The 288,358-nt window shown below is 46.4% G+C and overlaps 1 protein-coding gene across 1 annotated transcript; it reads right to left on the reverse strand.

The window, feature by feature from the left end:
* Nucleotides 1-25,814: 25,814 nt before the first annotated feature.
* On the reverse strand, nt 25,815-194,278 carry PYCR1 (pyrroline-5-carboxylate reductase 1). The gene is made up of 8 exons (XM_085617551.1): nt 194,063-194,278; nt 145,821-145,942; nt 106,999-107,069; nt 106,547-106,726; nt 55,789-56,010; nt 42,368-42,460; nt 42,102-42,265; nt 25,815-26,963 (listed from the first exon to the last, which is right to left on the reverse strand). Exons 2-8 carry the CDS (start codon nt 145,885-145,887, stop codon nt 26,801-26,803), a joined length of 960 nt encoding a protein of 319 aa, XP_085473677.1. The 5' UTR covers nt 145,888-145,942; nt 194,063-194,278; the 3' UTR covers nt 25,815-26,800.
* Between the last annotated feature and the right edge of the window lie 94,080 nt (nt 194,279-288,358).

The following is a 288,358-nucleotide window of genomic DNA, read 5'->3' on the forward strand; positions in this document are numbered from 1 at the left end:
ATCCTTTATTATGGTAAACCCAGCATTAAAATTAAAATGGGTTATAATAACTAAATACCAGATCTGGCTTAGTCAACCCTCGTAGTGACAAGAATGTTAAAATTTGGTCGACATGTTTCTGCCTTGTTGGAATGTTCACCAGGCATTCATCAGGACCCTACAGCCCCGGTGGTATACACACACTAAGGTGCACCCTACCGTTGGCAGCAATATTTGTAAAAGACTCACGGTTCCTTTTACCGGAGAGGAAATTCAGAATTTCTGAAGAACAGTATCTGTAAGAATAAACAGAGATACAAACAAAATTTGCGTATATAGAAAAGATAACAGGTATATCCCTTCACCCAATGATACCACAGGTTGGTCAGGAAACCACTATGGAATACGTCCTGGCCCATAAGACCAAGATATATGAAAGGACCAATTGTCAAAAAATGCTTAGTATCTTTGAATTTTTTTTTATTTGTTTATTTATTTTTGTTCGGGCACCATTATTCCCGAATTCCTTGTGTTTGGACAGTAAACATAACATTCGTATCACTATCGAAAAGTGGTTACTGTCTCATTAATTTAGTATTAAAAGTCTTAAATCGATGGCCTAAAGAGACCAGAGACAGAACTGGAACTCACTATAAAAGTCACGTCATTTCAAAAACACCCCGACGATATCATTGGGGGAAAGAGTGTTTAAACAGTCGTATTATTAATAGAGGGAGGCTTACTGATGGCTACAAAAAGCCTCACATCATGAATCCAGGAGGGAGTAGGGAGCGCGCTTGTAGTCACACTCTAGAAATTAAAATAGAGAGTTAGATTGTTCGTTGTCAGCCGCTAACTGAAACGATAATGCCAAAAAATGAAGAGGACAACGAGCAAAGGGCTACTTACTTCGTCAAAGCGCAGCTCCTGCCGTACAACCTAACGTTCCCTTCAACTTGGATTCCGTCGGTGCCACTATTGGTCAGAGCAATGGTATAAATGCCTGGGAGAACCAATGGGTAGCCACACAGATCGGATATTGATTGCTGCTGAGGACGGAAAACCCGGAATGACGTAGCACGTCACGCAACGTCCTTACAGCCAATCATAAGAGAGGCAACGGGAGACTCACTTAGGAACTAGACCGTTGCTTTCTACGCTACAAATAATGAGGGGCAAATAATAACTCGGTATTACAAGAACCCCACAGTGAAAAAAGGCATCGCGCAGAAAAAACAGACCACAAACAGGGTCTGGATCCCGCGTGGTTGAACTCCCTGTCGGCGATGAAGCATATTAAGTTCTATTGAAATGGGGGGTTACATTTCATAGCATCTGTGTTGAAAACTACTCAAAACTGTTGTTTAGACCCTTGTGGGCAAACTGGTACAGTAACACCGCTATTGGCATACAAGGGGCTTAATCAGTGGCAATTTGTGAAAAAAACAGGGAACTTTCTACCCTTTTTAAATTCGAGGGAAGCCAGGTAAAGAGTCAGTAAAGGCAATGTTACAGCACACTATTCCAGGGTATATTGTCATTAAGACCAGATACATGAGTGGTCAGACGGTATACCCATCGTTGCTCCTTCTCAAAGAGTCTCTGGGCTATATTATTCCCTCCTTGTAGATGTTCTATAATTGTCCACGATAGATCTTCAATAGTATGATTCAAGAGGAGAAAATGTTCTGTGAGCTTGGTGGTGTTGCGCTTACACCTTATATTGCTCCGATGCTCACACACTCGTTGCTTGACTTTTCTGGTGGTCATCCCTATATACCGTAACCCGCATGGGCAGGTAATAAGGTAGATCACGTTCTGAGTGTTGCAATTCGTGTGTTGTCTTTGTGTCCACACTTTGTCGGTCTCTAGATTTAAGGTCTTACTAGCTTTCGTTAGGTGGCAAACGCTGCATGACCCACATGGGAAGTGTCCCATTACTTTAGGGAGACCCCAGGCATTGTAAAGTGTCTGTTCGCCTTGTGTGATCATCTTCTTAGGGCGTGTGTGTACTAGGGCATCTTTTATGCTTCTAGCCTTCTTGAAAGAAAATAAAGGTTTTTCCCATTGTCTATTATTACTCACCAAAATACGCCAGTTCTTGCGTATTGAATTGGTGACAGCATTAGAGGCCGTATTGTAAGTAGTGACACATGTCAAGGGAATACTCATGTCAGTTTTCACTGTTTCCTCCAAAAGAGCCTCCCTTGGTTGATTCCGGGCTCTCTTACAACTTTTAGTGAGGATTGTCTTGGGATAGCCTCGATTTTTTAATTTCTCAGTCAGATCCTCTGACTGTTGGCGGAAATCAGTAACCTCACTACAATTGCGTCTAAGGCGCAAATATTGGCCATACGGTAAGTTCTCGCGTAATGTGCGAGGATGAAAGCTCGAAAAAAGCAATAGATTGTTTTTGGCTGTAGGTTTGTAGTGGGTACGTGTCATCAGAGACCCATTAGTTTTTGTAATCACCAGGTCGAGAAAAGTCATCTCTGTATGATGGTAAGTGTGAGTGAATTTAAGGTGTCTATCACAAGTGTTGATCCAATGAAAAAAATCTAGAAGGCGATTTTCTGGGCCCTGCCATATGATGAATACATCGTCGATGTATCTGCGCCACAGGGATAGATGTTGTCCAAAGGGGTTATTGGCGTTTAAAATGTATTTGCTTTCAAAGTCAAAAACATATAACCCCGCTACACTCGGGGCAAAAACGCTGCCCATAGATGTACCTGTGGTTTGCAGAAATAAATCACCATTGTATTCCAAAAAATTATTTTTCAATGCCAGTGTAGCACATTCAATGACAAAAGATCTGGGAGTGGTGTAATCCCATTCTGCTGTATCGAGAACCTCAGTGAGGACCCTTATGGTTTCATCTTGGGGTATACTCGTATAGAGGCTCTCGATATCCATTGAGACCAGAATGGTATTGTCATTATCCACATTCAGTGTCTGAATTAGGGCCAGAAGATTTTTGGTATCCTTCAGATAGGTAGAAGTACCCTGGACCAAAGGTTTTAAAAATTCATCACAATACCGTGAGAGAGGCTCTAGAAGAGAGCCAATCCCAGATACTATAGGACGCCCAGGAGGCGGGGTCCTATTTTTGTGGGTTTTTGGTAGGGTATAAAAATAGGGTATGATCCCTGCACTGGTGGTTAGAAATTGTGCCTCTTGTTTAGAAATATGGTCATTGGATTCGGCTGTATAGACCAGATTGCATATTTCTTCTCTTAGATCAGAAGAGGGGTCCCCGACAAATTCAAGACATTAATGCAGAGGAATGGAGAGAATATGATGATGGTGATGATATATTGCAGAGTGTAAAAAGGTTTGTGGTAAAGGGATGGCCTGGAAGGAAGATCGTGCCAGCAGAAGCTGAACCAAAGTTTAAAGTGGCAGAGGAGTTGGAAGTAGAAGCTAATTTGCTTTTCAAGGGTGGGAAGTGTGTTCCACCCAAAGATATGCAAGATGTTATTTTATTATTGGCACATGAAGGGCATTCAGGTATGTCTTCTATGAAGAGACTTATTTGCAGACATTTTTGGTGGCAGGGTTCTGATAGAATGACAGAGAGGGTTGAAAAAGAATGTGAAGAGTGCCCCAATAGTGAGAGAATTCAACCTGTAGCCTGACCAGAGTCTCTATGGGAAAAGGTAGGGTTTGATATTTAAGGACCGTACCATTTTACAACGAGGCTCATTTTGCATTGGTTTTAATGGATTACCATTCTTTAAATGGCCGGTGGTGAAATTTGTGCCACATGCCACTACTAATACTATCATTGAATTTTTCGAAGAGATTGTTGCAAGGGAGGGCTATCCTGATGTATTGGCCACTGATAATGGTGTGCAGCTCAAATCTCATGAGATGGGGCGTTTCCTTAAGTTTAGCAATATTTGCCATGTCAACACGGCTTTGTATGAACCCCAAGGGAATGGTCAAGTTGAGAGGCTCAACATGGTGTTAAAGGAGAGTGTCACATGGGCACGTGGTTTTTGAAAAGATTGGAAGGATAAGTTGATAGAGAAATTACGGTAGTATCACATTACTCCCCAAACCACCACGGAGATTAGCCCATTTATGTTGTTAAAAGGAGAGATCATGTGTCAAAATCGTTACCGTGGTGGTTCAAGAGAAAGGTAGGGAAAGATGAAAACAAAGTGTATTTGAAAGATGTTGGTCTGAGAACAAAAAGGAAGTAGAAGGTCAAGGAAGCATATGATAATAAGGGGAAGGTTGAAATATCTTTGAGGTTGGTGACTGGGTGGGAGTGAGTAAGCCTGATGTGGTGGCCAAAGGTACACCCGAATTTGGTAAACTTATGAGGGTGATCAAAGTTTACAAGAAAAGTGTTGTCACGCAGGATGCTATGGAATGGAATGTGATGAGATTGGCGAATTATAATAATAATGTGTTGGGGGATCACAACCAGGATGAGAGGAGCTTTATAGTGAACGTTGGAGAATCTCCTGGAGTGATGGTTTTCAGCATGATCATTTCGCTGTGTCAAGTGAGGTAAGTGAAGTCAGTGGACCAAGTGGTACACAGGAAGTTGAGGACCAGGGGAGGAGAAATGATGAACACAATAACTCCATAGCTTCTGGAGTTAAGGAAGCTAATGGACACAATGACTCTATGGCCTTTAGAGTTACGGAAGTTAATTGTGGCAGGCATCCACCTGTTAGATAAAAGGACTTTGTATGATTATTGTGTCTCCATATTTCTTCTTGTGTTTACATAATGTGGAAAGGTGTGTTGTATTTGGGCAATAGTGCTAATAATTACATGTTTGTGTGTTATCTTTTGAACTGTGTACATGCGGTGCTCTCTTTAAGAGTTTTGGAACTTGGAGCTCTGATGGAGCATTGTTCTGTACAAAGCAGTCAAACGTTGTACTGTGCTGTGTCAATAAATCTGTTCCTGAGCACACTAGGATATAATCTTCTTCTAATGCATTTCAAAATGATTTCCTCCCACTCAAAATCTCAAACAAACAGTACCACGTGGTGGCAAATTCCACGATTCTTTAGGAGGAAACTGTTTTTAAGATTTGCAGTCCCCAATCTAAATTGTTCCTTATTGCAAGCTGGGTGGCACCCTTCAAAACACAGTTTAAGCATTCAACTATCCTGTTGCCAATGGGATTTTACAGAGATGTTCTGTGAAAAATTCCTGTATTTCTTACAAATTTCCTTGCCTTATCTGAATTGAACCACACCCAGTTATCATTGATAATAAATTAAAGTGCCCCCCTCGGTCTTAGAGATTGTAAGAAAATGTAAGCACACAATTGATATTGGCTTCACTCACAACTTTAAGCCATTGCCATCTTGAGAAAACATCCATTGCAACAATGGGCCCCATAATATCTACTGCAATACTTTCACAGGGTGACCTGGGGCATTCATGCTCATATATGGGTGCCATACGGTTTTCAGAGGCTTGTTATAGATCAGACAAGCTGTGCATATGTTTACTGCTCTGTCAATACAAAATCTAACCCTATCTACCAGTAGACATTTTATACAGCAGGCAGGCTTGGTCATCACGATCCCTGATGCTCTTCATAAAATATAGAAACAATCGTATCTCTCGAAGTTTTTGAAGTCACCAATTTCTCACCTCTCAATAGAGATACTTCATCACATGATAATGCATTGCATTTGTCTCATTAGACCCTCACTTTTCTTCGGCCAACCATTTTTAACGAAAAGTAACATCTTTTGCTAAACTGAATTCTTACTGCATTCCTCCATTTACTTCTTTATAAAAAAGACAGAATCACACAAACAAATGCCAACTACAGATCTTTTTACTCATCTTGGTTTTCCATCAGGTTTGATGGTATTCTAGATAGGAAATTGTCAAAAACATTCCCCTTGCCTCATGGAGTTTACAAATACATGAAATCTTACAAATGCATGGATAGGTGGGGGGCGTGGTGAGCAGCCGACGAGAATGGCTGCCGCCTGACAGAGCTCCAGAATCCCGACGTAAATCCTTCATCATCTGCCGCCATCCACAGCCCGAAATTGCAGAAATAAACGCCATCTCACTCCTTACCCCCTAGAGAACCGATGGGAGCGGTGACCTGGACCGCTCCTGGACCTCTCCGCAGCGTTCGACACTGTCTGCCACCGCACCCTCGTACAGCGCCTGAACAACACCGGCATCCAGGAGAATGAAGGCCCTGGAGTGGATCACCTCATTCCTCGCCGGAAGAACCCAGAGAGTCTGCCTCCCCCCGTTCCGGTCAGCGGCCACCAAAGTCATCTGCGGCGTTCCACAAGGGTCATCGCTCAGCCCCACCCTCTTCAACGTCTACATGAGCCCCCTCGCAACCATCGCACGTCAACACAACCTCAAGATCATCACCTACGCCGACGACACCCAGCTGATCCTCTCCCTCACCAGCGACCCGGACGCCGCCAGAGCCAGCCTACACGAAGGGATGAAAGACGTCGCCGAATGGATGAAGAACAGCCGCCTGAAACTGAACTCAGACAAGACGGAGGTCCTCATCCTGGGATCATCACCCTCCGCCTGGGACGACTCCTGGTGGCCCCCCGCCCTGGGAGCCACCCCCAAGCCAACGGACCACGCACGCAACCTAGGCTTCATCCTGGACTCCTCCCTCTCGATGACCAGACAAGTCAACGCCGTCTCGTCTTCATGCTTCAACACACTGCGCATGCTTCGAAAGATCTTCCGGTGGATCCCCACCGAGACCAGGAAGACGGTCACCCAGGCCCTCGTCACCAGTCGGCTGGACTACGGGAACGCCCTCTATGCCGGCACCGCCGCCAAACTCCAGAAGAAACTCCAACGGATCCAGAACGCCTCAGCACGACTCATCCTGGACATCCCCCGACACAGCCACATCTCCGGACACCTGAGAGACCTGCACTGGCTCCCCGTCAACAAAAGAATCACGTTCCGACTCCTCACCCACGCACACAAGGCCCTCCACGACCTGGGCCCCAAGTTCCTCAACAGCCGCTTGACCTTCCACAAGCCCACCCGCCAGCTCCGCTCCACCAGCCTCGCTCTCGCCACCGTCCCCCGCATCCGCAGAGCCACCGCCGGAGGAAGATCCTTCTCCTACCTGGCAGCCAAGACATGGAACTCCCTCCCCATCCACCTCCGGACAACGCAAGACCATCTCGCCTTCAGGAAGCAACTCAAGACCTGGCTGTTCGAGCAGCAGTGTTCCCCCCCCCCCCCAGCGCCTTGAGACCCTCCGGGTGAGCAGTGCGCTATACAAATGCCTATGATTGATTGATTGATTGCCTCGGTGGGTGATTCCGACTGCTTCTTCGTAGGCGTCCCTGACGTGGAGGCAATGGCGGACCCCCGCAGTATGGCCGCGTAGGGAAAGATTTGGGGCCGGTAACGTCGACAATTGCGGAGTGGCCTGGAAGAGATCCGGAGGGGCTCCAACCCTAAAGAAGCGCCCGGTGCCTGGTTGGGGACCTGATGAGGGCTCCCGCGCCGGATGGCGCTGATGAGCGGGAGAGATCCCGGTGAGTGACCGGATCGTCTGGGCCCCGGGTTTTGCAGCCGTCTACGTGCCGGGGCCGCTGGAGCGGGAAGTGTGGTGCCAGAATGACTGCGGCCTGATTCGGAGCCCTACGGGGAGCGGAGGTGAGGCAGGGACCTGGCGCTTGGACTCGCCTGCGCTGCGGGGACCGGCGAGCATCCGAGAGCGGAGCTACAGGAAGGGGCGGGCCGGCCCAGGGCCCGAGGATACCGGCATAAGCGCTCGGCACGAGACCCCGGCAGTGAGGCCCGCGGTCGAGAGGCGGGGCAAGTGGCCTCTCTGGTGAGGATGAAACGCATGGAGCGGACCTGCGGAGGCAAATTAAAGCACTGACATGCAGGCTGGGCATTTGCAGGGGCTGACGGAGATGCCTGCTAGAGAGAGCTATCCTGCAGCTTAAATGCAGTCTAGGAACTGAGGCCGGTGACGGGTCTAATAGTGGAAGAGAGTGCCGTGGCCCACCGGGCACTCGATCGGTGAGGTGTTTGAGGCCCAACAGTAGCATTGGGAAGAGCATGTAATTAAGGCCGAAACTGGTGAGCCCTTGGATCGCTAATCTACACATGGTGATTATTGAATACGTGGTCTGGGCGGACAGTGCTGACTGGGAAAGACTAAGGGGACATACTGCCTGGCCCAGAGGTGGTGGATGTTGGCAACGGAGGGTGTCTGACGCTGGGGGTGTTCGGCCCTGGTGCCCCCTGACACTTTAGACTGTATGGATATAGAGGACGGCCAACGCCTTCAGTGGGGCCCCAGCGCAAAGAGCCACTATACGGCACTATTAACTTAGGAGGGGGGGTGTCGGAATTCCTGCAACCTCCCCACCTGAGCAAGGCCGGGCTTTGAGGTGGGAGCTGCTTCGGGGGCACGAGAGGCATACTGAATCTGGAATACACTGTTAAAGGGGGGCACTGGCTGCTCCAACCTCGCTGAAGGCAGTGAGACAGTGCGGAGAGGCAGTGCGAAAATGGGTTGTATAGTGTGCAGAAGCCCAATCAGCCACGACAATCCGGACTCTGGGGCCGCGACAGTCGAACAAAGATTCCGGACACAATTCGCACCAACGTAAGCACCCACAGCAACGAATTACGATTGCCTTGTTGAAATTGGTCTGTGCTTCACCTAGTGGGGTCTCCAGTGCCGAGCTGACATGGTGACAGGAGGGTCGAAGACAAACACCCAAAAGCAGCTTGCCAAATTTGCGTGGTCCAAAATGGAGGACAAGGGCGATTCGCAGCAGTCAGAGAAGGAAGGTGGGGCGGCTGGCCCTAAACAAGGACCGGAACCGACTCTGCATGATGTCATGGCAGCTATTAACGGAGTGCGTGCCTCGGTGTATTCAGTCACGGTGGAGGTCTCTCTCATCCGGGCGGATTTCCGGAAGATGGACGAGAAGGTCAAGGAGCTTAAGGTGGTCACCGGCGCCCTGCAGACGGACCCGTCGGAGCTTCAGACGCAGATGCTAGACATGCAGAAGAAGCAGGAGAGAATAGCACAACAGCTTGATGACTATGAAGGCCGTGCCCGTCACAACAATATCCGCATCTTGGGGGTTCTGGAACGAACAGATGGGCCGGCGGCAGACCTGTGTGTAGAGGACCTCATCACAAAGCACCTACAGCCCAAGACCCTGTCCAGCTACTTCTCCATTGAAAGAGCCCACAGAGTACCAGGAGGCATGCCGAAACCGGGAGCGCCCTGAGGCCCCTTATTGCTCGTGTATTCAGCTACTGAGATCGGGACATTATCCTGCAAACAGCGAGGTCCAGCCCCCCGCTGAAAATAGATAACTACGAAGTGGCCTTCTTTCCTGACTTCTCGGCCAAGGTCCAAGCCCAACGCCGCATGTTTCAGGCGGTGAAGAAGGAACTACGGGACCGAGAGGTGAAATATGTGATGCTTTTTCCTGCGAGACTGCGGGTGGAGTCGGAGGGAAAATCGTGGTTTTTTGATTCACCGGATGCAGTCTGGGACTGGATGGAAGGATAGAGTACGGTGGGCAGTCAGAGGCGGGAACGTCTGGACAGGACTAGTCAATGCAGGGGTTTCCGCATAGACGCTGATACGAGTTGTGCTGCATTGAACGATGGTCCGCAGAGGGAGCAGACGTGAGAACCCCTGGCGTCAGCAATGGAAAGCCGGAGCCCAGGGGGGGACTGGGTGGGGGTTGATATACCCATCAGTTACGAGACTGACAAAGAAGGGGACCTGATGCAAGGTTTGAATTGATGGGATATAAGACGTGATTTGAATGAGTCTGGAATATACATTCAGTGGATGGCCAAAATATAAGTTGATTGTGATGTGAACAGGTGGGGATGGGAGTTGTTCACCCTGTCGATTTCCAGCATTTCAGGGGGGGAGAGGCACTTTGCCATGTTTGGGAGTGGGTAGTTTTAAATCCACGGGCAGGGGGGGCAGGGAGGGGGGTGGCTGTTGAAGGGTGGGGAGTTGGGGGGGGGGTTGAAAGGGTATCGTTCCAGGGGTCAGGGGGTGGGGAGGGGGGCGGGGTTCAGGGAGCCTGGAATTTGGGGAGTGTGCTTTTTTGATTGTATTATTGGTCAGCAAAGGGACAAGGTGTTTCGAAAGCGTAGAGTAGCTATGGTGAAAATTGGACGGCAAATGTTAAGTGGGCAGGTTCAAACTTCCCCCTACCTGGTGATGATCCGACCATGGGACACTGATGTGATACATAGCAATGGGTAGAGATAGGGACCGAACCCTCTCTATACTGTCTTGGAACGTCAATGGTGTGGGTGATAAGATTAAACGGGGGATAGTGCAACAGTACTTAAAGAGACATTCACTTGATGTGGTCCTGTTGCAAGAGACACACCTGGTAGGTCAGAAAACCAAGGCCCTCACTAGGTGGGGGTATAAACTTCTAATACACGCAGACTACACCACAGGCTCGAGGGTAAAAGCCATTTTAGTAAAGAAAACCACGCCCCTTATTGTTCATAAAACATGGGCAGATACAGGAGGATGCTTCGTGGGGGCAGAGACCCAATGGGATGGACAGGCCATCAACATACTCTCTGTATATCTACCACCCGCTCTGGGCAAGCCGGCATTGGAGGATCTGGGGAAACGGTTGACAAGACTCAGGGATGGCACACTTATTATGGGGGGAGACATCAACATGACCTTAGATGATCCAATGACATAATGGCTGACTTTGCAAGAGCACTGGGTTTGACGGATGTGGGGCGCGCGATTCACCCGACAGATAAATTATTCACATATTTCTCTAGTGTCCACCGCAGTTTGTCACGTATTGACTACTTCCTCACATATCCGCCCTCGATAGGTAATTTCGCCCAGTATAAAGTTCTACCCAGGGGCATTTCGGATCATTTCCCGGTCTGGATGGAATATATACACTGGGAACGGAAACCGCGTTCCACCATTGTCCTCAATCCCTGGCTCCTACACGTACCGGACATCAGAGCAGAACTCCGTATGCAAACGGAGAATTATTTTACTGAAAATGTGGGTTCTGTTGGCTCCGCACAAATAATCTGGGAGGCTTACAAAGTGGTTCTTAAGGGGCAGGCTCTGTCACTGAAGTCGGGGTATATCACCAAGAAGCGCGAACTCCTGGCCCAGGTAGAGTCAGACCTCCTCGAACTGGAGCGGGAGCATGCACAAGATCCCTCTACGGATACCACTCATAGACTCCTGCTGAAGCAAGACGAATACAGAATGATTGGGGGGAACAAGTGGTGGCCAAATACGGTGCCCTCCAGTGCCGCCTCTATGAACTCGGGGATAGGGCCGGCAAGACATTGGCGTGGCTGGAAAGACGCGAGCAGGGAATAGATAGGTACACAAACTGACGACACCGAGGGGGGAGGTAGTGATTCATCCACAAGACATAGCGGAGGAGTTCGCTGACTATTTACAAACGGTGTACTCCCCCTCCACATGCTACATGGCGGAGGACTCCCGTCAGCTCCTCCTTGATAGCCAGGTGCCGAGCCTCTCGGATGTGGAACGGGAGACCCTGGAGGCCGACCTTTCAAACAACGAAATTAGCAGGGCCTTAGGGCAGATTAAGTCCAGAGAGGCGATGGGGCCTAACGGCATTCCGATAGAGTTCTTGAAAGCCACGGCATCTCTGACTGTGCCACACTTGAGAGCCATGTATGAAGAAAGTCTAGAAGGGGGTTGGTTAGCAGTTGATCAGCGGCTAGCCAACATCGTAGTCATTCATAAACAGGGTAAGCCAGCAGATGACTGTGGCTCGTATAGGCCAATTTCGCTGATTAACGTAGAGACAAAGGTGTTGGCAAAAGTCCTGGCGAACAGACTGGGGACAGTTATTATATCTCTAGTTCACCCAGACCAATCTGGCTTTATGCCAGGTAGAAATACGGCGCTTAATATACGGCGTCTACATAACGTGATGACGCGTAGGTGTTATCTTGAAGAAGATGCGGCGGTGCTGTCCCTCGACGCCTCCATGGCATTTGACTCTATTGAGTGGCCATATTGGTTCGAGGTCCTGGAAAGGGTGGAACTGGGCCCTAAATTCATACCCTGGGTGAGACTCTTGTATACCGGGGTGTTGGGACAGATGAGGGTGAATGGCTTTACATCTAGGACGTTCGAGTTACGGAGAGGTACTAGATAGGGGTGCCCACTCTCCCCGCTGCTATTCTCCCTCATGCCGGAGCCTCTCGCAGACTGGGTTCGTAGAGACGTGACGATACGCGGGATGCGCTGGACAGATGAAGTGGAAGATAGAATATCCCTCTATGCAGACGATATACTTCTATACCTAGCGTCCCCGTACAAATCGATCAGAGTAGTGCTAGACATATTTACGAACTTTGGTAAATACTCGGGATATGCGATCAATTGGCACAAGTCTGTCTTGTTTATGCTGAGAGGTGAAGTTCCCCGCCTTCCAGTAGAATGTGCTATAGCAATCGCAACGGAGGGGTTTCGCTATTTGGGGATATTTGTCACTTCCGATCAGGCAGGTTTTTACAGCTCCAATCTGGCCCCACCCTTAGCTCGGCTACGAGCAGACGTGAAGCACTGGAGGTCTCTGCCTTTAACATTGGTGGGGAGGGTGGCACTCTTTAAGATGCTAGCCCTTCCTCGTTTTCTCTATATATTACAAAATTGCAGTCACAAGGTCCAAGACTCATAATTTAAAGCTGTTGAAGGGGAGATTTGCGCGCTGTTGTGGGGTGGACTGGCCCCCAGAATCGCTTTGCGGAAATTGACGAAGGGTTGGTACGACGGGGGCATAGCACTCCCTGACCTACAACGTAACTACTGGGCGGCGCAGTTAGTGACCGTCAATCACTGGATTTATCCCCCCCCCCCCAGACGATCCAGCATATGCCCTTGATCGATGCCAGACAGACCGCTCGGGATATCTGGGGGCCCTATACACAACTGATAGAAAAAACTGGAGGAAGTTCTTCTGCACTACCCAGCACACACTGCAAATTTGGCATCTGGTTACTTCCTGGCTGGGCATGCTGTGCTATCAGCCCGGGTTTGATAAATGGGACCTCATCGGGACATCAACGGTGAAGGACCTGGTTAAGAAGGGGGCAATACTTACCTTTGGTGATCTCCAGAATCAATACCATCTGGCACAAGGTGAAATATACAGATATCTACAGATCAGACATGCGATCCAGACAGCGTTTCCATCTCTCAAAGATATACCGGAATCGTCACCATTGGAAGATCGATTGCTAGACGGGCCCCTCAGTTCGAAGGAAATATCTCTAACTTACAAGAAGTTGAGTAATAATCTACCGGACACCTTTTCGAAGCTCAGGGAGAGGTGGCAAGATGACATTGGTCCCTTAGATGATGAGGACTGGCAGGCAGCACATGTCCCCCTGGGAAGCGGCTATCACACAAAGATTTAGGCTGATCCAACTTAGGATACTCCACCGATCATACATTACAGGGAAAGTTTTGGCGAGAATCGGAGCTAGACCTGACTACTGCTGTATTAAGGGGTTTGGTGGGCAGAACACATTTTATCACACCCTGTGGATCTGTCCTCAGATACGTACCCTTTTGGAGGGGGCCTCAGATCACATGCGCAAAGCTTTGGGGAAGGCCATAGAATTAACACCACAATTGGGACTGTTGAACATATGGGAGGAGTCGGATATCACGGAAGCTGAACAGCAGTTTACCACACTGGGCTACACTCTGGTGAAATGAGAACTGGCTAGAGGGTGGGGGGGTGCATGCCCACCTCTAGTCACCACCTGGACCAAAGAAATGGACAGATGCATGTTGGCAGAAACTGAGGTGTTCAAGGCTCAGGGATGTCCAAAGAAATGGGAGAGGAAGTGGTCACTTTGGAATAAGCATGGGGGGGGGGGGGGGTTATGTGTGTCACCTGTGGTTGAAATGGAAATGCATAAATGATAAATAAGGTGTTAAAAAAAAAAATGCATGGATAGGCGAGATAAACATGCGGAAACATTGACAGTGCCACCAGAGGTTAAAACCATAGATATTGGTTTAGGACCACATCTGATTATCATTTTCCCCAGATCAAAGAAGCAAAGTACCTTAAAGTACGAGCACAGGCTAACACCTCGTGCAGGAGAATGGCTAATTTTTACTCTACAAGTGACAAGATCTAGAAGCAAATGCCATAATAACTACTTTCCCACTTATCACATTGTTATAATACAGCTCCTAACGCCCTAATTACTAGCATCGACGGGGACAGTGGGTCAAAACCCTGTGTTGCTGGAGCATTACAAAGATCAACTTTAATCTCTACAAAATCGCATGCACATTAATCTGACCACAGAAATTTAGAATTAGCCTTCAACAATTTTCTTAATAGTATTCTTCTTTGAAAAATCTTCTACGAACTAGGCATAGAACTCAACTAGTACAAGGAATGACCTTAGAAAATTCATATTTTTTTGGAGCTGAGGCGTCCCTAATAGTTCATCCATGGGTCTGACATCTCTGCTGCTGATTTTGTGCCCCAAGTATGTTACCTACTCTTGTGAAATCTTACACTTAGTATAACTTTCTCAAACAATATGGTCATAACCTTCACCAACTCGCAATCATGATCAACATTGTCCTTATATTAAAGCAATGATATTGGGTAGTAAAAGCTGTCCTCATGCAATGGAACCTGATAAGGCCATTGATAAATCGATGGTGGAAAAAACCTGTATACCTTTTACAAGTGCTAAGATCTTGTTGATCTTAAGAAGAGGAACGTGGTCAATTAAAATACTGTTATTCAATTCACAAAGGTCTACATAAAGTCCAAGTTTATTTTTACCACTAAATACCGGAACCAAATACTTAGACAAGCTATAGGATGCCCAAGTTTTTGGACTCAGCTTCTTCTCAACACAGATCTTCCACACACTTTCTTCAACAGTTGTCTATTGTCAGGGTCCTTGGAATTATGAGGCAGGAGAGGGACAAATTATGCTGCAGGGTTGAGTAAATTATGCAGCCAAAAAAGTTAAATTACGTGGCATAATGCGCCACATTTTGTGACAGTATTACTTCATTATTTTGTCATTTTTAAACTTAGTAACACTATCTGGACATTGGTTGCACCTCATTAGTACCAGTTTAACATCCAAATATAGCAATAAGTAACAGAAGGGTGACTAGTTCAGTTTTGCAGAGGGCCTCCCACCGCGCAACATGTATCACTGCATTTTTTGTAACTTTTGAACAGTTTGAGCTAGAAATTTTTTTACTTTTAAAATCTGCAAATTATGCGGCTGATGATGGATTATGTGGCAAATCTATAACAATGCGAAAATCGCTGCGGCCGCACAATCGCATAATTCCAGTGGCCTGCCTATGGTGAATCTGAATTTACTACAATGTGGGTCCCTACATCACCGATCTTCACAAAGCATGTGTGCTTTTTCTCGAGTTTGCTGCTGTCAAGAACATTCAATAACTCTCTCTGGCATTCAGGACATCAGTACACTCCTGAGCATCCTCATCACTTGATATGTTATCCACATCAGCCGCACACTTCACTTTAGAAACACCGTTCGTTCAAACGCACATACCCACACACACACAATGTCCAACTCTTCCACACACCCCAAAAAATGTTTGCCAAGGCCTGGCAATTTTTAATTTACATCAGGTGATTTCTACTGTCACACCTATAACAATTTCTTGCTTACCAGTTCGTTTGTCCCTCCTCCCTTTTTACCCTGCTTGGAATGTCGTAAAGACATCAGATTTGTCCAAACGCACCTGAGTAACTGTTTCTTCCCTTTATTAACGTTTGTTAGAGCGATTTTCTCTTGATTCGATTTGGCTGGTGGGCATGGGAAGCTAGTGTTTTGTGTGCTTCCTTTTCTGAAAATGTAATGTATAATTCAATATTGTAGGGCGTTGTGAGGGCTTGAATTAGCTGAAAATAGGAAATCTATTCAAAGCTGTTCCAATAAAGGAGCCCTAAAACACGTTTTGGCCAGGCCCCGAAAGTCCTGAAGATGGCACTGGGTGGTACAGGGTGATCACTGTCCACGGGGAGTTTAAGATGATGGTTCCCCATTGCTCAGCTATACTCTACGGGAAGTCGGTGTGTGTTGCAGGTCAACCTTCACTAGGTGTTGAATAGTTCCAGTCAAATATTGCTCTGTTTGTCCTATATGTGCCTCTCCCCCACCTAGAATCATACTGCAAGACGGCCTTTTCCTCATGGTTTCTCTAGTCTAGTGCACCTTTTAGGACCAGGCGTCAGTGTTCTGTGTGAGCCTAACCCATCTTCCTTTCCTGCCTTTACGTCTCCAGCATGGCAGCAATAGCATCTTGAATGCCACTTCGGCTAACAAGCATGCATTTTCCCTTTTTCAGAGCTGTAGAGGAACAAGTAAAGACAAAACAGAAGAATTGAAGGTCAGATTTTGGTTGAAAGGTATGTCTTTTTTGATTTTTAATGAAGTACATGTATACATGAATGGTTGAGCAATAGAGCTATGTATGCTACAAACCAAAGAAAGTAGGCCTATTTTGACCTGTATTTGCGTTGGTCACCCCTTTACTTATACTTGCATCGGTCAACCATTTACTTACTTTTATATTATTGCATGTCCATGTGGATTTGTCAGTAAAATTGACTTTTTCTGCTTAATAATTAGTCCTGAATTTTGACGCTTTGTTCTGCATTTTAGGAGTGATCGCCCATTATTTACCTCCATGCCAGGTGGTCACGCTACAGACATGCATCAAGCAGATCACAGAGCACATCACAGAAGTTGTCAGTGTTGATAGTTTAAATCCCTGAACCATCTTTTCCACCGCTATTTCTATTTCTGAGGACACATCAGGAGTTGAATTCCAGTTCAGGAGGTAACTCTTGGCATGTTGTATCAAGGACATTAGACAAGACCTGGAGTTTTTCCCCAGTTCTGGGCCACAGGTCCAAAGTATTGAGTCCAGTTCGGAAAGACACACATGGCATAGTGTGTGAAGTTCAGGGGATGCCTCTGACCTATTGTTTCAAGCTCTGAGAGGAATTCTTAGTCCTGAGGGCTTCATCTGATGCATCGTGTCTAGTTTTGTGTACTTCATTTCCAGTTGAAAAGATGTCGGGGAATGGCATCTGCAGTCCGGTGTTGAAGGCCTGATGTGGAGTGATGTGTTCAAATTAGGAGGCCATCTCTCTAGCATTTTTTAAAGTGCTGGAAGACCGAACTTGGGGATTATAGCAAGACCTGCAGGTTGCATCAAATGTGTTGTCTGAAGGTGAGTGGTTGGTTACTATGTGTGTGTCTGTGTGTGAGAGAAGTCGCAGATGTGCAAGTTGGTGGATAGATGGGGAGTTTGTGCTTGAATACTTGGATACGTGTGATAAGTGGGTTGGTGGATGAATGACACTCCTCTGAGTAGCCCTGCACTCTAGAAATCCCTGCATTCATTCATGCGATGATGAGTTCGTTTTATTGAAGAATGACAGGATAGGTGTTTGGGTAGATGAGCGTCTGAGTTGTTGCAAAAGTGACTGAATTAGCAGGTGAATACATGGTCGAATGCATTGGTAAGTGGATAGATAGGTGTTTGGATGGAGAAGTGGCTGCATAAATGACTGAGGTGCTAGAGGAGTGATCGCATAGAGGGCTTCCATTCAGAGCAATGTGATCACAACATAAAGCGATGTACCAACACTTGACAGCTTTGCAATGAATGGGGCAGCAGAGAAAGTAAAATAAATCCCATTACGGTGAACCTGAAAATATTATTTCAGAACACTTCTTATGTTAAGGAATAGTGGGCTAGCAAAATACCAGAGTCACAAGCAGCTGTGGAAAGCGTGAGTTGATTTGGCAATGAGGAAGGGGGCATCCCAAATAGTACACAGAAGTATCAGTGAGAGCTAGAATAGTAGGCCTTTTGTTAACTTCATGTCACTAAAGACACGGTGCTCCAGTAATGGGTTCTCTTTTTACAAACCACTATAATCTGGTAAATAAGTACAATTGGTTTAAGTAATGGAAATGAAAACTATGTATTCACTTATACAGCACACTATCACAATAGTGCTAGCAGTATGGCAGTGTGAAGCACCTTGGTGGGGAAGTCAACAGCTCAATGTGATACTACAACCTGCAACAAGAAAGCACAAGGTCCTTGGTAACATAGTATCATCTGGCAAATATACTCCAGATCAAGCACGGCCATCATGCTCCATCCCTTGAGGCACAATTTTTTTTTAAAAATAGAAAAGGTACCATCCTTACATCAATGTGCCTTCCGGGAGCTTCGGAGAGTGGTCGACAAAGAAGGTAGATATGCGCTACTGGAGGGTCTTCTAGACGGACAGGTAGTACTTCTCGGTAGCGTTTACGCCCCTAATGTTGACCAAGACAAGTTTTGGGACCATCTCACAGGGGTCCTTGCCCCATTTGCTTCTATACCCTGGGTCCTGGGAGGAGACTATAATTGCTCACTTGACTTGAACCTTGACCGATCGCACCCGCCTCCACTGCATTCCCCGGCGCACAAGCAAACTACTAGATTCCGGGCTTGGATTTCGCACTGGTCGCTCACTGATGCCTGGCGGATGCGCCACCCCCTGGTCCGCTTGTATTCCTTTCATTCCATCCCACACAACTTGCGCGTCCGACTTGACCGCTTCTTATGTACGGCGACTATCCTGCCCAGGATCGCCCACACAGACTACCTGGGCAGGATCATATCCGATCATGATGCTCACATTCTCCAGTTACACTGGCGGCCCCCACACCCACCGGTCCCCACGTGGCGCTTACCGCGGGACTGTCTATCAGACCAGATCTTTCGTCACGATCAGGAAGGTAGCATCCAAGACTATTTCGCACGCAATTCGGGGACAGCATCATCTAGGTTAGTGGAATGGGATGCGTTTAAGGTGGTGGCCCGGGGAGAGTGCCTGAAGCAAATAACGGGTGTTAAGCGCGTATTGGAACAGGCCCTCACCACCGCGGAACACCGCCTGGCGACCCTCACCAAACGGGACGCTACGTCCGAAGAGGAGACGCGGCGTATAGCAGAAGCCAAAACGGCCTATCAAACGGCCTCCGCGGATCTGCGAAGGTGCAACTTCCGATCCTATGCTACACGGATGCATAGAGAGAGGGACAAGATGGGCACTCTACTGGCGTGGTTGGCCAGGCAAGACACGGAAGTCAAGCCCATCACCGAGATACTGGACCCTGGGGGGGTGTTAGTGCGCTCCCAAGCGGAGATTCTGGGGGCTTTCTGCGACTACTATGCCGAGACATATAGCGACCCCACCTCTACCCCGCAGGATGTAGTGGATCGCTTTCTCGATCCTTTACCTCTCCCAACAATCACGAGGACAGAGAAGGAGGCCTTAGATGCCATACTAGTGTCGGCGGATGTGACGCGGGCCCTGCGTGCCCTGGCCCGAAATAAAGCTCCGGGGCTGGATGGGTTCCCCCTAGAATATTACACGACGTTTTCAGTGCACCTAGTCCCTCGGTTAGTGGAGGTGTTTGCGGCGGCGCTGAAGAAGGGAGAACTGCCGAAATCCATGCGAGAATCCGTAATCGTGACGTTCCTGAAACCACATAGGGACCCACAGCGAATGGCCTCCTACCGTCCAATATCGCTATTGTCAGCCGATTGCAAACTCTTCGGGAAGACCTTGGCGGATAGATATGTCCAAATTATACGCTCTCTGGTTCACCCGGATCAGTGCGGATTTATACCCGGCAGATGTACGTCCCAGAACATACGTCGAGTCTTCCACATTCAGGATCAGGTACGGGGGATATACCCCCGAGCGGCCTGTCTCATCTTAGATCTTGAGAAGGCCTTTGATTCCCTCACATGGCAGTTTCTGTTCTCGGTGCTGCAGCGAGTAGGCATAGGGCCCACCCTCCTAGCCTATACGCGCTTACTGTACACCGGACTGACCTCGCGGGTGCGCCTAGGCCGATACATATCGACGGAGTTTGCGGTTCAGAGGGGCACGCGACAGGGCTGCCCGCTGTCCCCTCTGCTTTTTGCCCTGGCGGTGGAGCCTCTAGCCATACGACTCCGGCAGGAAGGGGAGAGCTGGGGCATCCCGATAGCAGACACGGTGCATAGTGTTTCCTTATACGCGGATGACCTGCTGATCTATGTGCGGGACATTGCGGACGATCTGACACCCCTCTGGGAAACTTTGCAGGAATTTACTGCGGCCTCAGGACTACGGGTGAATTGGGATAAATCCACAATTTATCCGCTGCATCCGGAACTACCTCCGCAGGAGGTTCACATAGGAACCCAGCGAGTGCCTTGGAGCGCGGAGGCCCCCCGATACCTTGGTATTCGTCTCTACCACTCCTCCACAGATATGTTCGAGGGTAACCATTGCAAGGCACTGGCGAGCATTAGGGCTACGATCGGATTTTGGAAGAGCCTTCCATTGGCTCCAATTGGGAGAGTGGCGTTGGCCAAAATGATCATGATTCCGAGATTGCTGTATTTTTTTACCAACCTGCCCGTAATCCCGCCCAGAACCTTTTTCCGGGACCTAGACTCCCTTCTTAGTGCGCTCATCTGGGGGTCCACCAGGCACAGAATAGCCCTGACAAAACTACAACTGCCCACCACGCAGGGTGGCTTGGGAGCCCCATCATTCGAAGCCTACTTCTTAGCAGCACAACTGCAATGGCTGTCTCATTGGACAGCAGACATGTATACTGTGGAAACTCATACCATCGCAGGACAGGTATCGGTTCCGGAGCTCCGTCGCTTGCTCCTCCCTGGCACACACCCAAAGCCCACGTACCCCTTACAGGTGTTGGTCGCACGTAAGTGCATGTTGCGGATACACCGCATGTCCCCGGGGACCCCGTTGTACTCCCCTCTACTCACTCTGGTAGGATGGCCCAACCGGGAACACTACTACACGAATAGCGCGCTTCGCGCATGGACGAGGTGTGGCTTAACGGAGGCGGCGTCCCTTTTCGAGGACGGGCAACTAAGACCGTTCCTTAGTTTGGTGGAGGAATACGAGCTTCCCCCAGGGCAATTCCTGCTTCACCGCCAACTCCTAGATAGCTACCGACCGCATCAGGACCTAAGTAAAGGGGAACCACACACACACCCAGTGCTACACACGATCCTACATATGGGAGCAGGACGCCATCTAACTACATGGCTTTACAAAGCCATACGGGAATTGACTAATAAACCATTGGCGAACCTCCGGGCCACCTGGGAGGCGGAAATCGGGCGGGTGCTCCATGAGGGGGAGTGGGAGAAAGCTTTGAGATACCCTAAGAAAGTCTCCAGAAACGCACGTTTTAAAAACATCCAATATTACATCCTACACAGGGCCTATCTCACACCTGCACGCCTCCAACGATTCTACCCTGACACTCAGTTCCTATGCCCCAGATGTCACGAACAAAATGCAGACTTCCGGCATATGTTTTGGAGCTGCTCCATCATTCAAATCTTCTGGCACCGCATTCACACCGCTTTGAGTACCCTCACTGGGCTAACTTGCATGAACACTTGGGAGGCCAGTGCCATAGGCATCTATCGCGTAAGTAAGCAGCACAAGGTGCAGACTCGCTTCCTCTCCTTAGCGGTGCTCTTGGCCAAACGCAGCATAGCCATGCATTGGCGTTCCCCCACCGGTCCTCCGGTGGCGGCGTGGGTGGGAGCTACGTACAAATGGGCGGCGGAGGAGGAGGAGACATTACGGGAGGAGGAGGTGAAAGGGACCCGCAAGCACCCTATATCAATGGAATGGGCCATGTTATTATACCAGTTTAGGCAGCTCTCCCCAGGGGCGGACCCACCAGACGACGCAGCTACACAACTAATCCAGAGTACACAGTCACAGGCCCTGCCCACCTGAATCCGTAGACTCCCAACCGCGCGAGGTCTTGACACACCCTAGCTCCAGGCACACTATTACGATTCTCGGTCGTACCGACTAGGATAGGCAAACATGAGTATCAGAGGTACCTCACCATCACGACGCTACATTCCCTCACTAATGTAATTGGATATATTCTTCCATATCCATTCCCTAGTTTATGCCTATGTTAAACCCCAGTTCCTTTGCCATATATGGAACCCGAGATCGTAGGATGTGAACGTCACGATAACTGTATGCACTGTTTATGCTTCCTGGTGACGAATCATCAATCAATACACTTGTTAAGTATCCTTACAGATATAATATGATCGGACACGACCACTTGAAGAATATGAATGATGTACAATGTATGAAATGTGAAAATGGCAATAAAAATAAGTTAAAAAAAAAAAATCCTTACATCAATGTGTGCTATACAGCATTCTGCTCAGAGGCAGAATATGTGATTTGTTTTTTCATTAATTTACCTATAGCCCATTTTCCTATAGTATCAACGTGATAGTGTACCCATACAACACAATTAACAAATACTGAGAGAGACAAATATTTGGGCTGTGGCACAGTGATTTTTTTTTGCTGAGGGTATTATCTCTCAACCGAGTCAGGTTGCAAAACATCTTGATAATTACCGGCAGTTAAATAAAAAAAATTCTTTAGGCGGCTATTGTCTTAAATACAAAATGTAGGTAAAACGGGGTAAGACCCTAAACGATGGTCACTTGAACGGTATGAATACATAAGGTTTGCAGATTACTCCAACTCACTAAAGACACAATGCTCCAGTCGTAGGCTTTCCTTCATCAGACCACTATAACCTCTTAGTTCAGCAGAATTGGTTTTACTGATATAAATTAGAACTACAACCACCAGAGCTGATCTATGAACCAAATCGGAGAGATTGTTGGCCAACGTTATTTTTTTTCTAGCTGAGGCAACCAACATTTATGCCATAACTAAAATTTGAACAAAAGCGATATTTTAGAATTTTCGAGCAGGGCCTTGCCTGGTCATCTTAGACATTTAATTTTTAGTTATGGAGAAACTTAACTTTCCATTCTAGCTGGTGGTCTCCCTGTACTCCTGATCTACAGGTATTTTGACGATAAACGCTGAAGTGACAGGGTCAACTGACAATAAGGAAAGGCCCACAGTAGGGGTGTCTTATGTGCCCCATGTAGCTTGCTACGCTTATGCCAGCTCTTTGCATAAATCACCACCTATGGCGGGGACACCAGTAAAAATTATTTGCAGATGATGAGCTCTTTTTAAGGGCTAATGAAGTGAAGAAAGCCAAGGCCTTTGGCACTATTCAGGAATTTACATCACATTTAGGATAACAGACAAATCAAAATACAATTAAGGTATTACTATTTAATACATCTCCTAGGGTCTTGCAAAAGGGGTTCTGCAATGGCCCTTCAAAACACTATCTAGAGGTAATATTTTGTTACCTGACAGTCTTTCAAACACTTGATCTTCAAATTCATTTGGGTGGGGAAATGCCTGTGCCTTAGTATGCAGAAGCAGACTATGCTCTGGAGTGAAGAAGATATGGCTTTACCAGACATTATTTTATATTAATATGCAGCTGGAGCAATAAAAATAACGCTTTTTGCTGCAAGACAGACATTCTCTCCCTTTGATGATTTTTATCTGAAAGCCATGCTTCTTATTGTGAAAATCTTTGATCTGCCATGTTGCCTCAGCATCCCTCGCTCTCTCACAATGGTTGAGTTTTAGATTTTTCAGACCGTTGCTAAACAATGGGTTGCACAGATCTGAAACTTAATGATTACGGGACTTCTATGGAAAACGCCTGAATGGGCTGTAAAACTGTTTCCCCAGTCACGGATCACGATAAATCTGTGATCAACAAGTGGCACCTGCAGGAGGAAAATACATTTGCCTGGCTTTCTTTTACCAGGACAAGTGGCATCTTTGGTGACACTTATTTAACCTGAAAGGACTGTAAGACCTGATAGAGTTTCACTACTTATCGCTGTGTACCTAACTGGTTCCTTCCTCACTGTACGGAGTATGTAACTATTGCCATATTGGTCTTGCATGTATGCACTTGGATATTTTGGCCATGTAGATATTGCGCTATTTCTGATGCTCTGGATTTCTGCACTGCAGTGTTACGCTGTTTTTTTCCAATTGCTGTAACTGTAAAAACTCAATATTTTTTTGTTTGTTTGTTTTTTAAAGAGTTTCATTACTTGTATTTACAATTTGTAAGTGTGATCTGCATTTGTTGGCACTCACAAAATGATTACTCAAATTGTTTTCAGGGTGATTGTGGTGATCTCTTCAGGGGTCACAGGGCAGTTACGGGTTTCTGGGGTCAAGTTTTAAATGAATGTCAAGTCTGAGCTTTTACTCAGAGACAAAGTACTTTACTTCTATCACAATCCTGTTCATAAAATATCAGAGGGCAGGAAAACTGAGGTACACCATGGTCAATGGGACAATTACTGTGTGAGGGAACAAGCAATTATTAGCAAATGCAATTTTTCCTGGTATGCCAGTATACTGTCTCTTCAGTGCAAGCTTGGGTCCATTTCCCTATTGGAAACTGCTGGGTACACATCAAGGTACCTCTGCCTATTCTTCCCATAGGAAAACGTTGTTAATTTTGCGGTAGTGCGTATCAGTCTTCAAAAACACAGTCCCCTTAATGCCCAATCCTTGCCCTGTCCCTTAGCCTCTTTAGATCCTGAGCAGGTCGGCCCACTCATGCCAGCTGGAGGTCCTGCATGGCCCGCCAAGAGCAGGTGCTCTGACTCAGCCCACACCAGTGTCCCACTCTGACTGGTGGTCTTCCACAGAGGGATGCAATAAGATTATTGGTAAATGAAAGATTAAACTTTGCCACAACATCTTCTCACAGTTTACAATGGTTGGAAAGCAAACTGACCACCAGAAATTCAGGACTGGCAGAAAAAAAACAACAATAACCACAAAACTGTAGAACAAATCTATTTACCAAGGCTGGATCAGACCATCCAGGGGTCTTTTACCCTTTTTACCACAATCCACTTATTTAAGAAAGGTCAATACAGAATCAGATCAAAGTTTGAGGTGCACATGGGCAATGACATCACTGTAGCCTATCAAAACTTGCAACATACGAACGGGTCAGGCAAAGGATATTTTGATTATTTCAAGACACTAAAGTGCCGCAATCCGACCTTTAAACATCACAGCCAAAGCTGTGTCTGAAAATAATGCTGACAGCTCCATGGATCCAACTCATGGAAATTGTGTGCATCATATCCTTAGGTATAAGCATGGGCCTTCATTGTGTCCACCCCATAAATCGTCACTTTGACCACTGTTCTACATTATCAGAACAGTACGAGTACCCATAGATCATTATTTCGGTCAACAGTTTCACAGGAACTATATCAGGACTAATTTACGAGGACACACTAGATCCTTTTCCCTAACTATCTTTAGTGGTGCAAGAATAATCGCTAATCTCCTTTACTAGGGCACTCTAGATCACGTCCAAACCCAAACGGGAAAGGAGATGTGGCTTAACCGCCCGAGCAGCTGGCTTTGGAACTGGAGAACCAGGCTCGAGTCTTGGCATCACCTCAACATCCTGTGATTCTGGGCAAATCACTTAATCTCCTCGTGCGACACTGTGCAATGTAATCCGGTGTTCATGTAAAACGCTCTGATGCCTCAGGGCCTAGTTCACGCTACAATAAACTGCAAATATGCAATGAAACAAAAATTGAACGGCATGGCATGAACCACTGTACTAACGTATGTGAACAGTGATGGAAACAAACTTCATCAAGGCCTTGTTGGAAGACCTACAGCCAGATGGCATCTGCCAAGTTCATAAATGCCCGACCACATATAAAAACTGCATCCGGTACAGCTGGAAAATGGAATCTCAACAACTTTAATAGCGGCCAACCTTTCATTCTTTACTCAATTTTGGTCTTATATAAAATAAATCAGGCCAGTGGTCTTTGTGGTGTTTCTGTCCATTGGTGAGAAACAAATGATTCTGCTCTCTGGGCTCACAGGAGGCCAGCTATCAGGCTGCACTCACAAAGCTGGTAACAGTAAACCAAATCCAAGTCATGATGAACATTGTGTGGTTCCATGGGTTTTCGGTAACAGACACTCAACGTAACAGTCTAATAATTGGGCGAAAAAGAAACTGGTAACAGGACACAAAGTTAAGTAAGTACAAGACATAATGTTCGAATCAAACAGGATCCGTGGATGAACGCCAGATCCTGACGCAGGGAAGCTTTTTTAAATGGTACGGATGGCAGATATTCAGAAGCCTTTATAGCCTGCATGTAGTGCTCAGTGAGGGAAGCACTGCTACAGAAGGCCATAAGGGATGACCTGTAGGTAGGGCGTACAACTCCTGTCAGGAACTCTTAGTTCTAAACCACCTTGATTGTCAAGGAATGGTCTGAAGCAAAATAAGGACAGAGCAAATTCATTCTTCCCAACTTCATTGCGAAACAAGTGCTATTGAAGGAGAGTGGATTTGTAGAAAGGCATCTACCAAACCTTCAGGGTAGAAGACATCCTACATTAATTCCAGCTCTGGTCCTGAAAGGCCAAGTGGGGGTACGCGTCCTCCATTCATATCTATATCTCCCACCTTCCCATAATGGAAGAAGAGGCCCTTGTCAACCTTACCATTATAACATCCTTCTTTCTGTGCTGCATGCGAGCTGCAGAATGGAGAGACGTGTCTTCTTTCCAGCACAGAGTAACAGAAAACCCCTATATTTTAAATTAGCCAACGTTGCTGAAGGAAATCATAAATAAAGGACCAGCCAGCCCTCAAGCAGGAACACATTGCAGGTTCTGGCCCAGTCTTGACCTGGTTGTTGGACCCTGGGAACTTAGTGTTTTTTTACCCCAGGATATCTGTTGTTGAAAAGGCTAACTTTGGCCCCTGCTGGCGCCGTGGAGATAGAGGGAGACTCCAGCTGCACTTTGCTCAAGGTGGTCTTTTTAATTGCTGCTGCTGGGACCTTCTCCTGATCGGCCATGAACTGCAGCTCCCTACAGGACAGAAAGACATAGGTTAGTAAACACACACACGCTCTAATTCCCTTTGTGCAGCAGAACATTTATTGTGACTACACATACATCTATCTGTAATGCAACAGATGCGTACAGTTTAATATGGTATTTATGAACGTTGAGTGTGCGGAGGGGCCATAACTTACCAGAATTGTGTCTCGAGTAGGGCATGCAGCCTCTCCTTCTCCCTCCACAGCGGTATAAATAGTATATTGCATTCAGCAAATATGCACGTATGGTATGCCATGCATTTTTTTATGTGCAGTAGATATAAATAATAGTGCGTTGCTTTAAACAGAACACAGGTCTTCATTCGGTGCAATAAAATAATATCGAGGCTTGTGATTCTAGAATGCAACCTGCGGGGCATGAAGGAATGCTTTCCCAAGTCAGTCACGCTCTACTACTATGATAGTAATACATTTGTGCTGTAGTAATAAATGTGGCAATTTGTGTTGATTAGTACACTTATACAAAGAAACGTTTTATTGGCCTACTAATATTTTCATCGCCTAGATAGGCCTGTTAAAATAAATGTAGCCCAAACACGTTATTTGGAGCAAGTGTGGTAACAAATGCAGATTAGGATATTCAGTACCACAGTGCAAAGGTCAGACCTCATGTTTTACCAAAGTAACTCCACCTTCGGGAGCATCATGCTCTTGGATCCACACTGTTAAGGGGCAATGCAAAGGGACTGTGCTCTGAACCTGCTTAAATAATTGTTTTATAACTATGTCCTTAAAAACAACAGGACATAAACTGTGTATGCTGTTGCAGAGAGGAATATGCTATTTATTATCATTATTGTAGGAGGGAGGGCCTTATAGACCCACTCGAAGCTTTGCCTCTTGTTGGTCATGGCCTCACGCCACAATGGGAATAAATGGCATATTATTTCTGTACTTCTGCATATATGGTTTATGCCACAGCATTCTTTCATGTGTGTTTGCTTTATCAAGTGTACTACATAAAAAGGGGATGCAAGAGGTTACATTTGTGCTGCAAGGTAAAATCACCCTCAAGACATATCTTAACTATTAGGAGAGTTGTTTCTCTGAGTAAATTTATTGTTATATGCAATCTTTCTGGCAGCAGAACATGTTTTTCTCATGTTACTTTTGTTGAACTGTGGTAATACATTTGAATTTGATGTTTGCGCTGTGGTAATAAATGTGTGAATGCAAAGTTTATTAATAGAACTGCGCTAAATAACATGTTATTTGGGCCACATTTATTTTCAATGCCATGCTATAAGGAGAATGTTACCCAGCAAGCATCTGTTTATAGCGTGTAGGGCTGATACACAATCTACAGCACTACACACTAAGAATAGATGCTTATAGGGTAAGTACAATGTTATTTTTGTAGTATATGTTGCTACACACTCTGCATGGACTGTAAAGCAGTAACCCCTCAAGTGTTGGCTAGCTTGCGGATGACGCAGATGTCCGAAACAAAGTCTGTAGCCCGTGGACTGGCTAAAATAGCCACACAATAGTGTTTTGTGAAGGAGTGTGGGGCTGGCCAAGTGTCTGTTTTTCATATGTCAGCTAATAGAATTTCCCCCCCAAAAAGCCATGGTTGCTACTTATTTGCATGTAGATTGTGAGTGTGCCCTGAGGGTAGGAGGGGCAGCTGTTTTAGTTTGGCAGCAACAAGTTTGGGTGCGCATGACTATCCATCTGATAATACCAGTTTTGGAACTAGGGTGACATTTGTGAGGTTTGCAAAAGCCACATATGGCTGATCAAACCTATGGAAGGGCTTGTTTCTGTTGACGAGAGCGTGCTTGACATCTAGGATAAACAGGGTTCACTTTGCTACAGAATCTGGCTGTGTGAAAGAAACAGGCAGCTCTATAGTCTGATTGAGGCAGAACGGAATGCCAACGCCTCCTGCTGGATGGGGTACGCTTTGCCTGTGCTCAAATTGAGTATAGACCCCAGGAAGGGCGAGACCTCCAGGGGTTTTAGGAGAGACTTGGTGGCAATTATAGTGAATCCCAGTTCATGAAGCAGGGAGATTGCAGCAGGGTGTAAGCTAAGAATTGTTGCTTGCCTGCCCTTTTGATCAGCAAATAGTCGAGATAGGGGACAATGTGGATGCCCCAAATCCTTAAATGAGTAGTTACCACTGAAGGGCACTTTGTGAAGACCCTTGGAGTGGTGGTAACTCCAAAGGAGAGCACTTTAAATTGGTATTGATGACTACTCACCAAAAAGCGGAGGTAACACCGGTGGGTGGGATGGATGGGAATGTGAAAGTATGAGTTGTTCGGGTTCAGCGCCATCATGTAATTGTCTTGTCGAAACAGAGGCATGACATCCTGCATCCTATTGTCATGTGGAAATATTCTGACAGGATTTATTGGTTGAGGAGCCTGAACTTGCGGTCCTTCTCGGAAATGAGGAAGTGAAGAGATTAGATGCCCTTGCCCCAGTGGTGAGAAGGAACTCTTTAAGGCTCCATTGCAGAAAAGCGCCTAGACCTCTCCCTCTAGAAGGCTCAAATGTTCTCTGCTGAGGGTATGTGGGCGGAGAGGGATGTTTGGATGGGTTATGAGAAACTCTAGGTAGTAGCCACCATGAACAACCGCGAGCACCCACTGATCTGATGTGATTTCCTCCCAACGAGATAAGAAATCTTGCGGTCTTCCCTTTTCAGGGGATGTGTGATCAGGGGTGGGGAGGGCAAGTCAGTGCTTAGAGGTGGAGGCCCCTTTATCGGAGCCCCCTCTCCCTCTACCTTTGTTGTTGTTGACACTGTAGGCAGCTCTGGTATACCCCCTACCCAGCTGCTGATGGAAAGGCTGTGTTTGTCTCTGGAATGAGTGCGTGGTGTCAGGGGAGGTGGCCTTAGCCTCTCCTCGAGGCTGCTGTCTCCACCCTTACACCCTATGGGAAGCTCTGTCTATGTCATTGAGGGCTCTACAGATGTTAGTGTCCAAGGGAAATACCATCTCTAAGGCTATCTCCTTCCCCGTTTTCCTAAGCTCCTCGGGGAGATGCTTCACCAGCTCCTGCAATTGTTCCCACTGCGGTCTATGAGAGCGGGACCCCCACAAAGGTGGCTTCTTTGGCCACCCTTATACTGTTGCATCAAACTTTTTATTATCGTTGTTAGGTTGTGAGGCATTGGCTATGTCTGGAACAGAGGCCTGCTTGCGGATGGTATGTAAGACCAGAGAGTTGGGTTGGGGGACATTGACTCTGATGTAGACAAAGTCCCATTGGAAAGGCTTAAACTTCTTCTCCATCCTGGGTGTTACTACTCTAGCTTTTACTGGTGGCTTGAAGGTCTCCGGGGAAGACTTGAGCACAAGCAGAAACTACACCGTCCGCTCATATCTTGAGAGCATCCTGACGAGAAAATCGTCTTCCTCGTACAGGAACTGCATGTCCACCTTGTGGAAGGTGGCTGCCCGCCGGGGAGATTGCGGTAGGCTATATTATTGTCAAGGGGAGATACCCCATGGGTATAGTCTCTCCCTGAGAGGGGGGAGACACCAAGGGAGGGGTAGACATCATAGACCTCCCAAAGGTCGTCTGTGGGCCCTGGCTCAAAAGGTGAGTTGTAAGGATCAGCAGGGAGGAGGCGCTGGTGGAGGAGGCAGTGATGAGAGTGGAGGAGGAGGAGAAGCACAAGGGGAGAGATTGGTTCCCATGTCTCTATGCTTCCTGCGCATGTGACCCAGGGGGGGCTCCAATACAGGGCCCTCCTTTATTGTAAGCCTCCTCTTTTGAGTGTGAGTATCCGTAGGCTTTGGTGCGGTGGTTTAACCAGAAACCTTCCGGGGAAGGCATGCCTAAAGAGGTGCTTCAGCCTCAAATGAAGCTCCTCTTCAAGTCTTTGGAGGACTGACTGCTCCAAATCCCATAGAGCCTGTCATACATGCTCTCTGCATCGAAAATGGCTTCAGGGTGGACGAGGGCTTGGGTGCCGGTGTCATTGGAACCTTTGGCTTTGAGTGGAATTGAGGCTCGTCAGTTGCCTTTGAGCACGTAGGGCTGGCCGGGATCAATGGCCTAGTCAAGTTGGCAACTTTCGAGGGTCCTTCTTTGGATCTGAGGCCTTTGCTTGATGCTAACTGGAGCCCTGAAGCAGCGGAGGCTGTGGATGCAGAAAGGTCTTTTGCATGGGACTCGCCGCCTGGCTGCCTCAGAAGTGGTGTTCAACTTCAGCCAGAGTCTCTTGGAGGTCTTGGAGTGGGTGCCAGTGTTGGAAAAATATATATATATTCATGTGTATGTACTACATAAATAACATAGATAGTTCCAATTCTCACCCGCACTGTCTCAACCCACTCAGTAATCCCACTTCTCCCTGCAGAAGCTGTCAGCCAGGTCCTCTGAGGTGCTTTCCCCTCCTTCACAGATCGTAGTCCAGCCCTGGAGCAAGAGTCTTACTCTGTCCTTGAAGGACAGTTACAGAAGCTGCGCAGGCCAGCACTTAGAGATCTTCCTCCTTTTTCTCTACTCTACCATGCTTTTTCTGTATCCCAAGTTAATTAGCTGACAAAGAGCATTCCGTACGCAAGGTCATAGCTTCCTTTAGCTGCTTACAATGCACACCTGTTTTTGTTCCTTTAGGTTTGTGCAGCATTTCTGTTAGCCAAAATTTGGCATTGTGCCTTCTGTTTATTTTTGCTTGTACTGCAATTCTAGATGTTAGCCCATATTTGGTACTGTGCCGTTTGTTCTTTTTTTGCTTGTACTGCAGTTCTACATGGTAGCCCATATTTGGCACTGTGCCTGCTTTGGTTTGCGTGTATGCTTCATTTCTGCACTGTATATAAAGGCCAGACTCTGGTCACTTGAGGCAGAAGGAGCATTATTGTACGCCATGCACGCATGTCTGCCATTAGCCCTAGGCTAGCCAAAAAGCATTGGTACCTACAAATACATTTCACCTGTTCCTGAGCCCCACTGTGTCTGGTGTGTTCCTTTCGTCGCTCCAGGGGTGTTCCAAGAACTATTCCCTGACAGTCTCGGCCAAGTGCACTTACAATACTCAGCGAGGGCTTCAGTTGAGGGACACTAGTCCTTTAGGTCGGTGGAGCCTCCTCTTTTTCCTTCGGGTAACAGGTGCTGGACGAGATGGCCTCTGGGTTTAGGCTGGTGCTGCAGAATGCCAGAAGAGCCAGCATCGCCACCTGCCTCTGCGCTGAAGTGGTCTTGTTCGTCGAACATGTTGGGCGTTTCGCCAGTGGGCTGTTGATGCCTCTTGCAGTATGCCCAACACCTTTCCGTACAGGAAGGGCTTCTTCGACCAGAATGCGAGGCAAGCTTCACACAGTCCGGGAAGAGGCAAAGTTTACACGCCTCATGTCATGACGATCCAACCACAGATATTTGGGGTGGCACTGGGTGCAGTAATCAAAAGCCTCCTCTTCATTACCCTGTGAGGATCTGAATTCTCCGGTGTTGAAGGTTAATGGAAAAGGGCATGCGGCTCCGGGAAGGGAATGAGTGTTGTTGAAGGAATTGCGGATGACAAAGGTTTTTCTGACTGTTGGGGATTCACTGAGTGGACCCGAAAAATCCATGGCGATCAAGACAAGTCTCACAGTCTTGTCGGTATATTTCCATACTGATAGCAGAAAAAACAAACTAACATGGAGTCAGAGCCCATTGACATTGCCCATAAAGGGTGGAGTCACAATGCATGCCATGACTCGAAAGCCTTCTTTAAATTAAAACAACTTGCAAATGTCCAAGCCCAACACTAGATGGCAGGAGTATGCAGAAATGTGTGTCTGTAGCAACACATGCTACAAACAAATATTATCTACATACATACATGTCCAAATTCATGTATATTTATTACAGGCAGGTGATTACTCCTCTGTAGTTGCAGTAACACCCCATTTCGAATTGGGGAAAAAACATTTTGTTTTCCTAGTAACTTTGACACTATTAGACAAATCTGCATTAAACTTCACACAACAGACATGCTTCTTATTTGTGCTGATTGCTCATTAGAATCATAAGTAATTGGGGAAGGGGCCTTATTCAGAGGTTTAGTGTATGAGAACCACATTTACATTATTTGCCAAAGACTAGTGCAAAAACAGCTGAACATAAAGCCACCACCAAAATTCACATGCAGAGAGGTCACTTTCTTCCACATGCTTTTTGGAAAACTGAACATTTAGTGACGTTGCTGCATTTAAAAATATTAAATCTAGGTATATCTAGGAGCATAGTATTGCTGTGTGCTTCTGTGTGATTTTTAAATTGGAAAAACAGGTTTGGGATGCCTTCCTGTGATACTGTTTTTCCCTCTTAATCAATATGCATAAACCTGGCAAAAACTTTCAAAGTTAGCCAAATACATTTTTGCAACATTTGGAGCAGATTCATCAAACAGGGTTATGTTGCTTTTAATGTAAAAGGAATATGCTACTTACCAGTATGCATCTGTTCTTGGCATGTAGAGCTGCAGAGTTGTACACTTAGCATAGATCGCCATCTGGTGTTGGGCCCGGATGTTTGCAGTTTGTTTTTGTTCTTTGGACAGTCTTTGGAAGTCACGAGTTCGGTGACTCCTCCTTCGGTCCGTACTGCGCATGGGCTTCGGCTCCATCCTCAGATTGTTTTTCGCCAACAGGGAAATGATGGAGCGTAGTAATAACAGTGAGAAACCCATGTGTGTTGTATCTAAATAAGATGGACTGGAACGGATACAGGTAGCCGGGGAGGCGGGTGGGCGTGTACAACTCTGCAGCTCTACATGCCAAGAACAGATGCATACTGGTAAGTAGCATATTCCGTTCGAGGCATATGAGCTGCAGATTGTACACTTAGCATAGATTATATAGCAGTACCCAACCTTAGCGGCGACCACCAGTATCCGTTGCAGTGGTTTGAAAAAGTGTCTTTAGTACAGCCTGGCCCACACTAGCTTGCTGCTTGGAATGCACATCTACACAGTAATGTTTTGTGAAGGTGTGCGGTGTTGACCATGTGGCTGCTTTGCAGATGTCATCTAAGGGTATGTTCCCTAGAAAAGCCATAGAAGCCCCTAACTTTCTCGTAGAGTGGGCTTTAGGTGGAACAGATAATGTTCTTTTTGCCTTTTGATAGCTAATTTGTATGCACTTTACAATCCACCTAGCTATCCCTGATTTAGAGATGGGGTTGCCTTTATGTGGTGGAGAGAAGGAGACGAACAATTGTTTAGTCTTCCTGAAAGGTTGCGTTCTCTGTATGTAGGACAGCAAAGCCCTCTTAACATCAAGTGTGTGTAAAGCCCTTTCTGCAACAGATTGAGGTTGCGAGAAGAAGACAGGTAATTCCACCGATTGATTGAGATGGAAGGGGGAAATGACCTTGGGCAGAAACTTCGGATTTGTACGAAGTATGACCTTGCTGTGATGTATTTGTACGAAGGGTTCCTGTATAGTGAACGCTTGTATTTCACCAACCCTTCTAAGGGAAGTGATAGCTACGAGAAAAGCTGTTTTCCAGGTGAGAAACTGTAGCTCACATTTATGCATTGGTTCGAAGGGCGGACCCATTAGCCGTGTAAGAACTACATTTAGATTCCATACAGGGGAAGGTGGTGCCCTGGGAGGAATTACTCGTTTAAGGCCTTCCATAAAGGCTTTAATAGCGGGCACTCTGAACAGTGATAAATGCTGTCTGTTTTGTAGATAAGCAGCGATCGCTGCAAGGTGTAGGCGTATGGATGAATATGCCAGGTTACACCTGTGAAGATGGAGCAGATAGCATATAATGTGTTGTATGGATGCATCTAAAGGGTTGATTGTATTGTTACGGCAGTAAACTTTGCGGCATAGCATGCTCTAGTGGTAGGACGTCTGGCTTCCATGATGATGTTCATGCAATCAGGGGGAAGGTTAAGGTATCCAAATTCTAAGATTTCAGGAGCCAGATCGCAAGGTTGAGCTGAGCTGGGTCCGGGTGCCTGATTTCTCCATGGTTCTGGGTTAGGAGGCATGGGGACAGGTGCAGTTTTTGATGTGGTACCACTGATAGTTGTAGTAGTGTGGTGTACCACGGCTGCCTGGCCCACGTTGGAGCTACTAGAATGAGTGTGAGGGAGTGCTGTTGTAGCTTCCTTACCACTAATGGAATTAGTGGGAGAGGTGGAAAGGCGTATGCAAATCTGCCTGACCAGTTCATCCATATCGCATTGCCCTTGGACAATGGGTGTGGGTATCTGGCGGCGAAGCTTGGGCATTTTTTGTTTTCGTGGGTGGCGAAGAGGTCTATCTGAGGATGCCCTCACCGTTGGAAGAATGGGTGAAGAACTTGTGGATGCAGTTCCCATTCGTGTAGTTGTTGCGTTTGTCTGCTGAGCAGATCTGCCATGGTGTTTTGTACGGCTGGAACGTGCTGTGCCAGGAGAAAGATGTTTTGGGGAATTGCCCATCTCCATATGCTCTGGGCTAAGCGGGAGAGCTGGGGAGAGTGTCCCCCCCCCTGTTTTTGGATATAATACATTGCAGTCATGTTGTCTGTGCGAATGAGGACTGCTTTGCCCGAAATCTGTTTTTGGAAAGATTTTAGGGCTAGAAAGATCGCCAAGAGCTCCAGATGGTTGATGTGGAGCGATTTTTGCTGTGGCGTCCATAGACCTTGCATTGTGAGGTGTAGGAGGTGCGCTCCCCAGCCGGAGAGCGATGCGTCCGCTGTTAGAATCACCTGAGGAACCGGGTCCAGGAACGGCCGCCCTTTGGAAAGGTTTGTGGTGTTCCACCACTGCAGAGAGTGATGGGTGCGGCCGTCCACCAACACCAGATCCGTTAGCTGACCCTGGGCCTGGTTCCACTGTCGTGCTAGGCACTCTTGAAGTGGACGCATGTGGAGTCTTGCATGGGGCACTATGAAAATGCAAGACGCCATCATTCCTATGAGCTTCATAAACACTCTTGCTGGAAGAGAGTGTTGAGGAAGGAATGTTTTGCGCAAGGCTTGTATGCTTGCGATCCTGGCTGAGTTTGGATAGGCAATACCTTTGGAGGTGTCTATAGTGGCCCCGAGATATTGCTTTGTGTGAGATGGTACAAGGTGGGACTTTTGGTAGTTCACCGTGAAGCCTAGTTGGTGGAGCAGCTGGATGGTGCTGTTTGTATGTTGCACACATTGGTGGTAGGACGCGGCTTTTATCAGCCAGTCGTCTAAGTAAGGGAAGACGTGAACGTGTTGACGCCTGAGGTGTGCTGCTACTACCGCTAGGCATTTGGTAAACACTCGTGGTGCGGTGGTGACCCCGAAGGGGAGAACCGTGAATTGGTAATGCTGACCGTCCACCACGAACCTGAGGTACTTCCTGTGAGAAGGGTGTATTGGAATGTGAAAGTATGCGTCTTTCAGATCCAAGGTAGTGAGAAAGTCTCCCTGACAGAGGAGCGGGAGGACTTGTTGTAGGGTGACCATGTGGAAATGGTCTGAATGTATGTATGCATTTAGAGGCCGGAGCTCCAGAATGGGCCTCAGGGTCCCGTCTTTCTTTGGTATTAGAAAATACAGAGAGTAGACCCCTAGATTTTGCTGATTGACGGGGACCTGCTCTATAGCATGTTTTTGGAGGAGGGAGAGCACCTCCTGTTTGAGCAGTGTGGAATGTTCTTGAGACATTGGACGGTGCCTTTGTGGGATATTGGGTGGGGTAGATGTTAACTCGAGACAGTACCCTGACCGAATAATTTGGGTCACCCATTTGTCCGATGTTATGGATTTCCATGCGTGGATAAAGTTTTGTAGTCTGCCCCCGACCGGAGTGGGATGGTCTGGGGGGAGCGGAGGGAAGTCATTGTGCGGGTGGGTTGGCAGAACGGGTGGTGTTAGTTTTGCCCCTGCCCTTATTGTTGTTGCCTCTGTAACCACCCCTTTGGTTGCCCTTTGAAAAGGTATTTTGAGGAGGGGACTTGTAGGAGGTAGAGGCGCTATCGGTGGAGAAGCCTCTACCTGTGCCACGAAAGGATGAGCGTCGAAAGGAACGTTTAGGGGCCTGTGTTTTCGAGTGCCCCCATAGACTTTGCTGTGTCTGTGTCCTTTTTCATCTTTTCCAACGCTTCGTCCACCTTTGGCCCAAAGAGAGTTTGTTGGTCAAAAGGGTGATTTAGTATGGACGCCTGGACTTCAGGCTTGAACCCTGAGATCCTGAGCCAGGCATGACGACGAAGCAGGACACTGGTATTTATGGCTCTAGAAGCAGTGTCGGCTGCATCGAGGGCACACTTAATGGAGGTGTTTGTAATTAGTTTACCCTCCTGTATCAGGTCATGAGCCTTGCGCTTGTGTTTTTCGGGGAGGTGCTGCATAAGAGCCTCAAGTTCGTCGTAGTGTGCTCTGTCATAGCGCGCAAGTAGCGCCTGTGTATTCGCAATGCGCCACATGTTTGCAGCTTGGGAGGCGGTGCGTTTGCCAGACGCGTCTAAAAGTTTCGATTCCTTGTCTGGCGGTGGGGCTTCTCCTGAGGACTGGGAGTTAGCCCGCTTTCTAGCTGTGGAGACAACTAGGGAATCTAAGGGAGCAGGGCCCTTAATGTATGCAGGGTCTGTGGGTGCCGCCTTGTACTTTTTTTCTATTCTAGGGTTCAGTACCCTGGCCCTGACAGGGTCTCTGAATACCTCTGCAGCATGCTTGGTGACACCTTTAAGCATGGGCAAGATAGACGTGGATTTGTCCTGAATGTCAAATGTGTCCAGTAGGAAGTCGTCTTCCACTGGTTCGCTGTGCATGTCCACCCCATGGTAGTGTGCTGCTCTCTGCACTAAGTGATGAAACCCTAAGGAGTCCTCTGGAGGAGACGGCCTGGACGGGTATAGGTCGTCCTGAGGCATATCGGGTATGTCAGGGTTGTGGTAGTCTTCCCATGGGTCTGGGGTCCCCGGTGGAGTGGGGTCCATTGGGGCGTCCGCCGGGTCATAATCCGGAACCCCGTCATCCGGATCTGGGGACGGGGTCGGGGAGTGATGAGGTAAAGGTGGCGGAGACCTGGGAGGGGGTGGAGGAGGCAGAGGAGGAGGTAGTGGGGAGGGCACTCTGAGGGGAGAAGTAGCAGAGTCCTTCCGTTTGGGTGGTGGAGGAGGAGCCGGAGTGTCAAGACGTCTTTTCTTGAAGTCAATAGCCCAGTCTTTGGATCTTTAGATAGAGTCTTTTGCAAAAGGTCTGGTGTAAACAGAGCCAGTGGCGCCGAATCGTCCGCTGGCGCCGGTGGTTTCGGAGCCGAGGGCTTCGATGGTTTCTGTGCGCCATGCTTTTTTGGAGCCTCCGGTTTTTTCGGCGTCGAAGGAGTTTTCGGCGCCGGAGCGTCAGTGCCGACAGATTTGTGTTTGTGTTTGGTCGGCACCGAGAGTCCAGGCTTCGGCACCGGTGGCTTCGGAGTCGAGCTGGGTATCACTTTCTTCAGTGCCGAATGGTGTTTTTCGGCACCAGGCGTCGGCTGGCTCGAGCCCGAGCTGCCGTGAGACTTCTGAGGCTTCGACACCGGGCCCGAAGGTGGGGTGATAGAAGCTATGTGCTTGGTTTTGCCCAGGCCTGCAGGCGAGGGTGTAACCTGAGTCTCTTTGGTTTTGGGCGCGGGGGTGGAAGGGGGTACAGTACTCACGACCCGCTGCGCCGGTGTGATGTCCTCTACGTCGGAGTCGTCGGCCTCAGAAGCGCTGACGACGTCGTCCTCCTGCTGGGTGTGTAGTTGCCCCGAAGCTTCGGCGTCGTCTTCGAAGATGTCCGGTGGAGCCGCGGTCGAGGAGTGCGCCATGGTGCGTCGAGCCCTTTGATCCCGGATGGTCTTTTTAGATCGAAAAGACTTGCAGGCGGGGCAGTCTCTGGCCTCGTGTTCTGGAGAGAGGCAAAGGTTACACACCTGATGGAGGTCGGTGTGGGGAAATTTAGACCCACATTTTGGGCACTTTTTGAACGGAGTCCTTTCCATCGGCCGGGACCGGAGTCGAGGAGTGCCCGAAGGCCGGTGCCGATGTACGGAATGGAGAAAAGTGCCGCTTCGAGAGATGAAGATATGATGAAGAAACTCGAAGAACGAGGATTTTCCGTCGAGGCTGGAACCGTAGAAGTTCGAAGCCGGAGCACGAAGTATCACATCCGAGCCCGATGGCGGAAAAAAACAATCTGAGGATGGAGCCGAAGCCCATGCGCAGTACGGACCGAAGGAGGAGTCACCGAACTCATGACTTCCAAAGACTGTCCAAAGAACAAAAACAAACTGCAAACATCCGGGCCCAACACCAGATGGCGATCTATGCTAAGTGTACAATCTGCAGCTCATATGCCTCGAACACATATTTTCTGCCTATAACTTTGGCAAATATTTACCAAGATAAACAATATTTCGAATAGTTCCCTAGGAATCACATACACGTGATTGTGTAAACTTTGGTCAGTAGTCAAAGGGCTCGCTATTTCAAACACATTTTGAAGTCAATGGTTCCCCATGGGAATATGCAAACATTTTTCTTATCAAAACTTTTCACATCAAATCTTACCTAATTTGACATGCACATAGAATCATTTAAACATGAAGGAAGTAAACAAACCATAAAAAGTATGCATGTTCAGTAATGAATTATAATGCACAGCACATACCAACAATTAACTGATTGTGGAAGAATATCTATTATAAACTTAGTTATTACTATTCAGTTTAACCATCGAAGACGGACAATAATCAAAATAAACATTTTATTGGAAGTCATGGTTACAACGAGCGCAGGCTACAACACTTAAAAAATGGTAAAACGTACAATTAATTATTATTATTGCAGTCTTATATAGCGCTTAGCTGCCCATAGGACTTCCTAGCACTAGGTGGAAGACTAAACAGCTTCAGGAGTGGTACTGGAGTTATTCAGGTTTTAGGCACTTCAACCTAAAGTGGAGGATTAGAATAGCCAAGTTTTTAGCTTTTTGCAGAAGGCAAGTCGGGAGGAACATCGTCGAATGTATTACGAGAGAGTGTTCCACAATCTGGGACAGCGTGCCATGAAGGAGTGGCTGCTCATCCGTACTCGGTTGACTCAAGAAACTGTAAAAAGAGAGCGACTGCTTGAGCTCACAGTGCAGGAAGGATGACGGGGAGTGACAAGGTTTTGCAGATACTCATGCCCTGAGCATGAGTGGATTTTGTACATGTAGCATAGTGCCTTAAACTCAATGCACTTGTCCACTGTAAACCAATGGAGATTATGAAGAAGGCGGGACACGGAGGAGTGTTTAGGGTGCTGGATTAACAGTCTGGCGGTTGAATTCTGAACCACCTGAAGGCGTCTGATCACAGTCTTATCTGCTCCCAGATATAGTATATTTCCATAATTCAGCCTGGACAGAATCATGGCCTGTATAGACGGTTCTCTGAGACAAGAAGGGAAGTACCCACATGACCTTTTGGAGCCGTCTCATGGGGCTTCATGGAGATACTTGAGTCTAATCGAAAACCAAGTTTCTTCACCTTGTCAGTGGGTACAGGATGAGTTCCAATTGAAGAAGGCCAGTGTTGGGTCCCCAGGGTTGAGGATTACCACCTAGTCCAAAAGTGCAATCCTCAAAATTGAGGGAGGGCCCCCACTTGCATTCGAATAGCAGTTGTTCAGTAAAACTCTTGTCAATAAAGTTCTTTTTCAATTGAATTTATTGGAAATTCTCAATAATTTTATCAGACTTCATTCGATATAATTATTTACAAAGGCCCAATGCATTTTGGGCTATGGACCTTCATCAGGGGCGTGGTATCTGTGATTCAGTCACCTCTAGCATGTTGCACACAAATCCACACCAGTATTTCACCATAACCAAATGTCATGAATATATCATGTTGCACGCTTTTTGCACTTGCATGCAAGGTTTAAGACTTGATTGTTAATTGAGATTGATGCGCTATATCATTATATTGACTTTACGTTTCCTCTAAAACACAGATACCACGCCCCTGATGAAGGGCCATAGCCCGAAATGCATTGGGCCTTTGTACATAACGATATTGAATGAAGTGTGATAAAATTATCATAATGATGGAATTATGAATATCAGCCATGAAGACTACTGAGAAATTTGAATAAATTCAATTGAAAAAGAACTTTATTGACAAGAGTTATACTGAACTACTGCTATTCGAGTGCAAGTGGGGAACGTCCCTCAACTTTGATGATCGCGCTTTTGGAATCACTGTTCTTCATCCTTACACTCAGGAAGATTTACCCACCTACACCACCGACCTTTTTCACTTTTAACACACTTGGGATATGTTAAAGTGCGTCTGTCTATTTTACTATTATCCTAGGTATCGTCCGCGTATGAAAAAAAAGTTAGGCCACAGCTTTCCACTGGGTATGTGAGAGGGCGGACCCATATATTCAAAGCATTGGGCTAAGTGCAGAACCCGGTGGGACTCCGGAGGGGAGCGGGTGTGTGTTAGATGCAACGTCTGTAGAAAAAACCTGAAACGTGCGGTCCGTCAGGAAGGAGGATAGCCAGGACAAAGCAGTGCCCTGGAATCCCAGATGGATCAATCTTTCTATAAGAAGGCCGTGGGACACAGTGTCAAAAGCCGCGCTGAGGTCTAGTAGGATGAGGGCGGCTCCGACGCCCGTGTCCAGTACCCGCCTGAGATGCTCTGTAACTCCAAGTAGAGAGGATTCAGTGCTATGCTCAGCCCGGAACCCAAACTGGGAGGGGTGAAGGACATTATGGGTTCCTACAAACAAGGGGAGATGGTTTTGACATGCTTCTCTAGTATTTTTGAGAGAATGGGAAGCTGAGAGATGGGCCTGTAGTTGGACCAGTCGGATGGGTGCAAGCAGGGTTTTTTCAGCAGGGGTAGGTAGCACCATGGCCCCACCTAAGCACTACATAAAACCAACATAACCCCCTAATTAACATTTTGTGTCATTTTGCGTATTGTGCTGTTGTGTGCTATTGATTATTCATAGGAGTTATGATTTTTGAAGCAACTTTGATGCAATTTTAAAGTAAACCTCAGTAATTTTGAGATCTTAACTGTGTACTATGCACTCATTGTAACCTTAACTTAAACTTAAAGGTTTTGCTTGCTGGTATAGGGGTGCACAAATCAGTAGGCATGCACATAGGATGAACTATGCTTGTAAAGATTTTTTAGCAGGTGTCTTACTTAGTACGGATGCAGGATGCCTCCACGGCATTGATTAGCAATGAGCGGAACCCACCACTCTCCAAAACGTGCAGGGCATGAATGGTGGCTCCCCCTGGGGAGCAAACATTGTCCTTCAGCTGACCTGGGTGCTGCTCAGATTCTAACAGCATTTTTGCTGCTCCCTGGATACATAAAAAGGGGACAATGAGTAGAATTAAGCACCAGCCAAAAAGGATTAGAGGTGGGTGTACAGGGGGATAGTTGGAAAAAGGCAAGTCACTGACCAGCAAGGCCTGCGCACCGAGGCGCACAGCAAGCCGGCGAGGCAGCCCCATCTTCACCCCTCCATCAGCCAGTGCATCCAGGGCGGTGAACGCCTGTGAAGGAAGAACAACTGTTAGATAAAGGACGCACATGTAGGTCAAACAAACATTTGAGGGAGGCGAGATATTCAGGCCAGACTCATTGATAGAACAGATACTGAACAAAAACCCAAAGGCCTGAAAATTGCACATAAACATGAGGGTAGTGTAATCCAGCCCTAAAACGTGAGGTAGCACGGTTACTGCTCGCAGAATCAGAAGGCACAAGGACATCAACAAGAGAAACTTGAGGGACATAACTACCTCACACAGAATCCTGTGTGACAGTGATACCCTGACATAGACGCGTAAGAGCAGGCAAGGCACATAAAAACATGAGGGTGCAAGGCTACCAAAGCACAGAACATAAAGTGGTTCTAAAAATCTAAACCTGAGCAGTCAGGCATTTAAGTTTTACAAGAGGCATGGTAACTACACACAAATACATGGAAGGTGTAGGAAATTGGGTTTTTAGTTGAGGGGGTAAGTACCCACCTAAGGTAATAATCTCAATCATTGTCAGGGTGAACCACTAAAGAAGCCTGAGCTCAACCCCCTGGTGGGTATGGCACAGAGCACGCAGGCGTAACAATGTGTAAAGTATTTATGCAGTACTTAAACAGTAATACATTTGAAATGCAAAACATAAAACATCTCAAAATGAATTAGAAACATAGAGGAGAATATAAACAACAACATGATAAAAATCCAAAAGGGGAACCAGAGATATGATATTTTTTTTAAATAAGTAGAATAGAGCCAAGAAGCACAAAGTGGCAATGAAAGTACATGGTCGTGGTAGAATAGGGCCTAGGCACAATATGACGTTGACTGCAATGAAGCACAGGTTGTATATACCAACCAGGTTTGTCATGGGGGAAACTTTTACCTGCTGACTTAGTCTTTTAAGTCCCAATCCACACCATGAGTATACTTCTATAGTCCCTAGGTCCACAGGGGAGGCACTTAGAAACACACAGGGTCTTCAAGCAGAGGCAAACAGCAGGGTTCAGTCCAGGTCTAATTGCCACTGGTCAGTTGCAGGAAAAGGACCCACTTCTTTGTTCTGGGTACAAGAGGGAGAGCAGGCCCACTCCTTTAGGACTCTTCTCACTTCTCACACAGCAGGTTCAGTCCTCTTCTGATCTTCCATTAGTCCAGGTGTTTTCTGAAGCAGGTGCCAAATGTATGTCTGGCATAAGCTTGTGGGATAGAACGACCCCTGGGGACATACTACCCAACCTGTGAAAAGGTTCTCAGGCTAACCCTACCCACCTTGTGCATTTTCAAGATGTTGCAAGTCTTTGCCTACACCTAACTTGGGCTCTGAGGGTTAAGTGTGTGTGCGAGGGGTGTACTATGGCAATTTTAGTGTCCTCCCACATCTAACACTAAACTGCAGTTTGAAGCAGTCAGGGTACCCCCAATTAGCCAAGAAACAGACATCTAGGAGAACAAAAGAGTAGGGTTTTCAGCAACCAGACAATGGATGCACAAGAACTGTTTGGCATCTGGTTTCCCTCCTTTGAAGTGGGCCCCAACTGCTCTATGTTAACAATGGGAAGATCTGTCAAGCAGGCTTGGACACTGTAATGTCAGCAAGAGGCCCACTGTGATTGGAGTCTGCCTGGCTTGAGGGACAAAGGAAGGGTGCTTCCCAAGTGTCAGCTAACATTTGCCTATGATAGGGGAAGCTTCCATGAAGTGCCCCCCAAGTGTTCTACGAAAATTCCAAGCAAGCCGGTCAAGCAGGATTTGACATTCAACCAGGATTTGTCACTTTAATGTGAAAAAGGATGCTCACAGCTCCACCCTGCATATTCTGTTAGATTCAGAGGGGACATGTCTGCCCCTTCAGGTCAGCCTGTTGTTTGCTGCTCCTGGGAGGCATTTCACGTCTATTCAAATTCTAATTATTACCCGACAATAGTGGACAGCAAAATGCAGATTCGTCTCCAGGAACTTCAGGCAGTAAAAAGGTAGCTTTTGTAAAGTTACTTTTACTAAATATTTACAAAAAATCCAACTTCACTAGTAAATTCGATTTGAAGTAATTGTTAAATGAGCTGTTTAAATATTTTTCTAGCTAATCCCATTCCCAAAATACAGTATTAATATTTAATACTGCATCCCAGGGCTTTTATTATGAAACTGCCAGCTTTGCTACAGTGAAAATTGCTTTTAGGGCTAGGGCTTTTTCACTGTCAGGACATGCGTAACACTAAACTTTTACAAGTCCTACTTTTTAATACCATACACCCTGGCTAATGGGAAATAAGGCTATATTTAAAAGGAAGGTTTTAGGCCTGTAAATAGGAGTTATTTATATATAATTTTGTAAAATTAAAAGGCCTCAAACAGACTAAAAGAAAACGATAAAGAACTTTGGTCCTAACTATAGCCAGTAGGAGATATATATATCTATCTCCATCTTATTGGCAGGTGCCATTTGACGAATCTTCATGAATTTTTAAAAACTACTTTGCCAGTCACTTTAGCTGCTGGCTGTAAAAATTCGGGGTGTTCCGTCAAGCCGGGGCTGAGAAAATGGGGGGTTCCCAAAACACGTTTTTTCTATGCAATTTCCCATAGATTTTAGAAAGGACTACAGCCTGAACCGCTGAACGGAATTACACCACATTTGGCAGACAGTTAAATCAGAAAGAGTGTTTTTTTAAATCTGTTCAGTAGTTTGGGAGTTATTAAAGTAAAAACATTTATGTATATCTAGAGACGCGGATCAGCTACAGATCTAGTTGCATTTGCGCACCAACAACAATGCCATAATTGGCTGGCTGCAACCTGAAAGGAAAGTGGCAGCTACCATTCTGTTCATCGGAACCTGGTTCCCAGCAGAGAAAATGGAATTTAAAAGTGATAGAAGGGGTCAGGGTAGAGGTACCCTGACCCCACAGGCATGATGGAGGGGCCTGCAAGAGACCCCTCATGGTTAAGAAATTGTCCAAAAAGATATATATATATATTTTATCGCATGAGGATCCACAGATCCTCATGAATTCGGTGGATCCAGACCCAAATTTAAAAAACATACACTCACTCACAGACCCACACACCTACTCGCACACTCACTCACACACCCACTCACATACCAACTCACACACCCATACAGCCACTCACACAACCACTCGTAGACCCATAAAACCACTCACAAACCCACACAGCACTCATACAACCACTCCCACACCCATACAACCACTCACACACACTCACAGACACTCAAAACCACTCCCACACTGACACAGCCACTCCCACACCCACACAGCCAGTCACATGCACTCACACACCCACCATACACTCACACACCCACTACACACTCACACATCCAGGTTACAGGAATGTTACAGTTAGGAAATAACATTTAAAAAACTGTAGAAATTCACTGAAAAAAAACAAAGGTTACTGGGACATTATGTTTGGTTCAGATTTTACACACATAAAACCACAGAAATTCAGCGGTTATAGTTCTATTTATCTCAAGTAACTATAACTCGTACCTTAAGGTAACTATAGCTTGCACCCTTTTCACGCATTGTGACGTGACCCAAATATTACATCACTCATAACATCTTCTATGACATCACTGATAATATCACAGCAACATCTGCAGCGAAATTATTGATGAAAAAACTGTGCATGGTGGGGCACGAGTTATAGTCTCCTGAGCAGAATACAGCCTTTTGAAATGTAAAATGTAGCAACATCTTCGGCCACAAATCATCTGCTTGCAAATGCTTCACGGCGGACTCTAAGAGCAAGGATCAATCTATAGACAGTGGAAAGGGTTGGTTACTAAACCCAAGCCAAAGTACATTTCTGGAACATGTATAATTTTAGAGAGGATGTTAACAGAGGAGACAGAAAGTACGGTCTTGTTTCCTTGAGTAAAAATTCCAATTACATTTCCAATCAGATTTGAGCATGTACATGTGCGTTTCACAGCATATATAACACTGCCGTGTCAGATCAGCACATTAGTTTGCCCAAAAACGTCACAAGGTCATAATTTAAAGTGGGCATGAACTTTGCTGCCGCTATGTGCAGAACAGGCTGTAATGATGGCCAGAAACGTTTTTGCTTAAACAAAAACATGCATTAGTCAAGCCTGTCGATTTGAGATCCGTCAAATTATGGTGAAAACTACCCTCTTTCCAACCATTCTCCCAGATATTTATACACAAAACCCCTCTCTTCCTCAGAGATAGCAAAGTACAATGTCCCTGATTTTGCAAGCTTTCGACCAAAGATAATGATTTTTGTATTATCTATATTGATGAGAGCTTATTGAAGAGACTGTAAGAGACAGGTGCATAAAGGTGTGCTTCAGACAGATAGTTATCCAGTTCAAAAGGATGGTCGTCGTCCAGATACTGCAAAACTGGTAGGAAATGACCACCATTTTTTGGTAGAAATAGTCTTGCATTGCTCAAAAAGCTCACAAAGCTTGATATGTATAGGTTAAAAAGCAGGGGTTCACACCTACACACAAACCTGCTTTAATCCTCTATTTGTATATATCTTTTCTGCAGAGACAAGGGATGCGCCAACCATAACTTTAATCTATGTTTCAGAATAGAGAGCAGTAACTGCTCAACACAGTGGCTGTGGGTTCCTCCAAGCGGCCAACTGAGACTATAACAGACTCTTGTATGAGCAGTCAAACGCGTTTCTTAAGTTGATAAATGAAGCGTTCAGCAAGCATTCTTAGTGTGTTATGTTATGCTATTACCCAGCAGGATCTGCTGGTGCTGAGCTAGTGTGAGTCTAGCCACACCTAAGGCCTAGTGGGACTACTCTATAAGCCAGGTCTTCAGCTTCTTGTGTGTGGACAATTTATTGTAAAAGCACAACAAAGGCAATGCAGTTGGCTTTTTCCCCATAGTTTTTCAGGAAAGCTGTCTGATACAGAGGCAAAGGTTTTTTCAGTTCGGGCTGGACTGTTCCCATGAGGCACAGGGTCAAGACTGATTTGCATATGGCTGGGTCCAATCTTGGGTGGTGTGGTGAGCAAAAGAATGATGGATTAAACCCAGATCCTTATGACTGGGGGTGAATATTTGCATTCTCCAGCATTCCGTCCATCAACTGTTTCTTTTGCACTTGTCGCCCTAAGTGGGAAGGGTGTGCCCAGACGTGGGTCCCGTGCTCACTACCCCACTGGATTCAAGCTAGCCTGGCTGATGAAGGGTGATGCACTGAAACCAGTCCCAGGATGTTTGTTTCCTGTCCAGGGAGGACCTGGGTTGGCAGTTCGGACTGGACTGTTCCGATAAGGAACAGGGTCAAGACTGATTTGCATATGGCTGGGTCCAAACTGGGGTGGTGTGTTGAGCAAAAGAATGATAGATTAAAATTAAACCCAGATTCTTGTAACTGGGGTTGAATGCTTGCATTGTCCAGCATTCCGTCCATCAATTGTTTCTTTTGCATATGCTGCCCTAAGTGGGAAGGATATGCCCAGACGTGGGTCCCGTGCTCACTACACTAGTGGATTCAAGCTATCCTGGCAGATGAAGGGTGATGCCCTGAAACCGGTCCCAGGATGCTTTGTTTACTGTCCAGGGAGGACCTGGCTTGGCAATTCGGGCTGGAATGACTTGGGGTGAATGTTTGCATTCTCCAGCATTCCGTCCATCAATTGTTTCTTTGGCATAGAATATCTGAAATCAACTATCTGGGATATGTTCTAACTTGTGACAGTATTAAACCTAAACCATGTTTAGTTAACAGATACTGAACAGCCCTTTCCCCAGGGATTATGATCAACTCCGCTCCTTCCTTGGAATGTGTGAAGTTTATTTTAAGGTGATGAAAGGGCTTTGTTGGCATGATTGACTATTTTAGACCCTTGCTCAAGAAAGGCGCTGATTTTTGCTGTAGAGAATGTGATATAACATTTTGTAACATTAAGAAGTTATTATTTGAAGCTCCTGTTCAACAACAATTTACTGAAAGTAGTGTTTGTCATTTAACGGTGGGTGCTTGTGCATATGGACTAGATGCTGTACTCTCGCAAGTTACTGGTGAGTAACAGTGCATCACGGATTGTGTATCCCATACCCTACACTTGATGGAACGCAGATATTCTGTGATCGAAAAAAGAAATATTGACATGGTTGTGGGGTGTGGAGAAATTTCCTCCTTATGTTTGGGTGTGACAGTAATTAAGTCTGATCATAAGCCATTTACAGATATATTGTCTGGTACTAAAGCTAAAAATAAACACGGCACAGTAAGCCAGATGGGCCACCGAACTGTTGGAGTACAATTTCATAATTGAGTACATCCTGGGTGCAATGTGCAGGCTGACTGTTTAACCAGGCTTCAAGTTGATAATGATATGGTTGATTATACCGCTGGCTCCAAAGGGTACATCATTGGCGATGGTGAGGTAAATGCTGTAATTGGTGAAAATGTAAAGCAGTGGGTGTTTGAATTGTGCCAGCAGCCTCAAGATTACTTGTGTGTTACCCCTGAGGCGGAAGCCGGGGGCAGCGAGTGAGTGTGTGTGCTTTTTTCACATTTAAATTGCTGCTTGCACTAAATTGATGCTGTGTGCCACTCTAAAGCTCAATTCTGGTTTTATTCATCGCGCGCTTGCTTACCTCTTAGAAGCGCTCCTTCTCTGCACTGCCCATTGTCCGCTCCTACCTCTGCTCTGCTCCTGCCCACGCCCGGTAGATCCGGCGCCGAGTAGAGACGAGGATCGCCATCTTGGGAAAAGGCAGGGGTAGTGCTCTAGTCGCGGCTGCCTCCCGCCCTCCCGGACTATTTAAAACCCTCACGCCCACTCCCACACAGATTACTTGTGTGTTACCCCTGAGGCGGAAGACGGGGGCAGCGAGTGAGTGTGTGTGCTTTTTTAACATTTAAATTGCTGCTTGCACTAAATTGATGCTGTGTGCCACTCTAAAGCTCAATTCTGGTTTTATTCATCGCGTGCTTGCTTACCTCTTAGAAGCGCTCCTTCTCTGCACTGCCCATAGTTCGCTCCTGTCTCTGCTCTGCTCCTGCCCACGCCCGGTAGATCCGGCGCCGAGTAGAGACGAGGATCGCCATCTTGGGAGAAGGCAGGGGTAGCGCTCTAGTCGCGGCTGCCTCCCACCCTCCTCTCCTCCTATAAAATGCTCATTGCTCCCCGACGGCGCAGCGGGCGCGCCGAAGGCGCGCCGAAGGCGCGCCAAAGGCAAGCCCGTCTGCGCCCGGTCGGGACCCGGGGCCACAAACCCTGTCTCTGCCCTGGTCTACAACTCTGACCAGCTCCTCTCATGTCAGTTTCCTTGGACTCTCAGCCCTATCACTCTCAATTGCATTCAGGCGTTGAACATTGCTGCCCCCTCTGTCTCCTCTCCTGTCGTCGCTTCACTCTGCCTGCAGGCTACTGTTTCCCCTACACATTCTCCCTCTCCTTCCCCTTGTCCTTCGCCGGCGGCCTCTGCCTACCTTCTCAATACCCGCTCGGCAGGCAGACATCAGCTGGAGCTCTACAACCTCCTGGACACTGAACACCCTGATCTCCTTTGTCTGACGGAAACTTGGTTCTCCGCTGACTCCCAGCCCGATGTTCTATCTGCTCTCCCCGACTAGTATTACATACTTCGGGCTCATCGCCCTGACGAGAAAGTCGGTGGGGGCGTGGCATTGATTATTAGGTCCGCTTTTCAGTTTCAGCCCCTGCCCTTTCCTCCCATACCCAAAATCGACTTTGTTGTGGCTCGCTCAGTCAATCTGTCCTCTCCTCTCACCATAGTCCTTGTATATCGTCCGCCTTACACTACGCCCCATTTCCTTCCCGACTTACAGGAACTTCTAGCTACTCTCGTGGTCAATAATTCGTCAGTCCTCTTGCTGGGCGATTTTAATTATTGGCCCGGTGACCCCAAGGAAGACCATGCTTCCAAGGACTTCTCTGACACTCTCCGTTGCCTCAACTTCATCCCCCATATTCACGCTCCCACTCACGTTCATGGCCATATTCTTGACCAGATCTGGTCAGCCAATCGGGTTCTCTCCTCGACCACCAGTCTCCCCTGCACCTGGTCCGACCATTCGCTTATTTCCTTTTCTATTGATTTAACAGTCACTTGTAAGCCTCCCCTGCCCAAGAACGTCCTTGCCCGTAATTGGAATCGGCTCGACTTCAACTCCCTCCACTCTTCTCTGACTATATCCGCTCCGGACCTGTCAGCCCTCCCCTTGACCTTCAAGTAGACGCCATCAACACCTGGCTTTCCACTTCATGTGATCGGATTGCCCCGCTCAGGACGGTCAAAGCTTGTCGCCTCCACGATGCTAACAAATGGTTCTCTAACGACCTTAAAATCCTCAAACTGGCTCTTCGCCAGTCAGAGCGCCAGTGGAGGCGCAACTACTGTCCCGCCCTGAGGGACCAATATCGGTCCCGCCTAGCCAACTATAAGAGAGCGATCCTATCAGCTAAATCTGACTATTTCTCTGGCAAAATTTTACTAGCAGCCAACAAACCCAAGGAGATTTTCTCCATCGTCCACAACCTGGCCGCATCGGACAGAGTCAACCCCAACCCTATTCCTTCACACACTCTCTGTCTATCTCTCAATGATTATTTCTTTGACAAGATCACCACTATCAAATCTAACATTTTACCACCCTCTTCCCAATTTCACCCTTTTTCCCCTCCCCCTCTGACCTCTTCTCTCACCCATTTCCCCCCATCTCAAAAGAATCCTTTCTGACTCTGCTCACGAAGGTCAAATCGGGCTCTCCAGCCGACTGCGGACCAGCTCGCATTCTTAGAGAACTGCTCGCTGGCTGCCCTGACCCCCCTTTGGCCCTCTTAAATTCATCTATTTCTCAGGGAATCGTGCCGTCTCAATTCAAATCTGCCACAGTCATCCCCATCTTAAAAAAACCCGGCTCCGACCCCACCCTCCCCTTTAATTTCAGGCCGATCTCTCTGCTCCCGTATTTAGGCAAGGTCCTTGAGAGTTACATTACCTCTTGCCTGTCCACATACATTGAAGATAACCATCTTTTGGCTTCCCACCAAGCTGGTTTCCGCCCGGTTCACTCGACCGAGACAGTGGTTCTCTCAGTCCTGGACGAGCTCAAGAACAAGGCAGATTCCAACAGCCCTCAGGCCTTGGTGCTTCTCGATCTTTCCGCTGCCTTTGACACGGTCAACCATTCCATCCTTCTCGATCGCGTCAGGGCGACGGGCATCCAGGGCACCACCCTCTCTTGGCTCGCGTCATTCCTTCAAGGCCGGTCGCAGGCTGTCCAGCTCTCTGGCTTTTTTGCCCCACCGCGTACGGTGTCCTGCGGGGTCCCCCAGGGCTCTTCTCTTTCCCCTCTCCTCTTTAACCTCTACATCTACCCCCTCATTGCTTCTTTGCTCAAACTGGAGGTCTCCGTCTATAACTATGCGGATGACCTCCAGTTAATATTTGATCTTTCCTCCTCTTCTAACCCCCTCCCCAAATTTCAAAGTACACTCGTCTTTATCTCTGACTGGATGAGTCTAAATCATCTTAAACTCAATCCGGATAAAACGGAGCTGATCCTGACTGGTGGGACCTCTAACCCTTGGTCCTTCGCCTTCTGGCCCCCCAGCCTTGCCCCCCCCCCCGGCCCCCTCTGCCTCAGTGAGAACCCTTGGTATCAAAATCAGTAAGGATCTCTCCATGCGCCCTCAGATCAGCTCCGTTGTCTCTTCATGTTTTCTCTCTTTACGGATTATCCGTAAGATTTCCCGTTTCTTTTCTCTGGATGCCCTCAAAATAATCGTCTTAGCCATGGTCCTCTCCCGCTTAGACTATGGCAACTGCCTATATGCGGCTGTCCCCGCCTACGAGCTGCGACGCCTTCAAACTATCCAGAATCAGGCGGCTCGCCTTATCCACCAGCTCCCCAAATTTCACCACGCCTTCCCCCTTCTTAAATCCCTTCACTGGCTCCCCATTATGCACCGCACCCTTTTCAAAATGGGATGCATAGATTTCATGGCCCGGGCCCACACTGCCCCTCTCTTCATCAACTCGCTGGTCACTCCTTACATCCCCAGCCGTACTCTCCGCTCTTCCAACCAGGCTCTCCTCATCATCCCCCGTTTTCGCAAGTTGAGAGCAGGTGGTACCAGGTTCTCTGTCCTTGCCCCCCGCTTCTGGAATGACCTTCCATTTTCCATCAGGTCCATAACCTCCTACCCACACTTTAGGAAGGCACTCAAGACTCACTTGTTTACCCTAGCGTTCCTCTCTCATTGATCCCTCCTGCCCCTCCGTCCGACTCATGTAATCTACCAGCGCCAGGAAACTGCCTGGTCACAGCGCGCTTTACAAGCACTTTCAACTTCAACAGTGTGTACTGACTTACCCTGTCCCCGCTGGGAATGCCAGGGTGGAGGTGCACCATACTGTGGCAGTGGCTGCTGGCAGGAAATGAGAAATTCGGCAACCCTGATTACAGAAGATCACCCCAGGTGGAAGACTGTTCAGCACAGAGGTGAGACAAGAGGAGTCAACCCTAAGTACAACTGAAGGGCCCAGAGGCAATTACAGATCACATTTGGGAAAGGAGCGGTGCATTGGCATATAGCATCAGAACAGCAGAATACTACTGACTGTAAGAGCCGGTTGGCACTGCCATGTGGAATAAAACTATATTCCCCTACAACAGCTGCTTTGTGGGGCAGGACGTCATTCCTCTTAGGAGAGGGTGGTCTATTCAGGGAAGTCCACCAGTAGCCATCTCATATGCAATAACACGATCACAGAGTCAAGCTGGATTACATCAGTGGCTTGTTTGACCAAGGGGAGGAAATGGCAAGCAGTAATCAACCCATAACCAGCTACATAACAGCAAAAACAAGCACTGTCCTCCCAAAAAAGGATTTGATAATGTGCCAGATGGACCTAAAAGCAGACCACGAGAACTGCCGAACTAAAAACTTGGCCAAACTGATTTAAAACAGTGGGAGTGATGTTAAAGAGATCCAGTTCAACCTACAGAACATAAACTTGAGAGGTGAGCTGCTGAAAATCCAACAATAGATGCTCTCTTGGGTAGCCAGAGCACCCCCACTGCAGTATTTCATCTAGAATATCACACTAAAATCCTCATGGTGAAATGCAAGGACCTTTAAAAAAGCTCCAGGGGAGACAACACTAGCATTTGCAACCTATGAGAGGGAACAGAAGAGTAATGTGCACCAGAACTGTTTAGAAATATCTTGAACAAGACTCAAGAAAGTCCGTAAGGTATTTAAAGAGCACACACCACTGGCCATAAGCAACCAGACCAACGAGGGAGAGGAAGGGACGTAGTGATCAAGATGTAGGGCCTCCTCAAGGAGCATATCATGCCGCAAAAGAGATTGGAGAAAGCAATACCATTCAGGGATAGTGATGTACTCCTCTTCCAGGATCTTTCCACTGCCACAATAGCAAGGAGAAAGGCATTTAGCCCGAAGGCTTCAGTTCAGAGGCACATGGACTTTCCCCAGAGGGGTGCAGTTTAAATTGAAATATGAAGAGATAATGATGTAGTCTCCAAAGTAAGGCAAGGAGCTTCTTGATATCAAAGATGAGGAGTACAGACTGGAGACCAGTGACACTAATGTAGAGGACTGGCCTGCCTGATGAGATGTAAGAAACCTGAAGACAGCAAATGGGGCAGTGAGGCAGGTCCACAAGAAGAAAACGAAGGAGAGGAGGGGATTTCTCCAAATTGTTCCAAAAGACGTGCGACCGGCAGGGCCAACATAGGCCCATGTTTCGGGAGGAGTGGACCACCTAACAGACTTAGAGGTAGCAAAGGGAGAGTAACCCTGCAACATGAATTGTCTGAAACAATTAAGGCATACTTTAAAGAAAATGACTCCACCTACACAACAGTAGACAATCACTGGGATGCTTTCAAAGCAACAGTGAGAGAGACAACATTAGCAACTGCAGCAAGGCTAAACAGTTGCACAAGAACAATCTCAAAGGCTATAGGATAGTAGCCCAGCTGCGGGGCAAGCCACAGGAATTTAAGACTAACAGGACAAAGCGGACCCTACTATGGCTGAATGAAACCTTTAATTAACATGGTAATAAGACAGGAAGTTTGTTGGACATGGGACTGTGGGCACAATGGGAGAAAGTGTATATTCAAGCAATTAAAAAAAAGGAGGGAAATGACCTGCCAAGTATTAGTGAGTACCTGGGGTAGTGGGATGAGAATTTTGATAAACAGAGTGAGCATCAAGAGATCTTGCAGGCAATAACGGGCCTCAAGCCAAACAAGGTCCCAGGGTCTGTTATCTTCATTGTGTCATTCTACAATACATTCAACTCAAATGAGTGGGCCCACTGATCACCTCATTTAACTTGTTTGCCTTTGATGAACTAAGGTAAACTTACTCTTTTTCACAATTTACAAACAAATGATTTAATAGTAAGTTTATGACTTTGCAGACTCTGCAGTCGGAGCAGAGAAATCCGCACATAATAAGATAGACTTATCTTTTGTGAATTGGGCCCTGTGATACCGATATTCTCACCTCAATACTTACAAACAGGCTGAGCTTTTCCTAGACCTGCAGAAGCTATCCTATGACGTAGCATGTTAATATCCGACTCAGAGCCCTACAACTCGTTGAATACAACAAGGCCAGGTTTGAGACACTGTGGATGATAGGTGGCAGGGGAAAGGTCTCTCTCATTTCCTGGGTACATTTTTAAAGTAGAAATATAGGAGAGCCACAAGCCAAAGATGGTTATGGAAGGGGAGTCTTACGTTTTTGTGGTTCATTGTACTTACATGGTGTACGGACCAAGACAGATTTATCAACATAACAAACAATAACCACATGTCTATACTTAAAACTTATAATAAAATGTTGACATTGACATTTAAAAATAACTTCCTCCGAACCTTCATTATCTAGAGTACATTAGTGATAGTAACATGTCTGGGTGATGGCCCCCCATCTTAAAAACATCAATCAACATGCAAATGTTGACCAGTTACGTTTTGCATGTCAAGAGTTGCATTGAATTCCATGTACAACAATCTTACTAATGTTTAATACTTCTGAGCTGAAAACATTTCTGTTGGAAGATTAGGATACGTACTGCAAATATTTTTCAAATGCAGGAAGCCCACATGTACAGACTTACTAAGGATGTGAAATTGCAGAATTTCTGCAGTCTAATCCTTGACCAACAAAGTTTCACTTTACACCATATTTAAAACAAGACATGTCTCTAGTTCCCACTGCTGCACTCTCCAAAGCCAGCTTCCATGAACCATACCTTCAAAGTCCACCTCTTTAGTTATTTTGATGAAAAACAGATACTCACATAAGCAGGCCCACTGCCACTCAGCCCGGTCACTGCATCTATTAGATCCTCCTCTACTTCCGTGCAGAAACCCACACTGGCCATGAGCTGCTCCAGGAGACGGCCATCTTCCACCTCTGCATGTGTCCCGGTGGCGTAGACAGTCGCACCCTCACGGACAATTACCGGAGTGTTCGTCATGCATCGGATCACCTTCGGGGCTGGGTGAAATAAGCTAAGTTTCTGAAAGACAAGACAGCAAAAGATGTAAGTTCCCTGGAGAGATGCCAAGTGATGTCAACAGAAATGTGTGGGTTCCTACTACACAGCAATTCATCAACCACTCCAGTTTTAGAATGCAACAAAGACCTCCAACAGGGCTCTCAGTAAACAACTGACACAGCAGTATTATAAATACTTCCTCTGGCACCTCAGCCATTCTGCCTCTCAATACAACATCACACAAATCAGGGCTAATCCAGGCCCTTCACAGTTTTAATTAGCCCACCAAGGATCACTGCTCTTCACCTCAGCATTACGAAGGACATACATCCAATAATTCTCAGCACTTCAAACCATACACGTCTGCTTTCAGCATTATAAAACCACACATTTTACTGCCCCATATCTTATGAATTTGGCAGATCTAATAATGTCCCAATTTGAAACAGCCGGTGTCCAACAATCTACCCTCAACTGCAATACATGTGCACAAATCCTACGCTGCCCCTTGGAATTACAGAGCCCCGAAGGCTTCCACCAGACATGCACCTGGTAGTTCAGTAGGAGTCAAGTTGCACATCATTGATGATACTCAAAATAACTAGAAACAGATCAGGGTTGCTTGTTTTCCTATTCAGGGGCGGGCCTTCAAATATAAATAAATGCAGGAGGATCCATGGATCTAGCACATACACTTATTTACTCCACCTTTGTGAAGATGATCAATGCATTATCAGCAAACAATATACATTTGTTTTATTCAGTACAAAAACAATGTGGCCCGATGGAGGTCAGTTTAAACCTATTTAATGAAGTAATGTCATGACTCGTAAGTTATATTTGTGGATGCACTGGCAGTTCTTTTTTTTTTTTTGAAACCGTTTATTACAATCTCAAATAGTTACAAGTATGGGCCTACAACCTTCTGGCCGGCCGCTAGAGTAGCAGTAGCATATGACATACATACAGAAAATCTCTTGGCGGTGCGAAAAGAGTAAATCAGGAGATATCAGTAGTGCAGGCCACATAACTCCGAACCAACAATACGGTTTCCTTTTGTCAAAACACAACAACACAAAAACAACCACACCCGCAAGGCAACCCGCAATCCCAAGTGACAGCACGCGCTCCTTAAGTGGGGGACCCCAACCAATCGCCAAACTCTGAAGAGGGGAATGAGAACAGATCAGGGACTGGGGAACCACGTGCCCATGGCTGGGGGAGGGGGTTGGCTAGGGGGACGGAGCTGGTGAAGCAGCCGGCAGCAGCGGCGGCTCGCAAATACCCCCGCGATAGGCGTTCCAGGGGCCCCAGATTTTCACCCACGCCCCAGGCTTACCCCTCGCAACATACACCACCTTTTCACGAAACATACACCAATCCATGTGTTCTTTCCAGGCCGACACCGCCGGAGGCCTCTGGGATCCCCACAATTGAGCAATGTCACGCTTAGCGATCATGTATCCCAGAGTCACCCACCGCGTCTGCGGAACCGAGTAGTCAGTTGGCTCCCACACATTCAGCAAGCATCTCCTCGCTTCAGGCAACAGCGCGACACGCGTAACCACTCGCAGGACCTCATGCACACCACGCCAGAATCGCTCCACCTTTGGGCATTCCCACAGAATATGCAAGAAAGTTGCCAAAGCACCACAGCCACGCTTACACAGTCCATCCTCAGCTAAGCCCATACGTAGTAGCCTTGGCCCCGTCACATAGACCCGGTGGAGGATCTTAAGCTGGACGAAGCGAAGGCGAGCCGGGATGGCCACCTCCTTCGGAGAAGCCACCGCAGACATCCAGTCCTCGTCGTCCAACTCCAGCCCATCGGCAACCCAGGCCTCGCGGAGGCCAGTCAGCAGGCCCGATCGGTCGTTAATCAGTTTTTTGTATATGAGGGAGATCGTGCTGTCTGGAACATGGCCATCCAGCACTCTGTCCTCCAGGGGGGAAGACTCCGGAATGGACGCGACATCCGGGAAGACGGAGCCCAGCGCGTGGCGGACTTGTAAGTACCGGAAGTACTCACTGCCTTGCAACTGAAACTCCGTCTGCAGCATCTCGAAAGTTTTGAATCCCCCCCTCGTCCAGAGATCTCCCACTGTGCTGATGCCGATCGTGTCCCATTTCTCGAAGCCCTTCGAGGTCCACAAGGAGCCCAACCTCGCCGATGCATATAGCGGTGACGCCCGGGTCAAACGGTCCTTCCACCCCATAGCTGCGTTAGCCGCGTGCCACACACGCACCATGACATGCGTCGGTCCCGTCAGGCGAGGGTCCGGCGCGCCAGAGTAAAGCGCCCGATTGTAGTCGCCACCGGGCAGGAGCATCTTGTCCATTTCAAATGCCGGGTTCAGGGCGGGCCCGTAAAGGCCATGATTAATCGCAGCTAGCTGGGAGGCCCAGTAATACCGTTTAATATCCGGGAGGGCAACCCCCCCATCGTACCACGGGAGCGTCAATTTAGCCAAGGCGATACGTGGCCTCCCGTCCCAGAACAGGCGACGCTGCAAACTCTCCACCTCTCGGAAGTAGCGCGCCGGAACCAAATCCATAGTGTTCTGGAGAGCGTACAGAAAGCGCGGCAACGACATCATTTTAAACAAGGCCGCTCGGCCAAGCGGCGAAAGCGGCAGACGCCGCCAACGCACCACGTCCTCCTTCAAGCGCTGGAGGGGGGGCAGCAAATTCCGCTCGTAGCGGGCCTCCGGGTCCAGAGTAATATATATACCCAGGTACCGAAACCCCTGGGAGGCGATCTGGATCGGACAGTCCCGTGGTAGGACCGCAGCCTCCCCGGCAAGCACATATACACAGGATTTCGCCCAGTTGATGACGAGGCCTGAGTTGCGACCGAATGAGCGCAAAACATCAACTAGGACGATCAGTGATTTACGCGGGGAGGCAAGATATAGAAGGATATCATCAGCGTAGAGGGACACACGGTCCTCATGCTCGGGGGTCCAACGGAGACCACGGATGGAAGGGTGCCACCGCAGCCACTCCGCCAGGGGCTCCAGGGCCAGTGCAAACAGGAGAGGCGACAGGGGGCAGCCCTGTCGCGTACCCCGTCCCAGTGCGAATGGGGCCGAAACTCGTCCATTCACCACCACCTGCGCCAATGGGCCGGAATACAACAATTTGACCCAGCTGATGAAGCCCGGTCCGAAGCCAAACTTCGCCAGCATCGCCCAAATGTATGGCCACTCAAGCGTATCAAACGCCATGGTGGCATCCAAGGACGCCAAGATGGCCGGTTCCCGCACGAACGGAACACGCGCGAGCACCCCGTGCAAGCGTCGCAGATTAAGGGCCGTGTTACGATGGGGTATGAAGCCGGACTGGTCTTGGTGGACCAAGTCGCCCACCACGCCGACCAGCCGGTTGGCCAGCACCTTGGCAAGGATTTTGGGCTCCGCATTCAAGAGCGAGATAGGCCTATAGGATGTGACCCGCTCACGGGGCCTCCCCTCCTTGTGGATCACCACGATCGTGGCCAGACGCTGGTCCGGCGGAAGGGAACCCCGCGAGCAGGCCGCCAGGAACATCGCGCGCAGGTGGGGCGCCAGCACATCCGGTCGCAGCTTGTACAGCTCGATAGGAATGGCATTGGGGCCCATGGCCTTGCCAGATGCGACCGAGCGGATAGCAAGGGCAATTTCGTCCGAGGTGGGAGGAGCGTCCAGCGAATCCCTGTCCTCCACCGAAAGGGAGGGCAGCGCGATGTCCCGAAGCAGGGCATGGGAATCCTCCTCCGAGCAGGGAGAAACCGGGGAATATACCTCGCGGAAGTAATCCGCGAAGCAGGAGACAATGGCGTCCGGCTCGGTGACACATACACCATCCATCCTCTCGATCAACGGAACCACACGACTCGCTCTCTCCTTTTTATCCAACCACGCTATCAATTTACCAGCCTTATCACCCACATCATACAGTCGCCCCTGTTGCTCTCTACTGATGCCCCTGGCCGCCTCCGTGACGAGGGCCCTATAGGCCGCCTGCTTGAGGTGTAGAACATGCAATGTGGCATCCGTCACCCCGCTCCCCAGGTCACCCTCTAGTTCAGTAATTTCGGCCTCCACCCGGGTTACCTCCTCCCGCTCGCGCCTCCGGGCATGGGAGATAAAGGAGAGGGCCTCCCCCCTAAGAACTACCTTAAAAGCCTCCCAAAGGGAGATGGCAGAAGGGACAGACCCCACATTCTCCTCAAAGTACCGCTGCAAGGATTTGATCAATTCGGCTCGAATAGTGGGGTCGCGCAGGTACCAGGCATTAATTGGGGCCACCCTGCCCTCCCCCCTCGGGAAGACATCCAGATGCAGCAGTAGTGGGGAGTGATCTGAAATACCCCGCGCCAAATGGCGCACCTCTCCCACCCTCCCAGCAGAGGCCGCAGGAACAAGGATATAATCAAGCCGCGAGAGGCTACCATGGGCGCCCGAGTGGAAGGTGTATTGCAGCTGAGCGGGATGCTTTAGTCGCCAGCAATCCACCAATCCTAGGGTATCTAAGAGGCCGGACAGCCACGCCTGTGCCCGGGGGAGGTCTCTGGGGGGATGACGATCCATAGACCCTGAAGCCACCGCATTGAAGTCCCCCCCAACTACCAGAAGCCCATCCGGGAGGTCAAGGAGGAGGCGCCCCAGGTCCGCAAACGTGGTAGATTGCAACCCCGGCGGAACGTACACTGATACAAAAACGACCACTCTGCCCTCCATTCTACCCACCAAGACAGTGTAACGTCCCCTCTCATCATGGCGCACCTCATCAATCTCCAATGGGAGCGAGTTCTTAATCATGATGCCCACCCCCCGCGAGCCCGAGGTGAAGCCCGAATGGGCCACCAAGCGATAGCCTCTCCGATTCATGGCATGAAAGGAATTACCTATAAGGTGTGTCTCCTGCAGGAAGATCACATCTGGTGAAATTCGTTTCAGATACTGCAGGACCACACCACGCTTAATCCTATCCCCCAGTCCGTTAACATTCCATGATAACACAGTCAGGTCCCTACCCCCCATCATACATGGAAGCCATCAATCGTCCCCCAAAGAGCATCTCAAAAACAACAATACAGTAAAGGGTTCGCCTTGCGGTGCAAACAAACAACACTCCACCCCCACCCACCCATCCCAACAAAACTCCCCCCTCCCTGCACCCCTGCATGAGCCCAGACAGCCCCCCCAAAGTGCAGTGTGCCTGTCGCCCCATAGATGAAAAACTAACTAGTCCCCCAGAGGAGGAGGGAAAGCCCCCAACGGACCCCGTACGACCTCCATAGGAGGGGAACATACACGATCAGTGAATGGTAACCAAAATGTTGTCCAGAGCAAGGCCTACTTTTCACCCCTCAGTTCTGATCCGGTGCGCCCTCCCCGCCAACCGCACCCCCCCCACCCCCCCGGCCCCGATCCCCAGGCAGAGTATCCAACCAGTCCCCAGCCGCCTCGGGACGGTCAAAAAAATGCGTGCGACCATCCACCTCTACCCTCAGCTTAGCTGGAAAAAGCATTGAGTACTTAAGGTTCATGTCCCGTAGGCGACGTTTAACTCCGAGAAAACTCAGTCTCTGCTTTTGGACCGTCGGAGTAAAGTCAGGGTAAAAATTCACGTCCATATTATCAAGCTTGACCGGTCCCTGTAGCCTGGAAGTCTGCAAGATAGCGTCTCTGTCCCGAAAGTTAAAAATCCGGGCAATGAGAGGCCGCGGCGGAGCTCCGACCTTAGGTCTTCCTCCGGGGACCCTGTGAGCACGTTCCACCGCAAAAAGTTTACTCAGCCCCCGGGGCTGGAGATGGGCGAGGATCAGGTCTTCCACAAACAAATCTGCCGCCTCCTCCTCCCGTCCCTCCGGCACCCCGACAATACGAACGTTGTTCCTCCGGGCCCGACCCTCGGCGTCCTCCAATCGACGGTCCATCATGGCGCTCGCCTGACCAAGCCGGTGCACCTCCTTTTGAAGGGCCGCCACGTCTGTAGTGAGACTTAAGGTGGTGTGGCCCAGGGAATCGACCCGGTCATTTGTTTTAGACAAGTCGGCTCTCACCAGGCCCACCTCCACCAGGGCCGAGTCTATCTTCTGCGCCAGAGTATCAAAGCGCTGGTCCACCGAGGCCTTCATTTCGGCAATGGCGCCCATGACGTCCCGGAGGGTCAGATCCGCGGGTTGAGCAGACGCCTCAGCCGGGCCCGCGGGGGATGTACGCTGTGCCTCTGGGGATCCCTTCTGGAGGGTGTAGCGGTCCATACTGTTTGACTGAGGTGCCGGGCCGCGGCGGGTCGATTTCACCTTGGCCCGGTCGCCATCTTGCTTTGTGGACATGTCGCACTCCCGAAATCGTGCCAATCTCCTCGAAAGGGCCGATAAACCAGTTCACAGGTTCCGGGGGGGGGGGTTGACCACTGCACCGCAGGACAACTCACAGCCGGCGGGTCAGCCGGGCACAGGGGCAAGGCCACACCACCGCACCCCGCTCCGCAACCCTACCTCGCTTGAGGGCAAGGAGGGCGCAAAAGCGAAAGTGAAAGCGCGGGGTACGCGAGTCGCCCAGCCCTGCCCGCCGTTGTTGTTCGCTTTGTCCCCGGATCGCCCCACAACTCCAATCCGGGGGGCCGGCGCGGAGAAGGCCGCAATCTTCGATCGGTGCTCCCACCAGTGTCCGGGGTCCGATTCGAAAACGGAAAACGGGTGCCGCCTCAGCTCGGGTACACAGACACAGTCCCCTCGTCAAAGACAGGATATAATCAGGATTAATTCAGGAGGTCGCGGAGGTCCTCGGGAGCTTCGCACCTACGCGGCCATCTTGGTTGCGCGCTAGGCTCCTCCCCACTGGCAGTTCTTGATTGGCCACCACCAATCGCCGTAAAAACATAACATGACATGTTCTTGTTTGCATTCGGAGAAGGGCGTTCTTCAATGCTCAACCATCAGTTCTAAGACTGTACAAACAAGTGAGCAGAGCTGTGGCAGCCCTTTGTGCAGTCTCACACGTGCATGGAAGGGATAGGAACTACAAGCCATACTGCGTCTTGCTTCTAACACGCATGCACCTAAAGGCGAGGTGGAGAGGAATGTCCTAATAGAACCGCTGGGGGTGATGTCAGACACCCGTTCAAACGTTTTCTTTGTATCTCATATGGACCGACTGATTCATTTTCTTGGGTTTCCACTTGTTAAGAATGATAATTATTTTTGGAACTAAATTCTTCCTCAACTTTATTTCCCACTGAACTTGAAGCCTGGTTGAGTACCTTTTTTCGAGTACCTTTTATCCTCTTGAATAATATTTCAATCAAGACAATTTCTGTTTGGATCTGTCTTAAGGACTAAGTTCCTATGCTATTGTTTTGAAGAACATATCTTAAACTATATATATATTGTATTTAGCTCTTGAATTAATTTATTCTACACTGATTTCAGCTCTGCTTGATTATTTTTTTTTATTTAGAAATCTGTTTATTGAGTTTGCAGTTAGAATCACACAATACATCACAGTTTATCAGAGAGCATGGTTACATCAATCACATGGCAAAGTCTCGGTGCACAACGTATGCAATCTGGATGCGTTACACTAAATAAGTGGTATGCAGAATTGTCCAAAGTTACAACCTGTGAGGCCATGAGTAAATCTATCACCATGCGTGATGCTGCGGCCTCAGTCCTTATGGAGAGCATCAGATCACCGTCTCTGTTGCCAAATGCGTGCTATTCCTGGTGCATCCCCGAACAGATATACAAACAGTGTTAAACTCCCCATTCTGTAACTGGGTAGCTGTCCCTTCTACAGCATAGCAACTAAAACAACTTCCAACAGCAGCTCGCAATTTCTAGTCCAGAGGCCCCTCCCCTCTGACCCCTCTCCCGTCAGGTTCCATCCTCCCAGACCCCCACCACCAGGATTGTTTCATGCACTAATATCCGAGCCGCGGCATGCACTGTCATCGCTGTCAAGGCAGCCATACCCAGCAGCGCGACGCCTCGACTGGGCAAACAGCACCCCATCGTCTAGTGTAGCTCCTGCAGCGCACCACTGTCCCCCCCTAGGGCCGCCCCCTCCGATTGCAGCAGGGTCTGCAGCATCTCCCCCCATTGGGATACGATTGGCGTCACCCTAAGGCCCAGTGTCTCCTCCTGCCGAAGTGCCACCTCCTCCGCCTTCGCCCAGGCCAGAAAAGAGCCGCGCCATGCCCGCACATGCGGCGCAGCGTCCGCCTTCCAGTGTTTGGTGATAAGTCGCTTCGCCACTATGATCCCCAGATCGATAAAACGAGAGGCAACCTTAGCCGGGGGCGGCCGGTGAAAGAGATGCAGCAAGTAAGTGGGCCACTCAGAGGGAATCTCCCGGCCCGCACACCTGCGGAGCGCCCCATGTACCGCCTGCCAGTATGCCTGCAGTTCTGGGCAGCCCCACAGCATGTGAAGCAGGTCGGCATCAACCTCCGCACAACGGGGGCAGCATGCATCCACACGATGAAAATATCTGTTAATGGCAGCCGGCGTAAGGTAGGCCCTGTGCAGGACGAAAAACTGCATTTGGCGGAATTTCATATTTCGAGGTACCCTCCTCGGCCCCTGCAGCGCCCTCTCCCATTCTTTATCTACCATAGGGCGGGCAAGGTCCCCCTCCCATTTCTCGCGTAATGCCCCTAGGCTCGGCGCCGCATGCACCCGCAAGACCGCGGCGAACCATTTGATCAGGTGTCCCCCTCGACCCATGACATGGAGGTATTGCAGCACTAAGTGCTGCTCCGGTTCTTCCCGCAAGTCACCCCAGTGACCCACCAGCGTCTCTATCAGAGCCCGATGACGGAGAAACTGGCCCTGCGCCAGCCCCGTCTCTTCCGCAAGGGTCACGAACGGCAGAAGGCCCCCCTCATGGTATAGGTCCTCCAGAGTGTGGATATCAGCCGCATGCCAATCCCTTAATTCTGCAGCCCCAAGCGTGCCTCACCCGCAAGGGGAGCCCTCCAGAGGGATAGCCGGAGCGTATGGGAGTCTGGCCCTTGTAAGCCGGAGACTTCTACGGTAGCATTTACACGCCACCACTAACAGCAGCGGTTCGGGCCGCAGCGCACCCGCCGTCGGATGAAAGATTCTAAGGAGCTCAGCCAACGCCAGTGGCGGATTCTCTGCCGTCGCCGTGTCCTCACGGCATCTGTCCGCCAGCCAGCGGGCCACCCATTGCAGCTGCGCTGCCAGATAGTAATGCTCAAAACATGGCATCCCGAGCCCGCCCTGGCCTACGGGAAGACACAGTTTGGGCAGCGCGACCCTGTGGCGCGCCGCTCCCCATATAAAGTCGCGGAGGGAGCGCGTAAAGGGCGTGAAGAAAGACGCCGGTATGTACACCGGCAGGTTGGCAAAGTAGTACAACAGACGGGGCGGCACTACCATTTTGACAAGCGCTATTCGGCCGGTCATCGAGAGGGTAAGCGTGCACCAGAACGCCATCTGGGTCCGGATCGCTGTCACGGTTCGCCCCAGGTTACCCTCCACCAAATCCGCCGGGCGGCGATATATCTGGACACCCAGATAGCGAAAGGTGTCCGGTTGCCATTGTACCCGCAGTCCGCCGAGGCGGTAGTCTGGTTCCCGGGCGTCGTCCCTGAAGGCGTACAGGCAGGATTTGGCTGCATTCACTCGGAGGCCTGAGAGCTGTTCAAAGGTGGACAGGATGCGTTCCAGCCCCGCAGGGATAGAAGACACGTCCCTGACATAGACTAGGAGGTAATCCGCATAAAGGGACACCTGGTGTGTCGCGTCCCCCAGCGGGATGCCATCCGCAAGCTCCCTACGGAGCGTCGCCGCCAACGGCTCCATTGCAAGCGCAAACAGGAGGGGCGACAACGGACATCTCTGCCTAGTTCCACGGCCGACTTTAATGGGGTCCGAGACATATGGGTCAGTGCGCACTCGCACCGTAGGACCTTTGTATAAAAAAGCCGCAAGCTGAAGAAAGCCAAGCCCCACTCCGAATCGCGACAGCGTCGTCACCAGGTATCCCCATTCCAGGCAATCAAAGGCTTTCTCCAGGTCCAAGACCAGGCAGCCTGCCCTGGGCCATTGTCAGGTGCTCTCCTCCATTACACGAAAAAACCGCAGCAGATTAAGAGAGGTACTGCGTTTGGGCACAAAGCCATTTTGATCGCTGTGCACCAGCGTGGGCACCACCGGCGCCAATCTCTCCGCTAGTATCTTCGGCAAGATTTTATAGTCCGTATTGAGCAGGGCGAGCGGGCGATAGGACCCCAGCTGAGTGGCGTCTTGTCCTGGTTTAAGCAGGGAAATCAGGTAAGCCTCCTTCAGCGATGCTGGTAGTGTGCCGTCCTCTAGGGCAGTCAAGTAGAGACTGTGGAGCTTTGGGATCAGGGACTCTCGGTAAGATTTGTAATATTCCGCCGGAAGCCCGTCCGGCCCCGGCGCCTTCCCCGAAGCCAGGGAGGAGATGGCATCCCCTTTCTCATCTACTGTAGGGGGGCACTCCAGGGTCGCATGGTGCTCCTCCGGGACCACGGGCAATTCCACTGCTGCCAAGAACGCGTCTAGATCGCATGCACGCCTCCGTCCCGTTGACCGGTACAGAGAGGCATAATGTGCCGTGAACGCCTGGTGAATTTCCCACTGCGTATGGACCAGCGTACCATCAGGACCAGCGATGGCATCTATTGGAGCACGAGCCGTCTCCTGCCTAATCAGCCAGGCCAGGAGTCGTCCTGCCCTGTCTGACGTAGCGTGCACCCGAGCCGAGTGAGCTGCATAGTTAAGGCAACAGAGCCGGTCAAGGAGTTCGGCATGGCGCGCCCGGAGTTCTAGTAAGTGACTCGAGTCCGCGCCCCCCCCTCCCCACGCAATTCGCACGAGAGGAGGCGGGACTCCAAGGCGGCTAGGGCACGCGCCAGCTGCTTTCGAATATTCCAGGTCGCGCCCAGGCAGTGCCCCCTAATATACACTTTATGAGCGTCCCATTCTATCAGCTCACTATTAGTGGAGCCCTCGTTAAGGTCAAAATACTGTTCGATCGCAGTGCCCAAGGAGGCCCGAAACTCCGAATCCTCCAAAGCCGCTTTCTGAAGGCGCCATGTCGATACCGGAGGTCTATCAGGCCGCCACCGAAGCCCCAATATGAGGGGGTTGTGGTCCGAATGCGTCCGGCCCATGTATTCCGCGCGGGTCACCCACGGAAGTACCGAATGGGTGCCCACCACCCTGTCTAACCGGACATGGAGGCCGTGAACCGCGGAGTGGTATGAATACACGCGGTCGTCCGGGTGGACATTCCGCCCCAGGTCAGTGAGAGTCCAATGGGACAACCAGGCGGTAAGGGCTCTGGCGTTCGACCCCACCTGCGTGCCCCGCAGGGGCGGGAAGGAACGGTCCATGTGTACATCAAGCACGGAGTTAAAGTCTCCCCCCAAGAGCCAGGGGAGGCCAGCGAACGGCGCCAGTACCGCCGACAGACTGGCCAGGTAGGATGGCTGCTCTACATTTGGCGCATAAAGGGACCCCAGCAGCACCTGCTGTCCATCAATTCTCCCGTGTACTAAGGTGTACCTCCCACCGGGATCCACCAACGCCCGCAGACAAACGGGGTGCCCGCCCTCACCCATATCAGCGTGCGCCGAGCATGTAGTGCCATATACCTGCCCCCTCCAGCGCGCGTGCAGCCTGCCCAATTCCCCAGTCGTCATGTGCGTTTCCTGCAGGAGAGCTATTGCCACTGCGTGTCGCTGCATGTATGCGTAGACGGAGTACATACGTGCTGGTGTATGCATGCCCCGAACAGCCATGCGGAAATCCTAAGAGTGGGTCTGTGGCGGGGGGGGGGGTAGGGGCGCCCCTCCAGGGCGGGGAGCGGCGGGCCTTCGCCTGGCTATGTAGAGAGCTGTAACATAAACTCTTCAACACAACAACGCACAGACATAGAACCGTGTGCAAAAACAAGCCAAACAGGCCAACAGAACTGCCAGGGCGAACCCCTCTACGGGTATTCGTCCAAACCATGAAACAATGCTCACAAAGCGTAACTAAGCCCAATTGTGGCTAAGGGGGCAGGCGAGTGATAATCCCTACGCGCGGGTGCACCTCTACAAAGGTGCCTGTGTATATGCGATGCAAAGGGACCCCCGGGGTCGGAGCGCAGCGCAGGCCCGGGGAGTGCAGGACCTCCCCCCCACCCACATCATGCAAGGGCGGTTGAATCTCGTCTCGGGTGTCCACCCCACTGCGGAGGGGCAGGAGCCTGGCATCCACCCCATCTCACCTGTCCTGCCAGCCCCCAGAGTTCCAGTAACAAGTCCTCTCCTGTCCACAGCTCACCCCTCCGTCGACCACACAGGCAGGAGCCACAGGGTGCCAATCTGCGGGCTGCAGAACCCTCCTCCGAGGAGTACACCTGGCGAGGACCCCAGATTCCCCATGTACTCTCGTACTACATCACTTGGTCCGATGTTTGCAGGGTGACCAGCGGCAACAGCTGGTCGTCCGACATCACAGTAGATGGGGAAGATGAACCGCTGGTCATCGCGTCACCCCGCTCCTGGGCAGTCTCTCCTCTCCCGCTGTCCGGTGACCCGAGGGTGGCCACCGCCGCCAGTGCATCTTGTCGTTCCATTCTACTCCTCTCCGGGCAGGGAGCCACCCCCAGGCCCCGTCCCTCTGTGCGCCGTTGTCCTTTCCCCTTACGTCGCCGAGATCTCCCGCCGCGCTGTGTGGCAGCCTCCAGACTCTGCGGTCGCCGGCCATCACTGCGCCCTGTGTCTTCCAGCCAGTCCCAGACCTCGGATGGTGTGTCAAAAAAGCGGGTGCCATCGGTGGTAACCACCCGCAAGCGGGAGGGGAACAGGAGAGCATACGATATCTCCAGTTCACGCAGGCTGCGCTTCACCGCCAGGTAGTTGCTGCGGCGTTTCTGCACCAGGGCGGTATAGTCCGGGAAGAAGTGCACCTGCCCGCCACCGACGGCGATGTCGCCAATCCGTCTGGTCTCGCGGAGCACCACATCCCTGTCCCAGTAGTTAAGGAGTTTGAACAGGAAGGGCCGCGGTCGGGACCCCGGGCTGGGCCTCTGCGTGGGGACCCTGTGGGCTCGTTCCACCCCGAAGTGCGGGGAAAGTTTCTCAGGCCCTATCAGATTGCGTAGCCACTCTTCCACATATTGTTCCGGCTGTCTCCCCTCCTCGCCTTCCGGCAGGCCCACCACTCGCACATTACTGCGCCGAGAGCGTCCTTCCGCATCGTCCACACGGTCTTCCAGAGCATGGACGCGGTCAATGAGGTCCTGAAGGGCGGACGTGTGGGTGGACACGACAGGCTGCACTTCCTGGAGAGTTTGTTCCTGTTGCGTCACCTTGTCCGCCAACTTGCGGTGGTCTGCGTGGAGCAGCGTGAAGTCAACCGTGACTTTATCGATGCGGGCCTCCAGCGACGACCTTGTCTGCTCGAGAGAGGAGCCGATCCGCTCCACCGCGGCCAGCACCGAATCCAGTTTAGCGGCCAGCAGCTCAGTGCGTGGGGCCGCGCCAGGGTCCCTGGGCGCCGAGACGGGGCTCTGCCCGGCCGCCGGTGCCCGGCTGTCTCTCTGGGCATCGCGCAGCCGGCCCATGACCAGTTGCTGTGCAGTTGGCATCCGCCCGCAGTCTAGCCGACCAGTGGACAGGTCCGGCCCAGTCCCAGCAGGTCTCTCCTCCCCAAAATTGCCGCCGTTTCAGGGTCACCACCACACTCGCGGGTCCGCTGTGCCGAAGAAGGGGGAGGGGGGGGGGAAACTGGGGGGGGCCGGGCGACCCCCGATCAAGCGACGCACCTCTCGGCTATCGTTGGGCGTGAAATCGCCGCGGCCTCCAGAGACCGCTCGCCAGGCTCCTCCGTGGTCCTCCTCAGCCCCACCTCTCTACACCTGGGCCCACTCGCCCAGCGACCTGGGCTCTGCCGGCGCCACTCCTCGCCGCAAGGCACAGCCGGGGCCTCCACTCCGCAGCCCGCAGATGAGCGTCAGGATATCGCCAGGCGGCCCCCAGCCCTGGCCCAACAGATGCCGTCTCCGCCCTAGCGTCCGCGGCAGCAAAGTGACTGCTGTCCGCAGGTGTCACGTGGTGTCCCGAGTGCTGAGCTCCCCGTTCCCTCCTCAGCGGCCCCCCCGGGGGCTGAGCTTACAGGGGTGTAGGCACCACCGGGTCCGAGCCGCGCCTCACGTCCGTCGCCTCCTCTGTGGGACAGCCAGCCGGGCGCCGCGCCAAGGAGTGCGCCCCTTCCGCCACCCCCTCAGGGTAACCAGGTACCGGCGGGTGCAGGACCGCGGGGCTCCCTCTGTCGAAGCGTCAGGCGTATCTTGCCCCGGCGGTGCTCAGCCAAGAGGCCCCCTGCCCGGGGCCGGCCGCCTCCAGTGTCCGCAGCGTGGGTCGCTGGCCGCTTCGCAGATCAGCCAAATGCCGATGCTTCACAGCATGTGCGCCTGGTATGGGCCTCCGCTGATTCGCGTTGTCCCCCAGAGGTCCGTCCTCCGCAGTATCGCCAGGCCGCCACTTCCGGTGTTCCAACTGCCGCTGCCCAGCGAGCACTCGGCAAGCCGAGGTGCACAGTAGTGTGTGCAGCCGGCCGCGGAGCTCCAGCGCCTCCTCCAGCCGCCGGTCGCACCCCTCAGGCGGTCGCGGGCCGCCGCTCGGTGACCTCGCGTGCCGCTCGTCACGCCGATGCTGCGGGGGGTGAATGGGTCACCTCTGCCCCAGCTCCCGACACCCAGGAGGGGTCCCTTTCAGGAGATATGACAGGATTAGGGCACCGATGCGCCGGAGCTCTACAGGCTTGATGCCATCTTGGTCGCGCGCCAAGCCACGCCCCCTTCAGCTCTGCTTGATGACCACATAGACCAGAGGTATCCAGCACCTACAGCCTAGCTGAACTATATATCAGGTGGGTGATAAAGACCAAGGGCAAGGGTGATTGGTTACTCTGAGAACCACCTTAGATACTCACATAATCTCCTACGTCGTGTCAGCTTACCTTTGGAAGCCTGGTCTAGTGAAGTACTCGTCAGAACTCATCCTTCTATTACCCAGAACTGGATATCATATCACAGTTCATGAAGCCATCTCCTCAGCACTCTGTCAATATTTACCCTCTACACACTGCTGTGCTTTGGGGAGGTTTGTTATGTTCTATCTTGTAGACTTATAGTTGTTGACATCAGTAAATTCTTTATTGAAAAAAAGGTGTAAATGAGTTTTGGAAAGATCATGCCCTAGTTTTCAGTCAGGCCAAGGCATTTCAAGTAGGGCCAGGATTCTCACGAACCGACCTGCTGACTTTGTGTCATCAGGAAATAACCATTCCACTCCTGTGCTTTCCTTTGAAAACTCAGTGTGTTCACAAGTTTTTTTCTAATAGACTCAGCCGAACTAAAACAGGGAGACAATGCCCAGAATGCAGAGATTTGAATTGGAAAAGATGTGTCCTATGGCATCAAGCCGCTTGGTAACCCTACTCCTTAAAACTTTAAAAGGTTGAGTAAAAATGGCATTTTCTTTTACATTCTCCCCACCTCAAGCATAAATGTACATTAGCTCCCAGACCTGCCCTCGGACTTGTATACTCACGAACCCTGATACATCCATTAAATATATATGGTGATATTTCTTTTGTCAATTGGTTATTGTGCAGCAATAATTCAGGTTTAGAGGGGCAGGTAAGGGGCAAAAGTGTGGTCCTGAGGAAAATGTTTTCTCTGTCTCACTTTAAAGTTGCACCTATAGGTATTTGCATGCTGCCTGTAGGTGGACCTGCTGAAAGGGTGTGGGACAGTAACAGTTTTTCAGGAGATAGATGTCCTGCAGAGAACACTATGAGGAAATATCTCCTGAAAGGGTGGTGGAGAGAAACTGAGTGTACCCCATGTTTCCCAGTGGCCCTTCCAAAGCTGGGAACCCTCGCACATGTGGGCATAAACACACTGTTCTTGGAAGGTAGTAGGGCTCAGGCAGATACTGCAGATGTCCGCGCAGATATGATCTATCTACATGAAACACATATTTGAGGATGTAAAATGGGTGGATTAGAATGACGGCTTTTCTTGGAAGAAAACTGTATTCTCGACATATCCCAATTTGCTTTGAGGAATGCACATAGTACTGAAACTGCACGGATTTCAGTGTCCGCAGAGGTTAGGGCCATCTTAGATCGAGGTGACAAGGCTGCTGTGGTCCTCCTGGACCTATCAGCAGCCTTTCACAAGCCATGCAATCCTGAAACAACGACTGAGTGAGATAGGCATCCAAGGATCTACTCTGCAACTTTTATCCTCCTTCCACGATGACAGGGAGCAAGCAGTGAACCTAGGTGACTTTAGCTAAGAGCCTTTCACGCTGCCCTGCAGTGTTTATTAGGGTTCATCCTTGAGCCTCATCTGTTTCATATATATGTGGACCCGCTCATGAGCATTATAAAGTTATTCAGCTTTGTTACTATATTCTATGCCGATTACACTCAAATATTTGTTCCCATAAATAAGTATATTGACGGGTTGGCAACACGTTTCAGGAAATGCATGCTGGCAATTTTCAGCTGGATGTCTTTCCGGGTCCTAAAACTGAAGTCTGAAAAAACTGAGGTTCTTCTCTTTGGAAACGATACTTCTTTTTGGAACAGCTCATGGTGGCTACCAGCGCTTAGCCCTCTACCTACTCCGGTGGTCAAAGCAAGGAATCTTGCAATTATATTTCATTCCAAGCTATTCTAAACCAGCTCTCTGGCCTCTTCCTGCTTCACTCTTTAAAAGTGCTGAAGAAAATTCTTCCATTTCTGTGGTCAGACTTGCAGAAGGTTGTGGTCACCTCCCTGGTGCATTCAAAGTTAGACTACTGCAATGCTCTTAATGTGGGAACTCAACAAAATGTTTTTAATATATTTTAAATAGACTCCAGAGGCTCCAGAATGCAGCAATTCGGGTGCTAAAAAAGATCATAAAATTCAAACCGGTGTCAAAAGCCAGGCACGATTTACACTGGCTGCCCATCAAAAAAAGAATTGAGTTTAAAGCACTGTGCATGGTGCACAAATCACTCTTTCTAGCGGGCCCTTCCCTGCTCAGAGACACGTTTAGATGGTACATCAGAAACAGACATTTGCATTCAGCGCCAGCTAATTAAATGTGGGTTCCAACCATTTCCAAATCTTCTTGGGGAGGTAGAAGCTTTTCTCGTGCAACCACTCGCCTCTAGAACCAAATGCCTGATCATTTAAGGAACATTCCCAACCATTTGGCTTTTACAAAGCTTCTTAAAACCTGGTTGTTAATCTTCTCATACGCTAGTTTCGTTCTTTTTTTTTTTTATTGAGCAGAAAAAGGAGGATGCATTATACATGGTTTCAAGCATTACATTTAAATAGCGCTAGTTTCATTCTTCTTCATTTCAGGCACTGCCTAGATGCTTTTTCGGCATATGTTGCGCTTTATAAATTTAAATCAAATCTTGTGATCCCATTTCACACAGAAAAAAGTGCATTAGCAACTTTATTAAGGACGGGAGTCCAATTTCCAAAGGAGAACATTTTCACAATTAATCCATTCAGTGACAGTTCAAAACAGAGCGCTGCAGATCCATTAGGACAATGTATATATTTATATATTCAGTGTCCACCACATATAGTGAAATGGACACACATTCCTTTTTTACAGTTACTTGCCCCAGTACAACTTCATTACTTATGGTTAGAGGAAAGGTGCTAGTTCTCCATTGGTTCCTGAGCTCACATGATGGAGGTGACAATTAAGTGACCAACCAAAGGTGTGGTATGTGCCACATGAAATAAGCACTTTGTCCGCTGGATGAAGCTTTGGAGCCACCTTAGGAACTCTATAGGTGAGTTCGAAAGGGGAGAGACATAAAGGAACTTCCCCAGGGGACCCTTGCAGAGGCAATGCCTGCTACCTTAGGTTTCGCCCAAAAGCCTGGGTCTTTTTTTCAGGCTGACACTCCACAACTGGATGGTGTCTTGGAATAGAAATGACCTTATCTTCCTATTGTGATGCACCTGATCCTGTGCACCCCTCCAGCTGTATGGATACTCATTGGTATGATTCACCATCCAGCCTGCTTGGCCTGTCAGTGCAAGAATCATCCAGTATGCCAACATCTGCTAACACTAATATCATCCCTAGCAAGGTGGCCCAGTGGGTTCAAGAGGTCTACTGGGTGAGAACACCTGCCATTGGCATTTAGCTACCTGCCCTTTTAGAATCTGGGTAAGGCTCCAGGATACAGTTCGAGCTGCTCTTGGAGTGACTATGGACTATTTTTAGAGGGGTTTCCACCTAGAATTATATATTGGGTAATACCTGTTTACCAGTTTAAAAATTTAGAATGAAGTTTTTTTTTCCCAGGTAATTTTGGTGGGACAACGGGGGATAGGGATTTGGGAGATGGGTGAGGTGTGTGTCACGTACGTGTTTTTTTCCGGCTGGTCCTCCACAACCAGAAAAGAGGGTGTCTTGAAAGGGACAGGACCTTCTTTTCCTACTGAGATGCACTCAATCTTGTACACCCCTCCAGCTACATGGCTACTCAGGGGTCTGACTCACAATTCAGCCTGCACGGCCACTGCCTGTAGGTCCAAGTTCCCTCTTGCCAACAGCTGCTACCACTACTACCATAAGCAGGTTTTGGGAAACAGTTGAAGACTGACCTCTTTGAAGAACACCACATCGCAATGCACCAACAGTGCACAAACTATCTTGTTCTCCTATAACACATTGACTTGTCTGTGCTACCTTGCGGCTACATTCATGCAATGTTTCAAAACAAGAACTGAAGACACCTCAGTTTAGGAACTTAGAAACTGAAGATACTTAGGGCCTGATCTAGAGGGTGAAGTACGTTATTTACTCCATCCGTGTGACAGAGTAAAATCCTCTGTCTCCTTGATGGCGTACCCGTACTCCGCATTTAGAAATGTCCACCAGTCCTGCGGACATCTCTCAATGCGGCAGTGCCTATCAGTATGTTAAAAATTTAAGACGGCTTTGTCAAACAGGACGGATGCCCGTCAAAGCTAGATTTTGTTTTTAAAAGTGCCTAAACGAATTACTTTCACACCGGAAGAGTTGTCTTCTATGGCATGGGGGTTAATATTTTTTCTACTGTCCCACACAGGCATTTGAATGGTGAATAGTACTTCTAAATCGGTCGGATGATGTTCTATGTAACCTCCGACGGCCCATAGCCTAAGCGGCTGTCGGAGGTGTATGTCAGCGACCGACCAGGAGTAGGCTGTCACTGGCATACTTAATCCCCGCCTACCTGTAAACAGGTGGGCAGACCAAGGGTTTGGCACCCTCTAAGCTAAACTATAAATCAGGCCTTTAGTTCTCTGCAGGCTGGGAACATCCAGAATTAATGTTACTCTAGGAACCTCTGGTCTCTTCAGATGTCACGGAATAGCATCAACTGTGGACTAGAAACGCTAGACAAGTATACGTTTATTATCATAGCGCTTTTTTAGGTCGAGCCTATGGCAGCGCACATGCGCTGCATAGGAAATCGACCTATTGGAATCACTTCAGCTTTCTTCTAAGTGCGTGCATGTTGTGCTAACACGCTATTGGCCTTTGCGTCTGGCTTCAGTACACAATTGGCCAAAGGCGTGTGGATGTTCCAGCTTCATTTGAAAGGTTCACTCCCAGAGCGTTTTGCTCTCAGGAGCCAGCTGCGGTATGCAGGAAACATCTGTTTTTAATCAGCATGGGCGTGCTTGTTTTCCCCTTACAAACAGAGAAACGCCAGCAGCGGCGCGCAGGGGCCATCTGTTTAGTTCGGCACGTGCTTATCTGCGTGTGCGCGCCGCTGCTCCTGCCATAAGTGTCTGCGCTATCGGCCCCTGCCCGTCTGCCTCGGGCCTCTTCCTGTTTGTGCTACTCTCAGGAGATAGCTTTGTGGCGTGACAGTCAGCAAGAGACGAGCGCGGCAGGTTCCACTGCTGACAAGGCCTAACGTTCGTTCACTCTGTGCTAATGTAATGGGCACTAAAATGAAGTGCTTTCTCTTTAGCTTGTTGTTCGTCGCAGTTAACAGGCAAAGTGCTCTCGGGGGCAACTTTTTTTTTTTCTTTTCAGAACGCGCCATACCGCGCTTTATCTATAACATGGCGCCTCCTGTGTTTCTTTTGTATTGCACTTGGCTCCAAAACATTTTTTATTTAAATAACTGCAGACGTCCGCAAATTATTTTCTTCCGCTCGCCAGCCGGTAACTCTTCAGAGCTCAGCCCACGGGCGGTCAGAGCAAGCGGCATGCGAGGCAACACGGTATACAGCACCCCTTCCAATGCTCAAAGCAGGTAGCATGCAAGGGGGCACCATACATGTTTAATTGTCTCTTCGGTCCTCCCCCTGCACCTGGTCACTCAAATTCAATATATTTTGTTCCGTTCGCTGGAGAGGGAGCCCAACCCACAGGCGCTCGGAGCAGGCGGCATGCAAGGAAATGGGCAATGTGCCCAGCACCCCTTCCTAATAACATGCACAGCCCAACTGCCAGCAACTTTTTTTTCTTCTGCACCCATACAATTTTTAAATTAACTACACACATTCAACGCATTTTCATTCTGCTATCGTCACTTTAATTCTTAGTCCATCTCCCAATACAGCTAATTAGTGCCGGGAAGGCTCATGATTCTTGCCTTCCGTCCTCGTGTCTTCAAATTGTTTTGTTCCCTTGCCACCCCAGGGGTGCTTACAGCAAGCGGCATGCTGTCCCCACGCCTAGTCTGTGTGTCCTTACATCCGTTGTGTTCTGTTGAAAGTATTGTTATAGTGCATCCCCACTCGCTGTGCTTATGTTTCTGTTATTTCTGTGTCTGCAGCAGAAAGAAGCTGCTGGGCTCTATAATTACATGCTAGCATTCAATAACACAAGAACAAGTTTTTGCATTTTTCTACAACGGTACTGCCTATCTGTACCATACTCGGAGTTCTGCATGCCACTCAACCAAAGGGCACGCATAAAAATCACGCCTGAAAAACATGCACTCGATTCTATTCCCTTGTGTGTGTCGATGTGTTGTGTGTGTGCTCACGCTGTACAGCATTACAGAAGTAGTTCAGCAAGGTGTCCTCTTAGTATGTACTACAGGGATAGGATAAGAAGAGCACCACGCACTCAACTGAATAACTACAAAGATTGAGCAAATGAACTTCACTTGCTGTGCCGGTGTATGCTGCTGATATATGGATCTCTCGCAGCTGCTAAAAATAAAGATGGGGAGAAAAGCAAGATGGGGCAGTGTTGTAGTGCTTGAGAGACAGAGGGATGCTGTAAACGAAGTGCACCATATTCTGTTCAATACTCTAGTGAAGCCGTTGCACATAGAATGCTATAGTGCTGTTGACTTGCATCGAGGTACTTGTCTTTCTGTCTGTGTGTTAAAAACTCTTGGAAGGTGTTAATAAATGTTTCCTGAGGCAAGCATGTATTCCTGAATTGGACTGCATGATCCAGTGTGTAGTAATTGTATAACTGTTCAGTCTGGTGGCACAGCACCCAGGATAATGTGCTGCATGGCTAAACACTTATGAGGTCCAAAAGGCGAGACCTATTGGCTATGCCAATGCTGGTTTCCTTCACTTTCAGGCATACTCTACAGCAACCACACTGCTTTACAACATGGCTATACAACCTTGACAAATCCAAGAGCTCCCTCATGCAAGAGACCTATTGCCTTTCCAAATGTTTTTTTTTTAAATTAACAATAGACTCGCAAGTGAAAGAGCAAAGCTACGCAGATCAATGTGAACATAACTTTAAGCAACTAGGAGATGGTTTACTAAGAGTGCATCCGCTACCCCAGAGTAGTAGATTGAATACCTGCTGCATAAGTTAGTGTGAAATCAGCAGAGCACACAGTCCAGCAAGACTGACTCCTCCCTTTATCCATCCAATGTTTGAAGACAGGATTAGCACAGCTGATTGAAAATACCTAAAGCTTGGTGTGTCATACTGCTATTTCTTTTCCAAACGAAACAATCTCTTTTGTAGAACGTCGCTTTAACTAGTGAAGATTCAACCATATGTATGCATCTCTGTAAGAGTATGTATCTGTGCAACTCTGTAAGTATCTCTGTATATGCATATGTTTCTGCATCTATGTACATGTGTATTTGTGTACTCGTGCACGCAACTGTGTGTAACTATAATTGCAACTCTGCATGTGTGGGCCTGTGTCTCTGAATGCAAGTAATTGCATGCATGTATATTTGCTTGTGTGCACTTAGGTTTGTCTTGTTCAATTACTCTTTTGGTTAATTTATTTATCAGTTTCAAAGTGTGCAAGGTGCTGGTGCATGGGGCAGCAGGTGAGGAACAGGGCTTACTTCAGTATGCTTAAACGGCCTGCGGTGGCCCATCATCTACAGTGTTCGCTATGAACACATAGATGCATATAACTTATTTTGTCGAAGTGCAATTTAGCATATTGAGTTAGCGGGTTGCTACAAATCATTTGCGGGCACATGCATCAAAGGAAAAACCGGTCGCAAACGGGCAGATTCTCAGAATCTGCCCCTTTGCGACCGGTATTTTTGCATTTGAGATGCATCATCCCAAATGCAAAAATCGCAATTTAAGGAATCTCTAAATTGCGATTACTTAAATTGCAATTGCATTTAAGGAATACCAAATTGAGATTCCTTAAATGCAATGCATTAAAGAAAAAAAATAGCGATTTCGCTAATAAGGGGAGCAAATTACCATGAAGTTTGACTTCATGGTAATTTGCAAAAACTTTGAAAAATGCACTTTTGTGCATTTTTCAAAGTTTCATGTTGCGCACACACATGCCCTTAGGGCATGTGTGTGTGCAACATATGTGCACAGATCAATATCAGGGGTGCAATAGGGTGTCATGTTGACACCCTTGCACCCTTGAAATTGCATGAGCAATTTGCGAGTACCTACTGGTACTCGCAAATTGCTCATGCAATCTCCAATTCATTCCTAGAGGCCCATAGGAATGAATGGGACGGCATTCCTTAATTGCGACTCGCAATTTGCGAGTCGCAATTAAGGAATGTGTAGGAATCGCTAAATCTTTAGCGATTCCTACATGCATAGGCTTTTGCAATTCATTAATTGCGATTCCTTAATAATCGCAATTAAGAAATCGCAAAAGCCTACATTGATGCATGTGCCAGTTGGTCTTTTAATTTGCTGGTATGAGTTTAACAAAGCCCTCCCTCTGGGTGGCCATTGGTAGTTCATACCAAGATGCAACCAGCACTTGGCTGAACACCACAAAACCAGGGGCACGCGGATCATGCATAAGGAAGGACTGGTCTGCAGTCGGTCCACTGAGAGGTGCACTGGCATTTCTAGGATGTGCAAAGGAAGCCATGTGATGGGCACAGTGTGCCCTGTGATGTGCACTGTAAGCCTAGGGATGTAGACTACCTCTGAGAGATAGCAGTCCTGGGATTTGCAATGGAAAACTTGTGATGGACCAAGGGGACACTGGGATGTGCACTAGGAGCCACTGAATTTGCAATGCCAAACCAGGAACGTACACTAGAAGCCCTGGGGTGTGTACTGTCAGCTCAAGGACATGTTTGGAGCTGTGGTATGTTCACTGGAAGCCCTGTAAGGGGCACAGAGAGCTCTGTGATGTGCATTTTCAGGCCATGGATGTTCACTGGAAGCCCTGTTATAGGCACTAGAAGCCCTAGGATGTGCACAATCAGCCCAGGAGTGTGCACTGGAAGCCATTGTATGGATGCTGGCAGTCTTGGGATGTGGATTGCAGCCATGGGATGTGCACTGGAAGCCCTGTTATAGGTATTGACATTCCTAAATTGTGTAATGCCGGCCCTGAGATGTACGCCATATGATATGTACTGGCTGATGACCTGATGGGCACAGGCAGGCTCACAATTCCTTTGTTGTACACTGGCATCCCTGGGCTGTGCATTGGATGCTCTGTGCTAGCTTAGCACCGGAAAATTCAGCGTTCTGAGTAGGGTGCGTTCCTTTTGTGCTCTCTGTGCCCCATACTACCAAATTTACTATGTTACGATTATAGTTGCTATTTCCATTCCGGTGCATCTGGTTCTCTGACAGCTGGCACAGGGTCACCCTCTTCTAGGCTGCATAAGGCGCGGGGAGAGGAGTTAGAGTTGGTGGGATAGCTCATTGGGTTAATGTGTCTCCTCCAGAGATCTACTTTCGACTTACTGTTACAATTTCAATTAGTACCTCAGTTGAATGATATACAAGCTGCAGAGATCTGGATGTGACATCTGTAGGTCACAGGCCAGGTACCTCAGTAACAGAGAGACTGCTCCGCAAGTAAGGCGCCAGCCAAAGGATTAATGGGTATACTGCAGTGATACAGAAATCTGCAAATTATAAAATAGCAGAAATATAGATTCATGGATAAAGACACCTTCGGCAATGACCCATGGACAACTCCCCTTATCATCATTTGAACGATCGGGCGTCAAGTACTTCGCATCCTTGTGTGGATCTGAGTTTTGTGAGCTTTGCTGCGAGCCTATGAAAACAAAGAACATTAGTACGGTGGTTGCGGTGGATAAAGGATAACTATACTGGACATCAGTAATGAAAAATACATCGAACTTTCATGAGTATGGATACCGTTACTAAACAAGAATATCACAACTTTAAAACTGCTCTCTCAGATTAAGACTTCACTGGCGAGTTTAGGCCGGTACCAATTTTTCCCTTTTTAGGTCGAGCATAGAGTCAGCGCGCGTGGGCTGATCTGCGAGACTTGTTGTAGTAGAGTATGGAATAGAAGCTCCGCCCACTCTCCAACCATATTTGTCACTGGCTTGTGTCATTCTCCTTTGTAAATGCTGGCTTCTGATTCGTAAATGGCTTGTTAGTCTCTCCTTAGTCCCGCCTTGTATTCATTTGTAACCTCCCATGGCGACTGGCCCTTTTACTTAGGGTGGGTGCGCACGCGCGTTTTTAGGTCTCGCTGGCTATCGCGTAAGCGATCGCTCAGCGAGACTCTAGTAAGGGGCTCTGCTCCCAAAAGATGGATTGCATGGCGAGCACGCGCACAATCACGTGCATCGTGCGGCCATACAATCCGTTTGGCAATCTAACTTCAAAGGGTCCGCTCCCCGCCAAGCGCGCGCGCCACGCTCCGCCCAAAAGTGGATTGCATGGCGAGCACGCGCACAATCACGTGCATCGTGCCGCCATGCAATCCGTTTGCCAATCTAACTTCAAAGGGTCTGCTCCCCCGCCAAGCGCGCGCCATGCTCCGCCGGGCTTGTCTTGTTTGTTTTGTTGCATATTTATATAGCGCCAACTCGACCCGCAGGTATTGGAGCGCTTTACATAGCACCGTATTTACATTACACATTCAGGAGGCGGCAGCGCAGCCGACGGACCACATCCTCTCCCATTCTCCCCCTCCTGCCACGTATTCCAGTACATGCATTGCCCTCTTCTTCCTCTCGTTCCACTTTCTGTTTGTTTGTACCATTTGCTCTCCCCTGCCTCGTTCTCTGGCCTCTCTATCTCTCGCCGCTTTTTTTTCATATTTCCCTCCATTTCTTTCTCTCTCAATCTTTCTGTCTCCATCTCTCTGTTTCTCCCAACCACTGTCTATTAATTCTACTTCTTTTTTTCTTTTACTCATTCTTTCCATTTCCTCCCCAGCTGTCTGTCTGCACATATTTCTTCTTCTGTGTATATTGTTCTTTCTTCTATGTGCTGTCTCTGTCTCGCTGTCCACCTCTCTCTCTCCGTCTTATTTAGCCCCCTCTTCTCCATTGTGTGTTTCCGCTTTCCCCGCACCCCCTGCTCTACCGGCCCCCCTCCCTCCATCTGTACAAGGGGGTAGAGGATCAGATAAGCCCCTACAGACACTAAGGATGCGATAGGTCACCAGGGTCAAAGGGGAGCCAGCCTTTCCAGGGAAGAGAACAAGCGACTAAAATACAGATTCCAGGTTGCCTTCGAGATAGATAGCGCCTTGTTGCATGTTGCATCCTCACCAGGATATTTTCGATATCAGAAAGTATCGGAGCATCAGCAAGGCCCTGCAAGCCTCTTCGCCACTCAATATCACTTTCATATTTAGCCCCAAAGAAAACATATAACTTAGTAACGAACAATGTTTAACTCTGCAAAACAACGTTGGCATAGATGTAAACACAACAGCACAACATCTTGCAAACTCTTGAAAAGATAACTTTTTAGTACTTTTATATAGCGCGAACTTGACCCGGTATCTGGTATCAGAGCGATTTACATAGCACCAATTGCGTTACATGAGGACACATTCATTTTTGTTAGGCACAGAGAGATTAAGTGATTTGCCCAAAATCCCAGGATGTTCAGCGTCATTGCCGAGATTCGAACTCGGTTCCCCGATTCGAGGTCGACCGCCCTAGCCGTTAGGCCAACTCCTCTCCCGTTTTAGAAAGATAAAGCAAAAAAATGAAAATGAGGACATATGGTTGGACTATTTCACCTAGAAGCAATATGTCTTCTGTTAGGGATAAGGGGGTAAATCCATCAGCATCTTTTAGCCCAAAAACACTCCTAGATGTGGCTTGAGTTAGTTGTGAAATCTACTTAAAACTCAGAGAAAGCTTAAAGAGTTTGCCTTCATCTTACCACACCTGTCACCCTGGGACCAAATTGTTGCTCTTTTAAAAATACAGAATATTTCTTATTTGATGGCTGTCTGAGAAAAAAGCAAAAACTGTATTTTGTTTCTCATAGAATGGCAAAACACACTGTGCAATGAAGTGAGTGTTTTTTTTCTAGAAATGTCATCAACAAAAGTACAATTGCAGGCTAAAAGAGAAAATAACTGTTCACTCTTATGATTGCTTTTTTATATCTGGCCTAAAGATAGCTTTAGCTGTCTTGCTGGTCTTTGCTTTTCCCAAAAAATAATGATGCTCCCTCCACACAGTACAAGATATTGGGTCGTCCAGCTCCAGACATTGGATACCTTCAATTTGAGAGACTGCATTTAGCTTTTCACAACACAGCCGCTGAAAAAGAAATCCCCCTTTGTTAAACAACTGCAGGGACTTGTATTCCCCAGTGGCTACTAGTATCTATGTATAGTAGGGTGTCATCACTTTAATAAAATATTTGTTTCTTAAATTGAAGCCTATGATATCGACTCACTATCTTAAACCAGCTTTGGCATATTTATATTGGATGGAAAACAAGTATAAATTAAGATTTAAAAAAACAAAAACACGTATTGAGCCATGACATGCAGTCTTTTAATTTTGAGACATCATCAAACTTATCGCCGATCCTTTCTGCCGAACTTGAGTAGGTCTCTTCGCGCCCAACTTGCTCTTCTTTCTGTGGTTTTTATTTACTATTTTTTTTTTTGCATAGGCGAGGAGATGTGAGCCGCTTGTCGAGCCTGGGGTTCTGCATTCTTTGTAGTTTTGCCGTGAACGGCATATGGGCATTCTCTTTGTGGCGAGGCGCATGCCTTTGGTTTCAGCTTTACATAGTACCAGAGTGTTTGCGATTTTGTCTGGGTCGCTCTTCGGCAGTGTGTACGTTTGTTTCCATCTACACTTATTTTTGAGTGGCACATCCCTCCGCTTCAAATTACGGACTGCAGCAGAACCGCGCATGCTAAAATATATGGCTCTGATAAACCACACTGTATTCAGCTAGGCTAGGGTTGGGTTGCATATCACACAAACCACATGTCTTTGTCTCTGCAGACAGCATACGTTATATCCCGGGCGTCCTGCAGCGTCATTTGGTGGAGGCAGAATGTTTAAAATGTGTGCAGTAAACGTCACATTTTGTAACACACATTTGCAATGCAATAGGTCTCGCAATTGCGAGATTTAGAGCTATTGGCATTGTAAATGACAAGGCCTTTTATTTAGGTTTTAAAAACCAAAACATAAATAAAAGTAATTGTCAACTACAATACCAATAGCTCAAACTCGCGTGAATGCGAGACCTATTGCATTGCAAATGCTTGTTTTTTTTTATGGTAAGGGGGGGGGGGTGGGGGGGGAGGGGCGGGGGGTGGAGGTAAGCGGTCACATGGCTTGCTCAAAGAGGTTGTTTTACCCCAGTAAAGCCTGCTGAACAGCACCGCGCCGTCAATCTGAGAACACAGCACGCACTACTAGCTTGCCTGATTGAATATGCGACAGGTTACATAAATGTATTATGTCTGTACATTGAAAAATGTCCTAACAGGCAAAGTTCTGTTAGCTAGAAATGTGTCACGCGTCACTGGGCCACTTGGCAGTTATATGCATATACGAAATAAAGACACTTGACCTGTTACTTTTTATAATTTTGGGGAAAATGCTGTCTCGTGTGAATCTAAAGTGAATGCTAGACATCGACAGCGCTGGCTTGCTCACGGACAATCCAGGCCTCAAGAAATGAGGCGTACGATCTCGCCTTTGGGTTCCTTTCAATAGGTTTTTGTACGAACCTTGGGTCACCAGGCCCTATAGGCGGTAACGTGGCGCGAGCCGGTCGGGCAACCAGAGGGCTATGTGTTAAGCAACCATACACCACACGCTTCCCATGGACTAGGGACACACACAATAAGGGACGCCACACCGTTGAAATTATGCAAATACTTCAAGTTTATCCAAGTAGGGCTGGTTAGATGCAGTTCAAGAGATAACAGTGTCATGCATGAGTTGTACCACAGACATTAAGCATATACAGGCCATACATGAGAGATGAATGCAGTTCCTAATCTAGAAATGCGGTTCATGGGTATGGCTAGGTACGGGTGATTCTAGCGCTGCGCGCGTTAAGCAAGGTTTCTCTGAACGGGGCATCTAGCACAGAACAATAATCGTGATGGGTGACACTGGATACTTCAACACGGAGCCTGTAGAACGAAGCGCTCCTTGTAATCAGTGACACGTAACCCTTTGAAGTAGAGCATGTAAACTAAGCGCTACTCGTAGTCAAGGACTGGTACTACGATCAAGCAGAGCACATGAAGCACCGTGCTTCTCGTAATCACGGGCATGTAATACGTTCAGGCAAAACATATGAAACAATGCGCTTCTCGTAATCACGGGCATGTAATACTTTCAGGCAAAGTATGTAAAGCAACGCTCTACTCTTAATCACTGGCATGTAATACTTTCAGGCAAAATATATAAAGCATCACGTTCATAGTCACTGGCTCCTGGGACGGTGAAACGGAGCAGGGGAAGTCAAGCGCCGCCCGTAATCCAGGCTAGTCAGTTTCTTTAGAGTGGAGCTTTCAGCGGAGAGCGCCACCAGACTCGAGGAGCAAGTCGCTGGGTGCCGGTGCAGTTCGTGAGGCACCGCGCTCAGTTACGCTGAAGTGGGCACGCAGAAAGGATCCCTCGGCGGGGTCTCTCCGTCGCGCAGGCAAGGGGGGGGAACTCCCACGGAGGGGACGACCCGGGCCGGGTGCGGTGAGGTTCTCAGGCCAGCAGGGGGCGCACCAAGGGGAATCCCGGCCTCCGGGCTTACCTCCGTCTCGGCGTCAGCAGGCGTCCGCCCTCATGTCGATGGGGGAACTCGGCCCCGATCTTGCGCTTCTCCTCACACGGCTGCGACGGCAGCGGCGGGGCCCCGGGCTTCTCCTGGGCCTCGCGATACAGCAGGGCACTTCTCCAGGCCTCCAGGCCGCGGCGGTGAGTGCGCTGGCTTCGTCGTCGCAGAGGGGGGGGGGCTCAAATTAAGGAGGGGGGTAAAGTGCTCAGCGAAGCACGCTGCCGGGGGTCCCAGACCAGGGCAGGGAGCGCGGGGGTCACAGCGCTAGTACCTGGTCGATCCCCGGTGGCTTGGCAATCGATTTAGTAAATAGTTCAATAGGTTAGCTTGGACACGCAGTCTCAGCTCTGGCATTCAAGGCTTACAGCTCGCTCTTGTCATGCAGTCTCAGTTCTTACAGTTAGGTTTCCATTCTCAGTTGTCAGATGAAGTCTTGTGGCGCAGATGTATCTGGCGCCCTTAAGGGGTCCTGTTACTGGGGGTAGGAATGGAGAGGGCGACTAGATCCTTCCTAGTCAGGCTGGCAGAGAGTCTCTGGGTCCTCCTACTACTGGGCAAGATCAGTGGGATTCACAGGGCACCTCACTCACTTAAGAGGCAGTACCTAAATCCTGTCACTCTCAGAGGCATAAGTCCCTGGCTAGGCCCTACCGCCTACACTCCTGGTGGATTCTTCCAGCTCTGCTTCACCCCAATGGCCAACTCACCACAAAAGTTTCCCTCCCACTCTTAAGTAGCCCTAGGTCAGGTGACCTCTAGCCAAGGCGGCAAAAGTAAAACCCCACCTCCCTTCTAGAAGGTTCCAGCATATTCCAGGAGCTTCCCCACTCTACCTATGGGACAAAAAGGCGGGCTGGTGTCGCAACATTGTTGTGGGTCCCAGCCAGCTCCTGGCAGCTAGGGTGCTACTATGAAAAACGACCACCCTGCAGTAGCAGGGGTCTGTGGCAGCCATCTTGGGAGAAGGGAGCACCTGCACCTTAACACTGATTGGCAATGAAAAGGCGCCCGGAGACCTAGTCCAACATAAAAATGAGGGTGGAAAAAATGAGGCACGATACAAAAATAGAAGGGGAGACCACCCTAGGGCTGACAGGTCCAACATGCGTCCCCCCCCAGCCGAAAGAGGGGAGTGCTACCCAACCTCTAGGAAGTTCTCTTCACTAAGGCGGAAAAACCTGGAGAGACCGTCAGCATTGGCGTGGTCAACTCCGGGCCGATGTTCCACCCGAAAGTCCATCCCCTGTAGGGAAATGGACCACCTCAACAACTTGGGGTTTTCGCCTCTCATCTGCATGAGCCAGCGAAGGGGGCGGTGGTCGGTCTGGATAAGGAAGTGAGTGCCAAAGAGGTATGGCCTCAACTTCTTCAGAGCCCATACCACCGCGAAGGCTTCTCTCTCAATGGTGCTCCATCGCCGTTCCCGAGGGAGGAGTCTTCGAGATATGAAGGCCACAGGTTGGTCTTGGCCCTCGGTGTTGAGTTGCGAGAGCACCGCACCTATGCCGTGCTCTGAGGCGTCTGTCTGTACAATAAATTCCTTGCTGAAATCGGGTGTTGCTAGTACTGGAGCTGTACACATCGCATTTTTCAGCGTATCAAAGGCTTCTTGGCATGCAGCTGTCCATATGACCTTGCGAGGTTGTTTCTTTGAGGTCAACTCCGCCAAGGGGGTCACGATAGTACCATAGCCCTTGACGAACCGGCGGTAATACCCAGTGAGGCCGAGGAAAGCTCGGACCTCGGTTTGGGTCTTGGGGGGCTCCCAAGCCAAGATGGTTTCAATTTTGGCCTGGAGGGGTTGCACCTTACCTCCGCCCACCAGGTGTCCCAGGTACACGACAGATCCCTGTCCAATCTGGCACTTGCTGGCTTTAATGGTTAAGCCAGCGCGTTGCAGCGCCTGCAATACCTCCTGGAGGTGTTGCAGATGGTCCTCCCAGCTGCTACTGAAGACAGCTTTGTCATCCAAGTAGGCTGCTGAGAAGGACTCCAGGCCAGATAGTACCTGATTCACTAACCGCTGGAATGTGGCCGGAGCATTTTTGAGCCCAAAGGGCATCACTCGAAATTGGTAGTGGCCCTCTGGGGTGGAGAACGCTGTCTTCTCCCGTGCTCCGTCGGCCATGGCAATCTGCCAATATCCGGACGTCAGGTCAATGGTGCTGAGGTACCGGGCTGCCCCCAGCCGGTCCACCAGCTCATCTGCACATGGGATGGGGTGAGCATCTGTCTTCGTGACAGATTTCAACCCCCGGTAGTCCACACAGAACCGAAGTTCTGGCGTCGTACCCGGTGGGGCCGCTTTTGGCACCAACACCACTGGACTAGCCCACGGGCTGCTGGAAGGTTCTATCACCCCCAGCTCCAGCATCTTTGCCACCTCACGCTGGATGCTATCCTTCACTCGGTCAGAGAGCCGGTAAGATTTGTTCTTCACCGGGGGGCTGTCCCCTGTGTCCACATCATGGGTACACCAATGAGTGATTCCAGGCGTGAGTGAGAACAACGAGGCGAACTGTCCCAGGACATGGCGACAGTCCCTCTGCTGCTCTGGGGTTAAGGATGGGGAGAGGACTACACCTTCCACCGAACCATCCTTCTCTTGTACCGCAAGAAGGTCAGGAAGAGCTTCACTCTCTTCCTCTTCGCTCCCATCCGTCACCATAAGGAGAGCAAGCTCCGATCGCTCATGGTGCGGCTTCAGGCGGTTGACGTGGAGCACCCTGAGGGGCTGACGGGGGGTTTTTACATCCACAACGTATGTGGTCTGGCCTCGCCTCTCCACAATGTCGAACGGGCCAGTCCACCGGTCCTGGAGGGCACAAAGCTCCCCAGGTTCCATAACCCACACCTTCTGTCCAACGTCTAACTCGACCGTCCGAGCGTTGCGGTCATACCAGTCCTTCATCACGGTCTGGCTAGCCTCCAGGTTCTCTGTGGCTGCCTTCCACAGCTTGGCCATCTGGCTGCGGAACGCCAGCATGTAGCTGACAATGTCACGGGGAAGCTTCTGTGAAGTCTTCTCCCACCCCTCTTTCACTAAACTGAGCGGACCCCTAACGGGATGGCCATAGAGCAATTCAAACGGGCTGAACCCGACTCCCTTCTGCGGTACCTCCCGATAGGAGAATAACAAGCAGGGGAGGAGGACGTCCCACTTACGCCTCAAGCCCTCTGGAAGGCTTCGGATCATCCCCTTCAATGTCCTATTGAAGCGCTCTACAAGTCCGTTAGTCTGGGGGTGGTAAGGAGTGGAGAACCGGTAGGTCACTCCACACTCCTTCCACATGGCCTGCATGTAGGCCGACATGAAATTTGTGCCCCTGTCCGACACCACGACCTTCGGGAACCCCACTCGGGTAAAAATTCCCAACAGTGCCCGCGCCACCACCGGTGCAGTGATGGTCCTCAGAGGAATAGCCTCTGGGTACCTTGTGGCGTGGTCCACCAAAACCAAGATGAACCGGTGTCCCGCTGCGGTCGGAGGGTCCAATGGCCCAACAATATCGATACCGACCCTCTCAAAAGGGGTCCCGACCACGGGGAGCGGTTCCAACGGGACCTTCAACTTAGTCCCAGTCTTGCCACTAGCCTGACAAGACTTGCAGGTCTTGCAAAAGGTGTCTGAGGCAATCCTCATCCTGGGCCAATAAAAATGGGGGACTAACCGTGCAAAGGTTTTGTCCTGGCCCAGGTGTCCAGCTAAGGGTATCTCGTGCGCTAACTCCAGCAGAAAGGCCCGGTAACATTGGGGGACCACTATGGCCCTCGAAGATCCATGTACCGGCACCCTGGGCTCACTGTATAGGAGACCATCCTCCCAATACACATGATAACCTCCCAGTTCCTGACTGGCCACTTGAGCTTCGGCCTGCCGCCGCATACCCTCAAGAGTGGGGCACGTTCTTTGTGCTTGACAAAATTCCTCCCGGGTAGGCCCTCCTTCCACTTGCCAGTCAGCAAGGGTCGGCAAGTCCTCCACCGGAACGACATCTACCTCCGCGGACACCTCTGCGGCCTCCCCATCCGACTCACGGGGCATGTCCTCTACCACCTCCTTCTTCCCACGTTTGGGTTTGGGTTGGGCCATGATTCCAGGCTCCAACTCCGGGTGAGTTCCATGCCGGGCAGCCATGGACCGCGTGCTCACGCAAGTCCACCCTGGTAATCCCAGCATCTCAGTGTGAGCGTGAAACTCGACGTCCTTCCATTTGGTGTGCTCCAGGTCGTTCCCTAGCAAACACCCCACAGGCAAGGCAGGGCTCACAGCAACTCGCAGTAGGCCTTTGACTCCTCCCCACTCGAATGGAACACGAGCCACTGGATAGTGACTCAAACTGCCGTCAGCCAACACGGCCGGATGGAACTCCTCGGGGACTACTTGGTCTGGGGACACCAGCCGCCGCACGACAGTGGTCATGCTGGCCCCTGTGTCCCTCAGAGCTTCCACCTCCTCCCCATTAATTCTCACCCTCTGCTGATATTTAGCAGTGTTCAGGGGCAGGAACACTACGGGGACCACTTCTCTATCCCCGAGTGAAACCAGCGTCAGGCCTGTCCACTCCCCTCCCTATCTAAGGGCAGCTCCACCCCAAGCGCTATACTACTCACCCCGGGACTTTTCCCACCCAATGGGGCTGGTGGTCGCTTGCGACACTTGGGTTCTCCTCTGTAGTGTCCAATCTCCCCACACTCGTAGCACCGCACAATCCTTGGCTGCTGACTCCTGTCAGGGTAAGTGGGTCTTGTGGAATTGGACGGGGGTGGGGTTCCTACTCCCTTCCCAAACTTATTTTGGGGACCTTTCGAGAACTCCACCTTTTTATCTCCCCCCTCTTTCTTCTGGGGGAAACCCTGTCCGCCTTTCCAGCCATCTCCCCCGGGGCCCTTGTGAGACACCCGGGTGCTCACCCAAATATCTGCCTCCTCCGCAAGCTCTCGAGGATCCTTCAGCTTGCGGTCCACCAGATGTTGGCGCAGCTCCGGAAAGCTCTTATCCAAGAGGTGCTCCCTTAAAAAAGATCGTACAACCCTTGGTAGTCCTGCACCTCGCTGCCACGCACCCAACCATCTAGTGCCTTCCTCGCATAATCAAAAAATCTACCCATGTCTGGGTGGACAGCTTATGGCTGCCACGAAACTTCTGCCTATACTTCTCGGGGTTCAGGCCAAACTTCTTTAACAAGGCCTCTTTCATGGGGGCGTACTTAACCTGATCCGCCTTGGCCAAATATAACAGGGTGTCCCTAACAGTGGGAGGTATATACCGGTAGAGACCACCTCCCCAGTTACTCTCGGGTACCCCATGGGCCGTTAAGGCTACCTCATATGCCTCCAACCACTTCATGATGTCATCCCCTAATGTATAATTGGCTAGGACTTCTTTGGGTAGGTAGAATTTTGGTTCTTGAGGTTCCCTGGGTATGCTGCCACCATTGTCTTTATTAGACGCGTTCAATTGGAGGGCGCGTAGCTCCAGCTCTTTTAACTGAAGCTTGTGCGCCAGCTTCTTCTCCTCCATTGCCCATTCCAATTTTGCTAATTCCTTTTCCTGTTCCAATCTGGCCCTTTCCCTTTCTTTCTCCTGCTCTAATTTGGCCAGTTCCCATTTTAATCGCCTCTCTTCCCTCCTGTCCTCGTACTCTTCTGGAGACGCGCTCCTCCTGGACCCTGTCCTACTACTGGCCCCAGAACGTCTTCCTGGGGGCACATTCTCGGACATGTCTACATTCAAGATGTCTAGGACTTCCTGGGCGCTCTCCCCCTGAGGTGCCTCTGGCGCCTCCTGTCCCTCATCCCCTCTCCCTTCTGGGTGGGCTTCTACCCATGCCCTAATGGCGGTACGGAGTTCCGGCCCTTTTGCTTTCCGCAGCCCGGGCACCCCCATCTCCTGCGCAAACTCCCTTAGTTGCTTCACGGTGTACCCCTCGAGGTCCGCTAGCCGGGATTCCATTCTGGCAGGTGGGGACCTAGACACTAAGGAGAAAATTCCTAGGGTGTAGGCAACAGTCAATAGCTAACCAGGCTTCTTGCACTCTCTACCTGGACAGTGGAACCAATAATCCAGCAACCAATGGTTTTTGAGCTCTGGAACAAAAACGTAGGATAGGCGTTTAATTGTGGCGCCCTTCGCCTCACGGAAGGGTGCTGTATGGTCACAGGTCCCAAGGATCCCACCGCTGCCACCAATGTAGGAACCTGGGGTCACCAGGCCCTATAGGCGGTAACGTGGCGCGAGCCGGTCGGGCAACCAGAGGGCTATGTGTTAAGCAACCATACACCACACGCTTCCCATGGACTAGGGACACACACAATAAGGGACGCCACACCGTTGAAATTATGCAAATACTTCAAGTTTATCCAAGTAGGGCTGGTTAGATGCAGTTCAAGAGATAACAGTGTCATGCATGAGTTGTACCACAGACATTAAGCATATACAGGCCATACATGAGAGATGAATGCAGTTCCTAATCTAGACATGCGGTTCATGGGTATGGCTAGGCACGGGTGATTCTAGCGCTGCGCGCGTTAAGCAAGGTTTCTCTGAACGGGGCATCTAGCACAGAACAATACTCGTGATTGGTGACACTGGATACTTCAACACGGAGCCTGTAGAACGAAGCGCTCCTTGTAATCAGTGACACGTAACCCTTTGAAGTAGAGCATGTAAACTAAGCGCTACTCGTAGTCAAGGACTGGTACTACGATCAAGCAGAGCACATGAGGCACCGCGCTTCTCGTAATCACGGGCATGTAATACGTTCAGGCAAAACATATGAAACAATGCGCTTCTCGTTATCACGGGCAAGTAATACTTTCAAGTAAAGCATATAAAGTAATGTGCTGCTCGTAATCACGGGCATGTAATACTTTCAGGCAAAGCATGTAAAGCAACGCTCTACTCTTAATCACTGGCATGTAATACTTTCAGGCAAAATATATAAAGCATCACGTTCATAGTCACTGGCTCCTGGGACGGTGAAACGGAGCAGGGGAAGTCAAGCGCCGCCCGTAATCCAGGCTAGTCAGTTTCTTTAGAGTGGAGCTTTCAGCGGAGAGCGCCACCAGACTCGAGGAGCAAGTCGCTGGGTGCCGGTGCAGTTCGTGAGGCACCGCGCTCAGTTACGCTGAAGTGGGCACGCAGAAAGGATCCCTCGGCGGGGTCTCTCCGTCGCGCAGGCAAGGGGGGGGAACTCCCACGGAGGGGACGACCCGGGCCGGGTGCGGTGAGGTTCTCAGGCCAGCAGGGGGCGCACCAAGGGGAATCCCGGCCTCCGGGCTTACCTCCGTCTCGGCGTCAGCAGGCGTCCGCCCCCACGTCGATGGGGGAACTCGGCCCCGATCTTGTGCTTCTCCTCACACGGCTGCCATGGCAGCGGCGGGGCCCCGGGCTTCTCCTGGGCCTCGCGATACAGCAGGGCACTTCTCCAGGCCTCCAGGCCGCGGCGGTGAGTGCGCTGGCTTCGTCGTGGCAGGGGGGGGCTCAAATTAAGGAGGGGGGTAAAGTGCTCAGCGGAGCACGCTGCCGGGGGTCCCAGACCAGGGCAGGGAGCGCGGGGGTCACAGCGCTAGTACCTGGTCGATCCCCGGTGGCTTGGCAATCGATTTAGTAAATAGTTCAATAGGTTAGCTTGGACACGCAGTCTCAGCTCTGGCATTCAAGGCTTACAGCTCGCTCTTGTCATGCAGTCTCAGTTCTTACAGTTAGGTTTCCATTCTCAGTTGTCAGATGAAGTCTTGTGGCGCAGATGTATCTGGCGCCCTTAAGGGGTCCTGTTACTGGGGGTAGGAATGGAGAGGGCGACTAGATCCTTCCTAGTCAGGCTGGCAGAGAGTCTCTGGGTCCTCCTACTACTGGGCAAGATCAGTGGGATTCACAGGGCACCTCACTCACTTAAGAGGCAGTACCTAAATCCTGTCACTCTCAGAGGCATAAGTCCCTGGCTAGGCCCTACCGCCTACACTCCTGGTGGATTCTTCCAGCTCTGCTTCACCCCAATGGCCAACTCACCACAAAAGTTTCCCTCCCACTCTTAAGTAGCCCTAGGTCAGGTGACCTCTAGCCAAGGCGGCAAAAGTAAAACCCCACCTCCCTTCTAGAAGGTTCCAGCATATTCCAGGAGCTTCCCCACTCTACCTATGGGACAAAAAGGCGGGCTGGTGTCGCAACATTGTTGTGGGTCCCAGCCAGCTCCTGGCAGCTAGGGTGCTACTATGAAAAACGACCACCCTGCAGTAGCAGGGGTCTGTGGCAGCCATCTTGGGAGAAGGGAGCACCTGCACCTTAACACTGATTGGCAATGAAAAGGCGCCCGGAGACCTAGTCCAACATAAAAATGAGGGTGGAAAAAATGAGGCACGATACAAAAATAGAAGGGGAGACCACCCTAGGGCTGACAGGTCCAACATGCGTCCCCCCCCAGCCGAAAGAGGGGAGTGCTACCCAACCTCTAGGGAGTTCTCTTCACTAAGGCGGAAAAACCTGGAGAGACCGTCAGCATTGGCGTGGTCAACTCCGGGCCGATGTTCCACCCGAAAGTCCATCCCCTGTAGGGAAATGGCCCACCTCAACAACTTGGGGTTTTCGCCTCTCATCTGCATGAGCCAGCGAAGGGGGCGGTGGTCGGTCTGGATAAGGAAGTGAGTGCCAAAGAGGTATGGCCTCAACTTCTTCAGAGCCCATACCACCGCGAAGGCTTCTCTCTCAATGGTGCTCCATCGCCGTTCCCGAGGGAGGAGTCTTCGAGATATGAAGGCCACAGGTTGGTCTTGGCCCTCGGTGTTGAGTTGCGAGAGCACCGCACCTATGCCGTGCTCTGAGGCGTCTGTCTGTACAATAAATTCCTTGCTGAAATCGGGTGTTGCTAGTACTGGAGCTGTACACATCGCATTTTTCAGCGTATCAAAGGCTTCTTGGCATGCAGCTGTCCATATGACCTTGCGAGGTTGTTTCTTTGAGGTCAACTCCGTCAAGGGGGTCACGATAGTACCATAGCCCTTGACGAACCGGCGGTAATACCCAGTGAGGCCGAGGAAAGCTCGGACCTCGGTTTGGGTCTTGGGGGGCTCCCAAGCCAAGATGGTTTCAATTTTGGCCTGGAGGGGTTGCACCTTACCTCCGCCCACCAGGTGTCCCAGGTACACGACAGATCCCTGTCCAATCTGGCACTTGCTGGCTTTAATGGTTAACCCAGCGCGTTGCAGCGCCTGCAATACCTCCTGGAGGTGTTGCAGATGGTCCTCCCAGCTGCTACTGAAGACAGCTTTGTCATCCAAGTAGGCTGCTGAGAAGGACTCCAGGCCAGATAGTACCTGATTCACTAACCGCTGGAATGTGGCCGGAGCATTTTTGAGCCCAAAGGGCATCACTCGAAATTGGTAGTGGCCCTCTGGGGTGGAGAACGCTGTCTTCTCCCGTGCTCCGTCGGCCATGGCAATCTGCCAATATCCGGACGTCAGGTCAATGGTGCTGAGGTACCGGGCTGCTCCCAGCCGGTCCACCAGCTCATCTGCACATGGGATGGGGTGAGCATCTGTCTTCGTGACAGATTTCAACCCCCGGTAGTCCACACAGAACCGAAGTTCTGGCGTCGTACCCGGTGGGGCCGCTTTTGGCACCAACACCACTGGACTAGCCCACGGGCTGCTGGAAGGTTCTATCACCCCCAGCTCCAGCATCTTTGCCACCTCACGCTGGATGCTATCCTTCACTCGGTCAGAGAGCCGGTAAGATTTGTTCTTCACCGGGGGGCTGTCCCCTGTGTCCACATCATGGGTACACCAATGAGTGATTCCAGGCGTGAGTGAGAACAACGAGGCGAACTGTCCCAGGACATGGCGACAGTCCCTCTGCTGCTCTGGGGTTAAGGATGGGGAGAGGACTACACCTTCCACCGAACCATCCTTCTCTTGTACCGCAAGAAGGTCAGGAAGAGCTTCACTCTCTTCCTCTTCGCTCCCATCCGTCACCATAAGGAGAGCAAGCTCCGATCGCTCATGGTGCGGCTTCAGGCGGTTGACGTGGAGCACCCTGAGGGGCTGACGGGGGGTTTTTACATCCACAACGTATGTGGTCTGGCCTCGCCTCTCCACAATGTCGAACGGGCCAGTCCACCGGTCCTGGAGGGCACAAAGCTCCCCAGGTTCCATAACCCACACCTTCTGTCCAACGTCTAACTCGACCGTCCGAGCGTTGCGGTCATACCAGTCCTTCATCACGGTCTGGCTAGCCTCCAGGTTCTCTGTGGCTGCCTTCCACAGCTTGGCCATCTGGCTGCGGAACGCCAGCATGTAGCTGACAATGTCACGGGGAAGCTTCTGTGAAGTCTTCTCCCACCCCTCTTTCACTAAACTGAGCGGACCCCTAACGGGATGGCCATAGAGCAATTCAAACGGGCTGAACCCGACTCCCTTCTGCGGTACCTCCCGATAGGAGAATAACAAGCAGGGGAGGAGGAAGTCCCACTTACGCCTCAAGCCCTCTGGAAGGCTTCGGATCATCCCCTTCAATGTCCTATTGAAGCGCTCTACAAGTCCGTTAGTCTGGGGGTGGTAAGGAGTGGAGAACCGGTAGGTCACTCCACACTCCTTCCACATGGCCTGCATGTAGGCCGACATGAAATTTGTGCCCCTGTCCGACACCACGACCTTCGGGAACCCCACTCGGGTAAAAATTCCCAACAGTGCCCGCGCCACCACCGGTGCAGTGATGGTCCTCAGAGGAATAGCCTCTGGGTACCTTGTGGCGTGGTCCACCAAAACCAAGATGAACCGGTGTCCCGCTGCGGTCGGAGGGTCCAATGGCCCAACAATATCGATACCGACCCTCTCAAAAGGGGTCCCGACCACGGGGAGCGGTTCCAACGGGACCTTCAACTTAGTCCCAGTCTTGCCACTAGCCTGACAAGACTTGCAGGTCTTGCAAAAGGTGTCTGAGGCAATCCTCATCCTGGGCCAATAAAAATGGGGGACTAACCGTGCAAAGGTTTTGTCCTGGCCCAGGTGTCCAGCTAAGGGTATCTCGTGCGCTAACTCCAGCAGGAAGGCCCGGTAACATTGGGGGACCACTATGGCCCTCGAAGATCCATGTACCGGCACCCTGGGCTCACTGTATAGGAGACCATCCTCCCAATACACATGATAACCTCCCAGTTCCTGACTGGCCACTTGAGCTTCGGCCTGCCGCCGCATACCCTCAAGAGTGGGGCACGTTCTTTGTGCTTGACAAAATTCCTCCCGGGTAGGCCCTCCTTCCACTTGCCAGTCAGCAAGGGTCGGCAAGTCCTCCACCGGAACGACATCTACCTCCGCGGACTCCGGGGGCACCTCTGCGGCCTCCCCATCCGACTCACGGGGCATGTCCTCTACCACCTCCTTCTTCCCACGTTTGGGTTTGGGTTGGGCCATGATTCCAGGCTCCAACTCCGGGTGAGTTCCATGCCGGGCAGCCATGGACCGCGTGCTCACGCAAGTCCACCCTGGTAATCCCAGCATCTCAGTGTGAGCGTGAAACTCGACGTCCTTCCATTTGGTGTGCTCCAGGTCGTTCCCTAGCAAACACCCCACAGGCAAGGCAGGGCTCACAGCAACTCGCAGTAGGCCTTTGACTCCTCCCCACTCGAATGGAACACGAGCCACTGGATAGTGACTCAAACTGCCGTCAGCCAACACGGCCGGATGGAACTCCTCGGGGACTACTTGGTCTGGGGACACCAGCCGCCGCACGACAGTGGTCATGCTGGCCCCTGTGTCCCTCAGAGCTTCCACCTCCTCCCCATTAATTCTCACCCTCTGCTGATATTTAGCAGTGTTCAGGGGCAGGAACACTACGGGGACCACTTCTCTATCCCCGAGTGAAACCAGCGTCAGGCCTGTCCACTCCCCTCCCTATCTAAGGGCAGCTCCACCCCAAGCGCTATACTACTCACCCCGGGACTTTTCCCGCCCAATGGGGCTGGTGGTCGCTTGCGACACTTGGGTTCTCCTCTGTAGTGTCCAATCTCCCCACACTCGTAGCACCGCACAATCCTTGGCTGCTGACTCCTGTCAGGGTAAGTGGGTCTTGTGGAATTGGACGGGGGTGGGGTTCCTACTCCCTTCCCAAACTTATTTTGGGGACCTTTCGAGAACTCCACCTTTTTATCTCCCCCCTCTTTCTTCTGGGGGAAACCCTGTCCGCCTTTCCAGCCATCTCCCCCGGGGCCCTTGTGAGACACCCGGGTGCTCACCCAAATATCTGCCTCCTCCGCAAGCTCTCGAGGATCCTTCAGCTTGCGGTCCACCAGATGTTGGCGCAGCTCCGGAAAGCTCTTATCCAAGAGGTGCTCCCTTAAAAAAGATCGTACAACCCTTGGTAGTCCTGCACCTCGCTGCCACGCACCCAACCATCTAGTGCCTTCCTCGCATAATCAAAAAATCTACCCATGTCTGGGTGGACAGCTTATGGCTGCCACGAAACTTCTGCCTATACTTCTCGGGGTTCAGGCCAAACTTCTTTAACAAGGCCTCTTTCATGGGGGCGTACTTAACCTGATCCGCCTTGGCCAAATATAACAGGGTGTCCCTAACAGTGGGAGGTATATACCGGTAGAGACCACCTCCCCAGTTACTCTCGGGTACCCCATGGGCCGTTAAGGCTACCTCATATGCCTCCAACCACTTCATGATGTCATCCCCTAATGTATAATTGGCTAGGACTTCTTTGGGTAGGTAGAATTTTGGTTCTTGAGGTTCCCTGGGTATGCTGCCACCATTGTCTTTATTAGACGCGTTCAATTGGAGGGCGCGTAGCTCCAGCTCTTTTAACTGAAGCTCGTGCGCCAGCTTCTTCTCCTCCATTGCCCATTCCAATTTTGCTAATTCCTTTTCCTGTTCCAATCTGGCCCTTTCCCTTTCTTTCTCCTGCTCTAATTTGGCCAGTTCCCATTTTAATCGCCTCTCTTCCCTCCTGTCCTCGTACTCTTCTGGAGACGCGCTCCTCCTGGACCCTGTCCTACTACTGGCCCCAGAACGTCTTCCTGGGGGCACATTCTCGGACATGTCTACATTCAAGATGTCTAGGACTTCCTGGGCGCTCTCCCCCTGAGGTGCCTCTGGCGCCTCCTGTCCCTCATCCCCTCTCCCTTCTGGGTGGGCTTCTACCCATGCCCTAATGGCGGTACGGAGTTACGGCCCTTTTGCTTTCCGCATCCCGGGCACCCCCATCTCCTGCGCAAACTCCCTTAGTTGCTTCACGGTGTACCCCTCGAGGTCCGCTAGCCGGGATTCCATTCTGGCAGGTGGGGACCTAGACACTAAGGAGAAAATTCCTAGGGTGTAGGCAACAGTCAATAGCTAACCAGGCTTCTTGCACTCTCTACCTGGACAGTGGAACCAATAATCCAGCAACCAATGGTTTTTGAGCTCTGGAACAAAAACGTAGGATAGGCGTTTAATTGTGGCGCCCTTCGCCTCACGGAAGGGTGCTGTATGGTCACAGGTCCCAAGGATCCCACCGCTGCCACCAATGTAGGAACCTGGGGTCACCAGGCCCTATAGGCGGTAACGTGGCGCGAGCCGGTCGGGCAACCAGAGGGCTATGTGTTAAGCAACCATACACCACACGCTTCCCATGGACTAGGGACACACACAATAAGGGACGCCACACCGTTGAAATTATGCAAATACTTCAAGTTTATCCAAGTAGGGCTGGTTAGATGCAGTTCAAGAGATAACAGTGTCATGCATGAGTTGTACCACAGACATTAAGCATATACAGGCCATACATGAGAGATGAATGCAGTTCCTAATCTAGACATGCGGTTCATGGGTATGGCTAGGCACGGGTGATTCTAGCGCTGCGCGCGTTAAGCAAGGTTTCTCTGAACGGGGCATCTAGCACAGAACAATACTCGTGATTGGTGACACTGGATACTTCAACACGGAGCCTGTAGAACGAAGCGCTCCTTGTAATCAGTGACACGTAACCCTTTGAAGTAGAGCATGTAAACTAAGCGCTACTCGTAGTCAAGGACTGGTACTACGATCAAGCAGAGCACATGAGGCACCGCGCTTCTCGTAATCACGGGCATGTAATACGTTCAGGCAAAACATATGAAACAATGCGCTTCTCGTTATCACGGGCAAGTAATACTTTCAAGTAAAGCATATAAAGTAATGTGCTGCTCGTAATCACGGGCATGTAATACTTTCAGGCAAAGCATGTAAAGCAACGCTCTACTCTTAATCACTGGCATGTAATACTTTCAGGCAAAATATATAAAGCATCACGTTCATAGTCACTGGCTCCTGGGACGGTGAAACGGAGCAGGGGAAGTCAAGCGCCGCCCGTAATCCAGGCTAGTCAGTGTCTTTAGAGTGGAGCTTTCAGCGGAGAGCGCCACCAGACTCGAGGAGCAAGTCGCTGGGTGCCGGTGCAGTTCGTGAGGCACCGCGCTCAGTTACGCTGAAGTGGGCACGCAGAAAGGATCCCTCGGCGGGGTCTCTCCGTCGCGCAGGCAAGGGGGGGGAACTCCCACGGAGGGGACGACCCGGGCCGGGTGCGGTGAGGTTCTCAGGCCAGCAGGGGGCGCACCAAGGGGAATCCCGGCCTCCGGGCTTACCTCCGTCTCGGCGTCAGCAGGCGTCCGCCCCCACGTCGATGGGGGAACTCAGCCCCGATCTTGTGCTTCTCCTCACACGGCTGCCATGGCAGCGGCGGGGCCCCGGGCTTCTCCTGGGCCTCGCGATACAGCAGGGCACTTCTCCAGGCCTCGGCGGTGAGTGCGCTGGCTTCGTCGTGGCAGGGGGGGGCTCAAATTAAGGAGGGGGGTAAAGTGCTCAGCGGAGCACGCTGCCGGGGGTCCCAGACCAGGGCAGGGAGCGCGGGGGGTCACAGCGCTAGTACCTGGTCGATCCCCGGTGGCTTGGCAATCGATTTAGTAAATAGTTCAATAGGTTAGCTTGGACACGCAGTCTCAGCTCTGGCATTCAAGGCTTACAGCTCGCTCTTGTCATGCAGTCTCAGTTCTTACAGTTAGGTTTCCATTCTCAGTTGTCAGATGAAGTCTTGTGGCGCAGATGTATCTGGCGCCCTTAAGGGGTCCTGTTACTGGGGGTAGGAATGGAGAGGGCGACTAGATCCTTCCTAGTCAGGCTGGCAGAGAGTCTCTGGGTCCTCCTACTACTGGGCAAGATCAGTGGGATTCACAGGGCACCTCACTCACTTAAGAGGCAGTACCTAAATCCTGTCACTCTCAGAGGCATAAGTCCCTGGCTAGGCCCTACCGCCTACACTCCTGGTGGATTCTTCCAGCTCTGCTTCACCCCAATGGCCAACTCACCACAAAAGTTTCCCTCCCACTCTTAAGTAGCCCTAGGTCAGGTGACCTCTAGCCAAGGCGGCAAAAGTAAAACCCCACCTCCCTTCTAGAAGGTTCCAGCATATTCCAGGAGCTTCCCCACTCTACCTATGGGACAAAAAGGCGGGCTGGTGTCGCAACATTGTTGTGGGTCCCAGCCAGCTCCTGGCAGCTAGGGTGCTACTATGAAAAACGACCACCCTGCAGTAGCAGGGGTCTGTGGCAGCCATCTTGGGAGAAGGGAGCACCTGCACCTTAACACTGATTGGCAATGAATAGGCGCCCGGAGACCTAGTCCAACATAAAAATGAGGGTGGAAAAAATGAGGCACGATACAAAAATAGAAGGGGAGACCACCCTAGAGCTGACAGGTCCAACATGCGTCCCCCCCCAGCCGAAAGAGGGGAGTGCTACCCAACCTCTAGGGAGTTCTCTTCACTAAGGCGGAAAAACCTGGAGAGACCTTCAGCATTGGCGTGGTCAACTCCGGGCCGATGTTCCACCCGAAAGTCCATCCCCTGTAGGGAAATGGACCACCTCAACAACTTGGGGTTTTCGCCTCTCATCTGCATGAGCCAGCGAAGGGGGCGGTGGTCGGTCTGGATAAGGAAGTGAGTGCCAAAGAGGTATGGCCTCAACTTCTTCAGAGCCCATACCACCGCGAAGGCTTCTCTCTCAATGGTGCTCCATCGCCGTTCCCGAGGGAGGAGTCTTCGAGATATGAAGGCCACAGGTTGGTCTTGGCCCTCGGTGTTGAGTTGCGAGAGCACCGCACCTATGCCGTGCTCTGAGGCGTCTGTCTGTACAATAAATTCCTTGCTGAAATCGGGTGTTGCTAGTACTGGAGCTGTACACATCGCATTTTTCAGCGTATCAAAGGCTTCTTGGCATGCAGCTGTCCATATGACCTTGCGAGGTTGTTTCTTTGAGGTCAACTCCGTCAAGGGGGTCACGATAGTACCATAGCCCTTGACGAACCGGCGGTAATACCCAGTGAGGCCGAGGAAAGCTCGGACCTCGGTTTGGGTCTTGGGGGGCTCCCAAGCCAAGATGGTTTCAATTTTGGCCTGGAGGGGTTGCACCTTACCTCCGCCCACCAGGTGTCCCAGGTACACGACAGATCCCTGTCCAATCTGGCACTTGCTGGCTTTAATGGTTAAGCCAGCGCGTTGCAGCGCCTGCAATACCTCCTGGAGGTGTTGCAGATGGTCCTCCCAGCTGCTACTGAAGACAGCTATGTCATCCAAGTAGGCTGCTGAGAAGGACTCCAGGCCAGATAGTACCTGATTCACTAACCGCTGGAATGTGGCCGGAGCATTTTTGAGCCCAAAGGGCATCACTCGAAATTGGTAGTGGCCCTCTGGGGTGGAGAACGCTGTCTTCTCCCGTGCTCCGTCGGCCATGGCAATCTGCCAATATCCGGACGTCAGGTCAATGGTGCTGAGGTACCGGGCTGCTCCCAGCCGGTCCACCAGCTCATCTGCACATGGGATGGGGTGAGCATCTGTCTTCGTGACAGATTTCAACCCCCGGTAGTCCACACAGAACCGAAGTTCTGGCGTCGTACCCGGTGGGGCCGCTTTTGGCACCAACACCACTGGACTAGCCCACGGGCGTCCGCCCCCACGTCGATGGGGGAACTCGGCCCCGATCTTGTGCTTCTCCTCACACGGCTGCCATGGCAGCGGCGGGGCCCCGGGCTTCTCCTGGGCCTCGCGATACAGCAGGGCACTCCTCCAGGCCGCGGCGGTGAGTGCGCTGGCTTCGTCGTGGCAGGGGGGGGCTCAAATTAAGGAGGGGGTAAAGTGCTCAGCGGAGCACGCTGCCGGGGGTCCCAGACCAGGGCAGGGAGCGCGGGGGTCACAGCACTAGTACCTGGTCGATCCCCGGTGGCTTGGCAATCGATTTAGTAAATAGTTCAATAGGTTAGCTTGGACACGCAGTCTCAGCTCTGGCATTCAAGGCTTACAGCTCGCTCTTGTCATGCAGTCTCAGTTCTTACAGTTAGGTTTCCATTCTCAGTTGTCAGATGAAGTCTTGTGGCGCAGATGTATCTGGCGCCCTTAAGGGGTCCTGTTACTGGGGGTAGGAATGGAGAGGGCGACTAGATCCTTCCTAGTCAGGCTGGCAGAGAGTCTCTGGGTCCTCCTACTACTGGGCAAGATCAGTGGGATTCACAGGGCACCTCACTCACTTAAGAGGCAGTACCTAAATCCTGTCACTCTCAGAGGCATAAGTCCCTGGCTAGGCCCTACCGCCTACACTCCTGGTGGATTCTTCCAGCTCTGCTTCACCCCAATGGCCAACTCACCACAAAAGTTTCCCTCCCACTCTTAAGTAGCCCTAGGTCAGGTGACCTCTAGCCAAGGCGGCAAAAGTAAAACCCCACCTCCCTTCTAGAAGGTTCCAGCATATTCCAGGAGCTTCCAGTGCTAATTATGGGCAGGCCCCACACTACATCCTGTACCATTCAGGAAGGGTACAATCAGGAACCAGGCTCCGAGGGCTATCCTAGACACCTCCAGGCTTCCTTCCCCCTCACTCGGCTACCATAGTATTCGAACTTTTTTTACTAATGTCAAACTTAAAGCGCCTCCGACTGACCGGGAGCGCTGTTAATCAACCATTGAATTTAGTTACTCGACTGGACCGGATCAATCATTTTCAATGCTAGTTTTGTAAGTTACTCCTGTGGAATGTAGTAACACCAACACCATATTTTCAATTCGCGTTGCAATGTGTTTGAAGGTTTTCAGGAATCAACACTCTTCTTGCTGTAAAGGCTTGAGCAGTATACTCTTAAAACTAAGACCTACCTGGTATTTTGAACATTAAGTGCGGCGAGTACAAAGGGGTTTGTGGTCTAGAAGTAAACACATTAATTAGCCATGCGGAATCTCGTCACGCCCATATTTTTCTCCAGCTCTGTGACATTTGATTCTTCTTGCTGCAATTATAAGGCACGAGCAGATACACACTACACAGTTTGATTTTAAGCCGTCTTTTACATACACCTCTTCTACTTTAAAACAATGGCAGCAGCATCTTGGGAACCTATTTCAATCATTTAATCAGACAGGCAAAGGTCAAAATAGGTTAAGGTCTTTTTTACAAGGTACTGTGTGGAGTCTCCAAGGTACAACGAGGGTCAATGTAAACGAATACTGCAAAGGAAACCAAATGGTTCAGCCAACATTTGGGGCACAAATACAAACTAGGAACGCAGCACGCCAAATGTAGTAAAACCATATATTTTTAGGTTGTTAATAGGAAATACGAAATGTACTGCCTTGTGTAAATTCATTCCATGCAACTCGCCAGGGACTCACTAAAAATGAGGTTTCCATGTTCCTTTGCCTGAATGTTTTGTTAAGTTGACATCTTTTTGTCCTCATTTCCTCAGGAATGTGCCAGTAAGATCAGTGAGTCTAAATATCAATTTACCTGAGCCTCCCACATGCTGAGTTCAAAACAGAAATACATTTTCAAAACAGTTTACGTTTTACTGACCTAGAGTAGCAGCACTAATAAGCGATCATAGACCTCAATCGTAAAGAATAACCAGAGCGATCTGCTCCCATGCCAGGACTGCCCTCAGAAACATGAATATCATTTACACATTCTTATTGGGACATGTGAGAGACCATCATCTGGAGGCAATCTTCCCCTACTTCGGGAGACCTAGCTCAAAAGGTGGCTTCCATTTTCCATACAATTTCAAAGGGCTGACCTTTTTATTCAGCCTTATATGGAAGCAGAAATAAAAACAAAGATGGGGCTATTCAATATCCAAACCCAGTATCCGTAAGATCCTTTCTGAGGGCAAACATTGTGTTCAGGCTCCTACCACACGCTGAGCAGTTACACAGCTCTGGTCACCTACTGTATGGACTACGCTCACTTAGTGTTCACGCTGTGCTCCAAAACAACTAGATCTTCCTGCCCGCAGAACTGTCTCACAGCAGTATATACTTGGATGAGCCAACACTGGGTCAAGCTCAACATGTACAAAACTGAAATTCTAATTTTTGCCACCAATAAATATATGGCAACCATCTGTTTGGCCGGTTACATGTGGACCTTGTCCTCTGCTCTTTAGAACAGCCATGAGAATAGGAGTCAAAATTGGACAGACAAGTGTTGGTTGTGGCATCAACAAGCACATTTCACCTCCGTTAACAATGCACTGTTTCGTCATATCCAATCTAACTCATGCGCCTTGGCTATTTCAGCAATAATTGAGATATGAATGGACTATTACTATAGTCTTTACCCTAATATAACAAGCATTTGTTATGCAGTAGGTCTCGCAATTGCGAGATTTTGAGCTACTGGCATTGTAAATGACAATCCCTTTTTATTTGTGTTTAAAAAACATGCAATAATAAAAGGCATTATCATTTAAAATACCAATAGGTTAAAGTTTCTAAAATGTGAGACCTATTGCATTGCAAATGTTTGTTATTAGATGCATTCAAGCAATTGCGAAGGACATCTTGGAATGATGATGCTTCTGTTTGACATCAAACATTTAACAACAGTTTTAACAATTTGTGAGCATATGTGAAGGTGTTTTTTATTTTGACCGTTCCATTTGCACTGCAACAATGCAATTTTGGAAAAACAAACGAACAGTACAAGTTACCGAATTCCTTGCTCAGTTTGCAGATACCTCAGCTGGTGTAAGTAGCCCAACGGGGGAAGAAGAAAAAACATGTAGCATGCGCAGTTCAAGGACACCAAACAGACATTAATTAGTATATAGTGCATGCTCCTTCGAAGAGACAAACGCATGAGGAGGAAGTGAAACGGGGACACACTGACCAATGAGAAGCAAAGAAATGAGAGCCAACCAATGGTCAATGATGCAAGGGTTCAAAGCCCTATTTAAGTTTCTTTTTTTTTTGTTTACCAGAGACTCGCAAGTGAGAGCACATGTACAGTCTTGGGTGAGACCTAAAAAGGAAAGGTTATTACTCCTGAACTTTGGATTAAATTCTGTGATCGATTTGAGAAAAGTGATTGTGCTAGGTGATGTTGAACGGGGTAGGAAGACTAAAGTAGGAGGGGGTTGCTATGCTGAAGCAACATGGCAGGCATGAGAAGGTTCCAGTAGCAAAATAAATGGGCCCAGATTGGAGACCAAGAACACTTTTCAGAGTGCATCCTAATATTGGCCATATATTCTGCCACAAGCCCATTCACCTTTGAAGATTAAAAGATACCACTCGGTATGTGTGGAAAGCTACAAGTAAAGAATAAACTAAATATTAAACTACTTTCGAATACAGACCTCCTTATAGGTGACAAAGCTGACAACACTTCATGACACGTGTCACTCTGTAATTTTCTGTGTTTGACTCAGGAGTTTAATAATGCACCACAAATTAAGTAGGTGTGATTGTAGCTGTAGCCCTATATTTTATTCACACATAATCTTATTAAAGGGCAAGTGAACCCTACTGGAACATCCATCACTAAGAAGAGCATTATAGAAGCAATCCATGGAGATCATGTCCCCTACCTAATGCTCAGCAACTCTACTGTGGCACACATCTTTTCTGCGTGGTCTATTGCACTGCAGCACGTTATCTATACATCCATTTCCAAATGGTCCCTTGACCCACAATCTCGCCCCCCACCCCCTTTTGGTCTGTTGCTGTGCTTTCTCTTAAATAGCAATGCATTGCCTCACCGTACCTTTTCAATAGAGCCAATCGTCACTCCGGCTGCACATGACACCACCATATGTCGATCTTCAATATCTGGCCCAATCTCATCCAGCACAAAGGGTATTATGTGAGGCTTCACAGCCAGAAAGAGCACATCGCTGTTCTTCACTGTGTCCTTGTTGCTTGTGGTGAAATTTATACCAATTTTCTAAGATTAATCAGGAAAAAATGGGAAATATAATATTTAAAAAATACCAGTGAGCAGCAATGCATACAAAGTCAAACATTCACATCTGTCACTCGAGCCTATCTTTCTTCGTTTGACCCTGTGGTTTTTCTTTCAACTCAGATACACATCTCATGCCTTGATGTTCATCTCATGCCCAGCAACGCCTCCTCCCATCTCATCACATTGCTCCATTTCACTTGGAGTCACATCTGTCCCAGTGACTAACCAAGCATTAGATGATGTCTGCTTACCCTTAGCCAAGACACAGTGGGAAGGTCTGTGTCCGGAGAACTTGCCAAGATTTTGTGTGTTGCCAGGACCCCTGGAACAAGAAAAAATTGATGAATTAAATCCCACACATGCTCTAATATACCATTCCCACTCAGTGCTTTCACCCACCTGACTGCTCTGCAATTAAAGTCTCACACCATTATCCGACCTTCTGCAGATCACCCTGTGCTGAGTACTCTGCAGAAAAGTGCAACCTTGAGGCTGTGCAGAGATGGTGCACATAATCCTGCACATTTCACAAACTTTATATCCACTTAACTTCTGTTGAGTGTCAAGATATGAGCAGCTTATACAACCTATTGGATCTGTTTCTCTTTGTTTTGATTCATTCCACCTCTTTTCCTCCAAAGAGTTGTTCCTTGAACTTATATCCCAAGGAAGCCCTGTGTACAAAATAGTATTGTAAAAAGGCAAGTGTAAATCTATTTTTTACACTGCTTTCACAAGCAGAGAATTAACTTCCAAAACAGGGGGGTAAAAAGGGTTAATCTATGCAGATGATTCAAAGAGGAGCACCACAACCATACACAAGAGCATCGATAAGCACCCAATTACTTCTTGTAAGAGAACTCAGGAGCACACTAAAATGAGATGCGCAGATGGGACGCGGCTATTGAGTCACATCTATAGTGCATGGCTCCTTAGGGCCGGGAGGTCGAGTGGAAAATGGTTTCCCCTATTTTTGTTAGTTCCAGCATAACTCTCACACATGTGCAGACTTGGAGTAAACACAATGAAAGCTGGTAGGAAGTAAGGGACCTGGTCCACACAAGCTTATCCTAGAGGTTCCCACTTTCTATAAGACACAAGTAGGAAGAAGTAGGCTGAGGCTGTAGTCAGTTATGATCGGAAGTAAGCAGACACTAGGGCCACACTGTCAGGCGTTCTACTATAAATATGTGAGTATCTCTCTCTGAAAGCAGAAGAACTGGTCCAAGGCTCTAAAAGAGGTGCAGTGACTTAGACATTTTTAAAATCTGTTGCAATTTTCTAGAGATTGCAGTTCATTTGTAAGACTGTTCCAAAGCGCTGCAGCAAAGACAGACAAGTTAGGACTACCCATAAAATATTCTTCAATTTCATTGTCATTCAGAAGTTGTGCAAAAGGATGTCGATGGAATGCCGTAAGGGAATTTTTTCATGAGGAATTGCAGTCCTCAGCAGTAAACGTGTGATGTACCTTGCGGTTTGAAGGACAATCTCTTACAACGGACATCTAAAGCAGTGACAAGAGTCGAGTCTCATTGATTAAAAAGATAACCAGCTGTATTTTAAAGTCTCTGCGGATGATAGAGAGAATCAATCAGACTTCACTGCCTATAAAGTGAATGACCGTATCTGTAAGGCAAGAACTCAGATTTAGCAAGGTTTAGCTTTACAATGTTTTAAGTACATTCAGATGTTGTTTTTTACGTTCACAAAAATATAAGAGATTTAGATAGATGAAGCTGAAAAGACTCAAGGTTTTAGCCCCCTTACTAGGTCCCACAACTTGATGACATGTTTTTGAGGGCTACATGATGCAAGGCCTATAGCTCAGCTGCCTCTAGCGCCGGGACACCCCTATTTGGGGTAGCCGTGCGCTCTACAAATTGTATTAATAATATAGACAAATGGTGAGACTGTCAACAATGTTTCAAACTAACAAGAATCATTCTATCTGATACAGAAGAGACGTGGCATAAAGTATAACAATCACAAGTCATCACAAATTGATTGCCTATAAATAGAGCAGACCCTTTGATGTCTCATCTATAACCATAGTAGACCACTATAAGAAGCATATAGTCATTGATGCCAACTTTTACTATCTTGCACTGGGCAGTTTAAAACTATGAACTATGCTTCTGTAAATTGATTTTGATTGCTACCTGACAGATGCCAACATGAAAATCCATTGGTTTGCTTTCACTAGATCTGACTTACACTCCTTTGCAGTGGTAGTGTTGGGATTGGAATGCTTTGTGTTGAGAATCCTACAGACTAGGGAGAAGGTAAACGTGGTGGGAGGTGTAAAAATACTATTAATATTTGGTATTATTTGTCCAGTAGACTGCACTTGCTGAATGATTCTTCTCTGTGTCTAGTTACCCACAAATTGGGTATATAAACACCATGAGTTATGTTTCCTGGCATTTGTCTCTGCAGTGTCCTGGAAACCTAGCTTGCAGTTGCTACAATATTGGATGAAAATTCATTCAATGGGATCCTCTTTTAAAGATGGCCCAGGAGCCATATCTGATTTATTTTTGCTCCTCACATTTGAGTTTCCATTGATGATATTTGCTTGGAATCTAACAGGTCTTTTCTCTTGGTTCTGAGTAAATTTTGTTTATCATAGTGGTCCGGGAGCCTTTTTATTGCTCAAAAATGCCAAAGGCTCCTATTGCTGACTTGGCTCTCTCAAGCAGCGTAATAGAGAACAGCTAGAGCAGACCAAGAAATCTAGATAGTAGCTATTGGTTAGAAGCTCAGAGACAGTGTGACACAATAAAAAAACAATCAACACAGGCCAATTTCGAGGTTTAGTCATAGGAGCTGATTTAGAGTTTAGTGGAGACGGAGTATCCTCTTCACCAAACTGAAGTACTTGGGTATGTTATAGATAGAGACTGCTCAGTCTCTGACATACACCTCCGACAGCCCATACCCAGTCGGATTGGCCATTTGACAGCTTGCCCAATTTAGAGTGGAAGGGCAAATGTGCAGTTTAAGGGTAGTAAGGGGCAGTGAAAACTGCTAAAGGACCCCTGCACCAAGGGAGACACCTCCCTAGGTGTGGGGTCATTAGTTTTTTTCCCCTCTCCAATAACAAGAGTCTACTTTGGGGTTTTTGTCTTTGAAAATAAAAAAACAGGATAAAAGTTTGATGCTTGGTATCGTCATGTTGAAGGAGACGTCCATCAAACTTCTAATACATTGACAGAAGCTGCAGTCACAGCAGTTCCTGCCAATGTAAGAGATGTCTGCTGGGCTGGGGAACATTTCTAGATTCTGAGGACAGGTATTTTTTCAGGGTGACGTAGACTTTTACTACGTTGCCCATACAAAGTAAAGCACATCCTCCACGGTCTAAATCAGGTCCATATATTAGAAAACATGAAGATTTTCATTTACAAAATAGATTAATAGTAAAGTAAACATTAGGCTTATCAAAGTAACTTAGAAGGCACTGGAACCTTATTGGGGTGAGACATGAACCCAGTGTTATGTCTTTCCCTCCTCCGAGTGCTACACTTAACTAAGGAAAAGGCTGGTAGTACTGCCAAATGTTTAATGCAATAGTCGCTATTTCACAGCGTTTCACTCATCAACAAGAGGGAGTTTCCAGCATATGTGCAGGTCACATGAAATAAATAAGTCTTAACAAGTCTTCACGTGTGATATCAATAACAGTGTCTCTACAAGTTCCCAGTCAAATCACCAAGGGGCACATGCATCAACCAAAATACCGGTCACAAACGGGCCGATTCGCAGAATCGGCCCCTTTGCGACCAGTATTTTGTCATTTGGGATACATCAACCCAAATGCAAATTCGCAGAATAGGTAATCGCAAATTTTGCGGTTCCCTAAATTGCAAATGCATTTAGGGAAGCGCAAATTTCGATTCCCTATTTGGAATGCAACAAGCCTTTCCTAAATGCGACTTTGCATTTAGGAAACGCTTATTACCATCAACTGTAAGTTGATGGTAATTTGCACAACTTTGAAACATGTACAAAAGTGCATTTTTCAAAGTGCCATGTGGCGCAGGGCATGTGTGTGCGCCACTTGTGCACACATGCCAATTTCAGGGGGTGCATCAGGGTGGCCTTTTGGCCCCTTGCACCCTTGAAATTGCATGCACAATTTGCAAGTACCTATTTGGTACTCGCAAATTGCGCATGCAATTCCCATTCATTCCTATGGGCCTCTAGGCCCATAGGAATGAATGGGAAGCTATTCCTTAATTGCGAATCGCAATTTGCTATTCGCAATTAAGGAATATGTAGGAATCGCTAATATTTTAGCGAAACCTACATGCATAGGCAATTGCAATTCCATAATTGCGATTCCTTAATAATCGCAATTATAGAATCGCAATTGCCTGCCTTGATGCATGTGCCCCCAAGTCTATTGTGTCAAGGAATGACTAGAGCCACTTTCGTTAAGTTTGATATGGGGTGACAGGAATTTGCGACAAACGTAATCCTAAATCAAATGTCAGGACACAATGTAGCCCCTCTGCAATCTTAACTAAAGAGGTGAAACCCCATGATGCTTAGGTAAAGTGTAATAAGGGGTTACCCTAAAGATCCTCTGGGATACAATATGGATAAAGCCTACCATGAGCGCATGACATCTTAAGAATTCTGCTCCGCCAGGGCTCCATTGAGTGGGGGTTCAGGATGTAATCCTGCAACTTCCAATCCATGCTTTCACACCACTGGGGCAATAAGTTAAGATTGCAACAAGCAGATTTACAAGTGAGCATCATCCGCTGGTCGCTCCAATGTAGGCCTCTTATTAGTATTCTTGCCTTTTGATTGCACGGGACAAGATAAAAGACTGCCCCATTTCCTTGAGTAAGCTCTTTCTCTTCAAGCAGGTCTTCATGACAGATCTGTATCAGCAGGGCCTCTCATTTTCTCCTCCAAGTTAGGGGCAATTCTTCTGCAGTGAGGGCAGTCCACCTCCACTCCTTCATGATAACGTAGGTCAGCTGGGACCCTTGGATCAGATTATTGCTGGCTGTGAGGGTCTTGAAAGTGGGGTCCATATCCTCACTGCAAGCTAGGATTTCTTCTTCAGAAGTCAAATAGGAAATAAGGCACTTTCACAAGGATGCCAGCATCCATCATAAGGCTGAGGGTACTGGAGGGAAAAGAAGTACCGAATTACAGTGCTGCCTATCAGTTCAAAGGGCATCACACGCAGGATGAAACAGGGAAAAGAGAGGGTTGAGCCGGAGGGACTAACATTCTCCTGATCCAACCCACTGGCTTCAGGGATTTAGACATTCTCATCACTGAGTAGTATGACCGCAATCTGTTCATGCTCAACAACGTAGAGTTCGAAACCGACACTCTAGAGAACTTGAGTTGCACTGACTGTCTCCTCCACCAATATGGAAGAGGGAGGCATAATGTGCCCAAAGATTAGCTCAAATGGGTTAAAGACTGACCCCTACATGATACTTTCTTACCAGTTCTTGAGTGGGATGTATATTGGTGGCAGATGGAAATCAATTCTAGGGGCATCCATCTTTTCCGCAATATCCCTCAGTGATGAGAGAAGTTGTCACAGTGAAGGCTGATCAGTTTCTCCTGGGGAATATTGTATTTTCTATGAGTTGTGGGTGTATGTGCAGTGTAGATTGCAATAACAGAATATGTGGTATCTTTTAAGTAAGACGATGGGAGAAATGTGTAGTCCGACAGCTGGCTTCCACTTTTTCTCTGGATGTGCAATATTGTCAGCAGAGCGATTTGAAAGGATGCAATAATCAGAAAATTCAAATGTAGGTGAATCTTTAAGGCAAGCAGAGTGACACAATAAAATGACAGGTTGCGTCCTGTCAGTTGTTTCTGTTGAAAGGTTTAATGAGTTCACTCGCTAAATCCATCTATGTCTGTTCAAATAATTCTTGCAGAAGGGCACGGTTTCAAAGGGAGTTTTTTCTTCATGGAGGTGAGGTCACGGTTGCCAATTTCTACACAACGAGGAAAAGGTTCTTGGATTTTTTACTTCATTATCATGCATAAAAACGCTTTAAAATATGTGAGCTCAGAATACAGCGGAGTGTGCTCTTGACTAAATACTTTATTTCACCAACACATTTTTCTTCATTATTGCGCATGAAAGCGCTTTCAAATATGTGAGTTCGGAATGCAGCGCAGGGTGGGTAAAATTATTTTTTTATATGACATTCAGCCAGCTGTGCTGCTATTCAACATGGCTCAAAGACATTGACAGCGCCAATAGCTCTCGGATTGCCGAGACCGATTTGCTTTGCCAATGCTTGTGTTATCTGGGCAGCAGACAAGGCTAAAAACACTGGATGCGCTCTTCCATTGTCATTGAGATGTGGCAGAATAGGGCAAACCACCTTATTTGAGGCATCCACTATATTATGAATGACTGATTATAGACAGGGCTCTAAAGTAAAGGTAATTTGCTGTGGAACTCGTTAAGCCAGTTAAAGCAGACTAAAACTAAGCAGTTCAATCACACTTTTTCGGCTACTTCCTCCATGTTAATCGAGTAAATATAGTCCCACAGTTATTCAAAGGCATTTTTGTGATAACCAGTGAGGTAATTTGAGACCAGAAAGGCTCTCATCGGAATTCAGGTAATGGGGACTTCCCAGTCCAGCACTAACTGAATAATAGGGCTTTTTTTATATGTATATGTTCAGTTTCTTTGTCTTTGCATGTAAGTATTGTACATTTTGTAAATGTTCATGTATATAGATCTAAAAAAAATCAATCTGTATATAATTGTGAGAAAGATGCTAAGTATAAAATAAATATTACTTACACTCACACAATTTCAAAACAGTTTAAAAATATTTGTCTTTAGGTTGGAATTACCCTTGACGTTTATGTAAAATAGAATAACACAGTTTGTCTTTAAAAATATATTTCTTAAGGGAGGAGTTAATTTATTTATCCCCTCACCTAAAAATATATGTTGCACGATTGGTCCCGAGGCATTATTTTCCTTATTACTGTTTATATACCCAGATGCCGGAGGGTTATTAATTTGGGTTCCCCCCTTGTCTTTAAGAGATTAGTAAGGGGACTGAGCGGTTTTCGTTCCATGGGGATTCCCTGATTACCCCCGCCGCATCGGCCAGCATGGAGCGGGAGTGGAGACTTGAGCGGGCTGGTTGTTCTCATAGAGCCGCTGTCCTCTTTTGTTGTCTGACTCCGTGCATGCGCAAGAACCCGAACCGGGTACTTTGTGCATTCGGTTTCGCACACTTCCAACTGAGCAAGCACTTCAGCTGTCACCTTGAAACATGCAACTGAGCTAGCAAAATGTGTGCAGGGCTTTGCCCAAGGAAAAAGTGTAGGTGGCTTCCTCCACAGCTTATGTTTGTCTGGCCGGGCAGGATTTGTTCTGCCTCTCTTGGTCTCCAGAGACCTCTTACACCTGCTTTTGGGGCTGCTTTTCCCCACTGAACCTCATCCAATCCTCATGGAAACTTGGTGCACTATCAGTATGGTGTACTACTCCAACGAGGAAGCAGGTTATATGGAATATGCCGAAGTACCCTATGAACATCAAATGGAAGAGAGGTTGGTGGAGGCACTGGATACCCATTTGCAAGATTCCATTAATAGGGCTCTTATCAGGGCTCTAAGGTCATTCACACAACCACCGACTTGCTATGGAAGGCGTGAGTTGGTTGGACCCTCTGGGGACTCTTTACCTAGTGACATCACCACCAATGAACTGGGCTTTGCCCGGAAAGCCTCTTTTGGGGGGGTGGAGGTGGGGTGGGGGATTCTTCCTCGGCAGTCGTCGACTCGCAAATTGCTGATTCGGTCCTTCGGGACCATGAATATGGGAGCACGCCTCCTCAAGGCTCTTCGGAGATCATACCCAGTGGTGTATATGTCCTCGGCATCATTTCTCCCCTCATCTGACTCTGTAGCTCCCCAAGAGGATCAGCAACTTGCGACAAGTCACAAACTTTAAGTAAAGCTCATCACTCGGCACCTGCACCTTCGTTCCACCGAGTGGGTACCTAGTATAGAAGTGCGCATTACATCCAGGACAGATCGTACAAAGGCTACTAACGTGAGGGGTGTAATACCTTGCAATCCGAAAGTCCTCGACCCTCTCTCCCGGGGAAAGTTGCAGGTATGCCATAATTGGACCCCAATCGGGTGACCTTTCTCACAAAGTTCACGGAGGACCCTAAAAAGGACTAGATAAGGCTTGGCAAGATAAACTCTTGGATCTTTCCAGGCCAATTACTAAGACCCTAGATTTGGCCGTCCAGGCGAAGGAGGCAAATGCCCAGATGGATCAAGGGGAAGTCCTTGAATGGGCTAAGTGGGCGTTGAGCCTGCTGAGCAACGCTAATTGCACGATGTCCACAGAACGCCGCAAGTCCTTCCTCATGCGGATTGACCTGAAACTTGTGAAATTGGCCACTAGGGAGGCAGACACAATAGCTCATGGTTTACTATTTGGGGACAGATTTGTCAAGGACCTTGGCAAGGATGTTGCCAATCGCTCTGCATTGAATAAAGCCAAAATGTCAGTGAGAAAAGTCTTTAACAGTGACCTTTTTGCCAGGGCCGGGACCTAGTCCGTGCTCCAGGCCATAGATTCAACCGGGCTTCACGTGGATATGCACTTAGAGGCAGAGATGCTCCCTCCGGCTCCTCCAACTTCTACCCCACCCTCAACAGAGGAGGCGTGGCCGCACCCAGCAAGGTGAGTATAAGAAACAACACCGCTGATGCCACTTATTCAGGTGAGAGTTATCCCATCTTCAGAGGCTGTGGGGGGTAGGGGAGGTGGAATGACAGTTATTCCTGCACTATTGGAGGTTATCACACAAGACACATGGATGTTGCAGACGGTTCAGGCTGGAGTTTTACTCCTCCCCTCGACAAGGAAAGCACCCCACTCCTCTTCCTTTTCCCCAAACAGAGAGCAACGAAGATGAAGAGACAAAGAGATTCTTTTGCTACACTTAAAAGGGGCAGTGGTAAGGTCTTTGTCCCATCTGCAAGGGTTTGCCAGCACAATATTTTTGGTCAAGAAGAAGGATCAGGGTTTTTGTTTGGTTCTAAACCTCAAACAGTTCAACTCTTGGATCGTGCATAGCCACTTCAAAATGGAGGAAATACACTAGCGTCGAGATCTCTTACAGGAGGGAGACTGGATAGTCTGTCTCGACCCCAAGGATGCTTACTTGGCAGTTCCCATCTCCGCCCGCTTCGAAGATGTCTCCAATTACGCTGACACCATCAGTGCTACGAGTTTACAGCCATGCCATTTGATATTTCATCAGCTCCCTTGTGTTTCACCAAATTGCTTTGTCCGGTAATCCAATATCTCCGGGAGCAGGGAGTGAGATTGATTATTGTTAGACATGGCATTTTTTGGCGTGTTTGCTGTCTTTTTGTTTTCTGACCTCCTGGTTTTTTGCTCTGTTTTTGCTGGTTTAGTGTCTCTGCGCACTTTCTCACTGCTGATCAGTGTTAAAGTGCACGTGCTCCTATGGTAAACTATGGTTATGGATTGGTATTTCCATGTTTGGCTTATTTGATTTACCTTTAAATACTTAGTACAGTGCACTGTGTGTGCCCAGGGCCTGTAAATAAAATGCTGCTAGTGGGCCTGCAGCACTGGTTGTGCCACCCATACAAGCAGCCCTTCAAAGGATTCTCAGACCTGCCATGTCGACCTGGCAAGGACACCCATTTGCCAGGCCCCAAACCTTCCCTTTTCTTACAATAAAGGCACCCCTCAGGTAGGCCCAAGGTACCCCCATGGGCAGGGTGCAGTGTATGTGAAAGGTAGGACATGTACTGTAGTGTGTGACATACCCTGATAGTGAAATACAGTGTATTTCGTTTTTCACAATTGAAAGGCTATCTGTCCCATAGGATAGAATGGGAGATACTTTCGAACATCTTACAAGTATAACTTCCCATTGGGACCAGATAGAGAAATGGAGTGGGCACCGCTGCACTTTGCACTGCAATCCTGGTCTCACCGACGACGCTGTTTGTCGCCTCCACCGAGCTGCTGCTTGCACTGTGACCTGTAGGCACCGCACTTCACACTGCTTCCCTCCACGCCACCGCCCTGGTATCCCAGATGACGACGCTCCACGCCGACATCGATGCAGCTGCTTGCACAGTGGTTCGAGGGCACAGCTCGTAAGTGATATGACACACCACCCTCATCCCGCACCGCCGCCTTGGCCTATCAACACTGGCACCATCGACTCCAGTTCATCAGCCGACGACAGCGCTTCAGCAGCGACGACAACACTGCTTGCACCATAACCTGCCAGCACCGCGACGAACACCGCATCACTTCGCAATGCAGCCCTGGTCTTACCGATGCCGCTGGACGGCCGTCACCGAGCCGGTGCCTGAACCGCGACCTAAGGGCACCACACAACGCACCGTTGCACTTCGCACAGCTGCCCGAAGCCTGCCGATGCCGACGCTCCTGACTTCAACTGTGAGGAGTTCGACCTGCAACGCGTGTGACTTCAGGACCCGACGATACCTCCACCGTCCTCCGGAACTGACACTGGCTCTTCGGAGCTCAACGAGAGGTCACTGACGCCCTGCATTTCTGAAGGTACCGTTTTGCGGGTCTTCCCGACACCGTAGCTGGCCCGTGTCGCCGCAGTCAGCCAGAACTGTTTGGATTTGTTATTCACGACGCTGTGATAGTCCCGGACGGAGCTATTGACTTCAAGGAAATTTATTTTAAGTCTAACTTTGCTTATTGATATTTTTAAGAACTGTATGGTGGATTTTCATCGTTTTTGGTCTTGTTTGCACAGATAAAATATTGAATTTTTTTCTAAAACTGGTGTGGTGCCCTTTTGTAGTGTTTTCACTGTATTACTGTTGGTTTTGTGCAAATGCTTGACATCCTCCCTCTGAGATTAGGGCTGACTGCTCGTGCCAAGCTACCAAGGCGGTGAGCAGGGGTTATTTCAGTAGTGTACCCCCTTATCCTGACTGGGAAAAAGTGTCCCTACTTGGACAGGTTTACAACCTGGCAACTAGAGACCAACATTTCTAACAATTATATATCTGGATGACATTCAGGTCATGGTGCAGAGCAGAGACACCGTTCTTCTTTACCTCTCTTCGGCTGTCCAGCTCCTTCAGTATCTCGGGTTTGTTATCAACTCTGAGAAATCGACCATGACTCCTTCCTAGACTCTAGAATTCCTGGATTTTCACGTCGATTCTATCAAGGCCCAGCTCCAGTAACGGATGTCTATCAAGAAAAAGCTGAAAGGAGTACTTGCCTCTCTGACTATATCATTGAGTAGGTCTATTGGCGTAATCCATCCAAGAGATATTTCTGGGTCCCCTTCACTATCGGGCCCTTCCAAGATTGAAGATTTTACTCCAACAGAAGGGGCTGTCCAATTTGGAGTGAATAGTGTTGTCCAAGGAAGCCAGGACGGAGATTTTTGGTGGGTAGAACACATGGATGCCTGGAACAGCAAAGCCATCTTTGCTTTGGTTAACAGAATCAGACGCAAGCCTGATGTGGCTCGGTGGAGACAGGGGCAGGTGGTGCTTCGATGAGCTTCATCTCCACATCAATTGTCTTGAGTTGTTAGCGGGGGCCTTTGCAGTTTGTACTCTATCGCCACGCAAGGCGAGTTGTTCTATTTTTCTGAGAATGGACAACGTATCTGTGGTATGATTCATCAATCGTCTGGGCGGGTCGAGATCCTGTTTTTGGTATGAGATTGCCAAGGGTTTCTGCCATTATTGTCTCCAGCATCAAATCTCGTTGATGGCGGAGTATATTCTAGGTCAGTCTAATATGATAGCGGACTGGAACTCTTAGTTCCTACGTAATTCCAGCAATTGGAGACTCCATCCCTGGGTTTTTCACAAGTTGAATCCCGCTAGGGGTTGTGCACGATGGAGCTATTTGCATCCCGCCTGAATGCCCATCTCCCAATCTTTTAAAGTTGAAGGCCGGATCCTCTGGCGGCCAACTCAGATGCTTTTATCCAGTCCTGATCGACGGGTCTTCTGTACGTGTTTACCCCCTTTTCTATGATCCAGAGGATGCTCTAGCAGGGGAGTCGGCAGACGTCGGAGTTGGTCCTAGTGACCCCTTGTTGGAAAGCCTAGTCTTGGTTTCCTCTAGCGATGTCGCTGTCTTGTGCTTCACCAGTGTGGATTTTCTCTTTCTGGGATCCTTTCTCCAACCCAATGGGTCTTCTGCACCCACTTGTGACTCAGGGGCAGTTGTCTGAAAAGCTGACGCTTCTCCTGTGTCTCATTTCATGTAGACGTGTTTTGGTTAGGAGGGTCTTGGACTTAGCAGGTAGAGTATTTACTCCCTCCGGGGTGTCTTTCTCTATTTCAAGGTGAACGAAAAATGCAGTTATCCTGCTTTCCCTCATAATCAAAAGTTATGTATGGTTAAATGCCTTAAATCCTATGAGGAGTGTAAATGTGAGCTGCGGAGAGATTCTGCTGGGCAATTGGTCATTTCTCTACAGAAACCTTTCTGCATGGTCTCCTCTGCAACTTTACCCCGATGGGTTAAATGGTTGTTGGCTGAGGCTGGTAGTGATGTATCGGTTTTGAGGGCACGCTCTGTGAGAGGGGATATGACCTCTAAAGCTTTTTCTACTGGTTCTTGTTTGAAGGACATTATGGCTGCGGTTAACTGGTCTTCTGATTCCACTTTTAAAGTGTTTTATTATAAACCTATTGTGGATGTTGCATCGATGGTGGTGGCTCAACTTTAAACTAGCATAATGAGAAGTCTCCAGTCCTGCCATAGAATGAAAATGTTTCTAGCTGACACACCAAGAATTTTAAATTCTATTAAGGACATGGAGGCAATGATTGTCCCACACTAGGAAACTAAAGTCTGTTTAAATGTTGTCCTGTTAATTCTACATGTTATAGCTGTTTTTGTGATGCATTGTTTCATTGTTTTTATGGCTATTTCATTTTCCCACCCGTGATTGATTAAGATATCTTTAAGGGATTTGATATTATTTGCAATATTTTCTTTTCGGGAACAGATGTTAAATCGGCTTGAAGTTGGCTACTGTGTTGCTGGTGGGTGATCAGTTATATCACTGCAAAGGAAGTTCGACTTTGCCTTTTGGATTCAGTTCTCCCTGTGGATTGGGGATATTGGTGTTCGGCTGAAGGTTCTTATTGGACTCAGGTTTTTGAGGCCTTGTGTTGATGTCCCCAAAGAAAAGAGGACGGACTATGGTCATATTGAGATATATATAGGAAGGCATGCCCCCTATGACTGGATGGGACATTGGGCTGTTGGGGCTCTTGGAATATGTAGTTTAAAGTTGTATTCGTGTTTGATGGGCTACTGTGATTTTCTCAGTAAAAAACACAGAGAACGATAATCCTTGCCTCCGTGTCCTTAATTGAACTGAACATTTTTGGTGTGTCAGCTAGAAAGGTTTTCATTTAAAGACAAGTTCGGCTACTGGTGGACCTTATATGGGCGGGCAAACAGAGCAGAGTTGAAATAGGCACATTAAAGCGACAACGTGAGGGTTGGAAGGACCAGATATGGAGCTGGCCTATAGGGCAGCCCACCTAAATCATGTGGTTCAGTGGTTGGATGAAGGCAACAACTGGGAGAAGAGGTATCAAAACTGTACACAAAAAGAGGAGCTGCTGCCAAATCGCTGATGAGGGGAAGGGGAATACCAAAAAGTCAGGTCTGTTTGCTGCACATAGGAAAGGGCGATTACATTGATCCTTAGACGACCCCCATTTGCACCAGAAAGGCAGATTTGGTGTATTCATTCATTTGCACACATAGCCACCACTATGTCAGCTGACAGTTGGAAGCATGAGGAGCTGCATAACCATGGCGGATTTATAGCCCGATAAAAGGTTTATCACCTTTGAGGGAGCACAGGACACTCTCAGGATTGGCAGTGGCCAATTTCTGCAATATGCAATACTGGCCACATGATCATGGGTATATGGACATCTTTCCCAGACACTCCTCTGCAAACCTAGACCATAATAACATTATTGGCTGTCCACCGGTTCAGACACCTGTTTCTAATCTCTATAGAGCACTATGGGCGGACAAACCAAGGTCCTGAAAGTCTTAGACAAGTAGCGAGCCTAAAAGGACGGCCACTTTATTGACAAAGCGTCGCTGCGTTGGGAGGTCCGGTCTGTGTCTAGTAATGCATACTTCAAATTAATACAGTACAATTATGTCCATATGACATACCTTACACAAAATCTACCCAAATAAATCTGCACAATGAGGGAGGTTCCAAATGGTCGGTCGCAGATTTCCTCCATGTTATTTGGAACTGCCCAGTCATACATGCTTACTAGGAGGCGAAAGCTCAAAGGATAGGCAGATATGTAATAGGTGGTTCAGCACTCATGATAAAGCAGTATATTCTGGACATTCTCCCACAAGGGGGAATGGGAAAGTGAATGAGGACAAAGTTTTCAAGGTTGAGCAATATATTGGCCAAGAGAAACATAGCAATACAATGGCTGAGCCCTGGGTCAGTGACATGCTAGTATGAGCAGCAGCAGAACAGTCCCAAATGAGGAGGGTTCGACAAGATGACAAGCTGTCGGATGACTTGCTTGTATGGGGCAAATTGATACAGACTATTTCTGACGCACTGCAAACTAGATCCCCGTGAGGGGAGATAGAACTAGATTTCTTCATGTGTGATGCTGCGGCCACAGAAGTGGATGATATCATAATTCTCCTACTAGACACAGGACTGCATTGTGCTTCTGAAAGATGCGCACAGAGGGAGGTGTTGGAGAGTTAGACCTTGGCTTCTATAACTTATTACAATGGAAAATATTAAGGAGCTGTCTCTATGTTTTGAGGTGCCGGTTGAACAACTGAGGGACCTGTCTTAGAGCATTAACTGTTTGAAGTGCCAAATTACCACAAACAAACTAATAATGAGAGATTGACTGCTTGGCTACTTTTGCTAAGTTATGGGGAAGCATCAAAGACGCAAAAAGGGGGTCATAGCCTTGTTTTGGAAAAGTGTTTGCATTTGTACATGGTGTATTATTGCTGGGTTGAGGGCAAGCTGTTTGCTTCTCCTTACTGTACTGCTCGCAGATATCTATCCAACCCAATGCATTTTTCAACCACTTTACAAAACTTGTATGGTCTTGTTTGGCAGGGAAACATCCAAACTTCCCAGCTTTATTTGGATCTTTGGTGCCATTTGCAGGGACTTTTTGGCAATAGTATGGTCAACAAAGCAGCAATGTTTGTCAGTCTCTATCTTCTTCCATTCTAACAGAAATCCCAGTTGAACAATCTGAAATACACTAACAGATAAGGAATCACCAGTTCCCCATTTGAAACTACAAAATAAAGAGATTTGACATTTATCTTTGGTTTTCATCCTCACCATCTAATTTTACTGATGGCCAACTGAAGTTGTTTTAACATCGAAGTTAGAATCAGGAGTGGGACTGTTCGAAAACGACAGTGAATTTTGGGGAGCACTATCGTTTTCATTGCTGCAATCCTACATAACCAGGAAAAGTGACGTTTGTGCCACTGTTTTAGGCCTCTTTATATATCTGCTAATAAAATACGATACCGCTGCAGGGGTCCATTGTATAAGGAACAGCACTTGGAGCCTGGACTTCTAATCTGGTGGGCCACGTGAGACCAACACTTCAGATTATGAAAGGTTCACTTTTAATCCTGAGAATTTGCCAGTCTTTCAGATCATTCAGCAGTTAGGACAAGGAGTGTGGCGGGTGTAATAGTTTAAAGCATTATATCATGAGTAAACATGGTAAATTTGAATGTGTCTGAGACAATTTTCATCACCTTGCTTACATTGCCTCATCTTATTTGATTTACAAGAGGTTCAACAGGGAAGACTGATGATAAAAGTCACCCCGGTCTATAGACCCTTTTAACCGTTATATTGTGAACGGCTGTACCATTTACTATACTGTAAGACCTGGTGGACTAGTAGCTAGCCACAAGTCATGTCCAAAAGTGTGGGCCTCAGCAAAGGCGTCCAAACAAGCAGTGCAGATATAACCAACTGCTTCAATCAAGTGCAGAGTAAGGAATTTTGCTGATGCTTTGGACATTTTCTATTATCTGAAGAATGTTTTTATTGTCACCACACAGGCACCCTTGACAAAGGTTGCTGGATCCAGAGATACCAGGTCTGGCATCAGTTGTGGTAGTCTAGTGGTTACGTCCCTCATGAACAGTTGGGAACTAATATTTAACAGCAGTATCGGTCCATGTGACCCGCACTGCAATGGGCCCTTGTCAGGTTTAAGAATAACAGTGATCACTTCATCACACATCAAAGCCAATAAATTGCCTAATTTGACAGTGAAGATAAATAGCTTCCCTAGAATTGTGCCAGTATTTAGCAAAAAGTCTTGTAGAAACCTTATGAAGCCATACAGTCCTGGTGCATACCCACCTTTAGTTTATGTAAGCCTCCTATGGCTTCATCAAGCACTATTCAACTAATATTACTGCCTGTGGAGCCAGTACCACCTGGCGGCAATATGCGAAAATATGCTTTAGCATTCGTTTCCTCAACTGACATTGCATCACAGAGCCATTGGTAACATGTTGTTTGAAAGGTTTCTACAATGGCTTTGTCTCCTAATATTGCTTGTGTGTAGCGATTGTGTCTTTCCCAAACAGTCCCTTGATTTCTTTTCGCCCAGCTTTGTAACTGTTAACATAAAATTGTTCCTAGTTCTCACCAATGCGTATTGTGCCTTGTTAAAACCTAAAGCCTGCCCTTAGAAGCAAAATGGTAAGAGCTTATGCCATGTTTTAGATAATTGTGTTAATTTGTCATCCTCCGTCAATTTAAGCTGATTTCGAAGGATTGCTCAAGCTGCATCCCTTTCCTTTAGTATTTCTCCTTCTGCCTCAACTACTGTTCCCTCTCCATTTGGGATGCCTCTGACCTCTTTTGCCAAGTCAGACTTTCTCCAACTAAAACTATCTGCTAAACAGGCTTGAGTGCCTTTCCATTCATCATAGCAAACATAAGGTTTCTGAGTTCAAGAGAAGCACTTCCTCACTTACTATAAGGGCAGCTATAGGGAAGAGGACAGGGCATGGCTACGACGGGGTATGGAATGGCTGCCTGTTGAGGGAGCTCCGTAGGCCAGGCTCTACAATCTGGCAAATACCTACGTTTCAGAGTACCTGCACCGATAAAAATCGTCTGGTGAATGCCCCGGGCACAATTGGTGGCACTCAGGTGTTATTTGGTCAGCGGGAACTCGTCGGACCGAGTGGTGACGCAGAGGTCAAGCCTGCAGGGAAATGGCGGCCAGGCTGCAAAGCCGGAATGTCCGGCCCTGAAGAGCTGAACGGATGGAGCCTTGCGTCCTTGCGTGCGGATCCTTTGAGCTGTGAGCCGGGTTGCGACTGCCCTGGATTACATTACGGACAGCGGACCCTAGGTGCATTGGGAGCCGGGGCGCTGACTGGCGAGAGAGCGCTCTGGAGGACTGGCTTCGGCGGTGTGGAGGAGAGGCTGTGCCCTGGAGACTACAGCGAGACCGCGATATTGCCTGGCGTGGCACCCGCTTAGAAGGCCTGCAGTGGTGCGATGAGTGGGATGGGGGCCGCTTGCTGCATTGGGTCACGGCGGGCCCGCGCGGCCGGGCCTGGGCGCCCTCGGGCAATTGCTCTTAGGGGGCCCGGGCGCACCGGAGCAGGCTGGTCGGGGTATTGAGGCCGCATCTACTTTCCCACCAGAGGGGCACACAGCCTAATTGTGCTGCTACGGGTGTGGTGGTACCGGTGGTTTGACTCTGGGGACATTCTGGTCTACCTCGGCGGGCCCGAGTTACCTGGGGCCCTGCTGGTGCCTCCGCCCTGGGCTGAGGGTTGGTGCTGGGCCCTATGTGCTGGGACTTTGCGGGCTACCGGACTAGTGTGCTGCTGGGGCTGGTTTCTGGCTTCTATCTCTGTGGATAACCGGCTTTGTGGCGAAGGTATTGTAGCGGCCTGCAAGGTCGATTTGGGCAACGTGCTGCGCTGTGTACAGGAGAGCACGCCGATTTGCAATGGGAAAGCTTTTTTGTTGCCGTATGGAGCTCACACTGGTATGTACTGGATTTGTGGCGGACTGGCGGCTTGGGCTTGTATTTCGCCTGTGCGGTCCACGCCGTGGTGGCTGACGCGTGGATTGCCAGAGGATCGTTCCCTAACATATTGCCCAATGGCTGGGTGTTTGGGGTCTTTGTTGCATCACCGGGGGTGTTCCGGAGTACCATCTGCCTGCATACAGTCACTACGCTGGTCGCGACCCCGGAACAGATAGTAGTGCTCTATGCTCATGCGGACTGGGCAAGGAGGACACGGTACCCGACTGGTGTCTGGGCGAGTGCTGGAAATCTCTGTCACTAAGGAAAAACCTGACCCCAGGCAGCCGAAACTCCTATTCGAAAGCAAACGAAATACGCGCGCAATGGAAACCATGGCGGAGCTTGCTGCGACACAGGGTGCGTCAGAAACTGTGGAGAGTCCGGAGGATGACACGAGAACCATCCTGCTGGAATTGCGTTCAGGCTTGAAAACTATAGACAGTAAGATTGACGCGCTCACTTCAAGCTTAGATGTGGTAAAAAAAGAAGGTGGACGCACACAAACTCAGGCTCGATGTCCTGGAAAACAGACTATCGGACACGCAGGATTTGCAGGCGGATACTGCACATGAAGAGAGTGTTGAAGGTCATAAAGGCTAAAAACGAAGATTTGGAAGCGCGTTCCCGCCGGAACAACCTTCGTATAATCGGCCTGCCAGAATCTTCAGCAATATCAAAAATTGAGCCTTTCATTGACAATCTGTTGCGCAAACTGTTTGCCCCTGTGCTGTCTGCAGTCATGATAGTGGAGAGGGCGCATCATTCTCTGGATCCTCGACCCAAGCCGGGCGCGCCGCCACGTCCGATCATTGCACGCCTTCTAAACTATGCGGACAGAGATGCTATATTACGGGAGGCTAGAGCCAAGAGTCCTATAAATCACAAGGGAAACAATTTGTCCTTCTTTCCGAAATATAGTCCGGCTGTACAGGTGGCCCGCAGAGAATTTGTGCCGGCAAAAAAGATTCTGCAGTCTGCCTCTGTCCCATACGCCATGCTATATCCTGCTAAATTGAAAATAACTCATGACGGTCAGACGCATTTCTTTACAGACCCTAAGTCAGCCTTGAAATTCACGAAACACATCTGCCCCAATAGATGTCGCCTGGGTGGCTCAAAAAGCCCGTCAGCATCGCCACATCCTGAGGATGCGGACCACTAATTGATGTTATTATGTTTGTATGGATCTGATTGAAAATATGACTGTCTCTTACGATCTGTTTGGCGCAGGATCAGTTAAGAGGCAGATATAGTACTGTTGCGTTTTTGAATAATGTTATAATGTTACTGAGTGCCGGGGATCCCGGATGTAGATCCCGTTCATGTTTTATGGTGCAATGGCATAAACTACTGCTGCAGCCTGGCCACCTCACCGCAAGGTGGGTGTTTACCGCCATTCCCCCCCCCAACCCCCCCAGCAGGAGTTCCCCTATTGTATAGTTCTTCTATGGAGGACTAGGTGAATAGTGGGGAGGGGGGTCAGTCTCGACCTAATTGGGAGGTTGGAGTGGGAGGGGGGAGGTTGGGTAGGGGGATTGGGTTTGTGTTGCTTTTTGTTTTGTTTAATGAGGTCTTGATGTCTACATTAGGAGATGGAGATTATTGTGGGTCCGAATTGTGTAGTATTGCTGAAAAATTCTTATATAAGTACAATTCATATTTTGTGTCAACTGCAGATGTTGGAATCGACCATGGGTGAAAGTTATAGATTATTAACTTGGAACGCTAGAGGGTTGAACTCCCCAAAGAAAATACGTCAGGTGTTTGCTTATTTGTCCCGTCATGGTACGCACATTGCCCTACTGCAGGAAACGCATTTAACCAAATACACAGAGCGTAGTATTGCACTTAAATGGGCCGGATATAGGCTTGCCTCTTCATACTCCTCATATGCTAGGGGTGTGCTCATTCTGGTCAGGCGAGGCACTGCATTTACTCCACTGCGTACATACATAGATGAGGAGGGGCGCTATGCGATGGTTCAGGGTAAACTGGGGAATTCTATTGTAACCATAGTAAACATATATGGCCCTATTGCAGACGACCCAGAGTGCTTTTTGAGAATGTATACCAAACTAAGAGCATGGCCCGAGGCAGCCATTGTATGGGGGGAGACCTCAACACTTACTTGGACCCTGACCTAGATAAATCTAATCCACTGACAAACCGCACCCCTAGAGTGGCTCAAAGTGTCCATAATGCCATATTGGAATTTGGGTTGATCGATGTCTGGAGGGTGCGCAATGGCTCAATTAGAGAGGGTACGCATGCCTCACCGATGTACAATAGCTGGTCTAGGTTAGATTACTGGCTGCTGGGGGGGATGCGGCTGAATGGGTGACAGCGGTCGCTAACTCCTGTGCACATTGTCAGATCATAACCCTGTAAAACTGGATATCACAATCCCGACGGCAATACATCGCCCTTTTACATGGCGGCTGCGCTCAGAGGCCTTATTAGATCCACTATACGAATCCACTGTTCAAACGGCCATAGAACAATATTTCGAACTTAACAAGGGCTCGGTGGATAGCTCCTCCACATTATGGGAGGCTTTCAAGGTGACGATTCGGGGAGTGTGCATTGGCACGATTGCCGGCATACTGAAGGAGCTCAGAACCCAACTGGCTTACATAGAGACCACGCTTCAAAATCTAGAACGTAGTTACACCGCTGCCCCATCGGCCGACACTCTATCTCGCATACATGAGTTAATATTGGAATAGGATGCTCGGGCTGAATCTGAGATAAGATATGTTTCGCGCAGACATACGGCACGTAGATATGGAGAAGTGGGGAGATCAAGTTGCAATCTGGCCAATAAAATCAGGTATCGTGCGGAACAACCTCACATTGATAAGATCACAGACTCTCATGGGGGAGAACACTATAATCCGCTCAACATTACTAAGCAATTCCATGCTAATCTCTACACTTCTAAGGGGGGAGCTGAATCTCCTGAGATGGAGAGCTATCTTGAGGATGTGGCATGCGCTTGGCTGTCGGATGTCCACAGGGAATATTTGAGTCAGCCAATAGATGCTGAGGATATTAAAGCTGCGATCAATGCCCTACCAAATGCGAAAGCACCTGGGCCTGATGGCCTCACCACTGAATTTTATAAAGCCTATGCTGACCTACTTACCCCTTACCTGCTGGAGGTGTATGCCGAAGCACATGATTCTGGTATTCTACCCCCCTCGCTTCGGCAGGCGTTGATTATCACATTGCATAAAAAGGATAAGCCTCCGGATCAGTGCGATTCGTACAGCCCGCTATCACTGATTAATATAGACGCAAACATTCTTGCCAAAATCCTTGCCATTAAATTACAGTCTCTGATGCCATGCTTGGTTCTACCGGACGAGTCGGGTTTCATACCCGAGCGCTCTACATCGCACCATCTTCGCAATGCTCCATGTACTGGAACCGAGCCTGTCAGCGGTGGCGGTGATGTGAGATGCTGCTAAGGTCTTTGACTCGATCGAGTGGAAGTATATGTTTTTTGTCTTGCAGCGCATGGGGTTCCCGTTAATCTTTACAAAGTGGGTTATGTTACTATATGCGGATCCATCGGCCCGTGTGCGGGTGGGCGGACTGATGTCGGAATCATTTGCTATTGAGCGAGGAACCCGACAGGGATGTCCTCTGTCCCCACCGCTTTTCGCTCTCGCAATAGAACCTCTGGCATGTGTGATACGGTAAAGACATAGGGAAACAGCCTTGAACTTTAACTACTGCCCAGTCGCCATATCATTATATGCGGATGACATGGTGAGCCCTCTCGATATCTGGCGCAGCTACTGCGAGAATATGTTAGATTTGGCTTGTTGTCCGGACTGGCTGTAAATTGGGATAAGTCCACCATTATTCCCTTGACGGAATTCACGACCCAGCCTGATATGGAATTTCCGCTGGTCTGCAGAACCAGTCAAATACCTTGGGGTCTGGATCCACCGTGATCCAGACGTGGTTATTCGCGAACATTACGGATGGGCCTACAGCACTCTAGATCAGCAAGTCGTTAACTGGGTAACTTTGCCGCTATCTCTGGCGGACCGCATTGCGATCGCGAGAATGGTGGTTTTGCCGTGCTTTTTGTATCTGTTTACCAAGATACCGCTCATCCTAACGAAGGGATTTTTTGACAACCTCCGCAGGACTTTACTTAGATTGGTCTGGGGGGGCAAGCATGCCCGGGTGAGCTGGTCTGTCCTTACACGCGATTATGATAAGGGGGGATTCGGTGTGCCGGATCTACATGTCTACTATCTGAGTGCTCAGGCTCAGTATGCGTCCTTTTGGGTCAGACCGCATGCATTCACCCCTCATGTTGCAGTGGAGGAAGGGGATGCCTCCCCTGTTCCTCTACACAGTTGCTCACACACACGAAGCGTGGAATTCCGAAAACGGACATTAACACAATAGATACAACGATAGCTGCTTGGCAGGCGATAGGGAGACTGGCTCACAAGTTACCCATATATGCCCCGGCCATGCACATAGAACACCATGCTGCGCTATCAGTGACTCACGAGGCTGGCTCGATGCGGCTCTTAAAAGAGGCAGGTTTACAGATGATGCAAGATCTGTACCCAGAAGGGACGTTCCACACCACAGACACACAGCAATACATAAGCAACCCCACACTGCTATTCCGCTTCGCGGTTCACAGGCTTAGACACGCAATTAGAACGCACTATGTCACGTATCCCCTTGAGCCCCCCACACTGCGCTCCTTGCAACTGGTCCTAACTACCCCCACCAATAAGAAACTGATCACTAGATTATATAGAACAATACGTGACAAGAGTAGTGATGGACCTTACAAAAGTTGGGAGAGATGGAATGACAGTCTGATCTCCCCGATATAAGTGGCAGATTGGGAACATATATGTGGTCGGACGGGTAAATTCGCTTCGAATGGAAATTTACGTATAATAAATTTCAAGTATATACATCAGGTGTATTATACGCCAGTGAGGTTACACCGCTATGCGGGGATGTGGAATTCCTAAAGCCCGACGCCCGGGACATATTGTTTGGGGTCAAGGGCAACAAGTTTTCATGTGTATTTTGTCCTTGGGACAAGTAGGCACAACTCCCTCCAGCACAAAACCTTTGGCTGCCAGTTTGCAGTACTACATTATGGATCAGGGAAGGGCATTGTCTGCAGCCAAGTTAATATTTGTGTCCATGTCATAATGCTGTTCAAACTTGTATTTATGGTTCATTAATGCAAAGCCTTTATTATTAGGGTGAGCACTAAAAGTAGATGTTGTAAGCTCGGCTGCACTACTGACAGTGATTCCAGTATAAATGTGTACACATGTTTTCAAAGTTTAGTAATATGAGGCTATGTACAATGCTCCCAGAATGCCCTCTGATTACATGCAAATATTTGCAGAAGCTTGATAGCAAGAGTGATGATTCTTTACTTTCATACTAAAATATTCACAAAAATATGCAAGTAGGGGAAAAAAACATTTTGCTAAACTACTGTAAGATTTTATGTACCATATCTTTGCAGCATCATTTAGTAACATGTTGATGTATGCTTGTATTTCCCCAAAATATTCATAATGGAAAATCAGTGTAACCAGTTTAAATACGATTATGGGGAACAAAAATAAACAAGAATTGACAAAGCCAGTAGGTCTGAAATTGGTGGTCAGCCTTTTGGTTTTGTCAATGCGTGACTTGTTTAGGCATGGTTTTTGTAAAACCTTATCAGTGTGGGAGCTGCTGGGCCCTCAACATTCTAACAAGCTTTGGCAAAAGCAAAAATAGTTTTTGGTCTCAAAAGCACACACTGCCACAGCAGTTCCGTGCACTGAACAAAACTACTTTGTGTGCCAATATGCTCCTTTTAAAACAGCAGAAAAGGGTCACTCACAGAGAAGCCAGCTGATAGACCGAAAGAGAGAGAGAGAGAGACACGGAATTTTATTAAACACAAAAGGTCATGGTTAACGCAAGGCCTAATTAGAGGCCCAATTATTAAAGAAAGTCTCAAAAGTGCATCCATGGTATATATCCTTGCATTAACTGCATATATACAGTTTCCATGAATTCACAATAATTTACAGAAGTAGAACAAGAAATAGTACTCCTAGAAAATATTTGTGAACTGCATTTTAGCATGAGCAAATGTGCATGTGTAGATTTGCTCATGTGAAAATCTGCATGTTTCAAGTTCACTTTCCCTCCAAACACTTTTTTTCCCAACCCTGGAAAAAGTTTTACATCTGCGACTGTCGGGAGTAAATTTCAAACCTTTTTCAGTATGGGAAAAGAGTTGGTGAAAACCGTTAAAAAATGCAAGTTAGTAGGTTTGCACAGACTCAAAAGGGCATTCCAACCCTTGAACTATTGCTTACCACTACCTTCAGCCCCAGTATGTTGACCTGCAGAAACGTAGCAACATAAGGGAATTGCTGGTGTTCAAATCCTACTATGGTTCGAGCCCTGGCATAGTTAGAAAGGCTATTTCAGAACTGTTTATATAATAAGATTGCTGCTGTAATTTGTTGCCGCATTACATGGCATAAAAGGGACAAGTGGATTTTGTTACAGGACAAGTAGATTTATGAAGCAACCTGCCCCAATGACAAGTAGATATTTCATTAAATTCCACACCCCTGCCGCTATGGATTGCGTGACTCTAGTCGCTGCGTGAGGTGTGGTCAACATGAAGCAGACTTCTTACACCTTGCATGGGAGTGTAGAAGGGTAGCCTGTTACTGGTCTGCTGTGGTGCGGGATATAATAGAAATGTCGGGCTGGAGATTCAATGCACACCCCTTGTGTGTTTATTGTGCTGTGTTCCACATGCGAAGGGGGTGGTGGGCCGATTTGTACGCCTAGCACTGCTAATGGCTAAACGTAGGGTAGCCATTACATGGGGAGGGAAACCTAAATGGAGGCCAGCCATTGGAGGAGAGGGGCGTCTGTCCATTTAAGCCCCGTCTTTTTCGGATTAGGGGGCTTGTTTTTTACTTTCTTTCTCTCCTCTGGATTGTAAACATTCCAGCCAATGGCAAGAGGAGAGAAAGAAAAACACGCACCCGAATCCAAGGCATTTCTGCTTGACCTCGGAGAAAGGCGGTGGTGTTCATGGCGTCATGAACATCACCCTAAGTCAAAACACCCCCGTAACCTCGCGCCTCCACCGCTGTTTTTCCCGTCTCTCCCTTCCCAGCTGCCCCCTGCACACACTCCTCCCCTCGCTCCACCACTCCAGCCCTCCATAACCCCCTCCCTGGCTGGCCACCTCCTTGCTCCAGTTGCTTGCCCGGGCTCCTGTGTGTGTGTATTTCGTAGTGTGTCTGAGTTTGTTTGTGTGTATTTCCTAGTTTGTCTGAGTTTGTGTGAGTGTATTTCTTATTTCTTCAGGTGGGTCTGGGTTTTTTCTCTTGCCTTTTTTTTCTCTTTTAGCGTGTTCTTCACCATGATGTCAAAGACAAGGGGGGGGGATCGCTGCCTGATGTGGCAATTCGGAGAGGCAAGCGGTAACAGGTATCTGCGGGTGTTCCTGTAGACTGGCATAGTACCTGGGCTCACCCGCGCGACTGCTGGCGGTGTACAGCGGCAAGCTGGATAAACGAGCACGAGGGAAACTAATTCGAACCGAGCCACGAGTCTGTTAAGTTCAGGCGTAGAGCGTGGTCACAGACATAGAAAAGAGACGTACACCCCAGAGACATAAATAAACTACTATTGACAGAGGAAGAAAGACTTAACTCAAAAGATATGGAAGACAGACCCCACAATTCTCATTGCGATCGCAGAGTTCTAGTGTTTTAAAACGTCCTGGTCTTTATTTTAATTTTTTTAAGTCAGCAACAAAAGAACCAAACAGTACTCAGGTGTATTATACGCCAGTGAGGTTACACCGCTATGCGGGGATGTGGAATTCCTAAAGCCCGACGCCCGGGACATATTGTTTGGGGTCAAGGGCAACAAGTTTTCATGTGTATTTTGTCCTTGGGACAAGTAGGCACAACTCCCTCCAGCACAAAACCTTTGGCTGCCAGTTTGCAGTACTACATTATGGATCAGGGAAGGGCATTGTCTGCAGCCAAGTTAATATTTGTGTCCATGTCATAATGCTGTTCAAACTTGTATTTATGGTTCATTAATGCAAAGCCTTTATTATTAGGGTGAGCACTAAAAGTAGATGTTGTAAGCTCGGCTGCACTACTGACAGTGATTCCAGTATAAATGTGTACACATGTTTTCAAAGTTTAGTAATATGAGGCTATGTACAATGCTCCCAGAATGCCCTCTGATTACATGCAAATATTTGCAGAAGCTTGATAGCAAGAGTGATGATTCTTTACTTTCATACTAAAATATTCACAAAAATATGCAAGTAGGGGAAAAAAACATTTTGCTAAACTACTGTAAGATTTTATGTACCATATCTTTGCAGCATCATTTAGTAACATGTTGATGTATGCTTGTATTTCCCCAAAATATTCATAATGGAAAATCAGTGTAACCAGTTTAAATACGATTATGGGGAACAAAAATAAACAAGAATTGACAAAGCCAGTAGGTCTGAAATTGGTGGTCAGCCTTTTGGTTTTGTCAATGCGTGACTTGTTTAGGCATGGTTTTTGTAAAACCTTATCAGTGTGGGAGCTGCTGGGCCCTCAACATTCTAACAAGCTTTGGCAAAAGCAAAAATAGTTTTTGGTCTCAAAAGCACACACTGCCACAGCAGTTCCGTGCACTGAACAAAACTACTTTGTGTGCCAATATGCTCCTTTTAAAACAGCAGAAAAGGGTCACTCACAGAGAAGCCAGCTGATAGACCGAAAGAGAGAGAGAGAGAGACACGGAATTTTATTAAACACAAAAGGTCATGGTTAACGCAAGGCCTAATTAGAGGCCCAATTATTAAAGAAAGTCTCAAAAGTGCATCCATGGTATATATCCTTGCATTAACTGCATATATACAGTTTCCATGAATTCACAATAATTTACAGAAGTAGAACAAGAAATAGTACTCCTAGAAAATATTTGTGAACTGCATTTTAGCATGAGCAAATGTGCATGTGTAGATTTGCTCATGTGAAAATCTGCATGTTTCAAGTTCACTTTCCCTCCAAACACTTTTTTTCCCAACCCTGGAAAAAGTTTTACATCTGCGACTGTCGGGAGTAAATTTCAAACCTTTTTCAGTATGGGAAAAGAGTTGGTGAAAACCGTTAAAAAATGCAAGTTAGTAGGTTTGCACAGACTCAAAAGGGCATTCCAACCCTTGAACTATTGCTTACCACTACCTTCAGCCCCAGTATGTTGACCTGCAGAAACGTAGCAACATAAGGGAATTGCTGGTGTTCAAATCCTACTATGGTTCGAGCCCTGGCATAGTTAGAAAGGCTATTTCAGAACTGTTTATATAATAAGATTGCTGCTGTAATTTGTTGCCGCATTACATGGCATAAAAGGGACAAGTGGATTTTGTTACAGGACAAGTAGATTTATGAAGCAACCTGCCCCAATGACAAGTAGATATTTCATTAAATTCCACACCCCTGCCGCTATGGATTGCGTGACTCTAGTCGCTGCGTGAGGTGTGGTCAACATGAAGCAGACTTCTTACACCTTGCATGGGAGTGTAGAAGGGTAGCCTGTTACTGGTCTGCTGTGGTGCGGGATATAATAGAAATGTCGGGCTGGAGATTCAATGCACACCCCTTGTGTGTTTATTGTGCTGTGTTCCACATGCGAAGGGGGTGGTGGGCCGATTTGTACGCCTAGCACTGCTAATGGCTAAACGTAGGGTAGCCATTACATGGGGAGGGAAACCTAAATGGAGGCCAGCCATTGGAGGAGAGGGGCGTCTGTCCATTTAAGCCCCGTCTTTTTCGGATTCGGGGGCTTGTTTTTTACTTTCTTTCTCTCCTCTGGATTGTAAACATTCCAGCCAATGGCAAGAGGAGAGAAAGAAAAACACGCACCCGAATCCAAGGCATTTCTGCTTGACCTCGGAGAAAGGCGGTGGTGTTCATGGCGTCATGAACATCACCCTAAGTCAAAACACCCCCGTAACCTCGCGCCTCCACCGCTGTTTTTCCCGTCTCTCCCTTCCCAGCTGCCCCCTGCACACACTCCTCCCCTCGCTCCACCACTCCAGCCCTCCATAACCCCCTCCCTGGCTGGCCACCTCCTTGCTCCAGTTGCTTGCCCGGGCTCCTGTGTGTGTGTATTTCGTAGTGTGTCTGAGTTTGTTTGTGTGTATTTCCTAGTTTGTCTGAGTTTGTGTGAGTGTATTTCTTATTTCTTCAGGTGGGTCTGGGTTTTTTCTCTTGCCTTTTTTTTCTCTTTTAGCGTGTTCTTCACCATGATGTCAAAGACAAGGGGGGGGGATCGCTGCCTGATGTGGCAATTCGGAGAGGCAAGCGGTAACAGGTATCTGCGGGTGTTCCTGTAGACTGGCATAGTACCTGGGCTCACCCGCGCGACTGCTGGCGGTGTACAGCGGCAAGCTGGATAAACGAGCACGAGGGAAACTAATTCGAACCGAGCCACGAGTCTGTTAAGTTCAGGCGTAGAGCGTGGTCACAGACATAGAAAAGAGACGTACACCCCAGAGACATAAATAAACTACTATTGACAGAGGAAGAAAGACTTAACTCAAAAGATATGGAAGACAGACCCCACAATTCTCATTGCGATCGCAGAGTTCTAGTGTTTTAAAACGTCCTGGTCTTTATTTTAATTTTTTTAAGTCAGCAACAAAAGAACCAAACAGTACTCGTGGCACTTTTATAAACCGTAATATCTCGCTGAGCTGTCTTTTAAAATTAATGGAAATGGCAACCCAAGCATTGTGCGAGATGGACAGCAGAATTGTGTCCTTAATAATAACCTATGCAGCGTTTGGTGTAGAAACTGGGCATCGGGTGGTCCTAGATGGGCCAATTCCCCATTTTGTATTTTTTTTTTTGTTGATCTACAGGCGCTTTTGGGCATGTTAATTGCAGCTCACGTGCCAGTGTTGACCATCAGTCGAAGTGCATTAATTTAAAATAGTATTGGGAACTTACTGTTTGTAGCGGGCGAGCCTGTGCCTGGCCGCGTCGTTAGGCTATATCCCCCGAACAAACACAGACGTGCACTGTGGATGAAGGTATCGACAAGAGACCACGAGGGACCTAATGTCCATATATTTATAACCTCCGGCCGAGCCAGACCTTCGGCGTGCAGTGGTGGATACTGTAGTGTGGAGGCCGGGTGGCACTCTAACCCTCCCTTATTTCAGAATATTGGCATAATGAATGAAAGTCTCAACACTTTAGCCAAGCAAACAAAGTCTCTTAGTCTCTGACTGGGGGCCGGGTTGGGCAGAAGACCAAACCTATGGCTCCGGGAGATGTTGTCAGTCCCTGGCCCTCTTGCCTGTTGTCCATAGAAACTCCAGCCGGGGCGCTTCGTGTTGACAGTTGATCCTGAGATAACGACAATGAGACACCACTGGTAGGCGCTCTCCTCGGTGTTTGCGGGGTTGCGAATATTGGGGACCATGGCGTATTCTCCGCCATCAGGAACCATGGAGTATTCTCCACCACTCCAACATAAACAAAAATAATGTCATGAGCAATGCGATAGCTCTAACTTTAACAATGCCGAGACCATTGCATTGTAAATGCTTGTTGTATAAAGGGATTAAAATACTTCCAGACCAAGATGGTGGTGTCTTCCCCAGGGAGTAGAGTGGAGCTAAATAAGTAGCCCACAAAAGTGGCTCCTTTTTAATTACCGTCATGGGAATTGCATCAGGACCCATTGCTCCTGAGGATCTCATGTTTTTAATAGCTCCGGCCACTTCATTGATTGAATGTAAACTGATCGGGTGCCACAATGGTTAATCTGAAGGAATTAAAATTCGCAGAATACAGTTCTAGCAAATTAAGTTTCCAATCCTCTTCTTTTATGGGTATAGGGAGAGATTTCACTCTAGTGCCACAGCAGTCGGCGATTATTTCCTAATACCTTTTGGAATTATTTTTTTAGGCTGCCTCTTTTAGCTGTATCCATGCACCATCTTCCTTTATTTGTCTTAGAGAGCGTTTTTACCTCTGTCTTTTCCTCTTTAGTAGGTTTATTAAATTACTTCACTCGCACGAACAATTCAGGAACTGGAACCTCACTAATTTAATTATGTCCCTATCTAAGCTAGCGGCCCATCATTGGGGCTGTCATCGCTAAATTTAGGAGGTGTTTGAACTGATACGAAGACATCTTTCAGAGTTTTCTCCAAAGGAAAATGGAAAGAGGGAGAGAACCACGTGGTGAGTGAATGTCAACTGGATCCACACATCCCCAACGGCCCTCTGTCTAGGTTCCTGTTGCTAGGCAACTGTTACCATCTCTATTAACATCACCTGGAATGGGCAAAGTGCACCGAAAAAATGCTAAGAGCTTCAGGTGTGTCATTGTATGTTTTGGGATAACAATAATAGGAGCATCAAGCCAGAAAAATTAAATAAACAAGTATAGGCCTTAGAGGATGCAGGAAGAGGAATTGCAAACATGCTAGTGGGCGAGAAGATAGAATGATTATGATTCACCTAAATGAGTTCTGTTTTTTAGGTCATAGAGGCTTTCTAAAGGGGCACCAGCTACACAGTTACAGAAAATACACCACCACACAACACTAACAGGGAAGGTCTCAGTTATGAGAAACAAATAGGATTTTACACGGGCAACACCAGGCTCATTGACCGGGGGTGCAAAGAAAAAAGGATCTGTGCCCCTGCAATTGAATGAAAGCTATGAGTCTTGTCATAGCGTAATAAGGAGCAGTGAACTCTCAAATACGGGTAAGAGGCCATTTAAAGGTGTATGTCTAAGGCTAGCAGAGCATATAACTATGACAGAGGAAGTATTACAGAAAATATATGAAGCACCTATCCGTGGATTCAGGATCAAAGTGAAATGAGTAAGAAAGATACCAGATCAGAAGGAACACAGAAAATGAAGAGAGAATGCTGTGTTACAATGAGTATGTAAATGAATGTGTAGAGGCATGTTTCACACTGTTGTAAAACGTATTACTGTTTATAAGCAAAGCCTTCTATAATCCAGTGACTTCACACATACTTTGTTCATGTAATTATATCAAAACGGAATACTTGTAAGGACTCTTATACTACATAGTCGTTCTGCCACTTGCCTACAGCACTCTGATGTCTCACAAAAGTATGAGGATTTCGGATGAAGGGAAACGGCGAGTAGCCTGGGGCTGACGTGTGTGAATTACTGGAAAATGAAAACTCACATTGGAGAAACGAAATCATGGCAAACCAATTTTAAGGAAAGACAATTTTAAGGAAAAACAAAAAAAAATCGAAAATGAAAGGAAATATTTAAAAGGAAAGATAATTTTTTGGGCCCAGGAATGGGCAACGTTTAGGGTGATGAGGGGTCTTTAGGGGGTCAGGAGTAATTGGCATTCGGGCATAGAAATTGTTTTTAGGGTTCAAGATGGAAGGAGTGTAGGGGTGGTGAGGGGTTGTTAGAGATCATGGATCTTGGGGAAGAGGAGTTGGCCTGACGGCTAGGGCGGTCGACCTCGAATCTGGGGAATTGGGTTAGAGTCTCAGCAATGATGCTAAATATCATGTGATTCTGGGCAAATCACTTAATCTCCTTGTGCCGAACAAAAAAGTACAGTAATTGGTGCTATGTAAAGCGTTCTGATACCCGATTCTGGTCAAGTTTGCGGAATATAAAACTCTGTAAAATAAAATGATAATATATATATTTTTTAAATGGAGGAGTGGTGTTTTTTATGGATAGAGGATTGGGTGGTGAAGGATTTTTAGGGTTCAGGATCGGGTGGAGTTTAGGGTGGTGGTGAGTTTTAAGGATTCAGGAATTGGTGGAGTTTAGATGTAGAGGTTTTTTAGGATTCAGGGATGATGGTTTAGGATGATGATGAGAGCTAATGGGTCATGGATGGGTGGTGTTTAAGGACGGTGAGGTTTTCTTAGGGTTCAGGGGTGGGTTGAGTTTGGGTGTGTGTAGGTGTTTAAAGGGGTATTGGATAGGTGCGTTTTAGGCGTAGAAAGGGGTTTTAGGGTTCAAGAATGGATGGAGTTAGGGGTAGTGAGTGATTGTATGGTTCAGGGATGGTGGATTTTTGGGGTAGAAGGGGCATTTATTTAGGCTTCTGGGATGAGTGTAGTTTAAGTATGGTGAAGCGTTTTAGGGGGCAGGGATTGATGGTGTTTAGGGGTGGTGATGGGGTAAAGAATTAAAAGCATCCAGAGTACTTGTTATACAATGTAAAATATATAACAGAACCTAAGCTGACCTTACTTGCTGGGGGACTCCGTTGCTGCCCTGTTTTGCCTGTGAATACCGCCGCTGCTCCTGGGCCCTACACGCTGCGTGTCTCCCCTGCTGCCGCTGTTTCATCTCGCGGCCGAGAGCAGGGGGAGACTACAGCTCCCAGGCTCCATAGCGGGCGTTGACGACACACACGCGCCCTGAGGCGCACAAAAGGACGCAGCTTCCTCCGCGTCGCGGGACGCGCGCGGGCGGCGCCGGGCTAAGTCCGGGACAAGGGCGGGACCGTCTGTGGCCGTCCGGGGCCGGAGAAGGCTGGGCTGGGCCAGCCCTCTGATATTCAGTGCGAACCGTGAGTACACATAATATTCGCTCCCAACATTATCATCTGATTACTATGGCCGCCAGAAGGGGTGCGAAAGCGACACCAATAGGGATGGTAGCTGGGCCTTTAGATCAATTTATAACGAGAGCATCATCGGTGTTGGAACGTGAAATTGAAATGACGCAACGCCGTATGTCCCAAGATCCGGTCTTCCTAAGGAGATCCTCCTTGGGCCCTGCTGCTCATGCATGCTCACCAGCCACTACCCAGCCAAATACAGTTATTGTGGAGCTTTCTACTAACCCACATCACACTGGGAAAAATATAGGTGATCAGGTGGATGGCTCAATCCAACTACCATGTGGACGGCCACAGTCCATAAATGTAATACCTGCCCCAAATGAAGTGAGCCAAAACAACCAGAAAGAGACAAGATCTAAAGAGGGTGCAATCCCGAAAAATAAGAAGGCTGGCACTTCATCTCGGGGTAGAAAACCTAAACAGTCTAAATCCAATAACAATTTGGTACCCCCGATTACGGATCAATCGGTGTCCTGCCCCTCTGTGACTTTCATAGACAGTCCTGCTAAGATTGGTAGAGAACCCGCAACCATATGTTCCTTCGACTTAGATCTATTGGTGGGGAAACTGAGTCTGGTCTTATCTTCCTTTATTCAGCCTGTGGAGCAAAAATTGAAATATTTAGACGATAGATTGGGAAAAATGGAGGCACTGCTCGTGGAAAACATGGGACTTAGAAACGATTTTCTTGCTATTCAAACCCAAGTTAAAGCTTTAGCTACACCAGTGAATGTTCCCCAGCCACAACACAAGCTAACACATATTACTGCAAATGATCAACCCACATTGTCTACTATACAGGGGCCGACCCTGGGCTCTAGTACAACTGGCCCAAAAAATAACCCAACATTTGTGAAAAAGGCGCAACCCTTGCAATCAGTCAATTCTGTAAATACAGCAACTCTAGGTAAGGAGTTTTCAAATTACCTCGGGGAAAAAGTCGCCTCTCGAGACTTACCATGCATCAATCTACCCCCGGACTGTGCCCCATATGTGGTTATTCTAACGGAGATCCCTGAGTTGATGAGTACTAAACAGGAATCATACGAGGAACTTAAAAACAAGACAATGCATTGGTTGAACACTCATAGACCCTTGCCTAGATCCATCCAAAGCAAAATTTTGTTTGTTAGAAGGGTGGGGTGGGTGGGTTGCAAACCAAAAAATGTGGGTGGGGATTGTGTAATTATCAATTTTGAGGATTACAGGGCAGTTGACCATGTATGCAGCAGTCAACAGATAAGTCCCAATACAATGATTAAATCCCTGAGTTTAGACTATTTTTATCCAACAGATCATCTTTATTACCTTCCTGACCACGGGAGGTATGATTTGTGGCCTCAGCAAGAGGACTCCTGGCATTATGTACATAGAAGTAGGGGTGGACAATTTAGGGGTGAAGCGATGGGAGTTCCAATAAGTAATAGATACAGCTTGCTTGATCAAGTGGATTGACTCCCTGTACCCCCCAGCCCCTCTTTGGTCCATCAAATAGACGTCATTAAAAGGGAAGGAGACTCGAAGATTATTAGGAGGGATCACATGGGGTTGGTAAAAGCTGTAATTAACCCCTTGCCCCCTACAGAAGTTACAATGATGTCCAAGGAAAAACCCTATGTAATCATAGGGGAGTCAGGGGATGATCTATCTCCCCCCCATGATTGATAAATGTATCCTGGAGCCACAATCCCAGACTGCTTACGTACATATAGATCACCATTCAGTCGGTCCTGGGACGCATGGCCTTGTAGTGTCTTGCCACGAGGGAAGCCTGGGAAATAAGCAGGCATTGTCAAAAGGGACCTTAAATTTTTTATCTTGGAATATAGCGGGCCTCACATCTAATCTAGATATCCCGGATTGGTGCACATTCGTGGATTCCCATGGGATCTGTTTATTTCAGGAAACGTGGGCGGTAGGTTCCACCCATAGAGTGGGATATGTAACTTTTGCGGAACCTGCAGTAAAAGGTTCAAGAGGCAGACCGTCAGGGGGGGTTGTGTATTTGGGTGGGTATTCATCTTGGATTCACGTTGAAAAGGCTAGAGACAAATAGTCCTGATCTTACGTGCATCCTGATGTCCCATAAAAAAACACCAAAACTGGCTCTGATCAACATCTATTCACGGCCAGTACAATCGGGCGGTACATCCACAACCTTGGATATGCTAACCACCCTACTGCATTCGCTCGGGGGTGATGTTGCCTTGTTGATTGGAGGCGACTTCAACTGCCATTTCGAACCATTACAAGGGGTTCTTCCAATCACAATGGATGAAGATGAAACTTGGTCAGTTTTGCCCTCCAATGCTTATCCTGTAAAAAATTGGACAGCTTTAGTCCTACAGTTGACTTCCCTCACCTATACGTTTTCTGTTAGAGCCTGTAACGGTCGATTTAAGAGCAACACCCCAGCCCAGCACACTTATAATGGTATGGGGCATACATCCGTGATAGATTATTTTTTGGTGAGTTTGTCTACCTGGCCAAAAATTTTAGATTTTAGCGTTCCTCCTCGCATAGAAAGCGACCATAATCCCCTGATAATTGAGATGGATTTTCAACTAATCAGTGGGGATAGTGCCATAGTTAGCACTCCAAGCAATGATTTAAGAATAGAGCAAGGTGGGAGAAGAATTCGATGGGCGGCCGCGAAATCATCTATTGAATGTATGGCAAAATTATATCGAGACGTAACCCCCTTGCTCGAAAGGGCAAATTCTACCCTCATCAACCCTTTGAACATTGATATGGGTAAAATTGCCGATATCCATAGTCAAATGGTCACAATACTAAAGGATACCTTCTATAAGAAAGGTTCTGTTAAACCTAAACCATGTAATGATGACAACCTATGGTTTAACAGATGTTATAGGGACGCGAAAGCTGCGCTATTGCTGGCTTTAAGCCAAGGCAATAGACTTTACGTTATAAAAGCCAGACAAGCATATAAGAAAATGCTAAAAAACGCAAAATTAGAATGGGAGGCAGACCGTTGGGCTGCTGTTACATCTGCACTTGTGGCAAAGGACCCAAGGACCTTTTGGAACCTTGTCCACACTGGGAAATCAGAAGGCAGGTCCGCAATTGTTCCAAACATATCTGAAGAAGCTTGGTCTATCTATTTTAAAGATCTTTACTCTCTTTCTCCATTATGTACAAGTGAAGCTCCTTCGAGCTTATCTGCTCTGAACCCTATGTGGCCAGCGCAACCATTTACATTGGCGGAAGTAAAGTTGGCCATTTCAAGTATCCAGCCTAATAAAGCGCCGGGACTCGATAGGATCCCAGGTGATTTATACAGAGAAGAACTAGTAGTTTGGGGCCCATACCTTTGGGTATTATTTAATGCGATACTGCAGGGGCTACCATTGCCAAGTACCTGGCTGGGGGCGGAGATAATTCCAATATACAAGAAGGGCTCTCCGCTCCAACCTTGTAATTATAGGCCGATTAGCCTTATTGATGTTACACAAAAAATTTACGCCAGGCTATTGTTACAACGTTTACAGATTTGGTCTAGTGACAATAACATTCTGACGCCGCTTCAGGCGGGATTCAGGGCTAAAACGTCAACAATTGACCAACTATTCTGGTTGCAAGTGCTTTACTGGAAGCATGTGGTCTTGGAAGGGGGTAGCCTCTATCTTACATTTGTCGACCTAAAGTCCGCATTTGACATGGTGGATCGGAATCAGCTATGGACCATTTTACTAACAATGGGGGTTCCGCCATACTTATGCTACCAGCTTAAGATCTTACATGAAGGTACTTTTGCGAGAGTACGCTTTGGTAGACAAGGGCAGTTAACTGGACCTTTCCCGATTGAGAAAGGCGTTAGGCAGGGCTGTGTTCTTGCACCGACCCTGTTTTCTCTTTTTCTCAACGGGCTTATCGAAGATCTCTTAGCCAAAAACGACATTGACTCCCCCAAATTGGGTGCCCGAAGATTTCCCGCCTTAATGTTTGCGGATGACACGCTCCTGCTTTCAAAAACCCCTATGGGGATGCAGCGCGTGTTAAATCAATTTTCCAATTTCTGCACTAAAAGGAATTTGGTGGTTAATATAAATAAGACTAAGTATATGGTTTTTAATGCCAATACTGTTAACTGCCCCCACCCAATGATGGAAGGCAGACCATTCGAAAGGGTCCCAACCTTTGAATATTTGGGTTTGACTCTGAACGATAAAATGGGATGGGGTCCACAAGTGGCCAAGGCCAACCTAAGATTAACCCAAGCAGCCGGGGGAATTCTAAAAGTACAGAAGAATTGTACTTACAAAATAATAAGTGCCCCCCTTGAAATCTTTAAAGTTCAAGCTAGGGCATCATCCCTTTATGGGGCGGAACTTTGGGGACACATACCAGTAAGTAACCTATCAATAACTGAAAATAATTTTATAAGACAACTATTGGATTTGCCAAAAAGCACTCCCTTGGTCCCGCTCAGACTAGATTTAAATATCTGCTCAGTTGCAGATGTTATTGCTGTCCGGCCCTTACTTTATTGGAAGCGCCTGTGGAGCACTCCTGAGCTGGTGAATTATAAGGAGGAGCTCAAAGTTGTCCTGGCTTCACTAGGATCTGGTAGGATCCCTTGGTTAACATTCGTAAAACAGTCACTTATATCGACTGGGCTTGAGGAACTCTGATTAAATCCCGAGGTTTCCTCCCCAGCTATTTCCAAGAAAACTATCACAAGTGTTGTAAAAGAATTTAACTTAAGGAATCTCTTTCGCTCAGTAAAAACTTCAAGCCTAACTGATATTTTTTTGGACGTTAAGTCCTTTTATAGCTTTGAGCCTGAGATTGATACAATACAACCTACCTTAGCAAAGAAGCTTTATTTGCAATTCAGATATGGTACTTTGCCCTTTTTTCATAATATTGATAGGTGGAAAGGGGTACCGGCACGTCCTTGCCCAGGTTGTCGAACAGAGGAAGAAACTCCTGTACATGTTATCCTCTTCTGTCCAGCATATGCTTACATTAGGAAGAAATGGATAATTCAGTTGTGCAAAAACCTGGGTATAACGCAATATTTGGCCTTTTTTAGGATATTAAAAACAGATACCGATGCTGTGACTGTTTTTGCAGTAACTAAATATTTGCATTCAATGTGGATAATTCGAAGGAACCTGATAAACAATGCTGCTGTACACTAGTATTAAGTTTATGGATATCGAGAGAACAGATAACATTTTATCTTTTATAATGATCATTGTTTTAACAATTTTAGAATTCTGGATAATATTTAAATTGTTTAAAAAAATGTCTAACAATCATCCAATTACTTGAGATTATATGCATGAAATGGATTGCCCGATTTGTTGTACTGTTGTTCATTTTTATGTGCTTTTATGGTAAATTCAACCGCAATAAAGCTTGATTGACTTGACTTGATAAATATGAAATAATGTCTCCTGAAGTAAAGAACTGAAATAAATATCTCTGACCAAACTGTTTCTGAAAGTAATCTCTGCAACCATTGCATTTACACTGAAAAAATAAGCATTGAAAAGCCAATTTAGACCGAACAGACATTCTATTAATTGGTTTCTACGAGAGGGTAAATCCTAAATGCCATTCACTCTGAAAAGTTCCATTGAACAGTTTCAATGAAATGGCTTCTCAGTAAAGGTATTCCATTAAATAGTTTTTCAATGAAATCACATACAACCATTTGCGGCATACAGTGTAATAGGTGTAGGACATATGAACTGTGTGGCAAGTAAAATGTACATGGACAAATGTGAAAGAAGTGTTCTCTTTACGGACAGATGGATGGGCAACAATCCGACCAACTTGCATTGCAATAAATAACTTTAGACTCCAGTACCTAAATCTATCACCTGTCAGAAACACTAATGCTCAAGTATCTTGATATTTAAATCAGTGTTACTGGCAGTATTTGTAGGTTCAATACTGTACAATGCAATTTTTAGTTGGTATTAGAGTATAAGAAGAAATGTAAAACAAGTCTGCAAGCCTGGCTCCAACTACAAGGCATTCTGTCACTCTTTTATGACCACTGAAGGTGATGCCCTGCTGAATCTTAACTGTTTAAATATTCTAATGCCCCCAGTGCAAAAACAACTATCATTATTTAGTGATTGATGAACAGAGCTCGTAAATCCTTGGGTGTCATTGGTGCTCTACAAATCCCTTAATACAAAACACAAATACCTGCAGCAGTGAAACCCCTCACCAGGGCATAGGTGAGCTGGCCCGCTCCAATGAAGCCGACACTCATTGTTTTCACGTGTGACGACCAGGTGCAACAGGTTGAATGGGAGGGACAACCAGCACTGCGAAGGGGAAAAATAGCAATATGTGAATCTGGGTATCTTTTGCTCATTAGGTGCTCCTAATGGGCAACACAAAAAGGGTGTGGTCTCTACCCACAAATCACATTTATGAATCTTAGCCTTCCTGTTTTCCAAGATCATGGGTCCTGACACTGTCACGTTAGCCAAATCTCTTGATGCCTTTTGTCTCAAAGACTTTGAGCTGGGTATTGTTTTGCCCAAATGGTGTCTGTTTTTGTTTTTTTTTAACAAATTTACTTTTGGGGTTAACAATGGTTTCCAAGGTGCGCAGAAGAATGAGCACTCTGTTACATTCATCGGTTACATGGATATCTTCAATACAATTACTTTGCTAGATTTACAGTCTTACCTTAATTCACAGACAATGAACTCTACCTAATTCACTTTAATATATGCTGTACGTTATATATGAGGTTGGACACTCTGGCTAGACCATTAACACAACTATAAAGACATTAACGAGGGTGTGCTTATTATTTGATTCATTATTTTATTTAGCGTTTTTTTTGTTTTATAACCTTTCAATACAAAAATATCAGTGCATTAATAAATACATATCCTAAACTGCAAAATGTTTGAAAAAATCAGATTCCATTGCACAACATTCATTCAACAGCACTCAGTTACCTTCATACTCCAACCATATTCACACGGAACCACATATACATACATCACATATATACAAACACAAGCTCAATATGCACCACGCCCCCTCACAGCGTCTGTAGATGTTTAAAAAGCAAACTTATACTCCTGAACAGTGCTGTAAATTATACACTTTTTAAAACAAGCATTGGCATAGCCAATAGGTCTCGCCTTTGGGACCTTATAAGTATTTAGTTATGCAGCACAATATCCTTACTGCAACAACATTAACTGTTGCATGGCTAAACACTTATAAGGTACCAAAGGCGAGACCGATTGGCTATGCCAATGCTTGTTGAATCTTTGAATCTGGGTGGCATACTCGTTTCGGTGGTAGTTTATTTGGCTTTGCTGTTCCTTTTTAAACTGTTCTGCTTGAATCTCTATCTCCTGGAAACTAGAATAGGGATCAGACATGTTATAGTAAACTTAATACTGCATTTACGTGCTACTTGTGCTTCAATGACTGTTTCAAGTAAACACAGATTGTAGTCAAGCTGACTACCCACAGTAGTTGACGAGGACACCCAAGCCTTAAACTAACATCAGCCATAAAGTCCCAGAAAGTTATTTTAAGTACATCACCCTAATACATAGTTACTATTAAAGCGTTTTGGATCATATCAGGATCACAGAAGTCGAAAAAGGCATCCGATTTTATGTACTTCTTGAGTTGACCTGCCTTACCTTACCATATGGAAACAAAGACCTTTTTTCTATTCCACCTCCAGAAGTAAACCCGGTTTGTTCAACTCTTTTTCCTTGGAGAAGCAAGTATACAAAGAGGACCCAATGTTTATTCAATAAGTGCTTAACAGAAGATAGCATGACATAGGGCCAATTAGAATATGCACTGCACAATTGTGGAGAGAGGGCATACTTATTTGGTTGGTCATGGAAATGTTGAATGAGGGTGTTCACACTAGATTCTCCAGATTTTAAGTTAATTCTTAGAGTACCCCATGGCGGTACAGATGGTCTCTCCCAGACATGAGCAATGGCCCATTCTCCTTAACCAGCCAGAAATTGGAGGAACTTTATAGTAATGCCAGCATTTGGCCATATCCCCTATGAGTAACAGGAAGGATTAGTTGGTTTACCAGTTTCATTTATTTTGTTATCTGAGTGGGTGCTGTTACTGGTTTTGTGGTATGTGATGGTATGACAGATGACTGCAGCCAGGCAAAGGATTCTGGAGACAGCAAGAGCGGAAGCACCTGTGAGGTCACCAATGGAATGTTGGAGCTGAGGAGAAGGTTGAGATATGTCAAGAATTCCTGTCATACAAGGGAAACACGCCCTTATGTAAACAGGAGAGCTGTTACATAACTCAAGGGAAACGCGCCCTTATGTAAACAGGAGAGCTGTTACATAACTCAAGGGAAACACGCCCTTATGTAAACAGGAGAGCTGTTACATAACTCAAGGAAAACACGCCCTATAAAGGGAGGAACCGGGAGGTACAAGGCTGTCGGATATTGTGTTTACACCGACGTACCTGCTTCGTGAAGAGCAGTGTTCCGGAGTGGTGCTCCAGTAAGGCAAGAACGGAGGTAGGTCGAGTCGTTACTCCCTGGGCCGTGTCTTGCCCCATCGTCACCTGTGAAGGACCCGGAAGCTCTACCGGTCAACCATTGAGCTTCGCTTTTTGACTCGGCTGAGTCCAAGCGCAGTGGCGCTTTTGCTGGTTGGAGTCGTAACTCCCAGCCCGACCAGAGACACAGGGACTGCCAGCTGTAACGCACACCAGGAGGTGTTTGCCGCGTTACAGACTCGGAAGTCCACAGGATCGATCGAGCGGCTGCTCTCGGTTCAGTCTTCTTGCTTGTGATTGGGGTATCGGTGACGCATCACCAGGAGGTGACTCCGCGTCCCGGTGCAGTCTGAGGAAGAGGTTGAGCGGCTGCTCCCTTCAGGTAGAGACCCCGGCTGGGTGTTTCCCTGACTCCTCGATTCTCCCCAACACTCTTCGTGCCCCTCACAGCCTACCGATTGGCATTGTCGGCCATTTCATTTCTGCCCTCTGTTGGCATACGCCGGGATCGGCGTATATGCAGAGGACGGTTAGGACCATCCGTGCTGTGGGCTGGTAACGTACTTAGCCTGGAGGATTCCAGTGACTATAACTTTTGTTTGTTCTTTGTATTTTATTTGCCTTCATTAAAAGAACTAACCCTTCACAAGTGGTTGCGTCCTCATTGTCGTGTCTGTTAAACGATCCTGAGACGTTCAGGGCGTTACAAGATAGGAGTCAGGAGTAGAAACAGAAAAGCTGGAGAAGCTGGGAGCCCCAAACGCACAAGAAACCAGACAGTAGCCTTTATATAGATAATCCCTGGTGGAATTACATAGTTTTAGAGTACCATACAGCCTCTCTCAAGTTTATATTTATTGAGAGAGGTCTCAGGGTCGTGAGAACTTTAATGCGTTTTAGTGACCCAATCCCCCTAACGGAAATGAGTGCTGCAGATGAGAAGACCCCTAGATAAACTGTATTTTCCTGTGGATTGTCAGAGTTCCAGTCTTAAGGCACCATTGAGGTAATCGAGTCATTCCATGTTTTCCCCTAAATTACGTCTGAGGACAATCGGCTGTGATTGAAAGCTTTGTGCTGGATGAGTGCGAAGCAGGCAAGTGCAAGGTCACCCCGGGAGACCGGTTTGCACACCCACCCACCAATTTACTTCTTAAATTGCAAAAATCTAGAGAAGGAAGTACATTTTATTCCAAGGCTATGTGCTCATGTTAAACTCCAAAAAGTGTTAGACATTCATTTCAAGAGTCAGTAACCACAAGTGTTACTCTTATTAAGGCCGCACATAGAAAGAGGTAAATAAAGTTTCAGTGCATCAGACTGTGACCCATGTTTTCAGTTGCCCGCTTTAAATAAACAATAGAATGTTCTACAACCGAGAAATGGGGTGGATGATCGTTTTTGCATCTCACTGTGCACATTATAGTGCAGCAATGATGTATTGAACCGTCTCGTTAGAACGAAGTAAAGTGAAGGCACTTAACCTATTGACTCTTTGTACAAAGGTCTTTTGGGGTAACTAAGCCAGCAATTCAAAAATAACAGGGTTTGCGACCGCAAAAAAACCTTTTACAATGTACAAAGTCCTTTTCTGAGTTAGAAAAGTCATGTTGATTGGTAAAAACATTTTGCAACCCTTTTCAAATCGCAAACAGGAGGTAGGAGATGGCTTGAAAGGGGCTTCCCCTCCTATTTGTCAGTTGTAGTGGGATGTATCACTGGTTTGCGGCCGTAGCAGAGGTCACACACTACTGATGAGCTACCGACCTTCGAAATGGGTTGGTAGGTGATTGACGAAGCATTTAATGCACCAACAGGAAGAGCGGTACAAAGAATGACTAAATGCTCCCCATTGTCTTCTCAGTCATCAATTGTTTTTTAAAGCGGCACCCATCCCGTAAAAGGGCACGGGTTGCTTTTAAAAATAATGTCACACGCGAGTACTATGAATGTTGTCCCTTGCATGCCTCCATTCCTGACTTTGCAGCAGTTGGAAGGAGGTCGCAAAATTCAACTTCATCAATATTTATGAGGTTTTGCATGCTAATTAGTATATGGGCTGCATCGTTAAATGATGGGTAGGTCACAAAAAGTAAGTGCATAACTTACACCCACTATTTGCGACCTGCCCGTTGATACATCAGTCTCTGAGGTCATCACCATCAGTGAAATGTTTTAGTTTCTACAGATTACACATATACCGCGAGGCTGTCAAAGTCCTCAGGTTGCTTTGGGCTCAGCCACAATGCTGAGACGTGATCTCTACTGCGCCAATATGTACAAAAATTGAAAGTTGCAGTTCATGTTTACCATTTGAGTAAAGCACTGTGTATAAAACCTATCCCACTAATACACAGCTTCTCCTCTCCCCTTTGTACTCAGCTAGGGAGCAAAATTATACCCTCACCTCATCCTTGAGCTGAACTGACTTGTTACAGCACGAGGGAAAATAGCACAGTGCTCCAGGTGGCATGCTCAAACATTTGAAACCCTGGCTGGGTCTGCCTACACAAATTACATAAAAGGACTGCACATAATGTTCTAGAGGCAGCCCAGAAGCCTGCCCTACACACATACTCAGTTAATGGGGATGACCGAACAGGCAGACACCGCTAAATACTGCAGATGAGTGGCTTAGAGCCAGTGGCTGCTGCTTCATTAGGCTGGCACCGGATAAAAAGCGAGACAGAGTTCCACTGCCAAGCTGCAATCAGGAAGGCAGGCCTATCAGTAGACTATTTCCTTAAACCCACTACAAAAGGCTGTGACAGTTTTCTGAAGCCACCGCACTGCCGGAGTGATAGCTAAAGCTGTAGCACAACACACATTGATAAGGGAAGAAGGTACAATATTCCTACTAAGAAATTTAGATGCATACTATACTCCAGAGGCCTCTGACAGGATTAATTAATTAATTAATTGTGGGTTTATATAGCGCTAGAATCGGCTCCCGGAGGAGTATCTCCGCGCTTCGACCGCTGGGGAACCCGTCCTGGCTCACCCTGAGAGATAGTCCCTAATGGGTATCTCTAAGGTGCGACCAAGCATCCCCGGCGTTCTGGGGGGGCCGTTGTGAAGATGAGGCAAGCTAATGCCCAGAGTTGCCGAGTGTGGTCCCTGACTGGAGTAGGCACCGAGGCGAGAATTATCGAGCCCGCTGACCCTGGTCCACGACCCTGCCGCGTCGGGAATCGAACCCTGGTCCCGGGCCGTCCTCTTCTTACGGGTCTGCCGCCTCTAACCAGTGAGCCACACCTCTCCATCTCTGGACGAGATGAGATGCATAGCAAAGCCATTAGTTCAAAGTGCTGTTCAAAGGGATACTAGGACCAAATTCTACCCAGACAATGACCTAAGGCAACATCACCAGAAAGAAAACAAGCGGCCGTGCCGCCGCGAATGTGATCGCATCACGATCAAACATCAAAGCGGCCCTGCAGCCGCGAAAGTGAAAGTAATGCGGTAAAGCGCGACGCGCGCGCCCGCGCACATGCACTGTGGCTCTAGGCTGGCCTGGTTGCACTTTTTGGAGCCCTCTCAATAAGTCTCGCCAGACCAGCGCATGCGCTGGGTCAGGCGAGACCTAAAAACGGTTGTTTATAAATCCATTGTAGTTAAGCCCTCAGAGAGACGTCAATCAGTCAAAACCTCTTATCACTTCAAAAGAGGACGTTATCAACACATTTCATCATTGCTTCAAAACAAATAGTTCAGGCATATTAATGGAAGGAGCTAATTAAAACAAGCATTTGCAATGCAATAGGTCTCGCATTTGCGAGAGTTTGAGCTATTGGCAATATAAATGACAATGTCTTTTAGTTATGTGTTTTGAAAACCTGCAAGCGATGTGTAAACATGCACTTTGTACTTATAGTCCTTGCTTACGAGAAGCAAGGCTGACAGTAAAAGAAGCGCAGTTACTGCCAGCCTTGCTTCTATTAAGCAACTACTATAAGCACAAAGTTCGTATTTACGCACTGCTTGCAGGTTGTGAAAACAAATAAATAAAAGACATTGTCATTTACAATGCCAATAGCTCAAACACTAGCAAATTCGAGACCTATTGCATTGGAATATGCCTTACAATTTAGGGGTTAACTAGGGCCTACCATTTCTAAAAGACAACTGCCTTTCTTAAAGGTGAGGAAGTGAGGAAAATAAAAATCTATGAGGCCTATGTGTCCCCATGTGCCCCCCCCCGAACGCGTATGTGCACATACATGTAACCTATGTATTTCCCCTCCATGGCCTTTCTATCATGATGCTTATGCTATAACGTGGCCTGCCATCATCCAGTCTCCCATGAGAGAAACGACAAATCTGTATTGAGGCCTACACGTTTTTCATCATGTTTTCCTGCATTTTCATGAAGCTCATGTTTATGGCTCTGCCAGAGCCAAAAAGAGGTTTCATGCCTCAGAACGCTCTGAAAGCTACAGCTACGTATCCTTGGCCTTGCACACTTGGGCCTCAGCCAAAGGGGCCCCGACCGAGGTGTCGAGACAGTATTGAGCACGGTTATCTACTTACTCTTACTGAAACCACATTCTTGCCTGGTGAAAGAGGAATGAACGCGACCCATCTGCAAGGAGGGAGCCCAGCCCTACTGTCTCTCTTTGTGAGACTGCAAAGCTCACGTCAGTAAAAAGCCCATAGCCCCCATGTAAGGCTTCTGCAGTAAATGAAGTAAATGAAGAAATAGATGCCACATCGGCTCTTGGTGATGAGCAACCTATGTCACAAATCAGTCCCTGCTCCAGACATCGGATATCAGATAATACAAGATGTGCTGCTCGTCTTGACACTGAAGGCCTCACTAACTGAAGGCCTCACTTCCAGACTTGCTCGGTTGCATAGCAACCCTCCCCACGTCAGTTACACGTCATGCTCGAGTTGAGCACAAGTAAGGCAAAGTTCCAGTACAATTCCAGCAGATCACGCAACCCCCTCCAGGTATCCACCCACACATGACAAATTACCCATTATCATCAAGTGGACGCCCACATGGACGCCCACCTTCACGCCTACTTACACGCCCACATGCTCTTATCTCATTCTCTCTTGCTCTTTTGCTTACGTACAATTGAGAAATGTATATATACTGTACTCTGTGAATAATGTTTTGAGAATATTGAGAATACTTTTGAGTCCCTTTCCAGATCCTTTTTTGGTGATGGTAATATTCTCCCTTTGACTCGAGTTATTGGAATAAAGCCATTTTAGAACCTGATACCACAGACTCAGCCTCTTGCTTTATGCATGATCCTATTGATATTCTGAAATACATAGAGCGTAATATTTTATTTACCACAGAAGGCTGCAGTTTGCCTACAAGCAGCTTACCGTGGCTAGGTTGTCTGTAGCAAAACCAAAAGCAACATACTGCTGCTGTGGTGCTTTAGTCCTCCTACAGGAAGGTACTGGCTCAAAAACTGTTTGCTTGCCCTTAATAAAGACGCATGCATGTTTCCCATATTAAACAAAAATGCCAGAGGCTAGTCCTGCTTACCCTACTGCCGCTTTGGTGAGAGAATGTTGCATAATGGCCAGAGCTGTCGACATGGGAACTGGGGAACCAGACTGAGTCTCGGCATCGCCTCAATATCCTGTGAGTCTGCGCAAATCACTTAATTTCCCTGGAATTATGCGGCATAGACAACTCGGGTAGCAGTGTTTTAGGGACTTTCGATCTGTTTGAGTGTGAACCATTTTTTTGTTTAAATTTGCAAATTACGAGAAAGATGATAGATTATGTGGCATGTGCGGAAACTCGATAATGACACAGAAAAGACCACAGCCACAGAGCAGCATAATTCCAGTGACCCTGCGTTTAAACCATCATTACCTAATAAATTAGTCCATACTTCACTTGCTACAGTGTTAAGTGCCATGAGCCATACAAATGGCAAAATTCTGCTATACGAAAGCACTTAACATACGTGCACTAATTCAGGTTTTTCTTGTCAAAAGCAATTTGAGGTGCACATCTCAATTCGCTCCATAAGCACCTCTCTCTGATAGCGGTTGCTACAAAAGACCCAATTCAACTGTCCTCATTGAGTCGACCTTGGAAGGATGAAAGTCTAGGATGACCCTGCTGAGAGAGTCAAACTTCTGACCTTCAAATTACACACAGATCTCTGCAACAGGCACACGAACCCACGGAGCAAATCTGGTGAGTACCTCCTGCACACTGATGGCGCTTGGACCCTGGCTGTCCTGTGACGTAAGGTCACAGGCTGAGAGAGAACATCAGGAGTGCACTGAGAACAGTTAAAATGATCCCTGTAGCCCTATGTGTGTGTGCACTAGTGTCTGTGTGGGCCTGTATATGTTTTGCTGAATTCAAAGAGAACGCTTTCCGCTTATGTGTGCATTTTTATCGCTGCTTGCATCACTTTCGCTGCTTTTTCTTCACACTTAGCTCCTACCCAGCACCTTGACGGTTTCACTGTCTTCGCTTTGAAAGCATTTAGCTTTTTCTTTTTCTCTCATGTGTCTCATTCTCACAGCTTTCTCCTCCAGTATTCAATAACCGTTTTTTTTTATTTCTGGCTCTTTGTCATAGTTTCGTTTTGACAGTAAAATTCTACACAGAGCTCAAACATTTGGCTTCAAAGCGCTCAAAGCTGCCCAAACGGATAATAATAGCAGCACATCAACACTCTAGTGGGCGTGCTCAGGGAAACAAAAGAGGAAGGGGTTTAGGGTGGGTGCATAGTGGGAGGGTAACTCAGTGAGTGATACAAAGACAAACAACCCTAAAAAATGCTGGTTGTTTAGTGAGAGAGGATGTGGTATACTATTCAGAGCTGCCGCCTTTGGAATTGGGGAACTGGGTTCGATTCGGCGCTGGCCCTGTGCATACAAAAAAAAACATTAACGCAGAGATATGCCCATCTGAAAAATGTAAATAAAAGAATGATGAAAGCTGTAAACAAATGCCTTAAGTTTATTAGCACTACAGGCAATCGGAAGGGTGCACCCGTACAGACGACATTTCAAACACACGTACAGAACAAAATAAACCAGAGACAGCTGGAACTGTGAACAGGAAAATGGTGCATTAAGCGCTTCTTAGGAAATAAGCGAAAGAGAAAGCTACCAGTGCAGCGCCCATTGTAGATAGAAAACCGCTCCATACTGGCAATAAACGCGTACAGGAAGTACAGGAAGAAAAGCCCACATCAAAGAAAACAAGGCTGGCCATCTGACAGTTAAAGGTGTCTGTAGCCGAGACGTAGAAATCAAAATAGCAATGTTACATGAAATAAGTTACAAATAAATTAAATAGTAAATAAACAACTGCTACATTCCAGTGATTTCTAATTCTAAAACAAAAAAAAACAAGACAAGACCGGCGGAGCGTGGCACGCGCGCTTGGCGGGGGCGGGGGAGCGCATTCCAGGTGGGGGAGCAAACCCTTTGAAGTGCGATGCCAAATGGATTGCATGGCGGCACGATGCGCGTGGTTATGCGCGTGCTTGCCATGCAATCCGCTTTTCGGAGCACTTTTAAATGCCCCTTACAATAGTCTCGCTTTGCGATCGCTTACGCGATAGCAAGGCGAGACCTAAAAAGTGCTTTTTGAAGCCGGTCATAAATCGTTGCCGACAGTTTTTCTATTGTGTAGATGGACCGTACTTACCCCCACCACATATTGAGGTAAGGGGCGCCAGGGCATTTTCACATATGGGCTATACTGAGGCGGGCTGCTGGTAGGAGATGGGTAATCAGCTTCCCTAGCTGAGAGGTCATGGGGTATAGGGCATGGGCAACTGAGTGACCCAGTATTGTCACCCTTGGGTCTTTGGGAGAATGGCATTTGTCATGGATCGTATAAGTGCAAGGATATTGTGCCATAAATGTTGGATAAGGGGGCACGACTACCATGTGTGAAACATAGTGCCATGCTCCCCACAGCCATTCATTACAACACGTATCCCTGCAAGCAGTCATCTTACCCAGTCTCGTGGGAGTGAGGTACCACATTGTGAGTGTTTTGTAGTTGTTCTGTTTGTGGTGTATGCAGATGGGAGGACTTTGCGGTTCTTTGCCAGATTGATTTTCAAGTGTCTTCAGGAATTTCGGTTTTCAAGTTCCTCTCCTATTTAGCAATGTAGGTATGCTTCTTTGAGTGGCAAAGTTCTGATATCTATAGAGCCAGGTGATGTCCCTGCGTCTCACCTTAATTCTAAAGAGAGATTCTATGAGTGTCTCCTCCCTACATAATTTTTCTTGCAGGTGTCACCCAGTGCAACGCCTGTGTTCATCTGAAATGGTCTCTTCTACCCAGCTCACATTTTCTAATCAGAACATCCCTTGGTTGAACGTCGCCCTCATCAAATAAGTCTTTCAGAAGGGGCGGATTCCCATGATTCTAAGCCCTGAACCCTGGGTTCGTCACACAGGAAGGGAAGTCTGGTTTTTCAGTCAATGAGGAGAAGGGATAGGTTGGGAATAATTTTTTTTCTGAAGGATCAATTGCCAGTGGTGTAAAAATGACGTTGTGGGAAGGAGAGCTGGAGATCTAATTTGGATCGAGGAATGGGAGCCATAATAGGTCCTTAAGTGGAATGGTGGCGAAAGCCTGCTCAACCTGTACCCAGGGTCTGTGGGCTTGATCATGATTCCAATATAAGGAGGGGCGTAACTGAGCTGCGCAAGTACAGGTGGTTAAGTCAGGGAAGCCCAGCCTCCCTTCGATGTAGAGTGTGAGACAGTGGAAAATGCCACTCTGGGGGATTTTCCCTGCTATATAAACTTCAGCGTCTTTTGTTGAACCTGTTTCAATGTTAGTATGGGTATCGTAAGGGGGAGTGTTTGTAATTTATAGAGCAACCAGGCCATGAAATTTATTTTTAGGCTGTTTAGTCTGCCCAGCCAAGAGATCTCGAGATTGCACAGTCTGTAGCGATCCTTGAATAGAGGGAGCAGTGATTAGTGGCAGAATATTGCTAATGTCTTTGTGTGAGTCGGCAGAGTGATTCCGAAGTATTTGATGGCTATTCCAGTCCACGAAAATCTGCCTTGCTGGAGAGGTACCACATCTGTTCCTGTGGGTCAGCCACCTTCTTGCCTTATGATTAAGGATCCCTGTTTTCCGTTTTTACTGAGCTGCTACAATCAAATACGGAACAGTTCCATGATAGGGCTCAGGTGTGTAGGCCGGTCATCAATACCTTAACCACCTTTGTAGGACGTCCAGGCTCCAGTCCGTTCGAAAGGACTGTTCCGTATTTGATTATAGCAGCTCTGGTTTTTACACATGAAACCATGGGGCGATAAAGCAAGTTACCTGTGTTTCGATTTACTTCTATTCTCTCTACCCCAAATTGGATTTTTGACCTATTTTACATTTAAGCCCTGATGAAGTTCAATGCTAATTGAACGAAACGCATTGGCTGGACTTTGTGCATTGACACAATTTAAATAACGGAGAAACAAAATAAGGAACTCTTGTCCGTATATTATGTACTTTGGGAAAGAAGCTCAGTGGTGCACCATTCCAATATAATCCGTATTCTTGATCTGCGTTGCAGGTTGCACCCAACGACGGCAGGTGCAGGATTTGTTGTGCAGACTCTTATTGATCATTGCAAGACCTTTCTACACAAGGAACATAGCAGTGAGGTGCGGCTATTATAGTCCGCCGTCGCTTTGTCCTTTTGTTGGTAAAAGCTATTTGTCTTGGAGTTGTGCGTCTAGCTCCTGTCAGTGGAATAATCTTGAGTAATAGCAATGAAAGACGGCTTGAATTTCTGCAGTCTCAGTGACCGTAAGGGCATCTTCAGATTTCAGTGCTTTTATGTGGGTCCGAGTAATGACCTGTAGGAGTTTGTAAGCCAGTAGCCTGCCTGCCTTTTTCGTAATAGATTTGATACATATAGGAGCTTCTTTCCTGCCTCATTCATTTGAAGGTGTTTCAATTCAACCCTAGGTTTCTGCAATTCTATCACAGTTCTGGTGAATTCCCCTTATATGAGAAAGTGCCATCTTTCTTGCATGGTATGCCCCCACTTTTTGCTGAATGTACTTTGACTGAGTGTGCCCTGGACGCCTGCCAATCAGGTGCCCAGGGCCTATGTTCGTTCCCTAAACACACAAAACCCAAATTGGCACACCCTGGCCACATGTCAGCCCCTGGTAAATGGTACCCAGGGCCTTGTGACCAGGGAAGGCCTCTAAGGGCTGCAGCACTCATTGTGCCACCCTTAGAGGCCCTGTACCCTTACACACACACACTGCCCTTGCAGGCTGGGTGTCTGGGTGCAAGACAAAACAAAGATTCGACATGGCACACATGCCTATCAGCCACCCCTCTAGCTGGGTGCCCTATGCCAATGGTGTGGGCACAGGAGCAGGAGCCCTATGCCCCTACAGTACCCAGGTCTATTCCTGGGCACTGTAAGTGCAGTGCTGCCATTTAAGAGTACATGTGCTGAGAGCTCGTCAAACACGAACTCCACAGCACCATAACGGCAACACTGAAGACTGAGAAGTTTGGTATCAAACTTCTCAGCACATTAAACCCACACTGATGCCAGTGTGGGATTTAATGTACCAAGCACCCCAGTGGGCATCTTAGAGATGCCCCCTAAAACCTAACCTACAATCCACGTCTGTTCTGAGGCTGCCACACAGCAGACATGTTGCTGGACCCCTGGGTAGGAGAGCCCCTGCTCTTCTGGGCCTGACACAATGCACATCCTGGGCGAGGTGCTAAATCTCCTCCCCCCAGGATGGGCAGGGGGAAGCTTCAAAGGCATACCGCCTCTGTGAGCTTCCCCAGGCCACTGCAACCCCCCACTCTGGCGGGAAGCTTGGCCGGAAACCCCAAATAAGGACAGGGGATGTGCCAGCCTGCCAACCCCACCCCTCAGGTGGGGGAGGCGAGGTGAAGCACATCTCCGGGCTCTCGCCATCTTGAAGATGGGAAGCCCTACCCTATCAGGACTAGGCTACTGCCCCCCTCCCACAGGAGAGAGGCAGGATAGGAGGTGTACCCACCCCAGGACAGTGACCCTTTGGTCCCTGCCCTTCACCTACCTGTAACGCCCCTAAATCTAGTATTTAGGGGCACCCTGAACCTTCCTTCCCTAGATTCCAGATTCCAAAAATCCAAAGAAGAGCTAGATGAAAGAAGACCTGCCCAGCACCTGCTAAGAAGAGGAAGACACAAACTGCTTTGGCCCCAGCCCTACCGGCCTGTCGACCCTCGAACCTGCTCCTGCTCCAACCCGGCATCTCTTGTGGCCAGCAACCTCACAAACCCCGGAGGACCTGGCTACCTTTTGACTCTAAGTCCCTGGGACTCCCATGAGTAGAGGCTCTACTCAAAATCTACTTCCAATCCCTGGCAGCAGCCCGGAACCGCAAACCCAGCACACTCTGCACCAGCCAAGCCTGGCCTGAGTGAACAAAGACCACGAGGACGACCCCACGGCGACTGTGACCCCGAGTCCGGCACCCAAGGACCTCCCTCGACACTCCTGAAGAAGCCTGCAGCTTCAGAACAAGGTGCCCCCCCCCCGCCAACCGCGATCAACAGAGGGTAAGATTTCCCGACACCAAAAGGCACCCCTGCACCCGGCGGGCCCCTGTGCCCAATCCCGGGGTACCTACCTATGCTCCAACTACCCAACTTACCTCTCGAAGTGGTGGTGGCACCTAAAGAATCCTCGTCCCCGAGCTTGCAGTCTTTTTCTAAACCGGAGATTTCCCATTGAAATCAATTGAGCGCCCGAAGGCTCAAAAGCACTCTGCACCAAGCCACCGAGTGGCCCTGGCAGTGCAATCTCTATACCTATCTACTTCCCCACTTGCCCTGAGTAAGTGACCAGGAGCCCAGCTCCCACAGCCGCGTGGGCTGCTAGTCAGCAGCCACCAACCAAGGCCCCCCTATCCCTCATAGGATAACATTGGGCCTAACTCTCTCTGCACCCGGCTGCCCTAGTGCCGCTGGGAGTGAACCAACTGTACCTACCTGACCCTGGGGGGGGGGCCCTGAGTCTATGCCCAAAACCTCAACTCTGCCAGTCGAGTACTTACCTTTAAACCGATAACTCAATTTTCTTCATAGGGTAACATTGACTGGCTTTTTTCCTGAAATTTCTTCAAAGTGTGGACTTTTCAAAACTAAAAATATTCACCAAATATCAGCCGAGTAACGAAAACGAAAATACTCACCTGCTTTTAGGTGATCGCCCAGTGCTGGATCTTGGTGCCCAGCACTGACTCTGAAAACTACTTACAACTGTACATACCAGTAACCCAATTTTCTTCCTTAGGAAATCATTGACTGTTTTTCTGTGAAATTTCTTCCAAGTGTCAATTTCTGCAATCTTTAAATATTCTTTAAAAATCGTATAATATCTGAACACGTGATTACTTACCTGTTTTGGATAAAGGTCCCAGTACTGAATCTAGGCACCCAGTACAGGATTACAAAAGTAACGAGAACATACTATACCTGTAACTTGAATGTTCTGCCATAGGGAATCATTGACTGTTTTCTATGAAATATTTTCTAAGTGTCAACTTTTAAAATAGCAAAATATTGTCTAAAAATCATCACAAGTAATTAAGTCGACTTTTATCACTTGATTCCAAGTACTGACCCAGGTTTGAATCTAGGATCCAGTCCTGGAATTCCAAAAGTAATCCTAAAAGTAATCTGTGGCAAATAACATGAAACTGCCATTGAAATCAATGCATTATTGTGTTTAAAATAGTGTTGCCTATTGCAACCACTTGTAACTGTTTACAAAAGTCAATTGCATATTGCAACAGTATTTATATAAAGCATCTCATTCTGAGAAAGTATATTTTAACTCCAATTGTTGGTTCTAAAATAAAACAAGCATATATATGTTTTTATATCTAAACCATTGGCCTAGAGTTCAGTTATTGAGTGTGTGAGACCATTTGCTGACTGAGTGTGTACAACAAATGCTTTACACTGTCCTCTGATACTGCCTTACTGCTCGACCAAGCTACCACTTTAAAGAGTAAGGTTATTTCTAACTTTAGCCTCTGCCAAGCCTCTGGGGACTGTGGACTCTGTACACCCTGTACCTATTTGGGAACAGTATATACAGAGCCACTTTCTCACACCTTATGCCTCTGTTCAGCTTGATAGACCTGCTGTTCCAAATCTGCTAGCGCATTCCACATGGTAGAGAGGCTAATCTCTCCTGGGTCATTTTCTGCAAAGTAATTTTCTATTGTGTCCTTATTGCGGTCCCTGAGATTTTGGTCTCGCAAGGCTATTTCATTTACTATCCAGGTTCTTGGGAATGGTTTCCATTGTGTTAGGGGGTTTATCCTAAGCCAGATGGGTGCATAATTGGACAAAGCTTGACATCGATAGACGAGTTCACCAGGTTGGGAATATAGGATTGAGATGTTAAGAAGTAATCGATACAGCAGTAGGTTTTGTTTAAGTGTGAGTAAAATGTGAAATCTTTCTCAACAGGATGGTGGAGGCACCATTGTCTCCCAAGTTAAGTTCAGTGATATCTTGAAGTTGTGAGGGTGGTGTTTGAGTGTCTACACGCCTGGTGTGGGATCGGTCTTATAGAGGATCAAGTGTGGTATTGTTATCGCCTCCTATCAACATTTTGCCATTGAGGATCTGAGCAATTCTTGGGAAAAGATTGGTATAAAAATTCCCTATGCCTTTATTTGAATCATATTAATTAAATGATAGTGTGCAAGACCGATTTGAAAGATCCCAAATGCTCAAAATCTGCCCTCCCGGTCTCTATAAGTGTCTTTGACCTGGAAGGTGAGATTGCTATGAATGAGTATGGCTACCCCACCTGGTTTTAAGTGAGTAGGCTGAATAGAATTATGTGTAATACCAATAGGATCGCAGACACTTGAAGTTCGTCCTTAATAGATGTGTGTCCTATAAGCGCCACGTCAACCTCTTTAACTTTGAGCAATTGGAGCAATGCCCGGAGCTTTATTGGGGAGTTTATTCCCTCTATGTCAATGAAACAATTGACAAGGATGTCATGATGTTGACATTGAGGTGCCTAACATGGAGATTCCCACTAGTTTGGGCTGAGTTTAGTGGTGGTGTAGCCAACATTGGCTGCTTGCACGGGCAAGGCCCTTGTGGGACAGTTGCAGTGGTGGTCATATGTCTCGACAGAGTATAAGAAGCATATGGCCATTCTTATGAAGCGAACTAGGTCAAGTGGGAAGGATAGGATTAGGAAACCTGTGGAAAAGGGATAGGACAAATTGGAGCCTCAGGTGGCGCTGTAGACTGAGAGTACAACATATAAAACTGAAGTTATCATAATAACCATCATGGAAAACAGGGCCAGCTACATGGTTGGTGTGAAAAGTCCTTCCCCCTATTCGTGGAATACTTGGAAAAAGGTTACCAGCATCGCCCAGGTGTGTTCAGGCAATGTTCTTGGTATCGAAAGACTCCAGTCTCCCCGCCTCATGACGGATTCTTTTCTCCAGAGGATGATGGGCAAGTGCTCCTTGTCTTTTTGGTGGCGTAGCTTTCGGGTTGCCTTGCTTCTTAGGCGAGAAGATTGGAAGCAACATCCCCCTCCTTAGTCCTTAAGATTCGTGGAAGCTTGGCCCTGGTCCTAGGATGATGGCAATGGGGTGGGGAGCCCCAGGATCTCTTGCGCCTCCTGCAGGTTCCTCACCACATGGCCCTTTTCTAAGTGAAAAGAATTGGGAATGGGAAGCCCCAGCTATAAGGTATCTTTTCTTTTTGAAGATGTTGCTTGATTTCTCATGAGTCCTTGCACCTCACCAGCATTGAAGCCACTAAGTCGTGGAAGAGGGTGATTGCATCGCCCCTGAATGTTAAAGATTTGTGCTGGTATGCAGCCTTTAATATTTTCTCCTTTGTTTGATAGTAGTGGACTCGAGTGAGCATGCTGGAGGCTAAGTTCTGCTGCTGCTGGAAGGCAGAATATACAGTCAAGAAGGATAGGTGCATCATTTGGGAGCTGGAGCAGGTGCCCTTTCTTCAGATCCGCAGAAAATACTGATGTTATTGTGGAGCATGCGATTGTCCAAGTCATTGAGCTTGTCCTGCAGCAAGCTTTGTCGCCGTTCTGACGCTTCTAACAATGATGTGCATTCGTTGTTTTCTTGGACTTGGTCTGTTACGGCTGCCTCCACATAGTCTAAATACAACTCCATGTGGTGCTGGGATTGGCCAAGGTCGGTTAGGTTTCTACTGAAGTCTTGTCTGAGAAAAGCATTGTCCTTTCGGAACTCCACCACTAGTGTTTGAAAATCCTCTTTGGTGGTCGGCCGCTGGGGGTCCGGACCAATGTTTGGCTTGGATGTCAAATATGCCCCAACCTCAATGATTGAGGTGAGTCTGATTTCTGGAGAATGTCCTTTATGGAAGAGGCTCTAGAGATCTTTCATTTGAGGACATCATGAAGGGGGATCTTGGGGAGTCCTTCTTCGCCCCTTGAGGGAGATCACATCAGTGGAGCCTTATTCTGGTTCCACTGGTGATGTACCTTCAGACGTGAGGGGATGCTCCCTTCCCTCCAACCAGGTGCGACCCGAGGTCTATGGACACCCATGGGCCTCATTTTTCCCAATGGCAGTTCTCTACCCTTGGAGCGTGCACCTGTGCTGGATTTAGCTCTCAAATCTCCAGTCCACCAGAGATTCACAGTCTGTGCCCCTGGGAGTGTCCGCTCAGGGAGGTCACCAGATTGCACTGGTCTCCCAATTCCATAACGTCGTCCAGATCAGAGGGCTGCTGACAGCCACGTTTCGTGGGACCGGCCTCTCGCGGCCTGATCCTGTTAGGAGTGGGGCTCACATCCACCCTAACTCGTTGAGGTCACGAGTTCTCCCAGGGGGCACGCGCACGCAGAGAGCACACCTTGGTGGGCTGCAGAGGCTCCGCAGGTCCCTGCTCGCCATGCTGCACCGGCTAAATTCCTGGTGGGAAAGCAGGGGGCTCATCTCCAGTCGCCAATGGGCGCTGGGTATGTTTGCGGGGCCTCCCTGGCCCGGTTGCTGAGCATCATGGATGCCAGCCAAAGGAGTTGGGCCTGTTCGTAGGCTTGTCCTCTCGTCATCTGGCATAAGGAAAACCCTCTCTTCCCCCTCCTGAGACTCTGGGTGCCAGGCTCAATCGAAGTAGCAGAACGCTCAGGACCAATGCGAGTGCGGGATCTTTTTTCCTCTATTAATGGCTATTAAGAGCTGCCCGGTCTAAAGTTGTTCACAGCTTGGCGCCATGGAACTCTCGGTTCTCATGCCTCCTTGGGGGCAAGCCCAGGGGCCTCTGCTGTTCGGCTATGCTGCTCAACGCCGGTTTTGATATCATCTGGGGGGATTTTCAGGCTTATCACCGGCACACACATCTTGCCTTGTCTCCTCCCTGCCCAAAGGGCGTCTTAATAAATAGAGGGGTTTATTGCAAACTTACCCTTTTATGAATCAAATGCACCTTATTTAAGAGATACTTTGAAAATGTCATCCAAGATTCCTCTTATCATCATGAGTGCCTCACTTAATAAGGAGTGTAACATAGGTACAACTAAAATGGAAGCTGTTATTGTTTTTTATTTTAATTCACTTTATATAGAGCTTCATACATTCCAAACAAGGTGTCCAAGCAAATTTGTGGACGAGGAGCACGCTACTCCATAAGTGTTCTGCCTATAAGAAGTGTGTGTAGGCCATGTAGCATTTATAGTTAGTGTTTTGATGTTGTGCATAAGGACAAGATTTCTGCTCTTGTTGTGTTCTGTCACTGCCCTCCCTTATAAGTGAATTTGCAATTAAAAGACGCAAGAGCCAGGGCATGCAAGCAATAGATGCTCATGCATGAACGGCCACAAAGTGTGTGAGTGAAATGCAGTCTAAGTGGGAAGTGATTTGACGCTATGCAACTGCTGTGGACAAACCAGAAAGTAGGGCAAAACAACTGTTCAGTGCTTAAATACCATGGGACTGATCAATGGTCCACAAACAAGAGGCAGAGAGAAGAACTTTTATTAAGATGGGACAAATTTGCTTATGTGCAAGTTAAATTACAGTAAATTACAGGTTTAACCTGAGTGTTACATTTTGTTCTTGTTTTGGTTCATTCCACACCCCCCTCACCATTGGAACGCTCGTGGAACGTGGCGAGCGTTCTAACCTGCACTCCCAAGAACCCGTTGTTAGGTAACTGCTGTGGTAATGGATGTTTGCTTATGATCTGCATTAAATCTACTTCATATATATATTGGAGCGGGCCTTTTCATTTAAAGCGGATCTTTTCATTGGCGACGAGTGTTCGTGCGGAGGACGAAGCATTACATCCCCTCCGTGTGTGGCTGCAGCAGGAATAAGAGGATACAGGAGTAATGAAGTGAAGGAAGTTACAGAACAAATTCAAAAGAAGACTTACTGTTTTCACAACCCTATTTGACGCATGGTACAGAGGTGTTCTCGGAGGTACGTGCGGCGAGGGAGTGCTGTGAAATCTGAGGCGAACCTTGAAGGAGGAGAGGAATTACAAGAGAAATACTGAGACGTGAGTGCACAGAGGTTTCCTTGGACGTGCAGCGCGTAGTGTTGCAGAAAAATTAAATGAACTGGTGGAAGTCATATAAGGAGGAAGTTGCGTTGAAGATAGTGTGAGGCATAAGCACATGCGCGGTGCGGTGAGGAGAGGAAACGATTGCAGATTTGCGCAGTGCACTGACGGAGCTGACTGGAAGGGGCGACTGCGCGTGGGCAGGACGAGAAGAGCGGTGAATTTTCGGCAGGCATGCGCAGCGTGTAATACCCAAAAGACAGGGAAGAAGGTTAGCAACGTTGTGTGAGGAGGAATTCAAGGCGGACTGGAAGAGCATTGCTGTGAAAGTTGAACAATCGAAGGACGCCTTGACGGAGACAGGAGGAAAATCAAGAACTGATAAGATCTCAGTCAGAAGAGGCAGTAGGTGGAAACTGACTTGAGAAGAAGTACGGTGAGACAGTTATCGTCGTGAGTGAGAAGAATAACGGAGGGTGTGTAGCCAGGAAGAATCTCATCGACTGGAGCATAGTGACTGCAAAGACACTTATAAAAAGTTGTGGAAGGAATTGAGGGACAGGAGTCAATTTCTGAAATACTTTATAAGGAGTATAGTGAGGTAATTTAGATAGTGCGTGGGGGTGAGGACCTTACGTGAGGTAGCAGGAAGTACTTGTGTGTGTGAGAGAGTGATCATTATGGCAGCAGCTAGTATGTTACAGCCTACGCCATTCCTATCTGAAGCAGGGGAACCGTTAGTTACATGGAAAGAATGGAAGAAAAGCTTTGAATCTTACCTCATTGCTATAGGGGCAAGTGGGTTTTCCGCAATAAGGAGACAGCATATTCTGCTTCATAATCTAGGGGCAGAGGGAAGGAAGATCTTTGATAGCTTGCCAGAGGTAGAGGTAGAGGAGGCAGATGAAGAAGGGGGAGTTGTATATGATTGTAGTATGAAGAAACTAGAAGTTCAATTTGCAGACAAAATTAATGTGGTTCTTGAAAGACATAAATTTTATGGAAGGGTTCAAGGAAAGAATGAGAAAGTAGGAAACTACATTGCTAGTTTAAGAGGGCTTGCTAACACATGCGAGTTTAATGAACTTACGGAATCCTTGATACGTGACCAACTTGTACGCTGTACGAATAATAAGAAGATTCAGGGAAAATTACTAGTAGGAAATCCAGATTTGAAAACAGCAATAGATATCGCCAAGAGTGTTGAGCATACGGTGGAATGCATGAAGTAAATGAACACAACGGGTGATAACAGTGTGAGTGAGATAAGTGAGGTTTGTGCTATAAAGAATGCAAAGAGGGAAGAAGGGAAGGAGGTGATCATCAAGGAGATCATCAAGGAGAAGATGTACAATGAGAGTAGGTTGAAATGTTTCAGATGTGGGAGTAGTGGGCATTTGGCAAACAGTATGAATTGTATGGCAAGAACAGCTACGTGCAGAAATTGCAATCGCAAGGGACACTTTGCGCGAGCGTGCAAAGATATGTCAGGCAGAACAGTGAACAGTGTAGAGAATGGTGAGGGTTACAGAAGGAACTTTGTGTTACAAGTGAGGGCTTTGGAGGGAAGCAGTGTGAATCACATTGAGCTACCTAAATGCGAAATAGGGTTAGAAGGAGAAAAGGTGGAGATGTTTGCAGATTCTTGTTCACCATTCACGTTCATGAATAGTGAGACATTTTGGAAGAAATGTAATGAGGGGAAGATCGAAATACACACTCCAGATGTAATACCTGTAGGGTATAACAAGGATCCGATTCCCTTAGATAGAGTAGCTGTTATGAGGATATCATTCAAGAACAGGAGCACAGTTGGAAAAGTGTATATTGCAAAGAAAGGGGCAAACCTGCTAGGATGGGGGCACCAGAGAGACATTGGAATGAAGCTGGATCCCAACGCCGATACTCCGGTTATGTTGGTGGGAAGAGGTGTGTGTGGGTCAGAGATTTTTGATGAATTCCCAGAAATTTTTACAGACAAACTGGGGTGCATGAAAGAATACCAACATAAAATAAAATTGAAGGTGGGGGCAAAACCAGTAGCCCATAAATGTAGGAATATTCCGATCATGATGAGAGAACCATTGAAGGCGGAAATCGACAGACTCCTTAGTCAAGGGGTCATAGAGTCGGTGGAGTGTGCTGAGTGGGTTGCACCCATTGTTATCACAGCTAAAGGGAATACTAACAGTATCAGGTTGTGCATTGATTTAAGAGAGTTAAACAAGAACATATGGATTGATAGGCACCCTTTGCCTAATATCAATGATATGCTGAACCAGATATGTGGAGCTGAACTCTTCTCAGTAATAGATTTGTCATCAGCCTACCACCAAATAAGACTTCATCCTGATAGTAAGGTATTGACAACGTTCATAACGCCGTTTGGGGCATTCCGATTTTGTAGAATGCCATTTGGCTTAGCCTCAGCGGCGGCAGTTTTTCAATGGGGGAATGCAGAATATTTTGGAAGGGTTGGAGCAAGTTTTATGTTTCCAAGATGACTTGTTAGTGTATGGAAAAAATGAGGATGAACACAACAGGAAGCTACGTTTGGTTCTGAGTAGATTGAAGAAAGCTGGCCTTACTTTGAAGAAGGAAAAGTGCCAGATAGGAGTCCGTTCAGTTACTTATTCAGGGCATGTCATTTCACAAGAAGGAATCAAGCCTAAATCAAATCTGGTAGATGCCATTAAGTTAGTGCCCTGTCCTACCAACAAGGGAGAGATCAAGTCCTTCTTGGGGCTGTCAGAGTATTACTCCAAGTTTATAAAGAACTTTGCTGACACTACTTACCCTTTGAGGTGCTTACTGAAAAAGGGTACAAAATGTGAGTGGGATGGGAAATGTAATGAGGCTTTCAGGATGATCAAAGACAGTATATCAGAGGCACCATTCCTAGGATGTTTTGACACTAGTAAACGCACCATCATTACCACAGATGCAAGTTTAAAGGGGGTCGGAGCTACTCTCAGTCAAGTGACTGAAAATGGAGATAGGATAGTGGCGTTTGCATCAAGAGCTCTGACTGCAGCTGAATCACGCTACTCAGTAATCGAAAAGGAGGCGTTAGCATGTTATTGGGCCATTTTGCATTTCAGGACATTTGTGTGGGGCATACCCTTTATGGTAAGGACAGATCACAAGCCCTTAGTAAGCATTTTTTCATCAAAGAATCTAGGAAGGTCAACGCCTAGGATATCAAGATGGTTCCTAGGTCTTCAGGGTTACAACTTTGAAGTGGTGTACATACCTGGGCAAAAGAATCAGGCAGCCGATTGCTTGTCCAGGTTACCACTAAGGAATCAGGAAGTTGAGGAGGAACCTGGGGACGAAATTGTAGTGTCTACAGTTTTCGATGGGTTGGACAAATCAGAATGGGAGGAAGCATTATCTAAGGATGAGTTGTTCCCAAGTGTGAAACAGCTTATCCAGGAGGGATGGCCGTGCAGTTAAAAAATATTGAAAAATGGAGAGGAGGTGTTTTGGGAAGTGAGAAATGAGTTACATGTTCAAGGTATTAACCTATATCGAGGGGACAAACTGGTACCTCCTGAGGGCATAAGAGGAAAATTATTACAATTGGCACATGAGGGACATTTAGGTTGCAGCAAGACCAAAAGTAAAATTAGGGTACATTATTGGTGGCCAAAAATGGACACCATGGTGGAGAGGGAAGTAAGAGATTGCATACCTTGTACCATGAGTGACAAGAGTAAGTTGGTGAGCAAAGGGAAAATCTCTCCAGTGAAAGTTCCTACTGCTCCTTGGGTCAAAGTAGCCATGGACATTGTCGGCCCACTAAATGTAAGAGGTCTGGGTGGGAGATTTATCATCACATTAGTAGACTATCATTCGAAATGGATAATTGTCAAGGTAGTAGGAAACATCACTACTGAAAGTGTAAAGAGTTTCCTCCAAGGAGTTTTCCGTACTGAAGGGGTACCACAGATTTTGGTCACAGATAATGGGGTCCAATTTACCTCTGCATGTATGAAAGTGTTCCTGCACAAGTTTTCGGTTGAGCATCAACTTACGCCACTGTATTGCCCCAGGGCAAATGGGCTGGTAGAGCGCATAAATCGCATGATCAAGGACTGCATTCAACTCAATGTTCAGAACAGCAGCAATGTAGGGAAAGCACTGGAGGACATGGTTTGGTCCTAACTTATCACTCCTCACTCAGTCACCGGCGTGTCACCATTTAAGTCTCTCAAAGGAAGAGAGCCAGGAACCAAGTTAAGCCCATTGTGGCTTGTCGGGGGAAGAGAAGAGGAAGTGAATAGAGATACGATCATGGAAAAGATACACATAAACCAAAGGAAATACGTGGATAGGTACAATGAAAGAATACAAAGGTCGCCTAGAGTCTTCGAAGTAGGTGATGCTGTGAAAGTGAAATTACCAAATTTTGTAATGTTTGGTTGTTCTAAATTCTCGGAGAAAAGAGTGGTAAGCAAAGTATTTAAGAATGTTGTAAAATTGGACGATGGCCAGTATTGGAGTGTTGACAGAATAGTTCATGATAGGAGCAATGATTCTATCCAAAATGAGGGTAATGTAAGACCTAACAGTAACCACCGGGATACTATTCCTGATGAAGGGATGTGCATGAGAAAAGTGCATTACAAACCAAGATGGCAAAAGGACTATTTCACGTACTGACTTTATTGTTTTCCCAAAACTGTATTGGAAGGAAGATGTGTTACATTTTGTTCTTGTTTTGGTTCATTCCACACCCCCCTCACCATTGGAACGCTCGTGGAACGTGGCGAGCGTTCTAACCTGCACTCCCAAGAACCCGTTGTTAGGTAACTGCTGTGGTAATGGATGTTTGCTAATGATCTGCATTAAATCTACTTCATATATATATTGGAGCGGGCCTTTTCATTTAAAGCGGATCTTTTCACTGAGGTATTGCACTGCACCGAAGAAAGAGTGAAAATGAGAACAGGCAAAAAGTAATCAACTGCAAAGAATGATTTCTGTGATATTAAATTTAAGAAAGCGAAAAGACTACTATAGTGAAAAGGCTACTAAGCTAGCCTCCCAGGTAGTGAATGACTGCAATTGATACCAATTTAAATAGTTGAACATCCTCAGCTGTCTAAAACTATCCATATGCCATGGTGACGACAGCGTACCTGAAGTGGGGTTCCACCTCTGGGCAAACTAAATTCACCAAGAAGGGAATGTGGTAAATCATTTGCGACCACCTGGTTAAAAAAAGGTAGGAGGAGTCATGGAAATAATCAGGTTTCTTCAATTCCAGAATGGAAATCAGACACAGAAAGAGTATTAATTCTAAACCAAATCGAAGAATTTTGTGATCCAAATGAAATTCTGTTGCGGGCATCACTGGCATTTTGGAATCAAAGTCATGATGCATGGTTTGTATTTTTCTACAAATTAATTTGTTAATGTTTTAAAATGTGTCCTCAAAACTGGACATTAATGGGGCAAACAACAAATGCGAGTACTGCTTAACGTCATTAAATAATTCTGTAGGATGATTTTGTACACAATTGATTTGCAAGTGAATACAGGAAGCTGTTGCATTAACCTGATGCTTTATGTGTAAAATAACATGAACTGGAAAGCTGAGTTGATGGATTTGCTCAATGGAAATTAAGGTGCAGAATGTCATTTTCTTCTTCAGACAGTTAGTAAGATTAGAAGGGCTACAATTTTTGTAAGGAAAGTGGCAGGAAGTGCAACCTCATTGGATGTATTGCAAGGAATATAGGCGTTTGCATCGCATGCGTTTACATTTGATTACATCGCAGTACCATTACAATGCAAGTCTGTACACCACCTTGCTCTAGGAGGCGCTCTGGACTTAGGAATAGTATAATTTACCATTCCAACTCCAGTGTGTGTAACAGTAGGGAAGGTGTTGGAATAGTAAATTATTCTATTCCTTAGTTTAGAGCGCCCCTTAGAGCAAGTCGTTGTAACGACTTGCGTTGTAATGGTACTGCGATGTAACAACGCGGCCATTGTAACGCATGAAATGTGATGCTGTTTCCCATTGCAAGTAGCAAAAGAGTAAGAAATAAATATGCAAGTACCAGACAAATAAGAAAATAAAGTTGGCACCAAATACTGAGATTCTAGATGCAAGACTAAAAAAAGAAAGGGGGAAGCAGATTTAGAAGAATGCTTTAGAACAGATTCCTTAGTTTTGTTGTGGGACTGAACAGAAATAAAAAGCCAAGAAAAGAGAACTAATTAATTTTGTGTGCATCTCCAGGAATCTAGTCAAGCATTCCTTTATATAAGAGGGGGTAAAGTAAGTTTGCCTCAAATCAAATAAAAAAGTTAACGGAGAGATCCAAAGAACAGGCAAGTGTATTCCAATGGAATTGAAGGTCATAAAAAAAAATATATGGCATGTGATGCAGCGAGATGAGCAGATCATCTAGGAGAATAGTTCTGCAAAAGAAACATTGTGAAAAAGGTGAAAAGAGGGCAAACAAGTTGGGAAAATGGACGAGTATTCAAGGGAATTAGAAGAGATTCAGCCCAAAAAAATGCATCTGGGTATATCACGGCTACACCATGCCCAATAAAACTACAGTGGTCCAACAGAAATTGCAGAGTCAAGCACAGCTGTTTATTTGGCTTTGAACTAAGTTCCTGAAGCACAATTCAACATCCAAAAATATATAGAAACAATATCAGATATAGCAAAAGCCTCATGTATTGTAGGAGGAGACTGGTCTTCCAGCTCTGTGGCTTGACATATCAGGGAGTGGACTATAGCAGTGTCTTAATAAGAAACTAGACTCTTTTGCATACTTGGGTCGTTATTTTAATCAAGACCTACTGCCTTACTTGAGAGCTGACAAAGAAGTGCACATATGAATTAAGCATTTCTACTTGGAAACCTCTGATCACCGTCCTTCTGTCAAAATTGTTGTCTCATTTTGTAAGTTCAGACAGTCACTATTTTTTTTCTTAAGCATTGCTGGTAGTAGACAAAGTCACCTGATGCCAAAAAGCTGAGGTAATGACTTCAATATTTATCAAAGAAGTATAGCCCACTGTGAAAAAAACTAGTCATAACAGGGTTCCAGACTAACACTATCTTTGGAGCCGATACTTGTGAAAAAGTCTTTGCACTGTTGCTGACTTGCATTAGTTGCATTACTTTATTTGACCTACTCAAGTACAACTGACTAAAGCAAAGGAACATATGAGCATTTTCCTGAGCTACTACAGTGTGACTACATGAGCAGCATTACACATGGTTAGAAACAACTGGTTGGGTGCATTTGTGTTAACAGATGTATGGGAAATTGTCTTCAATTGTGTGTTAAGTATTAGAGCTAATGGGATATCAAAGATTACTTATAAATTTACGTTAAAAATATTAAATAATGGTTGCCGCCCCCCCATGGCGACTGCTTCACACTTTGTTAGGTGTGTGATATTAACTATGTTTGTTTCTACGGTTTGGTCCCTCAAAGTTGAAGAAGGGAACCGTGTATTGGGTTTGTTTAGGGGTAATATAGGCTCAGCTGGGTTCCTTGCATGGACTGGATGGATCGGGGTAATCATCAACCGCAGCCATTTCTTTATCCATTGCAAAGATGACACAACCTAACAAATATGTATATGTCTCCTGGAACATCAGAGGTCTAGGTTCCATTCACAAAAGGCATAGACTGTTAGAGCAACTCAATTGTAGAAAAGCAAATTTAGTCTTCTTACAGGAGACCACCTGGTGGAAGCGGAAGTTCTTAAACTGAAGAGAAAATGGAGGGGTCAGTTTTTTTATACTTCATACTCGGCATTCACGAGGGGTACTGCAATTTGGGTTCGAAATGCGAAATGGTGTCCCCTTCAAACCAATAGAGCAAAGGAGAGATGTGAATGGTAGATATATATATATATATATATATAGATATTGTGGAGAGGTGTGGTTCACTGGTTAGAGGCGGTAAACCCGTAAGCAAAGAATCGGCCAGGGACCAGGGTTCAATTCCCGACGCGGCAGGGTCGTGTACCAGGGTCAAAACGGACTCGATAATTCTCGCCTCGGTACCTACTCCAACCAGGAACACACTCGGCAACTCTGGGCATTAAGCTTGCCTCATCTCTACAACGGCCCCCCACAGACGCCGGGGATGCCTGGTTTCACCTTGGAGATACCCAGAAAGGGACCATCTCACAGGGAAAACCAGGACGGGTTCCCCAGCGGTCTTCAGCGCCAGGATACTCCATGGAGTCACAGTGCGCTTTACAAGTACACCCACATTTACATTTACATATATACTAGTGAGAGGTACGTTGGATGGTGAGAATATTGTCATAGGAAGCGTGTATGCCCCGAACTCCGATCAGGACAAATTTTTAGAGACTATGAGCACAGTGTTGGTGGGATGGGAGGCTTGTCCTTGGATGATAGGAGGCGATTTTAATATGGTGTTAGATGTGGACTAGATAGTTCCCACCCTCCGTTGCCAAATACTAATAGCAAGAAACTAGCGAATGCCATGCAGAGTTGGGCGACGGGGTGGGGGTTAGGAGATGCATGGAGAATGTGCCACCCCACTAGCAGGGAATATTCATTTTTTTCTCACCTGCACGGCCTCCATACTAGAATAGATAGAATTTTTTGCACACTGAATTTGGTGGCATCGGTGAGTGATGCCACTTATTTGGGGAAACCCTTTTCTGACCATAATCCATTGGAAATCATAGTACAATGGAGCTGAGTACCAGCACCTGTTCCAATGTGGAAACTACGCCCTGCACTACTGGAGGATCAGGTCTTTCGCGCTGCCTTGTTAGAAGCAACTACGAATTATTTTGACTAAAACATGGGATCTGTCAGTAGTTATCAAATTGAATGGGATGCGTATAAAACTGTAATCAGGGGAGTAGCGATTAGCACAAAGGCAGGTATGCGTAATACATTGATCCGGCGCCTTACTGAGTTAGAAGCCCAACTGGGGGGATTAGAAAGCAGCAGTCCACAATTCACACTACAGGAAGCGAATATAAAACATGCCGAACTGCTAGAAGACCTACGTATAATTGATCATGATCTGTACATACAAAAGCAGCACGCGACAGCTGACAGAGCGGGCCCCTTGTTGGCAAGATTAATAAAAGATCCCCCGACAACCTCTCCAATTCTTGAAGTAAAAACACTGGAGGGTTCCGTTGTAGGTACACAGTTAGAGATGCTGCTTTTCAAAATTATTATGCAAAATGATGACTCTCCGGGTGAACCAAATTATGTAGCCTATGATTTATTATTTAATGAGATACAATTACCGCAAGCGCCGGATGAGTATAAGGAGGATCTGAAAAAAACGATAACTGTGCAAGAAATTAGAGTTGCAATAAAATCACTACCACGAAATAAAGTGCTGGGTAGTGACGGACTACCTGTTGAATTTTATATGGAATATATAGATGTGCTGGCCCCACGGTTGCAACAGCTATATCACACGTCTCTGGCCGCAGGGATGCTGCCAGTTACTAAACTGCAAGCATTGGTGGTCCCTCTTTCCAAACCAGGTAGGGACTCGGTAGAGATGGGGGGTTATAGGCCGCTCTCACTATTAAATATGGACTACAAAATTTTAAGTAAGATACTGGTGAATCGTTTGACCTCTTTGATCCCCAAGCTAATACATATAGATCAATGTGGATTTGTGCCAGGGAGGAGCACAGCTTTGAACATCAGGAGGCTGCATCAAATCATGCAAAGTGCATCTGAATTGGAGGGCAGACAGGGTTGTATCTCGTTGGATCTTCGCCAGGCTTTTGACTCCTTGCACTGGAGTTATATGCTGTACGCACTTCGAAAATTTGGTGTCCCTGTAGAATATACTATATGGGTGAAGCTACTCTACACTAATCCGACGGCCAGAATTTACACGGGTTTTTATGTGTCCAAGCAATACTCTGTCGCACGGGGCACGATACAGGGATGTCCCCTATCCCCATTATTATTTACATTGGCATTGGAGCCGTTATTATACACTATTCGTAAAGTGGCGGGTCATAAGGGCATAACCATAGACACGAGCAAACATATAGTCTCAGCGTATGCGGACGATATAATACTATATCTTAATGACTCAAATGACACATATGAACTGCTACCGACTATTTTTGACAAGATCCGAAAGATTTCGGGGCTGTCAATAAATAAGAACAAATCCTACGGATATAGTTTTAAAGCTAACGCACATGTAGAGGCACTTCAATTTGGGCAGTGAACCTTCCAAACAGCGCCTATGACTTTTAGATATCTAGGTATTCAGGTATACAGGGAATCACAAGACTTACTGGAAGGTAATTTACTACGAATGATCTCATCACTTAAGTCCCAAATAAAATTTAGGAGCAGTAGCGGGTAGAGTGGCACTCAGTAAAATGGTGTTGCTGCCCAGGTTATTGTATTACTTCACAAATCTCCCAATATTAATCCCGGCCTCGAGTGTTTCGCCTGCTAGACACTTTACTGATTGAGTTGATATGGGGGAAGGGGCGCAGAAGGATAAGCTTAATGAAACTACAGTTAGATACTAGATGTGGCAGACTGGGGGCTCCAGACTTGCAAGCTTATTGCTATGCGAGCCAACTACAATGGTTGACTTATTGGATAGTGGGCAAAAACCTGCATGAAATTGCAATGTCGCACCAGTCCTGGGAAAATGGCAACTTACATAGGCTATTGCTGCCAGGTGGAAGGACACCTGCGGGTGCACCTCATCTACTGAAAGTGGCGTTGGCATATTGGAAAAGGGCGTTATGTTATACTAAGAGATTGACCCTGTATGCCCCCAATATTCCTCTACTGGGTTTACCACTGCAATCTGGCACTATCACTAGCAGGAGAGTTAAGGCATGGAGTGAGGAGGGGGTTACTAACATAGGTGATTTTTTGGTGGATGGTACTCTTGCACCGCACAATGTATTTGTTAGAGTGCATGGCGTGCCTCACACATTATTTTTGATGCATGCACAGATTACACGTTATATACGCAAGGTATGGGCCCCGGTGGGTCAGGAACCATTGATGCATGGCTTAACTAATTTGCAATACCTAATGGGGAATGGCAGTCATGTCACGAGATGGTTATATAGAGGTGTGCGCACAGTGGTAGAGGCCCTGCTACAATTCCTTAGAGACAAATGGGACATAGATTTGGGTCATGCACTCACTGACAAAGAATGGAAGGTGATATTGGAGTATCCGAGAAATATCTCCAGGAACCTGAAATTTAAGTTCATACAGTTGATGATTGTGCATAGAGCCTATCTATGCACCACATAGATTACATGCAATGTACCCTGAGGTATCGGACTGCTGCCAAAGATGCCATACTCCACGAGCGAAGTTGTTCCATATGTTATGGAGTTGCCCTAGAATAGAACATTACTGGTATGAATTGCACAAAATATTGAACGCAATTGTACCAATACGGAAGGATAACTCGCCAGAGTACTGTATATTGGGGTTGGGTCCTACAGGCAAGAAGTCTGGTGTTGTGCACAAATTCATGAACCTCGCTCTTATATTGGCAAAAACGGAATATTACAAGGCGATGGAAAGCGGCAAAGCCACCTAACATTGCAGACTGGCACAAAGAAATGGTTTGATGGGGTAGGGCTGAGGGTGCTGAAATCAAACGGGAAGAACAAAGGGAACTGCGTAAAAGGTTGATATCCCTAGATTGGAAAGTAATGATGGAAGAGGTTACTGCCATGGAGATCCCTGCGGAGTGATACTACTAGTTGCATTCCTAGATGTTATGAGATGTCTTACTGATGTAACGGGGGGCTGTTGTTTTTTCATACAATTGGTACGTTTTAAGATTTACTGCTGGATTAGGAAACACATGAAGGTGGGTAGGAGTGCTTTGGATCTAAAAGTACGTGCTAATAATATTGCATAGTATTGGCATTGCAGCTGAGCTGGTGGGTGGGTTAGGGAAAGACTGTTTTTTCTAGAGTTTTTTTTTGGTATTGTCGTTTATTTTATTGTTATTGAGTAGATATATTGTTGGCAATTGTATTGCAGACACTAGGTGGTCAATCATTAAGATGTCAATGCCTTACAGGATTCCTGATATAGCAATGCAGGGGGCACAATAGAGGTATATAACGTTTGATGTAAGCCTTGATATTATCAGGTTGACACTATGCTTTGTAATAACATTTTCGAATTACAATGTGAAGTACTGTATGACCTTACCACCAATGTAATGTTGTATTATGACAATTTTCTGGAACAAAATTAATAAAATCTGTATAAAAAAAAAATATATATTAAATAAAAAGTAAGATCATGCACATTCCTGCTATGATATTTAGTTTCTATACCTATAAACTCAAGCAGAAAGAAAAAAGTACTATAGCACAGATAGCGGAAAGTTATAATTCTTCATTTAGTGCTTTGAGGGCAACGAGGATCAAACACGAGACGATACAAGGTTTCTAATTATAAAAGATGATGAGTCTTAAACCTTACTATTTTACTTCATTTTCAGAAAATCAGTAACTTCTGATTTTACAGAGTGAGAGTACAGTGGGAGAAAAGAAAATGGGTGAATGAGGGCATGCGATTCGAGACAGAACAACGGTGGATGGGTTGGGAAAGCTGATGTGGAAGCAGGTGCAGGTACAGGTTGGCTATGGATCAGAAGTGAAATAGTGAAGATTGAGTGAAAAAATGTGTAAAAACATTAAATGTATGTAGGGACTAAAAGTAAAATTAAAGAGTGAAGCTGGAGTTGATAGAGTGAAAGCAGAAAAGAGGGAGGAAGTGAAAGAGTTTATCAGTGGAGAGAGAAGAAAGAGCAACGGTGAGACACTGAGATCCAGGGGGTTAGTTAGTGATTTACAATTTTTCTCAGCAAAATGCCCAAAAATGAGCATATACCTCATTTATTTTGTTTTTGGTATATAAAAATAAATTTGTTTATATGTGTGCATTAACTTTTAAACTTCCACCCAACTAAAATTAGTAACCCCCCACAGTTTGGTTTTGTACCTATATATTCTGGCGTGGGTGCTACTGGCTCCTGTACCACATTGAAGTCTGGAAACCTGCATTCGTGGTCTCCAGCATAATGTAAAACTGAACAAGAATGACACTTCCTAGATCACCTGGAGAGGAAGGTATCAAGTAAACCAGATCTATCTGCATGTGGGACTACGGAAAAATGTGAGGTGATTCGTTAAAACAGACTTCTCCAACGAGTAGTACTTGAGCTACTGGTAACTCTTCAGTTGCCCGTAAGTATCTCTCCTGTGTGCAGCCAGCCCTACTAAATTATAAACTTTTGTTCGGTTGTATTAATAAAGGTATACTAAATTTGAGAGTGTGTATTACGTGATGAATATTAGTTTATTTTCAGAACTCAAAGCAAAATGGCTGAATTTTCAAACTATATTTAAAGCTAATATAAGAACAGAGGTCTTCAATCTGTGGGGCGCGACCCCCACAAGGGCCGTGGAGTCATGGGAAGGGGGTCGTGCATTCCTGGGACTCACTTCTGCCTGGACAACCGAAAAAAAAAAGTCCCCAGACAGTTCATTATGAAATTAAAATACTAAAAGCTGCAATGTCATTCAGGGAGTGTTGTCTTGTGATGTGAAACCGGAGCTGATCAGACAGCTAAACAAGGTATCCTTCCGGGATGCCTGCTTGCCTGAAAGGAATGGAAATATGCGCTACAAGTTAATCTGAAAATGGAAAGGGCAATTTGCAGCTGTAAAGAATGCTTGGGAGCCGGTACTGGCTTTCATTGATGAAATCACTGGAAGCTTTGTGAAGAGCTGTGAAGTGTGTGCTTCTAGTTGAAAATATATTTACATAGCGCTTACTATCCCGGAGGAGGTGTTGAGGGCCAGTAAGGAGCAAGAAAAACAAGCATTTGCAGTGCAATAGGTCTAGCAATATAGCAAGTTTGGGCAATTGGCATTGTAAATAAGAATGTCTTTTATTTATGTTTTGGTTTTTAAAACTTAAATAAAAGGCATTGTCATTTACAATCCAATAGTTTGAACTCGATTAAATGCGAGACCTATTGCATTGCAAATCTATTGTAAATTATTGTGCAAGTTTATTCTCAAGCACATTTCTGTTGAGGAATTTTCCTCGAGCATTTTACTTGCCAACTGAACAGCTCTTCGAGTTCGAAATACTACACAAGTAAAATAAATGAAAGTGCTCTCAGTATTTCTGAATTCTGGTTGGGCGGCCAGAGCTATGGGTGGATTGAAGTCTGCTGTCTAGGCTTAGGAAAGAGATGCATGTTGTCTTGCATGTCCTCCAGTGCGCCACCCATCTGCTCTGTTCAACGTGGAGCATAGCGTCGTATCAGACGTCACAAATGGGGCGGAGCACTACCATATGTGTCAGTAGCAGGGATGCCTGGCAGTGAAGTTGTGCTCAGCTAGTACAACACTAAGGCTAGGGCCACTGGAATTATGTGATTATGTGGCTGCTGCAATTTTCATATAATTATACATTTGCCACATAATCCATCATCTACTGCATGATATGCAGATTTTAACAAAAAGAAATTTGAGCTCAAACGGTTCAAAAGTTATTAAAAACATAGCAACAGGTGTTGCTGCGCAGTGGAAGATCCATTGTAAAGGTTGACTGGTCATAATTCTATACCTTATGGCTGTGTTTGGGTGTTAAAGTGGTACTAATGAGTTGCAGCTAATGCCCAGACAGTGTTAACAAGTTTGGAAATGTCAAAATAATGAAGTGATACTTCCCCAAAATGTGCTGCATAATTTGCCTTTGCTTGCCACATACATAATTTATCCAATCCTGCTGCATAAGTTGGGCCTCCCCTGCTGCATAATTCCAGTGGCCCTGACTAAGGCCACTGAAAAGAGCTGCCTTACGGCCTGCATAAACAAATGACTCCAAAAGGGGGCCATATAACAATAGTGTCCTCAAAAGCCTTTGTTAGGGAAAAATGAGCACTCAAACGGGAAAATGTAATTTTGCGTAGGGCTCCACAGATCAATGCAGCAAGGCTGCTAGTGCTGCTCTCTGTAAGGCATCTTTTATAGTCTGTATGTGTCATAAATACGATGCCTGCTGCCTAAAATATGAGGCTGGTTAAGGGACCATGCACTACTGCTACAACACTGAATCAGTGAACACTTTTTTACAAGACAACCAAACCTTCAAAATACTGGTTTGTAAACACCTGCAACCCCAGCGAGTGACGCACAGTGCATGGGCACTGGTGAACATCGTATGCACAATGTAAAATTAGGTCTCTCAGAGCTGCCTACAAATTTGCAACCTCCTGCAAAAACCAAAGCCCAAGTGACTTAAACCACAAAACTTCACTGCTGATGGTGTTAATAGGATATCTGAAACCACAAGGGCACAGTGTGTCCTGCTGGCACCCTGCCAGGGAGGGAAAAAGAGGTTCAAATGTGCCACCACCAGCTTAGAGTTCTGAACTTCAGAAATCAGGTAGGCATTGTTCACAAATTCACGAACCTTCTATTTTATACTGTGACTATTTCTGTAAGGAATCAAATGGAGTACGTAACCCTGAAACGATGTCAGATCCGTGTGACTATGAGTCTTTATGTATGAATAAACCATTTCTACAACAATCGCTTATGCGGAGACATGGCGTTACATCTGAATGGTTACATAGAAAAAAATGAGGATTCATCTGCAACATTTGAAAATGACACCTTGAACGATCGGGTAATCTCCCTATTGGTTGTCACAAAACGGAGAAAAGGAAACCGATAGTGTGATTTCCTGGTACCATAAAAGGAAAACTGGTTGTCACCAGAGAAAATTAAACCGAAATGAAAAGCCAATCATCACTCAAGTTTCAATATTAATATCCTCTTTGGGAAATGCACTAAACCCTGGAACAGTCCCTTAACAAGCATTTGAATGCAATCACGGCACTCATGCTTCAGCTGTAAACATCTTAAGCTAAAGCGCGGGTGCCTACATTGCTTGAAAAGCAAAGAAATAGAAAAACACTTTTTTCTATTTCTTTACTTTTGAAGCAATAAAGGCACCGCGCTTTAGCTTAAGATATTTACAGCCAAAGCATGAGTGCCGCGATTGTAACCAAAGTAAATAAAGAGACAAAAATGGCGGCAAAGGCTTTTTTTCCCTCTTTATTTACTTTGGTTACAATAGCCGCACTCGCGCTTTAACTGTAAACATTTTAATCTAAAGCGTGGTGCCTCGATTGCTTCAAAAGCAAAAAAATAGAAGAAAAAAATCCATTTCTTTACTTTTAAAGTAATCGCAGCACCAGCACTTTAGCATAAGTTGTTTACAGTTAAAGCGCAAGTGCGGCGATTTCAACCAAAGTAAATAAAGATTAAAAAGAATATTTGCAATGCAATCGGTCTCGCATTAAAATGCAAGACCTATGGCATTGGAAAGAACTGGCCGCCATTGTCCCAGCTGCAAGCAAAGCACGTTGTGCCTACAGTAGTAAAAACTCAATAAAGAAAGTAGTGCTTACAGACTTAAAAAGATGTACTGTGTAACAACCAAAGTAAAAGGGCCAGTAGCCATTGGAGGTTACAAATAAAGACAAGGCCGTACTAAGGAGGAACTAACAAGAGAATTACTGAATCAGAAGCCAGCATTTACGAAGGACAAAGACACCAGGCAATGAAAAATATGCGCGGCACTTCTCTTCCATACTCTACTACAGCAAGTCTCACAGAGCAGCGCATGCACGCTGACTCAGGCTCGACCTAAAAAGGAAAGCCAGGGCACGGCGGAAGACTGGAAAAGAAATTGTGGTGAAATGTGTTGGAAGAATAGGAGTGTTTTTCATACTGAGAGAAGTGCCCAAACACCTAGTAATATGCATTACAGATTGCTTCTGTAAACTGTCACTTACCTGGCAGGCACATTGCAAATTCCTATTCTGACTTTCCTGTAGCTGACTTTTTTTTATCAGCAGATCAGTAGCCCTGATGCATTTTATGGGAGCTGACAATAAGTTAAAATGTTGGGGTACTTCAGTTTCATATTCAAATTAATTTTCACAGACAGTTTCAATGTACTGAAAGACCTTACTAAAAAAGGTGTTTCTGAGTGGACAACTGAGCTCTGAAGTGCTTGCTTTTAATTGTAATCGTATTTAGATAGCACTTACTATCCCTGAGGAGGTGTTGAAGGGACAGTTATGTACAGAAATTGCATTGCGTTTGGTCTGGGTATTACTAAAATCTATATTTTGGAAGCACCATTTTATTGTAAAACTGTTGCACTTTTTGTAGCAGCTTATCTTATACTGTGTGTAATACTAGTATAATAATGACTTACATATTCACAGTGCTGTCTGTCACAGGCTGTTACCTAGTAGCACTAAATATACACAAATCACTATTCTCCACTGCACCAACCAAGATTTAATTTTGTGGCTTTCTAGTTACACACAGACCGTTTAAGGTGGATTAACTACTAGAGGTTTAATAATGTACTATATTGCATTGCCCACTAAGGAGCACTTTTTTATTTTTTTTAATTTAAGCTGACCCTTAATTTATATGTAGCTACCTGATGGTGAAGGACCTAAAAACCATGCAGGATATTTTGTTTTTAGCTAAACCTTTGACCCATCCAAGTGCTCACACTCTCAAGGTCCTCCAGCTGCCCCCCAAAGATGACTGAAATCAACAACAGCAGCAAACTAATATAACCAGGAGTATGTTTTTGCTAAAATAGAAGTGTCTGTTTTTATAATGTTAAAAATAAAACATTTTTAGAAAAACAGTGTGAAAGATGATTAAGGGACCACTTCCTTCCCTGGAATTAAAGAAAGCATCCTACTTGGACCTTACAGTTCATCATTAATGACTGTAAATGGTATGTGTCAATGATGATGAAAGATGTTCAGCAACCTCCAGTTCCATGCAGCTGTAAAAGCCAAGCTACCAGCATTCTATGAAATATAGTGTGGTTCTCCTCGGATGCCTTGCACTAAAATTGCAGCCCATGCATTACAGCCATTATACCCAGGGGCACTGGGATTATGCGAATGTGCAACTGCAGCGATTTTCACATAATTATAGATTTGCCACAGAGTCAATCATCTGCCACATAAACTGCTGATTTTAACAAAAGAAATGCGTTTATACCTCAACCAGTTCACTAGGTACTAAAAGCAGCAAAACGTGTTGCTGTGCAGTAAGGGCTCTTTGCAAAGCGGGACTGGCCACCGTTTAGTTGCTTACGCTATATTTGGGTGTTAAAATGGTATTTATAAAGTGCAATCACAGATTGACTGTCTCTCTGGAGAAAAACAAGCACACTCATAACTTTAGTTCAGGAAGGTGTTATCATACAAATAAGTTTTGCCAAAATATGTTTTATTTGTGAAAAGGTACCATTGTGAATTTTTGGGTAATGCTTTTTGGAGACTTTTTGTTTGAACTATGTAGTACGCCTCTGATACCAATCCACAGTCACCCACAAACTTTTGGTTTGCTAAACACTGTTTAATATTGTTTCCCCACCATAAATATGATTTGTCTTGGGAATTAGGGACATTTATGGTTGTCGAGGATGAGGAGTACCAGGTTCCAGAAATTTTTGTCAGGAGGGGGTCCTTAAGACTAAAAATGTTTGACAGGGGGGTCTCGGCATCAAAACGTTTTAAGATCTCTGTATTAGAGTGATAAATCATCAGGGCGGTCACATGATTCGCTGGTTCGCGGCCTCCTTGCGCACGATGGTGGCGGCTGACCTGTCTCCACTGCGGGGTAAATGGGAAGTGGATTTGGGCCGTCCCCTGACCGACAAGGAATGGAGGGATACGCTACGGGGGCCCACACGGATCCCCAGGAATCTGCGGTTTAGCCAAATCCAGTACTTCATACTGCACAGAGCATATCTCACTCCCGACTCCATTAATCGCTATTTCCACTGGGCGGACGCTGAATGCCCACGCTGCAGGGCTCTGGATGCTGGACTAGTACACATGTTATGGAGCTGTCCAGCACTCGACTCATACTGGCGGACGGTGCATGGAGCGTTACGTACTTGCGCCGGCCCGCTGGCGCAGCGAGATTGGCCCGCATGTCTGTTACACTTGTTTCGTAGAACTCCCCCCACGAAGGTTGCCTGTCGTTTCCTCGACCTGGGCCTGATTGTGGCGAAGCGGTTAATTACCAAGCGCTGGAAGGCGGCTGAACCCCCTCGGGCGCAGGCGTGGCGGAGTTCCTTGCTAGTGTGGGCGGGGGCGGAGGGCACGGCTCTCTTGCGAGAGGAAACGTTAGGCCTCAGACACACACCCATAGCGAGTCAATGGGACGTACACTTGCAGGTCCTGATGCAGCTGGAAGGGGATGCCCTGAGACTCTGTGGGACACATACTGCGGAGCCACTTCCTGGTGGGGAGGGGAATGGAGGTGAGCCTGGGAGACCCACTCTGGGGATTGGCGGGGAGGTCCTAGCCGAACCGGGAGGATGTACGGACACTGACATTTGCCTCTCATAGTATGATATGTCGCGGGGGATGGGGGGGTGGATCGGGGGGGGGGGGTGGTATCCTGAGGGTCGTATGGTCTAAGATCGAACCTGCTGCTGTTGTTCTGTTGGACTTCTGTTGTTTAACCTATCCTCTTTTATTTCAGTTCGGTTGTTACATGAATCTGTTCAACTGTGGGCGGTGGCCCTGACACTTACTTGTTTGCATCAATCCACGCCTCGTAGTGGCGTTGGATCTTGTGGCTCACCGCATTCACAATTAGCGGATACTCCTGAGTACCGGACTCATTGCCTGTGGGATATTACATTCATGATGTATGTTATGTCTATACCAACAAATGCTAATAAACAGATTTCATAATAATTAGAGTGATAAATCATGTGGTACTAAGGTGACTTTTTAAAAATGTTATTACCTTGGTACCACTGGCATTGCTGCTATGGCTGTTTTGTATTACACATGTAGAGGCATTCCATATTGACAATGTATTCTTTTATTACATTGCTTCTGGCAACCATGCCTGATGCACTGAGGTGATCTCTTATAGTAACCTTTCAAATGATGGCCACTGATGTAACATTGTCTGGTGTGGACACTGTTACAATACTAATAACATTGGTAGCTCCAAAGAGTTCCATTGAACATAAGTAGCTTGCATTACAGCATTAAACCATTCCTTAGAATAAAGTGTTGGGAACGGAACAAACAATTTTTAAAATTTCTTAGGGGACTATGAAGTTCTCCCCAAACATATTTATCATCTGGGCCCCAGGGATGCTGTTTTTGTGCCAGGATATCAAGGGCATGGTACTTTATCGGGAAGTTACCATCTTCCATCCTACTGATAAATGAAGTGCAACTGAGGAGGAAGAAGTAATGATGGAGTGAATTAGAACTGATGGGGCTTGTTACCTCAACTGCTACGAAGGAGGCCAGGTGCTGGACAGAGAACATCATTCGGGAAGGACATTTTGCATGCCATTCCAGGCCAGACACCAAGGCTGCGACCTCCCACCAGAAGACAATAGTCATCATTGGAGAAATTATCACAAGCAACCTGTCTGTATTGAATGTAAACAATCAACAGGATCATGAAGAAGTGAATTAATCATAGCAAGTCTAACTCAGAACCAAAGTCAACAACACAACTGTAGCAGACAGTAGCCCTTAACGCTCTACGGCATTAACAGGTAGGGGGCAAGTTCCTAGATACAAACAGGATAATGAGATGAAAAATGGGCCTTGTTTCAACAATCAGTCAGTCAGTCAAAGGCTTTATTTCGATAAAAAACTTATCATAAAAGCTTCAGAGAAAAAGAAAAGCAAGAATTTGATTACATTTAACCTTAAAAACTTGATTTTCAAATAAAAGAAGCACATCATAAATAAATAAATATTTAAAAAAAGATTAAACATTTCCTTTAAGCCTTTTGCTTCTAATGCACCAGGCCCATGATAAGAATTTGGAAAGGGCACAAACATACAATGGGCGAGAGTCCGACATTAAAATGCGTAGTGCCTTAATATGATGCCTGGTTCCCAACAAACGACACAATTGCTTGCGCCATCTTCTTCTTGGTTGTGCATACTCCTGGCATTCAAACAGAAAGTGTGTCACTGTCTCTTGTCTGGATATGCAAATAGGGCAAAATTCTGTCGTCTGTGCTGGGGATTTCCACCGAGATGTAGAAGCATGTAGTGGAAGAGTCCCAGTCCTAAATTTAAAATAAAGGGTCCTGTCAAATGGTCTCTCAATAATGTCTAAGTAGAGTTCCCGGATCAGCAAATCCTTAAATTTCAGAAAGTCCTCCGTACGTCTACCCAATGTACAGTTAGTGCTCCGTTGGGTTGCAATCCAGTTCCAATACAAACTCTTGAGTGTTGCCTTTGGGGGGGGGGAAGACCTATTTACCCAAGCTTCACTTAAACCCAAGTTACACAGGAGGGCTTTCATATCTCTCAGCCATTTTATCCTATGCCACCCAGGGAGTGACATTACTTCAGAGAGGCCTTTGGCATATTTGGCAAGCTCCGGGGCTCGCCACAACCGGGCCCATAAAAGTAAAGGCCGGAACGTTGCCAAATCACCAATAGGGCGGCAACCTGGGTCAAGCATTAGTGGGATCATGGGAGTTCCCTGGGGAAGTGACATGATGGCCCTACAAAACTTCCTCTCAGATCTTGACAATTCGCTAGTGTTGCATGAGCCCCATAGCTCTGCCCCATAAAGAGCAGAGCTAACTCCCCTTGCTGCATAGATTTCAATAACAGGGGCTATAGGTCTAATGGCACAGGAGCGCTGCTCCTTCAGAAGATTTGGGAAAAGGGGGGTGGTGATGGACAGAGTTTCTGAATGATGCATTAAAACCATGATCTCTTGACTTGGTAAGAGTATTCTGCATCATTCAGAAACTCTGTCCATCACCACCCCCTTTTTCCCAAATTGCTCCTTCAGAAGAGCCCCTGTTACCCTCTTGTGGGCTAGCAGCATTTTACATAAATGAGGAGCCCACTGCATATTGTGCGACAAACGGATGCCTAGATAATCAAATACATCCACCCTCCCCAGAGGTACAGCGTTCAACTTTGGGGGACGCACAGGTTTTTTAGGGGGGTTCATCACAAGATATTTTGTTTTATCAGTATTGATTACTAGGCCCCGTTCTGCACAAAAGGACTGGAAGTTATTGAGTAGTTTTTGAAGACCCATTGGTGAATTGGACAGCAGGAGTGTATCATCCGCAAAGAGAAGGGTGGGGATACGCTCCCCCGCCAGGGAAGGTTCATCTGAAGGATCTTTCAACAGGTGCTCAACCACACCGTTGACATACAAAGAAAAGAGGGTGGGAGCTAGAACACATCCCTGGCGAACCCCTCTCTCTACCGGGATTCTGCTAGTTTTCTCTCCCTCTGTACCCCATCTTATCTGGGCAAAACTGTTTTCATGGAGCCTTACAAGTAGCAATAGAATGTAATGTGGTATCCCCATGTCAGTAAGAACTCTCCAGAGAGTCTCCCTAGGTACAAGGTCAAAGGCAGTCTTTAAATCGATAAACGCGAGATAAAGACTGCCTTTGCCCAAGACCACCACCTTCCAGTACACTAGCAGCAATCTAAAGGTTTGTTCTATTGTGCCAGTGCCTGCTCTAAATCCTGCCTGGTAGTCAGAAAGAACGTTATTTTCGCTAATCCATTGTAATATTCTAACCAACAGCACCTTGCCGACTACCTTTTGGGTTACATCCAGCAGGCTTATAGGTCTATAATTCGACGGGTCGTCCCTGGCCCCTTTTTTAAAAATAGGGACAACCTCCGCCCCTTTCCAGGATGTGGGAATCGGTGCACCCCTGCAGATAGCAATGAGCAGGCAATAGATAAATTTCCCCCATTTCGGAATGTCTGAGCGAAGCAGGTTCCGGGAATGCCATCTGGAACAGCCGCCTTTTGGGGCATGATGGTACTAATGGCATACTCTACTTTTATTGAGAAGTCTGGGTCTACAGAAACTGCCTCCCAGTCCTTTTGGGGCATAGTAGTACGAATAGCATGCTCTACTCTTTTTGTTGGGAATTCAGGGTTTGCTAGAGCCACCTCCCAGCCCTGTTCATCATTGGGTATAGCTGTGGTGACATTTCCAGATTGGCGAGTATACAATTTAGAAAAGTGGTTAACCCACACTTGGCTAGTAATGTTACATGTTATGAGGTCGCTATCTAGTCTATTTCTGGCTCTGATTGTATCCCAGAAACGCCTTGAATCTTTTTCAGAGCTTGCCTCTTTTAAAGTGCGCCAATACTCTTCTTCCCACTCCTTTCTTGCACTTGCCAATGTTCGCTTATGCTCTTTCCTAGCACCCTGTATCAGGGCTTGGGATTTGCCTTTAATAGCCTCAATCAAAAGAGATTTTGCGTGTCTACATACAGATGTGTACCAATCATGCTTGCCCCTTGGATTCCGGGTTGCCATGTTCCTACCCACATGTACCTTTTTCAAGAAAACATCCCCAATAAACCTAAGTGTTCCCTCGAAAATAGATGTAACCCTTCCAGTTGTTAGCAGGGCCGGATCAATAGTATCCAACTCCGTTTGTGAGGCTTTAAGCATTTCATTGATATTATTAAGTTTAGTTTCATCAACTGAAACTTTATTCCACTTCAAGCGTCTGCCGCAAGAGGAGACAGAAATTTTATGAGCTTGCTTAGAGGGTACTTCGAGTGTTTTGCTAGGCCAAGGGTTTTTAGGAGTCAAAGAAAGCGAATTATGGTCGCTTTCAACAGTAGGTAGAACTACCATATCCTGTACTAAACCCCACAGTGAAAAATCTAGGAGAATGTAATCAATCCTCGTGGTGTGGTTGACTCTATTAAATGTAGCAGCACCCATAGGGTCTGAGTTTGTACGACCATTTGTGGCTCTTAGGACAAACTCCAATGTTAGAGCATTTAACTGTATCACACTTTGGGTCCATCTTTTAATCGGAGGAATAGTTAGGGCTGGGATACCCCTTCTAACATCGTCCTCACCCAGGTCCAGAATGTCATCTGTTAAGAGAGGCTCATAGGTGCAGTTCAAGTCTCCCGCAACCAGGACTTGGGCACCAACAGTATTTTCTCTGAGCTCTGTTTCAAGAATGGTCACTATCGGGGACATAGACCCATATTTGGTACCTCTAACATATATGTTAAACAAATCGAGGGTTAGCCCCCTGCGGGGACCTCTCAAGGAAATTCCTAGAATATCTGGGCTATTAATATGCTTAGGTGTTATGCGGCAATTAAGGGAAATGCTTACCCAGATGAGAAGACCTCCCGAAGGGCGACCCTTCCCATTTCTAGGGAGTGCTGCAGGCACAGAGTATGTAACATACCCAACTCGATGGAGTGGTTCTAAGCTCCAGGTCTCCTGGAACAGGCAGATCTTATGGGCCTCTACTAAAGCATTCCATTCTGGTGAGCATAATTTCCTATGGATACCTGCTAGGTTCCAACTAAGAATCTTTAATGTAACCCTAGGATCATGGCCATCGCTATTTTGAGGACTCAGGCATTCAATAGAAGGCATGAGTACAGCAGAAGGCATGAGATTAATAGAAGTCATGGACTGAGCAATACTAGGCCCTGGTACGGAGTTAAGGTGGGGACAAAAAGCTGGGACCTGTGAGATTGTCTGCTCAGTTGTCTGCATCGCTGGGGTCATATGATTAATATCTATATTTGTATTAGTCGTAGAGCTAACCAAGGATTGTAAGGGTTTGGGACTAAGGAATTCAATGCCCTCAAGGTCATGTCCAGTACGCAATAGTGGTCAATCCACTGCTTCTAAGCAGCTGAACCTATTTGTGACTGGTATGCCTCTCCAACCTACAAGAGGAGCTATGTCACCACCTCCATGACCTGACCAATCAGCCCACTCCCTTCTTCTATCCCAATTTCTTACTTGTGACCTGCTCCAATCAGGGACATCATTGTATCGATTTGTGGGGGGGTAGAAAAAAGAAAGCCTTCTTGTCTCTATTCCGTCATTCTTTACCCGCATATCCCAACAGCAAATATGATCGGCCGTTCGGGGGTCGTCAAAGTTGACTATGACACAATCCCCCCCACCCCGCCCACCCCGAGTCCTTTTACTCTCATTTCCTATCCAGGGTACCCTGCGCACCATTAAGATTCTGCTGCTACAATGAGGTGGCAGCGGTCTATTGGTAGTAAGTCAATGCTGTACCTTATTTTTTAGAGACCATGTCAGTTCCTCCGCATTTTGACTTAGCTCGGGAACTCCGGTCATGATTACAACATATGGACTTGCCTCTGGTGGTAGATGTGTTGGGTACCCACCCCCATCCCTGGTCTTATCATTTTTATACAGTGACCCTGATGGTTTAACCGGCATAGCTTTAGTATTGTCAGAAAGGACTGGGGTTTTGAGTGGCTCTATAACCTTCTTCAATATTGCTGGAGTTGGCTTCGTTTTTATATTTGGCCCATCAGTGGCTACTTTTTTGGTTTGCAACTCCCCCATTGAATTTTTTCTATTTGTTTTTGACCCCCTTGGTTTAACCAACCCGGCAACCGTCTGAATATTATGAGTTGCATTCATAGAAGCTATCTGCTTTTCGATATTTGAAAGAGATAGTTCGATGGGCTGCATATATTTTTGATAAGTTCTCCCAATCTGAGTAATAGTTGGTTGTTTACCTCGCAAACTTTGCAGCCCTCACCCAGACTACCAGGGTCGTTAAGATTTGATGGATTCAAAGAGAGGGTTATCATATCTGTTGCTACATTGATTGAGCTACTCAATGTAGATGCATTTTTTCCTGGCGTATGAATAATGGGAAGTTTTTTATTAGATTTACGATTTTTCACTTCCTTGGGCTTCTTTCGCTTTGATATAGCGCCCTCCCTCTTTCCCCTAGAATGATCTGTGTTGTGATCCTCCTGACTCGGGCTCGAAAAAAGTTCGGGCGTCTTCTCAAGCGCCTCACTCAACTGCGTATCCGAGAGTAGCAGGGATACCGAAAGATCAGCCAAATGTGGCATAGTATGTGTTTCTACTCATGCTTCAATTAGGGGTCTATTCTCCCTTGGATTAATGGGTGACTTGGGTGACTTGGCTAAAACTAGAGAGCCCATTGATGAACGCTTGGCTAAGGCCAGATCCTGAGACACCCTACGCTCCAGGAGTGATATGCCTTGGTTTATCGCCTCATTAGCCCTAGTAATATACTGGTCGATTGGGCCAGTGACATGCGCTGACCCCTGTGCAATTTTACTCCTGCTACCCCTAGTCATCATGACATTAATATATTCCCCCACAAACTATCGAATAGAAGTTCTAAAAAGAGACAACTATGAATTTGCGTGATATATAAAGGAAATATAACTAGAGTCTCAAGTTCAAATATAAGAGGGGGGGCCCAGCCCAGTCTTTAACGGGCTTAAACGGGCCCGCCCTTGGCCTGGGCTTAGCCCGGCGCCGCCCGCACGCGTCCCGCGACGCGGAGGAAGTAGCTGGTTTTTAAGAGCCTCCGGGCGCGCACGGCAGGAAGTGGGCGGTGCTGGTCACCGCTGTGCTAGCTGGGAGCTGTAGTCCTCCCCCCACAGCGGCCGTGTGGTGCTACAGGCAACGGCGGCGGGGAGAACAGCAGCGTCAGGGCCCCAGCAGTGATAGTGTCCACAGGTAAGAAATGCGTGTCAATCCAACCTCAGGCAATAGGTAAATGAAGCCCCCCAATGGAAACGGTAGCACCTGCTGATTAGGAGGCAAGCCAGCCAAACATTATAACTGAAAGAGGCACTCAATAGTTTTGGGCTTCACCCCAGAACGTCAGTGAAGCTCAAGGACTTCGCCACATCGACAGTCCCCCAAAAAACTGCACATTAACCAGCTGGATGTGTTCTTTTTGCTGCTTAGAGATGACTGTTGTGTACTGAACACTGTAAAAGCAGTTCCTTAAGGACAGCCACACGCAGTTCAACAGTCAGTTTAAATCGAAAATCTGGGCAGGGGCAAGCGTTCTTGACGCCCTGTGTTGCAATGTGTGAAGTCCTTGCTGAGCTCTTACCTGTAAGTCTGCAATGATCGATCACTTGGCCTGGGGCTCCCAATCAAGCGTCCAGATACAAATTATTTCAACTATCTTCAATTTGTTGCAGACAACCAACTGTTCCAGAGAAAAATCCAGTTGATAGCTCTTGTATTCGGGGGCGTTAAGTAGGGTATCAATCATTAAGTTATTGTTCTTCAAGAAGTAAGTTTCAAAAAGCTAATAATTTTCCACTTGGAATTTCAAGCAGGGACTACTGACTACGTAAAAATACAGCGCCACATGTGCGTCCTTTAATCTTCATTTATTATAAAGTGACCAATTAGATTAACTACGCTGTTCTTGCTTGCACTACTAAAAGCATGTAAGTACTGGGAACTCCGGAGGACAAGAATGCAGTAAACACACCCCATTTTTAAATATAGATTTTTTATTGGAACACTCACGATCTATATAATAGTAACGGCAGTAAAGTAGAGCCTCGGTGTGCCTGTGTTTTAATTTTAAATATGTTTGCATTCCAATATCTTTTTTTTCTTTCCAAGGCTTTTCCGATCATACATATGCAATAATAAAAAAGGTCACGAACGAGGAAGCTCAGAAACTTGGCAGAAAATTAAGCTATGCGACCTGCTGCCTATCGATGCCAGTTATTTTTCATCTGACATGCGATATGAAAGATGTACAGGTATCTATCTGTGCTATAGGCTCGTTAAGGATTTGGTTGGCTTGCATGAGTGTAATGCCGTCAATGCGAACAGCAACAGCTCACTTGCAGGTGTTTTTTCAGGATGGGGGGGGCGTTAGGGGTTAAAAGAGAACACTGTTCCAACGAGGCTTACATACAATACCTAAATGGAGTTCGGAAGTGCATGTGGACAGTAAATACATTATTTCCATAGTCCTCAATAGATTATTTGTACCAATCATTGGGAGAGACACAACATGCTTTCAAAAAAGTTGACGTTTAAGTCCTGCTATTATCTTTGGATTACCGTCTCTACTTTGGTCTATTTTTTGGCAACCATGTACACACCAAGAATGGTGGTGTGCGGACTCAGTTACTGTAATACATTTTCTAGGTAGTGATACCTAGGGGGCCTCAGAGCCCACCTACGAGATAAAAGTAGTGTACACTCTACCACTTAAACCACGTACCCAAAAGTCCCCGTAACAAATGTGCCACGTATCCTGCTTGACTCTGTACCAAGGCTTATGATTTTATATCCAAATACACCCCTAACCCAACCACCTATTAGGAACTGTGCCCCGTTCTCTGTCACACCCCAACTATACATGCCAACTTTCCTGACATAATTGTTTAATAAAAAATTCCGATTACCTCTCCGCTATCCACTCGCACCAGCTGCAAGTGAAGGCAACGAGAGACAATCGGAAATCTGGTCAACTCTGATTGGCACGCTGAGGCACCGTGCTATAGGAAGAGCTCGATGAACATAGAACACGAATCCTGCCATTGGTTCCAAAATAGCCCACCCCGACAAGACGACACGCCCGCTTCAGAAAAACGTCCCTCGTCTGTAGACGCGGAAGTGGTGGCCCAGCCGCAGGTGGGCCGATACTTTAGTTACATCATTCGCTGGCGGTTGTTTGCACCTGCCACGCGCCTAAACCGAAGCTTTGGAACAGGCTGGGGAGTAACGCCATCTGCTGGAGGAAGACAAAAAGGTAGAGCAACCGAGTGTCTGACGTAGCAGAGCAACCATGCTCTCATTTCACTTATTTTTGTGAGAGTTTAAATAGTTCGAATAACTAAAAATGTATATAACAACTGTGACAAAAACGGAAGCCAATAATTGGGTAAGGAGACGGGCCGTAGCAATGTTTTTTTTAACCTTCGTAGTGGCATATTAATCTTAAAGGCTGACTCATTTGAGTCACAATGTCCCTTTTTGAGCAAACTATGCTTTTATTTTGGATTTCTCTTTATCAAAAATGTCGTCCTATGCATAGCTGCCAAGTTTTCATTGTACGTATGTGTTATGTTGGGATTATTGTTAGATGGTATGCTTCACGAGTTATTGTATTTACCTTTAAGACGCGTGACCGAGCGAGCTTAGAATGTTTGCTAGGTAAAGGGGCATTCCATTCCACTAGGTCAGTTGGTAGCTGTGCCTTGGGACTGTTAGCTGTGTTTCCTGGCGCTCGCCTGTTTCTTCATATGTTACTTCAATAAAGATATTGAAGTTACCCTACATCTTTTCGTCACTTCAGTTGGCGACGACTGGGAAACCGTAACCATAATCTATTATTGGAGGAATTCTCAAGTGATCGTGAAACGATGGGACGTTATAAGGTGTACTACAAAAGAAGATAACTTCTTCTCGTGAGGATCGAAAGGAAAACGTTCACGGAGGTAAAAGATTACAGCTGTGTAAAGGGTATAAGTGCTCGTTACCATGCAGAGGTGGTTCTATGGTAGGGTGACCAGATTCTATGTCAGGACAGGAGGCTCCGATTATGCTTTCTCATTTCTTTATTAGAAATGCCCAGCAGCCAATCAGAACCGTTTGTGAAACGAAAAAACTACAGTACCCATGAGCACCAGGGTACCACGTGACCAACCATAGAGTCTCTCATATAAAAGATACAATAGGAGAAAGTACGTCCTCTTTCTTTGCTGCTCCGCAGCCAGTTAAGTGCCTTTTTCATATTACTCTTGATACTTTGTTGCATTATTCTCTGTGCGATACCGCTTTGACGCGCTCGCTTGCTAGTCATTATTTATTGCTTGGATACTTTGTTGCGCGCTGTCTCACGCGGTTTATCTGTCTCCGCTTGTCGCGCGGTGCACATTCAGGGAGCGTGGTCTCACCTCCCCAGGTCGAGACGCTCGTTCGAGCGTCGGTGTCCTTGTTTTGGTGGAGTGGGAGTTAGGGGGCTGAGAAGCTCGCGCTAGCGCGCGTGCTTCTCTGTTTCAACTTAATCTGAGGCGGCCGTTACCGCGCATGCGCGGCGGCCATTTTGCTTGTTTACATTCGTGTTTTTCACACGGACCTTGTCAGAATCGGTTGTTCTTCACACCGCTGCCCACTGCCTCAGTTTATCTTCAGCCCCATCGACGCCCTTTGCTGTTTTAAGGCTTGGGGCTGTACAATAACGCATAGGCACTGCCTAGAGTGACTGTCAGCAAGCCCTCCCTCCACAATTAATTTATTTATTTTTTTGGTCAGGTTTTTTCTGTCCTTATCAGTGGCTTGCTGTGGGGTTTTTCACTCCCCCTGAATTGTGCCTTTGGCATAGTAATATATATTGACATTGGAGTGTCATTTTGTGGGCATTAATTTCACTTTACTGTGAAGAAAGGTAAAATGGAGGAGTATTTTGATGAAGATGATTACTCCTTTGAGGATGAGAGCTCTAGTTTCCTAGAGCAGGATTTAGTAGAGGCTTTGGACCAAGGAGTTCAGCACTCCGTTAATAAAGCCCTGGTCCACGCTATCAATCCTCTGAAGCGTCATTTGACGCAATATGCCAAGCAACAGGGTTGGTTGCCTTCTTCTCGTTCTTCTAAGTCCCCAGTAAATCCGCATAGGTCGGATTTTAAACGTTTGGCTAAATCTCTAGCCTCAGAAAAGGCTTCCTCCATTCCATCGGTAGGCGCTTCTACCTCTGCGGGCTGCCTGACTGACACTGAAGGTCCTCCTTCTTCCTCTTCTGACCAGGATGTTCCTCCACCACGCAAGAAGGCTCGCAAGGAGCACTACGTGGACGCTCCTACTCACCCTCAGGTCCTAACCTTTGAACCATCGGAGCTTTATCACCCCCATTCGTCTTCATGGCTTCCTTCTCCTGCGGTAGCGGAATATGTCCAGGCGCACATCTGACAACCCTTTGAAAAAGATGTTAGGGCTCGCCTCCGCTCCGAGTGCCCTCGCCCGGATCTTGCTGATCACCTGGCAGACACTCCTGAAATTGATCCCACAATGCTTTCCTATTTGAAAAAATTTGCAAAGGATCCAAAAAAGGGTCTAGACAGATCCTGGCGTTCCTGTCAGGATAAAATGCTGGATTTATTGGGACCCCTCACCAAGATTCTTGATCTTGGCTTTCAGGCCAAGGAAGCTGCCTCCCTTGTGGATCCGGATGACCTCATAGAATGGGCTCAGAGGGCTATTTGCCAGTTAGGCAATGCAAATTGTGCAAATTCGAGTGAGCGCCGCCGCTCTATTCTTCTAAAAATTGATCCCAAATTGGCGGAACTCTCTACTTCCGAATCTGGCCCGGTGGCACAAGGTCTTTTATTCGGCCAACCGTTTCTTAAGGAACTCACTAAGTTTGTTGCAACCTTCAGCGGTTTGGATAAGGCTCAGGCTTCCATCAAGCGTGCACTTCGTCCGGTTTTTGCCAGGGCCGGACGAAATAGGGGACGCTCGTTCGGCCGTGGCTCCCATAACCCCTCCCAGAGGGGTTATCAGTCCCAGAGAGGCGGTGGTCAGGACTCCGGCTACAACTCCCGCTCAAACTTCTATCCTTCCCGCAAAGGGAGAGGTCAATTCCGGAAAGGCCGTTCCGGTGGCAACCAAGGTGCTTATCACGACTCTAACACCTCAGGTGAGTTTGATTCCTTTTTCCGAGGTGGTTCTGGGGGGCAGAATACGTTTTTTTCTCCAGAACTGGCGTCAAATCTCCAACGATGCTTGGGTTCTGCAAACTGTTCAAGGTTTCAAAATAGAATTCTATCAGACCCAACATCAATCCCTCCCCCCAACTCCTCTACATTTTTCTCTTCAAGACCAAAAGTTTATCTCGGCAGAGATAGAATCCCTTCTCGCCAAAGGGGCAATTATTTCAACTGTTCCCCACCCACAAGGGTTCATCAGCAATGTTTTCTTGGTTCAGAAAAAAGGGGGTGGCAATCGTCTGGTCCTCAACTTGAAGGATTTCAACGGAAGTGTCGTTTACAGACACTTCAAAATGGAAGGGATCCATCTTTTGCGCGATCTTCTTCGCGAGGGGGACTGGATGGTTCGGCTCGACCTCAAGGATGCGTATCTTTCGATTCCCATTTACGAGCCTCATCGTCGTTTTCTTCAATTCAGTTGGCAGGGGATTTGGTACGAATACACGGTTCTCCCTTTCGGCCTCTCGTCAGCACCCTGGTGCTTCACGAAACTTCTGAGGCCCGTAGTGGAATGTCTGCGTGCTCGGGGTGTCCGCCTAATAATATATCTCGACGACATTCTTCTCATGGCGGACAATCCCCTCACAGTATTAACACACCTGGAATGGTCTATCGACCTTTTACAATCCCTGGGGTTTCTAGTCAATCCGCAGAAGTCTATCTTGAACCCTACTCAGGTAATCGAGTTTCTGGGTTTCCAAGTGAATTCCCTATCCTGTCAACTTTTATTACCACACCAAAAGATTCGGTACATCAAGAGGGAATTGAGGTCTGTTCTTTCCAGACAGACTGTGTCGTTGAGATCGTTAGCACGTGTTGTCGGTCTATTGGCGTCCTCCATTCAGGCGATATTCCCAGGTCCTCTGCACTACAGAGCACTTCAGAGGTTGAAGATTCGTCATCTCCAAAAAGGTCTTCGTTATTCAGATCTGATTCCTCTTTCCGAGGATGCGAAGAGCGAGATGCAATGGTGGTTGGACCACATGGAGGCCTGGAATGGACGAGCCCTGTTCGGCTCCGCTCCGGATCTGGTGATAGAATCCGATGCCAGTCTTTGGGGTTGGGGAGCCCGGTGCGGTCCCATCTCCACCGGGGGTCGCTGGTCCCCCCAGGAACTGTCTCTTCACATCAATTGCCTAGAGCTTCTAGCGGGTTCCTTTGCGATTCGGTGCTTCTCCCCTCTTCAGACCAATTGTTGTATCCTTCTCCGCATGGACAACGTTTCAGCGGTCCGGTATGTCAACAGGTTGGGGGGAACACGATCCAAGATTTTGGCGGAGATCGCCAAGGATTTTTGGCACTTCTGTCTTCAACAGAAGATCACAGTTATTGCCGAATATCTTCCCGGTTGCCGCAATCAGATTGCGGACTGGAACTCTCGCCATCTTCGCGACTTCAGCGATTGGCGCCTTCACCCGCGCATTTTTCGCATTCTCCGTCGGACTTGGGGTCAATGTCACCTGGATCTGTTTGCGTCTCGCCTAAATACTCAACTCCCTCTATTCTTCAGCTGGATGCCGGATCCGAAAGCCCTGGCCACAGATGCATTTCTTCAGACTTGGCCGTCCACTCTGTGTTACGCCTTTCCCCCGTTCATGATGATTCCCAGGGTTCTGGCCTACTCGAAACGTTTTCAAACAGAGCTAATTCTCATTGCTCCGCTGTGGAGAGCTCAAGCATGGTTCCCAGTTCTTCTGGAGATGTGTTGTGCGGTCCCGTTCCTTCTCCCCCAGAAGTGGAATCTGTTGTTGGATCCCCTAGGCGATCCGCATCCCCTGGTTCTATCCGGCAATCTCCTTCTGTTGGCGTGCCGAGTTTCGGGGATCGCTGGTCGCTCCCAGGCCTTTCATGCGACGCTTCCAAATTCATCAGTGACGCCTGGTCTCCCAGTACTCACAAACGATATAGAGCCTCATGGAAACGTTGGTGTGACTGGTGTGTTCAGCGGGAAGTTGATCCCGCTTCAGCAGATGTGGCTCTGATTATTAATTTTCTAGCTTCTCTCGCTTCCTCTGGTTTGGCTTATCGTACGGTCAACAACTTCCATTCCGCCATCTCTGCAGCTCACGTTCCCATCAATGGTAAACCGGCGGGTGAACATCCCTTAATTTCCAAATTGCTTAAGGGCATTCGTTTGGCGAATCCTCCGTGCCCTAAATATGTCTCGCTTTGGGATGTCTCCATTGTTTTGAGATTTTTGGAGGCTTGGCCTTCTAATTCATTACTTTCTCGCAAGCAGCTCTCTGCTAAATTGACTATGCTGTTATGTCTCGTTTCTTGCAAACGAGTTTCTGATGTGCGTGCGTTAGACTTAGCAGGTCGCAGATTTACACCTGAGGGTGTCACTTTTCTAATTTCTAAACGCACCAAGACTGCTACCTCTTCGGTTACCTATCCTTCTTTTCCTCATCACCCCAACCTTTGCGTTGTTCAATGTGTCAAGGATTACGAGGTATGTACTGCCCCTTTACGTTCTGATACACAGGGTCAACTACTTATTGCCTTGCAGAAACCTTTTCGTCCTGTTACTCCTGCTACTTTAGCTCGCTGGGTTAGATGGCTCTTGTCTGAGGCTGGAATTGATGTTTCCATTTTTGGTGCTCATTCGGCTCGCGGGGCCATGGCCTCTAAAGCGTTCTCGATGGGTGTTTCATTACTGGACATCATGAAAACCGCAGATTGGTCTTCTGATTCTATGTTCAAGACCTTTTATTACAAGCCTATCGAACATATTGCTTCTGTAGTGGTGGATCAGCTTTGAACAAGCATAATCGGAGCCTCCTGTCCTGACATAGAATTAAAAATTTGCAAACATTCGTGACAAGAATTTTCAATTCTATTAAGGACAAGGAGGCGAGGATTATCCCACCCAAAGTCATGATTGATTCTCATGTTTCTCATTGTCACAGTTGCATTTGATTTATGCCAATGCATTGATTTTCTCTCTTTTTACCCTTCCCTTTTATTGCCTTCACTCTCTTTATCGGATGAGTATTACGGCTGTACTTTCTTTTCAGGTTCTGACCCGAAATAGTGACTCTGCTGTTTATCCTGCTTACTCCGCTTGGATGGTCTGCTGCCTCCTCTGTTCGGCGTTTGCTGTGTTTCTAGCGTCAGGATGATCACCGGCTGTGGCTGATGGACTCTGTTACTTGGCATTCTTCGTTTTCCATTGGACTTCAGGTTTTCCTGTGAACTGTTCCTCACCAAAGAAAGAGGACGTACTTTCTCCTATTGTATCTTTTATATGAGAGACTCTATGGTTGGTCACGTGGTACCCTGGTGCTCATGGGTACTGTAGTTTTTTCGTTTCACAAACGGTTCTGATTGGCTGCTGGGCATTTCTAATAAAGAAATGAGAAAGCATAATCCTCGCCTCCTTGTCCTTAATAGAATTGAAAATTCTTGTCACGAATGTTTGCAAATTTTTAATTCTCAAAACAAAAAACGGAGACAGGTCATAGACATAGAAGTAGGACTACGGTTTGCAGTAACCATCGACATAAAAGTAGGACTATTTGACAGCTGTCATAGACATAGAAAAAGGACTACAATTACAGCTCCCTCCACAGACCGAGATGAAGCATTACAGCCAACAAATACGCTTTTATTGGCAACCCTCTCCTTCACACAGCAGCATTAGTACTTTTTCTTACATTTACACTTTTAAGGACTATAGCATATATTTGCCAAAAATCAATAAAACATCACAGGCTAGCAAACGCCAGATTTACTAGCTTTATCAATGCTCGTTTCTATAGCTGCACGTCAGCACCACATACAGTACAACTCACCAATGTTGCTTAGTTGCTCATGACAGAAAAGCATGGGAGGTAAACTGCGGAATGCTAAATTGCCAAAGGGCAGCCATGGACCAATGTACAAAAAAAAACTTCTCTCCAAGTATTACTGCCTTAGGGTCTTAAAGGTCGTAAAGGCTGGCCGACCACACAGTCCTCCCACATTTGCGTGGTCACTGCTGGGATGTCATGTTACCTTACTGGGGTATGTATAGTGCACTCTAGCCATTGGTATCATCTCATAGCGCAATAGTGTGAAGACCTGAGCAAAAAGCTCGAGTAGCACTGCTCGCCTCTTCCACAGGCATTAATACTGCTCCTTTAAGCCCTTTCCAGCTAAACAGTTTGCCGTGATCTGAAAGGTCAGTCAAAAGGTCAAGTCATAGCTTTAATATGGAGAACACAGAGCATGCATCAATTGGTTATGAATAAAACATGCAATGAGCAATGCATTAATCCTTGCACGGTATGCATAAGGGCTACTGAAAAGTTTGTATGACTATGAATACAAGCTACAGGACGAAGAAATATTGTTTTGTACAAAGTAGAAACTTTGGCTGGCACGATGACGTAGGTGGCGCTGCGTGTAAAATGTCTCTCTTCAAAGGATTTCCCTTCTTGCTACAGCGCTCACCTCGGTGACGGCACATGCCGTAAACAGTGCAAAGAGAGCATGCGCGCGCATGCTCAACCGGAACAATGAAAAACAGGGACATTTCTGTGTTTAACGGGGACACTGTTTGAAAACAGGGACATTTGAGTCACTTGGACAAAAGTGTCGGGACACGGGGACACTTCCCCAAAAACGGGGACCGTCCTGGGAAAACGGGGACGTCTGGTCACCCTATTCTATGGCCGTTAGAAGTCGGCATCGGCTGCATTTTATGAGCAGCAGAAACGTTCCGGACGCGAGCACTGTGCCGAACTCCTGACGTAAGTCTGGATTACTAATTACGTCAGGAGCGTGCGCGGTACTGAAAGACACGAGGACATCATCGCGCAAGGTCACGTTGCGTGACCTCGCGTAGCAGCCATCTTTTACAGTGAAAAATATCCATAGCAAGGTACGAGCACTCACCGGTGCTCCGTGACAATAAGGAAGTAGTTCTACCACATTTTGCTTGCTACAAGGATTATTCCTAACGGACAACAGTAAGAAACAGGTGAGACTGTCGGGACATAGTAATATATCTTCGTGGAACAATTGAATATTATTAAAAAAAAAAAGATATATATAATAATCTGATACTTTTTAACAACTATAATTATATATGGAAGAAGGGGATCACTATGCCAACATTGTAGAAGGAAATCTGGCACAACAACATTTTTCTATCAGTACTCCACACCCTTTCTGGGCTACAGGACCAGAGCCTAGCATTAAATGGGTGGAGTGGAAAGAATATTTTATAAATTACATTTGTGCAATTGATGAGGCAGGAAAGATGAAACCGGAACAGAAGAAGAGGATACTCCTCCATTCCTTAGGACCAGTAGGATTCAAAACCCATTCTCGAATGTCTAAGATTTCAGATGCCAATCTAGATGCTTTTGAAAACTCTCTCAAGGATATGGACAGGTACTTTGCTCCAAAAGTATGCATAGGGGTAACAAGGCACAGATTCTTTCAAAGAAAGCAAACTAAAAATGAAACAGTAGATGAGTGGTTGGATGACTTAAAAAAAATTGGCTATTGACTTCAAATGTGATAATCTGCATGATGATTTAATACGAGTCCAATTAGTCATGCATAATAATAATTCACCTATAGAGGACCGTTTATGGGTGAATGGTGATGCACCACTCGATGTTTTGGCTATAATAAGGAAGTCCGAAATGTCTGGTAGATGCGCGACCGTGATTAAAGCGCCGGGACACCCGTTCTGGGTAGCCGTGCGCTCAAGAAATATAGTTCTAACATAACATAACATAAAGAGGCAGAGAAAGAGTCTGAAAAAACACCTGGAGCTGTGTTTAAAATACAAAGTACAGTTAAAAGCAATTCTCAACAAACTCAAGGAAGATGGATGAACCAGCCGTTAAAGAAACAGGGGAGAGATTATAAGACTGATGATAGAAGATGCTATTGTTGTGATAGTAGAGAACATTTGGCCTTTAGCAAATTGTGCCCTGCTTTAAGAAAAAATGTGGCGTTTGTGGTCTTTTGGGCCATTTTAGCAAAATGTGCCGTAGACGCAGCAATGTGAAATATATATGGAATGATGAGAAGTGTGATGATGGTGATGGGGCAGAGAGTTGCGTGAAGAATGTGAGGGGCAATTTTGTCTTAAATATTTAGGATGATTCTATGGAAGGTAAACCTATATGTGAATTGTCTTTAGGTGGTGGGAAAGTAAATGTTTATGCAGATTCGGGATCTCCTTAAACTATTATAAACGAAGAGATATGGAAGAGGAAATTCGTTGATAAAATCGGGGATCAGTTGAGTGTGTCGGATGTGAATCCAGTAAGTTATACAGGAGAGAAGATTGACATGTTGGGATTCAGGTTGTTAACTTTTCTCTTTAAAGGAAGATCTACAAGAGGAAAATTATATGTAGCTAAGGTGGGGCCATCTGTGTTGGGCTGGTTTGACCAGAAAAATTTACACATAATTCTGGATCCCAACAGTGAGGATAAAGTACTTATTATGGATGAAAGCAGCAAGTTGGGAGATGTGTTGAATAAGAAATTTCCTAAAGTGTTTGGAGAAGAGTTGGGGGGACTTAGAGGTTTCAAACACATAATTGTCCTTAAAGGTAATGCTGAACCAAAAGTACACAAGGTTAGACCTATCCCTATGCTAATCAGAGAAGAAGTCAAAAGAGAAATGCAAAGTTTGTTATTAAAGGGAGTCATTGAAGAAGTTGAAACGTCTGAATGGATTTCTCCGGTCGTGGTTGCCCGTAAACCCAACGGAAAAATCAGTTTGTGCATTGATTTGCTCCATTTGAATAATAATATAGTCATTGAGAAGTCCCCAATTCCCTAAAATAAATTAGATGGTATGTTCTTTGAGGGGGGCGACGTGGTTTTCTACCATTGACCTCTCTGCCGCTTATCAGGTGGTGTTGGAGCCGGAATCGAGAAGTCTCACGGCTTTTATTACGCCTTTCGGGTGCTACCAGTTTAGACGTATGCCCTTTGGGCTTGCATCTGCTGCGGCAGTCTTTCAGCGACTCATGCATAGATTGTTTGGGGAAATGGAGGGGGTTTGTTTCTTCCAGGATGATATTTTGATTGCTGCTGTCAACAAAAATGAACACGATACCAAGTTAAACCAGGTCCTTGAAACATTACAGTCTGCAGGGTTAACGGTGGAGCTGACAAAATGTAAATTTGGGCAAAGAAGTGTCTCGTACTTGGGCCACATTATAAGTGAGGAGGGGGTTAAGCCAAAACTTTCGCTGGTTGAGAACATCGTTAAATCACCTGCTCCCACTTCAAAGGAGGAAATAAGATCTTTTCTGGGCATGGCAGAATATTGCGCAACATTTATTAAAAAAAATAGCATCCAAAGTTTAAAATATTCGGTCTCTCCTAAAGAAGAACACAAAATTTGTATGGTGTAAAGAGTGTGAGAGAGAATTTTCAGAGATCAAAGTGGACTTACAGGCTGTAAATGCTCTAGCTAGCTTTGATCCTAATTTAGAATGTTTATTAACTACGTATGCTAGCGATAAGCGGCTGGGGGCTGTTTTGTCACAGAATGGAAAAGAGGGGAAAGAGAAGATAATTTTGTTTGCCTCTAGAGCACTATCCCCTGCAGGGAGCAAATACCCAATTATAGAGAGAGAAGCGTTGGCTTGTGCATGGGCCTTAGAACATTTTCGTGCTTTTGTGTGGGGAAAGCCTGTAATTGTTCGCACAGATCACCGATCCCTCGTTCGCATTCTGTCAAGTGAGGGTACTGCAGTTGCCTCTGCCAGATTAGCCAGGATATCTATGAGGATGAAGAAGTACATTTACAAAATGGTTTATGTACCGGGCAGAGACAATGTTGTGGCGGATTGTTTATCCAGGTTACCCATTCCATTATAGGAATGCGTTGATGATCCTTGGGGGAATTGTAACGTAGCATTCATACATGATTCAGGTACACCTGCCATTAGTAAGAATGAATGGGTGGAAGAACAGTCTAAAGACGAGACATTGGAGAAAGTTTTGGGTTACATTTGTAAAGGGTGGCCAAAGAAAGGAAACATCACAGGAAATTTGAAAGCTTTTTGGGAAGTACGGATGGAACTTTCTTTAGATAAAGATTTGTTGTTGAGAGGTGACAGAATTGTTTCTCCTAGAACTTTACGTATAAAAGTATTGCAATTATGTCATGAAGGACATTTCGGTATTGTCAGGACCAAATTGATTGTGAAAGGAATGTTTTGGTGGCCAGGAATTGATAAGGAGATTGAGAATTTTGTTAAAGGATGTCCAGTTTGCTGCTCAGCAGACAAATCATAAAAAACTGTGAAACCTACAATGAGTGAAGGGTTAATTCCAAGTCTTCCTTGGGATACAGTTGCGGTTGATATTTTTGGACCTGTTGGTGAGTTGAAGGAATTTGGATTGGTAGCTATTGACCTTTTTACTGAGTGGCCCATTGTTAAATTTGTGGGAAAGGCAGATACACATACCGTTCTTACATTTTTGGATAAAGTTTTTGTAATGGAAGGCTTACCTATTTGTCCTTTGACGGACAATGGTGTGCAATTTTTGTCCAACATGGCCAAAGATTATTTTGAGACATGTGGAGTGAAGCAGAAAATCACTGCGCTATATAATCCGAGTGGGAATGGCACTGTGCAGTGTTTTAATAGAGTGATCAAAGGTGTCATACAAGCATCAATGAACAAGAACTTAGATTGGAAAGTGCAGGTACAAAAAGCAGTGTGGTCTTACAGAGTCACTTCTCAGATTAGTACTGGGTTATTTATCTCCCTTTGTCATGATGAGGGGTAGGATACCTAGATGTAAATTTAACCCTAGTTGGCTTGTGAAAGGCATGGTACAAGAATGGTCCCCTATAGAAGTGAAAAAGAGATTGGATTTAGTGCATTCAAAGAGCAAAGAATACTATGACCAGCACCATGGTACTAAGGAAGTTCCTATTAATATTGGTGACTGGGTTCGCGTTAAAAATCCTTTTAGGGTTACTAAAGGTGAAAGTAGAATTGAGACACCTAAACAGGTAGTGGAAGTTTTACGGAATTCAGTTAGACTTAAAGATGGGAGAGTTTGGAATCTCAAAGACATTGCTATTGATATTAACCAAAATCATGTTGAAAACAATCAAGTTCATGATCACATGGGAGATTTTGAATGGATTGAGGATTATTTTGAAAATAGTAATTTACAATCTCAGTTAGCTTCTGAAGAGTCTCAAGAATTCAGAAGGAACACACTGGAAAGTTGTGTGTTTCCACCAGTGATGAAACTCCTGATGTGTCCTCTTCTTCCCTTAGTGAGGGGGAAGGGTTTGTTAGTAATCCTTCTGACGTTGAACCATTTCATGAGAGTATTAACTCTAATGTTGGCGATGCTGTTTGTAATAAGAGAAAAAGAGTTTTGCCAAACTGGCTTAAGGAATATGTAATGTAGCTTACATTGTATTATATGTCTCTTTGTTCTAATCTTTGCCTTTTGTTTTATTTTATTTTTATTGTTTTTATTTTTATTATTCATTTCATTTTTGTTGTTGTTCATTTGAGGGGGGGGGATGTGTTATGTTGGGATTATTGTTAAAATGGTATGCTTCACGAGTTATTGTATTTACCTTTAAGACGCGTGACTGAGCGAGCTTAGAATGTTTGCTAGGTAAGGGTCATTCCAGTCAACTAGGTCAGTTAGTAGCTGTGTCTTGGGACTGTTAGCTGTGTTTCCTGGCGCTCGCTTGTTTCTTCATTGTACCTATGTTACTTCAATAAAGATATTGAAGTTACCCTACATCGTTTCGTCACTTCAGTATGTCTGACATATGTAGGTTTTTAGTGTGGTTATGTCTCATTTCAGTGGCTTATGTGTGACAGTTTGATTGGCACTTTATCACGAGTAGCCCAAATCAGTCCTATCTACTTAAGTAGCTGAAGTTTACAAGGGAGGGACCCCTCTTTGTGCACTGGAATCATCTGTGAACGGGCAGTTGTAAGACCGCTGCAACCTACTTGTCTTTTCTAACAGGATTATAGAGAGAACTTTTATTGTACCAGAATAAACAATTTTTACTTACCATGCAGTGGGAAACGTGAGGTGTGGGTTCACAGTTTGAGAACAGCATGTCAATAAAGCTGTTTTTTAATATTATCGTATTACCCTGCCTTTAGCATGCCCAACTCTGGATATTTCATAGTGGAAAGTGAAACGTCCAACAACACAACCCTCTTGGGAAGGAGACAGATGAGAACCATTATGGCAATGGTATAATTGGGAAATTACACCTTCTCCCCCAGCCATGGTGTAGTGACCTGGGGAAGGGCACTAGGACCCTGCAATGGACAGTGGGGAACACGAGGGAACCGGACACCACATCCAGTCAGGGGTGTGAGGAGGGGCATTGCAGAGGGGTGAGGACAGGGGACAGATGTGTATGTGGGCAGCTTGCCAATAAAGGGACTGAAAACCCCTACTTGCATCGTGCATACTTTGTAGGCGACACGACAATTGGCGACGAAGGACGGGATTGTCATCTGACGACCATTGCGTGCACCGCAGTCCTTTTCCCCAGAGAGGCTGAGCGACGGAGCCAGGAGCCCACCCTGGTCCGCTGGCCAACAGAGGAGGAGAAAAGAAAAACAGAATCAGGAGCTCACCCTGTTCCGAGCAACCGGAGAAGCAAAGAGGCAGGAGCTCACCCGATCGCCGAAAAAGCGGAAAGGTTAACGAGGCTGCCCACCAAGCAAAGCGCCCGCAAAGGAAAGCGCCCGCAAAGGAAAGAGAAATTGAAAGAAGCATCAAAATAAGGACAAGCGTAGATAAGCGCCAGCACACGATTGTGCCTGCAGCCCCAATAACAGAACAGACGCGCAAAGTTCAAACAAACTATCGCAAGAGCAGGGCGGTCATTTTGAGGACAGGCAGATCGGATCAATAAGAAGCAAGGAACAAGCGTGGCCATTTTAGAAGGTCAGGCAAATCTCGAGAGACAAATCTCCAGAGACTACGGCGGCCATTTTAAAGTCAGGCAACTAAGCCAATAGGAGCGCGTTGCGGACATTTTAAAGTCAGGCAGCCATTGAAAATACAAGGAAACAGAGAAATATAAGGAAAGAGAGGAAATAAATAAGAAATAACATGCAAACACAACTAAACACAAAGAAAACAAAGGGACAAAGGAAGAATTAAAGAAAAGATATAAGTAGTCAAAAAAGTAGAAAAAAAAACAAGGAAAATGAGCGACACCGAGAAGCAGAGCATGCAAGCAGTATTCTGCAGACCTTTACCGTTTAGTCTATCGGAGCCTCAAGCAGCCAACAGGTGGGAGAGATGGATCAGACCATTTGAGCGCTACATGAGCACCACAGACTTTCCGGATAGCAAACCACTGCACCTGCTTCTGAATCTCACAGGGGATGAAATAGAAGATCTGCTCTTAACATTCCCCACTCATCAAACAGCGGATTACAAGGGAGTGGTACAGTGTTTCACACAGAACTTTGACCCCCAACAAAACGTTGATTTTGAGAGGTACATATTCAACACAGCATGCCAGAAAGGAGAAGAGAGCTTAGACGACTTTGCAACGAGACTGAGAAAACTGGTCACATACTGCGAGTTTGGCAAATTTGACAATGAGCAAGCAATAAGATTGCGTATTATCGAAGGCTGTCAATCAGTGGAGTTCCGAACACGCATTCTGAAGGAACCAACGACGCTGGAAAAGATTTTGACGATGGCTCGCACGGAAGCACGAGCCACAGCGCATGCCAAGCAGATAACGATGGGAAAAGAGAAGAGAGTGGCGCTAGCACATCGAGTGACTGGAAATAAAAAAATAAAGATTTTCAGGCACCACTCCTACCAAAGAAGAGTGAACAAATATGCTACCGATGTGGCCTTGAATTCCCACACGTCGGTGCCTGCCCAGCAATGGGCCAGCAGTACAGGAAGTGCAACAGGAACAATCATTTCGCAAGCACGTGCATGACCAGACAATTTAGAAGTGAGAGAGGCAGAACAATGAGACCACAGATGACCAGCAACAGATACGCACGGCACATGGAAACGGCCAATCCCAGCTCCTCCGTCGAGTCAGAAGAGACGGCAGCACCTGTGAGGGAGGCAAGACTATATCTAAGGTCAGACGCGCCCAAGAAGCTAAAAGGACAGAGCACGTTCCTCTCGTGGAGAAGCAGCAAATAAAGAAAACAGCGACCGCGGACATCGATGTAGGGAGCCACCTAGCTAAGTTTGTGCTTGACAGTGGAGCAACACGCAACATCATGTGCATGTCGGAATACAAGAAAATGAAAGTGAAACCACAGCTGTCACCGTCGACGGTGGATGTGTTCACCTGGGGCTCCAAAAGCCCAGTAGAAAATATGGGAAAATTTACGGAAACTTTAACATACAAGGGCAGGTCCTACCAAGAAGAAATACATGTGCTTAAGGGTGACATCCCAGCACCATGCCTGCTTAGCAATGTGACGGCGCAAGTGATGGGGCTACTAGCAATGACGTACTACATGTCAGAAACGGAGAACATCCTACAAGAATACCCAGCCATACTAAAAGGGCTCGGTAAACTGAAAGGAAAACAGATAACATTACATATCAATGAAGCAATCAAGCCGGTGGCCAAACCTCATAGACGAGTACCGATACACCTACAACCACAAGTTGAAGAAGAAATAACCAACTTACTGGCACAAGACATTATTGAACCTGCTGAAGGGCCAACGCCTTGGGTGTCTCCGATTGTGGCAGTTCCAAAGAAAAACACCTCAAAGATCTGCATCTGTGTAGACATGAGGATCCCAAACACAGCAATCGCAAGGGAACGTCACCCGGGGCCACACCTAAATGACATGATCAGCTGTCTCACTGGGGCCTGCCGATTCTCGAAGCTGGACCTCTGTAAAGGGTACCATAAATTAGAACTAGATCAGCAGTCCAGGTACATCACGACATTCTCCACACACCTAGGTCTGTTTAGATACAAGCGACGAGCTTCGGAATATCATCGGCAGCGGAGATCTTCCAGGAGACAATAAGGCAGGTGATCAGGCCGGTACGGAACAGCCTAAACTATAGTGATGACATTTTGGTATTTGGGAAAACAGACAAAGAACATGACACAGCTCTGCGTCAAGTGTGTACACAACTGGAGCAAGCGGGCCTAACACTGAATGGAGACAAATGCGTGCTGGGTAGAGGGGAATTGGTGTTCTTCGGGCACATTTGCTCCAAGCAAGGGATGAGGCCAGACCCCAGAAAAGTAGAAACCCTGAAGAACGCAAATCCTCAGACGGATGTTGTAGAAGTAAGATTGTTTCTAGGACTTGCCAGCTACTGTGCTCGATACATACAGGACTTCGCCACAGTGAGCACACCGCTAAGAGAACTGACGAAACAAGGTCAGAAGTTCATCTGGTCTCAGGAATGCAGCAAGGCCTTTGAGGAAATCAGACAAGCAGGGATGATTGTGGAACATCTTGCTTACTTTGACCCCCTACTATGCACTGAACTGACTGTTGAAGCCTGCCTAGTGGGTCTAGAAGAAATACTAGCGCAGCATCTGCCAGGAAGAGACTCGCCAAGAAAAATTGTCACGTATGCAAGCAAAAGCTTAACGCACATTGAGAAGGCATACTCTCACCGGAAAAGGAAAGCTTAGCAGTGGTATGGGCGTGTGAACACTATCACATGTTCATCTACGGGAAGTCATTCACCATCATAACTGACCACCAGGCGCTGGTAACGATCTATGGCAGCCCGTCGGCCAAAATGCCGCCCAGGATTGAGCGCTGGGGCATAAGGCTGATGGACTATGACTTCACAATTGTGCACAAGCCAGGGAAAGAACACAACCCGGCAGACCAAATGTCGAGACACCCGATGCTGCAGGCACAAGAGACGACATTGATGGCATAAGAGTACCTCAACTTCATACTAAAGCAAAACACCCTGGCACCGATTACACTGGCGGAGCTAGCAAAGGAGACTAAAGAAGATGCCACGCTGCAAATGGCCATGGAAACCATGAGAAAGCAGAGATGGAGACACGTCAACAATAACTGCAACTGGGGAGAAGGAGTATGCAAGAAAGAAGTGCTGGCTCTAAAGAAAATATATGAAGAACTGTCTGAGACAGACACAGAAATAATGATGCGTGGGACAAGAATAGTGATACCAAGTTCACTCAGGCGGCAACTGGTCAATCTGGCTCATAAGTCACATCGAGGCATAGTAGCAACAAATAAACTGTTAAGAGAGAAAGAATGGTTCCCTGGCCTAGACCGCATGGTGGAAAACACCATCAAGACATGCCACCTCTGCCAAGTGACGGGTTCACCCGCAAAGCATGAAGCACTACAAATGTCAGAACTGCCAAGAGCGGTGTTGACAACACTTGCAGCGGATTTCTTTGGGCCGCTGGACATAGGCAACTATCTGTTTGTGGTCATTGATGAGTATTCGCGATTTCCTATGGTACGCCATGTCTCATCAACATCAGCAACAGCCACCTTGCCGATACTAGATGACATATTTGCAGCATGGGGCTCACCAGAAACGTTGAAAACAGACAATGGTCTCGAGCCATATTTAGTTAACATAATTGCCCTTAAAGGGGGTGCTACTGAGGGCATCAGTTTGAAAGCCGCTGAAAAGTATCTAGTGCATAAACAAGATTCTTACGAGTTGAGTGAGAGAGTTGGACATATTCTTGCTGTTAGAACTAGGCAGCGCATAGCCACGGCTGATATTAAGGAAATTCAAGATAGTCAGGGTAACTTAGTCACAGATCCTGACCTCATCAGGGAAGTGTTTCGGAAATTTTATGCCAAACTTTATACTCGGGATGAGGGGAGTAGCTCAACAGAGGTAGAGGCGGATCGGTACCTTAGGGACATCTTAGCTCCCTCCTTGTCATTACAGGATAGAGTGGGGCTGGATGCTCCTTTTCATTTAGATGAATTTAAGGGAGCCTTGGGGAGTTTGCCTTCGGGGAAAGCGGCGGGGCCAGACCAAATCCCGGTGGAATTTTACAAATTGTTTCAAAATATATTATTGGCAGATATGTTTCATATTATGTTACATACACAGCGGGGGGGTTCTACTCCGGAGTCCTGGGGGGCGGCAGATATTATAGTTATCCCCAAAAAAGGTAAACCCCCGACACTCCCTGGTTCATATCGACCTATCACCCTTATGAACTCTGACATAAAACTTTATTCAAAAATGCTGGCAATGAGGCTTGTAGGTAATATAGAGCAGCTTGTAAGTTCTTCACAGCACAGCTTCATACCAGGCAAGGGAACTACTCAGCATGTCAGGACGGTCATTACAATGTTTGATGCCGCAGGGACCCTGGGTGACCCTATCGCAGCGCTGTTTTTAGATGCTGAAAAGGCTTTTGATAGGGTCGCCTGGGGATTCCTTTGGGCAGTTCTGAGGTGGTGTGGTATTGGAGAAGGCTTCATAACAGCTATCCAAGCCTTATATGAAGGACCTACAGCTAAAATCAGAGTAAATAGAGGACATTCAGATGCAGTATCAATTTTTAGGGGAACGAGACAGGGTTGTCCCTCATCCCCCCCTGCTATTTGCGCTATTTCTTGAGCCTTTTATACGAAGATTGGAGAGAAACAGAGAGATTTCCCCAATGGTTTTGAACGGTCGTGTAATTAAAATCTTGGCGTATGCAGACGACATCGCCATACTCACCCCGAACCCGAATTTAGCTATCATTGAGGTTGAAAGGGAAGCTAGCATATTTGGGCAAATCTCGGGTTATAGTTTGAATAGATCTAAGACCCAGATAGTTAGGAATAAATACATTTCTTGTACCGATTCTAGGGTGGCTATCTCTGCTATCTATTTAGGTATAATAATAGCGACAAATTTGGATACTCTTGTTGAGATCAATATAACCCCTCTGGTCGATAAAGTAAAAACGGATTTAGATAGAATTAATAACCTACATCTTTCCCTAGTAGGCTGCACCAACGTGCTAAAAATGAGTATTCTACCAAAGTTTCTTTATTTATTTAGAGCAATCCCGTTAATTTTCGAAGCCAAATGGTTTAATATACTGGAAGGTATCTTCAATAAGTTTTTATGGGCCCATGGGAAAACTCGTAGGGCTTATAGATTTATGACCCTACCGAGAGACAGAGGCGGGTGGGGAGCCCCGGATTTTAGACTATATTACTTGGCAACCACCCTTCAATATATGCAGGGCCTAATTGGAGGAGGGGGGATGCTCCAGAAAACTGCTTCCTCATCTACAGATGTCTATGCAATTCTGTTGGGACAGGAGACAGAAAACAGTTTTTTATACTATACTGATCTTGGGCACTTCAGAAGGAAGCAGTTTAGGACTCTCAACGCGGCCATAAATATATGGAAGGCTTTTCTCAAGAAGACGGGACTTGGTCGATTTAATAGATATGTTAAACTATATAACAATAAGTCGTTTCCCTCAGAAATTTTCTCAGACACAGTTATGGCCGCATGGAATCAAAAAGGAATCAAGCAAATTGGGGATTTAAGAGATGCTGTGGGTGTGGCACAGTTTGACGTACTTGTAAACAAATACGATTTAACTAGGAGAGACTTTTTTAAGTATCTACAGGTTAGAAGCTTTTTGGGTGATAAACGGGGCGGCTTAGTAGGTTATAAGGCTAATGACTTCTTGGAGACATTAATTACTGGCGGTGTACATACTATTAGGTCAGCATATGCGCTATTAGTTAAAACTAAAGTGGATGATCTGGATAAACATAGGCATAAGTGGGCCGAGAAGCTTGGTGGAGAAATTGAGGATTTTCAGGAGTCGTTGGATTTGGGTTGTAACATCTTATGCTCAGCTCCTCTACAATCCCAGCACTATAAAACCCTATTTTCACTATATCTTATACGCCTGCCAGAATTGCTAAATGGGGGGGGTATAGCTGGGATAAGCTGCCCTCGATGCAGCGCATTCGATGCAGATATAGTTCATATGTTTGCCACCTGCCCTCAACTACATACTTTAATCAGGGATATAGAGGATTTTCTGGATAGGGCATTAGGGTTACAGATATCCCTATCTCCCTTACGGATTTTGTTCGGAATAGGTCACGATGGAAGTAGTAATGTAGAGAAGGAGTTTGTCTTTATGGCAATGGCGGTGTATAGACTAACCTTAGCCAGGGCCTGGCTAGATAAATCCCCTCCGCCCATGCAAGTATGGTTAGAAAGTTTAATTGCTACATTTAATTTGGAAAAACCTATATATGCAAAAAAGGGTAGAGCAGGGAGAGCTCTGGGTATAAGAATTTGGGAGCCTTTAGCGCGGTGGAGGGACGGGATAGGGTTAGTGGGGAATAGCTTAATCAGGATTTGGTTAGGTTTGTCTAGTTGGAATATATTTTGTATAAAATGTACAAAAGGTTTATGTTGTGCTAATGTTCAAATGAATGTATTAAATGTGCACCGTTGAAAGAAAAAAAATAAAAATATAATAAAAAAAAAAAAAAGAAAACAGACAATGGTCCTCCATTCTCAGGAAAAGAATTCCGCAGATTCATGGCCTACCTAGGGATAAACCACAGGAAGATAACTCCGCTGTGGCCTCAAGCGAATGGCATGGTGGAGAGGTTCATGGGGAACATCAAAAAGGCAGTTCAAAGAGCAAAGCTGGCGTAGATATCACTTGGCCAAGCTCTGTGTCAGATGTTGCGGGACTACAGAAACACGCCCCATAGCTCCACAGGAAATTGCCCGGCAGAGCTAGTCCTGGGAAGAACAAGCAGGATGAGGCTACCGCAAGTAGAAACAATTATGGCACCAGAACACAACAGCATTGCAGCAAAAGACAGAGAGGCGAAAGAGAAAATGAAACACTACACAGACGCCAGCCGACACGTCATCCTGTCACACCTAAAGGAAGGGGACACAGTGATAGTGTGTCAACGACAACAAAGGAAATCAGACAGTGTGTTCTCTAAAGACCCGCTAACAGTAACAAAAGTGAAGGGCCCAATGATCACGGCAGAGTCAGAAAACCAGAGAATAACACGGAACAGCTCACACTTCAAAGGACTGAAGGAGACAAATGAAAAAGACCAAGATAAGGAAACAGCAGAACGAGAAGGGTCGGAGCGCAACCGAAAGGAAACACACAAGGGTGAGGGACCAGTAGAAGAACAACAGATGGAGGCCGGCTCAAGAAGAGCATGCAGACGGCCTAAAAGACTAATAGAGGAAATGTAAAGATCAGAAGCACACCGGCATGTGCCCTGGCAGACTATCTCTATCTACACATCTGTGTTTCAAATTTCTCGTCATTTCTTTGTGACAAAAGGGGGAGATGTAGTGACCTGGGGAAGGGCACTAGGACCCTGCAATGGACAGTGGGGACACAAGGGAACCGGATACCACATCCGGTCAGGGGTGTGGGGAGGGGCATTGCAGGGGGGCGAGGACAGGGGACAGATGTGCATGTGGGCAGCTCGCCAATAGAGATACTGAAAACCCCTACCTGCATCGTGCATACTTTGTAGACGACACGACATATGGCAAGCTTCCTAGGTCAATAAATGTCTAGCTCCTGCAGTCCATTTTTTAATTTAAAATGTTGGAAAGGCACATGAATGTGGCTTTTTCTAATTTTTTCGAGCAGAATGGGATTCTCGATAGAACCAATTTGGCGTTAGGCAATCACACGGCACAGAATATGCTCTGTTGGTAGCAACAGAGGAGATTCGTTGAATCCTGGATAGTGGGCTAAAGGCTGAGTCATTTAAAACTGTGAGTCATCGGTGCATGATCCAACGATTAAGGGAGATCTGGATTGAAGGACCTGCCCCTTAGCTTCAGACATCTTTTCTTAGTAACAGAATACATTCAGTCACTTTTGAAGATTTCTTTTCCAGCCCCTTTTTTTCTGTGTTTAGTCTCCCAAGGGTCTTCATTAAGCCCCACACTGTTCAATAGCTATGTGGCCCCTTTGGCTGCACTGACTAGATCTTTTGGCTTCAGTACAATATCTTATGCAGATGAAACCTACATTGCTGTCTCCATCCATTCACATGTAGATTAGGTAGCCAGTACATTTAATAACTGTATGGTGGCTATTGTCAATTGGATGGAAAGCCAATGTTTGAAATTGAACTTCAACAAGACGGCAGTGCTCACTTTGGATCTGACTTGTCGTTCTGTAACTCTTCTTTGTGGCCCACTATGTCGGGTCCTCTACTCTCACCAGTCATCAAAGTAAAACATCTTGGTGTGATTGTTTTATTTTTTTATTCCAAATTAACATTTAAAGATCGGATAAATCAACTGAATTCTTATTTCTATCTTCTGAAAGCATTAAAGAAAGTTTTACCATTCATTTCCACGGACCTTCAGACAACAGCAGTGATCTCTTTGATATTATCTCGGAAAGACTTATGTAATGCCGTCTATTTGCCTATTCGACAAAGACTGTTGAAAAAGCTTCAGAGGCTGCAGTTTGTTGCAGTCTGGCTCCTGAAAAATTGTAGGAAATACAAATCTGCCAGCAAAGTGTTCAAAGAGCTTCATTGGTTGCAGATTAAGAGCAGAGTTTCTTATAAAGCGCTCTGCCTGACTCCTAAAGCCCTGCATGGAATAGGCCCAGATTATCAAAACAATAAAATGTTATGGTACACTCCCAGTAGATGTCTGCGTTCAGCTTCTGCTAAAACCATACTAGTACACTTGATTCGTAAAGCTTCATGGGGTGGCAGAAGCTTTGTACATGCTACTGCCTTGTTATGGAATCAAATGCTTTTGCATTTTAGGTCCCATCCCAACCTGATGAGTTTTAGAAAACAGCTAAAAACGTGGCTATACTCATGCCGAAGTCTTGATTTGTTTTTGCTCTCATTTATATCGTCCTATAGCCAGTAGCATCAAGATGCCATTGGGCATTCGTTATGCTTTATAAATATTGATCTAATCTAATCTTGTTTATCTCATGGTAAAACAAGGATGTTGAAGATAGATACCAAATAATCCAGGCAGATGGGTAAAATGCAATCTTCTTTATTGGAATAAAGTAGCCAAGCTGTAGAGCCCATTGACCAGCGTCCTTCCAGCTCTGCCGTTCTCACTTAACTGCCTATCAGACAACCGTCTTCAAAGGCAGGAACACAGAACTTGGAATCACGCTTGGAAGATGCACTCACAAGAACATCACTAGCAAGGTTACAGAATAAAGAATGCAGAACAAGGAATACGGAACGCATAAGCATACATAACAAGGATGTAACAGTCCAGAATGCAAAGAAAAAATAAGACTAAGAGTTGTAGAATAAGGAATATAGAGCTCTTAAGCATACATAATAAGGATGTAACATGTCACCTCTTTATAATAAAACTACAAAAATATAATCCAGACAAAGAAGAAAAAAAACATAGGCAAGCAAAAAAAATAGCAATTGCATATCAGAGTCTTGCAAGTAGCCAGGTTTTTAGAGTGCCTACCACTTCTAGTGGTCTAATCAAAATATTATGTACACTTATTATTTAATAGCTCCTTATTAGTACAGAAGTCAAAACTAATGACATTGGTACCCTGCATAGAATCATTGTTGGCAACACTTCCTTCTGACTGGATTACATCATTAGTAACCAAGGTTTGTAACTGAGAAGCACATGGAAAACCCTTCCCTCTCAAACTCCTGTCACCAAGGGGTAATAAAAAAATTCCCTGGAAGTTGTATCTTATGCCTTAACACGGTGCTTTGAAAGTCATTCAACAAAATCAAATTCCTCTTAGCCCACCAACGTTCATCTTTCAATTTTACTTATGAATGTTTCACTTTTGATACGCTGAATGGACCAAGAAATTGTAAATCCACTTTAGACCTTCTAGGCCTCATGTCTTTTAGCATGACCCAGGCACCTACACTTAAGTCAGCACCAAAAAAACGCTTTCTAGAATCATGGTACTTCTTAATTTTATGGCAAGACCGGAGGCTCCTATTATGCTTTCTTATCTTGCTTTTATTCAAATAGCAGCCAAGATAAGTACTAATAACTACAGTTCACAGAGGGTGGAGTGAACTGCTGGTCTTTGGGAACACACAAAGTCACAAACCATGAACCAATGAGAGCGCAGTTAAAGGTATAACGTCCGTACTGACTGCGAACAGCCCTCTTTTCTTGCTGCTCGCAGTCAGATAAGTGCCTTCTCTTCGTTTCTGGTTATTGTATGACTTAAAAGTGAATTTATTTGTGCAAATCATTAATGGTTTTGTTTTTATGTGATTTCTTTGCTGCCCTTGAGCTTACCCGCTCTCTCTCCTTCGCGCCCTCGTAGCCACTGCTTTTCCTGCGCTTTGCCCCCCCCCCCCCCCTCCTCCGGTTTCTGTTCTCCTCGGAGCTTCGCCCACCTGCTCCGGTGACACCCCGCCTTTGGTGGGAGTTGTTTATGGGCTTATCCTTCCTGGTTTTCACCCTCTGGCACTCCCAGTCCTGGGTTCTTAACCCTTTTGTTCCCTTTGGCTCTTCTCTTTACTATTACAATGGAGAGTGACAGCTCTCCCGGGTCTGACATGCAGCATGAGGAAGGGGAAGCCTTCAAAAACGATTTAAGTATGTTTATTAACAATTCTGTGGAACATGCTGCAGAAGCTTCCATGAAACGTTTTTCCAAGGACATGGAAATTTCTATGTTATGTCTGATGTCCAAAGCTTTGGCCCATTCTGCAGGGGATAGCAGAAAAAGAAAGTTGGTACCCTCTGCAAGTGTTTCTAAAAGTGCGTCACGCTTGGTTAGCAAGGCTCCCTCGTGCATGAATGAGGACTCAGTCCCTCCCAGGCCTCCTTCCAAGGAGGGGTTTTCCACTTCTGATGGCAAAAGAAAAGTTAAATCGAAAAACACAGAGGTATCCAACAAATTGGTTAATTCCAATATTATGGACACAGACGACGATATGGGTGACGCAGATGATTTATTTTACCTCTTTGATGTCTCAGACCCTCCTTCCCCCCCTGCTAAGAAAGCAAAATCGGATTCTTTTGTGTTCGCTACTGTTTTGGACCCTGAGGGTGCTCCTATGTGTTACCCTTCTACCATTTGTCATCCTAATTCCACTGAGTGGTTCCCGGCCTCCCATGTTGGCAATTTTATTTCTGCCAGACTTAGTCTTCCCTTGGACAAATCTTTCAGGTCCAAGTTGAGGTTTGACTGTCCCAAGCCTTCTTTGCCCTCTAACATTGCTGTTGCCCCTTCCATTGATCAGCCCTTACTTACGTTCTTCTCCAAGTTTGGTAAAGATCCCCGCAAAGAGGTGGACAAAGCTTGGTCCACTTGCCAGGACAAGCTTCTTGATGTGGGCCCTTTGGCTCATATTTTTGACCTTGCAGATTCTGCTCGTCTGGATGGTACAGATTTAAATGCTGAAGATATTTCCCTGTGGGTTCAGCGAGCCTTTTGTCTCCTAGGAAATGCCGCTATCACTCACGAACACCGCAAGGGTCTCCTGATAAAACTCAACCCTAAGTTGGCTAACCTGGCTCCCCTTGACCCTGGTATTAAGGTTGCTGGCCTTCTGTTTGGAGATTCTCTTGTCAAAGATTTGAGCAAGTTTTTTATTTTTTATTTATTAGCATTTTCAAAGACATACAATGTCCAACATGTAAGTAACATACAGACCGTTGTACAACAACATCCATCATCCAGCGTCTGCAACTTTACATTGTTACCTGTAAACTTATTTTCTATAGTGCAGCTGCTAAACACAATCAGTCAACTGGGCACATTCGCAGATATTCAATCAAGTATTTCCTGTAATCTCTACGCTTTGAACCTGTGTGTAGCTCTTCCTCATACGTTTGCAGGGTGTCTTTACAATACGTCAAATCTTGGCTCCATTGCCTAATCTTTGGAGCCTTTCTACTGCCCCAGCACAGTGATATTCTTCGTTTGGCCAGGAGTAACGCAATTACACAAAACTTGCGCTTAGTGGCACGCACATCAGGAACCAGGCCCAGCAGGCATGTATGAACAGTGCATTCAACGTTAATGCCCACCATAGTACTGCCCACCATAGTACCAAACATCTGTGTTACTTTTACCCAAAACTCTGGCACTGCTGCGCAAGACCATACAAGGTGTATGAAATCTGCTATTTCAGCATTACAGCATTGACAGTTAGAATCTATTCGTAGTCCATACCTACAGAGCATTGCAGGGGTATAATCGGTCTGGTGAAGGTTCTTATAGTGTAACATACGCAAATTCCCATTGGGTGTTAACAAACCAGTTAGTGAGCAGGTGATAGCCCATTCCTCCTCCGTCAATGGATCATCTAGGCCATCATTTTATTTCTCCAGTGCTTTGTGTGTAGTATCCGCTATGTCTTCCTGTAATTTAACATATAGTTGAGACACCATGTGTTTAGCAGTAGGAGTGGTGATCAGTAGATGTAATGTGGACAATTGTGGTGGCTCCGCAGAGTTAGATGGATGTAATTTCTTCATCGCTCCTTGTGTTCTATGATACGTAAATCTAAATAATAATGTTTGATTGCTTATAATTGATAGCTCATCAAGCAATTTAAAAAAAACATTGTAATATAAATCCCCCATGGTATCGATGCCCACTTGTCTTAGCAGACCCATGCCCACCTTTTCTTGGGTAACAGATAGATCTGGATGATAATGTAGCGGCAGTGCAGGAGCGTATAGTGGCAGCTTATGTGCCTTTCTACCCATTTCTCGCCAAGCACTATTTGTCGTATCTATAGTGTTTATATCGCGATTTATGAAGTGGAGGCCTCCAGTGGGTTATGATAGCATTTAATGGAGTTGGTAGTGTATCACCTTCTTCAATTGCTACATGAGTGAGGTAAGGGATTTGATGATACCAAAAATGCGCGTATTGCGCATGTGCGCATAAATAATAAAGTAAAAAATCCGGGACCTTGAACCCTCCTTGTGAATAGGGCAGTGTAAGAGCGCGTAGCTCGATCCGAGCCTGTTTACCCGCCCATACTAGGTGAAGCACCATGGTGGAGATCCTACGAAAAACGTCTGCCGGGGGCTTAATCGAATATTATTTAAAAAGTAAAAAAATGTTGGTAAGATAACCATCTTTACAATGGCTAGTCGGTCAGCCAACGATAATGGTAATTGAATCCATCTCCCTATTTTATCTTCCATCACACTAATTGCCCTGTCACAGTTGTTGCGGATTACAATTTTTGGTTCACGGTGATACCAAACACCTAGATATTTTATTGGCTCTGATTGCCACTCTATTGGATATTCCGTTGAGTGCGGGTGTGTAGTATCTGTTAATGGTATAATTAGGGATTTGGACCAGTTTATTTTGAGTCCAGACTGTTGCCCAAACTTAATATAGTCCCTCAGTAGATGATTCAGATGTTTCGTACGTATAACATCATATCATCTGCATATAACGATATATGGGAAGGCCTCTGCGGGAATTGAAGCGCTGAGTAGTGATGCCCCTGCCGAATCTTACATGCCAACGGTTCAAGCGCTATCGCAAATAACAATGGGCAGCCTTGCCTTGTCCCCCTAGCAATAAGTATGGGTTCAGATATGTATTTGTTGACTCTGATATGTGCCGTCGGCGCAGTGTATAGTATTTGTACCCATTGTAGGAAAATAGGGGGGAATCGCATTCGCCGTAAAACTGTGTGCAAATATGACCATTCAATAGAATCAAATGCTTTAGCAGCATCTAAGAGTATTGCAGCGGCTTTAGTAGTGGGAATCAAATAATGCGAAAGCGCAAAGAGTGTTCTGGTATTATGGGCTGTTGACCTTGAGGGAATAAATCCTGATTGGTCCGGCAGTATTAAATTGTTCATCAGTGGTTGCAATCGAATGGCAAGGAGTTTGGCTAAGATCTTGGTATCTACATTAATTAGGGACAATGGCCTATAAGAATCACAATATTCTGGGTCTTTGTTTGGTTTTAAAAGGGCAATTAACATGGCTTCTCTCAGTGTTGGCGGTAGTAACTGCTTATCATGAGCATCCCCGTACATCTCAACCAAATGAGGCGCTAACTGATCCACAAAAGACTTAAAAAATTCACACATGAACCCATCTGGGCCTGGCGCTTTACCATTTGGCAGGGATTTAATAACTTCTGTTACCTCTTCCACTGTAATCGGTAATGACAAGTAATCTCTGACAACCACGCTATCGATACATCTGCTAGATAGTCCATTATTGTATCTGGTGAAGCTGTGGGCTGCGAAGCATATAACTCTTCATATGTGTTCATGAATTCCCTCAATATTTCCTGTGCATCATGTTGTAGTTCTCCATTTGCATCCCTGACCACCCGGACAACCTGCGGTGCATGACCTGAACATATTTAAGCTGCCAAAATCCTACCAGGTCTACCTCCCTCACCGTAGGATCTCGCTATCTGACGCTTTGCTACGTATTTGAGTTCGTCTTCTGCATATATTTGGTATTCTGACAGTACCACCCTTATGTCGCCCAATATCTTTGTACTTTGTGTATGCTCCTATTCATGTTCCAGTGTGCGTAGCTTGTCCTCACGCATAAAGATTTTCCGTCGTATATCTTTGAGAATGCCAGCATTGGTGCTTATGCAGACTCCCCGAATTGTAGCTTTAAAAGCTTCCCATACCAGGCCAGGATCCTCAGTAGTGGGTTTATTTAGATCAAAGTACTCCGTGATAGCTTGACTAATGGTGTCAGTATACACTGAGCCTAGTAATGCTTTCGCATTGAACCTCCAGCTATAAGGGGGTGGTACATAGTGTGGCATAGTCATGGAAAGTAATACTGGATTGTGATCGGACAGTGTTCTGGGTAGGTTACTCACTGACCGCGTCCATAGTAATATGTCGTCCGAGCCCAACCAGTAATCTATACAAGACCAACTGTTGTGTGCTGCTGATGTATGTGTGGCCTCCATACGCCCAGGGTTTCGGGTTCTCCAAATATCAGTAAGATGCATGTCAGTCATATTATCTTTTAATTTGCCCAATGCCCTTTTGTGAGGTTCTACTGATGCACCTGACCTGTCAAGGTCGTCGTGCAGTGCAATATTAAAATCACCCCCCCAAAGCAAGGGGATGTCTGGTAAGTCATTAAGTTTGCGCCATAATGTGTGATAAAATTCAGGATCGTCTATATTTGGGCCATATGTGTTAAGTAAAGCGAGTCTCTGTGCCCTTAGTGTTCCCGTTATAATAACATAGCGCCCCAACTCGTCCGTGATGGTAGCATCTATATCAATTTGCAATCCTTTTTTTAATCAGTATAATGACCCCTCTAGAATAGGAGGAGTATGACGAACAGTGTATTGTCTCCGCCCACCTGTGCCCGATATGAGTGTTAGAGTTAGGTGCAATATGTGTTTCCTGCAGGAAGGCGATGTCAACTTGTAGCCTGTCAAAGTACGCAAATATTTGGCAAATTATTTTCGGGTGATTAAGCCCTCTAACATTCCAAGTTAACAAGTTTAAGTGCTGAGGTTGTAACCTCTCAGCGGTCATCTCCAGCAATTGATACCCATTGCATTAAATTGTGAATTTTGCAGCATGCACCTCTCCCATTTTTTAGGAAAGGACTAACGGCATTGTGCATCTTGATATTACTCTGGATTTCAGCAATGTTTCTCAAGTACATTAGCCTGCATAACAGTTCCCAACTGCAACCCTCCCACCCACCACCCACTTCAGCATCCCAACCATGCCAAAGACATTACCCTGTATAAAGGAACAACATAACCTAACTTTGTTTGGGGAGCACCCACTTAGGGGGTCCGCCAAGTGCACACAACTCCATCAACATAGTGGCTGTGGCCAGGTATATATTATTGATGCAGACTAATCATTTCCTACAACATATGGGTTACCATAATGACCACCATTTGGCTATACCTGGTCTGTACAATACGCTGCAGCGAAGTGCCCACCTCACCCCCACATAATCAATACAGTTCGCAGTAGTGTACAATTCAGGGGTCCAGACAACTAATAGAGCTATAACTTCTTTGTCTGAGTGTATAGTGCAATCACAATACCATAACCTTCATAACTCTTCCTTGGCTCTTTAGCTACAGTCACAGATCTGTCCATCAAATGTAGACCAGCAGGGTCAACGAAGTAGTCTATTCACGTAGGCCTACAGCATCTATCGTTACTGTCGAGAGCAGAACAAATATGTAGAGCATAGATACTTCCATCTGAAACCGGTAGCACCCCCATTCATGCCCCCAATTACAGTAGTTGGTCATAGGATGAACCATCAGTTCTGGCTTCTGAGTTAATGTAGACTTGGCAGATCATAGGTCTGTCCTCGGCCGCCTGAAATAACCTCCGGGTGTCGCTGATACTTTGAGCCTGCTTAGCTACACGAGAGTGTCAGCAGTTCAATCTGTTATCACAGTGCACACGCATGCCTTACCAGTCCATGATGTCCGAGGTCCAAGGATGTCCTGCCCCCCTAATGGCGCTCATTCCAAGTCTTGGTTCTGCTCCGCCCGTTTTTGTTCTATACGTTTGTTGTTGATTTTCTTAAGAAAGTCATGTGCTAATCTCGGTGTCTGGAGAAGCGTAGAGCGGCCCTCATATGTCACCCTCAGCCGATCTGGATAAAGCATAGCGTACTCTATTCCTAGTTCTCGCAGTTTCTTTTTCGCTGGGTTGAATTCTTTTCGCGCAAGTTGGACCGTCATAGTGAAGTCTGGGTAGAATTCCAGTGCATTGCCCTGGTAGTTTATCTGTTGTTTCTCTCGAGCCAGCCTCAAAATGACATCTTGGTCCCTGTAATTGAGAACACGGGTGTTGATAGGTCTTGGAGTAGCGTCAGGCTTTGGTCGTGGGGCCAGGGATCTATGCGCGCGTTCGATCAGGAAGACCGCTGAAAGGCATTCTGCACCAAACACGCTGTGAAGCATTTCCTCCACATAAGTTTCCATCTGTCGTGTGTTTGTGGATTCCGGAACTCCCGCAATTCTGATGTTATTGCGTCGAGATCTCGCTTCTAAATCCTCCGCTTTATTTTTGATAACTTCCAGTAGTTTCTCCATTTCCGTGCATTTTTGGGTCGTGACATGCGACTCGTCCTCCACCGCAGTGATAAGATTTTCGGCCTCAACAAGACGTTCTCCATGCTTAACCAATTTAGCCGTCATATTGTCGACCCGTAGGGTGATAGTGTCCAGTTTCTCATTAATGTCCTGTAGACTTTGTTGTATTGCATGCAGAACATCTTCCATGCCAGTAGGTGCCGCAGTTTCAGTTTCAAGTTCGGTGTCTGAATGCGCCGCCGCACCCTTGGTGTGCCTGTTCGTTACAAATGGTAATTTGGACTGTTGCTTATCCGGCTTCCCCATTGTCGCGTTAATAAGCACTGCAGTCTTGGAAGTATAGTATCGGTGAGTGCCTTGGTGCGTGTGTGATGGTGTGTAGTTTGCACCTACACAGAGGATGCCTGTCCTACTACTTGAGCCCTTCAGCCGCTAATCAACCGTCATTCCACATCATAGTGCTCAACCAACCATTAGTAGGAGTGGCGCGTAACATGTAGTGATGTGCTATTCCAGGATTGGCTCTCCTCGCCACAAAGATGGATCATCTGGTGAAAGGTCCAGACATGTAGTCGCTCCGCAGTTGAGACCCTCACCTGCCAGGCTCTCGGTGCGATTAGCGATGCACTGCAATCCCATTAGCCACATGCAACAAGCCGCGCAGAGCAGGAGCCACCAGGACAGAAAAGCGTCAGATGACCCAGTCCACCCTCCTCACCACACCACGACCGGAACAGTGGCAGTACCAGCTTAACGTGCAATTTAAATGGCGCCTATTCAGAATTTCACAGTGCTGCTGGAGAGTACACTCTATATCACAACCTCCATATGAGATTTGCCGCCGTTTACCTCCACACACCTCCTAGGTTCAAGCGTGATCCAGTGAGCGCGTGGTTCAAAACAGTCGCAGGAGCTGGGAATATAGGCATCGCCAGCAGGGACATCGCATTGTATATCACCACAGTTTGGGCAAGGCGCAAGCTGAACTCCAACCCAGGTTCCACACTATACCAAAGCTCCGCTATTCATGGCTCCGTGTCACGTTTCTTATATTAACGGTCGCCGCCATGATTGCTGCCCGCCATTTTATGTTGATTCACGGGATTCCTCACCACAAAAGTCTCTCATTCTCCGTGTGGTGCCACTAGCGCGCTTTGGCAGTGCGGTGTGAGCTCTCTCCCCACATCTGCACGATAAACAGGGCACTCACTCACTTCGATGCACCACACCTCCGGACTCCACTCCTTATCTGCTCCGAGCCGCCCACGCTTCAGGGTGCCGCCATCTTGCATATTACAGACCTCGTCGCGCGCCAGTCTGTCTCTCACAAATTATCGGCGTTTGCTATGTGCTGCCAATCTCCCATCCTGCGTGCTTCAGGGCCAAGACATTCCGATCATTATTCCTGCCATTTGCGGTCAATTTCGAGTCCGCTGTACGCTCTTTTTACTGTATTTTGGGCCTGACCAGCGGAGCTGTCTTAGAAGGCAGCCATTCCGCAGTGCGCCCTCTAGCACCACCCCAAATATTTGTGCAAGTTCGTCACTACTTTCGCTTCTCTTGATAAGGCTCAACAGTCCATCAAAAAAGTGTTTTTCCCTCGGGTCTTCGGGCGGGCCGGCAGAGGCAGGGGTCGCTCTGCCGTCCGCTCCTATCAAAATGAAGGCTCCAGAGGATCCTCCAATGCAGGTTACCAAGAATTCAAACCTCAATTCTACCCACAAAGAGGTCGTGATTACAGAGGTCGAGGACAGAAGAACTTCCTCAACAAGGTAGGAATTTGGACAAACAGAATCTTCTGTCCGATTTGAACACCACTCGGTCCCTGCTTTAAGATCTGGGTTTTCTTCTCAACCCCGAAAAAATCTATGCTCATTCCTTCGCAACGCATCAAATTCTTGGGGTTTCTCGTGGACTCTTCCACGGCTTCTCTTCTTCTTCCTCAGTCAAAAGTCTCAGCCATAAAGTCAGAAATATCCCACGTTCTTCGGACCTCTCTGGTCTCTCTCAGATCTCTAACAAGGATCGTCGGTCTGCTCTCTGCTACCATCCAAGCTATTTTTCCAGGGCCTCTTCGCTATCGTGCCCTTCAGCGACTAAAGATCCGACATCTTCGTCAAGGGTTGGCCTACTCCGACCTCATCGCTTTGGATAAGGAGTCTCGTATTGAGCTTCAATGGTGGATCGACCATTTAGATGTGTGGAACGGGCGAACCATATTCGCTTCGGCCCCAGATCTTGTATTAGAATCCGATGCAAGCCTGTCGGGTTGGGGCGCCCGCTGTGGGCCAATATCGAGTGGCGGTACATGGTCTCGTGAGGAGTCGAGATTGCACATCAATTGTTTAGAGACGCTGGCAGGCTCCTGTGTGATCCAAAGCCTCACAAAGAACAAAGTTTGTTGTTCCATTCTCCTTCGTATGGATAATGTTTCTGTGGTCCACTACATCAAACATCTAGGTGGCACCAGGTCCAAACCACCTGCAGAGTTAGCAAAGAGTCAATGGGAATACTGCATGGCAAACAAGCTATCTCTCAAAGCAGAGCATCTTCCTGGGGATCTCCACTCCATAGCAGATTGACTCTCTATCTCCAAGATTCCAGCGACTGGAAGCTTCTTCCATCCGTCTTTCTATCTCTCTCTCAAAAGTGGGGCCTTTTTCATATCGATCTCTTTGCTTCTCGTCTCAATGCTCACTTGCCTCGTTTTTTTAGTTGGCATCCGGATCCTTTGGCCCTGGTTACAGATGCTTTTCTCCAGGATTGGTCCCTCCATCTCAACAATGCCTTTCCTCCTTTTCTCATGATCAACAGACTGTTCTCCCAGGTGCGACGCCAATCGACCTACCTGGTCATAGTGGTTCCATTCTGGCAATCACAGATTTGGTTCTCATCTCTCTTGGAGATGGCGATGGACTTCCCAGTTCTCCTTTCTGCTCGCAGCGACCTGCTTCGGAACCCCTTGGGTCAACCACACAGTCTCATTCTGGGCAACACTTTGGTACTGTCAGCGTGGAAGGTCTCCAATCTGTCTCTCCTAACCTCCTCATTTCGCAAGAAGCTTCTCTCTTCATCAGCAAAGCCAGGGCTCCAGGTACATCTAAAGCTTACAAGTCTGCTTGGTCTTTATGGGCAAGCTGGTGTCTGGGAAAACATATTGATCCCTTTTCAGCCCCTCTGAACTTTATTGTCAATTTCCTGGCTTCTGAAGCCAGTGCAGGTAAGTCCTACAGAACGGTCAATTTGTATAGATCAGCCATATCCCTTAATCACTGTCCTATTGATGGCAAAACTGTTGGCGTTCACCCTCTGATTTGTTGCTTGTTAAGAGGAATACGGTTTTCAAAACCTCAGTTGGCTAAGTATTCTAATTTATGGGATGTAAATTTGGTTCTTAAATTGTTTTCTGATTGGCCAGATAATTCAGATCTTTCTCTTAAAATGCTTTCTGCTAAACTTACCATGTTATTGTGTCTGGTTTCTATTAAATTTGTTTCCAATGTTAAAGCAATGGATGTTTCTTCTCGTCTGTTTTCTCCTACAGGAGTAATGTTTCAGATTAACAAACGTACAAAGACAAATTTGAACTCTGTTTTTTATCCTTATTTTCCTTCCCATCCTAAGTTGTGTGTAGGACAATGCCTCAAGGTATACGAGCAAAGAACCTTTGATCTCAGAACGTTCTCTCATTCCCAACTTCTCATTTCTTTCCGCAAACCCCATCTCCCAGTTTCCTCGGACACTCTGGCCCGGTGGGTTCGTTGACTCATGTCCCTTACCGGCATAGATGTATCGGTTTTCGGGGCTCATTCCACCAGAGGAACCATGGCTTCCAAAGCTTTTTAGGCAGGCTCCCGTTTGGAGGACATTCTGAGATCTGCGGATTGGTCTAATGACACTGTATTCCCAATGTTTTATTGCAAACCTGTTGTTACTGCTGCTTCTTTGGTTCTTGATATGCTTTGAACAAGCATTATAGGAGCCTCTGGTCTTGCCATAAAATGTAGATTTTCCTAATAAGTTATGACGGAAAGTCTTAATTTTAATAAAGACACGGAGGCGAATATTATCCTGCCACAACACTTCTAATATGTGTTTTTTCTCCCTCCCCACAGCGGCTCCAGCGTTGCCTCCTGCGTCTTCGTGATGGGGTTCATGATCTTCAAGAGAGTTCTTCTCCTCTTCGTGATGTCCCTTCCTCCTGCTCTGCTTCTATCACCTTGATTCCTGCCTCTCGGTCGACTTTGTTGGATTATGGTCAAGATTGTTTTTCCTGGACTTTGGCATTCTGTATTGTTTTCTCCATTGTTCCTCTGTTTATGGATTCTATCTGAGCTGCTCGCCAGCGAAAAGAGGGCTGTTCGCAGTCAGTACTGACGTTATACCTCTGACTGCGCTCTCATTGGTTCATGGTTTGTGACTTTGTGTGTTCTCATTGGCCTGCGGTTCGCTCGGCCCTCTGGAAACTGTAGTTTTTAGTACTTATCTTGGCTGCTATTTGAATAAATGCAAGATAAGAAAGCATAATACTCGCCTCCGTGTCTTTAATAAAATTAAGACTTTCCATCATAACTTATTAGGAAAATCTACATTTATCCTGAGAAGCCATCTCATTCGACTTAACTTTGCTTAGATCCACCTGTTCCTGAGCCCTATTGTCAGATTTGTCCGTTAACCATGTAGGACATAATTCAGTATGAGATTGCCTACTTCTCAATAGGCAAAATGGTAAAACCCCTGTACCACTATGAGAGGTGTTGTGATAAGCTCACTATTATCCCTGGACACATTCTCACCACAAGTTAAAGCTGTCTGGACTCCTTCTTTAAGCAGACGGTTAACTCTCTCAGCAGCACCATTGGCCGGAGCAGAATATAAAGCCACATTGTAATGCTTGATGCCTTTTGTTTTTCTAAAATAATTCCACCTTTCTGAAATCTATTGATCTCCATGCTCTAAGAATTGAATAACAATACAGATAAATACATACAGATAAGAATGTGTTTCCTGTCTGTATTTATTTTTGAAAGCAGAAAAATATAGAAAATCGTGATTCTTGTGAGTGACTCTCCATGCTGTCCTTCACGAATTCTAGTCAATAGTTGAGCAGACAGACATCATGGAGAGTTAAAAAAAAAATTGCACTTCCTTAAATACAGGCCTATGCTAATAAATATTTGTATGTAATGCTAATATGTACCTGTTAGCGTAGTGTTTTGTTATATTAGGCTGCCTATTTAGCTAAAATGTGGTAGGTATCATAGTATGAGTACATGTGTATCGGTTAAATATATGCGGAAATATACCATTTTACTAATCCATTTATTCTCAAAACCCAAAATAAATATGGAAAAATACCAATAAGCTGGCCAAAAAATAAATATGGATAAAAACAGACGGAAATAAAAAAACAAAAAAACATAAAACCGGGAGCCCTACTCGGAATATATATCAACTTAGAATAATAATCTGAGAAGAAAAATCTAATATTTAGACATCTCCAGTAAAGCCAAGATGGGTCCCACAAATTTTGGACCATGGAGCTTCAGGCAAGGAAGTAGGAATGAGGGGAGTATCTTTCAACTTCCAATGTTTGTTATATATAATCCATTCCTGAAAAGAACTAACAAAACTATCCACATCTTTTTAGGGCCACCAAAAACAGCATCTCAAAGTCGTCTTCGTGGCTTTAGAACCCAAATGTCCCCTGTGAGCTAACTCAATCACTTTCAACCTCAAATGTTTTGGTACAACACATTTCCTAGCACATAGTAAAATACCAGTCTCAACTGTAACTTGGTCAGCTAGCTGATTAAAACAATTGAAATCTCCTTTAAATTGTTTGATGTGTGGCCAACCTTGTTGCACAAATTCATTGACTCTCTGCAATAACTCATTTTCCTCACACTCCTTGTTCCACTCTTGCTCTGAAACAGTACCCTGACAACTATACACCACATCAGTGCTGGCCACAACTCACTCATTACCCAATAGCTCCGAATTTTGTAGCCCCTTTTATCTTGAACAGGAAGTCTAGATAAACCATCTGATCTGGTGTCGGTACACCTGGGTATATATCTCACTTAAAAATTATACTCCTGAAAAATGTAGAGATTAATCTATCAATGTTGTGGATGAATGGGGGTGACAAAGTAAAGGGGAGCATGTTTGAAACAAAGTTCACTATCAGTGACCATCATCTTGAGGGTTTAGATTCTCCCCCACCACAAGATGAATGTAGGAGACCATGAAGTTAGTAAATCCTCGATATTGGAGAAAGTCTTTGTTTCATTCAGTCCAAGGGTGTCGGCTGAGTCTCTACCAAACCAGATTCCCAGATATTTAAGACTATTTGGTTGCCATTTAAGGCCAGAATCACCTAAATGAAAAGAGAAGCAAAGTGGATTAAGTGGGAAGACTTCAGTCTTGTCCTTGTTTAAGGAGTAACCTGAGACTCAAGCGAACTCTTAAATTATGTCAGAGATGCTAGGAATTGCCTTTTCAATATCCTCACTGAAAATTAAAATAATGTCCGCATATGCTGCGGTTCTGTACAATTTGGACCCAAATTTTATCCCCTTTATCTCTCGGGATGAATTTAGTAAGTTGAGATAAGGGTTAGTGGCAAGAAGAAATAACAAAGGAGAGAGATGCCTTGATGGAGATTAAAAAACTAGGAGGTGACACCATTGATCCTAATATTAGCTTTGCGATTGGCGTATATCTCTTTAGGGGGCTGCAACCTACCCAATTGGAGTTTATACAAGTCATCTTTTTTAGATGCTCAAGGTGCTCTTTGGTTTGCTCCTCATTCGCTAGACCCTCCATGATGGGTAGAAATAGAAGCAGCTCTGTGTGCTCCATTTACTTTCTCAGTCAACAGCACAATGCCTTCATTAAACCTCCTCAATCACAGATGATATTTTTTAACACTATATGGGCTCTTCAAAGATTAGATAAATATATGCAGATGCCATTACAAAATTCCACACTTGCAGCACTGTGATATAATCCAAAAACTAGGATTGATACACCTAACGTTTCTCCGGAAACATATGCATCCAAGAGCATTTTACAATTCAAAAATCTTTTGGAGGATAATGATTGTCCCTTACTTTTATCTAGTTTAGCTAATACTTACGCTCTTCCAGCACTAGACTTCTACAGTTTTTTAAAATTTAAAGTCAAACTATCCAAACCAAGCAAACTAAACCCTCCTTCCTTACCAGGTCGCCTATTAAGTTGGCTTAGGTCTGATCACATTGTTTCTAAAATATATAAGATACTCTCTAATCCTCCCCCTTCCCAACAGTCTTCCCTTGCCATTAAATGGCTCAAACATCATGACAAAGATACAATTGGCCACATCGTGGACGAAGGATGGCAGAACATTAACAAAATGGCCTTGAGCGAAAAAATTGCACCACCTATTTTCCAGAATACATTTTTTGCTATGAACCTTCTACACTGGACACTTGCTAGACTTCACAAACTGAAGCTTCATGAGAATGGAAAATGTTGAAACCGTGGGGACGAGACCGGTTCCCACCAACATGTTTTTTCACTGCAGACTATTCCAGTCTGACTGGGACCAAGTCCAGTGCCAATTGTCGACAATTTTCCACATCTCAATAGTTTTAGATTACCCTACAGTAATATTAGGACCCAGAGCATGCAAATCTTTGATTACCTTAAGCTGTAATAATATGGCTCTTCTAGGCCTACTCCTCTCGGTTGCTATGATGGTTATTTCATCAGAAAGGAAATCTTTCATCCACATTTCGTTTCATACCTGGTGGGCGTGGGTCTCAATTCTAAGAAGTACCCATAATTCACACTCAAAAAGAAGGTCCTTCCCTCACATATCCTCTACTATCTTGCGCTCCTTAGGTGAATTTGCTTCATTACATGGATAATGTACACATTATAGTCTACACACTTGCCTTTATATTTACTCTACTTATGAGACTTAGCTGTGCACCCCCCCCCCCCCTCCTCTCCTTTCCCTTTCATTACATTCATTGTTTGCGTGACAAGGTCGGGTGCTACACCTTGCTACATTTCTTTGCCATTTTTAGACATGTTCTCAGATTCTCTCTAGTCTTACTTCAATTAGCTCTATTATAAGGCATTATTAAAGGCACACAACCCTATACCTTAATGTTTATGGGGTCTCTTTATTTTTCTGTGCCACCTATGTCTGTCTTCCATGTTTTCCACATTATGGTGTCCTTTGGTAAGATGATGTACCATTAAATATATTTTATTCTGTGTACTGTAATACAATGAATTATTTTGTAATACGACTACATCTTGTTTGATGCAAGGCCTGTGCATCTTTGTACTGTCCTTTAGTTATTAACACGCCAATAAAAATGATTGAACACTAAAAATTATACTCCTTATTGGCCTTAACGATGCTGATGATGTACCCTTATCTCCTAACAGCTAAATTAAGGGGTTGGGATCTATGCATAACACAAAATGTGTTCCCTTACATATAATCTGAATTTTTCAGTGGCCCATGCACAGGCAAGTGCCTCCCTCTCGATGGTGCTATACTTCCTCTGTACTTCTGACAACACCCTAGATGCAGAAGCAATGGTGACTTCAACATTACACTGGCATAGCACAGCACCTAGGCAAACAGCACTTGCATTAATAGTGATTATACATTGATGACCGCTGACATAAGACTTCAATGCAGGAACCTTGGTCAAAATATATTTAGTTTCCAGGAAGACGCTTTGTTCTTCAGATCCCCAAATAAACTCCCCTTTCTGCCTAAGAATTGTTTTAGCAGCTCCATAAGATTCTCATACCCACTTACAAACCTGGAATAATAGGCACTCCACTCAAATAAGGATTTTAATTTGTTTTTATTACTTGGAGAAGGCATATCCGTTAATGCTTTCACCGGATCTTCCTTAGGTTTAACTCCCTCTGCTGTGATACAGTGACCCAGCACTCCACATTGTTGGTTACAGATTTACGTATGTCCCTTGACACAGTCATACCATGCTTAAATAAAATGTTGAGTACTTTGTCGAAAATACAATTATGTTCCCAGACAATTTAAAAAGAAATCAGAGAAAACATGAGTTTTTAGAACATGCTTGCCTCTGATGCTAAACCAAACAGCAAACATAAGTACTTGTAGGCCCCAAACGGAGTGATAAATGAGGTTAGGGCTTTTGACTGACTTCAGGGGTACCTGGTGGTAGGCTGCCTTTAGATCAATGTTACTAAAAACCCTTGCGCCCTCTAAAGTAGACAGTAATTTGTTTATTTTAGGCAAAGGATGACAATTAGCCATTAAATTTTTGTTGAGCGAATGCAAGTCCCCGTATAGACGTATCTGTTAATTTTTATTTTAGCTATAACCATGGCCACTGGAATTATGCTGCAGGAAAGGGTCAAATTATGCGACAAGGCTGGGTAAATTACGCAGCAAGAAAAGCCTAATTATGTGGCATAATGTGGCACATTACTTCATTATTTAATCTTTTTCAAACTTGCTAACACTCTGTGGGCATCATTACCAGTTTAACATTCAAACAGCAATATGCAAGAGAAAGGTGACCAGTCCAGCTTTGCTAAGGGCCTTTCTCTTAGTGGCAACAAGTGTTGTCGCCTGTTTTTTTGTAAATTCTGAACTGTTTGAGCTAGAAACAAATTTCTTTTTGGTTAAAATCTACAGATTATGCGGTATATGATGGAATATGTGGTAAATGCGGCAAATCTATAATCAAATGAAAATCGCACCATAATCGCATAATTCCAGTGGCCCTGGCTTTAACAACAGCCCTGATTCACTCAGCTGCATTGACTGGTTCAATGATCTTATGCTTGCACAACTGGTCAAGATGTTTCCTTAAATCCTGTCATGCAGATAAAGGAACATCTCATACTTTGTGCTTTACTGGCACAGCATCTTGCTTTAAAATAATTTCATGCTCGAACCCCTGAACCATGCCAAAAAACTGTAGGGCACTTTGACAGAATTTGATCTATGCCCTCGTCCCTGGCCCCAATTAACATGACAGGAACAGAGGAACAGTAGTACCTGGTCTCAACACAGTGCCTAGTCTTCCATGACCGACTTAGCCCATAATGTCCCTGCCATTAACAGCAGCATAGATTTTGGTAAAGATGTCCCTGCTAGAGAATTGTAACACATCCTCAAAGAATCCAACTGTTTCAATTTCCAATCCCCATAAGCAATAGCACTTCAGTCTGGGCCCTTGAGTAAGCTGTTGCACCAGTATAGCTTGAAAGATCATTCAGATAACATGGTAACTGGTGAACCCTAGTCCACCTTATACCAACTTCCCCTATTTTAAAATTACAAAATGGACCATTCTTACTGGCAACCATCCCAACATCATGATCAATTTCCGGTACACATATACTCATCTGATCCATTGCATCCTGCTTACTAGTACCTACAATTAAAATTGTCATAGTATTAATTCCTTCATCCAATTGCATGCAATGCTGTTCCACATCCATCCATGTGGTACCTTTCCTGCATACTTTCATGAAATGACTAACTCTATTGCACGTAGTAAATCTTTTACCATGAGCTGGGCAAATGGGATTATTGCCCAAATGATTATGAGAATCTCATCTATAACACAAGCTCCAGCGCGAAGGGGCAAATTTACATATCCTCCCTGCGTCACAGACTCGTCATCACACTTACTCATTCAGGCATGCATTTATTGGTGGGGCCCATAACACCAACACTGTTTCACCCGAATCTGCACACGGGAGGAAGAGAAGTGCTGGACATGTGGGGGGGTACCTTATTACCTATAGGAGGAAATATTTATATTACATACATCATGTACATCAGCATCTGTAGAATCCTAACTTTAAAATCAAGGCACTCCACCACTTGGTCAATGGACCAATTAGTTTGAACTGGTTGATGGTGATTTAGAACCCGCTAAAACACATTTAAAGCTTCAGAATCTTTGGTCAATACTTTACCTAAAGAATCACAAACTCATTTTTTCTTAATCAATGTTTAGTTTATCTAATTAATAGACTTTCATTATCACAATCAGCATTTTGGTCAACACAGAGTTCAAATTTGATTATTCAACACAATTTAGCATGACAATTATATTTATCTAAATCCTGATTTTTAGCGACCACTAGCCCTGCATAAATCAATGCTCTTCCGAGAACTCTCCAATCGAATGCAGGCTAAAACCCGATTAGTCCGGAGAAAAGTTATTTTGCCCCGCACAACACAGTCCCAAAGATCTCCGGGGACCTGACCCTCGTGCAAACAAATCTATCAACAGGATTCAGATCACACTCCTAGAACGTAACAATGACGACGACACCCATCTACTAACCCCCCTTTTATAATACATTTGGATCCTCCTACTACATTTGGAGACGGCTCCGATTGGTCGAGCCTTCTATTTTACAAATTCCGATGACTCCACAAAGTTCTTTGGTTCCCATACTCTATTAAAGATGTCATCTATGGCTGGGACAGTTCTCATGCGAAAGGGTCCGAGGTATCCATATCTTGGTTGTTTAGAATAGGTGTCCTTTGTTTTCTTTCAGTCATACTAGTTGAACTTTGGCAGTCCTCCACGTACCTATCCTTGACAAGGAACACTGTGACTTGGGCAAAAAGGACGCCTGGAGATCTTCGGTGCCATCCGAGTCTGCGCAGTAGACATCGCGTTCACACGACGGTGGCCACTTCCGAACTCCATTTTGGATTTTGCAGCCTAGTAGGCCCGAATACCAAATTAAGCGAAACAAACAAAGAATAATTCATATACGGAAATGAAGATTCTAATGTTTAAACCCACACTAATCCCTTTATATATTAGTATTTTCCTAGCTTATAGCAACATTAAAAAGCAATATTACTCACCATTTCGTCCAAACAGGAATGCAAAACATCACAAAAAAGCAATATAACCATGCAATTTTCTATATCCACACAATCTACCGTTCATATGCGTACCACAGTTATTCATTAGGGTTATTTGCCATGCAATTTACATTTAATCCTGCGTGTAACTTGTGTTTATTAAAGTGTAAAGTTGGTTAATTTAAACACGGCACACAATTAATATACTTTAGTAATTGGAGAGTTACATGATTAGTATTTTCATGCAAAATAGAGAAGGTATACACAATTTTGTTTTACCTGCTCCACCAATCCCCCCTTTGGTGATTTTTAATATCACCACAAATTCCCCTAAATTTCAATTAAACATTTTATGGAAATGATGTCTCAGTTCCCTTACAACAGGTTATGTTACATCAATGTTTCTCCCATCTCATCCTCTTTTGCCTTCTTATACATACTTTATTTCCATTCTTCCAGTTCTATATCTCCCCTTTCTCTTTCCTTTCTTTCTTTTTCTCTCTTCCTGGTTACTTCTATTTTTATTCTACTTTGTAATTTTCTTCTTTTTATACATACACCACCTAATCTCAATATTAGTACTAATATTACCACACAAGTCACTGGAATTAGAATCTTGCCTATAAATGTACTGCCTAATTTTACTAAGAAGTTCTTAATAGTAGAAAACCCTTTACCAATTTTCTCCCAAACACTTTCAACCTCCAATGGAACAATCTCCTCATGCAAGTACGTTTTATTCTTAATATAGGTCTTTAAATCTTGACTTTCTTCAGGAATATAAGTACAGCAATGTTGCACCTTCAGTATTCCACAAACTCCTCCCTCTTTGGCCAAAATGATATCAAGGGCAAGTCGATTTTGCATCACCATGGCTCTCATGGCAACCATTTTGGTATTTACTAATAGAAACCCTCCAGCAGTGCTTGTCGATAAGTGATCCACCACTGTAGATAATTTTCTGATTTTATGTACATTCAGAGATATTCCAACAGCTGGTATCCGTGCTCCAAAAATATCCCCTACAATTTCTGACCAACTTTCCCTCCTTCTACGTATTAGTTGTCTACCTATCTCATGTGCACCATCTTTTCCCCTTCCCACATGAAATATCTTTGGGAAGACCAGGCCTATGTAAAATGTGCCATACCAATGGTCCGGTAACCGCTAATAAGCTTTGTTCCCACAGATAAAATATAACCCTGGGAATACCGGATGGTTTCCTCCTTTAAATCCCCATCCTCCCATGATTCTGTATGTATCATGGCATTCACTCGCACCTATAAAGTAGTTATCATACACCATTTCATTTCTTCTAATACACAATTTCCCTTTCTGAGGCCAGTCTAAAGCCATAGCTGGACTGGTTTCTCCCTTCAAATGTTTTTCTCTTTCTACACCCCAAACTGTCTTCTCTCCTTTTCCCTCAGGTATCTTTCTTTGCATCTTAATTCTTCTTTCTTCTACCATGTCCAAAAAGGTTTTTTCTTCCTTCTTTAAACTGCAAGTAAGATTATTTTTAAACACTGCCTCTAAAGTCAATTCTAAGAAATATTCACCTAAGACTTTACCAGGTTTTATCTTATTCAATTCAGGGACTACAGGTACTTGTGAAAAAATATTATCTACATCGGAGAAATAATATTCTAATTTCCCTATTTTGTAAAACAAACTTGCTAACACACTACATGTTGTTCCATAAGTCACAGGAAGGTGGTGATATGTAACACCCTCTGACACTGATGCAGGTAACTGCATGCATACATAACAGTCCCTAACGTCCATGGTTTTTACATATCCATACAATAACTTTGAAAACACGTTGTTAGAAAAGTCAGTTATGGACCTATCCTTATGTAAATCAGTTCTATCTATCAATCCAGTGGTATGAGTATCATGAATCTTTCCTACATTAGTCTTAATCTCCATATGATCCTCTATCATTTCAAAGGTTACTTTAAATGAGATTATTAAAGCTAATATACTCCATAGAAGCATTAGTAATCCTGTACAACAACAACATACTTTGCACCATCTTCGAAGGAACACACATGTAGATTTTCTACCTTTTGTGTTTGCCATTTCGGAAATGATTAATGTCTTTTGACTTGACCTCGTCCACTCACAACTAGTTTTGTCTAAACCCAAGGCTCTGAGCGCCTACTTGGTTCTTTTTAGTCATATGTCTTTATCCAGTAATTCAATCTCTCTGCAGTTTTTCTTACGCTTCAGTCTGGCATTTGATCGTTTTTCACTTTGCTTTCAAAATCTTGACCCAGAATTTCCTGAACATCCGCTTCTTCTCTATCGGACAAGATAACTCTCAGGATCTCTGAATCTTCTTCCTCCTCAACCACTACCGGTACAGTCACTCCTAGACCTTCCTGGCTATCTGCTTCCTCTGGTTCTTCAGGAAGTGCCACGTATGTCCATTCCGGTGACTTATACCTCTGGTTGGGTTTCTTAATTCGTTTTCCCTTTTCCAGGTGTGTCTGATCAGTATCTTTTGAGTTTTCTTGGCTAGACACCTCAATCACTTGTTCTGCTTTAGATGACTTTACTCGTGTCAATCGATATCTCAGTCTTTTTACTTTGTTTGGCCAAATTTACTCTTTTGCTGGTCTTTTCAACTTGTTTCCTATTCACCTCTTTCGGTTTTCCAGGCTCTCTTTCTCAAGACTCGTCCTTTTTGTACTTCTCCTTCACTATCCTCGGATTCTGTCTCAATTTGACCTTTACCTTCGGTATATTCTTCTTCCACAACTTCCTGTTCTCTATCTAATTTTGTCCCTCCTCGTGTTTCTTCCACGCAATCTTCCTGCTGACTAACTGTCCCTTCTTCTACCTGGATGTGTGGTTTCCCTACACCTCCTCTGAGTTCTTTCGCAACAATCTTACCCTCACTCCCTGTATCTATTCCCTCACCTTCTACTTCTACGATCTCAGGTGGAATTTCTCTTGTACTTGCACTTGGAGCTTCCCTTTCAAGAATTCTCTTAACAGTTTCTTCGATATTCTCTGATACGCCCTTTGATATTTTCTCTTGTTCAGGATCTGACTGGTATCAGAAATTTCCAATCGCCTTCCTAATGGTAAATTCTCTGGACTTGGTTCCAACTCTTCTCTTCTTGGGGTTGGTCTTACTCTGGCTTCTTCTGAGTCTGACTCGGAACTGGTATCGGATTCTCCAAAATATTCTTCTTCAGGTCTGTTCACTGGACTAGGAATTCGCAGAGTATGACTTGCATGAATCCAATTCTTTACTCTGGCACACTTCACAGCCGTTGTCAGAATCACCTGACGTGGCTTCCCCCAGCGTGGGACCAGGCAATTTCTTCTTCCATGTACTTTAATCCTTACCCAGTCTCCTGGGCTTAAATCATGAGCTGGCTTTCATGAGCTGGCTTCTTTTCAAGGGTGGTGGCATCCAATCCAACCTGATGAAATACAGAATGAACGGAATCAGCCAACCCCTTGCAATAATCCAACACTAAGTCATCAGTTATAGGCAGTAGTTTGTTGACCGGAATGAAAGCATGTCTCAACGCCCTACCCATGATTATTTCGTGAGGACCCAGTCCCGTGTTCCTATCAGGGATAGATCTAATAGTCATGAGCACTAGAGGCAAGACATCAGGCCATTTCAATCCTGTGGCCAAACACATTTTTCCCAATCTGTTCTTAATGGTGCCATTAACTTGTTCCACCACTCCAGAAGCCTCTGGACGGTAAGCACAGTGCAGTTTTTGTTGTACATTCAACGCTTCACAAATCAATTTTATAATTTCATTCTTAAAATGCTTTCCTCTGTCTGACTCGATCATGACTGGGAAACCGAATCTAGGAATAAATTCCCTTAATAGGAGTTTGGCTACTGTAACCCCATCACTCCTTCTGGTTGGGTACGCCTCTACCCATTGTTAAAACAGACAAACCACCACTAAGACATATCGTAGTCTATTACATGGGGGCATTTCAATGAAATCAATCTGCATTCTGGTGAAAGAACCTCCTTCCCGTCCTATTGTTCCCAAACTCACCACTGTCTTTCTTCCTGGATTGTATTGTTGACATGTGAGACCTCTTTGACAAAGGCTCTCCGCTACAAGCCGAAACTTAGCATTATACCATGTCTGTTTGAAAAGTCTGATCATAGCATCCCTTCCTATATGTGCTTGCCTATGGTACATCCGTGAAATGGTAGAGACCATGCTGTCCGGCATGACTGGTCTTCCATCCCGATAAACCCAAACTCTGTCTGACTCTCTAGGTGAGCATCCTGATTTTATCCACTGTCTCTTTTCCTCATCTCCTGCTTCATCCTGCAATTGTCTCACTTCTTCCCACGTATTTACGGTGTTAGTTAAAAGTAAGGGACATGAGTTCATTTCCTTTTCCCGGTTCCTGTTTATCGCATTCTGATTGCGCGCACAATACTGCGCTATGTCATTTGCAGACTCGTTTCCCGCCGACACATAGTCAGCAGTCTTCGAGTGGGCAGCACATTTCACCACTGCTAATTGCTTAGGCAGCTGTATCGCCTCAAGCAATTTTCCGACCACTTCAGCATTTCTTATAGGAGTTCCACTTGATGTCAAGAACCCCCTTTGGGACCATATCTGCCCAAAGTCATGCACAACTCCGAAGCCGTACTGGCTATCGGTAATCACAGTGACTCTCAGATTCTTTCCCAACTTGCAAGCTCTTGTTAACGCAAACAGTTCAGCAACTTGAACTGATCTCACTCCTTTCAAACAAGACACTTCCAATACAGCTGCCACAGTACACACTGCATATGCTGCACTCAAAATCCCTTCATCAGTTCGCAAACATGACCCATCCACAAACATCACATAGTCACTTTCTTTGAGAGGTATATCCCTTATGTCCGGACGTGGATTGGTGCAATAGTCAAGCACTTCCAAATAATCGCGTTTTCAGCATCGGGCAACAACGTTGAGGGGTTTACATTGCGACACCTCACCAGGCTCACATTTGTTGCTCCCAAAATGACTTTCTCATATTTAGTTGGACGACTATGTGTCATAAATTGTGTGCGGCTCCTTGTTAAGAGGATTGCCACATCATGCGGTACAAACACTCTTACAGGATATCCCATCACAATTCCTATACTCTGTTCCAGGCTCTTACAGGTAGCAGCCACTGCTTTCAAACAACCAGGCAAAGCCACAGCTACAGGGTCCAACACAGCCGAAAAATATGCAATCGGTCGTCTTAACTTTCCATATTTCTGTGCCAACACTGAAAGTACCCATCCATCTCTCTCACTGCAATAAAGCTCGAACCCCTTCTCATAGTCAGGCATTCCAAGAGCTGGGGCTTCACACAAACTGTCTCTTAATTGTTTAAAAGCCTTCAACTCATCTTTGTTCTACTCAAGAGGGTCTTTCACATCACTCTTCGTCAATCGCACCAAGGGTTTTTGCAATCAACGAAAAGTTGCTGATCCACTGACGACAATATCCAACCATTCCAAGAAACATTCTCACATCTCTTTGAGTCATTGGCGCTCTCATTCCTTTTATTATCCTGATCCTGTCTGTAGTCACCTTCCTCAAGCCCTTTTCAATTTTATGGCCTAAGTATTGTACTTCCTTTTTACAAAACTGTAATTTTGATGGGGATACTTTAAGTCCTCCATCTGCCAAATGATTTAACAATGCAACTGTATCTACTACACAGGCTTCTCGGGATTTCGATGCCACCAGCAGGTCATCGATGTACTGAACTAATACTGAGCTTTCGGGCATTTTTAAATCTTCCAGGGATTTCTTTAGAATCTGATTAAATATTGATGGACTTTCTGTATACCCCCGTGGGATTCGGCACCATGCCAAGGTACGTTCGCCGAACCGGAACACATAAATCTGTTGGCTGTTAGGGTGCAATGGGATGGAAAAGAAAGCATGACACAGGTCAATGACCGTGTATCATTCTGTATCGTGAGGAATCTGATATAATATCACTGACGGATTCGGTACTATGGGACAACATGGTACAACAATTGTATTCACTTTTCTCAGGTCTTGCACTATTCTGAAGGTTCCATTAGGTTTCTTTGGACCCTTGATTGGTGAATTACATAGACTACTCATTATTTCTCTCAAAATACCTGGTTCAATCATTTTGTCTATTATAGGGGTAACTCCTGCAATTATTTCAGGTGTCAATTTATACTGAGGAATATTTGGGTAACTTATTCCTTCCTTTACAGTAATCTTTACAGGGTCTACATTTCTCATTAACCCCATATCTTCTCCTGTGAAATCCCATACCTTGGGTTTCACTGTTTTCTTCAATTCCTGAGGCAATTCTTCTGGATCGAATACCGTAGAGGCTTCAGTAACCTCAGGTTCCATATTGGCCATGGTATAGCACATCCTCATCAGGAGTCTCAAAAGCTATGCCATCAGGAGTACAGAAAATCGTGCAATTCATTTTAGAAAACAAATCCCTCCCTAACAAGTTTACAGGACTGGTGTCGCACATGACAAAGCGGTGCATGTCTGAAAATTTCCCTATTTTAACTTTAACCGGTTCAGTGAGATATGTCTTTGTCTGTTTGAGACTCCGACTACTTGGATTGTGTCATCTGAGAGAGGAAGATTTTTAACATCAGCTGATCTAACAGTTGAACGAGTAGCACCAGTATCTACCAGGAAAGTAATATTTTCATCATTTATCTTTCCCTCTACAAAAGGGCCTGTCTGGTCTACTTATAGAGTTGCGCCAAGTACGCACTCTTCTTCCTCTCCTTGGCACCGTCCATAACTCTCTTCTGACTCTCTCATCGTGGTGCAGCCAAACAGCACTAGCGCGCGGTAGTTTGGTTACCTGTTCTTTGGTGTAGAATCCTGTGTCATTACTGTATCTCTGAGGATTTACGCTCTGTTGAAAAGGTGGCTTTGGCACCTGACACTGGGCAACAACCTGCTGCTGACGCTGTGGTTGACATCTCACCTCATTCTGCACTTGTGGATTCAATGAGGCATTATCGCCATTAGCATTTGGGGGTAATTTACACTCTGATTTCCAATGCCCTACCTTTCCGCAATTATGACATGGCCACTTCTTCTTGGCTTCTTCTAAACTAATCTGTCCCTTTCCTTTTCCAATATTTGGTTTTAATTTTACATGGCCCATGCCATTTGCTTATTCAATCAATTGGGCTTCTTGTCTTTCCGCTACTTTAACCTGAGCCCACATGGCCTTTTCTTTTAACTTACGTTGCTTTGCTTCAATTTCGTCACTAAAATATTTTGCATGTCTCAGTACTTCATCTATATTTTTATTTTGCCAATCCACTGTATGTTGTTTAATCATCTCACTTACCTCAGGTCGTAACCCATAAACAAACCAATATACAAAATGACTCAAATCCCTTTCACTTAGTTTTTCATCACCTCTGTATTGCTTAAATGCCAACAGTAACCCCACATAATAGGCATGTACAGATTCCTTTGCTTCCTGATGGGTTCTATCAATTTTTACCCAATTCGTTTCTCTTGGAGGCACTTTATTTTTCAAAAAAGTGATTACCTGTTCATATTTTGTCATTACTTCTGGGTCAGGGGCACCTGTTTTAGGGTCCCTAGGATACACTTGTGTGGGACAACCAATTGTAATTTTACATTCTGCCCATAGATCTGCCGGCACAATTATATCGAACAGACCATTTAAATCTATCCACAGTACTTTTGATAACTTTACAAATCTTTCTAATTGCCGGTACCATTCCACAGGCTTCTCGTGCAATCGGGGGAAATCATTTGTAAATGACAAGATGTCCTGTCTAGTCCAGGGAACATCCACATACCCTCCTCCTGGGATCTCCCTCATGGGGCATTCTGTTACCACTGTTTCCTTTTCTCTTACTGGAAACGTTGTAAAAGTTTTATCTGTATTCTCATCTCTTTTCCGAAACCACCTACTTTTCCACCTATCCACATCACCCCATGTCCCTAGTAAGGCAATCAGTTCTTTTATTTGAGTTAGTCTTCCTGCAGTATTTAGATTTTCAATATCCTTTTCGGAAAAATCAACTCTATATGGCTTTTTGTAGGGTTCTTATTTTTTCAAAATCAATACCCATTTCGCTTGCGGTCTCTTCTAATTTCTCCTGCAAATTTCTAGCTCTCCAAGTTATACTTTTACATAAAAACATTAATTCTTCATCCTGATATGCTTTTAATTTTTCAGTTTGAATTGTCCCTACTATCAATTCTTCCAGTGTTATTTTTAGTTTTTCCACATCTAAAGGTTGAGGTTCTGTATCTTTTTGCTGTAAGCTTCTTAACCAATCACTTAATTCTTCAGAAGTGGGACCTACAGGAATCGTCTCATTCCTTATCCGCTCTACGCTCCTTTCTGGGGTCTCTGGGGCTGATTCTGTAGTCATTAGCGTTTTTACTTGCTGGGCTTTGATTCAGTGTCAGATTTTTAGGAGTACTTAATCCTGAGGTTCCTACTAATTTTCCCCATGGATTTTCTTCTAAACTTCTTGGTTCTATTTCAATTGGTTTATTATTATGGTATGGAATGGTCAAACAATGCTCGCTATCTTTCTGTTTATCAAATACAGGCATCACTGGTCCTATAGTTACAGGCACAGTTACAGCTTCTGCTTCCATGTTTTTAGTCAATTCTCTAATTTTCTTAGTTAGTTCCAAAGTAGTCCTAGCCAATTCTGCTGAATTTTCATTTACCATCCTAACAGGTTGGGACATCTCAGACTCTCTAAAGGGGTTATTTTCCCCTACATCAGGGGGTGTTTGTTCAACCGGTTTACTTCACGGAATTTCTTTTATTGGCGCACTCGGCGTCAGCAATGTTGAATTTGGTTGGTACGGGGGAGGATTTTAAAAAACATGTCCTCAAGCACATCATCCTCCGATTCATTCAGACCATACTTGTAGCCTTCTGACCCTGTATTGTTTGTCTTCTCTGTACATTTTCTACCACTGCTCTCTTCTGCATTTCTTAACGGAAACATTCCATCAGCCATATTCGCACTCCGCCATCTCCTCATCCTATCATCATGATTTTCTTGTCCATATGGTCTACCAAACATATAACTATATCTTCCGCCACTCCGCTGTCGTTCTTTCGTACGTCTCCTCTTCCCATTCCGTTAAACCTTCAAACTGAGTAGGTCTAGGTCTCGGTTCTAATCTCATAATTTTTTCTCTTAAGTTTATCAATACCGCTAAATTGAATGAGCCATTTTCTGGAAAGGCTAAAACTCCATCATCTTTTGTATACTTTGCCCAATTATCTTGCCAGATACATGTGTGGTACCCGTATTTTGCAACCATGAAGGATGCGGGTGATTTCGGTGGAGGAAGCAACTGTCCCTCTCTGGTCACAATCGGCTTATCCTTTTTAAATAAATTCCTAATCTTCCCAAACCATGAATTTTTCTCCCCCTTGGGTGGATCATAATACATAATTTTCTCTTAATCTGTAATCTCGATTTACTATACTTCTTGAATCGTTCTTCTACAACTATTCTGATTGCTGTCCAAGCACAGCACGACTCACATTAACGCACCAATCAGGAGCGTTTACGTCACACTGGCAATTCTCCACTCTTAGCGCGGCACACACCAGCGCTCCAATCCTGTGCGTCCACGTCACTCCACAGCTGGCCAATCCCAGTGCGGCCTTACTGACGTCAGCTTCTCCTCGCTACTCCAGCTTCTGCTGACCCCTCCTTTACAAAATTTATCGGCAGAATTTCTCTTACGTTCTTCTTCATTTAAACATCTGTTAGTAACGACATAAAAACACCACCATTGCCTGTTCCGCTAAACCAAAGGGATAGTTTTATCCAATTACACAAGAATTCCTTATTTCTCGAGAGCAGCGCTTACCTCTGCCCTTCCACGGAATTATTCAGTTTGGCTGATAAAGTAGCACTTTCCTCTACCTTACCCTTCTAACAAGCAAAAAGGCATACCGTTTCTCTGGGGATTAAACACATGTGGAGACTACACTGCTCCTGAGAATTAAGGCCAGAGTTTCACGAGAGAACCTGTTGCTATTTCACTCACGCACTCTCACACAGAAATGTCCCTAACGGTAACACACGATGATGTTACCAATTCGAACCCCGACAATGCGTTGTGCGACTCCAATCGTCACACATTTGCCCCATGTACCTACAGGGCAACAAACAATACACCGTGCGACTTCACTTGCCACACGTTTTCCCCGTGTACCTACAGCGCTTCCAACTTCCTACATCCCGGAAGTCTTCAAAAACAACATAAAACGCAACGCGACTCAACATAGAATGTTAGTACATAAATCAATAATCTATCAACCATCCATATTCAATAATCGCCAAACCAATGCAATAAAACCATAACTCTGCTACCAGTAAAACTGCTCCAGCGCGAAGGGGCAAATTTACATATCCTCCCTGCGTCACAGACTCGTCATCACACTTACTCATTCACGCACGCATTAATTGGTGGGGCCCATAACACCAACACTCATACGTCTCACCCGAATCTGCACACAGGAGGAAGAGAAGCGCTGGACATGTGGGGGATACCTTATTACCTATAGGAGGAAATATTTATATTACATACATCATGTACATCAGCATCTGTAGAATCCTAACTTTAACATCAAGGCACTCCACCACTTGGTCGATGGACCGATTAGTTGGACTGGTTGATGGTGATTTAGAACCCGCTAAAACAATCAATCAATCAATCAAGACATTTGTAAAGCGCGCTACTCACCCGGAGGGTCTCAAGGCGCAAGGGGGAGGGGGGTCCGCTACTGCTCGAACAGCCAGGTCTTGAGTTGCTTCCTGAAGGAGAGGTGGTCTTGGGTCAGGCGGAGGTGGATGGGGAGGGAGTTCCAAGTCTTGGCTGCCAGGTAGGAGAAGGATCTTCCTCCCATGGTGGCTCTTCGGATGCGTGGAACGGTGGCGAGGGCGTGGCTGGTCGATCGTAGCTGGCGTGCGGGAGTGTAGAAGGTCAGGCGGTTGTTGAGGTATCTGGGGCCCAGGTCGTGGAGGGCCTTGTGTGCGTGGGTGAGGAGTCGGAACGTGATTCTCTTGCTGACGGGGAGCCAGTGCAGGTCTCTCAGGTGACCGGAGATGTGGCTGTGTCGGGGGATGTCAAGGATGAGTCGTGCGGAGGCGTTCTGGATGCGTTGGAGTCTTTTCTGTAATTTGGTTGTGGTTCCGGTGTAGAGGGTGTTTCCGTAGTCCAGTCGGCTGGTGACGAGAGCCTGGTGACCGTCTTTCTGGTTTCGGTGGGGATCCATCGGAAGATCTTTCGGAGCATGTGTAGGATGTTGAAACATGATGATGAGACGGCGTTGACTTGTCTGGTCATCGAGAGGGAGGAGTCCAGGATGAAGCCCAGGTTGCGTGCATGGTCTGTAGGTTTGGGTGCGCTGCCCAGGGCGGGGGGTCACCAGGAGTCGTCCCAGGCGGAGGGTGATGATCCCAGGATGAGGACTTCCGTCTTGTCTGAGTTCAGTTTCAGGCGGCTGTTCATCATCCACTCGGCTATGTCTTTCATCCCTTCGTGTAGGTTGGTTCTGGCGGTGGCTGGGTCGTTGGTGAGGGAGAGGATCAGCTGAGTGTTGTCGGCGTAGGAGATGATGTTGAGGTTGTGTTGGCGTGCGATGGCTGCGAGGGGGCTCATGTAGACGTTGAAGAGGGTGGGGCTGAGTGATGATCCTTGCGGGACGCCGCAGATGACTTCGGTGGCCTCGGATCTGAACGGGGGGAGGCGGACTCTCTGGGTTCTTCCGGCGAGGAACGAGATGATCCAATCTAGAGCCTTTCTTGGATTCCGATGTTGCTGAGGCGCTGTACTAGGGTGCGGTGGCAGACAGTGTCGAACGCTGCGGAGAGGTCCAGGAGGATGAGGGCCGCTGTTTCCCCGTTGTCGAGCAGGGCTCGGATGTCGTCAGTGGCTGCGATGAGGGCGGTCTCGGTGCTGTGGTTGGCTCGGAAGCCGGACTGCGAGTGGTTCCGTTTGTCTCGAGGAAGGCGGCAAGCTGTCTGTTGACGGTCTTCTCGATGACTTTGGGAGGAAAAGGCAGGAGCGAGATGGGGCGGTAGTTCTTGAGGTCGGAGGGGTCTGCGGATGGCTTCTTCAGGAGGGCGCTGAGCTCGGCGTGCTTCCAGCTCTCCGGGAAGGTGGCGGTGTTGAAGGAGCAGTTGATGATGTCCCGGAGTTGGGGTGCGATGACGGAGTCGGCCTTGTTGAAGACTTGGTGGGGCATGGGTCGGTTGGTGATCCGGAGTGGAAAACACATTTAAAGCTTCAGAATCTTTGGTCAATACTTTACCTAAAGAGTCACAAACTCATTTTTTCTTAATCAATGTTTAGTTTATCTAATTAATCGACTTTCATTAACACAATCAGCATTTTGGTCAACACAGAGTTCAAATTTGATTATTCAACACAATTTAGCATGACAATTATATTTACCTAAATCCTAATTTTTAGCGACCATTAGCCCTGCATAAATCAATGCTCTTCCGATATAACTCTCCAATCGAATGCAGGCTAAAATCCGATCAGGCCGGAGAAAAGTTATTTTGCCCTGCACAACACAGTCCCAAAGATCTCCGGGGACCTAACCCTCGTGCAAGCAAATCGATCAACTGGATTCGGATCACACTCCTAGAACGCAACAATGACGACAACACCCATCTATTAACCCCCCTTTTATAATAAATTTGGATCATCCTACTACATTTGCTACTTTGGAGACGGCTCCGATTGGTCGAGCCTTCTATTTTACAAATTCCGATGACTCCTCAAAGTTATTTGGTTCCCATACTCTATTAAAGATGTCATCTATGGCTGGGACAGTTCTCATGCGAAAGGGTCTGAAGTATCCATATCATGGTTATTTAGAATAGGTGTCCTTTGTTTTCTTTCAGTCATACTAGTTGAACTTTGGCAGTCCTCCACGTTCTTATCCTTGACAAGGAACACTGTGACTTGGGCAAAAAGGACGCCTGGAGATCTTCGGTGCCATCACGCTCACACGACGGTGGCCACTTCCAAGCTCCATTTTGGATTTTGCGGCCTAGTAGGCCCGAATGCCAACTTAAGCGAAACAAACATAAAGAATAATTAATATACGGAAATAAAGATTCTAATGTTTCAACACACACTAATCCCTTTATATATTAGTATTTTCCTAGCTTATAGCAACATTATAAAGCAATATTACTCCCCATTTCGTCCAAACAGGAACGCAAAACATCACAAAAAAGCAATATAACCATGCAAATCAACATCTCCTTCGAGACAGCTACATTCCCGGAAAGCTGGAAGCACACCGAAATCAACGCCCTTCTCAAGAAGCCCAAGGCGGACCTCAAGGACCTCAAGAATTTCCGGCCCATCTCCCTGCTCCCGTTCCCGGCGAAGGTCATCGAGAAAATCTTCAACGCACAACTGACCCGCTACCTCGAGGACAACTACATCCTAGACCCATCCCAGTCCGGATTCCGAAAAAGCCACAGCACCGAGACAGCCCTCATCGCCTCCACAGATGACATCAGGATCCAACTAGACAACGGCGAAACATCAGCCCTCATCCTCCTGGACCTGTCAGCTGCCAACGCACACTAAAGACACGCCTCCAAGAAGCCGGAATCCAAGAGAAGGCCCTGGACTGGACCACATCCTTCCTCTCCGGCAGAACCCAGAGCGTCCGCCACCCCCCCTTCCGCTCCAAAGCCACCGACATCATCTGCAGTGTACCCCAGGGCTCATCCCTCAGCCCGATACTGTTCAACGTCTACATGGCCCCCCTCGCTCACGTCACCCGCCAGCACGACCTCAACATCATCTCCTACGCCGACGACACCCAACTCATCCTCTCCCTCGCCAAGCACCAGCACACCGCCAAAACCAACCTCCACGAGGGAATGAAGGCTGTCGCCGAATGGATGAGAGCCAGCCGACTGAAGCTGAACTCAGACAAGACGGAGGTCCTCATCCTCGGATCCACCCCTTCAGCCTGGGACGACTCCTGGTGGCCGACCACGCTGGGAACAGCACCGACACCTACCGACCACGCACTCAACCTAGGAATCATCCTCGACTCCTCCCTCTCCATGTCAAAACAGGTCAGCGCCGTCTCCTCCTCCTGCTACAACACCCTCCGCATGCTCCGCAGGATCTACAAGTGGATCCCCACTGAGACAAGAAAAACGGTGACACAGGCCCTCGTCAGTAGCATGTTGGACTACGGCAACACTCTACGCAGGAATCCCGGCCACACACCTGCGACGACTGCAATGCATCCAAAACGCCTCCGCCGGACTGATCCTCAACGTCCCCCGCCGCAGCCGCATCACCCCCATCTGAGAGACCCCGTCGACAAGAGGATCACCTTTAAGATCCTCACCCACGCTCACAAAGCATTCCACAACACCGGACCAGCCTACCTCAACAGCAGACTCCGCTTCCACACCCCCACCCGTCAGCTCCGCTCCGCCAGCCTCGCCCTCGCCGCCGCATCCAACGAACGACCTCCGGCGGCAGATCGTTCTCCTTCCTCGCCGCCAAAACTTGGAACACCCTCCCTACCCACCTACGACAGATACAAGACCTGCTCACCTTCAGAAGATTCCTCAAGACCTGGCTCTTCGAGCAGTAGCGGCACCCCCCGCCTCAGCGCCTTGAGACCCTCACGGGTAAGTGGCGCGCTTTATAGATTGATTGATTAATTGATTCTAATTAACGCTCAGTACCCATAGCGATTTCTACAGTTTAGTCAGCAGTGGGATTTATGCAACATTGAAGATGCTCCTGCACCTTCTTAGAATGACAGTTCTTGACGATCTGATCTCTAAGATATTGATCTTTGGCAGTCTCAAATTTACAACTGCTAGCCAAAATTCTAAGAGCAGCAGTGTATTGATCAATATTCTCGCCAGCGGCCTGCTTCCTTAAATAAAAATGGAACCTTTCAAGGACAATACTAGGTTCATCACAAAAATGTAATGCCAATCTTTTTCCAGCTTTCACAAACACATTCCAAGTTGCAGCATCCCCCGACTCTTAAGGAGATGGAATTTCAGGTAAGTTATCGAAAATCTTCTGTCCCTCTCTGCCAAGACAGTAGTAAAGAATAGCCAGTTTACTGGCTGCACTGTAATTAATGCCATCAATAGCTACCAAATAGTTTTTAAACACTCCCACCCAGTGTTTCTATCCCAATTTGGGCTTTCAAGGTTCCACTAGAAAGTGAGGACGAACATTGCCCTTCCCGACATGACAATAGGCCGCAAAGTAAGTTTGCACAAAAATAAGAGTAAAGAATGCAATAAGCCACAATATAAGTATGCCTAAGAACTGGAATAGGGACCTTTTAAAATAGCAGCAACAGTTAAAGATGAATGTAATGTAATGAGGTGCTTATATAGCGCTCGGTCACCGACTGGTATCCTGGCGCTTAAAAAGGAGAGTCCCCACCAGAAGTTAATAGGGGCAGCCGAGGTGTGACACAGGAAGGGAGGAAAAGAGAGATAATAGCAGAAGGAACAATTACTCCATCCTAGGGAATAAAAACGTTTTCAACTTTTTCCTGAAATCCATAAGACTTTGGACCTGACGTAGATCCAAAGGGAGAGTGTTCCATAGCTGAGAAGCAACGGCAGAGAAGGATCTGCTACCTGTTCTGGACTGCCTGAACCGGACTACATTCATCAGAAATGCAGAAGCAGAACGAAGGTTTCTAGTTGGAGAATACCAGCTGAATTTTCTTTGCAGGTTCTTAGGGCCCATTCCATGAGCTGCCCTAAAGACAGTGCATAGAGCTTTGAATTGAATTCACTGGTGGATCGGCAGCCAATGCAAATCTCGCAAGGCTAATGTGGTTGAGGTCCCTCGCTGCCTATTTAAAGCGAGTTTCGCTGCAATGGCCTGTATTCTGTACAGCTTCCCGATAAGGGTGTTAGGCGCATCCAGATATAGAGAGTTGCAATAATCAAGTCTGCTGAGAATTACGCATCTCACAACCTGCGTTCTAGCAGAGTTAGGCAAGAAAGGGAGGATCTTTCTCAGCACTCAGATTAGCGAGAAGCAAGTGCCAACCGTTTTCTTAACCTGAGAATTCAGTTGGAGATCCTGATCCACCATCACCCCCAGATTGCGTACTGTGCTAGAAGGGGTAATAGGTGCGCCAGTAGGGGACAGCTGAAAGATGGGTAAAACAGGCTGATCAGATCTTCTGGAAGAACACAGGACCACTTCTGTTTTAGAGCTGTTAAATTGTAACCAGTTCTTCTTAAGCCACTTTGTGGTGCTAGTCATACACTCGTGAAATCTTTCCAAGGAAATAGAATCATTCCCTTCCAAGGAAAACACGAGCTGGGTATCATCCGCGTAATTCACCACCTCCACTCCAAAAGATCTACTAAGTGGAATGAGAGGCTGCAAATAGATGTTAAAGAGCACAGACTAATCCCTGAGCCCTGTGGGACCCCCTGTCGTAAGGAAGACTTGTTAGCGGAGAACGGCTGAAGGCACACTGTCTGTGTCCTGTCTGTTAGATGAGAACAAAGCCAGTCAAGGGCGCGACCAGTCACACCCTGGTCTTTAAGTCTCTCCAACAGTATACCGTGGTTTACAGTGTCAAAAGCCGCTGACATGTCCAACAGCACCAAGATCACTGACTGGCCACTGTCTGCCCGCATCCTCATATCATCAAGCACGGTAACAAGTGCTGTTTCAGTACCGTGCTTGGGCCGAAAGCCAAATTGCATCTCGTCAAGGAGCGAATACTCCTCATGATACTGGGATAGAGACTTACTGACGATGCGTTCCAGAATTTTAACAGGATATGGCAATAAAGAAATTGGCCGATAGTTGGCCACACACCCGGGGTCAAGCGTGTTTTTATTTTTTTAGAAGAGGGGTCACAACTGCTTCCTTCCAGTTTTTAGGGACCTCCCCCGTACTCGAGGATAGACCACAGATCTGTCGTAAATAGGGAAAGAGCTCGGGCCCCGTATTCCTTCCAGATTCTTTGGGGAAGGGGGTCCAGGGGAGACCCAGAGGAGACACCCCTGGCTAAGGTATCAAATGTTTCCTCGTCCGGAATGCAAAAGCAATCCAGAGTATGCTGGCAGTGTTTTAAAATGGTAGGGTTGCTGGGCTTAGATTCTGGTGATGGCAGAGAACACTGCTCAGCACTGGACAACTGAAGATCAGGTTCTTCCACCGCTGTTGGTGGATCAAAATCCCTAACTATCTTGTCGATTTTATCCTCCAGATAGGAAGCTAACTCATCGCATAAAGCTTTAGTAACAGGAATTTTGTTATTAGCACAGGTTTACTAAGCTGAATATAGCTTTGGTGCTATTAGCTGCTAGAAGAATGGTATTAGCAAAATACTCGGCTTTAGTTTTCGCTATAGTGTTTTTGTAGAGATTCTTAAAAGTATTTTTATCTGAATCACTATATCGTTTTCTCCAGGCTTTTTCGGCCACTTTACAACCCATCCTGAGTGCTCGCAATTCCTCGTTAAACCAGGGGGATGAGGGTTTCTCTCTCTTTTTTAGCTTCTTTGCAGGAATATGCTTATCAAGCCTGTCTCGGATCTGCACACAGTGGAATTGGTAATTCCAGTCCACCGACCTACTGGGGTCCAGGCTGTCTAAGTCATTCCAATGCAGGGAATTTTTAAGCTTACTCAATGTGGCCCATTCTCTGCCCAGCTGATTGTCTCTGATGATAGATTTTACAACACACATTAGGCAGAGTAAGCCTAAAATTTACCAGACTATGATCAGTCCAGCACAGTGGTAGAACATCTGTAACTGTAGCCATGTTGGAATTAGCAAACAGTAGATCTGAAATATGTCAACCCTGGTGCGTAGGTTGCAACACCAGCTGGAGCATATCGAAGCTTGCGCAAGCTTCCAACAATTCCTTAAACGCCGTGTCCAGTGGGCCATCAGCCCACAAGTTGAAATCACCCAGGATGATCAGTTTAGAGTGTGTCAAGGCCAGGTTACACACCACATCAATCAGGGCAGAGCTAGGTCCTCCTTGGGGTCTGTAGCAAAGCATACCGTTTAATAGATGACCGTAAGCTTCCCTTAAGGAAAACCCCAGGAGTTCGAACCCTTCGGCCTCATCTAATTCAAGAGGGGTGAAGTTCCATTTATCTTTGAAGATTACTCCCAACCCTCCTCCTCTCCCTGATATACGGAGTTTGTGAAAAACATTATACCCAGGGGGGCAAGCAAGTCCTAGTTCAACTAAAGAATCAGTGCGGGTCCAGGTTTCTGAGATAAAAAGTACGTCCAGGTCGTGACATTCCAGCAGGATGTGTATTTCCTGAAAGTGTTTAACTAGAGACCTGGCATTCACAAGACCGCACATTACCTCAATCAGCGAGCCATCAGTACGCAAGGCCTAGTCCCCCTCCCTCCTAGCCTTAACCCCTACCTCGGACTTCTGCCCACCAAGCCTCATAAGTTGGTCCTTGGAATAGCAAACACTAGCAGGGCGTGGGGGCTGGGAGAGCAATCCGCCAGCATGACTGGCACTGTGCACGGTCAGTGTGTGGACGGGCGCAGACGGGCTTGCCTCCGGCGCGCCATTGGCTGCGCGCTTGCATGGGTCTCCCTTTTAAAGAGGGAAGGATCGTTATTGCGTTAGAATGCTAGAGCGCCAACCAAAATGGCGCTCACCCGGTGTCTCAACAGGAAGTGAGGGAAAGAAGACACTCCGGCTAGAGCGTCTACAGGAAGTGAGGGAAAGAAGACACACCGGCTAGAGCGTCTACAGGGATCGAGCACACTCAAGACAATGGCAGGTAAATTTTAAAAGCAACATAAAAAACGATTCCCAGCAGCAGTCTCCCCAAAGTAGTGCAAATAGCTAAAATAAGATCAGTAAGTAAAAATGTCGTTTTTTAAAAGGCAATAAACAGAGTTTCACACACACAACCAGCAAGTAAAAATTTCGTTTTTTAAAAAGCAAGGAACAGAGTTTCACACACACAACCAGCAAGTAAAAATTTTGTTTTAAAAAAAGCAAGGAATAGAGTTTCACACACACAACCGGGCTCTCAATTTGATCAAGTTACCAAAGCCTGGTAATGCTGATAATCTGATCGGCAGGCCGATGTCAGGCGAAGGTAAATCCAAAACGGTAGCACATATAGCATGTACGGGCTGATTTCAAATATCATAACCATGCGCACTGCAGCAGATGCTGATAACGTTGCCCGGCAACACCTATAACCATTCAGCTGCGAGTGCATGCGTATGCTTCGATCAATACGCGTCAGTCACAGGGTTGGCTGCTAAGTGGCTTCTAAGTGACCTAGATGACTGCTTAATGACCTAGATGCTCCAGAGCGCACACTGAAGGTTGTGCGTGTCCGCTCAGAAGAATGCATGGCAACAAACGATGCAGGCAATCTAATACGTTACCTCCGACCAATCAACAATGCACTTCCAGCACAAAGATGGGTCGTGGTAGCTGGACGTCCGGCCGAAACTTTGAAAATAGGTGTGGCTGCGCATGGGACTGAGCAGCCATCAATGGGCTCCAAACTTAAAATATTTTGGATTTCCCCACTCGTCGCCAATATCTTGAAGGTGTATTCTGTAATATTCTTCCTTTCACTTTGCATAATTTGCCTGTATTTCATATGATGCTTTGGAATGCTGGTCATTCCCTAGCAACCTGCTTGCTCTGTAGTGGATTGGAATGTGAAGAGGAGAGGGTTAGCAGTTGCAGAGGAGAGCGGCTGGTGCTCCAGGGGTTCGTTCCTTTCATCTAATAAATCATCTTATTTGCACTTGATGTGCCCTGCCTCTTCAAAACTGGCGACGAAGTATGGGATGCTCTTAATATAGGAGGACTCCTACGTGCTGAATTTCTTCTACTTACTGAAGAAGGAACATTTCCATAAAGAGTAAGTGACCCCTGGATTGTCTTTATTATTGGACATTTACTGACACTTGGCCACAGAGTGTCCATCGAGCCATTGGGACATCTACAATTTTTCTAAATTTGTCTATAAAGACGGAAATATTGCTAGACTGGTTATATATCACCACTGAATATTGTGAATTTCCGTGTGGATTGTCTGTTGTGCGCTCTCCTGCGTTTGCTTTGAACATCTTCACTGTAATTGAAGTAAATTACACTTAAGAATTAACCACCCCTGTGTAAGCACAAGCACAAAAAATCGCCTGTTGAAAAGTGCTTACTTTTAAACTGCAACTGTTGTGGGGCCGACACGCGAGGCATCCTGTGCTTGGAATGCTTGTTCCGTTGTGTGAACCCGTGCGCTGTGCAGCCCGTGCGTTGCTTGGTTTCTGCCATTGTGTCGCAGCCCGTGTGTTTGCCTGGCCTCTGCCATTGTGTCCCGGCGTCATCATCCTCGGATAAACGTCCTGACGCACACGTCACGTACGTTGCGTGCGTAATCTGCGTGCCGTCATCTTGGATTGGGTTGGATTTTTAACATCCAGCTTCGTTGATGTCAGTTCGCTGCTCAGTTTCTTTTCTGATCAGCTGTGTTTTCCGGTGATACGCACACCGTTTCCAGCGTGTCACAATCGGAAGTAACTCCTGCTTGTACCAGTGATACACTATTATCATCGCTTGTCAAAAGGCTTATCCAGGTGATACGTGCACTTTTTCCAGCATATCATATTCAGGAACTTGATCTGTCTGCATCATTGACAGGGTAAAACATTCAAGAAGAAAGCGACTTCTATGGCATTCTGTCCAATTGTTTGATTCCATTATATAAGCATCTTTTCTCTGCTTTGACATTTTTTTTGATACTGCAACTGTTTGGCAAATGTTTTTTTCTTCTCTTTCTTGTTTTTCTGTTCCTTATGCATTCAAAAGATGTCATCACAAGTCATACCAGCACCACCGTTTTTCCTGGCAAGTCCAGGTGAACCATGTATGTTATGGGAACATTGGAAAGAGACTTTTGAAACATACTTAGAGGCCATTTTATTTATTTTATTTATTTATAAAGCACAACATTCATCCCAAAGGACATCACGGCGCTAGGAAGCATAATTGAGTATAGGCGGGGAGGATTTTAGATTACAGTTTAGTAGCTGGGAAATAAATGTGTTTTTAGTTTTTTCCTGAACATTAGATATTCTTCAGTCAGACGTAGTTCTAGAGGAAGTTTATTCCAGTTGACCGCTGCTAATTTTGAAAACGATCGATCGCCCATCCTAGCTTTGGTCGTACGTTTGACTGATGCCAATGACTGATGGCGAGATCTCAGATTACACAGAGGTGCGTGAAATTTTAGTTTCCCATGTAGGATTTGAGGGCCAGTTTTGTAAAGCGTTCTATGAGCAAAACACATAAGCTTAAAATTAGCTCTTTGACGTACAGGTAGCCAATGTAAATCTTTCTTGCAAAAGGTGGCAGAACTGTATCTTGTCTTGTTGCATATGAGTTTAGCAGCTGCATTCTGGACCACTTGCAATCTAGCTCACAGCTCTACCTAGTAAAAATTACCTATTAGTAGGACTTCCACTCACTATCCTGAGAGCAGCAGTTATCTTCACATCTGCCCTCTCTATTTTTTCTCCAAGAGGAGCTCCAGGATCACTATTTTTAATTTTTACTAGGTAGAGCTGTGAATAAAGGTCTTGTACTCTATCCAGTAATTTTTAACGCACCACCCACCTCCCTTTAGATAGGCCCACACACCCCCATGCACAACTGCGGCGTCTCCAAACAAAAAGATCTCCGACAAAGAGCCCTCTTGCGGGGCCCGTGGGGGACTGCAGCGCCACCCCCACGAGGAGCAACGCCCTATGATGAAGCAGGACACCCGAAAGGGTGTGTGAGGGCACTATATTCAAAAGGAGAAATTCCCCACACTCTACCCGACCTGACCACACCTTGAGAGCACACACAATCTCCTTAGTCGTGTCTTTAGGAACAGTTACCCTCTCAATATATATACGTGATTCTGAGGGAGCACGGGTACTGGACCTATTTCCAATTACGCTTCCGGTCCCCCCTCTTTTTGTAGTATGACCGAAATTGCAGTATCTTCTGATATTCAACAAGATACTGACCCATGTAAAACTATTCCTTGTTCAAATAATGAATCCATCACGAGGGTTACTACCGGTACTAGATGCATCCGTGTGATGCCTAAAAAATATGAGGATTATGTTTGTAATTGTAAAATATTTGTAAAGCGCATGGTTACCAAAGGCATCCCAGCGCTAGAGGCCAAAGTTAATGAAATAAGTATCAGTTTATGGAAACAAAAAAGTTTTTAAACGTTTCCGGAAGACTGTCAGGGATCAGGTGTAGTGGCACCTACCTTGTGGAATCCCTGTAAACACTACAACTCCCATGATGCTCGAAGGGGAGGGAATAAAGGCGCGATGTACGCGCGGGCCAGCGCGCATAATTCTGATGTTGCCCTCGGATCCGTTTGGAGGTGTGAGTGCTGGCTGGTAGCAGAAGCCTCGTCCTGGCTTTTCGAAGGTTCGGATCCGCTTCCTGGACTCTGGCGAGACGTGTCCCGATCCGTGAGTAGCCTCGTGAACGGCCGCGGCCATTCACGGGGTTTCTGTGTTTTCGGAGTTTGCCATAGCGGAACACTGCGAGCGGCTGCCGCGTATTACCGTGTATGGAGGCTGGAGACCCTGTTTCTTTTCCTTTTACGTTTTCGTTGCACAGCGGAGTACAGCGGTGAAGGGACCGCGTACTTCCGTGTGTGCTCTGTGACTGTTGGTGGACTGCAGAGGTGGCATAGCGGAGTACAGCGGTGAAGGAACCGCGTACTTCCGTGTATGTGTAGTGGCATTTCAACAAACCCCGTGGAAGCATAGCGGAGTACTGCGGTGAAGGAAGCGCGTACTTCCGTGTATGCTGGTGGTCATTTTAGAAACATTATCTGATTCCCTGGAAACTCTAAGGAAGGGTGTTTACCGCTGTGACTAGAAAACCCCCCGCGAACAACAGTGGTGATCTACACCTTGTATCCCTGGGCTGGAGCAGGAATTGACTTGTCTTCTCTGCTCGGTGAATTATCATATCTTTCCCCTGCATCCTGGAAGATGGCACACTTCAGAGGTGTTTAGTTCCCTTTAGTTAGTACCGTCATTTGCTCCAGCGGAGCTAGAACCTGGGGGTACATAACGTATGTGTGTGTGTACAAGTTCGGATGTTTGGATGGCATATGGGAAGTACCGTGATTACCTTTTAGTGTCTCGTTTCAGATATGGTTCTCATCGACGGACGTTGGGTATACTCCGTAGGATTGTAGACAACCTTGTTCCATCCCAGTTACATCTGAATTCTTTAGCGAGACCGAATGAGCGTAGAAGTTCTTTGCATAATTATTATATCTGTGTCCTTTTGTTGTTACAGGTTCTAATTCCCCTGCTGTCCCTTCCCTTTCCTTGCCCTCGCCTGATCACTCGAACACCCTGTCAATTACCAGGGGTGTTGGTGGTATCAGGAGGTGGACCTTTTTCTGCTGCTACTGGATCCTGTGGAGCGTATCCTGACAGAGACCAGATGGTTAGTTTCGCACCGAATGTCTAGGGGGAGGGTGTTCCATAGCCTAGCTACATTATATGAAAAAAGGCGACCCCCTGCACGTACTTTCCTAATTCTGGGAACAGCTGCCAACCACTTATTGCCTGAACGCAGGGTTCTGACAGGATGATAAAAAGAAGCGAGGGAACAAATGATAGGTGGAGCAGAACCTGACAATATCTTGTGTGAAATGCAGAGAGCCTTAAACTGCACTCTTTGCTGAATAGGCAGCCAATGAAGGGTTGCCAAAGCTGTCCGTGCTGACTGTCGGTTGGGAATGTTCAGGAGTTGACGTGCCGCACAATTCTGTACTATTTGCAATGTCTTGACCGTGGAGCAAGGTGCTCCTAGGTAAAGAGGGACTGGACCACCACTTTCCTTGCAGTAAAAGGGAGGAGAGGAATAATTTTCCGTGTCATCCTCATCAACCCATAACAGCTGCCAGCAACCTTCCTTGCTTGTTCCCCAAAATCAAGGTTACGATCCAGCCACACCCCCAAACTTTTAATATAATCTTGGGGGAATGGGGGGAGGCCAAAACAATCCTTTGTTGTTGATTGAGGGGGCATTGATTAAAACTGTTTGGTGAAAAGAAGTATAAATATCTTGAATTTTATTGGAGAAAAAAGTGGCTAGCTGATTACAGAGAGATAACAGATCATCGCACGAAGTAGGTAGGGGAGGGGGTTTAATAAGAGATTTCACTATGCGAAATATTTCGCGAGAAGAATTGGGGGATGACAATATTTGGTTTTCATAGTAAAGAGACTGAGCATGCTTAATTTCTTCCTTATACTTTTTAATGCCCTCCCTATAGATCATTTTACTAATAATGGACTAGTCTTTTCTCCATTTTCTTTCAGATCGCTTACAGGCCTGCTTAAGTCTACGCAGTTTGGAAGTATACCAAGCTCTTCGGTTTGCTCCACTTTTATCCTTGATGTATTTCTTTGGGAGCACTATATCTAGAGAGGAAATCAACCAGTTTTCAAAATTAAGACTTGCAGTGATCAGATTAGACTCTAGTGCAGGTCTAGTATCATTAAGTATTGATACCCAGCGATCTAGTGGGAGTTGTGACCATGCCCGAAGCATTTTGGTAGATGTTGTTTCTGGTCTACTACTGGCTTGTTGAGTCCAGGAAAAAGGAATAAGGCAGTGGTCAGTCCAAGGCAGCGGAGTAGAATTTCCAAACTGAAGATCAGTGGCATTAGTAAAAACAGGGTCAAGTAAATGACCCTGAGAGTGGGTATGGCCTCTCACCTTTTGAAAGAATTGGATGGATTCCATACTATACACAAAATAACGTATAACTGGTAAAGAATACTCATCAAAATACAGGTTAAAGTCTCCCAACAAAGAAAAATTAGACAAGGACCTAGCTAAGTCGGCTGTGATCTCGGGAATATCAGTGCAAAATTTTCCCAGTGTCCCTGGGGGACAATAAATTAGAATCCCTGAGAAAGTGCAAGTGTGGGAGAAACCAATAGAAAAAAGCAAGCTCTCGCAGTCGGGTATAGGGTTCCTCGATATACGACAGTTGTATCCAGTTTTAAAAACAATGGCTATGCCACCTCCTCTGTTGTGTTCTCTATCATGTCTTTGAATAGTATATCCGGAGGGGAGAGCTTGCGTTAGAGTTAGGTCAGATTCACTCGTTAGCCATGTTTCTGTTAAAAACAGAACATCTGGACTCTCATCCTCTAACAATAATCTAATTTCAGTAGCATGTCTAGGCAATGAGCGACAATTAAGCAAGAGCATATTAAAAACCGAAGCCGGAGCCAAGGTTGTGTGCTGGTTAAGAGAAGACCGGTAGTGAAAATGTTCTTAATATAAAAATTTATTGGAGTTGTAAAATGTCTTGAGAGGGGAGATGTGTTATATTCTTCCTTTCACTTTGCATTATTTGCCTGTATTTCATATGATGCTTTGGAATGCTGGTCACTCCCTAGCAACCTGCTTGCTCTGTGGTGGATTGGAATGTGAAGAGGAGAGGGTTAGCAGTTGCAGAGGAGAGCGGCTGGTGCTCCAGGGGTTCGTTCCTTTCATCTAATAAATCATCTTATTTGGACTTGATGTGTCCTGCCTCTTCAAAAGATTCCAAATAATCCAGGCATGTGGGTAAGATAAAATCTTCTTTATTGGAATAAAGTAGCCAAAATGTAGAGTCCATTGGCCAGCGTCCTTCCACCTCTGCCGTTCCCACTTAACTGCCTAACAGACAACCAACTTCCAAGGCAGGAACACAGAACCTGGAATCACGCTTGGAATATTCACTCGCAAGAACATCACTAACAAAGTTACAGAATAAAGAATGCAGAACAAGGAATATGGAACGCATAAGCATACATAATCAGGATGTAACACATGACTATAAGGTCTGGAATACAAGGAAAAATTATGACCAGAGCAGCTAGTCACACATGGACCTGGGTATCTTGGCCCCTCTGCCATTCCTCTCTCTTCATGTGGGTGTCTTGACTCCTCCAAATCTGCCTTTTTCTATTGGCCTCATTCTTTCTCCACTTAAAAGGGTTTTCACAGCCTGCCCTCTCTCTCAGCCCTGCACCTTATTGTACTTGTCTGAGACTGTCTCAGATACCTCTCATGGACTGACCTGGCTGCTTCTTCTCATGATTAGTTCCTGCCTTGTTGGTGATGATTTGTGGGTGCCTTCAGACGCCAGACTCTGTTTAACACTTACCACTGTGATAACGTGGGGTCGGTGTCTTCCGCCATCTCCCTTTGGGAGGCCTTTAAGACGGTGCTCCGGGGCCAGGCCCTATCTCTCATTTCCCATACCAAAAAATGCGAGGCGCAGGAGGTTGTTCGGCTAGAAAATGAGATCACAGAGTTGGAGAGTGAGCTGGAGCAAGGTGTTACGGATGATAGATTGCATGTGCTGGAGCTTAAGCAGGCCGACTATATGGCGCTGGTTACTGAATCTGCTAGGAGTATGAGCAGGGAGCAACAGGGGCGATTGTACGATATGGGTGATAAGGCCGGGAAGTTGATTGCCTGGTTAGATAAGAAGGAAAGAGCGAGTCGAGTGGTGCCAGAGATTGAGAGGGTGGATGGTGTGCGTGTGACGGACCCCGGTGACATTGTTGATTGCTTTGCGGAGTATTTTCACGGGGTCTACTCTCCGGTCTCAGAGCGATCGGAGGAAGACTCTCGACTGCTGCTTCGAGACATTACTCTGCCTTCCCTATCTGATGAGGATAAAGTATTGATGGATGCGGCCCTATCGCCAGATGAGATTGCTTTGGCCATTCGTTCCATTGCCTCGGGTAAGGCCATGGGTCCTAACGGACTTCCCATCGAACTGTATAAGCTGCGCCCAGATGCGATTGCCCCGTATCTCCGGGACATGTTCCTTGAGGCTCGGGCGGCGGGCTCCCTCCCTTCTGACCAACGTCTTGCTACTATTGTTGTTATCCACAAGGAAGGGAAGCCGCGGGATCGGTGTACTTCTTACAGGCCTATCTCTTTGTTAAACGCGGAGCCCAAAATCCTCGCCAAGGTACTGGCCAATCGTCTGATCCGGGTTGTGGGCGACCTGATTCATCAGGATCAATCCAGTTTTATACCCCATCGCAATACCGCTTTGAACCTGCGGCGACTGCATGGCGTCCTTGCTCGCGCCCCATTCATTCGTGAGCCGGCCATCTTGGCGTCCTTGGACGCTACCATGGCGTTCGACACCTTGGAATGGCCATACATCTGGGCGGCGTTGGCGAAGTTTGGGTTCGGCCCGGGGTTTATCGGTTGGGTGAAATTGCTTTATGACAACCCACTGGCACAGGTAGTGGTCAACGGACGGGTGTCGGCTCCCTTTGTTTTGGGTAGGGGCACCCGACAGGGATGTCCACTATCGCCTCTTCTCTTTGCGCTTTGCTTGGAGCCCCTTGCGGAATGGTTGCGGTGGCACCCCTCGATACGTGGCCTTAGATGGACGCCGGAATACGAGGATCGTGTTTCCCTATATGCGGACGATATCCTCTTGTATCTTGCATCTCCGCGTAAATCGCTCATTGTATTGGTGGATGTGTTGAGCTCCTTTGGTCGCAACTCCGGATTGGTAATTAACTGGGCAAATTCTTGTGTATACGTTCTATCCGGGGAGGCCCCCCCCCTTCCGCGGGGGTGCCCTATCCAGATTGCGGAGTCGGGGTTCACGTATTTGGGTATCTTTATAACCCTGGATCCGGTGGCCCGGTATGAACGGAATCTTCTCCCCCCCCTTCAGCGCCTAAGGGCGGATGTGGCGGGTTGGCGGCGGCTGCCGCTCTCGCCGCTCGGTCGGGCAGCATTGTTCAAAATGATGTCGCTAACACGTTTTTTGTACGCCCTACAGAATACTATGGACGTAGTGCCGGCCCGTTATTTTCGGGAGGTGGAGTGTCTCCAGCGTCGATTGTTTTGGGATGGGCGGCCGCGGATTGCTCTTGCTAAACTGACCCTACCGTGGTATGACGGGGGGGTTGCCCTCCCTGACATTAAGCGATATTACTGGGCCTCCCAGTTGGCTGCCGTCAATCACGGGATGTATGGCCCTGCTTTGAACCCGGCTTTTGAGATGGACAAATTGCTACTGCCAGGCGGAGACTATAATCGAGCACTATACTCGGGGTCCCTTGATGCGCGGTTGACAGGCCCGACGCGGGTCGCAGTGCAGGTGTGGCATGCAGCAAATGCGGCGATGGGATGGAGGGATCGCTTGACTCGGGCTACGCCATTGTACGCGTCCCAGCGTTTGGGTTGTCTGTATACTACGAAAGGCTTCGAGAAGTGGGATACGATTGGTATCAGCACGGTAGGGGATCTCTGGACGAAAGGGAAATTCAAGACGTTCGACATGCTGAAAACGGAATACCAGTTGAATGATAGGGAATACTATCGGTATGTTCAAGTTCATCATGCCTTGTGTTCCGTGTTCTCAGACGTGGCGGCTATTCCGGAGCATTCCCCGTTGGAAGACAGAATATTGGACGGCTATGTGCCGGATAGTACCATTTCGTTGATTTATAAAAAGCTTATCAATGATCGAATGGGTTTGCTGGCCTCATTGCGGGAGACATGGATTGCAGACGGTATAGAACTGGACGACGAGGATTGGGTGTCAGCGGTGGCCTCCCTGAAAGAGGTGGCTATCCCGGCCCGATTGCGGTTCGTCCAGCTTAAGATACTGCATAGAGTGTACGTCACGGGGCCCGGCCTGATGCGTATGGGGTATTCGGTGGATGGTTTGTGTAAGCGAGGCTGTGGGCTACTGGGGACTTTTCTCCATATCTTGTGGGAGTGTCCGGAGGTGACTCGGTTTTGGTGCAGAGTGCATGCGGTGTTAGAAGAAGTCACGCATGTTGCCTTGTTACCGGAGGCACGTAGATGCTTGCTGAATGTCTGGGAGCCGACTGATTACAATGTGACGCAGACGCAATGGGTGACCCTAGGCTACATGATAGCGAAGCGTGACATCGCACAACTGTGGGGCTCCCAGAGGCCGCCAACGGTCTCCGCGTGGAAGGAACACATGGACTGGTGTATGTTTAGAGAGAAAACGGTGTATGTGGCGAGAGGCAAGCCTGGGAAGTGGATTAAGGTGTGGGGTCCCTGGAACTCCTATCGTGGGGGTATTTGCGCCCCGCCCCAGACGCGTGAGATGGACGCCGCTCTGTCTCCCTAGCCCCCGCATTCCTGTGTGCTCCTGCGACATGCGACTTTGTCGCTTCTGCCTTGCCCCCCTCCCCCCCCCTCTGTCTACCCAGGTTGGTTTACTCCCTCGATACGAGGAGCACATGTTTCTGCCATTAACTTCCTCTGCCTTGTGAGTTTGATGTTTTCTGTTTTTCAAAATATGAAACCTTTCCTGTTTGTTTAGGGACTGCGGCTGTGGCTGACTGCGATGATTAGCACTTTAGTAACTCTTTTGCTGCTTCATTGATGTGCATATTAAGTTGTGCCTATGTTTCCACTGCGTCTAGCGGCCGGCCTGTTGGTTGTAGGCCCATACTTGTATCTTTTCGGAATTGTAATAAAGGTTTTCAAAAAAAAAAAAAAAAAAAACACTTACCACTGTGATTCGGTATTCGGAAGGGATGCCTTAAACATGCCTGTTCCTAATACCAAATTGCAAACCCAAATTGCAATTCGATACCAGGTTACCGAATCGCAAAATGGACCTTTGCACATTAAAAAATGCCTTTTTGTGATTGTAAATTGTTCGATTCTGCGAATCAAGCAGTTTGTGAATGAAGAAAAGCTTTGTATATCTGGACCGTGGTCATCTAAAACTCCTTTGCAATCTAGTGGCCAGTCCTGCTTCGCAGCCACACTCAAGATGAGGGCAGGAACTGGTCTTCCCTGCCTATGCTGGACCTGGGAAGCAGTGCACGTGATCAGGTGCTGAAACCATGAATTCCGTTGCTACTAGGAGGGGGAACGACCAGCCACTCGAGGGGCTGCGCATCACCTCTAAATAAATGTGTTAATCAGCCATGTGTCACTGTATAAACAGAGGAAGAGAGCAGACAGGGTGTTGCCTATCTCGAATAACACAAAATTGAATCTTTTTTTTTTTTTAATTGGTATTTCAAAGATATACAATGACCTACAGGTAAAATAAACACACAGGCTGTGGTACAACAACATCCATCATCCAGTTATTGCATATTATCAAAGTTACCAGCAGTTAACATTATTGCAATTAAACTACTATGCACAGCTAATCAGGTTGGTGTGTTTGTAGAAAGTCAATCAGATATGACCAATAGTCTCTGGGTTTCGCTCCCGTAGGCATCTCCTCCTCGTATGTTTTTAGGGCGTCTTTACAATACGTCATATCCTGAATCCACTGTTTGATTTTTTGAATCTCTCTACTATCCCAACACATCGAGATCCTACGCTTTGCTAACAACAAAGCAACTATGCAAAATTTGGGCTTATTAGCACGTACCCCATGCACAAGGCCCAACAAACAAGTACGAATGGTACAGTCAAATGCAATATCCACCATTTTCCCCAATGTCTTCATGACGTTTATCCAGTAATCATGCACTGTCGTGCAATACCACGCAAGGTGTGTGAAATCAGCCCCGTCCGCCCTGCAACGTTTACACTTTGCATCAGTTCGTAGACCATATGCACAAAGCCTGGCTGGTGTATAGTACGTTTGGTGCAAATATTTATAATGCACCATGTGCAAATTCCCGTTTGGCGTGAGCATACCAGTTAAGGTGCATGTCGTGGCCCATTCCTTCTCCGTGAGTGGGTCATCTAGGACCCTGTTCCACTTCTCCAATGCGCAAGACGTCGTGTCAGCTATGTCCTCCTGCAAATTAACATATAGTTTAGAAACCATGTGGGCCTGGTTAGGTGTAGTAAGTATCAACTGTAATGCTGATAGCTGTGGTGGCTCCGCAGGGTAAGAGGGGTATAGCTTTTTGATCGCACTCTGCAGCCTATGATACGTGAAACGAAACAGTAGTGTTTGATTAGTGATGTATGTGAGATCGTTTGGTGTTCTAAACAGACCATTATTATAAAGGTCCTTCATTTTATCTATGCCTACCTGTGTCAGCAAATTCAGGCCTACCTCTTCTTGCGTGACCCACATTTCTGGGTGATAAGCCAGTGGTAATGCCGGTGCATATAATGGGAGTCTGCGTGCTAATCTACCCATCCTGTGCCAGGCAGCATTTGTCGTGTCTATAGTGTTTATATCTTGATTATGAAGAGGGGGCCTGCGATAATTTTTTATAGCAGTTAATGGTATTGGTAGCGCGTCTCCTTCTTCAATTGCTACATGCGTGATATACGGAACAGTATGGTACCAATAGTGTGCAAATTGCGCTTGCGCACATAAAAAGTAAAGCAGAAAGTCCGGGACTGTAAAACCCCCCACGTGAGTATGGTAGTGTGAGAGCGCGCAATTTAATATGGGCCTGCTTAGCTGCCCATATCAGACGTGTCACCATTGTAATCAGTCATTTAAAAACCACAGCTGGGGGAGTGATGGGGATGTTATTGAAAAGATATAAAAATTTAGGTAGTACGACCATTTTAACAATTGCCAGGCGGTCAGCTAATGTTAAAGGTAATTGAATCCATTGCTCTATTTTATCCTCCATGGCGCTAATCGCCTTGCCATAGTTAGTGTGGATCACTATCTCCGGATCCCGATGATACCAGACACCTAAATACTTAACTGGGTCTGATTGCCATTCTAGTGGGAATTCGGTCGGATGTGGAAGCGTTGAGTCCGTTAACGGTATTATGATGGATTTGGACCAGTTAATTTGAAGCCCTGATTGGTGACCAAAACGAATATACTCCCTCAGCAAAGGGGCCAAATATTTGTCGGGATCCCGCACATACAGCATCATATCATCCGCATAAAGGGAAATATGTAATGGCTGCTGTGGAAATTGAAGTGCCGGTCAATGATGTCCTTGCCTTATTTTACAAGCTAGTGGCTCAAGGGCTATCGCAAAAAGCAAAGGGGACAGCGGGCATCCTTGCCTCGTCCCCCTTGCGATCGGAATGGCGTCTGATATGTAGTTGTTAACTTTAATACGCGCCATAGTCGCAGTATATAGTACTTGCATCCACTTAAAAAAAATATGTGGGAATCCTATTCTGCGTAGCACAGTTTGTAGATATGGCCATTCGATGGAATCAAATGCTTTTGCAGCATCTAATAGCACCGCAGCTACTTTAGTGCTGGGGATTAAGTAATGCGAAAGCGCAAATAATGTTCTGGTGTTATGGGTTGTTGCTCTGGTTGGGATGAACCCTGACTGATCTGGTAATATCAGTCTTGTCATCAAGGGTTGCAATCTGGTGGCCAGAATTTTGGCCAATATCTTAGTATCTACGTTTATAAGAGACAGCGGTCTATAGGATTTGCAATATTCTGGATCTTTGTTTGGCTTTAAAAGGGCGATGAGCATGGCTTCTCTCAACGTGGGCGGTAGCAATTGTTTGTCATGCGCATCCCCGTACATTTCGACCAGGTGGGGCGCTAATTGATCTGCAAAGGACTTCACAGGTGAATCCATCAGGGCCAGGCGCTTTTCCATTAGGGAGCGATTTAATGGTGTCTGTGATCTCCTCTACCGTTATTGGCAAGGACAAATATTCCCTATGGGTGTCAGATAGCCATGCTAACGCCACATCCTCCAAACATTCCATGACCTCAGGAGGTGTGGCCGTGGTTCGCGCTGCATACAAGTCCCCATATGTTCTCATAAACTCCCATAATATTCCCTGCGCATCTTGCTGTAACTCCCCATTCATATCCCTGACCGCCAGTACTGCTTGTGGTGGTCGACCAGTACAAATCTTGGATGCCAATACACTTCCCAGTCTACCCCCCTTCCCCATAGGAGCGTGCCTTCTGTTGTTTTGTAACATATTTCAGCTCGTCCTCTGCATAGGATTGATATTCCGATAGAACAGCGCTAATGTCACCTAATAGTTTTACATTTTGTGTAGTCTCATATTCCCGCTCTAGTGCGTGTAGTGTGGTTTCCCGTTTGTGGAGCTGTTGACGGATGTCCCTCAGAATGCCAGCGTTGGTGCTGATGCACACTCCCCGTATTGTAGCTTTAAAAGCTTCCCAAAGTAAGCCAGGATCTTCAGTGGTGGGTTTGTTTAACTCTAAATATTCAGTGATAGCCTGACTAATGGTGTCAGTGTATACTGAGTCCAACAACGCTTTTGAATTAAACCTCCATGTGTAAGGTGGCGGTATATAATGTGGCATGTTAATAGATAACAACACTGGATTATGATCAGATAATGTTCTGGGCAGGTGATGCACAGCCTGCGTCCACAGCAGTGCATCATTAGTACCTAACCAGTAGTCTATACGCGACCAGCTGTTATGGGCCGCTGTGGTGTGGGTGACCTCCCGCCTACCTGGATTTCTGGTTCTCCAAGTGTCATGAAGGTGTGCTTCACTCATGATATCTTGCAATACCCCCACTGCCTTTCGGTGCGGATCTTTTGACATGTTTGATCTATCAAGGCTGTCACACAGAGCAATATTAAAATCTCCACCCCAGAATATAGCCATGTCCGTTAAGTCATTTATTTTAAGCCAGAGTGCACGATAGAAGTCTGGATCGTCCACGTTTGGGCCATAGGAATTGACTAATGCTATACGCTGACCCCTAAGTCTCCCCGTGATAATAACATAGCGTCCCAGATCATCAGTTATAGTGCTGTCTTCGTGGAAATGCGTTCCCTTTTTAATCAAAATGAGAACCCCTCTGGAGTAAGAGGAATATGATGACCTGTATATTGCCTCTGCCCATTTGCGCTCAAGGTGATTGGTAGAGCTAGGAGCCAGGTGCGTTTCCTGAAGGAGGGCAATGTCAATGTGTAGTCTGTCAAGGTAGGCAAATATTTGCCAAATTTTTTTTCGGGTTATTAAGCCCTCTGACATTCCAAGTAAGCATATTTAAGTGAGCTGGCTGTAGCCTATTTGCGGACATCGTTAAATAGTAAAATACATCTTAACGCATTTGCCATTACCACATCTTATGCATCTCATGGGGTTTAGTAAGCTCCTGGCAACATCAATCAGATGAAAGTCTGACTGGATATCCGCAATGTTTCTCAAGCACAACAGCCTGTAAAACAGTTTCCAACCACGTCCCACCTCAGCATCCCAACCATGCCAAAGACAAACCCCTAATGTAGAAAACAACATAACTGAACACTTCCTGGGGAACACCCGCCTGGGGGTACAACCAAGTGCACACAACTCCATCCATCAAAGTGGATGTGGTCAGGTATACGTTGTTCATGCGGATCTGATATTAACCAAAAATGTATCAAGTAGCCCAATACCTCAGGACAACTGTACATAGCTAAGTGTCATAGGATGTAGAGTAAATATCTGTGCGCATCTGCCTATGCCGGCACAGTTCATAGCACTTTTTCTTGTTTTCTTTTTCGACTAAATAGGCCAGTGTCCAGCGACAGCAGGGATCCCAAGGCACAGCATATCACTCTAAGGAACTAGAAGCACATTGTCCATGATTACCACCTAAAACAGAACCTCAGACGCATGTTATATACATTAGCTCCCCCGGTATGCACAGCGTCTCCATGCACCATCATGAATATAATGACAATTCGCAGTTTAAACAACCTTCGCTATGTCGCTTTCCGAAAATCCAGGGAGACTATCTCGCTGGCATCCGTATCATGCAAACATTACAGCTGTTCAATATACAGGACGAGCAACAGGACTGTACCCACAGCGTAACCTGTGCATACCTTATACACCGTAATACTCGTCGCACATCCTGAAACTAAAATTAAGATTAGTCTCCTTCAGAATCTTGGGTCTGTGCAGCTTGCTTTCGCTCCTTACGTTGGCCGATCATCTTCTTAATAAAGTCTTGTGCTGCCTTTGGAGAGTGGGGAACCGTAGAGCGACCATTATGCGTCACTTTCAGCCCAGCTGGATAAAGCATTGCATACTCCACTCCCAGTTCTCGCAGTTTCTTTTTCGTCGGATTAAAGTCTTTGCGCGCCAGTTGCACCGCCATTGTAAAGTCCGGGTAAAATGCCAGTGTATTGCCCTGGTAAGTTATTTGCTGTTTTTCACGTGCCATACGCAAGATTGCATCACAATCCCTATAATTAAGGATCCGGGCAACTATGGGTCCCGGCGTGGCACCTGGTGGGGGTCTTGGGGCCAAGGATTGATGTGCACGTTCTACTATGAGGACCGTCGAAAAATGAGTAGCACCAAAAACCTCACGGAGCATGTCCTCCACGTATGTCTCCAGCCGTCCCGTGTTTGTGGATTCTGAAATTCCCACAATTCTGATGTTATTGCGACGGGACCGTGCTTCCAAGTCCTCCGCCTTGTTTTTAAGCACCTTTAACACTTTCTCCATATCCATGCACTCCCGAGTTGTGACCTGTGCTTCATCCTCCACTGCAGCGATACGTTTCTCGGCCTCATCAAGACGTACTCCTTGCTTATCTAATTTTGCAGATATGTTGTCAACTCTGTGAGTAAGGGAGTCCGCCTTGCCATTGATGTCTTGCAAACTTTGTTGTATTGCCTCAAGAACCTGCTCCATTCCGCCGCCCGTCGCGTCTCCCACCTCCAATTCGGCGTCCAAGAGCACTGTTGCACCTTTGGTTTCACGTTTCACTTCGAATGGCAATTTTGACTGCTGCTTGTCAGGCTTGCCCATGACTGCAGTATCCAACGAGGTGGGCCGCCGCACAAGACCACCGCTTGAGTGATATCTTGCCCCGTTGCCCGCCTATTCAGTTCCCTGTGTCTCAAGATCTCTGCGCCGCCCACAGAGTAGTTGTAATATTATGCGCCACACAGCACATTTCACCGGTGGTAGCAGTTGGCAGCAGCAGTCAGTAGCGTATCGCCACAGTTGTAATCCACCACCTCAGATTTACAGAGCTCCCAATAAATTCTGCAGCCCTCTAGCAGCTGGCAACAGGGCCTCCATAGGGAACCTCTCCTTGTCACGACATGCGCCACACAGCAATCCGATAGCTCGGGACCACAGGACACAGTCTGTTGAGTGGGGCCCGTCAATGCTGGGGATAGATGCTAGGCTTTACCCATGCACTCTGTCCATGTACGGTGGCAGCAACAGTCACAATGTAGGCGCAATGGAAGTAGCACACATCTTTACTTAACAGCGCTGAGCAGGCACATGCGGTATAATTTCCGGCGATTTAATACCTCACAGACAGATTTTTTGGAGAGTGGCGCCATGAGCAGAGCACCTGCAGCACGCCCTCAACACATGGCAGAGCAGGTTCCGTGTGCATGTATAAGATGTATCTGCGCACTAATCCCCATTGCGTGGCATGGTCATTAACAAGGCTGCTCCTCCACCTGTCTTCTATGCCGCCATTCAGCTGCAGGGTACACTACTTAGTGGCCAGGAGCCGCTGCCGCTGCCGCAGAGCCGCCGTTATTATATTCCGCCATTTTGTATATGTGCTTTGTTGTCTCCTGTCTGGCAGGGCATTTGCGCATCGCATGAAAGCTCACAGCGCGTACCCGTATAGTGATTTGACAGTTGCCTCCTTGTGAATACACTCATATAGGAGGGAAAACTGGCCCCTGTGCCTTTCGATGGTGTATCGGAAGCTTGAGCCGCACCGACGCGGCCGCAACTCAGGGTGCTGCCATCTTGCGCTTACCAAACATCGCTTCCCGACAAGACCGCATGTGTGCCCATTCCTGCCGCTGCAATGCGAGACAAGTATCACAGTGCCCGCATTTTGTTCTCAATGCCTTCCGATCGCCGTTTCTGCCGGCAGCGGACGATTTCGGTTCCGCAATCCGCTCTTTATGGCCAATTATGGAACCTGACCGGCAGAGCTGCCTCAATAGTCAGCCATTCCGCCGTGCACCCTCTAGCACCCCCCACACATAATTGAATCTTGTCAGTCCAACAATGGACTGCAAATGAGCCAGCCGGGCTCCAAGCTATTGATATGCAGGGCCTGCTCCTGAGGAGACCAAGACCTTCCTGTGGAAAACTCGCCACACCGTACGCCCCATCCTGACCTGCTGACGTCAGATTCTATAAATAGACCTGGGGCAGACCTAAAAATCACTCTCCCATTCCATGCTTCCATATGAAAAAGCCACCAGGAGTTTTTCTCCCTCACTTCGTCCATGAGGAATACCATCTAGAAGTATGTGAGCCCCTTGCCCAGATGGGAGGCTTTGAGGTGCTGAAGGTCTCAATAGTGTAGAGGACCCGGGAAGATGTCTTAGATGGAAAATGAAAGGATCATCACAAGGCAGGCGATCTGTTGCAACAAAGTGCAAGGATTCGCCAGTGTTCTCGTCAGCTTGTGTCTGATATTCGTGTATTCCGAGACGTAAGACTCAGCAAGGATGTGGTTGAGTCGATCACAAACCTCAAGAAGGTCGTCTTCTGGGAAGGAACTGGCAGGGACTTGGACTCATTGACCACGAACCCCAAACGTTCCAGAAGGTCTATCGCCGTCTGTAATTGTACCGACAGCTGACGAGGACACTAGGCCATGATGAGCATGTTGCCTGGGTATATAAAGAGGCGCATCTCCTGCTCCCGAAGGTGCTCCACTACTGGTTTCAGAACCTTGGTAAAGCACCAAGGGGCGAAGGAGAAACTGAATGGAAGACTGGAATACTCGAGCACTTGCTGATGCCAAATAAACTGGAGGAATCTCAGTTGAAGAGGGAAAATCGGGATAGACAGATAGGCATCCTTGAGATCCAAGTGGACCATCCATTCGCCGTCCGCAGCACATCCTGCTGGAGGTGGATGCCCTCCATTTTGAAATGGCCGGACACCAGCCTTTCGCTGAACTCTCGTAGATTGATCATAGTGCGTCGGCCTTGTCTACTAGAGAAAAGTTGCTGACAAACCTATGGGGGTGGATGATCGTTGGCTGGATAACAACTTTTACCAAGACCGATTGGCCCTCTGAGTTTATATGGGCAACTTCTTGGGAAGAGAATGAGATCGGTTGAGGGTCAGTGGCCTGAAACTGGTACCATAAAACACTATCTGGATACCCTGCACAGTCTGCAGAACACATGTTGTGATTGTCTTCCATCTGTGGAGGAAATGCGCTAATCTGCCACATACCTTTCCAAGGAAGAAAGGTGGGCACTCATTGGGATTGGTTGTGGCCCATTGCCCCTTGAAGCCTCTGCCTCTGAACTGTTGACCCCCTGGTAGGGTAAAAGTTGGTGAAGCATGTCTGGTCTTGGTAAAAGCCTCGCCTGGAGCCTAGCCCTCTGGAGGGGGCTTGTGATGCAAACAGACCATCGCCTTGGGAAACCTGGGTGGGGAACACCTGCATAGTGGACGATTGGACTTTGTCCAATGAAGTGAAGGTATTTACCACTTCCCTAACTCTTTAATAAAGGGCTCTCCAAAAATCCCCCCTGGGCCACCGCACCTGTCTCTGAGGTTGCGAGGTGCCCAAGCCTCAGGTCCACTTTGATCAACAGGGAGGGCCATCGCTCCATGGACAGTGCGCAGTTGGTGTTACCTAGAAAGATAATCCCCTCTGCACCCATCCCGGAAGCACTTCAGGGGAGATAAGGGCCAGCTGAAGTCTTAGCATCCGCCTCCATTTTGAGGTTTTTGGTGAACGGACATAATATGTCAAGAGCTTGTCTTGGCACTCTCTCCGGTGCCAGTCTATGACCTTTTGTGATATTTAATAAATTTGACCAGGAATGTGGGCATCCTAGGGTCTATGTCCGGTGTCAGGGCGACCTTGCCATCCAGAGCCGGTCGGGGGGCACTCTGCCCTCAGGCAACTACCTGCCTACTTTTCCAGAGGTTTGCGGAGGCAGTTCCCCACGTAGTATGCCACTTGCCTCCGAGGCCCAATGTCGTTGTAACGGCCTGAAGGATTCATCTTCATCATTGGAGTGAGGGAGTGTGATTTATAGTCCTGCTGATACAATGAGAGGGGAGGCAAAGGTTCCAGCGGTAAAGGTGGGTCAGAAGGTGGCAAGGCCGGGAGGTTTTGAGCCATGAAAGCCTGTTTTAAGCGGGCGAATGTGTCGTGATCCACACCTGGCACAGCAGCCAAATCCAGTGGTGTTGGGGGTGCTGTGGCGGGACCCTGAGTCTCCTGTGCTGCTTGGGGTCGTTTGGCGCATTTGCTCAATTATTTGTCCACGGCCCTCCTCCATGGGGCTCTTGACCTCGTCAACCCCCTGGAAATGGCAGTGTCCTCTGCCTCATAAACGTCATCACCACAGAGGAGGGCTTCCAAGGGGTCTTCACACAATCCACCTAAACCTTCCATAATGGAAGTTGTAGGGCCCAGCGCAGATAGGTAAAAAGTCAGGGAACTATGCCTAGATCAGCGCAAATAGTGCTACACAACCCTTGCAAGGGCAAATGTGGGCAGTCAGAGGCCTGCAGATGAGGAAGTGGGGAGCTAGTCGAGAGTTTGATGTGGGCAGAGACCCACAGATATGGGTTCAAGTCTGGGAACACTTACCCCCGGTGCCAGTAAATTAGTGGGAAATATTAGCTGTGGAGTGTGTTCCCTTTAAGAGGCCTGAATGGCCACACATATTGATACAGATCCCGAGGGGCGTTTGGCATACACACAATACCAGCCCTATCAAGGGCGTCAATTTTGTTTGTACAGACCCCAGTTCTTACAGGGGCGTCACTCTCCAGGCAAGGCTCCAAGGCTGACAGTTACCGGCATTAGATTCCTCCTCCGACTGAGGAGAAAATGACAAGAATCGTGCATCGGGAGGCGAGTGCTGATCAAATGAGAGCGCCACCTAGCGAGCGGAGGACCGCAGAGTGGAGCTGCACCAAGACAGCGGCCGCAGAGGGGCTTGAGATGCATTCCCATGGCTTTAAATACACACAAGCTTCACACTCTTGTAAGCAGCCTTGAAACACTGTTAACGTGTAAAATCAGAAAACAGCACTCACACTATGATTATAAAGGCATGAGGAATGTGATTTATTTGTGGCAGCGAGCAGCGAAGAAAGAGGTGGTCACAATATGGAGAAGGGACTATAATCGACCTGGACAATCCTGATTGGATAATGTTGGGACTAATGTGTTTTATGATTGGACTATTATTCTGGAACCATTCCATGAGGTTAATGGGGCTGGTAGGTTTTGGTTTTTGGTTTTACTGTTGGAAATGATAAAAATTGATGAAATGGCTGCTATAATAGAGAAAGCAAAGGTAGTAAAGCACAATCCTCCCCTCGGATCCTGACTTAGAATTGTTCGAGGAACTGGTAAACTAGGTTAGGTGAACCTTTAATTCTAAAGCAAAGCCAGCGATCAATTAACATTATGTCTGTAGTCTACTGAAAGAAACCAATGCCTACCAAGGGCCTATTTGATCCACATACCACTCAAAGCCTCCATATTGTAGATCCACTGAGAACCCTGGCCTAAAGATGCAGGTGATGAAAATTGTGAATTGATATTTACATGTTTATCTGAGGCCCGTCATGGCACACCTGCTGAAGGTAAAACCAGAGATCTGAGGCACTGAAGGTGTGGGAGAGGGGCAACACTGGATGCACACATTAACCCTAATGACAGTCCTCTGAGACACTCACAGATCTCTCCTGATCATTTTAATAAAATAGGTGTTGGAGTCCAGGATTTGTCTAATGTGTCTGCTGCCAAATGCTGAGGTTTCCAAATACCAGTTGAGCCTAATGTTGACTCCGCATCACTCCTCTTTGTTTTACCACAAACCTCTTTTCTCCTTATCTTATTCTTGAACATTCTTTTTCATCCCTGCTTTCTCCCTTTGTCATGGTTTTTCGATCTTTCTTGTCCCTTTTTTTCTGTTTTCTGCCTTTCCCTCCCTTGTTCGGAAACAGTCTTATGATAAAACATAAGCCTCAGTCTCGAGAAATAAATGCAAGTGCCCAACACTTGCAACCACCGGTACACATTAAGCTGTGACTGCCACATGTAACAGTAACAAAAACAAATTGGGTCTGCTCACCAAAGAACTGGAAGGGCACTGCACTGCTCCCTCCCTTCCCTCCTGTATATTCCCATTGTTTACAGAAAACTTTTGTTAAGGGAGGAGAGGAATCTTTAGATAGTAGCCTGCATGACAAGATTCAACCTACAATGTTTGACTTGTGCTCTCCTGCCACACAGAATGCCATGTACCCAAAACTGAGACCTGCAGGAGGAGGGACATGATTGGAGTATAGTTTGGCGCACTATCATCTCACCCATGCTTTTCATCATCTACATGAAGTCATTACTGTCACCCATCAATCAATTTCACCTCACGTGCTATAACTATGCAGATGACACGCAAATACTCCTTCAACTGGAATGCCCCAAAGACATTGAAAAGTCACCAATTTTCAGTTCTCTCCGAGCCGTGGATCAATGGATGACGTGGATCCATCTCAAATTGAATGCTTCCAAACCTGAAATACTCACAAGTGGCGATTGGAAAAATTATTACCCGCTCGCTGCATGGTCTGATGATCTGGGAACACTGCCTTAAGTATGGAAGTAAGTAAGAAAGCTTTGTTACTGAGGAAATAAAAATTATGTGTCCCCTATGTGCCCCTCCCAACGGATTTTTATGCACATGCATGTATGACATGCATTCTCCCTCCATGGCCTATCAACCTATCAACCATGATGCTTATGCTATAACGTGGCCTGCCATCATCCAGTCTCCCATGAGAGAAACGACAAATCTGCATTGAGGCCTACACGTTTTGCATCATGTTTTCCCGCATTTTCATGAAAACCCATGTTTATGGCTCAGCCAGAGCCGAAAAGAGGTTTCAGGCCTCAGACGCTCTGAAAGCTGCAGCTGCGTATCCTTGGCCTTGCACACTTGGGCCTCAGCCAAAGGGGCCCAGTCCGAGGTGCCGAGACAGTATTGAGCACGGTTATCTGCTTACTCCTACTGAACCACATTCCTGCCTGGAGAAGGAGGAATAAACACGACCCGTCTGCAAAGGAGAGAGAGCCTAGCCTTTCTGTCTCTTTTTGTGTGATTGCAAAGCTCACGTCAGTGAAAAGCCCATAGCCCCCATGTAAGGCCTACGCAGTGAATGAAGAAATAGATGCCACATCGGTTCTTGGTGATGGGCAACCTATGTCACAGATCAGTCCCTGCCCCAGACTTTAGATATCAGATAATACAAAATGTACTGGTCGTCCTGACACTGAAGGCCTCTCTTCCAGACTCCCCGACTGCACAGCAGCCTTCCCCCAGTCACACGTCAATTACACGTCATGCTCGAGTTGAGCACAAGTAAGGCAAAGTTCCAGTAAAGTTCCAGCTGATCACGCAACCCCCTCCAGGTATCCACCCACCTATGACACTCACCTATGACTCATCAAGTGGACGCCCACATGGACGCCCACCTTCACGCCTACTTACACACCCACATGCTCTTATCTCATTCTCTCTTGCTCCGCCTGAAGCACTCCTGCTTACGTATAATATTGAATGTATATATACTGTACTCTGTGAATAAAGATTGAGAATTATTGAGAAGTCCCTTCCTGATCCCTTGTGGTGATGGAACTCTCCCTATAACTCGAGTTATTGGAATAAAGCCCTTTTGAACCTGATACCACAGACTCAGCCTCTTGCTTTATGCATGATCATATTGATATTATAGAAATTCTGAGTGCGTAATACTTTATTTACGACATTTAATGGCGCCCGAACAGGGACAAATCTCTTTCCCCACGCGCCGGAGATGAAGGTCCAGTTTTGCCCCCTTCCACAGCCGTGACGGACTTCAAGTGCGCACGTCGCGGGTTTTCCCGCCAACTCCCTCAGGCCAACGAAGGAGACGGACTGCGACCAGGCATCCATACGAGGCGGTGAGGATTGCGGATCGTCCCGACCCAGAGCCCACCCTGCGAGAGAGCTGTGTCCGAGGTTTCTAGAGATCCACCAAAGATACGCCATTCCCTGCGCAGCGTCAAGTGTCCGAGGCCTTCAAGTTCTGCTTCCCGGTGAGTTTTTCATGGGGGTTGCAATAAAGACGGGTTCATTTAATGAAGACGGTAAAGACGTGTCTCACTTGTGAGACCGGTATGTTCAAGAGCATGCATCAAGTATTAAAGTATTAAAGAATTAAAGTAATCCAAGTTTGCAGGTGCACCGATATAACTGTATGAATGTTATTGTCTTAGTCAGGTTCAGTTAGGTTTGAATGTGTCAGGTTTTTATGTAAGTTTGTTTCATTGTGATTTTTGTTTTTGGGTCATTGTGATTTTTGTTTTCGGTTACATTCCAACATGCCGTTGTTTTCGAAACTGCGTAAGATATGTACCAGAAAAGGTGTACTAGAGGAACCAGTTAACATTCCGCCTAGAGACACACCTGGACATTTCATGTACTGTAAACATGGTTTAGATGCCGTGTTGTTTTTAGAGCTATGGGTAGATTACACGAAGGATTTAGAGACACAGTATAGATGGCCTATCACGGGAATGTGGGATGCGGAATGCATTATGAAGGTAGAGGAATGCATTATGAAGGTAGAGGAAGAGTTATGGAAGAGAAAATGTAGACCTGCTCAGAAAGATGCCATTGAGTTTGGCGCAAGGAGTCACATAGAAGGACAGAGTAAGTGTTTCACAAAGCAGAGAGAAGTAGACAGGAGTCTGAAAAAGCCAAAGAAAAGAAGTTACAGGAGGAAGGGGAGCGGGTAAAAAGAGAACAGGCTGAAAGAGAAAAAAATACTGTTGTTGCTGGTATTTATCGCGTCCTTTCAGAGGAACTAGCAAGAGTGGCCCCAGTAGAAAGACCAGTTAGAGTGCCACCGCAAGTACCCCGATACATATAATAATGATATAGTAGCCCAAAGGTCCTTGAGCCTCCCACCAAACGAACAGCGCATAGCTGGTGTTTACATGGTCCAACATTTGATTACGTTGTCAAAAGGAAATTGAGAGGGGTGTAGCTAGAGAAGGACCAACCCCTGTGATTTGATGACACCCCTAATGTACAAAGTGTTAACGAAAAAATAATTAGTGATCGGTTAAAAATTTAGCTTGAGAAAAATTGTGGGTATTTCGAATTTGCAAATTGTACAAGATTACAGGTTTGTGTTCTTGGTGGTTCAGTGAGCCAATGTGCTGGGTCCAGACGGTTGTGGGTCCTGATTCACGCTGAACATGCAGAGACTCCCACCTATTAGAGGTTGATAAAATAAGTACCATTGTGTGAAGTACTACCCAATATCTGCCCTGTACTAGTAAATTATGTGCAGTACATTATTCACAGTGAGCGTTTCTACTAAACTGAGATTAGAAAAATAAGATTACGACCCCCTGAGAACAAATTGTATATAAAAACGATCTTTCAATAGGGCGAATTATTGCAGTTTATATGGAATTGAGAAGACTTTTTGTCTTTGACAGCTTCAGAGTGAGGTCCGTGCGCACCGCAGCGGCCCTCCTACTCGTCGCGGCTTAGCCCCCGCTTCAGAGTGAGGAGAGGGTGGGGGCTGAATAATGCAAAGCTATGCAGAAATCGGAGACAGATTCTGACCTTGAAGCCAAAGTGGGGGCCGGAAAAGGAGCAGAACAGAGACACTGCTTAGAAAGCTTCTCTGACATAGCATCTGTGTAATGCCTACAGCCGGAGAGCCTTGAGGGCCAGGAGTAGATAAAAAAACCAGATGGCTGGCAGCCCAGGCTCAAGCCGCGCTGAGGGGCTATTTTTAGCTTCTCTGATAAGACAGGGCAGCTGAGAAATGAAAGTCGAGAAGCCTTCCTTTGTTCGATTCTGTGCAAGACCAGTGGTGTTTTTCATTTTTGATTATTCTTGCTGGTCCTGTGTGTCAGAAATAACACAGTCAGTCCAGCTGACAGCTGCTCATCATTAGGATGAGCTTCTGTCAGATGGGGGGTGAGTAAGGCAGGAAAGGAAAATCAGTTATTGATAATAAACCTGACAAATTAAGCAGGCCAGAATGTTCGCCTCTGAGCTGTAGGTACGGTAATTGCGCATCACTGCTCATTTATATATGTTATTAGTTATTACTAAATTTCACAGACATGATATTACCATTATCATGCTGTCAAAATAGCAGACAACACGTTATCAGTGTATGTCTAATTGGTATTGGAGATGAATAAAAGAAGAAAAAGGTTATGCAAGACTAAAATATGTATCACGTGACTGCCCTTCTCTTATAGACAGGCAGCCTCGGTCATATGTTTCCAGATTGGACATTAAGGAACAATTATGATCTGTACACTGGTACCTTAACACTTGAAATGCCTGTTTTAAATAAGGACTGCCACCCCAGAGTGACAACTCTGCCTTTTAGAATGTTGTAAATGGGTTTCCACAAATGAGGCTCGGTATTTAGGGTAATAAGAAATATCTCACAGGATTTCCTTTTTAAAGTTTGCTTTAGTAAGCTCATTCTTGTAAATGGTGGCGCCAAAAGTTAACATGTTTTTAAATTAGGCTATTGGGTTTGGGCTTCTGATGGGAGACGTTTGAATATGAAAGGCGAGGGATGCAGCTTATTGTATAGGTGGAAATTATTGCAAAATTACTGGTTTCTTTAGCAGATAAATTATTAATTATGAAATTATCAACATTAATAAATGTTCTTAAACTTGGTTTTCCAAATATTTAGGAAGGTTAGCATTCCTAGTATGGCCTCCTAGCATTAATATTGACTTCAGGTTGGTGTAGGTTCACATAATAGGGACATTTGCATATGAGATGTCATTTGGCCAGCCTATGAGCTGACACAATGAGGTTTGTACATTTGTTAGAAGGATTTCTCGCCATTTCAAATACGCTGTGTATCTCCTATAATTTTGCTTACGCCCAGTTGCTACACACAGGGATTAATAGTGTTGACAAGACACAGGGTTTGATAGTGTTTGACAGCAGTGAAATCTGTTTCAGATTTCCTCCTGTCAAAAAGGGGGGAAGGTGGAGAATATTGGCTTCTTGAGGAGAATATTGGCTTCCTGCTGGCCCCTGAGGAGGTTCGCTTCCCGCTAGCCCCTTAGAAATTAAGTCCCTTGGAAATTAAATTAGCCCCCTTAGAAATTAAGCCGAGGAAATAGGTATGTTGCTCTTCCCTTTTCTCATGTTTTTTTGTGATCTTTCAGGGGAATTAGTTGTGAGCAGTTTTTTTTTGTTCTACTAAGCTTAGGCGACTGACACCAGAACGTATTCAATTGATTTCTGGCCTTTCACAGCCCAAGACACAAAAGGAGGTACGTGCATTCATTGGCCTCACTTCATATTGCAGGCAGTGGATCCCCCAGTATGCTTACATAGCCAAGCCCCTAATACAGTTGACGACACAGGAGGCAGCTTCTACTAATGTCCTCCCTTGGACACAAGAACACACTGTGGCATTTGAAGAATTAAAAAGAGCTTTATGTCAAGCACCAGTTTTAGCGATCCCTGATTACAACAAATCTTTTATGCTTTTTGTGACAGAGCGGGATGGAACAGCACTATCTGTCCTAACACAAGATCATGCAGGAAAACACAAGCCCTGTGCTTATTTTTCTAGTACATTGGACCCAGTAGCACAGGCTTTGCCTGCGTGCCTAAAATCTGTTGCAGCAACAGCCTTAGCCATAAGACAAAGTGACTCAATAGTGCTGGGCCACCCCCTGACAGTACAAGTACCACACGCAGTGGAGGTTCTCTTGAACCGGACACAAACACAACACCTGACTGTAGCGAGACTGACAGGTTATGAGCTGACGTTATTTCAACCACACATAGAGATCAGACGATGCAACATACTGAATCCTGCTACTCTTTTGCCCTCTAGTACAGAAAACATTCCACCACATGACTGTATTGAAGTAATACATACCGTGACTAAACCAAGACAAGACTTGACAGACGTTGCACTCCCAGACCCTGACCTAACACTCTATGTTGACGGCTCATGCATGAGGACAGGGGCGAGAGAATTAGTGGCAGCGTATGCAGTGACCACTGCTACTGAAATCATAGAGACTAAAAGAATAGACATACTGTCAGCACAAGCTGCAGAGCTCATCGCCCTGACACAAGCATGCATAAGAGCTAAGCACTTGAGAGTAAACATTTACACCGATTCACAATACGCATTCGGGGTAGTTCATGATTTCGGAGTACTGTGGAGAGAAAGAGGTTTCTTGACCTCTCACGGGGCCAAGATACAGCATGGCTCCCTTATACAAGCCCTTCTGGAAGCGATACATTTGCCGACAGCCATAGCTATCCTGAAATGCAAAGCACATACTAAAGCCACAGATACTATTTCTCAAGGCAATGATCTGGCAGACCGAACTGCTAAACAGACAGCTCAGACCCCACTAGACATGACGAACTCACAGATACCATCAATGACCAAAGCCATGACAGTCAGGGATCCTTCCAAGGAACTACAAGACATACAGACACATGCTACTCCAGACGAATTAAAGAAATGGTCGGAACAAGGAGGGGTACTGACTGACCAGGGTTGGATGACTAAGGGCAAAACAACATGGTTTCTTCCTGATTCGATGGTACAAGTGATCATAAATACCGCACATAGTCCTGCACACTTAGGAGAGAAAGCAATGCTAGACAGCTTACAGAATATATGGTTCAACAAGCACCTGCGTGCAGCAGCGAAACAAAAGGTCAGAACATGTATGATCTGTTGCCAATTCAATCCAGGTAAAGGCATTCCGATGGAACAAGGTGGATTCCATCCACCTGACCACCCTTTTGAAGTCCTCCAGATGGATTATATCCAAATGGACAGATGTAGAGGTTACAAATATGTCCTGGTAGTAGTATGTTCACTGACACGGTGGACAGAGGCCTATCCAGTTCCTGATTATACTGCTGTAACTACCGCCAGACAATTGGTGCGAGAGTTTTTCCCACGTTATGGATTACCGCGTGTCGTATATTCCGACAACGGTCAGCCTTTCTCCTCTGAACTCATGAAACAGGTGTCCCTTCTGTTAGGGTATACCTGGAAGTTTCATTGTGTGCGACATCCTGAAGCAGCAGGCCTTGTAGAAAGACACAATCAGACCTTAAAGATAAAACTAGCAAAGATTTGCGCAGACAAAGGTGTAGATTGGATGGTAGCCCTGCCGGTTGCCCTCTTTTACATGCGAATGGTAGCCCATTCTAGAACAGGCTTATCTCCCTATGAAGTGGTCTTTGGTAGACCACCGAATATGTGGGGCACTCCAATGCCTAAAAAGATTACTGATGTTGATAGTAACATGCTGACAGATTACCTGGCTTCCTTGATGTCTGCACTACTCTCTTGTCGTTCGCAGGTTGCTGCCGCCTTCCCTGACAACACCCAGGTCAGGGAACACTCCATCGCTCCTGGATGGAAGGCGCCGAAGTCAGTGCTCTGGACCACAAGGACAGCCGTTAAAGTCAAAGGGCGGAAAGGATGGTTGCACCTTCACCACTCTTTTACAAAGGAAAAGAACTTTTCAGACTTTGAGCACCATTTACTAGAGGAGACTCACCAGCAGGAGTACAAAGCTAAACTTAGATCTAAAAAGTCAGAACCCGTTTGATCAATTAAGTCCACTAGGTGGTGAAGCGGTTTAACATGTATTCTGACTTGCATAGGATCTTGGACAATGATAATGATAAAAAGAGCAAGATGAAAAACAAATACTGTAAAATATTACGTAGTAGATGTATAGTGACTTTGATTTTTCTATCTCTTCTGTGCATCACGATAATATGTATCAGTTTAATACTACATGCTATTTTTCCTCCTATTGCCTCACTCTTACACTCCTCCGCTAATGATACCATAAAGCACACATTTAGTGATCTGCCATCCCATGAGCTATCATATCGACTTGCCTTACGCAACAATACCTTTATTCAGATGCTGCACCATTCACATCAGACTAGCAATGCTACAGACTGCTGGGTCTGTGGCCGACTTCCCCCGTATCAGAAGGTGAAGGGAGTGTTGCCTCTTTTCCCTTTTCCATTCTCCCATAATGGTTCATGCGGAGCATGGTTTGCCTTAATGACATCCATCAACGGTGATGCCAAAGAATGTCAAGTCAAGGAGTGTAGGGGCGACTGGGTATGGGGTAACTTGAATAAAGTCATAAATGAAGCATGTTTCCCAGATGAAGAAGGTCTTCCCCAAAGGAAAGGTACAGATCTAGAAAATGAAGAGTATCTGCAAGGAAATGCGACCCTCGACTTTATAGTGTTGAATGTTAAGCCCATACACAATTTAGGTCCATCCTCAATTACAGTCCTGCCAGTAAAAGGGAACTTGTGTGTCAGAAAAGAAGGCTCAGTACATTTGGGGCACAGCGAGTGTAATACTATAATAGTGTTTAAAGACAAAGGAAAGTCTTATTTCAGAGCATCACGACACACCTACTTTATTTGTGGCCAGACAGCCTATGTACAGCTGCCCTTAGACTGGGGTGGGACGTGCTACATATCATTTCTTTCATTCCTAATAACGCACCGTCTGTATACAAAGCAATAACAAGGCTCCACAAGATTGCCCAAAGCATACACCAAGACCCAGGCACGTGGACTTGGTCCGGTTGGCTCTGGGGAATAATATCGGCATGGGGATGGAAAGTGTTGACTGTCTGTGGGTTAATTAATAAACAAAAGTGATTCTATCCTATCAAAAAAGTGTAAAAAAAGTGATACTAAATAGTTAGTTAATTACTTGATTTTATATATTTTTTGTTTTACATTAATTAGTACAGTGAGATAGAAGTGATCCGTGGAGTGCCACGGAAAGCACTAAGTGTTTTTAAAATACCCCTCACACACTATGAGTCCCATAGTGTCATGCTTCATCATGGGGGTCTTCCCGTCCCTCTACGGGGCGGGGCGTGCTACTACCAACGACTGCGCGGGAGCACTGTTGTTGTGATAGTAAGGCTTATGTGTAGTGCAAGGGATGTGAGTGATTAGGGATGCTTTCCGTGGCACTCCACGGATCACTTCTATCTCACTGTACTAATTAATGTAAAACAAAAAATATATAAAATCAAGTAATTAACTAACTATTTAGTATCACTTTTTTTACACTTTTTTGATAGGATAGAATCACTTTTGTTTATTAAATACCAGATAGGAGGTAGGTTCTATCCTTATACCTCTTCCCTCCCTCTCTTTGATTACCTCTTTGTCTGTGGGTTAATACTACTAAATGATATTCAGTTGTTGTCTATGTCTGCAGTGTGGCCCGGCCGTTTGCGGCCTGTGTGCTACTGCATGTGTTCCACATCCCCATATACAAAGCATTGAAAATGGAAAAATAATGTTGCAAGAACAGATCAACTGTCTCATGAGAATAGATGTGACATGAGGGTCCACTAGGGGACAAGGAGGGAATGAGGAAATAAAAATTATGTGTCCCCTATGTGCCCCTCCCAACGGATTTTTATGCACATGCATGTATGACATGCATTCTCCCTCCATGGCCTATCAACCTATCAACCATGATGCTTATGCTATAACGTGGCCTGCCATCATCCAGTCTCCCATGAGAGAAACGACAAATCTGCATTGAGGCCTACACGTTTTGCATCATGTTTTCCCGCATTTTCATGAAAACCCATGTTTATGGCTCAGCCAGAGCCGAAAAGAGGTTTCAGGCCTCAGACGCTCTGAAAGCTGCAGCTGCGTATCCTTGGCCTTGCACACTTGGGCCTCAGCCAAAGGGGCCCAGTCCGAGGTGCCGAGACAGTATTGAGCATGGTTATCTGCTTACTCCTACTGAACCACATTCCTGCCAGGAGAAGGAGGAATAAACATGACCCGTCTGCAAAGGAGAGAGAGCCTAGCCTTTCTGTCTCTTTTCGTGTGATTGTAAAGCACACGTCAGTGAAAAGCCCATAGCCCCCATGTAAGGCCTACGCAGTGAATGAAGAAATAGATACCACATCGGCTCTTGGTGA

The sequence above is a fragment of the Triturus cristatus genome, chromosome 7 (genome assembly GCF_964204655.1).
Source record: "Triturus cristatus chromosome 7, aTriCri1.1, whole genome shotgun sequence".
NCBI classification, from domain to species: domain Eukaryota; kingdom Metazoa; phylum Chordata; class Amphibia; order Caudata; family Salamandridae; genus Triturus; species Triturus cristatus.

Excerpts from the sequence above, each read along its gene's own strand:
- PYCR1 (XM_085617551.1), bottom strand. The coding sequence starts at position 145,887 with ATGAGTGTCGGCTTCATTGGAGCGGGCCAGCTCACCTATGCCCTGGTG. Across the intron at positions 107,070-145,820 it reads GAGGGGTTTCACTGCTGCAG|GGGTCCTGGCAACACACAAA; the intron begins GTATTTGTGTTT and ends TTCTTGTTCCAG. Across the intron at positions 56,011-106,546 it reads CGATTGGCTCTATTGAAAAG|AAACTTAGCTTATTTCACCC; the intron begins GTACGGTGAGGC and ends CTTGTCTTTCAG.